Source organism: Anabrus simplex, chromosome 6 (assembly GCF_040414725.1).
Source record: "Anabrus simplex isolate iqAnaSimp1 chromosome 6, ASM4041472v1, whole genome shotgun sequence".
Lineage (NCBI taxonomy): Eukaryota > Metazoa > Arthropoda > Insecta > Orthoptera > Tettigoniidae > Anabrus > Anabrus simplex.
In genome coordinates, this window is record NC_090270.1 from 247,931,483 (window position 1) to 248,165,007 (window position 233,525).

At 40.5% G+C, this 233,525-nt stretch overlaps 2 protein-coding genes across 6 annotated transcripts; one reads left to right on the plus strand and one right to left on the minus strand.

Moving 5' to 3' along the window:
* Positions 1-8,732: 8,732 nt before the first annotated feature.
* On the plus strand, positions 8,733-96,736 carry LOC136876400 (monocyte to macrophage differentiation factor). Of its 3 annotated transcripts, XM_068228416.1 has the most exons (8): positions 8,733-8,868; positions 15,905-16,048; positions 16,123-16,210; positions 27,831-27,988; positions 65,125-65,377; positions 68,280-68,358; positions 82,904-82,985; positions 96,552-96,736. In XM_068228416.1, exons 2-7 carry the CDS (start codon positions 15,921-15,923, stop codon positions 82,960-82,962), a joined length of 765 nt encoding a protein of 254 aa, XP_068084517.1. In that variant the 5' UTR covers positions 8,733-8,868; positions 15,905-15,920; the 3' UTR covers positions 82,963-82,985; positions 96,552-96,736. The 3 variants fall into 3 exon arrangements, with proteins under 3 accessions (XP_068084517.1, XP_067006446.1, XP_067006445.1); XM_067150345.2 differs by lacking the exons at positions 82,904-82,985; positions 96,552-96,736 and adding an exon at positions 69,334-72,142; XM_067150344.2 differs by lacking the exons at positions 82,904-82,985; positions 96,552-96,736 and having other exon boundaries at positions 68,280-72,142.
* Positions 96,737-98,167: 1,431 nt separating this feature from the next.
* ect (ectodermal) lies at positions 98,168-174,825 on the minus strand. 3 transcript variants are annotated; one of them, XM_067150348.2, is made up of 7 exons: positions 174,772-174,825; positions 155,457-155,748; positions 153,100-153,504; positions 115,386-115,644; positions 108,927-109,215; positions 108,255-108,404; positions 98,168-100,390 (listed from the first exon to the last, which is right to left on the minus strand). In XM_067150348.2, exons 2-7 carry the CDS (start codon positions 155,743-155,745, stop codon positions 100,118-100,120), a joined length of 1,665 nt encoding a protein of 554 aa, XP_067006449.2. In that variant the 5' UTR covers positions 155,746-155,748; positions 174,772-174,825; the 3' UTR covers positions 98,168-100,117. The 3 variants fall into 3 exon arrangements, with proteins under 3 accessions (XP_067006449.2, XP_067006450.2, XP_067006448.2); XM_067150349.2 differs by having other exon boundaries at positions 98,169-100,390; positions 153,385-153,504; positions 155,457-155,751; positions 174,772-174,819; XM_067150347.2 differs by having other exon boundaries at positions 98,170-100,390; positions 155,457-155,751; positions 174,772-174,819.
* Between the last annotated feature and the right edge of the window lie 58,700 nt (positions 174,826-233,525).

Here is a 233,525-nt window from a genome sequence, read left to right on the forward strand (position 1 = left end):
TTGGTGATGCCATCACTAATCTCTACCCAGTTATCTGTAAGGAGATTCTTGATGATTGGAAGTAGATAACAGCTAGGCCCGATGATGTTTCGCAACTTCTCTAATACGATAACTCTGTTGATCGTATCAAAAGCCTTAGAATAATCAATAAAGACTGCATGAAGTTTTCCCTTTGGAATTGCGAGAGCTTCATTAATATACTGTTGTAGACAATCGATTGCTTGAATGGTTGATCTTCTTCTTCTGAAGCCAAACTTGGAATCTGGGAGCTTGTCGTCTATTGATATTGCGAGGCGCTTACATACTAACTGAGTCAGTGTCTTTAAGAGAGTGCATTCCAGAGCAATTCCTCTGTACGAATTGGGGTCTGCTGTATCACCTTTGCCCTTATACATCATTTTTATTGTGGACTTAGCCCAGCTGTCTGGTATCCTACCCTATTGTAAACATTCGCTCAATAACTGGCAGGTGGATTCTTTCAACACTGGGAATATCCCTTTCAAATGTTCATTATAAATATTATCTGGACCACATGCTTCCCCATTTTTTTAGGCTTTTAACAGTTTCTTCTATTTCTTTAAGCGTAAATCTCTCTGAGTCATTCGGGATAACTGTTGGATCGACATGAAAATTGATTGGCCGCGTGTCCCTCTCCTGAAGAATTGCACGAAGGTGCGCTTCCCAGACATCCATTGGTATATTACGAAAAAACTTTGGCTGTTTAGGACGCAAAGCTTTGTAAGGGTCCTGAGTAGCCTCTTCAATTAAACGTTTAAAAAGTTACAGCCTTTAAAGTTGAGAAGAACATTGGACTTAACAGTACTAGAGGATTCAGACAACAAAGCAATATTCCCACATTATGATTAACAGACTATATGAAAAGATATAAAAGCCCATAGTTTAAAAGCTGGAATGTGAATCGTTTAGGCACTTCGTCAAATAAGATGGCTTATTTTCCAATGCATTCCTTGGAATTAAACACTCTTTGGAATTGTTGCATTTGCGTTTGACGGTCTTCCCTCATTATGTGTGTGACAGTTAGTGATGTGCTTGAGCCCGGCTCGAGCTGCTCGAACAGATGACGTCAGAGCTCGAGCCTGTTCGAGCTTTGCTCGAGCTTTTGCGCGCGCCGCAACCTAGCGCCTTGCTGTTACTAACACCCAGCAAACTTGAGAAGGATATGTAAGAGTATTAATGCTGGACAGTACCGGTTCGTCCTCTCTACTGTTACTTCCGTGTATTTTGTACATAATTTAATTTCGACCCATACCTATATATTGGAGACAGTCAAAATTTGTGTTTGTGCGATGATTCGTTACACATGCCTCCATCCGTATAAACCAATTCTCTACTAAAATGTGTTGTTTGGGCTGTATGAAGACAGAAAAAGGAAACCATTCACGTGTTGTAATAGTTACATATTTAAATGGTTACAAGACTAAAAATGTATATTTTACCTGCAGTTGTTGTTGACATGTTTCTCGCTTGGGTGCATGGCTCAATGGTAAGCGTGTTGGCCTTTGGTTACAGGGGTCCCGGGTTCGATACCCGGTAGGAACAGGATTTTTAAAACCATAAGATGATGTCTTGTTTTATTTGTTCCAGATGGGCTCGAAAACTACTGAACCGATTGACCAGAATTATTGTAAATGATACAGCTTGAAATCGCGAGTCACGTTTGAGTTTCATATAGCCTATATTTCACGCAATCAAACAGTAACATTGCTGCATCATAATATTTATACATGTATTTGTGTATACGATTGATGAGATGTCAATCCTTTCTTACTCAAAGTCTTCTATACGAGCAACAAGGGTAATACTCTCCCAAGGAGTGGATTCAAACCCCCCAACATTGAGGACAGAAGGAGAACCTCGCCTGAGGCGCTGCCAGCTGTCTTAGCCGCCCAAAGCATCGCATTGTAAGAATAATATTACCGTATTCATAATTTTGCACGGTCTAGAAAGCCAAGATTAACACACGAGAGGATCTGTCGTGCTGACCACACGACACTTCGTAATCTGCAGACCTTCGGGCTGACCAGCGGTCGCTTGGTAGGCCATGGCCCGTCGGGGCTGTTGCGCCATGGGGTCTGGTTTGGTTTTTTATTCATAGTGTTGCGTCCAACGTGGAGTTGTTACACGGCACACAAGTACTGCCTTGGGAGGAAATACTTCTGTTAATACGCAGGGAATATTACGGGTACATCCTTCGTCATTTACACTGCATATTATCATAATCTAAGCCTTCTAATTTTATGGCCAACCTTTATTCCTCATAAGATATACGTCAATGACTGAATGTAGTAATATGTGAAAGCACGCACCTTCGTTATAAATATTATACACACACACATGTGTGAAAGGTGCTTCACTTCATATGCTGTTTGCTAATCTGCACGTTCTATCTGTAGCCCGAGACAGACTCCGCCTTCGATCACGTGATTGCTCGAGCTTGCTTCGAACCTCGGCGCGTATCGGGTCGGCTCGATCCCGCTCTCTACGCGTGTGATGGGCAAACGATACCCGTGTTCAAGCGGGATCGAGCCGACCCGTTACGGGTCGAGGTTCGAAGCAAGTTCGAGCAGTCACGTGATCGAAGGAGGGTTCTGACTCGGGCTACAGCTAGTGATAAGCAAACGATACCTGTGTTCTAGCGGGATAAAGCCGACCCGATACGCGCCGAGGTTCGAGCCTGTTCGAAGCAAGCTCGAGCAGTCACATGACCGAAGGGTGAGTCTGACTCGGGCTACAGCTAGTGATAGGCAAACGATACCTGTGTTCTAGGGGGATCGAGCCGACCGATACGGGCCGAGGTTCGAGTCTGTTGTAAGTAAGCTCGAGCAGTCATCACGTGACCGAAGGCGCAGTTGACTCGGGCTACAGCTAGTGATGGGCGAACGATACCCGTGTTCGAGCAGGATCGAGCCGACCCGATACGCGCCGAGGTTCGAGCCTGTTCGAAGCAAGCTCGAGCTGTCACATGACCGAAGGCGGATTCTGACTCGGGGTACAGCTAGTGATGGACAAACGACACCTGTGTTCTAGCGGGATCGAGCCGACCCGATACGCGCCGAGGTTCGAGCCTGTTCGAAGCAAGCTCGAGCAGTCACATGACCGAAGGGTAAGTCTGACTCGGGCTACAGCTAGTGATAGGCAAACGATACCCGTGTTGTAGCGGGATCGAGCCGAGGTTCGAGCCTGTTCGAAGCAAGCTCGAGCTGTCACATGACCGAAGGCGGATTCTGACTCAGGGTACAGCTAGTGATGGACAAACGATACCTGTGTTCTAGCGGGATCGAGCCGACCCGATACGAGCCGAGGTTCGAGCCTGTTCGAAGCAAGCTCGAGCTGTCACATGACCGAAGGGTGAGTCCGACTCCGGCTACAGCTAGTGATAGGCAAACGATACCTGTGTTCTAGGAGGATCGAGCCAACCCGATACGGGCCGAGGTTCGAGTCTGTTCGAAGTAAGCTCGAGCAGTCATCACGTGACCGAAGGCGCAGTTGACTCGGGCTACAGCTAGTGATAAGCAAACGATACCTGTGTTCTAGCGGGATCGAGCCGACCCGATACGCGCCGAGGTTCGAGCCTGTTCGAAGCAAGCTCGAGCTCTCACAAGACCGAAGGCAGATTCTGACTCGGGGTACAGCTAGTGATAGGCAAACGATACCCGTGTTGTAGCGGGATCGAGCCGACCCGATACGAGCCGAGGTTCGAGCCTGTTCGAAGCAAGCTCGAGCTGTCACATGACCGAAGGGTGAGTCTGACTCGGGCTACAGCTAGTGATAGGCAAACGATACCCGTGTTGTAGCGGGATCGAGCCGACCCGATACGAGCCGAGGTACGAGCCTGTTCGAAGCAACCTCAAGCTGTCACATGACCGAAGGCGGATTCTGACTCAGGGTACAGCTAGTGATGGACAAACGATACCTGTGTTCTAGCGGGATCGAGCCGACCCGATACGCGCCGAGGTTCGAGCCTGTTCGAAGCAAGCTCGAGCTGTCACATGACCAAAGGGTGAGTCCGACTCGGGCTACAGCTAGTGATAGGCAAACGATACCTGTGTTCTAGGGGGATCGAGCCGACCCGATACGGGCCGAGGTTCGAGCCTGTTCCAAGCAAGCTCCAGTAGTCACATGACCGAAGGGTGAGTCTGACTCGGGCTACAGCTAGTGATAGGCAAACGATACCCGTGTTGTAGCGGGATCGAGCCGACCCGATACGCGCCGAGGTTCGAGCCTGTTCGAAGCAAGCTCGAGCTGTCACATGACCGAAGGGTGAGTCTGACTCGGGCTACAGCTAGTGATAGGCAAACGATACCTGTGTTCTAGGGGGATCGAGCCGACCCGATACGGGCCGAGGTTCGAGTCTGTTCGAAGTAAGCTCGAGCAGTCATCGGTGACCGAAGGCGCAGTTGACTCGGGCTACAGCTAGTGATGGGCGAACGATACCCGTGTTCGAGCAGGATCGAGCCGACCCGATACGCGCCGAGGTTCGAGCCTGTTCGAAGCAAGCTCGAGCTGTCACATGACCGAAGGCGGATTCTGACTCAGGGTACAGCTAGTGATGGACAAACGATACCTGTGTTCTAGCGGGATCGAGCCGACCCGATACGAGCCGAGGTTCGAGCCTGTTCGAAGCAAGCTCGAGCTGTCACATGACCGAAGGGTGAGTCCGACTCCGGCTACAGCTAGTGATAGGCAAACGATACCTGTGTTCTAGGAGGATCGAGCCAACCCGATACGGGCCGAGGTTCGAGTCTGTTCGAAGTAAGCTCGAGCAGTCATCACGTGACCGAAGGCGCAGTTGACTCGGGCTACAGCTAGTGATAAGCAAACGATACCTGTGTTCTAGCGGGATCGAGCCGACCCGATACGCGCCGAGGTTCGAGCCTGTTCGAAGCAAGCTCGAGCTCTCACAAGACCGAAGGCAGATTCTGACTCGGGGTACAGCTAGTGATAGGCAAACGATACCCGTGTTGTAGCGGGATCGAGCCGACCCGATACGAGCCGAGGTTCGAGCCTGTTCGAAGCAAGCTCGAGCTGTCACATGACCGAAGGGTGAGTCTGACTCGGGCTACAGCTAGTGATAGGCAAACGATACCCGTGTTGTAGCGGGATCGAGCCGACCCGATACGAGCCGAGGTACGAGCCTGTTCGAAGCAACCTCAAGCTGTCACATGACCGAAGGCGGATTCTGACTCAGGGTACAGCTAGTGATGGACAAACGATACCTGTGTTCTAGCGGGATCGAGCCGACCCGATACGCGCCGAGGTTCGAGCCTGTTCGAAGCAAGCTCGAGCTGTCACATGACCAAAGGGTGAGTCCGACTCGGGCTACAGCTAGTGATAGGCAAACGATACCTGTGTTCTAGGGGGATCGAGCCGACCCGATACGGGCCGAGGTTCGAGCCTGTTCCAAGCAAGCTCCAGTAGTCACATGACCGAAGGGTGAGTCTGACTCGGGCTACAGCTAGTGATAGGCAAACGATACCCGTGTTGTAGCGGGATCGAGCCGACCCGATACGCGCCGAGGTTCGAGCCTGTTCGAAGCAAGCTCGAGCTGTCACATGACCGAAGGGTGAGTCTGACTCGGGCTACAGCTAGTGATAGGCAAACGATACCTGTGTTCTAGGGGGATCGAGCCGACCCGATACGGGCCGAGGTTCGAGTCTGTTCGAAGTAAGCTCGAGCAGTCATCGGTGACCGAAGGCGCAGTTGACTCGGGCTACAGCTAGTGATGGGCGAACGATACCCGTGTTCGAGCAGGATCGAGCCGACCCGATACGCGCCGAGGTTCGAGCCTGTTCGAAGCAAGCTCGAGCTGTCACATGACCGAAGGCGGATTCTGACTCGGGGTACAGCTAGTGATGGACAAACGATACCTGTGTTCTCGCGGGATCGTGCCGACCCGATACGAGCCGAGGTTCGAGCCTGTTCGAAGCAAGCTCGAGCTGTCACATGACCACATGACCGAAGGGTGAGTCTGACTCGGGCTACAGCTAGTGATAGGCAAACGATACCTGTGTTCTAGGGGGATCGAGCCGATCCGATACGGGCCAAGGTTCGAGTCTGTTCGAAGTAAGCTCGAGCAGTCATCACGTGACCGAAGGCGCAGTTGACTCGGGCTACAGCTAGTGATGGGCGAACGATACCCGTGTTCGAGCAGGATCGAGCCGACCCGATACGCGGCGAGGTTCAAGCCTGTTCGAAGCTAGTTCGAGCAGTCACGTGACCGAAGGCGGAGTCTAACTCGGGCTACAGCTATTGATGGGCAAACGATACCCGTGTTCGAGCGGGATCGAGCCGACCCGATACGCGCCGAGGTTCGAGCTCTCAAATACGTCAACCTCTTGTCGGTAGATTTAATGGCACGCAAGGAACTCCTGCGGAACTAACTTCCGGCACGTTGGCGTGTCCGAAAACGGTAAAAGTTGTTAGTGGGACGTAAAGCCAATAAAATTATTATTCTTTCTTGGCCCTTATATTTTTCTAGACCGATTTCCCCAGCGCTTTAAAACGAGGATGTAAGGGGTTTTTATTTCCTGTTTGGGGCCATAACCATAGAAGTAAAGAACCCCATTGTTCGTTAATGGCTTTACGAGCCACTAGCTACTTTTTCGGTTTTCGGCATCGTTTTCTTTAATTGCCCATCTTCTTCTTCGTCTTAATCTGCTTACCCTCCAGGGTCGGTTTTTCGCTCGGACTCAGCGAGGGATCCTACCTCCACTGCCTCAAGGGCAGTATCCGGGAGCTTCAGGCTTTGGGTCGGGGATACAACTGGGGAGGATGACCAGTACCTTGCCCACGCGGCCTTTCCTGTTATGCTGAACAGGGGCCCTGCGGGAGGATGGAAAGATTGGAAGGGATAGACAAGGAAGAGGGAAGGAAGCGGCCGAGACCGTAAGTTAGATACCATCACGGCAATAGCCTGGAGGAGAATTGGGCAACCACGGAAAACCACTTCGAGGATGACTGAGGTGGGAATCCAACCCACCTCTACTCAGTTGACATCCAGAGGCTGCGTGGACCCCGTTCCAGCCCTCGCACCACTTTTCAAATTTCATGGCAGAGCCGGGAATCGAACCCGGACCTCCGGGGGTGGCAGCTAATCACACTAACCACTCCACAACAGAGGCGGACTAATTGCCAATCAATTAATAAATTGATGGTTTCATAACGTAATGCTTACGCACGTAAAATCGGTATAAACTGTATACCTCAACAGTAAACTATGTAGACCCTGTCTAGGCGGACATTCTGAGCCTTTCGCCAGTCAAATGCGAGCGGCCGTCCACTGTGCTATTCATGAAAAACAAAACGGAACCTATTAAGAATATTTTACCTGCATATGTCGACGTCGTTTACGTGGAGGTGTCTCCCCCTCATTTGGAATGGTGTCATGCGACGAAGGACGAATATTATGAATTTTTAAGTATCTTATCATCGTCGATGTATTTTTACTATCGTTTTAATATTTTATCACATCGAGTGCATTTTACTCGTTTGTCTGGAAGCTCTTCAAAGTAGTCCCAAGTCCATGACCTTGTTCTACCGGCCATTGTCTGCTCTGTCTGAAGTAATAACAAATTCGTCTATTATAATAATGTATTTTCTTTCTTTCTTAAACTGCATACCCTCCAGGGTCGGTTTTTCCCTCGAACTCAGCTAGGGATCCCACCTCTACCGCCTCAAGGGCAGTGTCCGGGAGCTTCAGACTCTGGGTCGGGGGATACAACTGGGGAGGATGAGCAGTACCTCGCCCGGGCGGCCTCACCTGCGTAACCTTAAGTTAGGTACCATCGCGGCATTTGCCTGGAGAAGAAGTGGGAAACCACGGAAAACCACTTCCAGGGTGGCTGAGGTGGGAATGGAACCCACCTCTACTCAGTTGACCTCCCGAGACTGAGTGGACCCTGTTCCAGCCCTCGTGCCACTTTTCAGATTTCGTGGCAGAGCCGCGAATCGAACGCGGGCCTCCGGAGGTGGGAGCTAATCACACTAACCACTACACCACAGAGGCGGACATAATAATGTATTATTGGGAGATAGTGGGTTCGAGCCCCACCGTCGGCAGCCCTGAAGATGGTTTTCCGTGGTTTACCATTTTCACACCAGGCAAATGCTGGGGCTGTACCTTAATTAATGCTACGGCCGCTTCCTTCCCATTCCTAGCCCTTTCCTGTCCCATCGTCGCCATAAGACCTATCTGTGTCGGTGCGACGTAAAGCCAATAGCAAATAAAATAATAATGTATTACTAATTATTAATGAGAAAATAATAGCTCGTAGCATACGAAAAATATGTTAACTATCGGTACTTGAAAGTAATGATTAACAACATTAAGCCTGCAAAACACGACAAAGTTATACAGAAACGTATTTCTGAAGAGCGGACAAAATGTAAAATGCAAAGGTACATATTAACGAAATAAATATTACCAATCTGTTGTTCGTACTGCCAGAAAGACTTAAACAAATGCTCTTTCCGTTCACTGAGAACGTTGTGTTCAACACCCCACACACATAAATATACTGAGTGTACCTAGTAGTAATCTAATAGGACGAATTTTCCGTCCGCGCTCCGCTTAGTCGATGTGTGGTGTCGCCTGACAGTTCGAACAAGTTCGATACGGCATCGAGCCTACGTAGCGTATCGGGCCGACTCGAGCCTGCTCGAACTTCCGTATCATTCGCCCATCACTAGTGACAGTACGAGTTGGTCTTTTTATTGTTATCAGCTGACCTTTAGAACACGCCTCCAGACATCACAGCTGACTGCTCGATAAGTCGCTGAGCTCGGGCTGTCGTCTGCTGGCTGGAGCTACAGCGGCAGTCCGAAGCATCTGATAACAATTGTAGACATGTAAGTATTTTGGTGTTTAATTGTAATTATTTTTTCTACAAAGTGCTATTTTTCTTTTGTTTTCAGTTGGTGTGTGGAAGTTGTATTCAGTGTACTAATTCGGCATGGAAATTTTTAAGATATGACATTTTTATTAAAACCAAGTATCGAATTACTCTGGTTGTATTTGCACCATTTTCCACCCTATTTTTAAATGTAATTCCCGGAGCATATATTAGAAAACAGTTCCATGCAATTTAGAATGAATTTTGTATATAAACTTTCTTACGACTTACCTCTAGTCGTAGTTTATTTAATTAATTGCGGTGGGAAATTGCTTTCCGTATTATATTACTGCAGTTACGTAATATTATTTAACTACTACGACCTCTTAACAATCGACTGATTACCGTTCTTTGTAGGATAGACTTTTCAACAGCTTTGTGTTTACTACCAAAAGTTGTTCAGAGTCATTACACTTAAGTGGACCTGATTTTTTGAGGACATTCGTTGGCCTTGAATGAACTAATGCAGGCTATTGTATCGTATCATTCGTATCTTCAGGGACTAGACCGGCCTGAGTGTTCGAATAACCGTAATATCTGGCCTCATGAATGGCACAGTCCTGCATAAACTTGACACCGAATTGTGTAAGAACAGTCTTTAAGTAATACAATTTTGAATTTGTAATTGTGTTTTTGGGTCAAGACATTTTCAATTCTGGAAAACAGATTTTCCCGCTATAAATACAGTAGAAAGCCTACTATTATTTACCTCATTCTTTTGTGTCTGCAGATCTTGGGGACAAACATTTAAATTAATAAATTTACGTAATGAACTTACATTTGACAGACTTTTCATGATAAATTAATTTTACACATTTGTGTGTAAACTGAAAACGTTGTACAGTACACAGCGTTTGACTTAATACTATATCCTGCCTTACTTGACAATTTTGTGACACATTAACATTTTGTCAATTCTATTTACTGTAATCTCTGAATTTTAAGACAACAAATTATTAATTCCATTTCAGCCTTCATTTAAAAAATTACTATCTTGCATCATTAGCCAGGCTAGTGTTTAACAATATTGGTCTGGAGGGAAAATGAGCTACAGTTTTCTTGCTTTCATCAAATCTTTTGGATAAACTTCAATACCGGTACTACTGTTTGGAATTCATCTCCATTTAGTCTGAACTTCGTGAAAATAGTTGCTTGTGATGTGAATCTTGTCTTAAAATATGACAATTCACTCTCAAAATTGGGACATCAGGTCAGAAAACCCATACAGCGACAAGGGTTTGTTTTGTGGAGGTGCTTTCCAACTAAAGGTAAAGGTGTAGCCATATATTCTAGTTGCTTTACGTTGCACCGACAGAGATAGGTCTTATGGCGACGATGGGACAAGAAAGGCCTAGGAATGGGAAGGAAGCGGCCGTGGCCTTAATTAAGGTACAGTCCCAGCATTTGCCTGGTGTGAAATTGGGAATCCACGGAAAACCATTTTCAGGGCTGCCGACTGTGGGGTTCGAACCCACTATCTCCCGAATGCGAGCTCACAGCTGCACGCTCCTAACCGCACGGCCAACTTGCCCGGTAGGCCATATATGAAAATGATCCCAAGAGCAATGACTGGATTAGCAATAGATCTGGAATATTGCCTTCAGCATGGAGCCCAGATGTGCTGACATCATGATTAATAGGCCACCAAATAAAGCGGCGAATATTTTGGACCCAACGATTCATTTTGAAAAGAATGTTCAATGTTCATAGGAAGTGAATGACTAAAAGTGGACTCTGGATCTTCTACGTATTCCTCACTTTTATGTAGGAGGTACATGGCCTTCTCTTTGGTGCTCATGGGACTTCAGTCAGGTGGATAAAGTCTTAAGTTGCATCATCTGGGAATGACAGATGAAAAACAAATATCCCATACCTGCTGGTGTTTTTAATTTAAACTATAGTTATTATCTACATTTCACCCTTTGCGTATATCACACTATATTTAGTATCTGGGTGCGTATGAAAGACGTGGGTTGTTGAGTTAATCTGGTATATTTCATTTATAAACTAATAGATCTGGGATCGGATATAATTTAGCATAGTTGAACGTTTAGGTGGGGATACATGCGCCTCTTTAAAACTAGCAGTTTGTGTTGATTGAGAAGGTGAAGTACTCTGTGGGTTTCTTCTCCATATGGAAGACATTGCTTTCTCAATTCTGTGAAACTACTGAAGGAATTTCCCATGGTAGATTGTGTTTGGGCAGAATATTTTGGTGTGGTGCCAGCAATAGACATTTGGAAAGAATAGTTTTGTGAATGGGACCTTGTAGAGGATATGTACAATTTATTCCAGAAATATTTGTAGAATTCTTAGTTTCTGCCTACAAAGTAATAATGGGAGCTCATCATATGTTATCGTCTCTCTTGTGGAATTGACTTTAGGTAGAAAATCAGCTCATTCAATTTTTGGTGCGTTCCTGATCCAGTGGAGTGTGATTTTGTAACCAGCAAATACAGCATGGATGTCCTTTCTAATATTAAGGATTGCAGAGTTTGTGGATTCACAGAATGAGATAGCTTTTTAGCGCAGCTTGTGCATCTGCATTAATCGCATATTTGGTGTTTCTATGTCGTGGGTTATCCATTTGACAGCAATCTGAATTCCTTGTACCACTTTAAACACTATACATTCATGCTTTCTCCTACATTTCTGTCTGTGAATATTGTGTAGTTGCCTTCCCCTCTTGGTCCTGAAATGATGTATGGCTTTTAGTGCCGGAAGTGTCCGAGAACATGTTTAGCTCGCCAGGTACAGGTCTTTTGATTTGACTCCTGTAGGCGACCTGCATGTCGTGATATGGATGAAATGATTATGAAGGCAACACATACACTGAGCCCCCGTGCCAGAGAAGCTAACCAATGATAGCTCAACACAGATGTCCTAGAGTCCTGCTGTTCTGACTGGTATTTCTGCCTTTAATACTCTAGAGTAACAGTTGGAGCCTTGTTTAAGTGCCCAGATGTTGTTTCTTAGCCTGATTTTTAACTCCACGGGAAGAATATCGGCAGTCATTCAGGAGATAACTTAATGGGTTCAAACTTCTGTCGGCAGCCCTGAAGATGATTTTCCTTGTGTTTCCCATTTTCACACCAGGCAAATGCTGGGCTGTACCGTATTTAAGGCCATGGTTGCTTCCTTCCTACTCCTAGCCCTTTCTATCCCACCATCGCCATAAGACCTATCTGTGTTGGTGTGATGTAAACCAGCTTATAAAAAAAATATTTTGGCAATCACTGTTAGTACTGTACTTCAGTAGAGACAGATCAGTAGGACTTCATCATAAGAATTGAGATTTGTCTTTGCAGTTTTATAAGGTTTTCCATTCGCATTTTGTATCTAGTTTGAGGAGGCGTAGGTTGTCACAGGAAGACAATACTGGTTCGTAGTGGCCAGGTGGTTGAAAGAAAGTCTGCTGATAACAGAGTACATCAAATAAGATTGTGGAGTGCAATGTGTGTTTTTCTATATGGCTGCATGATGTGCGAATTCCATATGAGCTTACTAATATAACAGTAGTGGTGGTGGTGATTGTTTTAAGAGGAAGAATTAGGCAATCTTCCTCTATATAAAACTAATCAGAGAAAAATTGGAAGGGATCTGACACTTCAAAAAAATGAAGATATCGGCGAAAGAAAGACAAGGGCTACGAAGGGCGTCAAAATGAGACTTCCTTGGCCTCGCATTAGACCATCCGAATTCGGATAGGATAGATGAAAGTGAGGAGCATGGCACAATTGGAAGAAATGCCAATACTGAGCTAAGGGCCCCATGGACACCAACACACGCTCCCAAGCTGAGAGCCCCTGGGTTCCCGTTTAGTCGTCTCTTAAGACAGGCAGGAGATACTGTGGGTGTTATTTTTACCATCCCCACCCAAGTAAGGTAGATAGTTAACCTCTTGTTTACCTGATACTCGCAGTAGGATGTGAACGATACACTTGAAACTGCCAGCAGAGAATTGGCATTATGGCTGACCTCTGTTTTGCTCATTCTAATTTGTTATCCTTGCCCCAATCTTTAGTTTTGAGAAGGCTTAATAGCATGTAGAGTACATTCTTTAGAGAGAGTTGGCCGTGCAGTAAGGGGCGCGCAGCTGTGAGCTTGCATTTGGGAGGTAGTGGGTTCGAACCCCACTGTTGGCAGCCCTGAAGATGGTTTTCCATGGTTTCCCATTTTCACACCAGGCAAATGCTGGGGTGGTACCTTAATTCAGGCCACGGCCCCTACCTTCGCGTTTCTAGGCCTTCTCTATCCCATCATCGCCAGAAGACCTATCTGTGTCAGTAGGACTTACAGCATATTGGAAAAAAAAAAAAAAAAGAAATATATCTTTTATGAGAATCCTTTAATCTACATATAAAAGAAATTCTAGATTGTCTTCAAGCTCTAGTAGTTAGTCAGTGAGATTGTCTGTTATTAAATTCCATAAGGTGGAACCTTGTAGACGTCCAGTAATGCTTCCTTAGCTCGATAACGAAACATACTGTAGTTTAGAGAACCAACATGATGTGGCTCGGATGACATCACCATGTACTCAACAGGCCTGACATTTGGACAGTATCCACCATGGCTGTAGAAAAGACCCTCTTGAAGAGTGTGGCCCCACATGGGCCACTGTTTCTGTGACAGATATTGGCCTGTGTACTCTTAAGTGACAAATGTGGTTTTATTTTTATCAAATGTGGCAGGTCTGTGACCAGATATGGGCAAGTTCTATCAGACAATAGGGAACTTGTCTTCATCAGTCTTCCAATAGCAACATTTTGCAGATTTACATGGTCTGTTTTAATTCTTCTCTATTAACTATGAATGTCTTGGGGCAGGTTGGTGGGTCCCTGGCAAGCATAAAGGATCTCTCCTCTTTGCTACCACAGGTATAGTTTCCCATCATGTTCCTTTGATTTTTCTCATAAACATATGATGGTCACCATCTTCTCCAAAATACTTCTAGGAGATCAGCTGACAACACTAACAATATTTTTGCTCATTTTGAGATTTCATTCTTTTGTATGTATGTGCAGCTTGACAAGTTAATTTTGTGAATTGAAAATTCAGATTTTAGTGCTGAAATGTTCTTGAGCTATTCCTTGTTGATTTAGCTAAATAACAATGTAAGTAGTAATTATTCAAATTGAACAGTTGACATCCTAAGAGTACTCTCTTACTTGGTATAAGATTACAATATGAAAGAGAAAGTGAAAACTTGTTACTTAAATAAAAGAAGTAGGTACCTATTCAATACAATGTTAATTGCAAAATGAAAGTCTAACATAAAGCCAATAACATTAATTGCAAAATTCACATACTTATGTTTTTGCTTGATGGCCATTCCCAGCATGAGTACATTGCCGCTGTAGCACGGAATTTATTGTATACAGGATTTTGAAGAAGAATGCAACCTATCGTAATAAATACAGACTCCATCACCATTGTCAAAATCCTAAACTTCACAGTCGCCTCTTAGGCTCTAATTTTTTTTTTTCTCTCTTCATATAGCTCTCTAAGTGATGGTAGTGCCATATGCATGCAGGTATACTTAGAGGGTTGTATTGCTGAATATTTACAGTAGAGGTCTAAAAAAAAAAAGGGAAACATGTTCTCCATTTACTGCAAATAGCTGCATAGTGTAGGTTCGTTAAACTCTCGCCTTCTGTGTTCAGGAGTCCAGGATCGAATTTTAGTACAGTTGGTTGACATTGAAAGATGCATAAATGCAAGATACCTGTGTTGGTAAATTTAATGACACAAGAATCCTCCACCAGGCTGAACTTCTGGGACTCAATTCTTTTCTTTTTCAATTTATGCATATTGAAGGTATGTTAAAAGATAATTCCTGACTCCTTAGCTGAATGGTCAGTGTATTGGCCTTCAACTCAGAGGGCCCCTAGTTAGATTTCTTGCTGGGTTGAGGATATTAACTGCAAATGGTTAATTCCTCTGGTTTGGGAACTGAATATTAGTGTTTGTCTTGATACCCTTCTTTCCATCTGCATACAACACACTGCGCTACCAACCACTACAGAAACTTGTAATAGTGAATGCATCTCTCTACATAGGGTTGACAACAGCCATCCGGCTGTAAAACTGGACGAAATCCACATCATTTGCTGACTCACTAAATTGAGAAGGCGAGGAGGAGGAGAAGATTAGTATATCTCGCATCTGGCTGGTTTGCTTCTGATGGCATAGAGCCCAAATGTGTGAACACACTGGTTTTTTTGCAAGTTGCTTTACGTTGCACCGACACAGATAGGTCTTATGGCGACGATGGGACAGGAAAGGGCTAGGAGTGCGAAGGAAGCGTCTGTGGCCTTAAGGTACAGCCCCAGCATTTGCATGGTGTGAAAATGCTTGTTTTAGTTGTACAGAAGTGTGATTGTGGCCTACCTCACTGGGTGTTTTCTCCTTCCAAATCTGCCTTCCATATGTACTGCAGTAAGGCTGTATACCAGTGTTCTTTCAATCTGGTAGAGTAGTCTTTGATACAGGTGCCTTAGGAATTGCTCTTCCTTCATCAACTCAGTTGAGTACTTTAAAACATGCAGAGCATCTTAAGCAGGCACGTCCAATTCCTCATCTCTCATACCTGAATAAGACTTTAATTTGGAGTTCAGCATCGGTATTTCACCACCATACAACCCAACTCACCAAACAAATGCTGTAACAAATAGTTTTCTGAGCTCTAATATCTAGGTTGTATTAGTTCATACATTTTAAAAATTTTCTTTAAGTTGGATGATACCTCTGGAACATGTTTCACTAGGTTACCAAGTCTATTTTACTTGCTTACTTCTAGTATTGGTAGAACCATAAGGTCATTCCTCACTTATACCACAATGTGAAAATGACCAAATGTGACTGGTGTACATAGGAGAACTTGACAACTGACATAGTGATTTGACTAATTATGTTTAGCTTTTAATATGTGTTAATTTATATATAATAATCTTCTGGTGCTGTTTGAAATTTGAATGAATGCATATTTTCAGTGCGAAATGTGCTACCATGTTGGGGCCGTGGGCTCGCATTGTAACATTCCTCGTGGTCATCTGGGGTAAAAGCATGTCGAGCTCGAAGGTACAGTACCTCTGGATGCTGGCATTGGAAAGCTTCCGCCTCAAATGGTTCCACAGGTGAGCATTTTATGGCCTCTCAGTATCAGACACTGGTGTGATCCAAATTTGACGGCTGTGTTGTGTTGTTGCAGAATACAGTGGATGAACGAAAAGGCCAGCCCCAACTGTGCTTACATTCCAACATCCATTGAACACATTGCTAATGTGGTCACACATGGAGTGAGTATACACATTCTAACCTCACTTATAATTAATTACCTATGGGATGATACTCCACCATGCTGTAAAAGGTAAAAGTTTGTCATATTACCCACCAGCATAATAATTAAATATTTCAAAAGGTGAATCATATAAATCTTACATCATATTACTTGTGATGTGTTCTTTGCTAAATCTAGGGACCAATTGACCAAAGCCTAGACATATATTCATGTTTATAGTCAAATATCATAAATCATGCTTTTTCCATAACATTTGCTTCAGAAGTATAAATCACATTATTTCGAAAGATAAGTCATATAAATCTTGCCTTATATTCTGGGAGGAGAGTGATGTGTTTCATTGCGAAGGCTAGGGATCCACTAACCTGCCCCTAGAATCGTGCAGCATTTTCCATTCTGTCAGCAGTCGCTTCCATTTTTTATATTGATCGAATGTGTCATAACTCCCATAATTTAACACAGGTATAGTATTATCACCTGCAGCACAATAAAGAAACTTAACCTTAATATACAGACACCTAAACAAAGTCTAACCCCTTATGCCTTGCTTTGTTCAACTTTTATGACATAAACAAAGCAATAGTGATAAAGTTCACCTGTAAGTGGGGATGGTAGAATACATCCCTATTATCCTCTGCCTGTTCTGAAAGGGGACCACAAGGGCTCTTAACTTGGGAGGGTAGGTTGGCAACCATGGGGCTCTTAGCTGAGTCCTGGCATTGCTTCCACTTGTGCATGGCTCCTCTCTTTAATTCATCCATCCGACCTCCCTTGGTCAACACTTATTCTTTTCCGACCCTGACGGTATTAGCTTCCAAAGGCCTCTTCCAATTTTTCCCTCCGATTGGTGTTAATGGAGAATGGTTGCCTAGTTGTACTTCCTCTTAATACAATAATCGCCACCACCACAACTCTTACGATGTAAATAAACTTATAGTGATAAATTAACGTGCACACACCCCTGAACAAAGTGTAACTCCTTATGCTGTGCAGAAGTTTGTATCAGAAGAAAGCAACAGAGTAATCCACTAGCTATAATAAAATTAAAATAAAGTATTGAACTATGAAAACCTGCAGCTGTCTTGGCTGGTGGATGTGACCTCTACCCTTTAACGTACACATATGTACTGTTACGTGCCCGCTTTTTCTTTGCGACATTGGGGCAAATATTAGTTTATGGGAAGAGGGATTGGAATAAATAATTTACCAAGGGAGATGATGATAAATTTCAAATTTCTTTGAAATTATTGAAGAGAAGAGTAGGTGAACAACTGATAAGAAATCTGCCACTTGGGCAAGTCCTAAATGCAGATCAGTGGCAACTGATTGTTGGTTACAATATATTTTATTTTTAGAGTGGTAATTTTAAGGCCAAAATTATTTTTTACTTCACTATTGTTCAAAAGGAATTTAATGTTCTAAATTGGCAGTTATTATTATTGCTTCAAAACATATTGGATACCCTGCGGGTGGGAGACGCACATGTAGAATACACCCGCGGTATCCCCTGCCTGACATAAGAGGCGACTAAGAGGGGCCCCAGGTGCTCTCAACTTGGGAGCATGGGTTGGCGACCACAGGGCCCTTAGCTGAGTCCTGGCATTGCTTCCACTTACTTGTGCCAGGCTCCTTGCTTTCATCTATCCTGTCTGACCTCCCTTGGTCGACTCTTGTTCTTTTCTGACCCCGACGGCATTAGAGCATTCGAGGCCTAGGGAGTCTTCCATTTTCACGCCCTTCATGGCCCTTGCCTTTCTTTGTCCGTTACTTCATTTTTCGAAGTGAGGGATCCCTACTTTTTTCTTTTTTCTCTTTGTCTACCCCCTGTGGGTGTGGGATGCAGACGAAGAATACACCCACGGTATCCCCTGCCTGTCATAAGAGGAAACTATAAGGGGCGACCAAGGGATGATTGCATGAGAACCATGAAACTACTTGTGATTTGTACCATCATGCGGGGAACACCATGGGTCGCCTTTACTTGCGAGTAGTACCACTCTGTTAGGTACTCGATAGTTTTTTGATTTGTAGCAGTAGAGTGGGGTTCACTGTGGGTTTCCAGTACCTGTGATTAGTACCACTAAATGCGGAACACCACTGTCTTACGTTGCCCATGATTAGTACCATTAAGTTAGTAACACATTATGAGAGACATTGTGGGTCTTCGTTGCCTGCGATTAGTACCCACTATATGCGGAACACCACGGGAATACCAGTGCCCGTGATTAGTACACCTAGGTGAGGAACACTGTGGGTTTGCGTTGCCTGTGAGATTTGCCATATGTGAGAAACACCAGAGGTGTACTACGTACAACACTTGTGAGTAGTACCATAATGGTTGGAACACCGTGAGTTTACACTACCTTTGATTAGTACTGCAACCTGAGAAATACCATGGTTCTCCTTTACTAGTGATAAGTGCCATTATGAGGGACTGTTGACATGAATATTGATCTCCTTTAGACAACAAGCATCATCATCAGGATTGTGCTTTGGAGACTCCCTTGGTCCGTAATATTGTTTCTGGTCAGGTGAGGCATTGCGGGTTGGACCCACTGATCGTTTTAAATTCATATTCATTCATTCATTCATTCTTCATCACGTTTTTGAATTCTGATCAGTGGATGAATTTTGTACTTTTAAAATGTTATTGCATTTCGTCTCATTTCGTACCATTAGGGGCCTATGACCTAGATGTTAGGCCCCTCTAAACAAGCATAATCATCATCAAAACATATTGGCCCTTGAACAAGCCTTGTAATAAGCTGAAGAGCAAACACAGCTTCTACCATAGATATAAGCAAAGATATGGGCAGAACCTCGCATCCCTGGAATAGCGCTCGGGCTAATGGCCCTTAAGTAATCGACAACACTGACACACAATTTCTCGGCCATCAGTAACCATCACAAATACCATAATCATAATTATACCACAATAGATCAAGATCTAAAAATTCTACGTGAACAAAAAGGTCCACTACTCAACATCTTGGAGAATTTTTGCGTTAGTATGGATCAGAACTTAAATGAGATAAATGAAAAGAAAAAAAAATATGGGAAACTTTTATTCCAATTATTTTTAGTAAAAGACAAGACCAGAAGAATTCACAATTATTACTCAGTTTTTTTACCACCCCCATAATCCTGCATTCTCCCACACTCCCACAAATCCCGCCCAATTTCCCCACTCCACTACCTCCTAACAGTAGGTCGCATGTTTTGACTGCGGGAGCACGTCAGTAGAGAGCTGAACTCCGTAGTTGGAGAACACGGGTAATAAAAGCGGGCCACGTAACAAAAGTTAATTTTGTTCATCAAAACTTACCTTAAATGTTTCCTATCAAGTCCCCATTTTTTAATTCTTAATTTGACTTTTTTTTTATCCCTTTTGCAGACTAGAAAACAGATGGTTCAACTTCAGTAACAACTTACATATGTCAGCTTATGAATAAACACTATAATTAAGTCAACAGTACACAGATATCACTTGAACTGTATCAGGTGACAATAAGAATATTACAAAGAGGCCTCCAGCTCAAAACTGTTAACGACCACTATCTCATACTTTTAATTATGTTTAAGGAAAAAAATTTAACAAGCACTTCATATTGTGTAATGTTTTTAGTTTATTGTATATATTTTACTGAGGATGACCCTATGCCGGGTCGAAACATGTCTATCTAAAATTTCATCTTAATTTGATGTAATATTGATTATTAACTAAGAGGATAATCAGCACAATTTTGTGCAATTTGTAAGAACAAGCCTATAGATCTTAGGCGTTAATCGCCCTAAGACCACCATATGATACGGTTCAGTACATACCTTTCCTTTTTTCACTAAAACTCATGATTATTTATTTAGTTAGTTAGTTAGTTATTTAGTTATTTAGTTATTTAGTTAGTTATTTATTTATTTATTTATTTATTTATTTATTTATTTATTTATTTATTTATTTATTTATTTATTTATTTATGTATGTATGTATGTATTTATAAGGTGGTTTAATTAATGTAACTTCTATTAGGAGTAGGCTATGTGCCGGCACCAGGTTTCGCCCTCTCCCTACTATCATACATCACCTCATTCATTTCATCTCATTAACTCCTCTGATGAGGTTGACGTCAGGAAGGTCATCCGGTCATACAAACCCGCCACAACAGATTCACCTCACCTCATACCTGACCCCGTAGAGAAACTGGACAAGGGTTGGACAAACATAGTGGATCTTTTCCATTCCTGAAAAATGTTTAGTTCTTATTTAGACTTGTTTCTGAATTGCATAATGTATTGTACTATAGGAATATTTACTTCAATATGAACATCATGGTCATAATAAATTTACGACTTTGTAGACCGAGCCAGAAAAGATTTAGTAATGGTAAGAGAGGTATTTACATCCTATTGTCACCATACTAGCACAGTTTGACATTCCATTTATCAAGAAGTCACCCTACGAAATGTTTCCCTTCTTCATATTAACAAGAAGTACATACCTGTTTTCACGTTTCTCAACAATTGATTTAAACTCATCCCATAAGCTGTTTACATTTTTATTTATCATTTTCCACTGATTATAACTTTAACTCCTCATATCTGTCTTACCAACCATATGGTACTGCCATTAATTCTACTTTTACAACATTCCTTTCTATCACTTTTTTTTAATTTTTAAACAGCAAGAAACCATTTCATAATCACTTATATCACCTATCACTTACTATCAGTTACTTTATAGAGCTCATCTGGCCTTACCAGCACCATGTATAAAATATTCTTCCCTCTAGTTAGTTCCATCACTTTCTGGTTTAGCTGTCCTTAGATTAATTTATTTACTGTTCGGTTATTATGCTTCCTGTCTGTTGTATTGTATACAAGGAACTTGATATACAAGGCACAACATAAAAGTTTATTGCTTTGAAATTTTTATACAATATGTACACTAAAAGAACGAAACTTGTCTTGAAGTTTAATGAGCTGCACACGTTAAATGCTAACATAAAGTAGTAGACTGAGGGTCTGAGGAGTATTTACATTTATACAAGTTAATATTCCTATGTACATTCAGTTCTTATCTTGATAAGATAGTCTGCTCAAATGAAGGAATGTCCTTGATAGTTGGAAACTATCTGTAGTTAGTATAATAAGTGGAACTTGTAGAAAGTCCGTATTAGCAGAATGCTAGTAGGAGGCATAGAACTTGCAAGGAACTTGTGTTAAGGTTCATAAATAGCAGAATGCTTGGATTGAAGTCAGAGCACTTGTAGGGGACTTGTGTGTGTAGCAGAATGCTTGGATAGAATGCTCGACGGTGCTACGGGAGGCAGGATGCACAAGGCAATGTCCTGAGGTGAAACCTCCCAGCCAGAATCAGTCCACCTGTTCAGAACACTTATTTAAGAGGGAACCTCCGTGTCTGACTTGCGATGTAGTCTGGTCATTGGACACTGTAGGAGTGCCTCGAGAGACGGAAACGTTGCTCCATTTATAGTGCTGGCTGATGTCGCAGACGATTACGTCAGAGCAGTGCATTCCACCTCGTGGTCTCTCGAAACGTCGATGCCAGGTGGGCTGCGGAGCTTGCAGGCGCGGAGGACGCACACAACACCCTCCCCTCCTACTTACGCCGGTACGGCGTGATACAGTGAAGGCGCTGGCAGCAGCAGTGATGCTGGGCTGGAGAGTTGGCCGTGTCTATGTTGTCCGGAGCCTGGTTTGGGCGAAAGAGCGTAGAATCATCCTGAAAAGAATCCATGTTGATGAAATGGTCCAGAGCTCGTTCTGCAATGGATTTCTTAGGTGTGACAAAGGAATCAACAGAAGGAGATGGACGATAGCGGAGGCGGATCTGGTCCTGGTGGCAGCAGATGCGTTTGTCGGCGGTCTGGATGTCGTAGAGACGATGGCCCAAGGTATGGCAGATGATACCAGGTATCCAGGGAGGATTGGACTTGAAAGTCCGGACATATACTTTGTCGGCAGCGTTGAACTTTGGTTGCGAGCGCTGCGGCTGGGCAGGAAGAGGCTGCAACAAAGAAAGCAAAGTTTGATGAGGACGTCCATGGAGCTTGTGAGCTGGAGTGAGGTTGTCGGTACCAAGCATAGTCCTATATCTTCCTGGGAGTTGTAACAATGCCTGATCCTTAATTAAACCTGAAGATACAGCTTTCTTCATGCTTTTCTTGAATGTCTGGACAAAACATTCAGCTTCACCATTAGATTGTGGGTGAAAAGGCGGTGCCAGAATATGCCGAATGCCATTATGAGTACAGAAGTTCTGGAAGTTAGTGGCAGTAAATTGGGGTCCATTGTCTGAAATGAACACTTAAGGTAAACCTTCAGTAGTGAAAATCTTCTGAAGTGTGCGAATGGTAGCTTCTGTAGTAGTAGAATGCATTTCTACGACGTAAGGAAAGTTGGATAGAGAATCTATTACCATGAGCCACATAGAGTTGAGAAAAGGTCCAGCGAAGTCTGTGTACTCATTCCCAAGGAGAAGTAGCAGGAGGCCATGGAGCGAGGTCAGATGACGGTGCGTTCTGATGTACCTGACACGGGTCACAGTGGCGGATGAGTTTCTCGATGTCGGCGTCAATACCGGGCCAATAACAGTGTTGATGGGCAAGTTGCTTGGTGCGTGATATTCCCCAATGACCTTCATGTAACAAGTTGAGAACTTGTGTACGCAGACTAAGTGGGATAACCACTCGGAATAGGGTGCCTGTTTCTAATAGGATGACTCCGGCACGAGTCATGAGACGATGCTGAAGACGATAAGGTGCAAGGCTGGTAGGAAGCTTGTGGTGAAGAGGCCAACCGTTGCGGATATAAGTACGAACTGTAGCTAGTGTACTATCCTTACCAATCGCTTTGGCGATACAAGTAGCGTCAGTGGGAAAACTTCTTGAGAATCAAAAGTAGTATCAGGACCTACAGGTAAGCGAGAGAGAGCATCAGCATTACAATGCTGGGATGTGCTACGATAGGCAATCTGATAGTAGTCGGAAAGAAATATGGACCATCTCTGAAGTTTCCTTAGAGAATGTTCAGGGATCTTAGTACCAGGATGGAATAAGTGAACAAGAGGTTTGTGATCAGTGATTATAAGGAAATGGTTGCCATAGATACTCGTTGAAACGGCGAATACCAAATATAATAGCTAAGGCTTCTTTCTCTATCTGAGAGTAGTGACGTTGATCTTCATTGAGTGTCTTGGAAGCGAAGGCTATAGGACGTTCTTGTTCGTGGCGATCCTTCTGGGAGAGAACGGCGCAGAGTCCATAACCAGATGCGTCCGTGGCGAGAGTGAGGAGCTTACCGGGCTGAAAATGAGTAAGCTTGACAGCATGGACAAGAGCCTTGTTGATGGTTGATGACATTGCTGAGACCAATGAAATTTAGCACCTTTCTTGCGTAAGGTGTTCAAAGGAGCTGCTACTGAAGCGAAGCGTGGAATGAACTTGTTGTAATAGTTCGCTTTTCCGATGAAGGATTGGAGCTGTTTGATCTGCGGTGCAGGCATGTTGACAATGGCAGAGACGTTCTGTTCGCTAGGTTGAATGCCATTCTTATCAATGATATGACCTAGGTAGTGAACTTGAGGTTGAAAGAATGTGCACTTAGCGAGATTAGCACATATGCCATTTTCTTTCAATTTGATGAGGAGCAGGCGCAGATTATGCAGGTGCTCTTGATGATCTTAACGGGTCACAAGAATGTCATCAAGGTAATTAGCACAACCGGGAATGGAGGCGGTAAGCTGTGCTAAATATCGCTGGAAAATCGCAGCAGAGGAAGACACTGAAACGTAGGCGCTGGAGCTGTAGAAGTCCAAGAGGGATGTTCAGCATGAGGCACTGCTTGGATTTGTCGTGCAAAAGTAGCTGTAGATAAGCTTTTTTGAGATCTACTTTAGAGAAGAACTGTCCACCGGCTAAACGGCGAAATAAGTCCTCAGGACGGGGAATCGGAAAAGTCTGTTTCAATCTGAGAGTTGATTGTAGAGCGAAAATCACCACAAATGCGGATATTGCCATTAGCTTATTTAACTACGATGAGTGGAGTAGCCCATTGACTGGAATTGACGAACTACGATACCGGCTGCTATCCATATCTGTAATTCTTGAGTAACTTGATCCTGAAGTGCAAGTGGAACTGGACGCGCTTTGAAAAAACGAGGCTTGGCTCCTGATTTCAGCTGGATATGAGCTGTGTAGTCTTTGGCTGTGCCTAAGGTAGTCGAAAACTTCTGGAAATTGCTCTAGGAGATCGGTGACCAGAGGTAAGTTGTAAGGCGGAGACTACATTGACGTCATGTATTTGAAAGCCGAATAAATTGAAGATATCCATGCCTAGAATATTGGATGCAGTGTAGTTATTGACCACTAGTAAGGTAACGACCTTATGAATATCTTTATATCTGGCTGGAATAGTGATTTGTCCCTTAATATCAATTTTCTTCCTCTTAAAAGTAACAAGTTGGACATCAGCAGGAGAGCAAGACGGTGATCCTAAGTTGTGATATGTAGCAAGATTGATAATAGATACCGGCGATCCAGTATCTAATTGAAAATCAGTAGTGATCGGGGAAAGCGATCGGAATGATCTTACTAGAATTTCTTGTAGGAAGAATGAGGTTGATTTGATCAACTTCCATGTCCTGTCGTGTCTTCGGAATAGTTTTCGCTGGATAAGTACTGGCAGGGTGGGACGTACTTTGACAGACAGTCTTGATGTGTCCTACTTTATGACAGCGATCACAGGTTGACTTCAAGAAGCAGCAGTCACGGCGTTCGTGATACTTAAAACATCCTCTGCAGGAAGGCAGGAGCTGAGGAGTTTTCTTAGGAATGCTTGTCTTCGTAGAAGAGAGAGAATAAACCCATCGGGAACGCTTGGAAAGGAGTGAGCTGACCTGGCGGTTCGAAGGAGCAGAATGCTGGCGGGCCGTATGAGATACGTGAGCGACTTCATATTTGAGAGCTATTTCAGCTGCAGTCTTGGTAGTCATTTCATAGACTGGCAATACGCTGTACGTTTTCCAAAGAAGGGTTACTACTCTTGACAGCGTTGAAACAAACTTTGTCTTGGAGAGTATGGAGAATAACCATGTCCCGAATGAGTGAATCAGTGTAGGGCGTGCTACAACCATCCTTAGAACAGATAAACTTGCAACTCTTGGCGAAGCCACGTAATTCCGCAATCCATTCTGTGCGAGTCTGTTGCGGCTTAATTCTACATTGAAAAAACTTATAGCGAGCTGCTACAATGTGGGGATCCTTAGCATAATGTTCATTTATGCGAGCTAGGAGCTGTACGAAAGGAACTTCCGAGATCTGTTCTTCGGGGCTTAATTTCTGCAGTAATTCGCAGGTAGTATTTGCTACAGAACTGAGAAAAAGAGCTTGTCACTTCTCACCCTTAATGGAGTGGCAGATGAAGTGCTGTTGAAGGCGAGCGAAATACACTGACCATTCTTCTTTCTCTGGGTCGAAGGCAGAAAAGGCAGGGACGGTGGTGTTCTGTGCGGATGAAGAGAGCCTGTATGGCTGTAAGCAATGCTGACTGCTGCTGTTGCTGCTGCAAAGCCTGCAATATAGCTGCTAATTGCTCCGTACTAGCCATGTTGACGGATGAGAGAGTGAGCACAACTTTCGAAACAGTGTGTAGGGGAACCAGCTGGAAGCGTGACCTTCAGCTATCGCCTGGGAGTGAGAAAGAGCGAGCGCAGAGAGAATGCGCTGGAGAACAGGTGCGGTGTCCGTGCCGTGAAATGTTGGCCTGATGTCCTCAGTTCAAATGGGGCGTACGCTGGGAATGTCACTGCACAAATACGAAATGTTGGCAGAATGTTGGCATGCCTAACTTGTGTCTCGGCGCTATATTGTGGATATGGCGTAACTACTTGTAATGTGTTCTTTTTTTGTCGCCAATATTGTTGGCGTGTGTACGCGTAACTTTTCCTGGTCGCCAATATTGTTGTATTGGCGGGTACCTGCTTGTGACTGTTCCTCGTCGCCAATATTGTTGTATTGGCGGTACCTGCTTGTGACTTTTCCTCGTCGCCAATATTGTTGTATTGGCGGTACCTGCTTGTGACTTTTCCTCGTCGCCAATATTGTTGTATTGGCGGTACCTGCTTGTGACTTTTCCTCGTCGCCAATATTGTTGTATTGGCGGTACCTGCTTGTGACTTTTCCTCGTCGCCAATATTGTTGTATTGGCGGTACCTGCTTGTGACTTTTCCTCGTCGCCAATATTGTTGTATTGGCGGTACCTGCTTGTGACTTTTCCTCATCACCAATATTGTTATGTTGTATACAAGGAACTCGATGTACAAGGCACAACATAAAAGTTTATTGCTTTGAAATTTTTTATACAATATGTACGCTAAAAGAACGAAACTTGTCTTGAAGTTTAATGAACTGCACATGTTCAATGGCAACATAAAGTAGTAGACTGAGGGTCTGAAGAGTATTTGCATGTATACAAGTTAATATTCCTATGTGCATTCAGTTCTTATCTTGATAAGATAGTCTGCTCAAATGAAGGAATGTCCTTGATAGTTCGAAATTATCTGTAGTTAGTATAATAAGTGGAACTTGTAGAAAGTCCGTATTAGCAGAATGCTAGTAGGAGGCGTAGAACTTGCAAGGAACTTGCGTTAAGGTTCATAAATAGCAGAATGCTTGGATTGAAGTCGGAGCACTTGTAGGGGACTTGTGTGTGTAGCAGAATGCTTGGATAGGATGCTCGATGGTGCTACGGGAGGCAGGATGCATGACGCAATGTCCTGAGGTGAAACCTCCCGGCCAGAATCAGTCCACCTGTTCAGAACACTTATTTAAGAGGGAACCTCCGTGTCTTGACTTGCAGTGTAGTCTGGTCGTTGGACACTGTAGGAGTGCCTCGAGAGACGGAAACGTTGCTCCATTTATAGTGCTGGCTGACGTCACAGACGATTACATCAGAGCAGTGCATTCCACCCCGTGGTCTCTCGAAACGTCGATGCCAGGCGGGCTGTGGAGCTTGCAGGCGCGGAGGAGAGACACACAACACTCGCTAGCATTACCTTCTCAAGTGACATTGGGTAAATTTAGATCATCTGCTACAGTAATGTTTCTTTCTGTGTCATTTCCTCTTTAACTGATTATCTTATGAAATTAGCATCAGTGCCACCCTCTCCAGGTCTGTAGGGCTACACCCCAAAAGCATCAAGTTGCCCATTATCTTTAAAACACAAGCCTTATACCAATAAGTTAATGTTACTTATCAACGTTTTGTACCTCACAAATTTTCACAAATAGAAAATCACCTCTGCTGTTATCACCCTGGTTGGAAACTCCAAAGAATGGGTGTTGCAGTGGCCACAAGTCAAGAAATATTTTCTTGGAAATAGAATAAAATTTAAAGCAGTTCTAATATTAAATCATCTGCATACTGGATAGTCTTGAAATAAGGATCTCATTTTATAGTACTTAAGTAGTATTTCATTAAAAAATTTATATCTAATGCCACTGCAGGTAGAACTATTTAAATTTTCCTGTGTTCTGAATAAATTTAAAAATACTACATTTTGGATATTATAAAGTTAGAGCAATATTTTGAATTCTCTTTAGGTTTGGGTGGGCCCAAGTGTCATGGCAGGAATTATGCTGGTCCAGCGAGCTCATAGCTGGCCTCAATATTGGTCAGCAGTTGTCTACGGGGCAGCCCTCATCCTACTCTTCACCATCTCCACCTTCTTCCATTCTGTCTTCTACTGCAGCAGAAACAGGTAAGACAATCTAATCATTTTAATAAGGAATTTTAGAAATTTGAAAATGAAAATCCCAGCCTGTTCCCAGTCATTTGACCATGTCAGGAATGGAATGAAGGCCCCATCTAGCAGCAAGGATAGGAATTCTGCCGACTGCCGAAGCCTGTCGTTTAGAATAGATTATAAATTGAAATTAAATTGTTCTTCTCCTGTCTGTGGTTAGTTACTTGCAAAATCCTTTGAGCAGCATACTGGGCTCCACAGTTGCATCTGGTATTTTATCATAAGTGCAATTTGTTGAATGCATTTACATATTATTCTAGCAAGTTATTGTTGATGTACTTTAGTGTCTTAGTTTGAGGAAATTATTCATTATTCTTGCAATAATATATAAGTTAAATGATGTATGTCTGCCTTCCGATATGACATCACTTCTAAACCACTAGGCGAAATTTCATGAGATTTGGGACAAACATTATCAGAGGAATCGTATGACTTAGTCTTACTACAGTTGTTTAACACCTATATATCTATACATTGAATAAACCCTGAATAACTAATGCAGCTTTTTCTTTGTAATAAATGTGGGATAGGCATAATATTAATATACCACTCGTGTACACTTATTGCAAGCATTAGGAATCTCTTCCTGCAGTTCACTGACTTATTTCATCACGTACACCACCTTTATGATTATTGCTGGTTATATAGAAATATAACTTCCAAGATGCTGTGAGGTAGCACGAATAAACTGTGTACATTGAAAAGGCAGTGGTAACACGAGGTGAAAGTCAGCAGGTAATTCACTTATATTTGACAAAATTTCTACAGTTTGCTCGTGTAATGAATGTTACAAAAGAAATGGAAAAGCCTTTGAAAAGATCAAGAGCTCCTAACTGGGATAGCACGGTAAAGGTAAGAAAGTTTAATTGTGACATGTCTTAAACTAGTTATACCAATTACAGCTAAAGTCGTAGCAAAAGTATTTCATATCTCTGATGTGTGAAGAAAATTTGTTTTTCTTCTCGGAATTTGTTGTAAGACGTTCTAAAGAATTATGTAGAAATAATGGAATTCAAAAGGGCTGATACAAACACAGATGAATCAAAGATCACTGCTTGGAATACATTTTATAGGAGGTGAGCATTAAAACTTTTTTTTAATGTGTACAGAATGCCCTAGGTGGAATGGTCAGTATGAATTGGTATCTCTTAAGCATGTACTGTATTACTTTGGTTTTCTCAATCTTGGTCAGTATTTTTTTTTGCACTTTCATATCTGCTCTGTTTTATTTGAAGACTGGCAGAGTTCAACAAACATGAAAGATGTCTGGCCGAATTGAAACAGTAATGGTGATGCATAAAACTGTAGGCAAAGAGCCATGTCAGAGTATTGCCAGGCTATCCCAAACAGGGGGTTAGATCAGAACCTCCTAGTCCCATTAAAGGAGTTCTTGAAGTTATGGAAATGATACTGCTAGAGTTCCTAGAGGATGCTAAGGAGTATGAAAGCAGCAGCTTACCTCTTTTCTTCTCTCTCCCTCTTAGAGATTTCACTACTTTTAGTTAATAGGATTTTAATGACTTTACAGTTCCAGGTAGTAGTGGACTGTGAGGAAGATTCTTCCCATGCTCCTGATCTGCCCAGAGACGAGGCGACACTGGAGGGAACTTGTGAGATCGGAAGAAATGAGATGAAAGACGGGGTTGAAGAAAACTACCCCATCAACCTCTTCCATTGAAAAAGAAAATCCGCCACCTGTGGAACGTGAGGGAAGATGCAAGATAAAGGGGCAGCTACTGAAAGAAAGTGTGCAGTAAAAACAAAGCAAAAGCTTAAGTGTTATGCTTCTTAGCCCTTCGAGGCTGGATTGTGAAACGAGTATTGTAGTAAGCAAATGTCTTGGAATAGTTTTTTTCCACCTTGTATATTGACCCCTTTGCTTTTCCTCTTTTGATAAATTTTTAATGTTCATGCTTTACCTCATATTAAGTGCCATATTCCTTATAAAGTAATCAATTGCCTGGTTTAAATATGTGATTTAAACCTTTTTCCCCTCAATGATCTGACAGTGTTATTTCATGTCTTCCCACCCCTCCCCCAATGTTTTACCTCATTTGAACCAAGAACTTACATTAACATATTTTTTGGTTCCAGGAAAGTAAAAATTATGAGCTGTCTTTTAAAAAGGTTGCAGAGGAGAGATCAGCTGTTCTCGTAAAGGAGCAAGATGAACATTTATTAAAAATGAGGAATATTCAGCACAAGATTGAAATCAGAATGAGAGCATCAAGCATATGTGAAATTTGAGGAAAGAAAGCAAAAGGCAAAAAGTACATACTATTAAAAATGGAGATTCTCCCTTTAAAGCAAATGTGCCCGTAAATCAGCTGTAAATACAGGGTGAACAAAAGTATTCCACTTGGAGGTCGGCATGGGATTCTTCATCCCATTGCAAGACAAAAGTTTCTATAGCCTAATTGGATCTGGTGCTGTTGGAAAAAAAAGTCTAAAACGAGAAGTTGGCAACACTGTCACATCCTGCAGCGCATCGGAATGTAATAGAGAAACGTGCATCATCACGCCATTGCAGCTTACTGAGTTGACGGCTGGGTTATCAAACCCATGTGGACCATGGAGCTATGGCTCAAATTTGTGAGGGTTTTTTTTTTTCTTTTTAATTTTGTGTGTGTGACGTCGGGTCCCGTCGTGTAATTGCATTTGTAAGCATGACATGCTCTTGTCACATGACAGTAGTCGAACACATGAGTGTGATCCATTCAACTGAATGCATGAGTCAACTAACCACGCATTGCACAACCATAACTGGTCCTATCAAGTGCATGTAGGGTGGTTTCCTGATGGAGTACACAAACGACTAATAGGTCAGTATGCTTTTAGTGTTGGGTGCATCCGATAACCAAGCTTCTGCTGCTTGTGAGTATGCAGCACGGTACCCTCGAAGGCGCCATTCCGATAAGAATGTTTTTCGTCACCTTGAGCAACGCCTGCGGGAAACCGTAATCTTTGTCCAGAAGTAGTGGATAGAGGTCGTCCAAGGACTAGACATACTCTACAAAACAGAGGATGATATTCTTGAAAATCATTACACGTTAACTCAACACCAGCGGCCAGAAGACCGCATTCGAGTACAGTTCTGTGAATGGCTTTTGCAACAAGTTGAAGATAATGAACATTTTATAAAGAATGTGATGTGGAGTGACGAATGCAGCTTCACTTGGGAAGGTATTTTTGACCATCACAACAGCCATTATTGGTCTGACCACAACCCAAGTCACCCGTGGACGTGGCTTTTAGGCACGGTTTGGCATAAACCTGTGGGCTGGAATCGTGGGTGGAGTGCTTTTAGGCCCTTACCTATTGCCGGACAAGTTGAATACGCCCCGCTATTGTACGTTTCTGGGCAATACTTTGACTGACACTTTAGAAAATGTTCCACTTTGTGTTCGGCGACAGCTATGGTTTCAGCATGATGGTGCACTGCCACACTTTAGAATGACTGTGCATAACTGGTTAAATGAAGCGTTTCTGGGGAAATGGATTGGTCGTAGAGGTTCAATGTTCTGGCTTCCACGTTCCCCAGATCTTAATCCACTAGATTATTTGTGGGGACACTTAAAGGAACATGTTTATAGTACTCCACCCATGGATGTACAAGACCTAATAGCTCGCATGCATGCTGGTTCGGCAATGGTGGATGCAGGTGTGTTGCATAGGGTCCGGCAAAGTATGCTCCAGTGAGTGGTGAAGTGTTTGCAAATGCATGGTGGTCACTTTGAACATCTGCTGTGAAGTGAATGTTGCTCGTAAGTGTACGTACCGGCTCTGTGAAGATAAGACTGGACGTCACACGTACACTATGGAATTATTGTGCGTAGCATAATGGGCAATCCAGTGTAGCCTACTTCTTGTAGTGTAATTGTTTCCTTGTACCGCATTGGATAGAGACGATGTTACTGTATCCACTATTATGTTCTACACATTGGCTTTATTTGTGCCATGGACGAAACAAAGTGGTCGTTTACGTCTGTAAGAAGTTAATGTTATGTTTGAATGTTTAAATAAAGGTAACGGTAACAGTAAGACAGAACAAAGTGTATTGCATAGTGGAGGTGTACATTGGATACAATTTGATACATTAACTGAAAAAATTGGCACGAACGCGACTCGAACATCGGCGCTTCTGCACAACATGCATTAATGGTATTACCTCGTCTCACTGAGCTAATGAGACAGTTCTGGCAGAGCGCAGAGTTCATGCGACCTGTGCTTGGCCGCGCTGCACGCTGTTAGTGTTGCCAGAGCCTCGTTTCTTAACTCGCATTTCTATGAAGTTTTGCAAGATAAACTTTTGTCGTGAATTTCGGTGAGGAACCGCATGCCGACCTCCACGTGCGGCATTTTTTGTTCACCCTGTATATTAAATCTTTAATTTATTGTCATTTAAAAGAAAGACTGAATAAATGAAACATTTGTAATTTCAATCTTTTTTTAAAATTTTTTTTTATTTTGCACAATTTTCTTCAAAACCAGTCGTTAATAAGTTACTTTGACAGCATTACCTCGCAAACTTCAGAATCAGAAGAAATGAGATGAAAGACAGGGTTGAAGAAAAATACCCCATCAACCTCTTCCATTCAAAAAGAAAATCTGCCACCTGTGGAATGTGAGGAAAGATGCAAAAGGCAGGTACTGAAAGAAAGTGTGGAGTGAAAACAAAGCAAAAGCTTAACACTGCTACACTTCTTTCGAGGCTGGAGTGTGAAAGGTTCTTCAGGAATAATTGCAGGTTTGCTATGGTCTTCCTTCAAGCTTGTCAACAGCAATGTTATTTAGCACTGCAGCTACAATGCAGGTTTGGGTTTTAGAGACTGATACTAACCCTAAAGTAAAAACTTGAATGTATGTTTTCATACTCTGGAACATCTTTCTAGTGATGGTGGGCAATGCTCTCTCTCGAGACTGACTTCACAGATCTCGAGATCGATTCTCCTGTACTGCGAGCTGTGCAACATCTCAGTAACTAAGAGTGTAAACTTGATGGTATGTCATCAGCAGTTACTGCATGAAATAATGTTCTTATATAGAAATGTGCGAACCAATAAATTTTGTCAAGTCTGGAAAAGTACTGCATGTTCAACTACGAACCCCTTAATACCATTAACAAAAGTGAAAACAGAATGTCAGTATCTTAAACTGTTCACAACTTATTTGGGGTGAACATCTTAGCTGAATAACCTTGCATAATTTGTGAATAACTGTAGATAGGACGTACACCTGCCAGGATACTAGAGGTGTGCATTATTTGAACTTGAGATGGAGAAAGATGTACAGTACTTTGCTACATATGCAACCACCATTACACGAGTGGACCGTGTAATCTAAAATGCCTGGAATTTGCTCCAATTCTTTCGACAGGGGTGACGGGCAACGCTCTCGAGACTGATTCTCATGTGCCATAAGCTGTGCGACGTCCCAGTAACTGCAAGTGTAAGCTTCGTAGTATACCATCAGCAGTTCTCATATGGAAACGTGTGTGTGCCAATAAATTTTATTAAAAGTGTAGGAAATTACTGCATGTTGAACTGTGAGCTCCTTAATACCATTAACGAAAGTGAATACAGAATGTTAATATCTTAAATTGTTCCAGAGTTACCGTATTTCACGGCATAATCGTCGCATCCTTTATTTTCAATACAAAAATCGGACTTTAAACCTTTAATTACATAATCGTCGCACGTCCAAATTTTGTTCATTAATCTGGTTAAAAGGTAAATGGAACTGCAACGTAAGTTGCACATGAATGCGCAATTTAAATACGTGTATGGTTTATGGGCAATTTGGCAACACAGTCACGTTTGCGACATGTTGCACAACGTATAAATAAATAATACCGGTATATGTACGACGCATGGCTTACCGGTAGACTATCGGCAGTTTGACAACGTGGTCGCGAGACAGTGTACTATTTATTCACCACCTACATATTATGAGTTCCCATTTGAAATATGTAAGGCTGTAAGTTATCGCTTATCGGCAACGTCGCCAGGAAATACCGGCTAGGTAGGTTGAATGGACCTCGAACCAGCCCTCAGATACAGGTAAAATTCCCTGACCCGGCCGTGAATTGAACCCGAGGCCTCCGTGTAAGAGGCAAGCACGCTACCCCTACACCATGGGGCCGGCTCCTGTGTTATTGCGCACGAAGTGAAATCCAAGACGATAACGCAGATTTCCACGGAATTATTCAGCCGAATTATTTACGATGTCTCAGTTGTCATCGCTAGACTCTTATCTTACTACTACGTCATAAGTGTCCGGGCATGGGATGAAAACTTTTATCCAAGCAGTCAAGATAATTATTATCCAATGCTATTAAAGTTTTATTTTATAAACTCGTCAGTAATGTAATGTAAAATCATCAATAACTGGGAAGAAATATTAACCTAATTACCGTATGTTTAAAAGAAATTGAAAAAAATGAATGTTTGTTGCTGACGTCTCGGAATACAGTCAACTATACAGTAGATTTACACCGCGCTAGCTAGAGCTCCGGTTTGCAAGCTTTGCGAAAGCGCAGTAGTGTGTCGCAACCAACGAGCTAAACTGATAAATTGTTGCATGCTTCCTTGCTGCCTAACAGTATTGGCTGCTCTGGAATGGACAGATCACAGATGCATTTATTTGTTTCAGATTTACGTGATTACTGTAGACATGTGTGCGTGAGAATTTAAGTTTTTAATTTGTGTTTTGGGTGTTTGCAGAAATAATTTGTTTTAATAGTGAACAATTACGGAAAGTCATTTATATCGCAAAACATTAACGTGTGAAGCATTTATAAGCGATTATGGGTAAATATAGAAACTATTCTGCGGGCTTCAAGCTAAGCGTAATTGCCTTCGCTGAACAGCACGGGAACAGAGCTGCAGAAAGAAAATTTTTGTGAGTGAAAAGTTGGTGCGTGACTGGCGGAAAGTAAAAAAACAAGCTAAAAAGCACAAACCCTTCTAGACGCGCGCTTAGAGGTCCTAAAACAGGGAAGTTTCCTATAATTGACGAAGAAGTGTTTAGGTACATCAGTGAAATACGTAACAATGGCTGCAGTGTATCATATGAAATGTTACAAATTAAGGGACAGGGGGTAGCACGCAAACACAACATACCGGTAACTCAGTTTAAGGCGACTCGTGGGTGGATTAAGGGGTTCATGCGACGACACAATCTGTCAGTCCGAAGGAGAACAACACTAAGCCAAAAGTTGCCTGCTGATTACATGGACAAGATTGTTAATTTTCACCGATTTGTCATACGTTTGCGCAAGGAAACTTCGTACTTGCTTTCTCAAATCGGTAATGCCGATCGGACTCCAATCTTTTTTGATATGCCTCGCAACAGCACTATTGCGCTAAAAGGATCACGGAGTGTATTAATGAAAACCAGCGGTAGTGAGAAGTTGCGATGCACGGCAATGCTAGCCATTACAGCTGACGGGAGAAAGTTGCTGCCTTACATCATTTTCAAGAGGAAAATGATGCCTAAGAATATACAGTTTCCCCGTGGAATTCATGTACGAGTGCAACCAAAGGGTTGGATGGACGTAGAACTCATGCTGGACTGGGTTAAAACTGTGTGGAATAGAAGACCTGGTGCACTACTAAAACAACCAGCTCTGCTTGTTTTAGATAGTTTCAGAGATCACCTCGTGAACGAAGTGAAGCAAATTCTCACTACAAATAAGACACGACAGATAGTCATTCCTGGTGGCCTAACATCTGCTTTGCAGCCACTAGACGTATGTGTTAATAAACCCTTTAAAGACCACTTACGTCGATTTTACAACGAGTGGATGATGAGCGGCGATCAGCAATTGACGCCCGCCGGAAATATCAGGCGTCCACCCTTGGACTTGTTATGCTCGTGGGTGAAGAAGAGTTGGGATCTTATACCACCTGAACTAGTCTCCAAGAGCTTCAAAAGGACTGGGATTTCGAATGCACTAGACGGTTCCGAAGATGACGCAGTGTGGCAGGGAGACGAAGAATCTGATACTGGTATTAACAGAGGCGAGGACGGCGCATCAGATAGCGAAACCTGCGATAGCGACACCGAAGATTTGGAATAAATTGCGTACCGGTAAGTCCGCATTTCACAACAAAGCGATAATTTTTTGCAAGTGTAATATTTTAACTTTAATACTCAAATTAATGACAAATTAACTTAATACGTTCATTTTTATTTTCAGGTTGGAAAAACGTTCGCCGAATTGTTGCGAAAAATTATGAAATTTGTTTTAGACTATTTTAATTATTTTAATGTATAAACGCGAGTATTACGTGCATCTTAAATTTGTATCAAATACAATTTAGTTATAAATACATTTTTTGAGTAATACAAATACTGGTATTAAATATTCATCATATAATGGTCGCACCCTAGAATTTTTTTCGAAAATTTTGGTATAAAAAGTGCGACGATTATGCCGTGAAATACGGTATTTCAGGTGGACTTCTTAGCTGAATAACCTGTATAATTTGTTAATAACTGTAGATAGAATGTACACCTACCTGAGTACCTCACAACTGTGGACAGGGTAGCTTTGGTGATGCAGACCGTACCAGAGGTGCTCTGTGATGATTCGTCTGCATTGATGTGTTTTTAAGTGCTGGATCATCCCAGAAGTATTTCTGCCAACGTATTTTACTTCTTTTGAACAAACTATGTGGCATCTTTTCAAAATAAGACATCCACGACTTAAGTTGCATTTCAGACATAGTCTTAAAGTTGTCACAACTAGATAAAATTACACATTGCACTGTCATATACTGAAGTACCTAATTATGATCAACTTGTGAAGATCTTAAAAACAAATGTTCCACCTTTACTATAACCTAATTGTCTTTATTAATAAAACTACGTTAAACTATATTGATACATGTTTCGTCCTCTTATGGAACATCTTCAGTAACACAAAATCATTGGAAATATGGTAAGGACACATTAAAATTAGTGAATAAAGTCTATGAATCTTGTGACATGGCGTATTAGCATCTTGTCATCCTTGAATCTTAAAATAATACAAACATGAACATTATGTGAACCATAAAGTCCAGTTATTGCACAGGTTAAAATGTCTTTCCATGCGTGGAATGGCACAAATATAATACAACACGAGTGCCTATGCGAATTAATCTTATAGTTATCCTGACATTGTGAACATATTGTACATGTTCTTGAATGTGTACATAAATAGTGTGAATGCCACATTAAAATAGCTTGTTGTGATGAGTTGAAGAAAGGTGGACTTATGTTGAATGATGCAAGTTGAACTCGGGGCTGTGTTGTTGACAATATGTGCCTAAAAGGAAAGAAATATGAACTAATGAAAAAATTTCATTGTGTGCCCATTTGGTCACTCACCTCCTTGCTCATCCTCTGCCGTCGACTTCACATAAAGTGTTGAAGCTAACAGAGTGCAGTCCTCGAAGGTTGTTCAGGAGGAGGGGAGATTGTGTGGAGTTTGATTTGAGGGGAGAGGTGTGGGGTAATGCATCACTTACGTGCCTTCATGTAAAGAATTTAATGATTATCTCCGCAAAGTATATTGATTTCTTCCGATATTTCATTATTATAAGTCGGGTTGCATTTTTTATCAATTTTTATAAAAATGTTTTCAAAAATAATTCAATAGATTCCCTTTTTAACTGGAGAATTTGAAGGTCTTGCTTTATGTCTGTAAATGTACGATTGGTATCAACCATATGAGAACCCATTGCCAAGAATCTGCTTCATTTACACACATTAACATGTTCCTTATACCTTATGATAAAATTGCGGCCTGTCTGTCCAGTGTAACTTGCAGGACATTGCTGGCACTTTAATTTGTAAACTGATTTCTGGAATTTATTATTGACTTTATTAATAGTGTGCTAATTATGAAAAGGATGGGCGTTGTTATTGGTTGTCTTGAAAGAAATGTTCATATTACGTTCCTTGAAAACATTCGTAATGTTATAGGTTTTACTATGACTGTAGGTGAAAAGAGCGTAACTGTCTTCTTTCTTTTTATTATATTTAGTTAATGTCGAAGACTGTTTCTTCCCGACTTTGCTAATAATTTTGTCCACAACCTGCTTGTTGACCTGTTACTTTTAGGTATTGAATAAATAGTATCCAATTCATTTTTACGATCTACTTCTAACATGGGTATACTATAAGTCCTATTAATCATACTATAAAAGGAGGCCTTATGTGCTGCCGGGTGCATGGAATCTTGTTCACTGTTTGAGTGGGTTTACTAAATATTTTATATTTGTCTAACCCATGTCCCGTTTCCTTACGGGGTCGGGTATGAGGTGAGATGAATCTGTCGTGGCGGGCTTTTATGACCGGATGCCCTTCCTGACGTCAACCTCATCGGAGGAGTTAATGAGATGAAATGAATGACGCGATATATGATAGTAGGGAAAGGGTGAAACCCAGTGCCGGCACATAGCCTACTCCTGTCGAATAGCACCAAGGGGTCTGCTCAAGTCTTAACGTCCCCATCCGACAGACGAATCACCAACAGCGTCATATGCCCTCACTCCATATGAGCACTGTGGAGAGGTTTGGAATTTAATCCAGGCTTTTGGCACACAATCTAGTGATTAGAAATTGTATACCACCACCTCCCCTATCCTGCCGGCCAACATTCTGATGGTGAATATTTTTTCGACCAACAGGACTCGAACCGGCTAACCTCGGTGTCAGACCGTTTAGACTTCAGCGCCTTAACGATCATGGCCACCAGGCAGGCTGGTTTACTAAATATTTTATATCTAAATTTATTGGAGTCATTAATGAATGTAATATTAAGAAAACTTCATGCTTTATTATTCTCACTTTCAAAAGAAAATTTAATCTGTGAATCCATATTACCTTGTTCCAATACCTTCTCTCCATTAGTAATGCTGTGATCAATTATTGTAAACTTGTCATCCATGTATCTCAACCTAAAATATTATTCCTTTAATGTTGTTGATTTTATTATTTTTGAGAAAATCCATGTAAATTTCAGTCATAATCCCCAAAGCACATGGGAAGACCTCCCTGTTTATAAATCTGACCATTGAATTTGAAATAATTATTAGCAGTGATGAACTCCAAGATATTAATAAAATCCGCTACCTCTTGCCTACTTAAATTACTATATTTAAGTACATTGTTCTGTACAAGATTTATTGTTTTTGATACCGGAATATTCGAGAACCTCTTTTTGACATCAAATGAATAAATCTTCTGGTCCGATTGTATTTTTAAGTCTTTGTACGATCGCAAAATTCTTTGGAATTCATAAGACTTATTACCCTCAAATCTGTTATTTTTTAAAATTGTGTATAAATCTAGACGTCTTGTATATGGGACTATTTTTGAAACTGATGATGGGTCTTATAGGTATATTCTCTTTATGCACAGTCGATAGTGCCCTAGCCGTGGGGATAACCAGGTTCATATTAATGAGTTTTTGAGACTCCCTTTCATTGAGAATGAAAGAACATCGTTTAAGAAGTTGCTTTTAAGTCTTATGAACGAATTCTCTGTAAAAGAAGTTTTGGTTTTCTGTATGGCTGATTCTTTACTCATAATGACCGTAGCATTCCCCTTGTCTGCCATGGTCAAAATCACATCATTCTCCTTAATTTACTGTTTCAATGATCCTATTATTTGATTGTGATGTAAAGGAACACCAACTTTGTTGTTACTTGTTTTGTCTTAATATTGAATCTAGTCTGTTTGGTTCTCGATCGGTAACTTCTATAGTGCATTTTCAGCTTCCGCCGTGATTGTGATTACATCCTTGAGTTTGAATTCAATGGGCGAATTGAATTTGGAACCTTTCTCCATAACTCTTATTTCCGACTTATTGAAATGGATCTTGGAAAGATTGATAACAGGCTCCTGAAATTCGGGGATGGTTGAATGGGCCCGATTATAATCCATAGACAAGGGAGAATTACCATCGGTTCTATTACTATTTGCGCCTAAGTGCATTAGTTTTGTTAACTAACTTGTTCTGTTTATCTACAAGTAGGTATGCAATTTTATCATTGAAATTTTGAAAAGAATTCCATTCTAGTGGGACAAAGGAGGAAGAAGCAACAAAATGGGCCTCATATAACTGAATGTTAAGTAATACTTTTTCCCTATAGAGAAATTTCTCAAAAGATGTCCCTTATATTCACCCCTCTCAAAACCTTGTTTAATCAAACTTTTGAAAAATATTCTGGTGTCGTGTGTATTTCCCGTACTGTTGATAAACTTAACCATATTAGGTGTTTGTATTTGTTCCTGTAACAACTTGTCTGAAGCTATTAAAAACTATTTAAAATAGTATGTATGCTTAGTCCATCTTGTCAATACACTTTCACAATTGAAAATAATGTATTCATACACGTTTCAAGAAAATAGTACATTCCCTTCATCAGCGAATTCCAAGTGGACCAAGCACATACTATTTTAAATAGTTTTTAATAACTTTGTGTTTCCCTTATGCGCAAAGATATGTTGTCACACTTTCCTTGAACATTGAGGGGAAAAATACGTCCATTCCCATTGATGCAGTACTGTGATACTTCTCCTGACACCTTTTTCAGTCCAATACAAGTGCAGTCAGTTGCATGTATGACATTCCTAAACTCTCTAAACTTCAAGGTTCCTTCTTCCTGTTCAGCATTTATAGATGGCATCTTAAAAATTCTGTTGATCTGCGACAAATATGTGCTGCAGTCTGTTGACTCTTGCCATGAAGATCAGTGGAATCATCTTGTGTCTGTTGATAAAAAAAGAGAGAAAAGTTACAGTAAAATGTTTGAATAAACAAGAATTGAACAATAATAAACGTATTTCTGTAGTATATTATTCTCACTAGTACTAATTGACGCTGGTAATGAACTACTAAACTTGTTATGTGCCCACGTGCATAGTGCTGTGAGAACTTGAAAATTCATAAGATATAGAGCTACTTCTTGGATCTTCCATAATTTGACTGTTAATTACAACTCAAGCATACACTTTCATAAATAGATATTCAATTTTACGTGAGAGATGGGCCACTCTCTTAGTATTTATGATGCGAAAATTTCTATCCTTTAAAACCTCTTAATGATTTATGTCTACTATATTAAAAATATCCGGGACAAATCATTTTCCATTTTTCAAAATGTACTTCTCCAATAGATATGTTGAATATTTTACCACAATTGTTATTGCAGGCAATAAATACCACTAAAATATACACTGATCGTAGTTTCATTTTTAGTTGCTCACCCCTGTGCATCAGTTTTTTTTAAATATAGTTTTCTTTGTCACACCGGCAAAGACAGCTCTTATGGCAATGATGTGATAGGAAAGGGCTAGGAGTGGGAAGGAAGTAACCATGGCCTTAAGGTACAGCACTAGCATTTGCCTGATGTGAAAATGGGAAACAGAAAACCATCTTTAGGTCTATCGCCAGTGGGGTTCGAACCCACTATATCCCGAATGCAGGTTGATAGATACGTGATCCAAACTATGCAGCCACTTGATCAGTACAATGCTTATACAAGGGTCCTGGTTTGCATAAGCAATTCATTGCATAATTATAACAAATGTATACACTGGAGGTGCATGGTTTATTGGTAACAGATTGCACAGTAACTCTGTATAAAAATTATACAGAGTTTATTAATAATATATTAATAATAATAATAATAATAATAATAATAATGTTTGCTTTATGCCCCACTAACTATATGGTTTTCGGAGACACCGAGGTGCCCAAATTTTGTCCGTTATTTCTTTTTAGATGCCAGTAAATCTACTGACATGAAGCTGATGTATTTGAGCACCTTCAAATTCCACTGGACTGAGCCAGAATTGAACCTGCCACGTTGGGGTCAGAAGGCAGCACCTCAGCCATCTGAGCCACTCAACCCGGCTCACAGTTTATTATTAAGACCATAACTGTTAGAGAGGATGGAAGAAGGAAGGATACCCAAGTGGATTATAGAGACCCTGATAGGAGGTAGGGCAAGAGGGAGATCCAGACTAAGGTGGGTGGAAATGATAAAGAATAGTATAATTAGAAGAAACCTGAATTGGAACACAGTTAAGGCAGGACAATGGTGGTTCGACAGAGGAAGATGGAAAGGCGGCATATATATCCCAACCTAGTGGGTGCTGAATCAGAGAAAAGTCAAGATATAGACATGAAAATATCGTTTGCAAAATTGTTTCCAAAAATACATGTAATAGTTTACTCCCAGACGAGGCACAGGAGAGTAGCAATGACACTTGTGCTTGAAAATCTGGGTGAAATGAAATTAGATTTTACGTTCTGTTCTTATTACTCTTCTATTTCCCTCATCCAGCTCCTGCAAAGTTGGGATGTTTATGGCACCTTTCTATCTTCCTCTGTCAAACCACCATTGTTCCTCCTTTGTGTTCCAATCCAGGTTTCTTCTAATTATATATTCTTGATCATTTGCAACCGCCTTCGTCTGGATCTCCCTCTTACCCTACCTCCTATCTGGGTGTCAATCATCCGCTTCGGCATCCATCCCTCTTCCATCCTCTTAACGTGTCCAAACCATCTAAGTTAATCTGTCTCTATCTTGTCGTAAAATTTTTCCACTCCCATTTCCTTACTAATGTCCTCATTTCTTCCTCTGTCCTTCCTTTCCTATCATACTTCTTAAAATTTTAATTTCACTGGTTGGATTGTATTCTAGTCTTTTTGTCAGTGTCCAGGTCTCTTCTGCATATTTCAGTACATGGGCAGTAGTACATCTGGTACATCACCTCTTTACATTTCACTGGTACTTCCTTCCTCCACACCATGTTTTTCACACTGGTAGAATGCATTTCCCTGCTGAATCATTTTACTGATCTCCATGTCCAGCCTGCATACTGAATCAATTTGCTTCCTACAATTTCAAGACTTGGTCCCTTTAGTATTTATAATTCTTTCTCATCTAGTCTTACTCTATTCCACACTGATTTTCGTTCCATAATTTTCAATAATCTCGCTCAACATGTCGAGTTGCTTTGTACTTCATTCCCCACACCACAATATTGTCTGCAAACAGCATTACCTTCATCTCCCTGTCACCATATTTTACCTCTGTCATTCTCACTTTTGACCATAACCTTATGAATAACAGTAATGACAGCACACTTCCTTGTCGCAGTCCAGTTTTATTCCAAAAACACTGTCCTCCCCACATGTCTGAACACTGCAGCAACAAATTGTGTACATTGGTTGCATATATTCTATCATTTGTTTTCCAAATGCTCTGCTCTGGTTACAGTATATATGACCACAGTCTTCATGAACCACCAAGATTATAACCGTGAGGCCCTACGTCAACACTCTAACTCTACCGCACATGTCCCCCTCAACCAAGACTCCACACAAGATCACATTTTGAACTTAGCCACTTACTTCAAACTTGTGGACCACATGAGAATTTGTCTGAATCCTCTTATCAGTCTCTTCATCCCAAACCAGCCCTGTTCTCCTGAGTTCCATTCCAAAATACACAAGGCCAACAATCCAGGGTGCCCCATTATGTCCAGCCAAGGTTCTTTAATGGAACGCATTTTTTGCATTGGTTGATCAGCACCTTCGTTTCTTACATTCTCTTGACTCTTATATTTGTGATACCGGGTCATTTTCTTGATTGTCTTGTCACTTTTCTTTACACCAACACCTCTCATGCATACACTCTTAGGGCCATTGAGTCCTTCTTGAACACAATGGTAACCCAGTGCTCTGCCTTACACTAGCTTCCTCACCTACCTCGCACAATACATCTTAACACATTCACGCCCGTATCCGAGTTATTGCCTATAGCGCGTCACCATGCTGTGGACCGCATCCGAGTTAGCCCGGATAAGCGCAACCTTGAACTCGAGCCATTCCTACGCAGCTGGGATCTATTTTGGTCACAAATATGTGCGAGAGAGATGAAAGTAATACCCTTATGAATGTTTCTACTCACCGAAAACCACATGGCCACAGCGATTTTCCCTCCCAATGCATTTTCTTTGTTTTGTTTCTGAAGGTAGCCCAGCGCTCGCACAACTAGCTGCGTAGTTGGTTTGTGATAGCACAAGCGTGTGTATAGTCGCGTTCTGAAGTATAACCATGGCGTGTTGGGACAATATAAATTATGCAAGTGATGCGAATTTACAAAGCACAGTTTTTCAGCTGCTTGAAAATTATCTTGGCCAGGGGTATACAGTCTATATGGACAATTATTACAAATAGCGTTTGACCCGTGAAACAATTACGGGAACAGAACACTGCCGTATGTGAAACAATACGGTCGAATAGGGGTGTACCAAAAGTCCTAAAGGAACACCAGGCAATTCTCAAACGGGGTAAAAAGTGAACCCGACATACAAGTACAGTCACCTCTCTCCGAAATCTCAGCTCCATCTACGTCATTAGCTCCAAGTCAACGTCCTGCAATTTTGCCGCCAAAAAGGGCACCGGCCAAGGATCAATCATTTAGGTTAGATGCGAAGATAAAAGAGTATATTCTCTTAAAGTTTCCACCATCAAATATAGACAAGTTCCCCTGAAGAAGGTGCAAAGTGTGCTTCAAAAATAAAATTATTAGTGAAACACGCTATTTTTTGGAATGTTTAGTGTTCCCATTCACCCAGGAAAGTGTGACATTACCTACCACACCCTACAGAGGTACTAGAGGACTTCATTGAGGTATGTGGAAAATTTTGTTTCCATAGCTTGTTCCGTTTAGAACTTATTGTGAAAAGAATTCGTTGTTGTTTGCTCTGCCACTAACAGCTGGAATAGCTGGGCCAGCCCTTTAAATAGCCACTCAGATGATGGGCGTGAATGTGTTAACCCACAATTTTTTTTTCCCCGTTTCAAGGGTCAGTTATTTTACCAGATTCATTACACCACTATGGGCACAAGGATGGCTCCATCTTACGCCAGCCTCTTCATGGGAAAACTCGAAGGATTTTCTTCCTACTGAACTGACCTCTCCAGCCGCTAGTCCAAGGGAGGTTCACTCACTCGCGCTCTCTCTCTCTCTCTCTCTCTCTCTCTCTCTCTCTCTCCAAACATTATAGATCTGTCACTCAAAGTAACAGAGATAAATTCTATTTCATGTACGTACACCCTTCACAGGTAGAAAAAGCAGTCAGATCAATTCGAACTAAAGCTAAAGGTCCAGATAATATCTCAATATCCATGATTTCTAATTGCATTGACATATTTCTTCCTGCCCTTGTGCATTTATTTAACTTCTCTCTACATAATGGAGTGTATCCTTCAGAATGGAAGCGTGCCAATGTACGTCCTGTGCCCAAAAAGAAAATCCCAACAGTCTGTAGTGATTTTAGGCCTATCAATATCCTCTGTGCACTTAGTAAGGCATTAGAAAGAATTGTTCATGAGCAGATATGTGAATATATGTCTAAATATCACATCCTAAATCCCTACCAATCTGGCTTCAAGAAAGGCCATAGTACTACTACGGCTCTGCTGAGAGTTACGGACGATATACGCGCGGCCATCGATGAGAGACAGCTTACTATCTTATGTCTCTTTGATTTCTCTAAGGCATTTGACTCTGTTAATCATGAGTTGTTTCTTGCAAAGTTGAAGTCAGTTGGTTTCTCGCAGAGTGCTCTATCTTGGTTTGAATCATATCTGTCAAGTAGATCACAAAGAGTTACATTTGTTGACGGATGATCCTCTATCTGGGAATCAGTAAACTGTGGCGTACCACAAGGATCAGTCCTCGGTCCTTTATGCTTTTCTATTTATATTAATGACATTTCTGAAGTCTTTAAAAGTAGTACTTTTCATATGTATGCTGATGACTTACAAGCTTACTTCCACTTCAGTCCCACTAACGCACCTTCTTGTATAATGTATTTCAACCATGATATCTCGATTGATCGAATGGAGCGCAAATCATAACCTCCAGTTAAATGTGGCTAAGACCCAGCTTATTTGCATAGGTTACTCAAAACTCCTGAAAACTGACCTCAAATCCCTCCCACCAATAAAAATTCTAGATTCAGATATCCATTATAGTGACACCGTTAACAATCTAGGACTCATTTTCGACAGAACCCTATCCTGGTCTGATCATACGTCAAATGTGATCAGAAAAGTTGTCATCCATGCATATTTTGAAACGTAACGTTTCATGTACACCACCTTTTATGCGGAAACTACTTGTTCAAAGTCTTATATTCCCCATAATTGACTATGGATCAGTCGTATACAACGACTTATCCGAAACTTTGAACATACAACTACAGAGGGTGCAAAACGCATGTGTTCGTTACGTGACAAATGCCAGGCGTGATGAACACATAACACCCTATTACATTCAGCTGCAATGGTTGAAACTCCATGAACGACAGGAAATCTCAGTAGCCGTTGCTACACACAAAATTCTCAAACTGAAGACCCCACCCTACCTATATAATGCATTTAAATCTATGGAGTCAGTACATAACAGAGATAATAGGTTTACAAAAACTACCCTTCAAATTCCCCTTCATCGTACCACTAAATTTAACAGATCTTTTGTTTGCACTGCATCCCGTATCTTCAATGTCTTTAACCTTCACCGTTTCGCAAATGACAGGAACTGCACCCAACTAAAGCAGTCCTTAACATCTATCTTCCTGGGTATTCTTGTGTCCAATAATAAGAAATATGTATATTTCTAAGAAAATTGTTTCTGTTTTTTATATTCCTGAGATTCTTGTAGCCTAAAATATTAAAAAATCAAATGATATGCTTTCTCTCTCTCTCTCTCTCTCTCTCTCTTGACACCATGAAGCAAGCCTACTTGACTCATTCCTGCACTGCCTCAACTCTGATTAGTGTGTCCATTTCACTTGGCAGGTCTTCCCTACAACTATCACTTTCTTTGACATTGACCTCCACCTGCAGGATGGCAGAATCGACACCTCTGTACACATCAACACCCCCCATGAACATCATCTCAATTTTAAAAGTTTTCACCCATATTACATAAGATTGGACTAAATTAGCTGAAATTTAGTATGGATATACCTTAGATGGGGCTGATAACCTAGATGCTAGGTTCCTTTAAACAAGCATAATAATCATACTTTAGATATTCAGCTCAAAAAAAAAGTATATTCTAGTTTTTCAATAATTATCCTTTTCTAAATAGTTGCAATTCATATGAAGGTATTTACTGACCTTGTGCATGTTGTATGCACAGAAAACCAAAATAATTGTCAAATGTTAATTCTATCACCAAAAATGACCTCTGTGTGTGTGTGTGTGTGTGTGTGTGTGTGTGTGTGTGTGTGTGTGTGTGTGTGTGTGTGTGTGTGTGTGTGTGTGTGTGTGTGTGTGTGTGTGTACTTATTCGGTTTTCTTCAAGAAGGGCCATATGCATTTTCTTTGTAACTGTAATGGTTCTCCAGGAAATTTGATTTCTGCGTGTTAAAGCACGCCTTCCAGAGCACCTGGCAACGGTGCTGGTTAGCTGGCTAAAAATCTTGGTAGCTCCCTGTGGGTGGGGGACGCCGACAAAGAATACACCCACGGTATCGCCTGCTTTTCGTAAGAGGAGACTAAAAGGGGCGACCAAGGGATGATTGTCTTGGAACCATGAAACTACTTGTGATTAGTACCACCACGCGGAGAGCATCATGGGTCACTTTTACTTGCGCGTAGTACCGCTATATTAGGTACCAAATAGGTTTGTGATCAGTAGCACACAGGAGCACCGTGCGGTCGGCTTTTGCAGTACCTGTGATTAGTACCACCATATGAGCAGGACCATGGGATGATAGCTACCATGGTTCTGCCTTGCCTGTGATTAGTACCAACTATATGAGGAACACCACGGGATACGGGAAGGTCCCTGTGGTTAGTACTCTTATGTGATGAACACCATAGGTTTGCGTCGCGTGTAAATGGCGCCGCAAAGTGAGAAAAACATAGGTCTGTATTATATGTCGAATTTCATAACCTGTGATTTGTACCATAATGTGTGGAATACCGCGAGTCTCTGCTATTTTTGATTAGTACCGCAACAGGACAAATACCATGGTTCTACTTTTCTAGCGATCAGTACCGTTATGAGGGTCCGATAACTTGGATTTTGGACCCCCTTTAGACTCCAAGCATCATTGTTTCAGTGTAATGCTATAGCAGCAGTCCCTTGGTCGGTAATCCTATTCTTTTACGTCAGTTTGTGTGGATGTAAAGCATTGCGGGTCGCATCCACTGATTGTTTTAAATTCATGTCCATCCATTCATTCTTCGTTCTCACGCTTTGAATTCTGGTCAGTGGAGAATTTTAGACTTTAATTTGTCATTCCATTTCATCTTATTTCGTACCATTAGGGGCCGATGACCTCGATGTTAGGCCCCTTTAAACAACAATCATCATCATCATCAGTTCTTGGTAGGTCCTGCTGATTCAGGTTAAACTCCGGAGTAAATGAAGGTTGCCACTTAAAAATTACACTTCAGCAATGTGTACAAACTTAAGTGGCATTGCAAACTATCAGTATGTCAGTGATGGGCACATTCTGCTAGTGTTAAAATAATTTTGACACTAGCCGTGAAGAAGTAGGTAAGCCACGAAATCTATTTTTTTATAGAACCAATTCAACATTTGAAGCGTTCTCCAAAACCAGCAGACAATGTTATAAAATATGGTTATCATTCCTAATATTCCAAGTTTTGAAAACATTGAGACGATATAGTAAAATTCTCAATATTTTGACTTAAGATAACTTTCCAAGTGTCACACTATTGACTTTTCTGCCTCTTTCCTTATGTACCGAGGTGTTTGAATAGAAAGGTAGAGCACAACAAAACATACAAACGTTTATGTTATTTGCGTAGAACTTTATTCATATATAGATTGTAAACACAACTTGCAAAGTCTGCAGCAGATCAAATGTGAAAGCTTTTATTGTTCAATTTTGCCTTGAGACTTTTGTCCATTCTTTTAGCCTCATAAACTTTTTCTGCTACAATATGCTGGATGTCTCTTTTGGCTTTCGGACTAGATTTCTTGCTTAATTTCGGATGGCTTTCATCTTATAGTCAAATACTTCACACTTATAACAAGTCTCCTTTTTTAACATGTGATTTATCTTGTGAAAACATTGAGAATACAAAGGAAAGCAAAACTGGATTAATTCAAGATTCTTTGTACATTTGATACATTTTTTTTAAATAGACAAATCAGATATTAGATATTTTTTCAAAGACTCTGCTCAGCAGTAATGGCTTTTATAGGCCAAAAATGAGTCGGTATGATCTTTAACATAATTTAACTTTCATTACGCATATATTTTGGAGGCCTCAGATGCCAATCGTCGGGAGGAATTATGCTGGATTACGACAACTTCCATTTATTGCATACTAATTCAGCAGAATTCTTAGTTTCTTAAAGTACCTTAGTCGGCCCTGTGGTGTAGGGGTAGCATGTCTGCCTCTTACCCGGAGGCCCCGGGTTCGATTCCCGGCCAGACCAGGGATTTTTACCTAGATCTGAGGGCTGGTTCAAGATCCACTCAGCCCACGATTAGAATTTGAGGAGCTATCTGATGGTGAGATGGCAGCCCCAGTCTAGAAAGCCAAGAATAATGGCAGAGAGGATTCGTGCTGACCACATGACACCTCGTAATCTGCAGGCCCTCAGGCTGAGCAGCGGCTGCTTGGTAGGCCAAGGCCCTTCAGTGCTGTAGTGCCATGGACTTAGTTTAAAGTATCTTAAGAGAACAACTTTTCCATACTAATAAATCTTGGTTGTTAATTATTAGGTAATTTATAAGAAACTAGCTGATGTACCCGTACTTAGCTACGGGATTCTCAGAAAGACTGACTTTGTGGTTTTCCTAACTGAAGTCAACATAGGTCATTACATAAACATCAGTAGGAATGTAGCGATTAAAGTGTTATCATATAAAATACTAGATCAAATGTTAAACTGCATATTTTCTCAATTTTAACTAACAGTGCCAACGGTGCCAATCTAACAGTCCAAAGTTCCAGAGCTGGAATGACCAGGCCGCAGATAGCTATGAACACTCCTCTGCCATTATTCCGTTAAATATGCACACTTCTCATTCCAATCAGTGCCTCAGAGTAGGGATTGAATAGCTCGAATGCTACGATGAACCAGTGTGTTACGTACCAGTAGTATCGGAAAATTTATGAAACGGAGGAATGGCATGCTAAAGAAGTTACCCAACTCCACAGCTACTTCCCGCCAATATTGAGGCAGACTGTTTCACTCGGTACGACTGGACGAGTTGGCCGTGTAGTTAGGGGCGCGCAGCTGTGAGGTTGCATCCAGGAGATAGTGGATTTGAACCCCACTGTCGGCAGCCCTGAAGATGTTATTCCGTGGTTTCCCATTTTCACACCAGGCAAATGCTGGGGCTATACCTTAATTAAAGCCAAGCCGCTTCCTTCACACTCATACCCCTTTCCTATCCCATCGTCGCCATAAGACCTAACTGTGTCGGTGCGGCATTAGGCCAATTTTAAAAAAATACTCGGTACGCAGCAGTAATCCTATCTATCAGAGATGAGTGGCAACAGAAGACAAAGCACATCACAACAAACAATGGTGAATGTAATATTGTTGATCAATTTTATGAGCTTTCTATATTGTAGGCCTTCACATTGTTTTCTTTCGGCTCTGTGATATTAGGGCGTCCTACAAAATTATTTATAGCGTAGACTGTAGTTCCTTATTCTCCGACTTTACATACCGATTTTTATTAAATCCTGTTTGCCCATTTTCGCGTGACTCGGCGCTGATAAGGTCTTATTAACAAAAATCCAAATTCATGAATCTCTCTTATAGCCGGTATGTTAACAATATATAAGAGATAAATGATCAGAAATATAATACTATATAACTTTAGTTATGTAGTAATTATCGATACGACCACTAATAACATAATTATTTTGGAATTAAATTTTTATTTTTAAGGACCACTATTAACATAAATATTTGAGAATTCCATTGTAGGTTTTCCCCTAAACTATCATTTTTCTCAGTGTGAATGCAATTATTTATGGCCTAGATTGTATCGACTTATTCCCCAACTTCCCCTACCGATTTTCGTTAAGATACAACCATTAATAACAAATATTTGAGAATTAAAGTTTAAGCCTTCCCCTAAACGACCATTTTACTGAGCGTGAGTAAAATTATTTATGGCCTAGATTATAGCGACGTATTCCCCGACTTTGTATACTGATTTTCATTAAGATACGACCACTAATAACATAAATATTTGAGAATTAAATTTTAGGCCTTCCCCTAAACTACCATTTCAGTCGATATTATGAATAAAATTATTTATGGCCTAAATTGTAGCGACTTATTCCCTGACTTTACATACAGACTTTCATTAAATTCTCTTTAGCCGTTTTCTTGTGATGCGTGTACATACAGACAGAAATTGCGGAAAAGTAAAAAGTGCATTTCCTTATTACTGTGGGCACGACTGATACAGAAATACCATCCTTTTTAAATTCTGAGCAATGTACAGACAAAACTCTTATTTTTATATATATATAGATAGATAGATAGATAGTAAAGGTTCTTTCTTACGAATCCAACTTGTTGGAATACTTTTTTTAGGCTTGACAGAAATCATCCCAGAATAATTTACCTTATTACTTATGTTCCTTAGGCTCAGAAATTACTAAAACTTTCTAATCTTTGTCAATAATCCTTTTACTACATTCCATGCTACATTGTGTCAAATGTCCCATTTTTCTCTCCATGGATTTCCATGTTGCTGTAACATAAGCTTAACCTGTATTTTGCAGAATTGTGCTAGTTTCTCTTTCTTTCGTACCTTTCTTTGGTTTTATGGGGTTTCCACTAGTTTTATCCTCTATGTGATGTGATGTGATGTGATTGTAGAGTGACATATGATGCTGCCGTTTTGTACTTCTGTGGCTGAAATGTGTAAAACAACCTTTAAAATAGTTGTGTTAAAATATTGAACTGGCTGCAGTGGTTAAAAAAAGGAATTTAAATAAGACACTGAAAACTGAAGATTCGCAGTCCCTTGGGATTTGGAAATGAGGGTATGCATCACTACAGTCGCTCCACGTCCACAACGTCTCCTGTCATAAAATACTACTACTGTACGCTGTAAAGGCTTTGAGCTGATGTTAGAGGATTAATACATACCTCTGTACAATCAATCATTATAGTTGATTGCTCATCTATAAACAATCAGAGGGTTATCTAAGGAAGGAAGGAAGAAAAGAGCGGGGGGGAGGAATGGTGAAAGTAGACTTTTTTTTTCAAGTTCCATTTGAGCCTGCTATGGACCACGTGGTTCTTGTCTCTAGCAGCTTTCTTCTTAGACCAGTACGCCTTCATTCTTGCCCTGTGAACGTCGTTCCACTCCCCGAGTCCATTTCACACCTCCTCCCGGACACACTGTTTTTTCTGTTAGGGACTGGAGAGAGTTTAATGTTCTGTTCAACATTCTGTACCTATTCCTGTCATAGATTTCACTGGGAGCAATGTCATATTGTTTAAGGTCTCCTCTGACAAGTCTTGCCCGCTTGGTATTAGTCACTTTCCCTCAAGAGATGGTGTGGAAGATTCTGGAGGTGAGCCTCTGATTGTCCATTCTCATGTCATGACCATAGAAGTTCAGTTTTCTCTTCCTCATAGATGTTATAACGCTCTCTAATTGTTAGTACAGTTCATTCTTGTGCCTGATTCTGTACTTGCCTTCTTTGATAGGGCCCATGATTTTTCTCAATCTTCCTTCAGCTCCAGTCATCCGAGTTGCCCTTTTCTTACCATGTTTAGGCATTCTGAGGCGTATAGTACTGACGGCCTCACTACAGTACTCTAATGCCTGATCTTACATAGATGGTAGGTGTTTTCCAATTTGATGCATCTGCTGCTCATAGCCTGATCTACATGTTAGTCCTTTGTACTGCTTTGTCCCCCTGTGGGATTGATTTGGGTGCATCTCTGATGTTGGTGATAAACTGTGTTTTGTTGACGGCGATCTTCAACCCTACTTCAGCTGCTATGTGGCCAAGAGAGGATAGTTATGGATTGCTTCCTCCGCACTGGATGCCAGAAGTGTAAAGGCTCGCTCCCACCTAGTAAAATCGAACCGAACAGCCGAAATTTCCACTCGTCCACTCGCATCTAGCACAGAATCGAACGGAATTCTACAGGGAACTTGAGCCTTGCAATGGATAGTCTGATAGGTGTGAGGAGGCAAGAATTATGAGAGATCGGAGAAGTGTCTGGGTGCATGAAATTATCAAGAGAGCCAAACAGAGTATTCAAACTTATGCGGCGCGATTAAGCTAAGTCTCGACGGTAGGCCTACTTCAGAGTTACTGTATTGCAATTTCAACAACTACTTCACGTAGTAGAATTTAACAGAAAAGTTCGATTTTACGGGAGGAAATGCTACATCAGATGCAATGGAGTCCGTGATCATTTTAAAAACTATTTTAATGCAGTAGATTGCGTCCCTGGCAGGATGAAATCATTAATCAAGGTACCATGATTTGTCATTTATGAAACTTGGGCTGGCATCTGTAAAATAAATTTGGTAAGTTACAGTACAGTGAAATGTAATTGGATGTTGAGTACCAAAACAATGTAATATGAAGTAGGTAGGTACATAAATAGCAATTTAAGTGAAAAAATGTATTATAAATGACAGACACATGTTTTGCCTGTGCTTGACACATCTGTTATTTTCTGGGGTATTAAGAGTCTTTCTTATCAAAGCACTTATATTGTCTTGATTAAACACTTTTTGTCTTTCAAGGACTTTACAAACTTAATGCCAATTGGCTATAATCACAATTCGTACGGTATGCAGCATACAGTCATAGGCCAGTTTGGAAGGAATGTTGTCCACTAACCAAATCCCCTTGCTCTCCCATCAGGATTGTTTGTCAAACGGATCAAGAAGACAAAAGTATGATGAATCACTTGAGTCGGTTTCAGACTATAGCTTGACAATCTTCTTTCAATCACTCCTTGAAACACATTTGCATCCATATTGTTTTGTGGAAAGAATCTCTATTAAGGCTTGTTCAAGAAAGAACAAATGGGGCAGAGGTAGAGAATGGGTACACTGCAAGGATATGGACTTGCACACTCCAATGTCCCTTTCTCCAGCTGCTTTGTTATTAAACTGTGTCAACATGCTGATAATATCTACAATGAACTAATGGTCTGCACAATGTGCACAGCTGTGTGAAACACTGGATAAACGGTTACTTATTGGCTCACCGTTCCCAAATATTATGGACTGCTGTTTATATTAACATGCCTACTGAGCGGAGTGGCCACGCATTACCATGCTACAGCTATGTAGCCAAAATGTGCATTCGGGAGATGAGTAGGTTCAAACCCCCACTATTGACTGTCCTGAGAATAGTTTCCCATTTTCACTTCTAGGCAAGTCAGAAGAGTTCCTATAATAATAATAATAATAATAATATAATAATAATAATAATAATAATGGCGTATGGCTTTTAGTGCTGGGAGTGTCCGAGGACAAGCTCGGCTCGCCAGATGCAGGTCTTTTGATTCGACGCCCGTAGGCGACCTGCGCGTCGTGATGAGGATGAAATGATGATGAAGACGACACATACACCCAGCCCCCGTGTCAGCGAAATTAACCAATTAAGGTTAAAATTCCCGACCCTGCCAGGAATCGAACCCGGGACCCCTGTAGCGAAATGCCAGCACGCTAACAATTTAGCCATGGAGCCGGACAGAAGAGTTCCTATTCATAGGCCACAGCCAATTCCTTCCATCTCCTTACCTAATTTCACTCGCTGCCATTCATTTCATCTTCATTAGCTCCTCAATGCAATTGGCATCGGGAGCATCCGGCTGTAAAAACATGCCATATAATTTCATTTTGTACCAGGAAATGTTACTAAGGGGTAGATAAAAAATAATTAAGTTTTACTTTCAAGTGGGGAACTGTTGTTGATTTACTTGCATGTCTTGCACAGCACTCAGAAGCAATGGAAGATAGGCTTAGTTAAACGTGTACAAGTTTCATCTGCCCTTACGTTGTTGGTGTACCAGGCTTGCCCACTTTTTCCCTCATTGGATGATTTCTGTCCGAACCTTCCTGACCAGTTACTACTTTCCATAAAAAAAAAACCACTCCATTATTTTGAACACTTTGTACTAAACAAATATTGCATTCTGCAGTTAGCTAGTGATTCAAGACAAATAAAACAGTGGCATAGAACTGGTCAAAGAACTACCTCATGGCAGCAGAATCCAAGGCAAGCTAGTCTAAGTCAAATGCTACAGTAGCAGACATACAGTAGTTACCATGTCTAAAGCCAAGTGCACTGTGGCATTGAGATAGAGACTGGGCTGGCGTGCTGTAGTGGCGCCAGCAGATAAGCTGGCTGGACGCTGGTTGATGCTTGTTGTTGATTGGGACAATGTTTCATTCAAAAACGATTATTAATAACTTTGGATAAGAGTAACAACCAATCTACAGACTGTTTTAAACTTTAGAAAGGGAAACTTGAGGTACAGTCATTCTGCACAAAATTTTGTTTATATTCTGCCTTAAGGTTCATTGACTCACCTTTTGGCAGTGTTTGAATGAAAGTACCGTATTTACACGAATAATTCCCACCACCGAATAATCCCTGCACCCTAACTTTAGGAAGGCTCATTGTGAAAAAAAATAAATGCCATCATTGACGGAAATAAAACACGCCTCAAATTTTTTTAAACTATGTAGGTATTATTCGCGTAAATACGGTAATTGCCGTACATCAGGGGTGATAGTGTTTGATGAATAAGTTGTTAAAACGGCTACAAGTGACAAGTCTAACGAACAGGATCCAGTCTTAAATTTGCTGAAATTCATTAAATAAATTGTTTGCAAACATTGCAATTGATCGCAGGACAAGTGAATGAAGACGAGGAAATTCCTGTTGGTTCAGGATCTTAGAAAATGTAATGTTGTCATCACTGTAATGGTAATACTTGAATGATGGTGCCAAACTGAAGGTTAACCATTTTGAGTTGTAATATACTTGGTGCCTTGTCAGCAGATATTGAGAACCTCCAAATCTGGTGCAGTATCCACCATTTCTTTAAATCAATCATTAAATTGATCGTGCTGCTTTACAAAAGCAGGCCGGGCTGAGTGGCTCATGCGCTGGTCTTCTGACCCCAACTTGGCAGATTCGATCCTGGCTCAGTCTGGTGGTATTTGAAGATGCTCAAATAAGTCTGCTTTGCATCGGTAGATTTACTGGCGTGTAAAAGAACTTCTGCATAACTAAATTCCGGCACCTCGGCATGTCTGAAAACCATCAAGTGGAATTTAAAGCAAATAACATTAATTACAAAAGCAGTACAATAATCTGAATAATCGTCCATATTGCAATTTGACAAGTCAAGATAAATAGGAGGAAGGAAATTATCAAGATTGTTTTCCTGAAGCTGATTTTTGAACATTTAAATTTGCATTTTAAAAGCTTTAATCCTTTTCCACATGGTTCCAATCACTACATTCTTACCCTGTAAACTTAGATTTAAGTCATTCATTTCTGTAGGTCATAGTCGCCAGGTTAGTTTTCCACTTTTCGTAGGGATGGAAGTGGCTCCAGAGAACCTTTCATTTCCATAGAGTGCTGTTACCATGGTGATAGCAAAAAAATTAACCAAAACTACTGCTCGTTTTATCCACTTTAATTGTGTAAAAAAAATATATCTCCAAACGTGTGAATTTAACATTTTTGCACATAATTGTTGCTGGGTTCAAGAAACAATTCAAAAATATAACTGAGGGTAGCCCATCCTTGTTTAGCTTCCTCCCGAATCATCTGACAAAAGCCTGGCTGCCTGACAACATTGCAGTAGGGATGTTACACATTTTATCCAAGGTAAGTTCAATGTCTTGGTTTGACACTTCCTTGGCATTAAATATATTATCTCCTCTGGTAGTTGCGTCTTTGACAGCAATAATATCCAGTAATTTTTCTGTAATGGTACAGTCTTTCCCTACACCAAGGCCAAGAAATGATGCTCAAAATTTGCATACTTTTGGCATATTTGTTCCTTTTTGTTCGCACGAACTTCAGAACTACGTGGATTCTCTAGGGTGCAGGGCTACCTTTGGTATTGTGACCGGCACATCAAATCATAACTTGCTGTGTAGCAGTTTTCCTATAAAGACAGTGGGTCATTCAAACCCTAAAAAACAAGTTGGTTGTTGGTTGATGAAGCCATCAAGGCAAAATGTGTTGCAGAAGATATCTGTATCCTCGTATGTAATCAGCTGCAATACTGTAATCGGACTTGTTCATCTCTTTTTGTTAGACTGAGCAACTTGAATGTGGTATGGAAATAGCTCTTTAGATATCCAATGAACAAACCTATTGCTCCAGAGTTTCAGCAATGTTCGTTGTGGACTACACTTTGGGGTTCTGTAATGCCTGTTGGAGAAACCATCCATGATTCTTTTTCTGTGTTTCTGGGCACCCTGTTGTCCCCTTATTTTGACATAAGGCTGATCCCATATGATGGAACTTATCAGTGACGGCTAATGTTTTGTTATTTGATGCCTGCTTATTAAATTGCTCCTCGGACTGTTGTTTAACATGAAGCAAACTCGCTGTTGTGGGGTCAGTGGAACACCTTCTGCAGGGACACGGGCTCATAAGCCAGCTGCATGCAGGCGATTACCAACTGTTTGATTGTGTAACGTGGGGTGCCACAGCTGCTCGAATTTGCGCTGCTGTTCCATGGGGTTCCATCCGGGCCATCCGAATGATGCGGCAATCCTCTCTCACAGTTGTCTGTCGCGCTGGGCCTGTGCCAGATCTACGAGTGTGGGTACCTTCATTTGACCACTGCTGCCATACACGTTGTACCGTAGATGCCTGTCGGCCAACATGTGCAGCGACAGTCCTTAGCGATAATCCAGCCTCACACAGCCCAATTATCCGAGCCCTCTCATACGGCGACGGTTGTTGATAGCGTGCTCTTCACTGTTGTCGAGGTATGTATGATGGGGAACACTTCACTGCACAGACTGCGAGTCAACTATGCTACACTAGAGCCCGTATACTGGAGTTGATTCCTCCGCGACCAATCACGTGGGGAGACCTGTAGCAACAATTCAATGGGTCTGAAACTTTAATCGTTTACATACCTACATATCTACATACCCTCACTAAGGAGGACTTGTCAAGGTTGCCGGCATCTGAGGTGAAGTTCTTTAGGTTCACAATTCAAAAAACGATACAGGACAAGTTAAGGAATGACATGGTTAGAAAGGAAGCTGGGATTGAGACATCGTAGTTAGATCTTGATAATCAACACAAACGACCAATGCCTTCATGGTGTTGCAATTTCCATTTCGTTAAGTGTATATGAGCCACTACTAGCTGTGTGCGATTCGGTGACGGACATTCATCCTGGTTCCAGACCAAAAGTGGAGTCCAGCAAGGCAGTGCACTAATCCCATTATTGTTTATCACCATCATAGATGACATAATGAAGAATATCAACAAAACCTCTGGTGAACCTCTGAGGAGATACTGAGGAATAAGTACAGTTGAGACTCAATGAATGGAAGGTTAAGTTCCAGGAATTCAATCTCAAGATAAGTGAGCCCAAAACAGTAGCGATGACAGAGGGAGACGACCCGCGAACATCGTGCTAGGAAACCATCCACTAGAAAGCGAAAAACTTAACATACCTTGGCAGTGTAATATATCGAGATACACTAGCCACAAAGGATGTGGCAAATAGTATAGCTCTCACTTTTAACAGCAAGTATGAACACTCCTCTGGGATACCAGTGTACCAACAAAATCAAAGCTTGTGATGTTCAGTCAGTGCTTCATACCAGTTTTAACCTATGGTATCAAAACCTGCACCCTCACTAAGGAGGACTCGAAGTTGCAGGCATCTGAGGTGAAGTTCTTTAGGTGCACAATTCAAAAAACAATACTGGACAAGTTAAGGAATGACATGGTTAGAAAGGAAGCTGGGATTGAGACATTGTAGTTAGATTGGGTCAGCATGTCCAGACTGAGGTGGTTTGGGCATGTAATGAGGATGTAGCCAACAAGGACAGTTTATGTTAAGTTGGAGATACTTGTGGCAGGAAAACAGGTTGTGGGAAGACAAAGAACCACAGGATGGACATTGCAGACCAGAGGACGACACTAGAGGACATAATTCTCAACAGAACATATCTCAATAAAACAAAATGGAAGAGGCCTACAAACAGTACCTGGGAAACTGGAACTGTAAAATGATGATGGAATATGACACTTTAAGTTTCCACCTGTTCTATACTTTGTCATTTATGTTAAATAGCTGCCTAGATATTTTTGCAGGGCATGTTTTGGCTCAGTTAGGCAATTAAAATCTTTGTAAACAGTTGGACACTAATTAATAACTAATAATTATGTGGTATTAAAACCAGGCCGTTGATATATATATATTAAGAATGAAAAACAAGATGGACACAAATTATATGAGCAGCTAATCAAAATGCAATTACTTAGACAGTGAAAGTTGTATGTATGAGAGTCTTTAAACTATTATCAGTAGACAAGATTTGTGGAGACAGCATACACTTATCGTTGAATGATGTTAAGTTGAAGGTCTGATTGGTGGTTCTTCAAGAACCAGTATACAACAAGCAAAGAACATTCACAAAATTAGTTTTATCCAGCACCTATCACCATTGACATATCCTCTGCTTTGCAGCTATCTTTGTTTGAGGTTCCTTGTCCAGCATAACCCCAAGATATTTTGGAATTGCATTATCCATATGTATAATCTTCTCATATTCTCAGAAAAGAGCACTCTTCCTTCTTGCATCATGGAGTAGTATATGGCTTAGAATATTAAATTTTATGGGTGGGGGTGGGGGCATGTGAAAGAACCAGAGAACCACCAGTGAGTGGAGAAGAAACCTGAAAGCAACAGGCTAGACCGAAGAAGAAATGGATTACAAAATAAAACAATACCTTGAATCATGAGTGTTTGAGTATCAGCAGATCTAAAAGGAAGAAGTCTACCAGGATAGAAAAAAAGGTAGGGAGTGCTCATTTACTGCACTAGGCAAATGAAATCTGTTCATAATGATCTTCTGAATGTTGTTTTGTACCCTAAATTTGTGATTTTTTAGGTTGCTTTTTATGTGTATATGCACGCATCTGTGTGTTATATGGAGTATAAGTAGCAAGTAGTGTGTTGAGTCTATATGATATGAATTGGAATGCTGTAGTTTGACATGTTGTGAATCAAGAAGTGAGACATAGGAATATGAATTCGAGCATTACAGCAATACTGTGTTTCTATACAATACATCAATACTGATCTGCATTTAGGGCAGTCGCCCAGGTGGCAGATTCCCTGTCTGTTGTTTTCCTAGCCTTTTCCTAAATGATTTCAAAGAAATTGGAAATTTATTGAACGTCTCCCTTGGTAAGTTATTCCAATCCCTAACTCCCCTTCCTATAAATGAATATTTGCCCCAATTTGTCCTTGAATTCCAAGTTTATCTTCATATTGTGATCTTTCCTACTTTTATAAACGCCACTCAAACTTATCCGTCTACTAATGTCATTCCACGCTATCCCTCCACTGACAGCTCGGAACATACCACTTATCAGATCAAAAATTAGGTGTAGGGCTTTTCAAGCATTTGCTCTATTAACCAGCATTTCGTCTTAGGTCTGACACTAGACTATTCAGAGTGGGATGTGTCAGACCCTACCCACTGATGCTGGGGTGTATGCAGGTGAACTTATCCAGTAATCGGGAGATCGTGGGTTCGAGCCCCACTGTCGGCAGCCCTGAAGATGGTTTTCCGTGGTTTCCCATTTTCACACCAGGCAAATGCCGGGGCTGTACCTTAATTAAGGCCATGGCCGCTTCCTACCAATTCCTAGGCCTTTCCTGTCCCATCGTCTCCGTAAGACATATCTGTGTCGGTGCGACGTAAAGCAAATAGCAAAAGAAAAGAAAAAAAGAGCAGGTGAACTTATCAGAAGCCCATTTAAGAGGCACAGTCTGATAACTGCATATGGGAGATAAAACTCCACAATGGAATTAATGCCTGCCTAGCAATTCTGAATGGAAATTCTAAGTTCCCATGGAGGGAATTAGATATTTTTCCACCAATAGAGCATATCAAAAATCAGATCAAAAATTAGATGTATGGCTTTTTTATTCCCTCCATGGGAACTTAGAATTTCCATTCCACATACCACTTAGTCGAGCAGCTCTTCTTCTTTCTCTCAATTCCTCCCAACCCAAACTTTGCAACATTTTTGTAACGCTACTCTCTTGTCGGAAATCACCCAGAACAAATCGAGCTGCTTTTCTTTGGATTTTTTCCAGTTCTTGAATCAGGTAATCCTGTAAATGGAACAGGTTGTTTGAGAGGAGTAAGTATTTCAGGAGGCTATAGGTATGAAAGGTCATATGAACATGTGTGCAGTATGTGGAATTACAGCTGTTTGTAAGGTACCTAAGCAACCTAACAAACATTATTAACCCACAGATTACTCGTGGACCGAGCTCAATAGCTGCAGTCGCTTAAGTGCGGCCAGTATCCAGTATTCGGGAGATAGTAGGTTCGAACCCCACTGTCGGCAGCCTTGAAAATGGTCTTCCGTGGTTTCCCATTTTCACACCAGGCAAATGCTGGGGCTGTACCTTAATTAAGGCCACGGCCGCTTCCTTCCTATTCCTAGCCCTTTCCTATCCCATCGTCGCCATAAGACCTATCTGTGTCGGTGCGACCTAAAGCAACTAGCAAAAAAAACAAAAAATATTACTCATGGATGTATTCATTAATGCAAAACCCCTACATATTAGATGTAGGGCTTTTCAGGCATTACTAATGCAAAAAGTTCTGTTTTGGGATAAGACACTAACCTGGTTGCACTGTACAATAAACCTTCTCCTAGGAAATCTCAGCTTAAGAGTTTTTGCAATGGAAATGGCTGGATGTCTATGTTTAAGTCAGTTTTGCTCTGCAAACGGTATGTCATTTGTCAGTAGCTAATGATTATATCCATAATCTCCTGATATTCTCCTCAGAAAAGAGCAATCTTGCATCATGGGGTAGTATGACTCAGAATGTTTATTAATTTCTTGTATGGGAGATAGTTAATCCACACTGGCACACAGTACTCTGCTGCGGAATAAACCAAGTCAGGTGTGGACTGTTGCGTTGTTGTAACCACTGACTATCGCCAGCCCTTGACACACAATTGTGCAGGAGGTTATTCCTCCTCCACTGCTTGGCAGCTATCTTTGTTTGATATTCCTGGTAGGGAAGAGTCCTGTCCACCATAACCCCTACGTATTTTGGAGTTGCATTCAGATGGAGTCTCTTTCACTCAAAGTGAACGTTGAGAGCTCTGCAAATCTGTTGGAAATGCAGAAAGGTGAAACTTCTGTTTAGGTTGCCCATTAGTTTTTGACCTATTATAAATCTTGACACACACAAGAGAGGTAGTTTGCGATTACTGGACACCAAATTTTATTGTAAAGCATCACTTTATCAATGTCTACCTCTACAATGTGACGGTTAACGCGATTAGCTATCGTCCTCGAAGGCCCGGGTTCAATTCTTGGTACTGCTAAAATTTAAGATTGACAGGAAGGCTGGTATGTGGTTAAAAAGGTACATGCAGCTCACCTACATTGAGGGTATGCCTGAAAGAGCTACACTACCTCGGGATGAGGACACGATTTACATTACATTACTGAATCAATTTTGGTGAGAAGATTGTGTTGAACCAAATAGTTTAATATGTTAATAGTGGAAACTCCTGCTAGAAACTGGCGACACCGCTTCTGCATGCCATCTAGCGGTTCGAGAGGCTAACTACTCTTGCTACTGCTGTCAGCTGTGTGTGCAGAAGTGTCTTATTTGTACTTCAGATAGTTTTGTGCTTGTTATGTATAGGCCTACCTGTTAATGTTTACGTGCCGATATTTTTTTCTATTTATGAGAACATACTTTCTGTAAAATATTGTTATGATTAAACCTATGCATTTAATCGATTTTTAGGTGTACTCAGTGGGTGAAGAGCAGAAGGGGAGATTTAGATGAAAGGTATGAGGGTATGTTCAGCCACCAGGGTCCTCAGCCATTCTGTAGCTTCTGGAATGCTAGTTCATGTGTCATTCAATTCTTTGCAATCAAGTGCTGCAAACACTGCAGAGTTTATGGAAATGTGTGATAATTGTCTGATATTTTTAATTCTTCAAGTCTCAGTAGCCCCAAAGAGTACAGGAGACCCTTAAGCAATGATTCAGGGCATATGAAAAATCTGGATGAAATTTGTGATTTTCTAAAACAACTCAAAGTTTTGAATAACCGCAAAGGCAACCCTCTCTGTATTCAGGGTTGGATAGACAATATTTCTGCACTGAAACTATTGTGGTCTGAATTATATAGTGATTATGGTTTTCATTATTTGCTAACAAGGAGGCTCACACAGGACTGCATTGCTCTGTGCTTCTGATGACAGCAATTGTGAATCTGATGTTGCAGACTTTCTACTGACTCATAATGATGTGATGAAGTGCAATTTTGATGCTAATATCTCTCGACAGTGTGAGTTAAGTGATCAGGTAACTGATTATGACCATGATATAATACAGGAAAATGCAGACAATTATGTCATGGGCTGGGCATGTAGCAAATTTCCCCATGCTGACTGTAGGGATGTATTGTCATCTTATGATAATGATTATAGCATAGGAAACTTGCACATAGAAATGAAAAAGTATGACAATTCTAAAATTATGTTTCCAAATATTTGTGGGGAAAAGTTAGATGCTAAAATATCAAGAACATTTGAAGATAGTGTTTTTTTAAAAAGTTTTTGTTAGAAAGCAAAGATGGGATTAGAAGAAAATTAAATGACAGGTTTTTGTCATTGAATGAATGTAGTGTAGGCTTATAAAACAGCTGTGTAAAATTACTGACTGACGAGTATTTCAAAGTTCTTATAAAGGCATATGTGAATAGAACCAATGACTCAACAGTGAAAAATATTGCCTGTAAAAATACCAAGTTTAAAAAGATATTGCATGTGTGATTTGCTCTTGAAGACTGTAGGCCCTAATCATAACATGATCTAATGTTTTAATTTGATAATAACATTTGTTTATTCTTATCACTGGTTCATTCAGATCAACATCCACATTTTACCTTCCCTATATTATGTTACAAGAACGACGCAAACGTCTTAACATCTGTATTTCGTTGGGTTGGAAGTCGAAATGTGTAGTGTTTGAATAGCGCGTTATGTTAGTGTTCCCTGCGAGCCGCTAGATGGCAGCACTACGTGCTGTCGCCACTGCTCTGCGTGCTAAGTTAGGAGAGTTTCCACTATTATCATATTAAGCTATTTGGTTGAACTCATATTAAGAGTTAATGTTTTAGGAGTGAATCTTTTGTTTCTTCTGCTCTTAGGTTTGAATTTAATAGAGCATATAGTTCACTTGGTATATAATACTTAATGGTAATAACACTTTAATAGCATAATAATAATAATGTTATTCGCTTTATGTCCCACTAACTACTTTTACAGTCTTCGGAGACGCCGAGGTGCCAGAATTTAGTCCTACAGGAGTTCTTTTACGTGCCAGTAAATCTACCGACACGAGGCTGTTGTATTTGAGCACCTTCAAATACCACCGGACTGAGCCAGGATCGAACCTGCTAAGTTGGGGTTAGAAGGCCAGCGCCTTAACCGTCTGAGCCACTCAGCCCGGCACTTTAATAGTAAAGAGGATAAAAAGTAATATCAAATAATTGAGAGTGTAGACAAGGAAAAGTATATTTGTTTCATGCTAGACATTTCAAATTAAAAGAGTTGGTGGCAGTCTAAGTCAGTACAAGAACTACCATGTTATCACTTGTGTATTTGCAAAGGACAGTTGACTATATTAGCAGAAAGAATACAGTCCAAAGAAAATGCTTTACCATTCCTCATAGTCTTTCATATCTTTCAACTGTAGTGAGTTGTGTGTTTGACCTTGCCATTTTGTTTGTAGCCAGCTGAAGGACATGTTACATCGCAGTGATCGAGCCATGATCTACGTTTTCATTGCTGCTTCCTACTTCCCTTGGCTGATGTTGAGGCCACTTCCACCCAATGGCTGGGCTGCAGAACTCCGCTGGATCGTGTGGGTCCTGGCTTCTCTGGGAATTATTTATCAGCAGCTCTTCCATGAGCAGTACAAGTGTCTGGAGACATGTTTCTACTTGGTAATGGGGATCATGCCATCCCTGGCCATTGTGAGCATGGTGAGTGGAACAAACTCAAATAATGGAGAATAACAGAGTAATACATAATAATGCCCTAGTATTGTAATAGCTACCATCTTGGACTAAATGTTTAATATCCTCAAGCCATACTAGACATAGTCCCAAGTTTTATCACACTGAAAAATGCCACCACCTTCATGGATATGTTTGTTGAGAGAGAGTTGCATAAAATGTTCACCTAGTACAGTTCTCTCGCTTTCCAAGGAAACTTAAGATCATTCTGCCGATGGCCATCTTCCAGCTCTCAACTGCAGCGTGGGAAGACAGGTGACAAAACATCTCAGCAGTTAGTTGTTTCAGAGAATTGTATCAGAACGTGTGTGACCGTTGTCTGTGTATTAAGTAATGGATTTGGTAGAACACCGAATTTATTTGGTGGAATAGTACGTAAACGAAGATAACTATAGAAGATGCATTCGGAGATTTGCTCGTAAATATCTTGACTCTAGCATTCCTACAAAATCTTGCATTTCAAAGTTTACATCACAACTAACTTTATCATCACATAACTTATGATCAGGTCGATACATCTTCAAGATTCTTTCACCATTTTGTTCATCTTGTAGAGCTCACTTCCTAGTGTATAATTTGATTGGGAGTGTTGAATGGTTACCGAAAAAGTAACCACGAATGAAAATTTTGTTGCACATTTCCACGTATTTACAACCTTTACACGGCCGCTTTGATCATGCTAAATTTATCATTGTTGAACGTAACTGTGGCCTCAAGTTACTTAGCAATATCGGAGTCTTGAATGTCTCGCTTGTAATTCACCAGAAACAGCGTTGGATAAACAGGCTGATTTTCATAAGGCTAACTTTCCACACATGCAGGTCTGCGGAGTAAGATAAAAGTAGCTAAGGTGAAGATATCTTTACATCTCTTCCTTTTTTTCCTTGTTTATCAAGCTTTTTTCTTATTCTACACTTCTTGCATCAAGACTGAAGATGTGTTAACATAGCCTGTCAATGCGTGTGTATGCTTGCCATTCTGATGAACCTGGGAAGCAAGAGAAAAAGAACATCTGCTTGAAGATGTGAAGGTTGCTCTTGTCCTTTTTCTATTGCTCGTTCTTCACACTCTGACGTGTCATGGTGTTTATCCTATTGTGTGTTCCTTTTCATGTTTGTATCTCTACATATGAGCATTGAAGTATACAATAAGATTGCAGGGAAATGGCTCACCACACTTTTTAAACAAAATTTAAACATGCATGTGTGTGAAACAGGCTGGGTGAACTTGACACATAAAAGTAAGGAGAAAACATGTGGTTGAATAAGATAATTATCGATTGGGCTCGGACATATAAACCAACAGTCTGCCAAATGCTGATGCCCATATTTATCATATTCACTAGATCTTGACTATGACTTATGTCCCAAATTGAAACTAATGTTACAAGGCAAATACTTTTACACAAAAGAAGGCTTCCAAGATTTTATGTTGAACTATAGCAAAATTATTAAGGAATGTGAATTTTCTTGAACAGAAATGGTTTGCTTATTAAAAGGCTTGGAGAGAGACATTCAGTGTTAAAAACTCCTCTCCTTCAATTATGGATTTCAGAACCACTGCTTAATAAACTCCTCAGCTTGCAGATGCTGGTGCTTATGTCCACGTGATCTGCTATCTAGCTTCTTGGGACCAAGTGATTCAATTGTGGCCAAGGTTGGTCAGTTTTAAAGACAAGGTAATCCATAGTGCTCCATGTTGTTTGTATGTGGAAGAATTTAGTTTTATATTGTAGGTTTCCACCCTGAAAAATGCATTCCACATTGAAAGCCCACTTTTTGTACTGAGCGTCAATGACACCAACTACATTAGTGTAAAGTGGTAGGGAGAACAGAACATCAAATTAATATCCTAGTCACACCCAAGTGGCAATTAAACGACAAGTACAATCAACAACTGAGGCCAGTTTATTGGTTTTTGTTAGCATTTTTCTTTGAATTAAAATTAAATTGCAATATTCTCCATAAAATAGCATAGATGGTAAAGAATCAATGAAGTATAAGCAGACTTTTGTATATCAGATTTCAGCACCATTTGCCCTAAAAATCATGGAAACTTCATTATAAAACCAAATAATTGACACAACCTGCTGTCTACGGTAGCACATTATGGATTTGATTCACTTGAAGGTCTAGGTAATATTATGCTTCTAGATGTTCAACAGTACTTAACATTGTGCTCTGGCTTCCAGTACCAAGTACTTCCTTTTCATTTTCATTTTTAAGACCTGTCTGTAAAACTTGCAATGGGCAGTGTTTGGACAAAGGTTCATTATTGATATTCATAGTTTATCAGGATCACATTTTGTATCTCACTGACTGGAGAGGAACATGAAAGATCACCCAACAGAATGAACACACAACAGTTCAATGTGGGAGAAAGAGGAGACATTACAAACCTGAAAATATAATAGGACAAAGACAATCTCCAAGTCTTCATACATCACTCTCTTCAAATTGGCCAGTTGGGATCCTTTTCTCCTTAACTTTTCTATCACCTTCATTAAATACTTTTGCTCTCTTCCCTTTTTGTGTATTTATCTGGCTTATTTTTTAGCCTATACTTCCTGCTTCAAGACTGAATATCTGTCAAGATGGACCTTGAGTATAAAATGGATGTATAAGAATTGGGATTGATGAGCAGTGCACCCATCTGTTTGAAGACAGCCATATATAAGGATGTGGAGATTTTCCCTGTGTTTTCCTTATCTCCTCCTCCTAATGCTTCTGCTTCCCACACTGAGCTATCTTTGTGTTTATCATATTGTGTATTCTTTTCTCTCTATAAAGGACTTGATTTGATGTATGTTTGTTTCCATTACTTACATTGACTGGGTATTTAATATTTGGTATATTTGTCTCTTTTCCAGAATGAGTTCTCTGGTTTAACAGAATTGAAAATAGGAGGTGTCATCTATGTTCTCGGGGTGGTTTTCTTCAAGGCAGATGGTAAGATTCCATGTGCCCATGCCATCTGGCACCTGTTTGTTGTTATGGCAGCAGGTATACATTACTATGCCATCTTAAACTATTTATACCCCTCAGAAGAGAATTAAGTATGCCCTCTCACCCTTCTCTCTTGTCTTTGTGTTCAGCTGTTGTCTGATGTGTCGTCACAGGATGTTCCTAACTTTTGCCCAAAAATTTTCTTTTTATTGTAATATGGAGGGCTAGGATTTGTATGCAATGAAAATGTCTAAATATATACATATGGGTTGAAAATGTTCAAAATATGGACTAAAACCTTTCATAAAAAAAAAAAGGTGCAAAATAGTGTAAAGAATATCTGTATTGTACAGTTGATAATGTATTGCTTAAACATGAAAGGCACAGCGTAAGAATTGAAATTGAAATGAAAGCCGCAGAACAATAGTTTTTATTTAATATATATATGAGTCACAGCAGGCTGAATGACAAGGCCAAAACCTAAAAGAAAGGAAAAAATGTGCATAGAGTAGAACTTCATAGAAATACCAGAATCCAGCTTTGAAATATCCACCCTTGACAGTATTAGCATCTTATGCTGCCATCTAATGTCTGCTTTACAAAGGTAAAATTAAGTGTATCCTCCTAATTCAGTACAACATATAATTCCATCATGTAAATGATAACTACGTTATGTAGAAATATGTTCTAAAGCTGGAAATATGGAGAATAAAAAAAGTATGTTTTTAATCACTCCAAACATCCTAATTTGTAAATATGGGACAGAAGTTCAGCAATAGCTAATGAAATTTTAAAAGTGTACTTACATGGAAATCCTAGCCCTGGTAATAGGAAAAAACTTAATTATTGTATAACCTCTGACTAACATGGGAGCGACTGGTGACAAAATAAATCTTGCCTTTCTGTTTGTTTTCTTTTTATATATATACATATCAGTGATATGTAATATTTCATCTGTTTGTTTGTGTCTTCTTTTAGAAATATTGTTCATCCTAAAGGAACATCTTGCAGCTAATGACCCACAACAGACCACAGCCCTAGAATAGTATTTATACCAAAATACCATTATTTTTAGAATTGTTCTATACCAAAGTTCTGTAATCCCATCTCTCTTATGTCATAGAATAGAGATTCTATTTTAAGATGTCATTTGTAGGCAATTCAACAACTTTTGAATGTTTTACAATGTGTCAGTGTTGTATGGTCCAAATTTCTGCAGCTGGTTTTAAGGCAGTATTCTGGTGTAATTTTATTACATTTTAAATGTTAGTGTGCATTTATTTCATTTGAAGAAGGTAATGTTGATTACTGTATTGGCCCGAATATAAGACAGCCTAGCATGACTCTGAATTTCTGGAACGTATTTACAAGCAAATTAAAGATGAGTGTAAGTAAAACTCGTTTATGCTCTCCTATAACTAGGTAATCTGCTGGTAGACATTGCAGAATAGTAGAGCAATGACATAAACACAGTTCTGAAGACCACCTCATCCGTTTACACCACTCCGGGCTTAGCTTAAATTCAGTTACCAGAACTTTTAACTTGCATGCCACCTCCAATGTCTTCTTACTTACAGGATGAGCCTGGTTTCATTTCTCCTGGGGCTGATGACCTTCGATGTTAGGCCCCTTAAAACAACAAGCATCATCATCAGCAACAACAATCATTTCTCCTGCATGATTTCAGTAACAAGCCTGCCAATTTCATTTTCGTGCATTTGGTCTTCTTGATGTGCATTCTTAAACTTTCATCATCTTCTCGCCAAAGTCATACATTACACGCAGTATGTTTTGCCTCTCATAAAACCTGCAATTTGAAGTTTGCCTCTCTTCTTTATTTAATTGATGTGACGAAGATACAGTCCTTTCTACAGGATCCACAATGAATGGAATAGTGACCAAAAGTGAATACAGTGATGCCAAGTCATAAATTGGAAAGAATTGCCCAAGATCTATAAATTTTAATTTGTTTGTCACCTTGAGTTCAGCTGTGATGCACCATGGGGACTCCCACAGCACAAGTGAACACAGATGGGGAATGATACAAATAGACCTTCACGAAAATGAGCCTCTAAATACTAGGCTGAGCATGTAAAATGACTATGGTTTTTATAAGTATATTTTAACATAGAAAACAGTCACATTCGGACTGATGTAGTAATTTAGTGGTCAAGAGACAGGATGGTAAAAACCAGTTCACTCTGCATATGATGTTATAGTCTTCCTCTGCTGTTGGTTTGTACCCATACAATAATCTTACAGTCTGTAATCAAGTACTGATCAAATGTAACATTTTATTATATGAATTTCTACCTTTTACTGAGAATTCAAAGCTCATGTGGAAAAGCAGTTATTCCAATTACTTATTTCCCATTCTCTGTGTAATCAAGACTCTTCCATTGTTGTTGAATAGACAAGACTGTGTGGTCATATCCATTATGTACCTTACCACAATGCTGCCGTAAACTCAGTTGTTTCATATAGTACAAGGCCAAGTTATCTGTGATTTCTTTTTCTGCTCTTCTGTAAGTCTTATTTGGGATTGTGGTAAAGTTATGACAGATTTTGGTTTGGCCAGCCATGCAAGCAATGTTGGTAAATTATTTGTAATATCTCAATGTTTAAACTTTCATACCCTGTAGAATGTTGTTGTTGTTGTGTCGCTGCAGCTATTCAGTTCACAGATGGCTGTGATGAATGAATTTGTACACATTTATAATGGTTATAATATCAATCTCTATTTGATGTATGTAATGTGGTTTTTAATCATACCAAGTGCAGACTCCACATACAGCAATAGTGACAAGTATGCTAGAAATAGGTTCCCCTTCAGCGTGATGATTGTCTTCCAGTGGCACAGACATGACCCACGTGACATCCTTTGTAGAAATTAAATTGTATGCAAATAACTTTCTATGATTAGTAAATATTGTACATAATTTTCTGCAGTTGTTTGTAGATACTTGTACTGCAGATTGTCTCTCTTCCTTATCTCTTAACAAATTATCTTGTGTTTAGGTCTTGACAACAGATGTTATCCTTTTTTTACACCATTTGATGGCTGTTTTCTTTTCGTGGCTCATGTTAATGTGCTTCTCAAAACATTTTGTTTTCTTCCATAGTTCTTAACTGATAGTCATTTTCTATCATTTTCTATACCTCTTGGCAATAGATTTTTACGTTTATCCATAACTTGAAACAAAATCAGTCATTTTTCCATAATTCTCACCAATAGACATTTTTCCATTACTCTTCATGATAATCTTTATATATATACGTTTTGACAAAGAGTTTGGCCATTTTCTAGAGCTTGTTGACAATAGATTGACATTTTCTGCAACTAATGACTGGAAATGTTGCCATTTACATATCTTACATTAAGATTCTTGTTGTCATTACTGGTACTTTTGGCAATATTGTAATTTTGTATAGCTCTTGATTAGATTGTAGTTTTCTGTAGCTCTTGCTTAGAGATTATCATGTTCCAAAACTCTTGACACTGGACTTTTCAGAAGCTAACTGGAGATAATTTCACAGTTTAGAGTTAGTGTCCAGAGTTCTTGGTTTAGAAGGTGCTAGCTATGCTGTATGTGCAGTCAAGGGGTTGCTGGTCCAACCTCAAACAGGGTAGCTTTACAAGCAGCGATTCCCATGAAGTATGTTATCGTAGTGATTCCTTATTTTTGCTCAACCTTGCTGTACATGTTGTCAGCCTTTATGTGTATTATACTGTATGACTTGTTATCTGTTTATAATAATGAAAGTAAAAGTATGTAAATTCTCCAAATGGATTCCTTTGTATGCTTCCCCTACAACACTGTCCCAAATTACCTGTTAGAACTGAATCCATGATACTCGGCTTTTTTTAAATTACTATATTTAAGCAGTTACTAGCTCTGTACAAGATAATGGGTATCTTGTTGAAACAGCCAACAAAAAGGAAGGTTTAACATTTAGCTTTCTTGCCCACATTATAGTAAAAATAAACTTTCAGTTTATTTGAATCAGTTTCTCACTTCAAGTACCTTGGAAGCACAATCTCGAAAGATGACATTGTCGAGCAGGACACAGAAATCATCAGACGTTTACAATCATGTCGGAAACCTACTCCGGGACTGCAAAATACCACAGAAAGCAAAAACAACCTTGTGCCACACCTACATTATACCAGTTTCTGCATATGTACAGAGTCTCTCATATAAACTAAGACCGTCAAAGTGGTGTTTTTACTCTCAGAAACCTAAGTTGGAGTATGGGAGGCACGTGCATAGTTTATGACCTGGCAAGCATCAGTCGGCACTCTGAATCTCAGCTGTTAACATGGTGATACAGTTACCATTGCAACATCGTATTTTCGTATGTAAAAGTTCTGGTTTCATATTAATGGTTGTGTGAACACTCATAACTCTCGTTATTGGTGTGCAGGAAATTCTAATGGTGTTTACGAAGTCCCTCATTATGAGACGAATAATTGAGCCTATTTTTTCTGAGACGACAGTAAATTCAGAGAGGTAACAAGATGTCATTTTGATGTCGTTCTTCCATCAGTTAACAGAAGAAGAAAAACCACGTGGTTGGTTTCAACAAGATTCAGCCCCTGCTCATACAGCAGAAGATTGCTTCTTACAATCTCGGAAATGTTTGCATTTTCCCCTCGTTCTCCAGATCTAACAGTGTGTGATTTTTATTTGTGGGGTAAACTGAAAGAAAAAGTGTATCGAACAAATCCTCACACATTGGAGGAACTGAAAGAAAACAGTACGAATAAAATCGGAAACATTACACGGGCAGAACTTGCTCGCATCAGCCAGAATGTAATTACCAGATACAATGCCTGTATAACCCAGGAAGGACGACACTTCCAGCATCTTTTATAAGGTAAGATATCATATAAGATTGTATACACGCTTAAAGCAGTGCGGCCACGCACAACATAAGTTCTGCTGAGGCAGCTGCCGTAGTGCAGAGTACAAACACCGTGTGTTTGGTCTTAGTTTATACGAGAAACCCTGTACTCTACTAAACAATGACTATAGCAGTATTCAGGGAGCAGAAATGAGATTCATTAAACTGTGAATCAAGCTACTCAAAAGGATAAAATCTGGAATGAAGTAAATAGGAAGGTAGCTGGCAGAAAATATTTTGATCTTACTGTCCCAAGAAAAAAGACCCAGGGAAAGGCTGAGGAAATGCTGGATAGAGACAAGAAAGAGGTTCAGATGGGAAGATGTCCTGGAAAAGATGATGTATGAAAACAGGAGGAGGTGGCAAGTACTTGTACACCACACCCAGAAATGTGAAGTACAGAACAAAAATAGCCAGCCGAGCCTGGTAGGAATCGGACAACGTTTCGATTTCACATCTGATCCTCTTCTATCTCAGATACTGTGGCTGAGGTCGTCGTTATTTTGTTGGCAGAGATCTGAGCTACAGTTCTGGCATTGTGTCGAGGTAAAGAGCATGCAAGTCGCCTGTTGTGGGAGCTTTCACAGCTGCATTGTACTTAAAATAAACTTTCAGTTAGACTTAACGCCACTTTAGCTTAGATAGGATAGCACTGGACACAGAATCCACAGGTGGTGGATATGGTTCCTACTGATGTGCAATTGACAGCTTTTATTGTCTATTTAACAACTCTTTTGCGCTACTACAGATATATTTAACGTGACCTAACAAGCTGAAAGTCTGTTTTGAAAACAGGAAAGTTGCTCTAGAATCTCCAAACAACTTCTGCCTGCCTAAGTTGTGCAGTTTAATTGCTTTCATATTACCTATGAAAGCCTCGTATAATTGTTCCCCTTTTTTTCCTGAAAATTCTGAGGTTAATGACTGAATGGGAAATTATTCAAGGATTACGAACTGTAGTAAACTGGTGTAATTGATATCTATGAATATTCATGTACTGACAGTGGTCTTTTAAAACCACTAGGAGCTGAGGAGGCATAAATAATAGGGTTGAGAATTATTCTCCTTTGATTGTTTTTAGGCTGTTGGCCAAAATCTTGAGAATCTCATAACCCTTCTTGATTCAAATTGTGCTTTATTTTCTGGGACTTCTATGAAATATTACCACAGCTTTCTCATGGCCATTAAGGTACATCAAAAGTATTACATAATATAACCTTGTTATGGAATAACGTGTTTAAGCCCCTTCCCAAAAACATTTTCGGACTGGCAATCTCGCAGTTGAAATTCATATCATTTAAACTTCTAAGCTATAAGGTTTCTTCTGTACTTCACATGTGATTTTGAATCACATATCCTGTGTTAATGTACGAGGTGTCCGGATTAAAGGTATAATAATATAAAATTTAATAACTTGAGAAATAATGGAGATATTTATTGGCGGTTTGTTTCTACAACTAGGGTAACTCAAAATGTTTTTTGTGTTCGCTTGCGGTAGTGGTGGTACCACATGCGCATGCGCGTAACTGCATTGTTCACAAGAAGCGTGCCAGTAACCATGTGGACTCCACAGCAGAAGGTGTTCTGTGTGCTTTTGTTCGTGGAGTTAAAATCCGGTACACTAGTACAACGTAGATTTCGGCCTGAGTATGGACTGTTACCAACTGATGATGTTCCCACTTACATAACAATAATGAAATGGGACAGGCACTTTCGAGAATTTGGGACCTTGCTGCTGATGTCAGGCTGCCATGCCAAGCACACAGTTTCAGAGGCTACTGTTGATTTAATCCGCGAGTCCTTCAAGCAGAGCCCTCCTAAGTCAATTCGACAAGCAAGTAGGCAGTTAGTTACCTCATTCGACAGTACACGATGTCGTCCACGAAAGGTTGCACTTCCGGGCGTACAAACTGCAGCTTCGTCCGAAAATCAAACCTCAGGACAGGCTACTACGGAAGGCATTCGTGGAGACGATTCTGGCAAAAATTGATGGAAACAAGGCATTCCTCGATTCGGTCTGTTTCTCGGATGAGGCTACATTCCGTATTTCTGGCACGGTAAATAAGCACAATTGCCGCATATGGGGATTTGATTCCCCCCCACGTAGTGGAACGGGACTCTCCGAAAGTGAATGTGCGATGTGGATTGTTGAAGGACAGCGTTATTGGCCCATTCTTCTTCGAGGAGCCTACAGTTAACCCACATGAACCCACCTGCCCTGCGCACTGACATTGCTAGGAATCTGCCAGCTTTTTAGTATGCAACCTTGGTGTTGCAAGCTATCGGTTAAAACAGTATAGTAGGTGATCGACTGCACATATTATCACAGGACCTGTTTTATGTTATTGAGAAATTCCACGCTATTGCTCACGACACAAAAAACAGAACAATACAGAAATATAACACATAAAAGTCCCTTTGAAAACTTTCATTAACTTATCTTACCTCAGAAGTTCTTTAATGTGTGGTATGTAAAGTTACTGATCACACTGCCAGGTGGTCTCCTTCCTCTGCTTGTGTTTCAGGCATGTAAAGGCCGGTCTCCACTGATTAACATTTAATAACATGTTAAATGTTAAAAGTGTTAAATGTTAACTGGTGACACCATCAGCATGTTAAATGTTAAATGTCAAAAACTGTTTCATTTAACATTGTGTCCACATTTAATAAACATTTTAAATTTGACATCCTTTGTTTATATACAGGTAGTTCATCATATCAGTTTATGGTAATACATTTAGATGGTGTCTAGTATTTTTAAATAAGGACAATGGACTCGGATGAAGAGGAATTGATCTTTGTTATTGCCACTGTTGCTTCTTGTTATGATTTAGAAATGCAGTTTTATTAGGCACATTTTCTCCCCTCACTCTGCTCATTGCTTCAGAAGCAAACCACTTTGAAGTATAAACTTCGTCCGCTCCAGACTACCGAATTTTCTGAACTTTCTGCAATTCTCGACTGGACTGGGAGCGGAGGGACGCTAGTTTGTTTTTTTTTCTTCGATTTACTAGCGGGAACAATTATAGATATTTTCGAGTTCCAGGAAACTGTCGGCTTTCTTCGCTTTATATCTGTATTCCTCTGGTGAGACATCCCACAAATAAGGCCTTTCTATTATATCATTAATTAAATCCAGAGTAATCTCCTTGCTCTACTCCATTTCTGACTATACATTTTAGTATAGTGTAGAGAGAACGACACACATGCGTGTACTGTATTTGTAGCTTATAACAAAGAGGAGTGTTGCGGAGTGTTGTAATTATAATCCTACTAGATGAGGAGCACGTCGTTTGCGTCGTTTAGGTTATGTGTTGGCATGGAAACATCGTGGAAGTTGCCGAAGCTGTGCCGACATCGCACGAACAACGAATTGACTTGACATGTTTTCCACTTGGAGCGGAAAACACGCCAACATGTTAAAAGTGTTAACTCAACATTCTGAGTTAACATGCAAAGTCAATTGGAAGATACAATCACAATATACATGTCAACTGTAACATGTTAAATTTAACATGTTGGTGTTAAATGTTAAACAGTGGAGACCGGCCTTAACACACCATTTTGTTGTTCTGGAACACTTTGCAGCAGAGGGCTCCGCTTTGATTGGGAAGTGGCAGCCATTCAATCTTAATAGTAACTCTCCAGGGGTGACAGAATGTCTAGCTACAACCCCTTCTTGAAATGAACAACCAATAATTTCTTCTGCTAATTTCTGTTCTGTCCTGTTCCCCATTGACAATTCGGTGCAGAATGTGGGAATTCAGAAGGACCATATCCAAAATATTTTTAAAAATCTTTTTCTATGTCTTGTGTGTTTTACGCATAACATGAAATTGACTAAGAAGTTGGTCTCCTAAATCTACACCTCCCGTGTTAGCATTATAGGATATAATAGTTGTGGGTTTGAAAAGGATAACTCCAGTTTTCCGGTCAATCTTGCCAGTGCAAGCAAAGTCCAGTCCATGCATTGTTGAGAGCACCAAAACGTCCTTCTTGTCTTTCCATTTGATCGCACACATATTGTTGCAAGAATATATAGTTGCCTCCCCCTCCTGGAGCTGTACCTTACCTATTTCTTTGGGCATATTTTCCCTATTAGCCCTGACTGTTCCGCATGCATTTGTCCCTTTTGAGTGTAAATAAAGGTACAGATCCGGTGATGAATACCAATTATCTACATATAAACAATAGCCCTTATCTAGTAAATTACAATGTGACATCATATCTGTCACTATCTTGCTGCTAGCTGGCATATCATCAACTTTATCTTGACCTACATAAATTTTGAAGGAATTTATGTACCCATTCTTTGAGTCAGACAGTTTATAAAACTTTACACCAAACCGTGCTCGCTTAGATTTGTTGTACTGAATGAAATGAAGGCGACCTTCTACACTTCATCAGTGATTCATCTAATGAAATGTTCCTGCCGGGTGTGTACAATGTTATAAATTTGGTATCAATCATTTCCATAACTGGGCGCAACTTTCGAAGAGGATCGGAAATATCAGCTACCTCATTGTTAGCCAGATGTAAATATTTACTCAGTTCGAGAAATCTGTCGCAAGACATGACAGTTCTAAAATAGGGTGTATCAACACTTACATCTTTGCACCAGTAACTATGAATTGTTGGTTTTTGTACCAGTCCCATTGGAATACAAAGAGTAATATATACACATATTTCATTCGTGTTCATCTAAGAAAAGTTGGGATCAGCACTGGCATACCTATTAGTTTCGTCTGCTATGAACTGTACAATGTTGTCATCTAAGTACTTTCCGAAAATGAAATCTCTACTTACATTTCTACATATACCACTACCAGGATTCACTCCACTTGCTCCAGAAAAGTTGTGAATAATTGGAGAATTCTGTTCAGGCACCCAATTCCATTGAACAGGTTGCTCATCATTTTCACTAAAATCACTTTCACTGTTGCTTGAATCATTCGGTATAACATGCACAGGATCACTAATAACTTCTTCCTCACTATCACTGCTGAAATCAGAGCCTAAAATATCAGGTAAGCTTTGAATTTCGCTATTACTGAGCATATCGCGCGAGCAAGCAACTTCCCTCTCAGCCATCTTCTCAACAACAGAATACCAATTTTTGGATCGATATTTTAATGAATTCTCTTTGCCAAAAAAGCATGCCAGAGCACTCTGGGGACACTATGAGACACCAAGAACAGATTTCCGGTAGAAATGTTTCCAGAAAAATCCGACAGATGTTAAACGTCTCCAATATGCGACCTTGCACCCAGGCCGCTTGTGGAGTCCTGGCCCAGGTGCTCGAGCGCGTATCAGTCCACGGGTGCATTGGGGTTAATGGAACACATTACCTAGACATGTTGGAGCAGTATGTTGTGCCACAACTTCCTCGTGACGTGATCTTTCAGCAAGATGGTGCACCAAGCCATTATGTAGAAGTTGTGAGGGATTTTTTGAATCGTGAGTTCCCAGATCGCTGGATTGGGAGAGGTAGTCCATCAATTACTTGGCCCCCCAGAAGCCCCGACATTACGCCACTTGATTTTTTATAAGTGTACCCTCCCAGATCTGCGTCATCGCATTCGTGCAGCTATCGCAACTGTTATGCCTACAATGCTGCAGAACACTTGGAGAGAAGTGGAATACTGATTAGATGTCTGTCTCGCCACTAATGGTGTGCATATCGAGGTTTATTAGGTATGTAAACAAGCCTTTTGAGTTACCCTATTTGTAAAAAACAAACTGCAAGTAAATATCTCCACTACTTCTCAAGTTATTAAATTTTATATTATACCTTTAACCCAGACACCTTGCATTTATGTCCGTGAACTAAACTCGGACTCCTTTGAATGCTATGTTTATCGATTAAACTGGCCTTTTCCTGTTGCCCTGCTAAGTGGTGCGATCTTATGTTAGCTGTCTAAATTGATCGCCCCTTCTACCTCTCATTGGTCAATCAGCGCACAGCAACTACTTAAAGCGTGTGTAGCCACGTGGGCGAGCGGTAATCAGCCATGATTGTGAAGCGACTTGGAGAGCTGACGGCATGAAGTACAGACATGTGCTGTAGGCTCCCGGGGTCCTAGCGTTGGCTTGGGATATGGACCCGGGGTAGCTATTCTAATTTAAGGGTTCTCATACCCTGAAAACACTTCTGATTTATTTTCTAAAAATACTCATCGTCCTTCTGTTTTTATTTTGTGAGATGAATTGAAACCTTGGATATCTTTGAACATCTCTGCGAGTATCATATTACTCGACTTATTGTTGACTGGAGATTGGATCTGCACACGTAAGTTCTTCAAGCCTTATTTAATATTTACTTCAGTGACCTCGAACTATGATTCTTCAGAATATTTACTTCATGGGAAACCGGCGTGTGTTTGATTGGTTCGAAACTGACTTTCTCTATGCCAGAGGCTATTAAATGATTCTTATCAAGATTTAAATCAAGTGAAGGTATTATTTTAAAATCTTTCTGCAGGATATACGTTAAACTGATGGTAACATGGTTGGGGCTGGAAAAAAGTTGGTTTCAAAATTATCGTAATTCATTTGAGAATAAGTTTTGCACAATGATGTGAATTATAAAAAGTTTTCACCTATGGGTGGCTTACGGCTTATGTGAGGTGATGTAGATGTTGATTCCCATAGGGAATCAGAAATAATTGTTCCGAATGAGTAAACTTATAATACAAATATAAATGGTCCGTTATTGGACATTATAAATTTTCCAGCTAGCTCATTCCTGGTTGCCAGCATTTCGCCCCTGTGTGCTAGGCTGGGCTCATCAGTTGGTACCTAGCACACCTACCAAGACGCTGGATAGTGCATACCGTGGAGGCCACTGCGTAGGCTAATTGTAGCCACCGGCAGTGCCAATGCACTATGAGAGACATTGTCTCATTATCAAAAATTGATGCCTGCTTGGCCATCAGATGATGTAGACGTTGATTCCCATAGGGAATCAGAAATAATTGTTCCAAATGAGTAAATTTATAATACCACACACAGGGGCGAAACGCTGGCAACCAGGAATGAGTTAGCTGGAAAATTTATAATGTCCAATAACGGACCATTTACAGTATATTGGTATTATAAATTTACTCATTCGGAACAATTATTTCTGATTCCCTATGGGAATCAACATCTACATCATCTGATGGCCAAGCAGGCATCAATTTTTGATAATGAGACAATGTCTCTCATAGTGCATTGGCACTGCCGGTGGCTACAATTAGCCTACACAGTGGCCTCCACGGTATGCACTATCCAGAGTCTTGGTAGGTGTGCTAGGTACCAACTGATGAGCCCAGCCTAGCACACAGGGGCGAAACGCTGGCAACCAGGAATGAGTTAGCTGAAAAATTTATAATGTCCAATAATGGACCATTTATATTGGTATTATAAATTTACTCATTCGGAACAATTATTTCTGATTCCCTATGGGAATCAACATCTACATCATCTGATGGCCAAGCAGGCATCAATTTTTGATAACGAGACAATGTCTCTCATAGTGCATTGGCACTGCCGGTGGCTACAATTAGCCTACGCAGTGGCCTCCACGGTATGCACTATCCAGCGTCTTGGTAGGTGTGCTAGGTACCAACTGATGAGCCCAGCCTAGCACACAGGGGCGAAATGCTGGCAACCAGGAATGAGTTAGCTGGAAAATTTATAATGTCCAATAACGGACCATTTATATTGGTATTATGTGAGGTTCCGCAAGTGCATGAAAATTTTAGTTTGTCCCTCAATTTATTTTATCTTTTGAACTTACCTTATATATTATTTTATCTTGTAATTTGGTGTTTTGGGTGGGCTTTGATTTTCTTTTGTTCTGCTCATGTTAACAACCTTTGTTGTGTTCTAATTCTGTGATTGGTCGTTTATCTTGTGTTTTAAGCGTGTCTTTGTTACCATGGCGATCGTGATTGTTTTTTGCGTGGGTGTTGCCCTGTTGATAGTTTTGTTTGGATGTGTAATTATTTTCCTATTATAAATATTTTGCTCTGGTGAAGCATTTGCCAATTCCTTTTTCCCCTTGTATGTTTTAAATATTTAGTTGCCTTCACTGGGTTTATTTCTTGCCTCTGAAGTTATCCAAATATCTGATGTTAATTAATTTGTGGGCTAGAATTTGATGCCCTTGCAAAAGCTCACTAAACAAAACCTTATCCTAAAAGAAGGAATATTTTCTTGAAAAGAAATCAAATGGGAATGTTATTGTCCTGACCTCACAGAAATGTTATTCGTTTATTATAATTACTACAATTACCATATTGTTTCCTTTTCAGTTCTTTAAGAAAGACCAGCTGTGTCGTGAAATCATTGAATTCTGTTAATCTATTAATTCACTATTTTCCAAGGTAATTCAATTGTTTCGTTTCTTGAAAAGGACGATAACCATTTTTGTTATTTATGTTATTTTAATTATTTTCCAGAATTAAACTATTAATTTACTGTAACGTTGAGTTTTCTTTCAATATCTTAATCAATTCAACACTGAGACAGGTAATACTTCATTCATGGTCCTCTGAGTTGAACGGTGACTATTTGTTGGTAAGTATTGGGTTCATCGCTTGTTTTTAGTAGTATTTATTAGTCTATGTTGTTTGTGTTTCTGTCTCTGATTTTACTTGACGTTGTCTCACCGGTTTAAAGGTAGTACCAGCCGGTGCAATTGTGGCTGACTGTTAGTGTAGTTGATGGTTTTACTACGCTTACTGTACAACCTTCAGGTTTTCCAGTCTTTCAAGCACAAGATACAAATTTATGAAATGGTAGATGATTTCCTGAAAAGAAATAACAGTTTATTGCCAAGCGAGTTGGCTTCATGCTTCAGATCGCATAGCTATGAGCTTGCATACTTGTGATAATGCACTGTCAGCAGCCCTGAAGATGGTTTTCCCTGTTTTCTTATTTTTAAACCAGGTATATGCTGAGGTACCTTAAGTGAGGCTATGGTCAGTTCCTTCCCAGTTCTATCCTTTCATTGCTGTAAGACCAATACAAGTCTATGCGATGTGAAACAAATAATAAAAAGCAAAACAGTTGGTTAATAATAGAATTACATGATTCGTTCTATAAGAACATCCTCAGTTCTTTGAAATCATTTATTTGCGTGTGTATGTATAATATTGTTTACGTTGTATAAACTTGTCACTGATTATGAATGGTTGTTATTATGAACAAGTGGAAGGGTCATTTAAATGTTGCAATCCTTAATATAATTGAATGTGAAAATGTTTTATGAACTTTTCTTAGACCAGTCTGGTCACTGTACGTCCACTTGCACTGACCCCTGTCCTTGGTCTCTCCCGCAGCCAACATTTGAGTAGAATATAGATATATTCTGGCCATTTGTTAATGTACTTCTGTGGAGAATTTTTTTCTTCTCACTTGCATATACACTGAGTGACTAAAAGTCACGGTGAGGGGTGTCCCATTTGAAAATGTGCCGTGTATGACCCCTGAGCATTGCGGCTAGGTGCGGCGTAGCTGAGTAGTCTGTCACAGACACCAGTGTCGTGAATATGGTAACACGTCGCAAGTTAATCGACTTTCAGTGTGGGATAATCATCTGTGCATGGCGCATGGGTCATAGCATTGCGGAGATTACATGCAAATTTATGTTTCCCAGGTCAACAGTGTCGAGGATGGGTCTTCAATATCACAGAGAGAATGTTACTACCTGTATAAACCGCCGCATGGGAAGACCACAGGTAACTAAATTATTTCAAGAATAAAATTTACTGTATTCACCTATTCAGTACAATTCACAGTTTATAGTGATTAAATTCTACATAAATTACATACACTTTTTAGGTACATGTTTCGTCCATTTTTGGGCATCTTCAGCCTATTGACAATCTTAAGGTCAAGTCCAAGGCCTTGTTTGAGTTTAACATTTGAACTTAATACTATACAAAATGATCTTATTCTAAAAAAATTATTAAAAAGTTTTTCTTTAGATGTTGTATACATGGGTTTAAAATGTGTGCATTGAATAAAACCAAAATTTGTGACATGTATACAATAAAAATTTATCTACATTTAACTAAAATTGTCCCAAGCAAAAATTGGATCTTCATCAATTATTGGATGAATCATTAGGTTAATAAAGTTTGTAAAAAGTATGTTCATCCAAAGGTGCTTTTTAATCACCTATGTCATACGTTTGGCAGCAACCAAACTGGAACTGTGGTATGTTGTCAGTCATGCAAAGCTTAAAGAAGCGAGGTTGGATGATACTACTTTCTGGCATCCTAGCTGATATTTACATGGATTCGATAGAATATACAAAAATTATTTCACAAATATGGCTTGAGATTTGTTGACGATATTTTTGTGGTTGTGAACAAAGATATTACTAATAGTGACGAGATATTGGATTCATTAAACAAAATAGACCCTAATATTAAATTTACCAAAGAAGATGAAGTCAAAAATTCTTTAAATTTTTTAGATCTAACAATTACTTGTATGCATAACACCTTTGAATTTCAAATTTATAGTAATAATAATAATGTTATTTGTTTTACGTCCCACTAACTACTTTTTTAAGGTCTTCGGAGACGCCGAGGTGCCGGAATTTAGTTCCGCAGGAGTTCTTTTACGTGCTAGTAAATCTATCGACACGGGGCTGTCGTATTTGAGCACCTTCAAATACCACCGGACTGAGCCAGGATCAAACCTGCCAAGTTGGGGTTAGAAGGCCAGCGTCTTAACCGTCTGAGCCATTCAGCCCAGCCAAATTTATAGAAATCCTACTCATTCACCCTTAACAATTAAAGATTCATCCCTGCACCCCAAAACTCAATCACAAGCCGCATTTTGTAGTTTAATATATAGGGCTCTAAAAGTTCCTCCTTCTCCAGATAATTTAGAAACAATTAAAATACACTGACTGACAGAGCAAATGCAACACCAAGAAGGAGTGGTTCGAAAGGGATGAAAGTTGGGGAAAAAACAGAGACGGCACGGACGAATAATTGATGTTTATTTCAAACCGATATGCAGGTTACACAATGCGCACGGCATCGACTCAGTAGGATGTAGGACCACCACGAGCGGCGATGCACGCAGAAACACGTCGAGGTACAGAGTCAATAAGAGTGCGGATGGTGTCCTGAGGGATGGTTCTCCATTCTCTGTCAACCATTTGCCACAGTTGGTCGTCCGTACGAGGCTGGGGCAGAGTTTGCAAACGGCGTCCAATGAGATCCCACACGTGTTTGATTGGTGAGAGATCCGGAGAGTACGCTGGCCACGGAAGCATCTGTACACCTCGTAGAGCCTGTTGGGAGATGCGAGCAGTGTGTGGGCGGGCATTATCCTGCTGAAACAGAGCATTGGGCAGCCCCTGAAGGTACGGGAGTGCCACCGGCCGCAGCACATGCTGCACGTAGCGGTGGGCATTTAACGTGCCTTGAATACGCACTAGAGGTGACGTGGAATCATACGCAATAGCGCCCCAAACCATGATGCCGCGTTGTCTAGCGGTAGGGCGCTCCACAGTTACTGCCGGATTTGACCTTTCTCCACGCCGACGCCACACTCGTCTGCGGTGACTATCACTGACAGAACAGAAGCGTGACTCATCGGAGAACACGACGTTCCGCCATTCCCTCATCCAAGTCGCTCTAGCCCGGCACCATGCCAGGCGTGCACGTCTATGCTGTGGAGTCAATGGTAGTCTTCTGAGCGGACGCCGGAAGTGCAGGCCTCCTTCAACCAATCGACGGGAAATTGTTCTGGCCGATATTGGAACAGCCAGGGTGTCTTGCACATGCTGAAGAATGGTGGTTGATGTGGCGTGCGGGGCTGCCACCGCTTGGCGGCGGATGCGCCGATCCTCGCGTGCTGACGTCACTCGGGCTGCGCCTGGACCCCTCGCACGTGCCACATGTCCCTGCGCCAACCATCTTCGCCACAGGCGCTGCACCGTGGACACTTCCCTATGGGTATCGGCTGCGATTTGACGAAGCGACCAACCTGCCCTTCTCAGCCCGATCACCATACCCCTCGTAAAGTCGTCTGTCTGCTGGAAATGCCTCCGTTGACGGCAGCCTGACATTCTTAGCTATACACGTGTCCTGTGGCACACGACAACACGTTCTACAATGACTGTCGGCTGAGAAATCACGGTACGAAGTGGGCCATTCGCCAACGCCGTGTCCCATTTATCGTTCACTACGTGCGCAGCACAGCGGCGCATTTCACATCATGAGTATACCTCAGTGACGTCAGTCTACCCTGCAATTGGCATAAAGTTCTGACCACTCCTTCTTGGTGTTGCATTTGCTCTGTCAGTCAGTGTATATAAGACAATTAGCTCAGTTCAGTGGTCAGTAAATATGGTCAATTAGTTAGTTAATAAAATCAAATTAGACTGGCCTCTAATTTAGTACCAGATAAATCCAAGAAAAATAGCTAAGCCACATTTACATATAACAACCCGGCTATTCATCAGATAACAAATGTTCTAAAAAACAAAATGTCAATATAGCCTTCAGGACAGTAAATAATAACCAAAACATATCTTTCAACCACAATAAGGTCAATAATAATATCAACGGTTACTCAAGATCTGGGGTTTATAGACTGAAGTGTACACAATGTGGGTCCTCGTATCTAGGTCAAACTGGGACGAGCTTTTATACAAGGTATTTGGAATACTACAATGCTTCCAAACACAACAAGTATTCAGCCATGAGCCAGCATATGAGTGAAACGGGACATAAATTCACTTCAATAGAGAAAGATCTAACCATTGTTAGAAGCTTAGGTAAGGGGAAATTGTTGAGTGAAATGGAAAATTTATACACTTTTTTGGACCAAACTTATAATAAAGACAATAATCTTAATGGCGTCATTGACAACAAAAATCCGTTGTACGAGATAACTCCAAGATTGATCCATACTGTAAATCAGAATAAAGTCCCTACTATTTTTCAATCACAGCACATAAATGTTCAATTTACCACACCTAATGTTAGGCCCGCCCACACCAATTCGGGTAACACCTCTCTAGCAATAACACAGGCATCCAAAGCACAACCCACTTCCCTTCCCCTTCTATGCTCCACCCCTCCGTTACCGCATCAGTACTTCACTAGAAGTAGAAAGGTTACTTTACAAAGGTAAAATTAAGTGTATCCTCCTAATTCAATACATCATATAATTCCATCATTAGATGGAGTAATCAAATTCAAACATGTTTCGACTCGTTTGAGCCATCTTCAGTGAAAAAAAGGGGGGGAGTGTTTGAAGTATTTTACATAATACAGGCTAAAAATGTGCCAAAAAACATAATGAAGGAAAAAATGGAAAAGCAAAAGAGAGACATGACGGAAATAAAAACAGCACAATACACAATATTTACATCATCATACGGAGCAATAAACAACTTGCTGCGATAAAATTCAGTGAAAACGGGAGTTAATACAAAACATAATTGAATCTAAAACTGTGTTAACCGAAGAAGAAAGGAAATGAAAACAAATTATACAGATTGAAACGAACAATAAGTGCACATAGCAAGGTTGTTGACCTCTTAGTCTACAAAATTTTGGTTTTATAACAATTCAAAATAAGATGAAATCACTGTGTCGAAAATTCAGACCGAGAGTCTGCCTTTGTAGAAACACCATCACATCGAATGGCTAGGAGGGGAGCGGGAGCGAAAAAGTTTGAGAAACCAAGCCTGAAGTAACAAGCAGGCGAAATTCATATGACAAGTGATGGAAAAACGCCGATGAAATTTAAAACTTTAGAACAGCAGCATTCTCAATTTCTTCTCAATCTAGAGGTCCCGTTCTCTTGTAATAGTAGAATGGTTACAAGTGATAAATATCATTGTTAATCCGTATTGAAGATATTATATGTAGGATGCTCAAGGGTTTATTGTGTCACCTATTCAATACATTATAAATTTTTAAACATTTAGGAATTTATTACCATTTCCATTTGAGACATGTTTCGCCCTTCTTTGAGAGCATCATCAGTCATAGTACCACCTCAAGGCATAAATCAGGTGCCTGATTAGTAATTGAATTGTAAATACAAGATACAAACTTAACACATTACAAAAAAAAAAAAAAAAAAATTATGACGCTCCGACTCTGTAGTAGTGTATTTTTACATTTAGTCCCTCCACCGCGGATTATACCATAAGCAGCTCCATTCTATTTCACTAGGCCAGCATCACAAAACAAAAACTTCGTCCCGATGTCCTTCATGCTTTCATTTACGGCATAATATCAGTTTAAAGTCTCACTAGCATTCTCACACTGATATTTTTACATAGTATTCAAAGTTATCATGAAATTAACAGAATTCAAGAGTAAAAGCTTACAACCCCGCAACATATTCCCTGAAAATACAATTATCAACAAATAACCGCCGTCATTGTTGCCATTCGCAATGCACCGCATACTCAGTGACCTTTCGTTTTGACTACACTAAATTTATACCTAAGCGTCATGACACCCAAAGAGTTTCCTTCCATACCAACCAAATTCACCGTGCTTATGGAGCCATATTCATGATCCCGGGACTTCAACCAGACAACTTCCAATATGACTACGCCTATAGAACCTCATTTGACATTCTTGAAAAAACGGTGGAATATTATTCCCAGCCCCCAACAGTTATGAACTGAGGTTAGACCACTCTGCATATTACTGTATAGTGTTAATGCTGCAATCGTCAACCAATGGCTGAAACAACGAGACGCACTTGGTGCCAGATATTTTGTATCCTTTCTCCCCAAACTGCTCTCTTGTAAATATGTATTATAAGCCTGTAATTTCCCAACTGTTCAATGGAATATTGTAAAATTACTGTATAACTACCCTGTGATCGTTCAACCAACGGCAGTAATTAGTGTTATGAACATTGACACCAGACAGTTTGTACCCTTCTCCCCTGCTATATATAAATATATGTATAAACTTTATAATTTCCTATAATTTTCTAATAGAGTAGCATCAATTATTCTTCGGACCACCACTGCTGGACACTGCTAAAATAACCTATGATTTTATGCATTAGTGCTGACTACTGCGTCTAAAAACATATATTGTTTATCTGTATCATCATTGAACATTGATTTTTTTTTTTTTTTTTTTTTTTTTTTTTTTTTTTTTTTTTTTTTGTAATATGTTAAGTTTGTATCTTTGTATTTACAATTCAATTACTAGTCAGGCACCTGATTTATGCCTTGAGGTGGTACTATGACTGATGCCCTCAAAGAAGGGCAAAACATGTCTCAAATGGAAATGGTAATAAATTCCTAAATGTTTAAAAATGTATAATGTATTGAATAGGTGACACAATAAACCTTTTAGCATCCTACAAGTAAAAAGGTTATTACATGTGATAAACATCATTTTTCACACAATTAACACCACGTTTCTGGTTTCTTTTTACATATTCAACTGTCACACTTCCATTTCGACTAGAATGTCAATCAACCCACATTTTTAGCATTGCATCAAATTGAGATGGTCCATAAAGGTCCAATTTAAACATCGTTCTTCAACCTTCAACTACAACTTCGTATTTTTTGATCAAAGTGAACCACATCACCATATGCCATTGATTTTCGACACTTATCTCTTGTAAACAAATAATTGCTGGTCACTTGACCATCTTTCATCATTATTTTATTCAACATTATTTTTTATTAAATACGATTTTTATCATCATTTTTGTTGTAACCGCTGGTCGGCCAACATATTTTTATAGCAGTCTTATCACTTGTTCATAACAGACTGTTGCTTTGTTCATTTTAATTATAATAGAAGCCTTCTAATGCTTTTGAAATGTATCTATATCGCTGCCTACTCCGAATACCATGGGTGCTGAAAATTTTAAATGACGAAGTCCTTCATTGCATGAAGAAACAAAAAGAACTATTACTTACTGTTAAAAAAAGAAAAACCCCATATCTAGGGCACATTATGAGAGGCGAGAAGTACCAGCTATTACAACTCATCATTGAAGGTAAAATACAGGGGAAAAGGTCTGTTGGCAGGAGGAAGAATTCATGGCTGAAGGACATCCGAAGATGGCACAACTGCACTTAAGAAGATGCTTTCCATGCTGCAACATCACGTCCAGAGCTGGCTATGTGGACCGCCAACCTCCGCTAGGAGAAGGTGCCTCAAGAAGAAGAAGAATGTCAATATCACTAATACTTTCACCAATTGTATATTTCCTCACTCATTGTAATATCTTTAAAACCTACTTCATTACAAGTCTTTACCATATGTTAATTTTAGTTCAAGTCTCTCCAAGGTTTTTTAAAATTTTTAATTTCATGTATATATAAATCAGGTGCCTGATTCTATTTTAAGGTTTAGATAATGGCTGATGATGCCTAAATACAAGGCGAAACATGTACCATTGTAATTAACATGCCATTGTAAATCAACTAAGACAAGACTTACTGTTTTGATTAGGTGGTCAAATTAATAAATTAACTTATTATTATTATTCCAAGTAGAAAGGTTAGTCGATCAAACGCAATTGGGACAGGTGGATCCAACTAACATCATACTGGATGAGTAAGTTTTGACTACAATTATGAGGTATTATACTATTATCTTTATAATATCAATATAATTCGTCATTCTAAATTTCTTTATATTCAATTACAGACAATATTCATAAACCATTCCAAGGTAGAACAACAAATCAACGAGAACAGTAGTCTAATAAGAACAGCATAAAAAATCGGGAAGCATTTTGTTAGAGGAGCAGCTGCCTATGAAGGATACACACGACGTTTAACCCATAATTATACTAAACTACTTTTAAAAAATTGTATCATCCAACTTCGCTTCTTTCCACATGGGATATTCAAGCTTTGCATGATTGACAACATACCACAGTTCCGGTTTGGTTGCTGCCAAACGTACGACATAGTGATTAAAAAGCACCTTCGGATGAACATACTTTTTACAAACTGTATTAACCTAATGATTCATCCAATAATTGATGAAGATCCAATTTTCGCTTTAGACAATTTTAGTTAAATGTAGATAAATTTTTATTGTATTCATGTCACAAATTTTGGTTTTATTCAACGTACTTTTTTAAACCCATGTACACAGCATCTAAAGAAAAACTTTTTTATAAAAATTTTTTAGAATAAGATCAATTTGTACAGTATTAAATTCAAATGTTTAACTCAAACAAGGCCTTGGTTTTGACTTTAAGATTGTCAATAGGCTGAAGATGCCCAAAAAGGACGAAACATGTACCTCTAAAGTATATGTAATTCATGTAGAATTTAATCACTATAAGCTGTGAATTGTATTGAATAGGTGGATACAGTAAATTTTATTCTTGAAAGAATTTTACTTATTGTTATCTTCAATATGGAACAGACATCAGATTTGTTACTTGTAATAAAACCACAGGTGTTTAACAAGTGCACATCATGCCGCCTCCGCAGAATCATTCTGGGCACTCGACAGGCTACTGTGAGTCAGAGCATCGCTCATTTGAATGTTGGGAGTCAGGAACCCATTTCTACCAGGGTTGTAAGAAGGCAACTGCACCGCATGGACTTCGCCAGCCAACGACAAACTCATGTCCCTTTACTGACACCTCGACACAGAGCTCAATGAAACACATGGGCCCGCGAACATCGGCAGTGGACCATAGAACAGTGGCAGCATGTGGTATCTGATGAATCCCGGTTCCAGTTGTATTGAGCTGATGGGCACGTGAGAGTGTGGCATATGCCCCATGAAGCTTTGGATCCTGCTTGTCAACAAGATTGTGTCCAGATGGAAGGTGGCTCAGTTCTGGTACGAGCGGCGTTCTCATGGTTGCAATTAGACCCCATTGTCCAGCTGCAGGGTGTGCTGACAGGTGCACATTATGTGGACATTCTTTCAGACCATCTGGCCCTAGAGTACCCTGATGGAGATGCCAAGTTTCAACAAGACAATGCGCCATGTCACTGCTCTGTGGTGGAACGCAGGTGGTTGGAGGAGCACTCCACTGAAGTTATGACCATGGATTGGCCCTCCAGATCCCCCCATCATAATCCAATTGAGCATTTATGGGATGCTGTCGACACTGGTGTACGCTCCATGAACCCTGCACCAACTACAGAAGACCAATTGTGGGTAGCAGTGCAAGATGCTTGGATCCAGATCCCTTCAGAACGATTCCAAGACCTTGTAGAGTCGATTCCTCACCGTATTGCTGCCGTTTTGTGGGCTCGCGGAGGAGCAACTTGTTATTAACATCATATTCAGTGTCTTCCCATGACTTTTGGCCACTCACTGTACATCTGTACTATTCGCTGTGATGGTAGGCGAAACCACCTCACTCATGTGGTCGACCGACACATTATAACATGTTATCTCGGTGTACAGCGGAACATAAGCATGCCTAGGGTGGATTGCAAAAAATTTATTCCTTTGTTAGAAGCTAATTGTAATATAAGTTCTAAAGACACATTGTATGAAACAACTTTAACATTAATGGTCTGATAAAGGCTCCAGTAAGTTAGAAATCTGATTTCCTACCTATATATATTTATTCCTCTGCTAGATTTCAATTTTTTAAAATACAATTCACATAATACTGTGTGTGTGCAGTTCTCACTATGAAAATCCACAGCCTGTTTCCAGTCATTCGACCAGGTCAGGAATGGAATGAATGAAGCCCCCATCTAGCAGTGAGGATAGGAATTGTGCCAGCTGCTGAAGCCTGTCTGTCGTACTCCTCCAGTTCTCATTATACTCTGAGTAAAGTCAAGTCCTAAGCGGTGATGAGCAATGCTCTCACTCCAGACTCTCGTGAAAATCTCGAGACCAATTCTCTGTGCTGTGATCTGTGCAATGTCCCAGTAACTATGAGTGTAAGCTTGATAGTATTTAAAATTAAAAACTTCATCTTTGGTCCGTATTGAAAGTAGATTAACATACGATAGAGGAAAGCGTAATTTATGTACCTTTTTTTCAATATAAAGTATGTTGTTAATACAATCACAACCTTTTTATTTAGAACCGGTTTTGATGTCTTTGGACACCATCATCAGCCAAAATAGGTCATATGAACAAAGATGTACAAGTATTATAATACATATTATAGGCCCTTAATAATAAATAACATTAATTGGATGAAATAAAAAGTGATGGTGCTTAAAAATCATTCTTACAATATTTACAAGTTATGAGCTTATTGGTCAAATAATATAATTTCGTATGGCTATTACTAGCTGATTGCAGCCCTTGTAAGGCAGACCCTCTGATGAGGGTGGGCGGCATCTGCCATGTTTAGGTAACTGCATGTTATTGTGGTTGAGGACAGTGTTATGTGTGGGGTGTGAGTTGCAGGGATGTTGGGGACATCACAAACACCCAGCCCCCGGGTCATTGGAATTAACCAATTAAGGTTAAAATCCCCGACCCGGCCGAGAATCGAACCCGGAACCCTCTGCACCGAAAGCCAGTACGCTGACCATTCATCTAACGAGTCGGACATTGGTCAAATTATAAAATAAAAGTGAAAATATCAACAAATATTTTAAAAATCTTGATCACTTTGTATGGTTAAAAAGTCTTGAGCATGGCGTTGCTAAACACTGGGCGAAAATTGAACATTGACATCTAAAAACTGATGTAGAATGTAGTTCCTCCGCAGAACATTGATGATAAGATAAAATCTGTAAGTTTGATAGTGGCTTGTAATATCAGATCATAAGAAGAAACAGTAAGTTACGAGGTACTTAAACAAGTGGATCTTGCTGCAGGCACTGACAGAAGAGTAGTTATATGGCCAGAAAGTTCTCGATCCAATGCGGAGCCTAAAGTATTAAAAGGAAAGTTAAAAGTTAAAACAAAATAATGGAAAAAGGGAAAGAAGTTGAAAACTGAAGTAAGAGACTCACCTCGAGCCGCCTGTTGTATGTGCAGAGAGTGGCAAGGAACAGGTGCTAGAGCTTACTGGAAGCGTAGAACATTACTAAAGGAGGGAGAGGGGTGGGTCAGGAGGGAGGAGAAGGGAGGTAATGGAAGGGGCGGAGTCAGGCGGGCGTGGTGAAGAAGGATAACGCGATAACATGTTAAGTATAACCTGAAAGAACAAACTATTTTTGGGAAGTTTAGCACTGTTGAGAATTGAAATAAGAACACCAAATAAAATTCTGGACTTTTCGGAAATGTTGTTCAGGTTTAGATTCGGGTTGAAATATTGATCTAGATGTATGTAGGTTTCTGTGATATCTAGTAAGGGGCCTTTGCTCAATGTATCCAGTATTGTCAAGTGCTGATCTATTCCGTTGAATTTGTGTTTATAATCCTGACTGTGCTGACCAACTGCAGAAAACCTATTGTATTTGATTGCATTAAGATGTTCTGCATATTTAATCTTAAAGTTCCTGCCAGTTTGTCCTATATATGAACTGTTACAGTCATTGCACTGGAACGTGTAAACACCTGCCTTAGTGAAAGCAGACCTAAATAAAGAACTCAATACCATACGTGCAGTAGCTAGGTTTAATGGTTATAATAAAGTCTTCATCAAACAATATTATCAACAAATTCAGACATCATTCAAAATCAACTTTAATAAAAGATAATTTGAGACCTAAATTATTTTCAACCTTTACATTTAATCAAAACATCTACAGTGTCACCAACTTATTCAAGAAACATAACGTTAATATTGCTTTCCATACTAGCAATAGAAATATGGATATTCTCCACAATTCCAACCTAGTCAACAAATCCAACCCTTTCACTAAGTCAGGTGTTTACAGGTTCCAGTGCAACGACTGTAACAGTTCATATATATAAGACAAACTGGCAGGAACTTTAAGATTGTATATCTTCGTTCATATGACCTATTTTGGCTGATGATGGTGTCCAAAGACATCAAAACCGGTTCTAAATAAAAATGTTGTGATTCTATTAACAATATACTTTGTATTGAAAAAAGGTTGATCAATTTCGCTTTCCTCTATTGTATGTTAAGCTTGATAGTATATCTTCACCAGTTCTCATATGGAAACGTGTGTGCCAATAAATTGTGTCAAAAGTCTACAAAAGTACTGCATATTGAGCTATGAGCCCCTTAATACCATTAACAAAAGTGAAAATGGAATTTCAGTATCTTAAACTGTTCTCCACTTATGGAGGTGGACATCTTAGCTGATTAACTCTGTGTAATTTGTTAATAACTGTACATAGGATGTACATCTACCTGGATACTAGAGGCATGCATTTTTATTTATTTTTTATTTCTTTTGCTAGTTGCTTTACGTTGCACCAACACAGATAGGTCTTATGGCGACAATGGGACAGGGAAGGGCTAGGAGTGGGAAGGAAGCGGCCGTGACCTGGTGTAAAAATGGGAAACCACGGAAAACCATCTTCAGGGCTGCCGACAGTGGGGTTCGAACCTACTATCTCCCGAATACTGGATACTGGCCGCACTTAAGCGACTGCAGCTATCGAGCTCGGTATGCATTATTTGAATGTGAGATGGGACAAGATGTACTTTGCTGTATATGCAACCACCATTACACATGAGTGGAACATGTGATCTAAAATGCCCGAGTTTGCTCCAATTCTTTTGACAGGAGTGATGGGCAACATTCTCGAGATCAGTTCTCCTGTGCTGCGGGCTGAGGGTAATCCCAGTAACTATGAACATAGCTTGATAGTAATCATCAGCAGTTGTCATATGGAAACATGTGTGCTGATAAATTTTGTCAATAGCCTAGGAAAGTACTGCATGTTGAGCTATGAACCCCTTAAGGGGGTTATTCTGCCCGAAGGCAGGTCCGAACCTCCGCAGAGGTGTTCCTGAGCCGGAGTTTACGTGCGGTAGGGTGGCCAGTTCCTTTCCGCTCCTCCATTCCCTTACCCCCCACCAACAGCGCGCGGCAACCCATCCAACTCCTGACCACGCCCAACGTCGCTTAACTTCGGAGATCTCACGGGATCCGGTGTTTCAACACGGCTACGGCCGTTGGCATGAACCCCTTAATACCATTAATGAAAGTGAAAACACAATGTCAGTTCACGAGTTATTTCAGGTGGACATCTTGGCTGAATAACCCTTATAATTTGTTAATAACTGTAGATAGGATGTACACCTACCTGGATAACTCGCAATTGTTGTCGACAGGGTAGCTTCTTGTGATGTAGACCGGGCCGGAGGTGTTCTGTGACAATTCCCCTTCATTAATATTATGTGTTTTTAAATGCCGGATCATCCCAGAAGTATTTTTTGCTGACATTCTTTTGAACAAACAATACAGTGGGCTGTGCAATGTGGCATCTCTTCAAAATAACCGACTTCCGCGACTTACATTGCATTTCAGACATCGTCTTAAAGTTGTCGCATACAATTAGACACAATTACACATTGCACCATCATATACTGAAGTACATAATTATGATTCAAATACTGTATAACATTGTAAGGAATTATTTCCTTCATAACCAAAATATCGTAAACACAAGCAGTGGTCGAAAGAATTGGAGCAAACTCAGGAGTTTAAAATTACACATTCCACTCATGCGTAATGGTGGTTGTATATGCAGCAAGGTGCATCTTGGCCCGTCTCGAGTTCAAATAATGCACGCCTCTAGTATCCAGTTAGGTGTACCTTCAGTAGCCATCAGTTTTGCTACTTAGCCTACTTATTCCTGTACTTACCGCTGCATAGAATGCCAGATTGCGTATCCTTTATAATTATGTTATACTGCATCAAAATAGACCTTGGTAGAAATGAAAGAAATGAGCGCCCTAGTCGCTTGTTGACACACATTTATGGAATGGAGAAGGCCTGTGGTTGGTTATTCGCATACTCGGCACAAACAACATTCAGCTCCATCTACCTGTAGACCTACGACACGCTGCTCGCCACACAATGCTCTCAAGATCTCTTGAAATTTCTCACGAGAAATAGTGCCTGCACTAGTCTCGGGAAATCTCTAGACCTCGTCTCAGACTACCCATCATTACTAAGCAATCCCTTTGATGTTACGTATGTTATATAAAAGCCGCTTACATTACCCACCAGGTTCAGGAGGAGAAGGGGACAGAAAGGAAGTGCTCACACGTGGAGGGATATTTTCCTCGGTTCTTGAATTTACTTTCAGTATGCCATCAAAGGGACCACTTAGGACTTGAGTTGACGCCGACTATAGTGACAATATCTTCTGTATCAGATTCAGGTATGTATTGTATGATTTAATATGATTATTTATTTATTCTCTTTGAAACTTTTATATTTTCCTATATTACAGATTCTACTTCATTGTCTGATGATGTGGTTATGGTAAACGTACAAATTCTTCCAAGACCGGACTGATTAGAGATCATGATGATGTGATCTTCAAGTGTTGTTTTAGAGTGTCTAAGAAAACTGTAAAGAATCTGTTACATTTAATTAACCTTTAAATTTAGAAACAGACAGCACCCAGTATAATGGTATCGGCAATGAATAGACTACTAATTTTGACTTCTGTTTCCTTTTCTTGATCCATAACAAAATTAATACTAAATCAAGTCAAATACCACAAGTCCTGTAGCATCAAGTTTGCTCATGTCCAAATTTTTTGTGTATTATTTCTTCACATGCACTGCCATCTGGATGATACCGAAAAAGAGCTTTGTTGCAATTAGCAGGCGGTGGTCCATGTGAAATACGAAGATCCTTGGATAAAGGCCAAATTAACTATTGTGACAACCATCTGATCTGGAATCTGAAAATCCACTAAATTGAAATGTCCTCTAACAAACAGAGGAATAAATTATTTATAGGTTTATTTTGTTTTAACCTAGCCTTATTCTTCTTGAGAGGCTCATGAGATATTTCCCCAGCAAGACAGAGAAATTTTAAGCTTTTGGAGACATGCACTCTTGTTTCCCATCCCTACATAAAACGTATGCATGAGGGTTTTGAATTCTGCTGTTCTAAATTATATATACAAATGAAATGCCAGTTTTCTCTGTACACTTCAAATTTCTGCCTCATACTTCCTTTCTACCTTGGATTAGGTGTATAAAATTTGAAACTGGGTTCTGTTCCATTTCTGTCTGTTTGTGTGATTATCATGGGAAAACAGTTTCACAGAATTTCTGATGCCAGGCCTATGTGGAGGAAGGGTGTTTTCACTATTGAGTTTTTTTTGTGGTGTAGTGAGATGTGTTGTAGGTGAATGAAGATGTACATTAAGACGAACACAAACACCCTGCTCCCAAGCTAGAGGAATTAACTAGACAAGGTTAAAATTCCTGACCCAGCCAGGAATTGAACCTGGAGCTCTCTAAACTGAAGGCCATTATGCAGACCATTCAGACAAGCAGCAACCAAATCATCTTCTTTTGGAAAAAATCAAATCTTCTCTTATTTGTAATCAATCATCTTGACGTCACTGATGTAATTCTCTTGTTCTTGGGTTACTTGATTTTGAACGTCGACGTCAACAAAAATCTTGATCCATCGTAAAGGGGCATATGACAGTAACTCATGCATGTCCTTTAATTTTGCAGGAGATATGGTGTGATTGGACAGTCATACAATTCTTCCAGATTAATTTTATTTGCAAAGCATTGTTCAGAATCCTTTTCCTTGTCAAAGTTTTTGAAGACACACACAAGTGCTTACACAAATGAGCAGGAGAGCTGTTGAGTTTGCCCTTTGTACTCATAGCCTCATTGCTCAAAATATTTATTCAATTTTCCTCAATGCTTATCAGGAGGAAAGAAGTGTGAATGAATTAAAGTTGATTAACATTTACTTCTTCTTCTTCTTCCTCTTCTTCTTCTTCTTCTTCTTCTTCGTCGTCGTCTTCTTCTTCTTCTTCTTCTTCTTCTTCCATGTCCAGGAACTTCCCAGGGTTGGGCAGAGGTCTGATTTTGTAACTCCTTGCTTTACATTTCTGAGGAACTTCATTTCTGCTGCCTAGATTCTCCTCCCTAGAGGTTATTGTCCAAGTCTCTGCCAAATAGGTCAGTGTTGGTACAAAATAAGCCTTATGAAGGGTTTTCTTACAATTACTCTTCACTGTGGCTCATAATTCAAAATAATGAATTAAGAACATTTTTATCCCTTACTAAAATCACCCTTTATCTTCACAGTCTCATATGGTGAAGAAATATCTTTGAGGGAGAGGAGTTGAATAAAAATAAATGTACAAATATAATTGTGTATGTATATATATTTATTTATAAAAAACTTTGACTTAAATAAATTATATAAATAGGTAATAAATAAAATAAATAATAAAAGGATTATATAAAACTCTAGAGAATTCTGCCTACACTGTAGACTTGTATGAGCAGAACTCTCCTTCCACTGTTACTCTGAGTATTGTCTCTTCCTGAACACAGGACACACTTCATCAAGTGAGTTACTTGCAGAGTCACTGGTGTAAATACATCTCATGTAGTTCACCTGAAACTAGACTCACTGTTGATATACAAAAGCACAGTTAACTTCTCATTTTATAAATATTAAAATGTAATTTTCTATCAAGAGTAACAGTACCATGGCCCAACTTGACTTTCACATCAAGAGTCAGTAGGGAAGTATCACATTCTCAATTTGTTACATGTGTATAGGTTACTCCAAATCAAGCCAAACATTTATATACCATTTAGAAACAAAATTATTTCTTTAAGTTGCTGTGGTAGTCATGGGCTGAAAAAAAATTGTGCTAGTTGACAGAATGTCAGTACATTAAATCAGGGACTGCTTTACTGACGCAGTAAAGATGTCTTCAGTTCACCCATTAGGATGTGAGTTCAATTCTTTGTCAACAAATCGAATAATTTAGAAACAAATTTTCCACTTCTGAAGAGGCACATGGCCTTGAGATTCAACCAGCCTATACCAAAAATGAATATAGAATAATTCCTGGGAGGAAAGGATGGCTGGACTTAGTGCTGAGGTTATAGATAGTGGTAACCTTTACCTTTCACTCCTCCAATGACCTTCATGGAGATGGCTCTGTTTTTGGTACATAAAATTAAATATAAATCAAACCTCCACTTATATAAGCAAGCTAAACTCCATGTAGAAAAGAGTGAGGTTACGTTTTCTGCTGAATTGCTTAATAGTCACTGCTGAAAAGTTTGGAACAGAAATTTGTTTCCAGACTATGTATCAACTCCTGCCCAGCTACAAGAGTTGACAAAATATTAATAAATGTATGTTTGTAATTTCCAACCAAAAGTGATAGAAAGGAGAAAAGAGTTTACAACCCATGGGCATATGTGCATTAAACTATCCAGTGAATTTAGTTAAGTTATGGAATAGCTGTGCTCCAGGCCAGTAATTGGGGTAAGTGATAACAATCGGTGACAGCTCTGTCATATCAGCCATTCCTACAGCTCTTTGGCAACTAGCATACTCCTGAAGGTTCTTTCTCTAGATTCTAGATTGTAGAAGGGATCCATACACTAATGTGTTCATTTGGGGGTTTTCCTGTAAATGATGTTAGTTAATAGCTTTTTTTTCAACTGTGCCTTGTAGAACACAGAATGATCTACTCTTTAACTTCAAAATGGATGAATAATATTGATAGTGAGTTAAAAGGTATTACTGAAATACTGTGCTTGCACAGAATGCAAAATATCCTAGATTTGAATCCCAGTTTCAATAACCAAATTTGGTTCTCTGCTAACAATGGTACCTTTAAATGATTTCTCATTTCTCAGTCCTAAAATCATGGCTCAGAAACAAACGAGCAACCTTTACACATGTAATGCAGTGGCTGTCAGATGACCATCTAGTACCTGTCTCGTTGCTAATGGTGTTGACAGTCTTCACGTTTCACATTGTACGAACAGCTCTAATCAGATAGCACTACGCTGATGGTGCAGGTTTTAACATGTTCCTGGTGGCAAATACAAGTTTCTGTGACACCACATGAGCAATGTGCCCAGAGCGGCGCCACATGAATTCGCGGGTCTTGTCATGGTCGTCCGAACTCTCGATCCGCACTTGTTTAGGCTGCAGCACACGAATGGAATGCAGAGTTGCAGCTCCTCCGTGCATCACCCGCAGATTGATTTTCCCCGACATGCCAGTGGTGGTAGCTACGGCACTGCGAATGTCCTTCTTTGCCCCACGACCAAACTGTGAATATAATAACAGAATAGATTTAAACTCCTCTTCATATTTCAGCATATCTTTCTTATTATAATTATTTGAACTTTTAAAAAACACTTTGCAGAAGAGAAATGTTTCTTGTTAATATATAAATGCCTTTCCATCCGGTTATACAGACAATACTGATGTATAATTACTACATTCAAAGAAAATTCAGCAAACAAATGTACAAGTATAAATCAGAGCGATGCTAAAAATCAGAATTAGAACATAAAAAAACAATCTGTGATAGATCACTATGGAAAAAGAGAGGAGTAGAAAGCACAAGATATACAAGAAGTGAACATAATGACAGGTACTTATGGACAGAAGGAACAACTGAGAACAAAAATAAAAAATACACTATTGGTCATTAGTGATATACATTTAGGAATGTCTTTTCTTACATGATTTCAAAGAAGTTGGAAATTTATCAAACATCCCTCTTGATCAATATTTCAATCCCTAATTCCTCTTCCTATAAAATGAATATTTGCCACTATTTGTCCTCTTAAATTCCAACTTTATCTTCATATTATGATCTTTCCTACCTTTAAAATCTCCACTCAAGCTATTAATGTCATTCTACACCATCTCTTCACTGACATCTGTGAACATTACAAGTTGTCCATTTCATGACCATATCGATGAGTATAATCAAGAAGTTAGTATAAATAACCACCTAATCGATACTTTATTATTGCCTCAGGCAAAATTGAATATAAATTAACACTTACAGGACATGTTTCGACCACTTAGTGGTCCTCTTCAGCTGTATAATGAAAGAATTGAGAAGAAAAACATTAGGACAATAAGCACAAATAATAAAAGTTCTTTGGAGACTCATTTGTTAAAAAAAATGGAGGTCATCAGATCAGGACATCTTGCCTCTCGTTCTTGTTTGGAAAAGATGTTTATTCTGCGCTGTCTAGAGGGTCTGTCTTTGAGTGCAACCTGGTGAAGTAACGATGTGACACAGTCTGACAGTTCATGCAAAGCTCTGGAGAGTTTTGTCGTCATCTAAAATATCATGTGAGGGAGGAGGGAGATTGGGCTGTGCTTCTGCGATGTCGTGTTTGATTATATCTCTTGTTCGTCTTGTCTGTTTCATGTCTACCCATTCCAGGTATTTACTAATATTCTCGTATAAGATGTTTTTTTGCTCACTGTTTTCGTTAAGATTCTCTTCACCGTTTTCTAATTTATCAAGAACGATGTGGATGTTTTCCAGGTTGTTCATTAGATTTCCTTTATTTATCATACAGATAATTTGAAGGTCCTGTCTGATATTGGTGAATTTGTGGTTGGACTCTTTCATATGGGATCCCATGGCAGAGAATCTTTTGTATTTTTCAGCATTGACGTGTTCTTGATATCTAATTAAGAAGTTCCTTGCAGATTGTCTGATGACCTCCATTTTTTTTAAACAAATGAGTCTCCAAAGAACTTTTATTATTTGTGCTTATTGTCCTAATGTTTTTTCTTCTCAATTCTAATGTTTTTTTCTTCTCAATTCTTTCTTTATACAGCTGAAGAGGACCACTAAGTGGTCGAAACATGTCCTGTAAGTGTTAATTTATATTCAATTTTGCCTGAGGCAATAATAAAGTATTGATTAGGTGGTTATTTATACTAACTTCTTGATCTGTGAGCATACCACTTAGTCAAGCAGCTCATCTCCTTACTCCCAGGTTTTCCCAGCCCAAAGTTTTCAACATTTTCTTCACACTACACTTTTATCAGAAATCACCCAGAAAAAATGTGCGCTTTCCTTTGGATCTTTCCAATTCTTGAATCAAGTAATTTTGGTGACGGTCCCATACACTGGAACCATACTCTAATCAGTCTTAACAGTGACTTATAGACACTTTCCTTTAGATCCTTAATACAACTTGCTACAAATGTTGCAATGTACAAGGGAAAGGGTGATAAACATAAAGTTGATAATTACGTGCCAGTCAGCATGACATGTGTTGCATCTAAGGCCTGGGAAAGCATTCTTTCTGATCATATTAGACATGTTTTCAAAATTACAAACTGGTTTGATAGAAGGCAGTTCAGGTTTTGGAAGGGTTATTCCAGTGAGGCTCAACTTACTCAGCTTATAGGATACCAGCAAGATATAGCAGCTATTTTAGATTCAGACTATCGCTATTGACCTATCCAAGGCTTTTGATAGGGTAGATCCTGGGAGACTGCTGACAATAATGAGGGCTATTGGACTATACAGAAGTAGAGATGGGAGTTACATATCATAACATGATAATGTATCCTATTTCATAAGAGTAAGCTGTTCCAGAAATATTATGATCCACTGGAGACCCTAAAACAAAAGCACCGGGTGAGTTGGCCGTGCAGTTAGAGGCGCACAGCTGTGAGCTTGAATCCAGGAGATAGTGGGTTTGAATCCCACTGTCGGCAGCCATGAAGATGGTTTTCTGTGGTTTCTCATTTTCTCACCAGGAAAATGCTGGGGCTGTACCTTAATTAAGGCCAAGCCTGCTTGCTTCCAACTCCTAGGTCTTTCCTATCCCCTTGTTGCCATAAGTCCTATCTGTGTCGGTGCGACATAAAGCCACTAGCAAAATTTAAATATAAAAGTAACTGTCTCAGTGAAATCAAGGGAAGGTGGTGAGTTTCCGATTGGCTAGCGGATATTAGGAAGCGTAGCAGCTCGCTTAAGCATGCACTCTTGCGCAGGCACCAGCGATAATTCCGTAACAGTTTAGAGGCAGTGCTTGCATTCCTACTCTCTTACTTGCTGGTTGGTTGCAGATATTCTTTAGTTATTTGAAGTGCTTTGTATTAGGCTTGCAGGTGGTAATAGTTCTTCGAAACTGTTATGCATGGTCTTTCCATTTTGTATCTCATGTTTCACATTGTGTTGTGGACAATGAGCAAAAGACAAGATAAGATTTGTGTGGACTCCTAGGTCTTTCCTATCCCCTTATTGCCATAAGTCCTATCTGTGTCGGTGCAACATAAAGCCACTAGCAAAATTTAAATATAAAAGTAACTGTCTCAGTGAAATCAAGGGAAGGTGGTGAGTTTCCGATTGCCTAGCGGATATTAGGAAGCATAGCAGCTCGCTTAAGCATGCACTCTTGCGCAGGCGCCAGCGATAATTCCGTAACAGTTTAGAGGCAGTGCTTGCATTCCTACTCTCTTACTTGCTGGTTGGTTGCAGATATTCTTTAGTTATTTGAAGTGCTTTGTATTAGGCTTGCAGGTGGTAATACATACAGTACCATAGTTCTTCGAAACTGTTATGCATGGTCTTTCCATTTTGTATCTCATGTTTCACATTGTGTTGTGGACAATGAGCAAAAGACAAGATAAGATTTGTGTGGACAAAAACTCACAGGGAAACTGATTCTACTTTGAAGAAATGTGTTGAAAGAAGGTACCCAATAATATTAATAATATAAGAGAGAATTTTTAAAAATCTAAAATTTATATTGGTTCATGTAGTTCAGATAATGTGCATGGTACTTAAATACCAGGTAGTGAAAAGCAATCACAAGTGCCATCACGTGTATCTGCCCCTCCTGCAACTGCAGTCTGAGGGCCAGTGCAGCAACAGTTGCTATTATAATTTTTACCAGTACAAAAGAAAAGGGGTGATACACAAAAAAAGACGCTGGTCAAGCCACTTGCACAGTTGTTTATCGCATATTTCCAACATTTTTCCATGGCGGAAGACTAAGATTTTTGAGCCTTTTATACTGGATTTACCAAGCAACTAGGCTGCATGGTATGAATTACATAGCTGTTAGCTTGTATTTGGGAAATGGTGGGTTTGAACCCCACTGTTGGCAACCCTGAAGATGGTTTTCGGTGGTTTCCCTTTTTTCTCACCAAACAAATGCTGGGGCTGCTTCTTAGTTAAGGCCAAGGTCACATCATTCTTAATCCTGACCTGTCCTATCCCCTCATCACCATAATACCAGTCTGCGTCGGTGCGACATAAAAAAACAAAGAGCAAAAATAGTACTGGATTAAACTCTGCTTACTTCCTGATTTGATTTAATTTAATTTAATGGCACGTGCCCTCCGGAGAAGCCTGGTGCAGGTTTTTCGATTTGACGCCGTATAGGCGACCTGCGCGTCTGTGAGATGGGGCCCTACATAACGATGATTTCTAATGCTTAAGACAACATACACACCCAGACCCCGAGCCATCGAAATTAACCAATTAAGGTTAAAATCCCCAACCCTGTCGGGAATCAAACCCGGGACCCCTTGGACCAAAGGCCAGCATGCTAACCATTTAGCCATGGAGCCGGACTTTCTTCCTGATAGAAGGACTATTTCCTCTTCCCTCATTTAGGCAATATATGAAGAGTGTACATCACTCATTCGTCAACATATTTTATAATGTCAGGTTGCACTATATGTTTAATTAACTTAGATCCTTGGACATCTAGGAATATACAGAGCTACCCAGCAGTCACTACTCATTTTAGAAATGAAAGTTTCGAAGTATTAGTTCTTGGAATGTAAATGGGTCATTACAAACATTTTATAGGAATAGTTAAGAATGTGAGTGACAAGCTAGTGAAAGGGACAGTGGGAGAGAAGAAAAAGGGCTGGAGAGGGAAATTACTGCTATTTTCATACTTTCTAAGGCGTGGCTAGGGGCTGTAAGAGGTGGCAGGGGGTAAACGATTGTTTCTTCCAAAAGCTGACCTGCAACTTGTATTATCTTTCATTTATATCCTAATACTCCAACTTAATGGTACAGCATAACGGATACACAGGAACATGATACTGGAAAGTAATCATTTGTCCCATCCCTAGACAGAAAAGTGGTTGAATGGGTGGCTAAATTTCTAGAACATGGAATTCAGAGAACTAGAGTAGGTGAAGCATTATCTGATCCTGTAATGCTTAAGAGAGGGAGGAGGTTCCCCACAAGGCAGTGTTATAGTCCTTTATGCTTTAAATAATAACGTTATTGGTTTTTATGGTCCACTAACTATTCCTGAGCATGTTTTCTTGAGCTCTCACACTGCAGGCTATGGGGAGCACTGGGTTGCACTTCCACCTCTCTTTCTGCTGTGCAACTATCAAACCGGCAATGGAACCAACGGTAACAGCATTCGTCATATTGGCATACAAGATTAAGGATTCAAAATATAGTTTCATAAACATCCATTTGCACCATAAGTACTCATTATAGCAGTTTGTATGGAACGTTTTAGTCACAACTCATTCACTGCTACCCTATTGCAAGCCTACGGAGGAATACTTGTCACTCGTATTTTCTGACCTATTGATAATTATTTCATCCATGGCCCTCATAATCTGTGCAAGTGTTGGAAGAAAATGCACAAAGAGTGTGCTTTCGTATGTTTGCAGTTGTCATATCTCCCACGATGTTGTGTTCTCTAGTAATTCTCTTTATTTTCACCCAAGCTAGTTCCATGGCATTTAAATCACTATTATATGGAGGAAGACGGATGACTGTGTGGTATTGCGCAGTTGCCATTACATCAACAACATAAACTTTCTGTAGAGGTTTGTTCATAATTATTAACTGATACAGGGCTTCTCCTGTGATGGACCTAGCATAGCCTCAACTATTTTAAGGTTTTCCATGGATTGTCAGAGGCGTGAAAGTTGTAAAAAGAACGGTGTATCCTGTGAAAAACAGGAACATTCGATAACCTAAAAATATCATTGAATATTAATTTAATGTGGCCATTCTGTAGGTGAAAAGTCGAGAATTAATCAATAAAAACATAGTAGGCCTATTTCTCTGCTTGCAGTAATCTACCTACAAACTCGGACAAAATTCTGGACTGTTCAACTGCTGTAGTGGCTGTCGCAGTTGAAGTTGTCATCCCTGATTACGAAGTTTACCAAGCTTGCCAATATGGCACTAGGAAACAAAGGACTCAAGAAAAAGTTCACAAACTGTACTTTTTCAGTTTTCAGAGACGCTGAGGTATCGGAATTTTGTACCGCATGAGTGTTTTAACATGTTGGTAAATCTACAGACACGAGGTTGACATATATTGAGCTCCTTCAAATACCACCAGACTGAACCAAGATCAAACCTGCTGCGACCTTGAGCTCAGAAGGCCATTGCTCTACCGCCTGAACTACTCAACCCGGCACTTTGTATTCTTATGTATATAAATGTTAAAGAGTAAAGAACTGGAATCACAGATAAGGTTCCTTGCAGATGATGTTATACTGTATAGAGTAATGAATAAGTTACAGGATTGTGAGCAACTGCATAAAGTCTTCAACAACATAGTGAGATGGACAGCAGATAATGGCATGATGGTAAACAGGATGAAAAGTCAGATTGTATATTCCACCAAGAGGAAAATCTTCTCATTTTTTATTACCATGTTGATGAGGTGAAAATACCTTAGAGGGATCACTATAAGTAACCAAACAAAACCCCTTGGCGCAACAGTCCCGAGGGGCCATGGCCTACCAAGCTTATGTTGCTCAGTCCAAAGGCCTGCAGATTACAATGCATCGTGGTCGATGCAGCTAATCCTCTCGACCAATGCACTTGGCTTCTAGACCGGGGATTACTGTAAGGACCTACATGTTAATACGAGGGTTGGGGCATAAGTCATTGCAACTACTTTTTTGTGCACTAATGCAGGATCTACCAGACAGATAGGAGTGGGGAGCGTAAGGTGCCATGGAATGTATGAATAATGCTGAGTAGGTTTACCAGGTGTAGGATATATAGCGAGGAAATTGTCAGCCATGAAATCCTTGTGCAACATAATGTAAAGTAACCTTCAAACAGTAAATCTTCACAAAGCAGTCCGTTGGATTGTCTGCAGCGTGTTGATAGCGATATGGAGACGTCGGATACCAGTCACCTCACCGTGTGTTAATTTTGCAATTTCATGTTTCACAGCATTGACAATGTCCTCTCGTGTCCCAAACCACATCCCACACAATGGTTCTTTCTCTTTGGCGATGAGGTCAAAATCGCACGGAGACATGTCCGGTAAGCATGGGGGTATTCCAGTACTTTCCACCCCCATCGCTGAAGTTACCTCGTCACATTCATTCTTGACTCACTACTGCAGTCTCATCCCCTGTGCATTGTACCGGTCCAATACAGCGTCATCTGATGCTGTGTCCATGTACTATGAGTGTCCTGCTTTCCAGGACATATAGTCATTGTATGGTAGCACTGTGAAAATGTGAGGAAACAAATAGTTGCAATGACTTATGCCCCAACCCTCGTATAAGGAAAGATTGTCATTGGGGTAATCACATTAATGAGGTTGTAAATATGGGTTACAGATCTCTTGATATGGTTGAGAGAGTATTTAGGAGTTATAGTAATGATGTAGAGGAGAGAACATATAAGTCTCTGATAAGGCCAAAATTAGGGTATGGTTCCGGTGTATAGGACCCACACCAGGATTACTTGATATGAGACCTGCAAAAGACCCAAAGGAATGTAGCACAATTTGTTTGGCTGATTTCTGAGAAAGAGTAGTATTACAAAAATGTAGCAAACTTTGGGCATAAGGAGACAAGCTCAAGCAGAATGTTCTGAACTATCAGCTGGAAAATGGAGTGGAATGGCATTGGCAAATGAATACGCTTGAGTGGAGATTCGAAAGGTAGGAAAGGTCATAATATGAAGATAAAGTTGGAAATCAAGAGGAGAAATTGGGACAAATATTAATTTATAGGAAGAGGAATTAGGGAATGGAATGATTTACCAAGGGAAATGTTAGATAAATTTCCAAATTCTTTGAAATCATTTAAGAAACAATTAATTGATAGGGATTCTGTCACCTAGCTGACAGTCAGAAATGCAGATCATTGATTGATTGATTGATTGATTGATTGAACTCACTTCTTTTTCCACCTTGAGCACTAGTGGGCCAAGCAGGAAGCGCGCACGGACTGTTGTATGGCTGGTCATCATGTTGACAGACACATCACCATCTCGCTTGAGAGAGGACAAGCCGTACAGTGTTGCCCTTGCTTGTGGAGTGTTCTTGGGCTGTAAGCATGACAGATAATTTAACTTATCATAAAAGAAACAAGTGTTGTCTGATGACTCATGATCTCTCTTGAGTTCTAATCATAAATACTTGGAAAATTATAATTGTTAAATATGGCCCAAAATGATACACATTGTTTGATCATTATCATTGGTAATATTTTGCACACTTGCCTACTATCTTAACAGTTTATGCACAGTTGTATCATTCTTCTAACATATCAAAGTAATTTCAGGAAGGTAAAATAAATAAAAGGAAACAGCATGTGATATGTTACGTATATGATGCATGCATGTATATTACATTCCAATGAGTTACTATGACGAATGAATGTGAAAATACATTTCAGCTTTGGCGACAAAGAGTTTTCATATTCTATTCATAGAAGGAGTAGTGATCACTCATCTATAGAAACAGTTATTGATATTTAGATGATCAGAAAATAAAATTAATCCGATGGATTAGTAAAAGACTAGGTTATTTCACGGAACAGAATTTGTAGTAATAATACCCTAGCTTACCTTAACTTTGCGTCTGTTATTATTATTTTTATTATTGTTATTGTTATTGTTGTTTTTTCGCTTCTTGTTCTTGTTGCTGGCCTGTGGTCTTGCCCGACTGTCCAGTCCATCTTTGGTGGTAGTTGAGGCAGTGGCTGTGGCAGTGACAGAGGTTGTTGGCGTCGAAATCGTGGGTGATGATGGCAGAAGAGTGGTGGGAGGAGCATGCTGTAGCTGATGAGACAATTCTACTACTGATGCAGCTACTGGCTCATCCACCAGGGTCATGTTCCTTGCGTTGTCACCCATACTGTTGGAGTTACATTCAGTAATTAGTTCATGTTCATTATCCTGACTATACTGTTATTTAGAAAAGATAAGAACATGAATGATAATAGGATAAACACAATGACATGTCAGTATTAAAAGAGCGAACAATAGAAAAAGATAAGTACTAATATAAAAACACAGAAGGACAAGGACAACCTCCACATCTTTGTACACTGCCATCTTCAAATGGCGTTCAATATATGCTCTCTCTACATCAGTCCCGATGTCCAGTTCCGTGGCTAAATGGTTACCGTGCTGGCCTTTGATCCAGAGGCCCCAGTTTTGATTCCCGGCTGGGTTAGGGATTTTAACCTTCACTGGTTAATTCCAATGGCTTGGGGACTGGGTGTGTGTGCCATTTCCAGCATTAGAATTCATTCTCACAGATGTGCATTCATCCCTTTTTTCTCAGCCTCTGTTCCCCCTATGGGTGTGGGTGGTAGAATAACATTCATGGTATCCCCTACCTATCGTAAAAGGTGACTAAAATGGGGACCAGGGGCTCACAGCTTGAGAGTTCCCCAAACTGAGCCTGGCATTCATCCTATCCGACCTCTGGTTGGTCATCTCTTGTTCTCTTCCAACCCCGACGGTATTAGGTTGATAAGGCCTACAGAGAGTCTTTCATTTTCATGCCCTTCATGGCTTTTCCCTTTCTTTTATTAATACCTTCATTTTTCGAAGAACTGCGTTCTGATTAGTGTTAATAGAAAATGTTGCCCATATACACTTCCTCTTAAAAAAGTAATCACTACCACCAGTCTGAGCCTCTAGTAAATTTGTTTTGGCTTCCCATTGTTAATGCCTGTCCTCCTGATGTACCTCGGAATCAGAAATGAGCTTGTCAGGTGCTGGTATGTAAAGTTGGGGTATGAGGCACTACAATCTAGGCTATAAATCATTTTATTCACACTGAGTGAAATGCTAGTTTAGGGGAAGGCCTAACATTTAATTCCCAAATATCTATGTTATTAGTGGTCCTATCGATAAATAACATAACTAAAGTTACATAAAATTGAATTTCCGATCATCTTATACATTTTTACCATAACAGAGATATTCATGAATTTTTATTTTTGTTGCTAAGTCCATATTAACGCCGAACTATAAGAAAATGGATGAACAGAATGTAATGAAAATCTGTATGTAATGTCAGGGAATACAGCACTACAGTTTAGGCTATAAATAATTCTATTCATGCTGGTTGAAATGGTAGTTTAGGGAAAGGCACCTAAAAATTAATTTTTTAACACCTATGTTATTGATCCTATCGAAAAGTACTACATAACAAAAGTTATAGAGAATACAATTTCTGATCATTTATGTCTTATACAGTTTTACTGTATTGACTATGCTAATAGAATTAATGAATTTAGACTTTTGTTGCATAGTCCATATTAACACCAAGCACTGCTAACATAGAAATATTGTTCAATCATGTTACGTGGCGATGATTTTTGTTATGAATGTCGTAAGGTGTAAAACTGCGTGGTCATCGGTCCGTATCAACAAAGAAAATTGTGAAGATGATCATAAGAAGTGAGAAGAAACCGTAAAGGAACGAAGAATAAGACAAGAGCTAGTCATGAAAGAAGGAAGGACTCCCTTTATATTAGATGCTGTAATATCACAGAGTCAGAAAAAACTAAATGTGAAAGCTTATATTATCGAAATCTCATAAAACTGATCAACATTAACATTACATTGACCAGTGTTGCGATGTGATTTCTCTCTTATGCTGCTACTCATCTCCAATAGATGGGATTACTGCTGCGTCCCGAGTAGAATAGTCTGCCTGAATATTGGAGAAAAGTAGCTGGGGAGTTAGATAACATGATTGTCCCATCAACAACGGGTACTACAGCTAGTTACTTCATTATGGGTTCTGTACTGACTTAACATAAATCAGATTTTATTTCTTGACAGTAATATAATATTTGGTCCCACCTGTTCAGTGTTTATTTACACTAAACAAAACCAAACCCCATGGCACTACAGCCCTTGAAGGGCCTTGGCCTACCAAGCGACCGCTGCTCAGCCCGAAGGCCTGCAGATTACGAGGTGACGTGTGGTCAGCACGACGAATCCTTTCGGCCGTTATTCTTGGCTTTCTAGACCGGGGTTTATTTACACTATTCTAATTAAATAGTCTATATTCAGGACATGTTTCAGCCCAGTTAGGCCATCCTCAGCTAAACATTATGCAATTAAAGCACTATCTAAAAATACAAGTTTTGCCAGTGATTGTGGCATGTTATAAAATGTTGAGAGATGATACTGTACATTAAAACAAAATGTAAGTCCCTTATAAAACCATTAAAACAAACTTCATCGGCTTTGTTATCAATCAGTCACTACTGATCTGCATTTTGGGCAGTTGCCCAGGTGGCAGATTCCCTATCTGTTATTTTCCTAGCCTTTTCTTAAATGACTGCAAAGAAATTGGAAATTTATTTAACATCTCCCTTGGTAAGTTACTTCAATTCCTAACTCCCATCCTATAAACGAATATTTGCCCCAATTTGTTCTATTGAATTCCAGTTTTATCTTGATATTGTGATCTTTCCTACTTTTAAAGACACCACTCAAACTTATTCATCTACTATTGTCATCCCACACCATCTCTCCGCTGACAGCTTGGAACATACCACTTATTTGAGCAGCTCGTCTCCTTTCTCCCAAATCTTCCCAGCAAAAACTTTGCAACATTTTTGTAATGCTACTCTTTTGTCGGAAATCACCCAGAAAAAATACAGCTGCTTTTCTTTGGATTTTTCCAGTTCTTGAATCAAGTAATCCTGATGAGGGTCCCATACACTGGAACCATACTCTAGTTGAGCTGACCAGAGACTTATATGCCCTCTCGTTTACATCCTTCCTACAACCCCTAAATACCCTCATAACCATCTGCAGAGTCCTGTACCCTTTATTTACAATCCCATTTATGTGATTACCCCAATGAAGATCTTCCTTTATATTAACCTCTAGGTACTTACAATGATCCCCAAAAGGAACTTTCACCCCATCAATGATAGTAATTAAAACTAGAGGACTTTTCCTATTTGTGAAACTCACAACCTGACTTAACCCCGATTATCACCATACCATTGCTTACTGTCCATCTCACAACATTATCAAAGTCATTTTGCAGTTTCTCACAATCTTGTAACTTATTTATTACTCTATACAAAATCCGCAGAAAGCCTTATCGCTGATTCCACTTCTTTACTCATATCATTTATATGAATAAGAAAACAGAGGTGTATTAATGCTGCTGTGAGGAATTCCCCTCTTAATTATGGGGTTATAGTGAAACCACAGAAAACAATGGTGATCTACTCTAATTCTCTGAGATCTATTTTCTAGAAATATAGCCACCCATTCAGTCACTCTTTTGTCTAGTCCAATTGCACTCATTTTTGCCAGTAGTCTCCCATGATCTACCCTATCAATTGCCTTAGATAGGTCAATCACAATACAGTCTATTTGACCTCCTGAATCCAGGATATCTCTTATATCTTGCTAGAATCCTACAAGTTGAGCTTCAGTGGAATAACCTTTCCTAAACCCAAACTGCCTTGAAGAGTACACACTCTTGTAAAATTTTAATATTTTTGGAAGTCTAATGGTGTATGGAGTGTTAAGAACATTCAGTGTTTGTGTATACTGGCAGTCATTATGGAAGCCTGTGAAGTTGTCAAGCTCTTTTGTATTATTTATATCAACCCATTGGGGCTTTTTTCTTTTTCTCCCCCTTTAAAAGCAGTGTTCTTGCATTCCACTCTTTGTATTTACAAGTATAACTATATTTATGTTGTTAGCCTGTTTCTGTTCCTTGATATATACAATATATTTTGCACTTGTCTTCTGGCCCAGGACAGAGCAAAATGGAGCTTCTACCATAGTCTACAATTTACTTATGGCTGTGACAGTATGGAAGTTGCTGAGGTATGAGTAGGTATGGGTGGTGCTGAGTTTGGAGCATGATCAGTGGATCTGAATGCTGCAATAGCACTTTCTAGCCCACTAAGGAAAGCAATATAAAACTACCTCACTCCTCATCCTGCCTTGTATGCTGCATTATGGGATCACCATTGTTTTCTGTGGTTTCACTATAACCCCGTAAATGGACTGTATTGTTATTGACCTAGGGTAGATCATGGGAGGCTACTGATAAAAGTGAGGGCTATTAGACTAGATAAAATAGTGGTTGGATGGGTGCCTAAATTCTAAGAACAGAGCTCAGATAATTGAAGTAGGAGAAGCATTGTCTGATCCTGTAATGATTAAGAGGAGGGTCCTACAAGGCACTATAATTGGACCTTTATATTTTCTTATGTATAGAAATGATCTGAGTAAAGAACTGGAATCACAGATAAGGTTTCTGCGGATGATAATATACTGTATAGAGTAGTAAATCAGTTACAGGATTATGAGCGACTGCAAAAAAGACCTAGACAATGTTGTGAGATTGACAGCAGACAATGGTATGATGCTAAACAGGTTGCAAAGTCAGGCTGTTTCACCAAGAGGAAATGTCCTCTCACGGTGTTGATAGGGTGAAAGTACCTCATGGAGATCACTATAAGTACCTAGGTGTTACTGTAAGGAATGATCTTTATTGGGGTAATCACATTAATGAGGTTGTAAAGCAAGGAAACAGATATCCTCACATGGTTATGAGGGTATTTAAGGTCATAGTAAAGATGTAAAGGAGAGAGCATATAAGTCTCTGGTAAGACCCCAATTAGAGTATGGTTCCAGTATATGGGACCCACACCATGATTACTTGATACAAGAACTGGAAAAAATCCAAAAGAAAGCAGCATGATTTGTACGTGATGATTTCTGACAAAAAAGAGGTGTTATGAAAATGTTGCTATTTTTTTGCTATATGCTTTACGTCGCACTGACATAGATAGGTCTTATGGCGATGATGGGACAGGAAAGGAATAGGAATGAAGTGGCCGTGACCTTAATTTATTAAGGTACAACCCCAGCATTTGCCTGGTGTAAAAATGGGAAACCATGGAAAACCATGGAAAACCATCTTCAGGGCTGCCGACCGTAGGATTCTAACCCGATGTCTCTCAGAAGTGAGCTCACAGCTGCGCACCCCTAACTGCATGGCCAGCTCGCCCGGTGAAAATGTTGCTAACTTTGGACTGGGAAGACTTGGGAATGAGGAGACAAGCTGCTCGGCTAAGCAGTATGTCTAATAACAGACCATTTATGTTGGTATTATAATCAGTATGTTCCGTGCTGTCAGTGGAGAGATGGAATGGAATGACATTAGTAGACGAATAAGCTTCAGTGGAGCTTTTAAAAAATATGAAAAATCAAAATATGAAGATGAAGTTGGAATTTAAGAAGAGAAATTGGGGCAAGTATTTATAAGATAAGGAATAAGGGATGGAACACTTTGTCAAGGGAAATATTCGATAAATTTCAAAGTTCTTTGAAAACATTTTTTAGAAAGTTAGGTAAACATTTGATAGGGTATCTGCCATCTGGACGACAGCCCTAAATGCAGATCATTGATTGATTGATTGATTGATTGATTGATTGATTGATTGATTGATTGATTGATTGATTGACTGACTGATTGTGCTATATGATAATCCAACCAGCTTCCAGGCTGATGTCTTAACAGGCAGGCATTTATGATATATTTGTCACCAGGGATAATGCCCGGGTCCATGGCTAAATGGTTAGCGTGCTGGCCTTTGGTCTAGAGGGTCCCAGGTTCGATTCCCGGCTGGGTCGGAGATTTTAACCTTAAACGGTTAATTCCATTGGCTCAGGGACTGGGTGTTTGTGCTGCCCCCAACATCCTGCAATTCACACATAACACTATCCTCCACCACAATAACATGCAGTTACCGACACATAGCTGATGCCGCCCACCCTCACTGGAGGGTCTGCCTTACAAGGGCGAGAAATAGCCACACAAAATTATTATATTATACCAGGGATAATGTCCGATTCCAAGTGAATTCATTCGATTTGACTTGATCTGAAGAATATTTTGCAGTAAGTTTAGAACAGAAGAAGTAGGAGACACTGAAAGATGAAGAATTGTTTTGAGAAGAAAAACATATTATTGTGGAGTATTAAGGAATAGTAAGTGTGTTCTTTTGCTATGTTTACCTGATCAGAATGGCTCGTGGTCGTGGTCGTCTCTTGTTCCCCACCTTCGCACCCTTACGACGCACTGGACCATTCTTCTTCTTGTTTTTCTTATTTTTATTATTATTGTTGTTGTTATTATTGTTGTTCTGTAGTCGTACGTTGACGGGGTCATAGTTCTTACGTAAAACACGGTTCACTCTCTCCAGAATGTTGTCCACAAAGCGATTATACTTGGTGATGTAGATCGGCGGTACTGCACTGTTGGTTTCTAGTGTACCTATAAGGACAGTCAGACATATTTTCTTCACAAAAACATACAGAAAAACATCTAGAAAAGTGTGTTTCATCAATCTAGTACTTCGATAAAGTGGTGCCAACGTAACTAGAAATATGCAAAAGGTGAAATGATTTTACACTGGAATAATATTATATACATTCATTCATTGTAGACTGTTACGCCTTTCAGCATTCACTCTGTAAGTTCTTGTTGCTTTCCTGTGTAGTGTTTAAACCGTACATAAGGATTGGTGAAAAGCATATATGACAGAGTGTTGAACAAGCATTAGGGGAAGAATGAGCTGCTTTTAGAACTCGGCGACAAACCCAAGACCATATCAGTTGCATCTGAATGTTGACCAAGAATATGAATAGCCAGGGGAAGGAGGTAGATTTGGCATTCTTAGATATAGCTGCAACATTTAATTCTGTGCCTAAGGAAGAAGTATGCACCTTGATTGGAACCTTCAAGCACAAGATAAGATTGTTAAGAGTAATTCGGAGCATTTATGAAGATGTTCTGGGAATGTTCAGGATTAATGGAAAGAAAATCCTTCAGGGTGGAAAAGGGCATGAAACAAAGAGATAGACTGAGTCCCCTTGTTATTCATAATTTTCATGGACTAAGTGGTACAGCAATGTAAAAGAAGTGGGCAATTGACAGGAGACAGTGACAGAGTGGGCAAGTGCACATGGAGAATAAGGTATGAAGGTTGGAGGCTAGGCAGAATATATCAACATCCGCTGGAAGGGAGAACAATGGGAGCAAGTCAGTTCTAACAGTAATTGCTGAGTATGCTAAGATTGAACATGAAATCAATAACAGAGTTCAGAAAGCCGATGACATCTCTTACCAGCTGATTCAGGGCTTAGTCAGTAAAAAAGAAGTGTCACAGAAGGCAAAGCTTTAGTTCTATAAGCCAACTTCAGTGCATGGCTCAGAGACTTGGACTGGAGGAAAAAAGCATGACTGCAGAGTACCCGAAATGAAATACCTATGCCAAGTTGTCAACGAGACTAGGAAAGATAGAACATGGAACAAAGCTGGAAAAGAAGAGCTTGGGGTGATTTCTGTAGAGGATGGCATTGACAAGAAGTCACTCAGATGGTTTGGTCACCTGGTTTGTATGGATGCTGAAATCTGAGCAAGTGTTTGGAGCTACACGTGAGGGAACCAGAAGAAAGGGACACCCATGGATGGACTAGGATCGGATGGTCAGTGAAATTGCAAAGTACCAGGGATAAGACCCAAATAAAGTAAGGAAGTTGGTGTGGGACAGAACAGAGTACAAAATATGGTTGGAAGGCCTGACACCGAGAGGCAGAAGGAAGTGGTCAAGAAGAAGAATTTGGTTTTTATTGCCTTAAAACATGGGTGGAAAACCTTACAAACACATCTAACTGTTTCTAGAAATGTTTCAGCAAAGGAGAGAAGTGATGTGTACTACAGTTTAAATAAAGACTGGGATCAACTCCATACAGGCCATGAAGGCCTTGGAGGGGTGAAAGGTAAAGGCTTCCAGTATCCATAACCTCAGCACTTGGTGGTAGTGATGGGACATTCGATTCATTTTACTGAATCGATTCATTTGATTCCGTTCACGTTACTGAATCGATACAGTGATCCGATTCACGGCTCATTGGTCACCGCTCCTACTGCATCTGTGTAGTATGTGCTGGTAAGGTAGCAGCAACAGCATTCAGTGCTTGCAGCTGCCATCTGGTCTTCATACTATGAACTCCTTTCTTAGAAAAAATGCTAGTTACTCTAATACATCGAAGGTTTCCGGCGACGCAGGGTGGGAAAGGTTAGGATTAGGAAGGTAGCAGCCATGACCTGAATTAAGGTACAGTCCCAGCATTTCCTGGTGTGAAAATGGGGAAACTACGGAAAACCATCTTAACGGCTGCTGACGGTGGGATTCGAACCCACCATCCCCCGAATGCAAGCGCATAGCCACGCGATATTAACCGCACGACAACTCGCTCAGTCATTTTTTTAAGAAAAATATTTTTCTATCAGCTGAGGATTTTTTTTAATAGTCATATTTTGTATAGGCTACCCGAGATTTACAGTAGCCCACTGGTTTTCTGATTCAACATACTGTTATTGCCTCTGTCCACATATGATTGAAGTCTTGTGCAACGATGTGACATATGAACTGAGAGAATACTGAGCCGTTCTTCCCAATATAAAACAGGTACTTTGAGTGGTCATGAGCATGACTCATAGTCATAGGGCAGGCTAGAGTCGAGTTTAATTGTCAAATGTCAACTAAGTTATAATACTAAGGTTCATTAAACTAATAAATAGTATAACCTAATAGCCTACCTACTTACTAGCTACTTCAGAATTATGTTGTGACTAACTTTTTAACACTGCAAATAAATCCATCCATTATTTAAACCTCCCTGTAAGAAGAGGCCAGTGAATGCAAATGGGTATTATTTTCAAATGAGCTGAGCTCGAGAGTCCATTATAGCATACGATTCTTTCAGTGTAGCATGGCTCACTGTATGTCTCGCTGCAGTGAGCCGATAAGGAGCCGTATGTATCTTGTGTCTCATTGAGCCGCGCTCGTTCACGATTCTTTCGATGTGCCATGGTTCACTGTATGTCTCGCTGCAGCGGAAGCTCAGCTCTCCGCGTGTCCAGTGAGCCGATAAGGAGCCGTGTGTATCATGTGTCTCACTGAGCCGCGCTCGTTCACGGTTCTTTCGATGTGCCACGATTCACTGTCTTGCTGCAGCGGAAGCTCGGCTCTCCGCGTGTCCAGTGAGCCGATAAGGAGCCGTGTGTATCATGTGTCTCACTGAGCCGCGCTCATTCACGATTCTTTCGATGTGCCATGATTCAATGTCTCGCTGCAGCGGAAGCTCGGCTCCCCGTCAACGTCCAGTGAGTGCGCCACTCAGCACTGTCCGCTGGGAGTAAGCTGAATCATGTGCCGTGAGCTTGCCGTTCCTGTGAATTGATTCACTCGGACACTTGAATGAATCGATACACTGCTTCGAATCATACATTCAGTACCCAACACTATTTGGTGGGCTAGAGTGTCTTTGCCTTTGCACCCAGGAGTTAATCTGGTATTCATTTTTCATGTAGGCTGAATGAACCTCACAGCCATATGCACCTCCAGAATTGGAAATCTTGTTCCTTACAATTTTTTGTTTTCCTGCCAGAGATTTGAACCCACATCCTTCCAGGTGAGCTGCTTCAGCCAAGCAGCCCCTATCACCTATTAGAGACACTAAGTAATATTGGAAATAACACTACTGAGAAACCAGTGAGTGACAAGGAGTGAAGCCACAGGCTTGTTAGACAGACTGGAAAAATTGGAAGGAGCTATTTTGGCAACTGTTAGGGGGAAAAGTTTTAGAAAGATGTAAAGCTGAAAACAAAATGTTACAGTTAATATTGATATAGGTTCAATGGTGAACTCTGTGTTTAGCTCTATAACACATCTATGTAATTTATTAATTTTTATTTCATATTTCCTTATAACTTGATTCAAAACTGAAACAATAATAATTTTCATAAAAATATTTGCTGTGGGTTTTACATGATTGTGGAACAAGAATATGGAAAGACAGATAAGAATTGACAATTTGTGCTACCATCTACCTGAATATGTTCGAAGCACGCAAAAAAAATATCTAATGGACAGGCAGATGTTTCTGGTCTTCTTCATTGCACTCAGTACTCAGAGCTTTATCTTCGCAGAGGTTTGCCAGAAATTAGGTAGAATTCTGCCAAATTTTTGTAGTAAAGATCTGACTTTTTTAATGAAAGTTAGAACTGTTTAGCTTTTAGCTTTCTTTCAAAAAAGTGTGGGTTCAGACCCCGCCATCGGCAGACCTGAAGATGGTTTTCAAATGCTGGGGCTGTACTTTAATTAGGGCCAAAGCTGTTACCATTCCAGTCTTAGTCCTTTCTTATCGTCACCATAAACCTATCTGAGTTGCTGGGACGTTAAAACCCAAGCAAAAAAAAAAGAGTTTCTTGAGTCCAGGCTAAGGAACTATAACTGAGATAGTACCTATAATTTGGAGAGGCCCATGGGAAGGAGGAAGTATAGAACAGCAGAAAGTTCAGTAGGTATCCTGTCCAATTCTTTTCAGAATCAATCAGTCATCATTAATCTGCACTTAGGACTGTAGTCCAGGTGGCAGATTTTCTACTAGATTTTACATACCGGTAATTTGGAAATTTATCGAACATTTCCCTTGATAAATTCTTAAAAATAATGAATAATTATCATCCCTCCTTACATAAATTAATATTTGCCCCAATATGTCCTGTGGCAAGGAACCAGTAAGAAGCAAGATCTGCTTAAATAACAACATTTTGGAAAGAGTAAATGATTTTAAATACCTCGGCTACAAACTGTCTTACTTTGAAGAACTGGACATACCTGAGAGAATCTCCAAATTTAACAGATGTTTGGGAATCATCAATAAAGTTTTAAGACCATCATTAGTTCAAAAACACACCTGTACAAGAATCTACAAAACCCACAAAACCCTGTACTTGGCTATGGAAATGAAGCGCGGACCCTGAGGAAATGCGATGAGAGAAGCGTAACTACAGCTGAAATGAAATACATGCTGCGAACAGCAGGAGTCACTGAGTGGGAACACAAAAAAAAATACAGATGTGCTGAATGACCTTAAAAAACAGACCTATATTGGAACACATCTATGAATACCAAGAAATTGGCTAGAACACCTAAACAGGATGGACTGAAGCAGGATCCCCAAAGCAGTCATAAACTACTGCCCCGGTGGGAAGAGATTTCTTGGACACTCCAGGAAGAGATGGCGTGAAAATGCAAATCATTTGTATTGACCGTAACAGTTCTTCCATAGGACTAATACATGAAAGGAGGATGATGATGATGATGATGTCCTGTTGAATTCCAGTTACACAGTTACACTCAAGAAATGCAAGTGAATGCAAGTGAATTACAATTTGAGGGAGATGTTGTATTGTATGGGACATTCCACATCAAGTCGAACAAAAAATTTTGCAAAAATTGAACTTTGGTCTTTTCAAATTTTCAAAATTTTTAAATGGATGTAGCAAAGCATCAAAATTGATATTATCCACAAAAATGGAAATATAATACAGATAGGAGTGGGAGTGTAAGGTGCTGTGGAATGTATGAATAATGCCAAGTAGTAGGTTTACCAAGTGTAGGAAATAAAGCGAGGAAACTGTCAACATGAAATCCTTGTGCTACATAATGTTTAAAGTAACACTGATGGTAAATCCTCAAAGTAGTCCCCAAGATTGCTCATAACACATTGTCAGTAATGCAGAAGATGTCGGATACTAGTCACTTCACCACGTCTGATTAACAACTCGTGTCCCAAACCATCTCCCATACAGTGCTTATTTCACTTTGGGGATAAGATCAAAATCACACGGATATAGGTCCGGTGAGTATGGCAGGTGTTCCAGTACTTGCCTTGTCACCTCCATTCTGCACGGAGCCTGACTCACTACTGCAATCCCATCGCCCTCTGCGTGATACCTGTCCAATACACCACCATCTTGTGCTGTGTCCATGTACTATGTGTGTCATGCTTTCCAGCCTATATGACCATTGCACATTAGCAACGTGTCCACCTCCGTAGCATAACAGTGAGCACTACTAGCTGCCGTCCTTGGGGGTCTGGGTTTCATTCCCGGTACTGCCAGAGATTTACGAATGGCAGAAGGTCTGGTATGTGCTTAAAATGGTACATGCAGCTCACCTCCAATAGGGGTGTGCCTGAAAAAGAGCTGAACCACCTCAGAACAAGGACACGAGTTTGCCCGGCTCCATGGCTCCTTTGGTCCAGAAGGTCCCGGGTCTGATTCCTGGTTTGGTTGGGGATTTTAACCTTCATTGGTTAATTCTGATGGCTTGGGGACTGGGTGTGTGTGGCGTATTTAGCATTACAATTCATCAGAGGAAGGGCCCCATCCTCACAGACACACAGGTCGCCTATACAGCGTCAACTCAAAAGACTTGCATCAGACCTCTTCGGAGGCCGCACGCCATTATTATTCGTAGAACAATGCAAATTTTGTGGGGGGAAAAATAGTTGCCTTGACTTATGCCCCAACCCTTGTATTATTTCTAGTAACTTACAAGGCCCATATTTCACTTATCCTCGGAGTCAGAAAAGTGAATGAGTTTTAATTTTCAAGCATATAATACAGTGGGAACCAAGTTAAATGCAGCCCGATTCACTGTGGATTCAGATTGAACATGGTACAAAGCATGTCTCCGAAAAAGAATCATCAATAAAGATCTTATTTTTTAAATGTAACAATGAACTCCATAGAGGGATTGTGCGATACCATCTATAACTGTTACCGACTCTGTGCTAAACAGAATTTCAAGGGATCACCAGATGGCATTTTAGAAACTGCATGCCTGTCTATTAAACAACTTAAACTTGTTTGCCTTAACAAGTGACCATGTTGGTTTTTAGCTTTTGTCAGACAATCTCCTAGTTAAGTCTAGAGTTCGGTGCAGGTGATGCGATGTCACAAAATGAGAAAAGCATACGTTAAAATTGAACATAATTGTTTGCACGATGAATAAAAATGTCGAATGTGAGTATTTTAGATACAGTGTCTTTCATAAAATTGTGTTTTCTGGGAGCCTACTATTTTTCCCCAATCTTCTGTTACCCTATAGGTCACTTTCCATTTACTGTAATTAAGCTATAACATCGGGTAAAACATGCACCCTAACAACCGCATTAAATTGAGCTTCTACAGTATAGGCTTTTTAATGATATGTAAATCATGTAGGTTGTTTACAAAATTATTATCCACCTTCGCAGTGAAATGGTGCCCTCCTCAGGGGCATGGATTTGATTCAAAGTACTTGAATGGAAGGAGGACTGGTATGTGGTTAAAATGGTACATACAGCTCACCTTTATTAAGAGTGTGCCTGCAAAGAGCTGCACCACCTCGGAACGAGGACACGACTTTACTTATCTGATTCTGTAGTCTGGACTCTGGTCCAAGGGGTCCCATCGTCAACTTAAAAGCACCTGCAGTAGGCCTTTTCTACCACCATTATTATTATTATTATTATTATTATTATTATTATTATTATTATTATTATTATTATTATTATTATTATTATTATCATTATTATCATCCCACAATTGAAAAAATATCCAAATGCATCAATGCTTTCAGTGTCAGCAGGTGAATTTATGGGACTGTGATTAGGCTATTAATTTTATATAAAACCGGGGTGAGTAGCTCGGATGGTTAGAACGCTGACCTTTTCACACCAAGTTGGCAAGTTTGAGCATAACTTACCATAGTGATATTTGAAGGTGCTCAAATATGCTAGCCTCATATCAGTAGGTATATTAGTATGTAAAAGAACTCTTGCAGGACAAAATTCTGGCACCTAAGCCTCTCCATAAACTGTAAAAGTAGTTAGTGGGGCATAAAACCAATAACATTATTAGTGAATTATATACGAATAAAAATTGAATAAAGAATTGTGTTTGAGGGAAATCGCCCTAGCTGTAGGTCTAATTGTGTTTTCTCCTTGAAAAGTTTTGGATTCACTTGAAAGCAACAGTGTTTATCATATTACAGTGGTTACCATAGCGAGATTGAGCTCCTTCAATACTCTACAAGCAGGCAGCAATGCAGCACGTGTTCAACTGAAGTGTGCAGAGTGTACAATCTTCTGTTGGTTGCAGTTCATGTATAGTTGTGTACACACCAGTGTACAAGGCGTCGAACTGAGCAGTATGGCAAGCAGTATGACGTGCATTTCAGCAATCCTGCAACGTCACCCAGCAATAAAACTCCAGTCTGCTGAGTGTCGATATTTCAGTGAGCTATCAAAGGAAGTTGCATGCGCATGTTGCAACAAGTATGGATAGGGTTTGCACAGTCCTACTTAACCACAATCTGTATCTTTATCTGCAAGTGGTATTTTTATCTATTTCCAATTCTTCAGTTTATAATGCAATGTAGTGGTCAAACAAATTAACTGTTAAACTGTACAGGTACACAGAAATTTTCTGGAATCCCAAACATAAGGACCATTTTAATACAATTAAAAAGAATGGAATGAAATAGTGACAAAAATGTTGATCAACACATCAAGTGAAATACCAGGCTTTATGTACCATTAACTACTTTTATATTTTTCGGAGATGCCGAGTGCCGGAATTTTGTCACGCAGGAGTTCTTTAATGTGCCAATAAATCTACCAACACGAGGCTGACATATCTGAGTACCTTCAAATACCACCGGACTGAGCCGGGATTGAACCCGCCAACTTGAACTCAGAAGGCCAGCGCCTTACCACCTGAGCTATCCAACCTGGTGAGGGGAGATACGAATCAATGAGTGCAAAAAGAAAATGGTAAATCTTCTATCTTCATTTACAGGCAAAAGGAACAGGAACATGAATAGAAGGTTATACTATTTCTTTATTTTGTAGTTGCCTTGATTGACTTAGTTGGTTAATTAATAAACTAAAATATAATAAAAGATATAAGATATTGAAGACTGGTGTGTATAAATCACCCGTAGCAACAAAATGGAAAGTCACAACTAGCCTTTCCTGTATGGATATAGATTCTCTCATGACTGAACTTGCCCAGGTAATTTTTGGCCCAATTAACAGGATATCAAAATCAGAGGACTCAGTTATGAAACTATCCACTCATTTCTTGATCTGTTAAGTGATTTAACAATGATCTACTTGCATATAATTGAGTTTGCCACCATCATCTTTGTTTTTTAACCCGGGAGTGGTCATGCAGTGTCTGAAAGACACCACACTAGATTATTTCTGTCATTCCAAGAAAACTACCAAGGTCACTGACTGTAAACGCTACCTATATTTCAAGTTACTATTCAAAACCAACATAATAAAGCATCAGAACACCAAGCAAAACGTTGGCAACCAGGACTGAGTTAGCTGGAAAATTTATAATGTCCAATAACGGACCATTTATAAAGGTATGTAAGTTATTGAACAAATGTAGGTAAACTCATTCTGACCCAGTATCCGTAAAATGTGTACAGCCTTTAGTACTCTTTCCTATACTCCGCACCGCTTTACTTCTAACTTGACGTATTGCAAAACACATGAGCATCGCCTTTCCTCTGTTGCCAGCGCATTACTGCCGCGAGAATGGTTGATACAATACGACCACGGTAAACAGCCCTTGTAAAATGTAATAAATACTGTACTTATAAAAACTAATGAATTTGGATTGAAAACAAATTCATAAAAACTACACTTACTAAGAACAAAAATACAATTTTAAGTGAGTGGGAGGAAAATAGGAATTGGGGAGTGAAAAGAATATGGAAGTCAATGGTTCAAACGTGATTGAGCACAGAAACTGTGAGTGAATTGGCCAATGTTACAAGAAAAAGCACGAGAAATCACAAATAATCTGAAAGGTGAGATTAATGCAGTAAAGAATTTGTCACTCTGGGTCGTTATTTCCTTTCCGAGAATATAGCAGTAAAGAAAAAAATGCGCTAAATTTACACACCCTATTTGAATGATTACTTCCTGAACCTGTAATGATTGTAAAGGCTGTGTTATCACTTTGAATATTTCCCAGGCAAATATTTAGTTAGAAATTGTTTAAAATAATCTAAATAACGATCGACCTTATACTTATATTTAAGGTGGATGTTCTTGGGTATTAATATGTTCGATTAACTTTTACATCCTTGTTTTAGTGGACACCTCTCATAAAGGGCGTTTTTTCACGGAACCGACGATGTCCACAGAAGAGAGGTTCTACTGTATGAAGTATTGAAAGAATTCTTTCATATTCAATCAAGTTATTTATTTCTGCAAGTATTTTTCAGATGGTGCCCATTTCGTCATGAATGTTGTCAATTATATTTTATTCAAGTTACAACTTTTCACGTAGTAATTTGGGCTGCCGAAGACTGGCTTACATACTAGTCTATAAATATGGGTTTAAAATCAATTCCTATATCAAGATTTTAATGTTTCACTTTTCATACACTATTATAAGCAGTCATTTAAGCCAACTCTTCAGGAAGCATTTCCCCTAGTACATTGGTTAAGTAGGAACGACACTAAGTTGTTAGTGCTATAGAAGGATTGTAACAGAAGGAATAGAATTAAGTAAGTTATATGCCGTATACTATGAGTATAAGAAAGGAACAAACAAGTGTAAAATGAAGTCAGAAAAAGAGAGAGAGAGAGAGAAAGGGGGGGAGAGCGTAAGAAAGGAACACACTGGCAGGTCAGTGTGGGAAGACAGGGCAAGAGAAATAGGAGATAAGGACAAGCATCGAAACACAAAAGGACACGTACAATCTCCACATCTTCGTACACTGCCATCTTTAAATATGGGGGGGCGTTCATTATATAATGCAACACATTTTATTTCTTGGCCAATTTTGGTTTTAAAAAACTGGAGTTTTGCTTCACCTCATAGAGTTTCATTAATATCCAGTAGATGGCAGCAGTATAACTAGTCTTCAAAATGGCACCTGTAATGAAGGTACATACCAAACAGAGACCAATTATTGAGTTTCTTTTGGCGGAAAACCAGGGCATTACAGATATTCATAGGCACTTGCAGAATGTCTATGGAGACCTGGCAGTGGACAAAAGTATGGTGAGTCCTTGGGCGAGGCATGTTTCATCATCAAAACAGGATTGAGCAAACCTATCTGATCTCTCAGGTGCCGGTCGGCCGCACACAGCTATGACACCTGCAAAGTCGGAACGTGCAGACACCCTTATTCGAGGTGATCGACAGATCACAGTCAAACACATTCTCAACGACAGTGCAAGACCTCACACAAGTCTGTGCACTTGACAGGAGCTCACAAAACTTCAGTGGACTGCTCTTCCTCATCCACCCTACAGCCCGGATGTCGCGCCATCTGACTTCCATCTGTTTGGCCCAATGAATGATGTGCTCCGCAGGAAGCACTACAAGGATGATGGGGAAGTTACCAATGAGCACAACGTTGACTCCGACACTGACCAGTCGACTGATACCGTGCAGGCATGCAGACCCTCACATTACGATGGCGTAAGGCCGTAGCAGTGACTAGAGATTATGTTGAAAAGTAGGATACTGTAGCAAAAGGAATAACATGGTGTATTTGAATCCCCAATAAAAGCAACCTGCTTTTAGAAAAAATATGTGTTGCATTATATACTGAACTCCCTTCGTAGATAGGCTCTCTCCTCATCAATCCCAGTTCTTCTACATCCATCTCTTCTCAGCCCATGAAGAGCTTGTTTCATTTCTGCTTCCCATCTTCATCAGAAGGGCAGACCTCCTTGTCCTTTTGTGTTTCCATGTTTGTCCTCATCTCCTGTTTCCGTTGCTTCTTCTCACACTAAACTGCCATTGTGTTCGTCCTACCATATGTGTTCCTTTCTTATTCCTTTCTCTCTCTCTCTCTCTGACCTAATAGATATATTGTATATAGAGGGTGGTCAGAAATGACATGAACCATGTATATGAGCACTAGAGGGTTGGTCATACTGATAAATATTTTGAAAAAAATAATTCAGTATCTCGCACCGTTGTCATTTTATCAGCTGCTGAAATGAACCAATCAAATGGGCTTTGCGAGGCAGTGTTGCTACATCTGCACGTCGCCTAGGATGGGCTTTAAAGCACCAATCGAAGAAAATTGGGTGGGATTTGAGTATGGACCTCCGAGCTGACAAGATCGCTACGGTGACACCGGCTGGAACCCACGGTGTGTTTGTGTTTCATGCTGATTTCTCTGCATGGCTCTCAAGCCCGCCTGAGCCACCTGCAGATTTAACAACATCACTATGAAAAACCCATTTGAATTCATCCGTGAAGGGACCCGGTTGGCTAACTTCAGCAGCTGATAAAATGACAACGGCGCGAGATATCAAATTATTTTTTCAATCAGTAAGACCAACCCTCTAATGCTCATCTACCTGGTTCACGTTGTTTCCGACTATCCTGTATATACTAGACATTGTAATAGGAGTTAAGTCATGGTGTAAATGTTGCAAATTTTGGCTGGGAAGACTTGGAAGTAAGGAGACAAGCTGATCGACTAAGCGGTGGAGTATATTCTGAGCTGTCAGTGCAGAGATGGTGCAGAATGGCGTTAGTAGATGAATAAGATTGAGTGGTGTTTTTAAAAGTAGGGAAGACCATTATATGAAGATAAAGTTGGCATTCAAGAGGACGAATTGTGGCAAATATTCTTTTATAGAGAGAGGAGTTAGGGATTGGAATGATTCACTAAATTTATTGATCAGTATCCAGCTACTTTGAAATTATTTTAGAAAAGTGGTAAACAACTAATAGGGAATCTGCTACCTAGGTGACTGTCCTAAATGCAGATCAGTGGTGAATGATTGATTGTAGTGGATGGTGTGCAAGTTTGAGTCTCCACTAAGTCTCTTTTTATTTAATGAAATTCAAAGTTATTTTTGTTCCTTGCCACTGACCTTCACACACACACACACACACACACACACACACACACACGCACACACACACATAGCCTACAGCAAAACCCAGAAAAACCCTCTTCACTTACGTATTAACCAGGACCACTTATTAATTGGAAGGACTACCAACTGTACGTAGGCTACAGTATATTAACTAATATACAACGTATTGTTGAGTTCTGGGAATGATGAAGCCATTCAACTAAAATCTTCCCCAAATCCTTTACTTTCCTCCTCTTGCATCCTCCCAACGAAGCAGTTGTAGTGATTGAATCATGATTCTTTATTGTTGTTCTTGAAGTTGACGATGGTATCAGCAAGTTGTTTCTGATTAAGAATGATGTTTTATTGCTTGTTATTTAAAGGGGCCTAATATTGAGGTCATTAGCTCGATGGCGTTTTCATCACGCTTCTTTCATCACCATCATCATTTTCCAACTCCAATATCCCGAGTGTGGTGTACAAGCACTCACCATCTCTTCCTGTCAGCATACGTCTTCTGTTCCAGGATATCTTCCCATCTGAGACCTCTCTCCTCCACATTTGATTTTACTGTCTCTATCCAGCATTGGCCTGACCTTCCTCTTGCTCTTTTTCCTTGGGCAGTAAGGTCAAAGTATAGTACTTTGTAGCAGGTCTCTCGCTCTTAATTCTCATAATGTGCCCTTATGCTTCTTTATTACACTAGTAATAGGTACACCGGGCGAGTTGGCTGTGCAGTTAGGGGTGCGCAGCTGTGAGCTTGCATCTAGGAGATAGTGGGTTCAAACCCCACTGTCGGCAGCCCTGAAGATGGTTTTCCGTGGTTTCCCATTTTTACACCAGGCAAATGGCAACTGTACTTTAATTAAGGACACGACCGCTTTCTTCTCACTCCTAGCCCTTCCCTAACCCATCATCGCCATAAGACCTATCTGTGTCGGTGCTACATAAAGCAACTAGCAAAAAAAAGTAATAGGGACTTCAATACCAGCTACCCTCCTATGTTTTCTTTCCTGATTTTGTCCTTCTGATTAGTTTGATTCATAGTTCTAATGAATCTCATTTCTGTCGCCTGAATTCTGCTGTAAGTCATTGTTTAGGACAGTACATGCTTCTAAACCACATGGAGAATTGGTACAAAATAGGTGTGGTACAGCGTTGCTTTTGATTTTTTTTTTTTTTTTTTTTTTTTTTCGCTACGGGCTTTACGTCGCACCGACACAGATAGGTCTTATGGCGACGATTCTTTTGATTTTTGTGCATTTTGCAGTCCCAGAGTAGGTTTCTGACTTGACTGTAAAAGTTTGATGCTTTCTGTGTCCTGCTTGACAGTGTTGTATTTCAAGATTGTACTTCTAAGGTACTTGAAGTGAAAAACTGATTCTAATTCGGTTCCAATAAGAGGTTTCCTTCCTTTTTAAGTGTTTTATTTACCTGACAAAGAAAGTGCTGTTTGTTTACTACTGATACTGATAGACACTTCACTACACCAAAGAAAACATGAAACTGACAAGCAAAATTTTCCAGAACTAGCAAAGAACTGCAAGAGAGAAGGGGTAATGAAATAGTGGTCATGGTATAGTACTGTCCTGTTCAGGGATATAGAGCACAAGTAATGAGCCCCAATACTTTGCAAAGCCAGAAAGCAAAGGGTGGAATACTTTACAGATCAGTTAGGGACTCTAGTGAGAACAAGTAACAAAAATTTAATTTTCCTTCCCTATATTGCTGAAAATGAATTTAAAAAATTCCACGAATGAAGCACAATAGGCAGGATTTGAATGCAATGCACAGGGTAAATGTTAAAGGCTTTATCTAAGGGATGTGCAGTGATCTGGGAGAAAACATGTCTTACGCGGATGGATATTGTCAGGGTTTCACTGTACATGCATACATCTGCACTATGGACTTATGCTTTAATTATTCTGTCTGTAAGCCAGCCTTGTGTCGGTAGATTTACCAGCATGTAAAAGAACTCCTATGGGAAAATATTCTAGCACCTTGGCATCTCCAAGACCATTAAAGAAGTTGGTAGGATGCAAAAAACATTAACATTATTTGCTATTAAATGATATCCTACAGGGCATTGTTTCCCGGGTTCGTGGCATTTTGAAGATAAATATATAGTGAACAATGACAGAAGACTCTTACTGTCCAATGCCATACCAACAATGTTTTGTATTTCCTAGCCACCTCATCATCTCTGCCAACGATACAGAGTAATACGAGTACTTGCTGTAGCGAGTTTGCTACGTGATTCGAGGCGTGTAGTTGTTAGCTTGCATTTGGGAGGTACTGCAGAAGAACTGTGATTGATAAGGAGAGAACCTATCTACTCATATTTAAAGATCACACTAGGCCTACTGAGCAAGTGGCTGCACAGTTTGGGTGACATAGCTATCAGCTTGCATTAGGGAGTTAATGGGTTCGAACCCCACTGTTGGCAGCACTGACAGATGGTTTTCTGTGCTTTCCCATGTTAACATCAGGCAAATGCTGGGACTGATGTACCTTAATTAAGGCCACACCCACTTCCTTCCCAGTCCTAACCCTGTCCTATCCCATCGCAGCTATAAGATGTGTCTGAGTCTTGTGACATAAGGCAAATAATAAGAAACGGCATTATCGGAATCTTCATCTAAAAATATTGAATTGAATTATTCAGGTAAATATGAGATTTAACATCATTAACACAAAGTTACAAGGATAATGTCCAGATAGAGGAGGAGACTAATACTAAAGAAGTAATAAAATTTACATATGATAACAATGACATTTACAATAAGATACAAAAGTTGAAAACTAGAAAAGCAGCTGGAATTGATAAGATTTCTGGGGATATATTAAAGACAATGGGTTGGGATATAGTACCATATCTGAAGTACTTATTTGATTATTGTTTAGTCAAAGGAGCTATACCAGATGAACGGAGAGTTGCTATAGTAGCCCCTGTGTATAAAGGAAAGGGTGATAGACATAAAGCTAAAAATTACAGCCCAGTAAGTTTGACATGCATTGACATGCTTTGGGAATGCATTCTTTCTGATTATATTAGACATGTTTGTGAAATTAATAACTGGTTCGATAGAAGGCAATTCGGTTTTAGGAAAGGTTATTCCACTGAAGCTCAACTTGTAGGATTCCAGCAAGATATAACAGATATCTTGGATTCTGGAGGTCAAATGGACTGTATCGCGATTGACCTGTCTAAAGCATTTGATAGGGTGGATCATGGGAGACTACTGGCAAAAATGAGTGCAACTGGACTAGACAAAAGAGTGACTGAATGGGTTGCTATATTTCTAGAAAATAGATCTCAGAGAATTAGAGTAGGTGAAGCTTTATCTGACCCTGTAATAATTAAGAGGGGAATTCCTCAAGGCAGTATTATCGGACCTTTATGTTTTCTTAAATATATATAAATGATATGAGTAAAGGAGTGGAATCGGAGGTAAGGCCTTTTGCGGATGATGTTATTCTCTATAGAGTGATAAATAAGTTACAAGATTGTGAGCAACTGCAACGTGACCTTGAAAATGTTGTGAGATGGACAGCAGGCAATGGTATGTTAATAAACGGGGTTAAAAGTCAGGTTGTGAGTTTCACAAATAGGAAAAGTCCTCTCAGTTTTAATTACTGCGTTGATGGGGTGAAAGTTCCTTTTGGGGATCATTGTAAGTATCTAGGTGTTAATATAAGGAAAGATCTTCATTGGGGTAATCACATAAATGGGATTGTAAATAAAGGGTACAGATCTCTGCACATGGTTATGAGGGTGTTTAGGGATTGTAGTAAGGATGTAAAGGAGAGTGCATATAAGTCATATAAGTCTCTGGTAAGACCCCAACTAGAGTATGGTTCCAGTGTATGGGACCCTCACCAGGATTACCTTATTCAAGAACTGGAAAAAATCCAAAGAAAAGCAGCTCGATTTGTTCTGGGTGATATCCGACAAAAGAATAGTGTTACAAAAATGTTGCAAAATTTGGGCTGGGAAGAATTGAGAGAAAGAAGAAGAGCTGATTGATTGATTGATTGATTGATTGATTGATCCATTCATTGATTGATTGATTGATTGATTGATTGATTGATTGATTGATTGATTGAAGTGGACTGTCCTGTCTTGTTAATGTAAACATTTCATCCTGCAACTTCTTGTATTATTATTATTATTATTATTATTATTATTATTATTATTATTATTATTATTATTATTATTGGATATTTTATACAGCATTGTTCACTTGAAAACTTTTTATTTTTTGCAAAATGCATAGTAGTATGCCAGTCTCCATGGCTAAACGGTTAGCATACTGGCCCTTTTGCCCAGGTTCGATTCTCGGTCAGGTCGGAGATTTTAGACTCAATTTTTTAATTCCTCTGACTCAGGGGAATAGGTGTTTGTGCCACCTTCAACAACAGATAGGACCCTATCCTCACACATGTGCAGGTTGCCTAAGGACGTCAACTCGTAAGACCTGGAACAGGCCTCCTCGGAGGCCTTACATTATTATTATTATTATTATTATTATTATTATTATTATTATTATTATTATTATTATTATTAGAGCAATATGAACAATTTCCACCATGTTACTGTAGCTTACTGTTCTGTTTTTACTATATCGGTAACTGTAATAATTATAGTAGGCCTATTGCTTATTTAATTACCGTATGGACTATTTCAGCATATTGTTTTATTATATCAGTTCCAAGTGATACAAATAATTTCTCAATGTTGTCATTATATCATATTATTTTGTTCAAGGTTTTCTGTTCTATTATGTTTATCCTCCTATAAGTACCTACTGTAGCCTGATGCTAAATGCATCTAATGCCAATGGATTCTGATATCTTTAGTAACTACCGGTACGGTACTGGAAATGTGTTGATTTTCTTTTTTGTATGTAATATGTAGGCCTACTTATGTATATCTTGTATTTGTGCCATTTAAAAAAGACATTATTCACCTTTGAGTGCTTTCCTAAATTAAGAAAATTGTATAACGATATTTTTCCTGCAGCCTGTGCACTTGCTTCAATACCACGCCCACTCGTTTTGGTCCTTTAGAACATGACAGACACGGCGTTTTAGTGAATTCAAATATGGCGATCAACAGCCACTCTAGAGACTTCTTTCTAGCTTGTTCAAATCAAATCAAATCAAAATCTCTTTATTTGCAAATGAGGTGTCTACCTCGGTGGCAAATGGTACACTAAAATACATTATTGTCAAGCACTAAATATTAAATTAACAAGAGAAGAAGACAATTTTTCTAGAATACAATAATATACAATTTAAGCTAACAATTTTTTCTATTAAACAAACAGATCATCCTTAATAAATTTATATTGTTTACAAAATTCTACTTATAATATCTCCTATACTTACAAACATAGTCAACTCATATACAGTATGTGGAATTTCTTCAAATAATACTATGCAACTGGTATAAGATTAAAATTTACATTGCATTTATTTACTTATTTATTTTTTACCCATTTTGGAACCTAAGTAGCATAACGACCTGCTGCGTCTTAACCAGAGCCCCTTTTGCCACCACTTTTCAGAGTTCCTGAAGGGCCTTCACAGCTACCGTAGCGGTCCCAGGGCTCTCGAAGTCCCCACTGTACTTCACCCCTACAGGCAGTCCCCTACTTTGGCTGTCCAAACTCCGTGGACCAGGGGATGGAATTAATTTTTTCGCACACGTTTTTTATTTACAATAGCCTGCACTGGTCGAATGCCCTCTAACATTTCATTTATTTTCCCTGTTGCTGTTTATTCTCTTCTTGAATATCTGTACAGATTTTGGAAAAGGATCAAACACTACCCCTGGTAAACTGTTCCACTCCTTCACGCCCTTCCTAATGAATGAAAATTTACCCCAATCGCTTCTGCTAAATTTCCTTCAAATTTTATACTTGTGGTCAGTTCTGCCGATATAATTATTTTCCAACTGAAGCCTCTCATGGATTTCTCCCCATGCTTCTTCTCCTGTATAGGCTCTATATAATCCTATAAGTCTAGTTTTCTCCCTTCTCTTACTTAAAGTTTCCCACCCAAGTTCCTCTAATATTTCTGATACACTACTCTTTCTCCTGAAATCCCCTGTTACAAATTTTGCTGCTTTCCTCTGCACATTATCTATTTCTTTCATTAGGTATTCTTGGTGAGGATTCCAAACACTGTTTGCATATTCCAACAATGGACGAACCATACTTAAGTAACTTTTTTCTTTTAATTCTTTGTTGCATCCTTTAAGTAGCCTCATTATGACATGTAACGATATGTATGCTTTCCCAACAATGTCATCAACATGACCCTTCCGTGCAAATTACTTTCAAATCTCACACCTAAGTATTGCACTTGCCATCTTTTGGGATAACTACCTCATCCAATGTATATTCAAATTCAGTTTTAAAGCTCCTGTTTGTAAATGATGTAACAGTTGTTTTGCTTCCATTAACCTTCATATTATTTTCTTTAACCCATTGTTGGATACTCTCAGAGTCCCTTTGTAATTCTGAACAATCCTCAATGTTACTTATTTCCCTATAAACAATTATATCATCTGCATACAATCTTATTTTTGATGTTATATTGTTCCCTAAATCATTTGTGTATATTAAGAAAAGTAACGGACCGATTATACTACCCTGTGCAATTCCCTTCCAAACTTTCTCTTCCTGTGATATATTATTTCCTACTTTGACTTTCTGAACCCTTTAATTTAGAAATGTTCTTATCAAATGTATAACCCTTACGTCCAATCCTATTCCCTCCAATTTCTTTAATAATATTCCATGTTCCACTCTATCAAAGGCTTTGGAAAGATGTATGGCTATGCAATCTAATTGGCCTCCTGAATCCAACTGATCTGTTATGACCTGCTGAAATCCCACCAGTTGTGCCTCACAAGAAAATTTCATTCTAAATCCATACTGGCTCCTCATGAACTAATTTTTATCATCACATATCCCTCTGATGTACTTAGCTATTATTGGTAGTAACCATAGTAGAACTAAGTGTACACTTTAGCTCTCACGCACCACACGGTACTTTTATTTGGAACGAGTTCTGCAAGAACTTTTTTTTTTTTTTTTTTTTTTTTTTACAGTTTTGCTTTTACGTCGCACTGCCACAGATAGGTTTTATGGTGGCGATGGGATAGAAGAGGGCTAGGGGTGGGAAGGAAGCGCCATGGCCTTAATTAAGGTACACCCCCAACATTTTCCTGGTATGGAAATGGGAAACCACGGAAAACCACCTACAGGGCTGCCGAGAGTGGGGTTCGAAACCACTATCTCCCGAATGCAAGTTCACAACTGCGCATCCCTAACCGCATGGCCAACTCGCTCGGTGGAACGAGTTCTAACATTTTACACGAAGGATAAGTTTCCCGTTACTTTACCAGCATGTGGTAAAACCTCCCTTAAACGGAGTATTTGTGGGACTCAGGCAATGGGTGTTTGTACTGTCTCCAACATGCCTGCAACTCATACACCACGCATAACACTACCCTCCAACATACAAGCAGCATTTTCCCATACACGGCAGATACTGCCCATCCCTGCCAGAGGGTGTGCCTTACAAGGACTCCACCTGGCTAGCAATAGCCACACGAACTTAAAAATGATTAGTAGGCCAAAGCTGTGTGCGACAAGTCCTCTGGATGAGGATAGGCCTACCTACTCTGGTGCTCAAATATGCTAGCCTCGTGTCGGTAGTTTTACCGACACATAAAAGAACTCGCGTGGGACAAAATTCTGGTACCTCGTCGTGTTCGATTGCCCTATGGGTGGAGGGTGGTAGAATACATCAACTGTATCGCCTGCCTGTCGTAAGAGGTGTTCTCAGCTATGTTCCCACTCATTTGTGCCTTCTTGGTCAATTCTTGTTTTCTTCCGACCCAGTGGTATTAGGTTTGCGAGGCCTAGGGAGTCTTTCATTTTCCGCTTCATAGCCTTTTCTTACTTTTGCCGATAAGCTCATTCTTCAAAGTGTCCGATCTCTTCCATTTTCCTCTGATTAGTGTTAGGACGAGGTGGTTGCCCACTGTACTTCTCTTAAACTAGTAATCTCCGTTGGATGCCAGGTCGGGGCTGTAGGGAGGATGGTCCAGTACCTTCCACCCGGAAGCGCCGTAACAACTCGCGTGTGCTGTTGGCTACGAGTGGTCTGGCGTTGTCATGCAGCAACACGACCCCTGGTGAGTAGGGTGACTAACTGTTGAATGTAGGAATGAGGGACAAGGCAGTCAAAAAAAAGGGGGGGGGGCATTCTACAATGTTGGAGGCAGCTACATTTTTAGCATTTTCAAAAGCATTGTGTTGCCAGTTTCCTTTTTTTTTTTGACCAACAGTACTCTTACTGAAGTAATAACATATCGCATCTTTAACTCATCTTTATTGTACAATTTCTTTTCATGTTTTTCTTGTGTGTGGTTCATGAGAAACACTGAACGTCTTCTTACAACGTTTACAAAACGCCTTGTAGACGTTACTTCTATAAGAAGATAAGTATGGCGTGTTTGTTTCCCACTTTGCATTATATGCACATACGCGTTTTATTTTCCCTTTTGCGTTCTCGGGTTTAGACGATGGCCTTTTTTTAACGAAGTAGAGTACAGTCTTCACTATCCGACACCGAATCCATTACTAACATCGTAAAATCTTAAAGAAGAACCCCAGTTAATACAACACGTCTATGTTGATGCGCTTCGTGTTACAGAATGGCCACACACCAGTGATGCCAACAAGAAATAACAAAATGTCTTCAACAAGTTAAAAAAGTGTCTTTAGATTTCTTTGATTTAATAAACACAATTGGCCGATTTCTTGGATTGGTGTTGTTATAATAATAAGAATAGTAATAATAATAACACTTCTTTTAATGATCCTACCTCAATTTAACTGCATGCAGCAACTTTTCAAAATTAGTCTGTGTACTACAGTACAGCAGAGAGAAAATAGAAACAACCTTCCAGTTTCATTTTGAAGGCACCTAATGAATTACATAAAAGAAAAATCTGTATTCTAAAACAAAAACCACGTCAGCCTCCTTGCTGAATGTTTTCTCACTACGGGCACTCATCACCGTATCCTGTATTTATTGGTATTTTAAAAACATGGATCAGTTTAAAATGTACGGTGAAATGAAATGGTGTATGGCTTTTAGTGCCGGGAGTGTCCGAGGACAAGTTCGGCTCGCCAGATGCAGGTCTTTTGATTTGATTTGACGTCCTTAGGAGACCTGCGCGTCGTGATGAGGGTGAAATGATGATGAAGACAATGTACGGTAATTACTATTATTATTATCTTAGTATTTGCCTTTATTCGTCGTGGTCCTCTCTTACAGTTAACCGCATAAGTATAATTTATAGTACATGGATATACACAGCCTAAAAAAACGTTTCACAGAGATTTGTCTTCTCGGAGCTTATTCACTATCAGTGTTATCTGCTTTCTCATCAGCAGCAGCAATTACAAAGACTCGGATGAAGAATTTTATGAGGCTTCAATCATGCATATGATTGACATCTTTTCAGTTCTGAAAATCGTTTTGTACTGTTCTTGACGTAGATGTATACATCACGAGCTAGATCTTCCAAACCTCTAGACAATTGCAGGCAGGCATAGGATGCGCATAAGTGAAAGGAGTGACAAATACATTTCATGAGGAGCAGTTCTGGTATTTCACTTTTTAACAGTGTTGACAAAGAGTTGTGAACACCGAGTATGAGATTAGCTCCATCTGCAGCAAATCCTGTCAAATTGTTCTTATAATGGATATGTTCTTGTTTGAAAGCCATTTTAACACAACGAAGTAAAGAAATATCTGTAGCATCATGTAATGGCACTACAGCAAAAGAATCCCTTATTTCGAAGTCTGGCGTTGTAACACGTGTCACAAGTGACAAATGTTTAACAGTACTAACGTCTGTTGATGCATCAGTAATTAATGAAAATTTGCTATCTCTCAACATACAGTATTACACAAATCTTCATGGCTTTGTTCACCGATAACATGATTTATTAGTTTCCCACATATAGGCCTAGTTCTACCACAAGGCATTTTTGGGGGCTTTTTCTGAGTCAGAGCACACTGATTTAATCTGTTCGTTAAATGCACTGGAACACTAATTGGTATATTGTAGTGATGGGCAGTCTGAGACGAGGTCTCAAGATTTCTCGGGATTTCTCGAGACTAGCGCAGGCACTATTTCTCGCGAGAAATTTCGAGAGATCTCGAGAGCGTTGTCCCCGCATTGTGCGGCGAGCAGCGTGTCGTAGGCCTACAGGTAGTCGGAGCTGAATGTTATTTGTGCCGAGTATGCGAATAGCCAACCACCTTCTCCATTTCGTAAATACGTGGCAAAAAGCGACTAGGGCGTTCATTTCTACCGAGGTCTATTTTGACGCAGTATTTTGGCGTTGTATGCACTGGTAGGTACACGTACCTGGATACTAGAGCCGTGCATTATTCGAACTCGAGACGAGGCAAGATGCGCCCTGTTGCATATGCAACCACCATTACTCATGAGTGGAATGTGTAATCTAAAACGCTTGAGTTTGCTCCAATTCTTTCGACAGGTAGGTGTACATCGTTATCAGGCCCCACATTCAAAAACATATGACCACTGCTTGTGTTTACCGATATTTTGGTGACGAAGGAAATAATTCCTTACAATGTTATAGAGTATTCGCGTCATAATTAGGTACTTCGATATATGACGGTGCATTGTGAAATTGTGTGTAGTTGTACGCGACAACTTGAAGACGATGTCCGAAACGCAACGTAAGTCGTGGATGTCGGTTATTTTGAAGAGATGTCACGTAGCACAACCCGCTGTGTTGCTTATTCAAAAGAAGTAAAATACGTCGGCAGAAATACTTCTGGGATGATCCGACACTTAAAAACGCATACCGGTACTTAATATAAATGAAGAGGAATAGTCACAGAACACCTCCGGCCCGATCTGAATCACAAGAAGCTATCCTGCCGACAACGATTATGAGGCATCCAGGTAGGTTTACATCCTAGTAACAGTTGTTAACAAATTATACGGGTTATTCAGCTAAGAAGCCCGCCTGAAATAACTCGTGAACAGTTTAAGATACTGGTATTCTGTCTTCACTTTCGTTAATGGTATTAAGGAGCTCATAGTTCAACATGCAGTGCTTTCCTAGGCTTTTGACAAAATTTATCGTCACACACGTTTCCATATGAGAACTGCTGATGATAATTATCAAACTTACACTCGTAGTTACTGGAACGTCGCACAGCTCTCAGCACACGAGAATCGGTCTCCAGAGCGATGCTCATCACCTCTGCTGAAAGAATTGGAGCAAAGTCGGGCATTTTAGATTACACGTTCCACTCATGTGTAATGGGGGTTGCATATGCAGCAAAGCACATCTTCCCCGTCTCAAGTTCGAATAATGCACGCCTCGAGTATTCCGAGTAGGTGTACATCCTATCTGCAGTTATTCACAAATTATGCAGGATTATGCAGTTAAGATACCACCCCAAATAAGTCGTGAACAGTTTAAGATACTGACATTCTGTTTTCACTTTCGTTAATGGTATTAAGGGTTTCATAGTTGAACATGCAGTACTTTTCCAGGTTTTTGACGAAATGTATTGGCTCACACGTTTCATATGAGAATGTTATTACGAGAATGTTATTTCGCGCAATAACTGCCAATGATATACTATCAAGTTTACAGTCGTAGCAACTGGTACGTCGCACAGCTTGCACTACAGGAGGATCGGTCTCGAGATCTGCGACGTCAGTCTTGAGAGTCTCGAACGAGAGCGTTGCCCATCACTATATAATTATATATACTATATTGTATTCGACTATAAACAAAGCAGTTCCAAGCTATCCTTCTTCAGCTCTGGTTCCTAGGTCTGCCTGCCTGTGCTTGGTAACGTGAATAAGTGAGTTGTTGAATTGTACTTTCCACATGTGAAATTGTTTCTCTCCTAACCTATGTCTTTCTAATTCGTATATCCAACATTTATTATCGCAATTACAAGCTGTACAATATACTGACCTGGTGCAGGTCTTTCGAGTTGACTCCCTAGAGGCAACCTGCGCATCTGTGAGAATTGGGCCCTACCTAGGTTAAATTCTAATGACGAAAATAGCCACAAGAATTAACGAATTAAAGTTAAAATCCCCGACCTGACCGGGAATCAAAACCGAGATCATCTAGACCAAAAGCCAGTACTCTTAACTATTTAGCCATGGAGATGGACAGCTGTACTTCTTTCTTCTCATTAACCATCCCTTAAAAAGTTCGTCCCATTTCCATGACTTTATTTTCGTCTAAGTAAATTTCTTTTTCATTTTTAGGACTTCCATACACTGAACTATCTAACTGAGGATCACTCGGCATATTTTGATAATGTGAATAAAACTTATTCATAAACGAATTAAACACTACCAACTAAGCTACACCTCTGTAACACACGGCTCTTGTACAGACCGTTTTAACAATATACAACTATTACATCGTAAGTACCGGTAATATCTCGCGTCTGCCACGAACGGACTATCGTAAGTCACTGGCAGTAACCCAGCAGCTGTGTTGTGTGATGGTCAAGACAAACTTAGGGATTCTTCTGTCACGTGACCGTTCCCAAAAGCCTACGCACATAAGCATTCAGAAAGGAGAATTTATTACTCTTCGTCGTGGTGATTCACTAACACAGGGATATCCCAGAATTATTATTAGATATCGGCCTTATCAACAACAAAAACTAAGCATCCAAGAATCGTTAGGCTATTTTGTTAGATATGCGCATTATCAACAGTTTTATTTTATATACAGAAGAATTAATTTGTTTGCGTTGGAAATAGTGCATGTTCTTATCTGTAGATTTTTGATGTAATCTTTGATTCTTTGAAGAATGGAGAATGTCTTTAAATCTACAGAAATTTATTTGACTGCCACACACGCCACGCCATGGACTAACGGCAACTCGGAAGCCGGAAAGTACATCCGGAACGCTTCTCCAAAAATGCTACAACGTGCTTCTTTTTATATATCTACTGTTGGCAACGGTTACGTTATATTAGTTGAAGCTGGATCGCAGGAAAGGTTGCGTATTGTCAATATTCGTACCGATAACAATAACATGAAAATTCGTTCAGATAGTAAACGAAACAATTGCGGGACAAGTAACAATAATACATTATGTGACAAGCCTATAATGGCAATAATTAAAACACGAGTATGTTTATAAAACGAGCGAAGCGAGTTTTATAATTTCCATACGGGTGTCTTAATTACCATTATAGGCGAGTTGCATACGACTGTTTAGGCTCGACGATAATTATAACTCTGTTTTTTAAAATATTCATAAATTTCTGTTGAAATGTCGCGTGACAACTGAGTTTACTGAACAGACCGTAGAGCGCATGCGCTGGGTTATTGATTTTCCGTGAATGGATCAGAGACCTTGACGATGCCATATGTTTTCAAAGCTTTGATAGGTGTTTAACATAACCCAGCTTTATTTCAAATACAAATTGTTTCTTGTCCAGTTGGTGAAGTGAATGTGCGGGAATGTGCCGTGTGGTTGTGGAATATTGGAACTAGAAGGTGCATTTATGTTAATATGTTTGATTTTGGAAACAAGTGCGAAGCTAGTGCGTTGAGCGCAGGTGCGGTGCTATTCTTACCTAATTGGTCAAACAGTTGTACATAATGAAAATCTGAACTCTGATTGGTGGAGAACCTGTATCATAATGAAAATCTGAACTCTGATTGGTGGAGAACCTGTATCATAATGAAACTTGAACTATAATGAGCCTAATTAAGATTCAGTTTTCTGGCATATAATATTTATATTTCGGCATCGTCGAGCATAAAATACCTTAAAAATGTGGGACGTCCCGCAAAATGCGGGATGGTTGGTCACCCTACCGTACCGGTGAGAGAAGTGCGTGTCGTTTTCTGTGGATTGTTACCCACATTCGCTCCAGTGTGTCACTGTGACTCGCAGCTTTCGCTGTCGCTTTTCTAGTAAAGAAATCAATCATGTGGACCACCCTCCTTACAGCCCTGAACTGACACACAGTGATTTCCGTCTCTTCGGACCATTGAAGAAGCGCTTGGGTGGTAAGCGATTCAAACGACATTACGGCCGCTCAGCGTGGCGTCGTAAACGATCAATCAATCAATCAATCAATCATCTGCATTTAGGGCTGTCACCCAGGTGGCAGTTTCCTTAGCATTTGTTTACCTAATCTTTCCTTAAATGAATTCCAAGAACTTGGGAATATTTCCTTTGATAAATTATTATAATCCCTAATTGTTCTTATTATAAATGAATATTTTTCCCAATTTGTCTCCTTGAATTGGAACTTTGTCTACATATCTTTCCTTGCTTCAAAAGCTCCGTTCAAGCTTATTCGTCTACTAATTTTATTCCACGCCATCTCTCTACTGACAGCTAGGAATATACCGCTTAGTCGAGTAGTTCGTCTCCTTACTCCCACGTCTTCTCAGCCGGAAGTTTGCAACATTTTCGTGACACTACGCTTCTTGTCGGAAATTGTATTGAAGGTGACTTCAGGGACTGGATGCAGACTTCTTCCCTGCCGGCATCGATGTCTTCGTGTACCGTTGGAACAAGTACTTGGAGGAGAATGGTGACTATGTTGAATACTAACGTGTATCAGTTCTCTACTACTATGTTTCCTTTTATTTGCCTGTAAAATAAAGTTCCTCCGTGCGAACTCTTTTTACCTGTTTTGAAGCAGTTAATAGCAGAAAAAGGAACGATAATAATACTATCGTGTGGTTATTATAGCAGGATGCAGCCTTTTGTAAGTCAGACCCTCCGATGAGGGTGGGTGGAGTGTGTGTTATTATGGTGGGGACAGTGTTCTGTGTGCGTGGTGAATGAGTTGCAGGAACGTTGTTAACAGCGCAGACAACGAGTTTTTAAGTCCAAGAGAATTAACTGCTTACTATTAAAATGCTACGGACCAGCGGAAATCCGAAGCCCAAAATCCAAGACTCTCGCCACTCAGCCATGGAGTCGCACAAGGAGCGACGACAGATCAAGGAAACAATAAGTGAACTTTTCAAGTTCTGAACTTCATTATCATTCACAGCCCAAACTTGCAGTATAAGGTAACCTGCACATTTCCGTAAAATTTTCCCGCTAGTTTTGAACCATTCCAATGAAATTCACAGAAGAGTAATTTGGCCTCCTAATTATTTCGATGCGACCACTGAGCGACGCAGACATCCTGCGAGTGTGTGACGCACTCAGGATCCGAGCCATCTGTGATCTGCCCCCGACTGGATCTTCCATGAAAAACGAAGGACAGTCTTCAAGATACCAACAGGTTCATTGTATTTTTGAAAGTTTCTGGTTTGACTGGACACAGAAAGAAAGGAACTAATATAGGCTACAGGTCTCGTTCACTTCCTTTCCAATCTTATAATTAAATTGCCGTTCGTCATTAGTACAGACAACACGAACAATCAAATTGGCAGACAGAACACAGGGATATTATACCAAGTTGTACCATACAGTAGCAAACTCAGAAAATTAGAGTAGGTGAAATGTTATCTGATCTTGTAATGATTACGAGGGGGGGGGGGGTCTCACAGGGCAGTATTATTAGACCTTTATGTTTTCTTATGTATAGAAATGATATAAGTAAAGATCTGGAATCACAGATAGGGCTATTTGCGAATGATATTATACTGTATAGAGTAGTAAATGAGTTACAGGATTGTGAGCAACTACAAAAGTCCTAGATAAATTTGTGTGATGGACAGCAAACAATGGTATGATGGTAAACGTGATGAAAAGTCAGGTTGCTTGACCAAGAGGAAAAGTCTGCTCTCTTTTATTTACTGTGTTGATGGTGCGATAGTACCTTATGGCAATCACTGTTAAGTACCTGGGTGATGATATTAGGAATTATCTTCACTGGGGTAATCACATCAACGATGTTGTAAAGAAATTATAGATCTCTTCGCGTGGTTATGAGGGTACTTAGGGGTTGTATTTTATACTAAGAGTGTAAAGGAGAGGGCGAATAAGTCTCTGGGACGCACACCAGGACTACTTAATATGAGAAATGGAAAAGATCCAAAGGAAAGCAGCACGATTTGTTCTGGGTGATTTCCGACAAAGGAGTAGCGTTACGAAAATGTTGCAAACTTTGGTCTGGGAAGACTTGGGAGTAAGACACGAGGTGCTCGACAAGTGGTATGATGTTCCGAGCTGTCAGTGGAGAGATGGCGTGGAATGACATTAGCAGACGAATAAGCTTGAGCGAAGCTTTTGAAAGTAGGAAAGATATTAAGATAAAGTTGGAATTCAAGAAGACAAATTGGAGAATAATTTATCACGGGAAATATTCGATGAATTTCAAAGTTCTTTGGAAATATTAAAGAAAAGGCTAGGTAAACAATTGGTAGGGAATCTGCCACCTGGACGACAGTCCTAAATGCAGATCAGTGATTTGATTGATTGATTGATTGATTGATTGATTGATTGCTTGCTTGATTGATTGATTGATTGATTGATTGATTGATTGATTGATTGATTGATTGAACATAACAGGAAAAGTCGTTCTAATGTCAATTTTTAATTGTACCATTGTATGAAAATTCGGTATTATTCAATATTTTTGCGCTAAATTTCTTCTATAGGACTCTACTTGTATGGTAATATTAGTAGCTTTTAAGAAAATTGAAAAATTCATTATCACGTATACAAAATAACGAGACTTGAGAAAAACTACTTATATATTCATAATCAAGCTATAAAGCAAAAAACACACAAAAAGAGATAAAAACCGGGCGAGTTGGCCGTGCGGTTAGGGGCGCGCAGCTGTGAGCTTGCATCCGGGAGATAGTGGGTTCGAACCCCACTGTCGGCAGCAGTGAAGATGGTTTTCCGTGGTTTCCCATTTTCACACCAGGCAAATGCCGGGGTTGTACCTTAATTAAGGACACGGCCGCTTCCTTACCACTCCTAGGCCTTTCCTATCCCATCGTCGCCATAAGACCTATCTGTGTCGGTGTGACGTAAAGCAAATAGCAAAAAAAAAAAAAAAAAAAAAAAAAAAAAAGAGGGAGAGAGAGAGAGATAAAACACTTTTAAACTTTATTACGTAATGTAATCACCACCACCACGAGTCCCTCACTAATTGCCGGTGTACATTCGTCTGCCAGCGAAACGGATGCATTTTCTTGTATTTCTTCTTGGCATTTGGTTAAAGGCCCCGAGTTTTATCCCTGTTCCTTAGGTACCTTTGACATGTCTGTAGTTCATCTTATCTTGCTGTCAAAAATCATAATTTCTTTCCGAGATTAACCTGCAATTACTACACACGTGCCGGTGACTTCGCTACCATACGTCGCCCTCTAGGTGAAAACTTTTGATGACGACGATGATGATGAAGTGGGTTATTTCTTTAGTGGTGTAGTCGGGAGGTGGGGGGGGGGGAGGGTACTGCGGGTTAGACCCTCTCCCCCTCATGGGAATTTTACACGAAGAAAATAAATAGAAACTGACAATAAACTAAATAAACATTCAGAGACATTAGAACCAACAGATCTGTTGAATCTATTTCCTAAGAAGCCTCGAAAGTTGGATTTTAGATTGTAAACTGAACGTACAAGTTCGCTGTAAAACTGTTGACCTTGATCGTATTGTTCTTGTTCTGTATTTTAATGTAACGTTTTGTAATGTACTGTAATATGAACATCAACATAATATTTACTTGTGTCAGTGTTGATCCTTTTCCAAAATCTGTACAGATATTCAAGAAGAGAATAAACAGCAACAGAGAAAATAAATGAAATGTTAGAGGGCATTCGACCAGTGCAGGTTATTGTAAATAAAAAATGTGTGTGAATAAATTAATTCCATCCCCTGGTCTATGGAGTTTAGACAGCCGAAGTAGGGGACTGCCTGTAGGGGTGAAGTACAGTGGGGACTTCGAGGGCCCTGGGATCGCTACGGTAGCTGTGAAGGCCCCTCAGGAACTCTGAAAAGTGGTGGCAAAATGGGCTCTGGTTAAGACGCAGCAGGTTGTTATGCTACTTAGGTTCCAAAATGGGTAAAAAAGAAAAAGTAAATAAATGCAATGTAAATTTTAATCTTATACCAGTTGTGTAGTATTATTTGAAGTAATTCCACATACTGTATATGAGTTGACTATGTTTGTAAGTACAGGAGATATTATACGTAGAATTTTGTAAACAATATAAATTTATTAGGTATGAGCTCTGTGTTTGATAGAAAAAATTGTTAGCGTAGATTGTATAATATTGTATTCTAGCAAAATTTTCGTCTTCTCTTGTTAATTTAAAATTTAGTGCTTGACAATAATGTATTTTAGTGTACCATTTGCCACCGAGGTAGACACCTCATTTGCAAATAAAGAGATTTTGATTTGATGGCAAGTCTTGCATGCGCGCACCACACACGCAGAAGCACGTTTATTGTGTTGTATTCATCATTTTGTAACTATAATTCCCCCCACCCCCGCCCCACCATAGGCCTATCATGGCTACGCTACTGATTTCTTTCCCAGTACAGTACTCTTTTGTGTTACCAAGTAGTTTTCAAATTTCCTGCACCGGTAATATCATCAAAGAAGAAGATATGACCATGTCAAAAACTATTGCCTAAGTAGCGAAAGTGAAACACGGAAAGAAAAATGTAAGTATTTGTATTTTTAAGTTGGACGTAGTCCGCTTCTGTGGTGTAGTGGTTAGCGTGATTAGTTGCCACCCCCGGAAGCCCGGGTTCGCCACAAGATTTGAAAAGTGGTATGAGGGCTGGAACGGGGTCCACTCAGCCTCGGGAGGTCAACTGAGTAGAGGTGGGTTCGATTCCCGCCTCACCACCTCATCCATCCTCGAAGTGGTTTTTCGTGGTTCCCCACTTCACCTCCAGGAAAATGCCGGGATGGTACCTAACTTAAGGCCTCGGCCGCTTCCTTCCAATCCTCCCATCCTCCTACAAGGCTCCTGTTCAGCATAGCAGGTGAGGCCGCCCCGACCCAAAGTCTCACGCTACAGGACACTGACCTTCAGGCGGTAGAGGTGGGATCCCTCGCTGAGTCCGAGAAACCCTGGAGGGTAAAAAGATTAAGAAAGAAAGAAAGTTGGACGTAATGAGAGACCAAGTGCGAAATATCTGATTGTCTGTAGCAGTCAGATGTAAAGATACTGGTGATCTTTGAAAATATATCAATAGCGGGGCAAAAAAAGTAGGCAGGTCCAGTGCTGTATCGCATAACACTGATTCGTGGGTTTTTTTTTACCCCTAAGACAAGCAGGTTCAGACACAGAGACAACATTAGTAGCCTATTTCATACACTTTGTCATCATCAATTCTGTGGACTGAAGTTAAATTTTAAACATTAGCCTAAATAATTTGTCCTGTTTTTAAAAAAATCGAAAGTCCGGCACTTTTTGAAAAAACTGCCCTGCATTTGCAAATTTTGACACGGCAACTCTGAAGGGCAGTAACTTTGTTCTGACGCCTGTATCACTTCCCGTTCATCCGCTACCGCATGCGAGAAAGTAGACAACAATTTCGGAAGGCGGGAACCATCGAGGAATAATCACTAATCCAGGAAGAAGCCATAACTGTTATTTGGAGAAACCTTGTGAGCCGAACACGGCCAAGTGACCTGGTCTGAGAAGTAGGTCTTGAGGGCGCCGTGTGGCCTCAATCCTGCCCGCCGGATGTGATGTGAGTTCCGTTACCACCTGTGCCCGTTACTAGCCGCGCCCTCTACTTTCCACTCAAATATCCGGCGAACTTTTAACCGCCTTATTCCCAGGGAACTCGCCTTGTCTTCCACAGCCCTCCGACAACAAATTGGTGTACTTGTTCCGCCGGTACTGTTATGTGATATGCACGTAAATGTCACAGCCCTAGCGGCACACGTTACGGTACTGGAGTCGTCAACTGTTCACATATGATGAATGTCACCAACTGTTCATGTACAATGAATGTCACCGGCGCACTTCAAAAAACATATTTTCAATCAGCTCGCCAGGAGCTGAGAGGAGGAAATACCAATGTCGTAAGGTAGAGTGCAGCCGGCACAGATTGCCTGAAGACTGCGACAAGAACTCAGCGACGGTCACATACTCATGTTTTCAAGAACATTATCTACATTTGCTTAAAGGCCCCGAGTTTTATCCATGTTCCTTACGGTATCTTTGAAATGTCTGTAGTTCATCTTATCTTGCTGTCAAAAATTATATTTTATTTCCGGGATTAACCTGCAATTACTACACACGTGCCGGTGACTTCGCTATCATACGTCAGATGGGCAACGAACGTACTAGTACGTTTCGAAGATTTTTGCCTCAGTTACTATTCACATACATGTATGATCGCTTGTACAGCGCGACAACTGGTGACATAGGTCATTCTGTTTTTGAATTATGCCCCGCGTAGATGTTATTCATCAATACAATCTTTACCACCACTTTATCGAAATAAACTTTCACGGACTAGGTCATGTTCAGTACATATTGAAGAGATTTTAAGTACAGAACAAAAATGGCCAACCGGATACAAGTGGGATTTGAACCCACAACCTTCCGATTTCAAGTTAGATGCTCTAACTAACTGAGCTATAGTCGCGTAGGTCTTTGTTCTGTTGGAAATGATCTAGGCTACAGGTCTGGCACTACTGCTATCACACTGTAAAAAGTGCATGCAAGTCGCCCGCTGTCGGCCAATTCAATAAATATTTAATTTTCACGACCACATTGTAATCAAAATAAACTTTCGACGTTAGAGAATGAATCTTCGTCAGCAAACGATAGTGAAATTTCGGACAGTGCGCAAAGTGAATGTGGAGTTGACGTGAGCGATAGTTCTCGTGCGTGACATTCGACCGAAATGCAGGCGGATTATACATTAATCCAGGACAGATTTTAACTAGAAATCGTATTGTGTGTGTTTTGCAGAATACAGATATTGTGACTAAATGTAATGCAAGATTTTTAGCTATACAGAAATGAGTTTCACAAAAAGTGAAAATATTTCAGGATAAGTACCTTGAGGTACTATATGAGCAAACATATGAGTAGTGTAATTGATTCATTCATATCATATAAAGGGCAATCATAGAGGTAGCGTTAGGGTAAGTGTTAATGACAGATGACTGGAGCATGTGAAGATTTAGGGGAATATGCCAAATATAGGGTTGAAAAGAATTGATCAGAATAATGAACTGATTTGGCGGTTCAATTATGATTTTAAGTTCAGCATGAAGAGTGTGAATAATTATCAAGCAATGGAAATTCGTGTTGGAATCAATCAATTAATATGTTTGAAAACTAGTCCTTAAAGTGTGAAAGACAGGCTATGGTGACATCTGTAAAAATCAAAGGAAGTTACTAACGTACAGTATATTTGAATTACAACATGTCTCTCATATCATATCATATCATATCATATCATATCATATCATATCATATCATATCATATCATATCATATCATATCATATCATATCATATCATATCATATCATACTCAACCATCCTACCGAGCCAGTTGGCCGTGCGGTTAGGGGCACGCAGCTGTGAGCTTGCATTTGGGTGATACTGGGTTCGAAGGGTTCGAATCCTACTGTTGGCAGCCCTGAAGATGGGAATTCCAAAAAAGGGGCAGTTTTTGGAAAAAGAAAAATATCTTCCATTATTGTAAAATAATTGTACTGGAGCCAGACACAACTAAGACGAAGTAAAGCCAGGCTCAGCTTGCATCTGCTTGCTCAACACACATTCTGCAGAAGTTTTATAACGCACCTAATTTCATCAGCCAGCCAAGGAGCTGTATTTAAGTTCCTTTCACAAGGTGAACGCATCGAGGGCGCTTCTTTGTTTCACTCTTCCCGATTCCTTACGCAAGAGTGTTCACTTGTCTTCAATTTGGTCACTGGGCATAAATAAATAAAGTCATTTGTTCATCAACAGGTATTATGCTAGTAAATAATTAATAATATATGTTAAAATTATTTTAAAAATACAGTTGGCACAATCTTTGTCTCAGTACTGCAGTGATGAACACACTATTCCAATCTCTTGTCACTGAATGGTAAATTTCAAATCTCTTATCACTTAATTGTACGTGACATGCAGCTCAAAACAATGACAACAGGGTAAAATGGTACAGCATTGCACCAATGTGGCATCTTCCTCACCAGGAGCACGCGTTAGGGTATGCTCTTTTCTACCAGTAAGGGGAGGTACCATTGCAACCATTAACATGTTAATAATAATAATAATAATAATAATAATAATAATAATAATAATAATAATAATAATAATAATAATAATAATGAAAAATCAGCATTCCTGAAACTTCATTTCTACAAGGCCTCATCCCCGTTCAATAAATTTAGTACATATTCTGATAACACTCGTGTTTGGTTCTGAGAAGAACATACCCCTTGCGTTGTGGCATGCATTGAATGGCGTACTTACCCCACGTCAGCAGTGAAGCGTCAGTCGTAAAGCCATGCTTAGTCAGCTGGGAGATCACTAGCTCTGTTATTTTTAAATTTGTCATTAGTGTTTAAGGAAGATTGATTTCGATGTCTCTTTACATGCATAGACAGACAACTAATTAAATAACAATTAAACAATTAAGGGTTAATTTAATGTAGTGTTTATAAGAACGAGATTTACAGTAAAAAGTGTGTTTAAAAAGTCTGGGCAGTTTAACACTGTGAGAATAATTTAACAGTAACCCAATAGCAGTACGAAATTAAAAGAATATATAAATCTAATTTATCACAGAAATCTTCAGACTAAGTTATGTGAGGTTGAAGTTTAAGTCTTTAAATAATAGTCATTTTTATGACACCAATCAATAAACCCGTGACAAAAACTGGTGCAGTTTACCGACGAATGGAAAATCAAAATGTCCTCAGCCTGACTCACTGGTCCACTCAGCCTACCCAAGAAATTAGTACGGTACGTGGTTAATTCCACATATAAGTGGCTGGGCTTAGAGCTAAATACTCTACCATTACTGTGAGGTCACTGTCTTTACTTTCTAATCCTTCATGGGTAGTAATGTGCTGTATGAGATGTATTTACTTGCGTTTGCCTTCCCCATCTAGGAAATTACTTTTGCTTCAAATGCGGACAATAAACAAAAGTGGCTGTCATTTCTTTGTATGTATCCGGCTCACTTGTCATTGTAGTTTCTGATTCCTGATAAAGTAACCGTAAATGTTTCTGCAGTCCACAACTTTTCAACGCGAATTGAGTAAGTCTGTCCAGATACATGTATGGTCCTAGAACTAAACTTTGAAGAGGAGGAGTGACTGACTTCTTGGAACTGCAGAGAAGCAAAGCGAAACCGTGGACCGCACCCCAAAGCTAAAATCATGCAGTGAGTAGATGTCACGTTTATTACTGTATGTGGTGGAGAAATAAAACAGACACGTTTTGTTTTTTAAAAAAGTAATATATTAATTCAAGTTTAATAGTTTACAGTAGCTTAATCTCCAGATATACACAAAGAACTTTCTCCCTGAGTCGACACTGTCACAAGTTCCAACGTGACATTTACTGTTGATATTATTATTAGAAGAGCTGGTTTATTAAGCACAGAATGAGAAGAATTATATTATTGCTTTGGTCAAGTTTTTAACATATATTTAACACAGTTTTCACACCAACATTTTGATTTGTACTCACTTTATTTTAAATTAAGTTTATATAAATATTTTTCTTTTATCTTCATATCATTTTAGAGTGATTATTTGAGCATCGTTTAAAGCGATTGTGCTGGTGGTGGATGAACTCTGAACTTTTCATGCTCATAAGGCATTGTGAGTGTTTTATAGGTTACTCCAACCATTTGACGACGATGGTGGAAAAGATATATTGGTGAATTTTTCTGTGGTCGGGGATCTCTACTTTGAATAAAATTGAACCGCTCAATCCCCCTGCACATTATGCACTTTGCTGCAGTGATTGCTGTTCTCAGATGAACTCATCTTCTCCAGTCTTTACATTAGTTTCCGAATGTAAACCCTGTCAACACCGAGCGCTCATCTCAATGTGTTTCCTTCTGTCTGACAGGTATTTTAGAAAGGTTGCGGGTTAGCGGAGCATTTACAATTTTTTACTGCAAAGTGCATATCACGGAGTTTTCTCAACTTCAAAAATAATTTATTCAAAGGCAAGTGAGAAAGTAAGTTCCTCTACTTTGTTATTCCAAAGGCAGGCAGCGAGCTGCTTCTCGTGCATCTTCTAACTATGTAGTCTCTCTGGCATGTAGTAACCAGCTACTGTGGCCAGTGTATCAGAAATTATCAGCAGTGACAGGAAGTAAATGGCGCAAGTACTGAATGAGAGGTCAAGGGTGTACTCCAATGTTTGATTTCTGATGACAGAGTGGGTGTGGTGTTCGTCCAACAAATGTTAAATGGTACTGTGAATTTGCAGAAGGTCAACAAATTGCGGAGTGGCGTTCTAGAAACATTAGGCTTAGCACCTTCTGAGAGCCATCCGTTAGGGAAGCCAGAAAAAGAACCATCAAACGTGTGGACTATCTCAGTCGAAGAAACACCAATTAAATAGCATTAAGACCATTTATATCACATGATAATAGAAAAGGTTGAAGTGTCAAGATAAAACTCTAAACAACTTCGAGGATTATGGAAATGTGGATGGTGCTGAAAATAACACGTGTATTTTATATTGCCTTTTTATCTAGAAAAAGTAATAGGGAACTTACTCTCTGACTTGCTACTTAATTACGAAGACCACCTCTTCTCTTGCAGCACTGCGACTGGTGCAAGCTTCAGAGCTCTACCACCTCAACACATAGCAGTCTTTTTTCTTCACAACACTCGATCGCTGTTGTTGTTGAAATAAATAATAAATAATTTAAGATGTGCTCATTCAAACAATTTTACTGGAAGACTCACGTGATCTCCGAGCCTCGATGTCTTCCGTTACATCTAACTCGCCGATATCAACGTCGTCCTCCTCGTCATCGTCGTCATCGTCATCATCGTCATCGTCATCAATATCTGAAACGTCTACATCGTCCTCGTCATCGTCATCGTCATCGTCAGAACTGGTGTTCCCACTTTGGGGCTTGTCTTTTTGATTGTCTACGGTCGTGTCTACTGTGTCGGCGAGGTTGGCTGCCTGTTCTTCAGGGACAACCTCCTCATCGTAGAGTGGGGCGGCTTCTACAGGCTGCTCACCGGGGGCGGTGTAGTCTACGGCAGCTGGGGCGGCTGGAGCAACAGCAACAGGTGCTACCACAGGCTGTGTTGCTACGGGAGCAGGGCTGTCCTCATCTTCATCATCGTCATCGTCATCATCTGGAAGTAAAGTACATATCTCACTGTATTCAGTAGCTCCGATTGACACTTAGTAGAATGACAACAGCACCTTTTGTAGGCTATAAAATTAGTTTTAATGTTAGCTAAATTCTTTGGCATTTACAGTTTTTGATTTTATAAATAAATAAATATAAACAAAGAAATCCTAGCAAAAGATGTTCAAAATTACGTTGATACTTTTCTGTGAAATTAACAGAAAGAATTGAAATATTTCCAAAGAAAGGAAATCGAGAAAGAGTCCAGGAAAGAAAATAAAGGAAAACAGCAGAGGGCTTCTATCGAATAGTGATCATTTGAGAGTCCATGACAGATATCCATCAACAATAATATCTTTAACATTTTTCATTGTGAACCGGGTGAGTAGGCCGTGCGATTAGGGGCGCGTGGCTGTGAGCTTCCATCCGGGAGATAGTGGGTTCCAATCCCACTGTCGGAAGCCCTGAATATGGTTTTCCGTGGTTTCCCATTTTCACACCAGACAAATGCTGGGGCTGTACCTTGATTAAGGCCATGGCCGCTTCCTTCCAACTCCTAGGCCTTTCCTATCCCATCGTCGCCATAAGACGTATCTGTGTCGGTGCGACGTAAAAGACACTGACAAAAATGTTTTCATTGTGTCTTTTCATTATCTTGATTTGAAGGTACAGTACTTTAGAAGAATGTTACCAAGCTAGTTGGCCGTGCGGTTAGGGTCACGCAGCTGTGAGCTTGCATTCGGGAGATAGTGGGTTCGAACCCCACCGTCGGCAGCCCTGAAGATGTTTTCTGTAGTTTCCCATTTTCACAGCAGCCAAATGCTGGGGCTGTACCTTAATTAAAGCCATGGCTGCTTCCTTCCCACTCCTAGCCCCTTCCTATCCCATCGTCACCGTAAGACCTATCTGTGTCGGTGCGATGTAAAGCAAATTGAAAAATAAATTGAAGAATATTATTCCAGAACATTGCTGTTGGAGAACTAAAACCATTTCCGCGCTCTGATATGTTCCTTTATTTCTTCTGTTAGAATATACAAAAACACGCTAAAAGTATTGAGGGCTCTTCCGCCAAGGATACGAGTGGATACAGCTAAAAGAAAAAGAGTACTAAAAGGGGACACTCTAACGTATACAACCGAAAATAGAAGGCAGTGTTCAAGAAACAGTTTAAGAAACTACTTTAGTCGTTATAAAACGCTTTGATGCAAAAAATTGGTTACTCAAAGAGTTCGAATCCCTCGAAGTTATCGACTAAGGAAAGAAAGGGCCACGATATGCAGAAAAACTAAAGACACTCAAGGATTCGAAAATCTGTACATGCCAAAGTAGTCGAGAACTCTTCAATTCTGCACAAGTCCAGCGATCTATGACATTATGTGTCATAATAGTTTTCTTTTCATTCTCTTAATTAGTCATGGATGACACCAACTGGCTCCTACAAGAATTTATTTAAATAGCTTTTTTCCTTCTGGGTTTGGGCGGAATAATACATCCACGGTTATCCCCGGCCTGTCGTTAGAAACGACTATAGGAAGTTCTGAACTCTGGAGCGTGGTTTGGCAATCACCGGACCCCTAGCCGATTTGAACATTGCCTCCACTCATGCCAGGCTCCTCACTTTCAACTTTCCTGTTGTCTGATGCCTGTTCTTGTTCTTCTTCGACCCCGACGGTATTCGGTTTGTGAGGTCTAGGGAATATTTCATTTTCATGTTGATACCTTCATTTATCAAAGGGTCGGACTTCTTCCTTTTCTCCATATGACTAGAGTTACGAGAGGAAGGTTGCCCAGCTGTACTTCCTCTTAAAACAGTAACTGACACCACTGATGATCAATTCTTCGGCCGACCCTACGAGGTACCTTGCACTAGGGTGGCTCGCTCACGTACAATTAGACTTGATGCCTGACAGTCTACAGTCACTAAAACATTAATGAGCTAGATTTTGATGCACTCACCTCCTAATATATCTTCAAAGAATCTTTCAAAGTCATCGTCGTCGTCGTCGTCATCATCATCGTCGTCGTCATCGTCGTCATCATCGTCGTCATCGTCTACAATGCCGCCCACATCTAGATCGTCGTCATCGTCGTCATCGTCGTCGTCGTCTGAGCTACCCCCTCCGGCCACCACAGGAGCTGTTCCCTCAGCGGCTTGTCGGGGTGACGCCACTGCCGTTTGATCGTTAGGGGATGTGGGGGCGGCGAACGCAGCCGCCACACACAAGAGCACCAGCACCCACTTCATTGGCTACTAGAAAAGAAGACGAACATGAGTACAAACTTCCACCTCATTGGTCACAAGAACAGAACATACACATGAGTACCTGCTAGCAACATAGGCAATTAAAACGATCATCTCAATAATATCGTGAACAGCCCATATTATTTGCACATCATATTATTATTATTATTATTATTATTATTATTATTATTATTATTATTATTATATTTGTTTTACGTCACACACACAGACAGGTGTTATGGTGACGATGAGATAGGTGAAGAGTAGATTAGGAAAGAAGCGATCCTGGCCTTAATTAAGGTAAAGTCTCAGCATTTGCTTCGTATAAAAATGGAAAACCATGGAAAATCATCTTGACGGCTGCCGTCAGTGGGGTTCGAATACACTATTCTGAATGCAAGCTCACATCTACGTGATCCGAACCGCGCAGCCAACTCACTCGGTACTTCAAGAATTATGTCTGGATCAATCAATCAATCAATCAATCAATCAATCATTAATTATCTGCATTTATGGCAGTTGCCCAGGTGGCAGATTCCCTATCAATTGTTTACCTAATAATTGGAACTTGGAAATTTATCGAACATATTTCCCTTGATAAATTATTCCAGTCCCTTACTCCTCGTACTATAAATGAATATTTGCCCCAGTCTGTCCTCTTGAATTCCAAACACCACTTCGGAATATCTACCCTCCATCTGACATCCGAAGAAAAGCGCCCACAACACGCTCTGTTTTGCCATCAACCTTCCAGAGGGAGACTGAAGTCTCGCAACATGTTTTTGAGGGAAGTACAGTAGCAGCCCTCAAGGGTTCAGAGTAGCTCAGGTGGTAGATCGCTGTTCTTCTGAGTCCAAGTTGGCTCATTTCGGTGGTATTTGAAAGTGTTCAAATACGCCAGCCTCGTATCAGTAGATTTACTGACACGTAGAAGAACTCCTGTCGGACAAAATTCCAGCATCTCGGAGTCTCCGAAAATCATAAAAGTATACAAAAGCTACCGTAATTATTAAACTTCGCTTCATTTTGGTGCTAAGGTATGAGTTACTTTTATTGAATTAACATGAATGTGCTATGTCTACAGTTACGTATTTCTGTTTGTATGTCTCGAACCTTAGAAAGTATACTGGTACTTAAATTTCCATTTCAAGTATTGCAAACTGTATGTATGTTTAGTCCTCAGCCCGAAGGCTGGTTGGATCCTCAACAGCTCCGCCATCAGCTGTCATAGATGGCCTAGGCATCACTGAAGAGGCGTACGAGGGAAATGAGGAGTGAGGTAGTTTCCCGTTGCTTTCCTCACCGAGCCAGTTGCTATTACATATCAGTCTGCCAAGCCCACTGAAATGCATGCACCAACCAACCCTATGAGCAATATTTTCACACCATTCATAGCAGGGACTGGCTGCAGAAGGAATGGCATTACTAGCATCACTCATACCTCAGTCACTTTCATTTTGTCAAAGCCATGGATAAAGCTGAGACAGATCAATGAAAGTAACAAGATTGTTCTAGCCCATACCAGAAGACATAGTGCACTGTAAACACTAGGTCCCGCCAGCAAAGGCATTATTGCAAACTATTATACAAAAATGAATGGGCACTTTTTCGAATCTCGAACAGCTTTCAGTAGGTGGAATGTTGCAACAATGATGAATCTCTTCATGCGGCCTGTGCGTGATTGTTGATTTCCAACCGTAATATGAAATCTCGATGACCTAGTACCGTGCATAGATTCTGCCTCAAAAATATAGCAAAGTCGTTTTATAATGTTAGTTTTCCAATGGAGAAGCGTGTAGATGGGAAAGTATGAAAATTAATTGTTTTGTTACTTTTGTTTTGAATGTCTGTCTGTCTGTTAGGTCATCAGCCCAGAGGCTGGTTGGATTCTCAAATAGCACCACCAAAGATCATGCGGTTATAAGGAAACCCCAAAAACCAATGGCAGCGCCAAAATGAGGCGTACTAGGCAAGATGAGGAGTGATGTAGTTTGCCATTGCTTTCCTCACTGGGTCAGAAAGTACTATTGCAGCACGACTGACCCTATAAGCAGCACCTTTCATAACACTCAGATGCACTAGTCATGCTCTGAACGTCATTACTCAGCACTACCCATACCCCAGCAACTTCCATATTGTCACAGCCATGGATGTTGACTGGGACTTAGGTGGAAGCTACACTTTACTCTGGCCTGTGCCAAGAGATGGATGCAAAAGTACTATATCCATCAAGAAATGACAGCAGGCAGCTTGTTTTGAATATCACCTTCATATCCACCTATGTAAATCATTGAACCACAGTTATTGAGGAGGAGCAATATGGATTCAGAAGTAACAGATCAATTCCCGCATGCTGATGGAAAAGTATTGGGGGAAAGGCAAGAACCTGGTTATTGTATTCTTGGATATAGAAAAGGTCTATGATAGAGAAGATCTGTGAGTGCCTGAAGAAAAGAAATGGCCCTGAAGGAATGGCAAGGAAAATTCAGATGTTGTACAGAGACTGTACTAGTTGTGTACAAATTGGGGAAGGTCGATCATCATGGTTTGAGACCAAGAGTGGAGTTCAGCAAGGGAGTGCAGTCCCCACTACTGTTCATTACTGTTATGGACAATATAATGAAGAACGTCAAGGAAAAGTTAGGTGAACTGAATGCCTTTGCTGATGATATCATGTTATGGGGTAAAACAGAAGAGGAAGTACAGACCAGACTCAACGTATAGAAATCCTAGTTCCAGGAATATAACCTCAACATCAGAGAGACCATTAGCGATCTGGAGTCTTTTTGAAGTCATTTAGCGACATAATTTCAAAGACTGTGACGTCGCCATTTTATGTTAGAGAAAATTCTGACGAATTTTAATTTATGACTCGATCAAGTTGGTGAGCCAATTTGTCAATACTATAGGCATTGCGTTTCGCGTAACCGCGTGGGCGTATGTTGCAATATACCTGGGTATATTGATCTATGCATCTGAGTGTATGACTTATTCAGACGTGTGGAGTACGAGTTCGTATTATTTGCGGAAGGCTTGTCAGAGACCGTTCATCCTACCCGCACACTTCCTGTAAGTCCGACTCGTTGGCCGAATGGTCAGCGTACTGGCCTTCGGTTCAGAGGGTCCCGGGTTCGATTCCCGGTCGGATCGGGATTTTAACCTTAATTGGTTAATTCCAATGACTCGGGGGCTGGGTGTGTGTGGCGTATTCAACATTAGAAATCATCCTCAGTAGGGCCCACATCTTCACAGACATGCAGGTCGCCTAATAGGCCATCTACTAGAAAAAGACCTGCACCAGGCCTCTCCGGAGGCCATATGCCATTATTATTATTATTATTATTATTATTATTATTATTATTATTATTATTATAACTTCCTGCAAGGGAATGGAGATAGTAAGGTAAGGGTGTATTCTGCCCGGAGGCAGGTCCGAACCTCCGCAGAGGTGTGCGCCTGAGCCGGAGTTTACGTATTCCCTTATCCCCCACCAACAGCGCGTGGCAACCCATCCAAATCTTGACCACGCCCAATGTTGCTTAACTTCGGAGATCTCACAGGATCCGGTGTTTCAACTCCCTGTGAGATTGATGAGTTGATGACAACATTAGGATTAATTTCCATTTGATTCTTTCGAAAGCATTCACTGTTCAGTTGCCCCCAGTCATCCCAACGGAATTTCAAATGAAAGATCGAAAAAATAATCGAATGAAAAAATAGTCGAATGACCGAGAAAAATAATTGAATAAAATGAAATAATCGAATAAGCGATTTTTTTTTTTTTTTACGTCGCACCGACATTATTTTACATTTGATTTTCCCATCAAATGAATCTCCAAATGTTGAAACTAAATAAGTGAATTACCTGTCTTAATCTTTATACCGAAATGTCCAACTCATTGGCTGAATGGTCAGCGTTGAGGCCTTCAGTTCAGAGGGTCCCGGGTTCAATTCCCGGCCGAGTCGGGGACTTCAATCACCTCTGATTAATTCTTCTGACCCGGGTGCTTGTGTTTGTCCCAACAGTTTCCACCACCGAAAGACGCAATAGTGATTACATGCCTCCATGTAGGGTTAACGTTAGGAGGGGCATCCGGACGTAAAACAAGACCAAGTCCACATGTGCGACACAGTTCGCACCCGCGACCCACAGATGTGGAAAAAAGCGGTAGAAAAAGAAGAAAGAAGAAGAATTTATGCCGTAATCTTTAAAATAAAGTTCCTTATTTTTTAAGTAAATGCCGTCTTCTGGCCGCATAATGGAGCTAAACCCCCAGTACTACCAACTGACCATTTTTTCGAGGCAAATAAAACTAATTTTAACAGCTTTTGTGTTCTTAAATCCATTTTTAAACCCGAAACTCGCCTATATGCAACATGGAAATTCGTGTCCTGACCTATGTATCTTGTTTAAGTGGCTCACCGTACCTTTTCAGCAGAAGCTGAAGTGAATCTTTAACGTATGAAAATCTCGCAAATCGTTCCAGTGTAGATGTACTCCGCATAGGTGGTAGATATATTCCTTATATACACTGTAACTCTTTTCTGCTTAATGCAAAAAATCGTGTGCCCATCTACGTAAGGATTGAATTTCTTAAATGTCGTTTTGCTAACTTTGAATGCTACGCAAAGAAACAGGTTATCTGAAATAATGTGTATGTATACTGGTCTGCAAAGTTCAAGGATGAAGTGTAACGGGAGTGGAACAAAGTAACTGATACTATGATTTTCAGCTATCACGCCTAACGATTCCATCTTCTTCTTTTCCTAAATTACTTGCAGTTGTACTGCGTAGTATTGTCTATTTTTCCGGATGGATGCCCCTCCTAATGGATGTGCTCACTACCGCATGTTTCTGTGGTGGTTGCTTGTGTGGTGGGTTAAGACGAACAAAAATAGTCAGCCCCCGAGCTAGAGGAATTAACCAGACATCATCAATGATCTGCATTTAGGGCTGTCACTCAGGTGGTAGATTCCTTATCAATTAATCATCATCATCTTCATCATCTGTTCGGTTTTTCCCTCGGACTCAGAGAGGAATCCTACCTCTATCGCCTCAAGGGCAGTGTCCTGGAGCTTCAGACTCTGGGTCATGGGATACAACTGGGGAGGATGACCAGTACCTCGCCCAGGCGGCCTCACCTGCTATGCTGAACAGGGACCTTGCGGGGGAATGCGAAGATTGAAAGGGATAAACAAGGAAGAGGGAAGGAAGCGGCGTGGCCTTAAGTTAGGTACCATCCCGGCATTTGCCTAGAGGAGAAGTGGGAAACCACGGAAAACCACTTCCAGGATCTCCGGGGGTGGCAGCTAATCACACTAACCACTACATCACAGAGGCAGACCTTATCAATTATTTACTTTTTTAATGATTTCAAAGAACTTGGACATTTATCGAACATTTCCCTTGATAAATTATTCCATTCCCTAATTTCTCTTTCCATAAATGAATATTTGCCCCAAATTGTCCTAATGAATTCCAACTTAGTTTTCATATTATGATATATTCTATCTTTAAAAGCTCCACTCAAGCATATTCGTCATTCACCGCCATCTCTCCACTGACAGTTTGGAATATACCGCTTAGTCGAGCAGATTTCCTAGCCCAAAATGTGCAACATTTTCGTACAACTACTCTTTTGTCGGAAATCGCCCAGAACAAATCGCGCTGCTTTCCTATAGATCTTTTCCAGTTCTCGTATCAAGAAAACCATCCATTGGAACCATACTCTAATATGGAGCCTTACTAGAGACTGATATGCCCTACGCTGTACCTCCTTACTACAAGCCATAAATATCCTCATAACTATAAGAAGATACCTCTATATCTCTAATCGTTATTTACGATCTCGTTAATGTAATTACCCTAGTGAAGATCTCTTCTTATATTAACACCTAATTACTTACAGTGATCCCATGAGGCACTTTCACTCCATCAACACAGTAATTAAAACTGAGATTCCTCTTTGTAAAACTTACAACCAGACTTTTCATTCCATTTACCACCATACAATTGTCAGCTGTCCATCTCATAACATTGTCGAGTGGCTGCGTGATTTGGATCAGGTAGCCGTGAACTTGCATTCGGGAGATAGTGGGTTCGAACTCCACTATCCGCAGCCCTAAAGATAGTTTTCCGTGGTTTCCCATTTTCACACTAGGCAAATGCTTGGGCTGTTCCCTAATTAAGACCACGGTTCCTTCTTTCCCACTCCAGTCCTTTCCTATCCCATCGTCCCCATAAAATGCGACATAAAGAAAATTTAAAAAAAGGACATTGTCGATGTCTTTTTGTAGAGTACGAGATAAGGCATATGTGAGAAAAGTAAATAATAATAATAATAATAATAATAATAATAATAATAATAATAATAATAATAATAATAATATAATTTCATTTCATGTCCCACCATTTTGTTGGTTTAATATCCCCGGCCTGGTCGAGAATAGAACTCGGGATTCGCTGAGCTGACAGCCATTACTAACTGCCGATTACTACCCTATGGATGTAGTTTTATCGTCCACCAGCAGGTAAAGATTTGCTTGTCATCAAGCCTAACCTCCTCAAAGTAAACCGTACCGGTTCATAAACACAGTTAAATCATTGCTGAATGGTGACTGACCAAATAAAAGTGAAAAATCTTTCAGGTACAGTTCAGCAGTTTGCGTATACCTTGAAAAATGGTCAAGGTGGATCGACTTCTACTGACATTTTTACTCCTAGATTATCTGCACATGAAAGAAACAGAGCTACATAATACCAAATAAGAAGTTCTACGTATCAACTACGTCAGGTAGTAATAAATATTGCTAGGAACAGAAGAACAGCTTAAAATTCCGACCATGTCAACGTCCTGACGTATTTGAAATCTCTTTTTTTTTTTTTTTTTGCCATTGGCTTTACGTCGCACCGGCACAGATAGGTCTTATGGCGACGATGGGACAGGAAAGGGCTAGGACTGGGAAGGAAGCGGCCGTGGCCTTAATTAAGGTACAGCCCCGGCATTTGCCTGGTGTGAAAATGGGAAACCACGGAAAACTATCTATAGGGCTGCCGACAGTGGGGTTCGAACCCGCTATCTCCCGAATACTGGATACTGGCCGCACTTAAGCGACTGCAGCTATCGAGCTCGGTGTATTTGAAATCATGGCTTAAGAAGATGTGATACGGTAACGGGAAGTCGACGACAATAATAATAATAATAATAATAATAATAATAATAATAATAATAATAATTTTAGACAGGAAATGAGACATCGAAAACACTGAGGAAAAGGAGCGTAAAATCATAAGAAACATTCTAGGTCAAAAACTCGCAGACGGACAATACCCATACAAACGGCAAATAGGAAATCAAATAATACACAAATATTTCCAGTGACATTAGAAAACACAGGTTAATACTCTATGGACATTACGACATATTAAAAGAAATGACTAAGACAGACTTAACAAAAAAAGTAGAGTTCTATGAAAACAGGAGTTAAGTCAAAACAGACAAAATGAACTGGACTGGGGAAATCAAAACCAAGCTGAAACAGGGAGAAATTATATCAGCAGATGTCTAAAACCGGTTAATCTTCAGATCCAAAATGGCAAGCTGACCTAGAGGAAAGACCAAAAAGAAGACAGGAATAACCTGGTCTGAAGATAGAAAGGAAGTCCACAGTAAAAGAATTAAAGAAATACGGGCACAAAAGAAGACAAAATCAGGCCTCTAAGTACTTTGCGTAGTCCTAATGGGCTTAATAATAAGAAGAATGCCTAGGTTTCATGTCCCCCGAACTAATTTTTTTTTTTTGGTTTTCGGAGATACCAACTTGGAAAATTTTGTCCTGCAGGAGTTCTTTTACGTGCAAGTACATCTACCGATACGAGGTCGGCTTATTTGAGCATCTTCACATACCACCGGACTGAGCCGGGATCCCGCCAACTTTACTCCAGGAAGGATTATTTAGTCCAACAACAACAACAACAACAAACGATCTGTTGTTCTCTGAAAGTCATAAAATCAAATATATATATTCATTTGTGCTGATAATTCTGACAACAGCTCAACATCGTTTAAAGTTCGATTAATCGGTCGATAAAATAATTCGGGTGGCTATTGCTGGCCTGGTGCAGTCCTTTTAAGGCAGACCTGCCAACATGGCCATGCATGGGCGGCATCTGGTGGGTGTCGGTAACTGCGTGTAATTGTGGTGGAGGGTAGCGTTATGTGTGGTGTATAAGTTTAAGGCATGTTGGGGACAGCACAAATACCCAGTCCCTGAGCCAAGGGAATTGATAATTTAACATTAAAATACCCGATCCGGCCGCAAATCGAATCCGGGCCCTCTGAAGCGGAGGCCAAGGAGCCGGAAAATCGGTCCATGAATTGCTTCAATAAATCCAGTCAAGCGATTAACATTTTTAATCAAACGACAGCCGTACAAAATAGTAAACCCCGGGAGGAAATGGTAAAACTCCAGAAAGTGACACGATTTGTTATACCAGCATAGAAAATAAAGCTTGCATTTTCATGAGTCCCTTTCCTGAATCTTTCCCAAGATTTCAAATGTATAATTTCAAAATTAGTGACAAAAGATATACTATTTGCTATACCTATTCTCTTTTCGAACTACATATTTATCATTAGTTTGTTGTTTAATATTTTCTACAATTTCGTTTGCGTGTCCTATCTCACCACAGTTTCCAAACCCCTTAAACAGATTACATTTTTAAAATTTAAAAAAAAAAATACAATTACAACATTCGAGCTGTCAATGGTGAGTTGGCGTGCAATGGCATAAGTAGACGAATAAGGTTTTAAAAGAAGGAAAGAACACAGGCTACTATGAAGATAAAGTTGGAATTCAAGAAGACAAATTGGGGCACATATTCAATTTTAGGACGAGGAGTAAGGGATTGGAATATATTATCAAGGAAGATGTTCGAAAAATTTCCAAGTTCTTTGAGAATGTTTAAGAAAAAGCTGGGTAAGCCATTGATACGAAATCTCCCACCTGGACGACAGCCCTAAATGCAGATCATTATTGATTTACTGAATATGAGTTATAGTGATTATTATTATTATTATTATTATTATTATTATTATTATTATTATTATTATTATTATTATTGTCCGCCTCTGTGGTGTAGTGGTTAGTGTGATTAGCTGTCACCCCCGAAGGTCCGGGTTTGATTCCCAGCTCTTCCACGAAAAGTGGTACGAAAACTGGAATGGGGTCCACTCATCCTCGGGAAGTCAAATGACTAGAGAGGGTTCGATTCCCGCCTCACCCATCCTCGAAGTGGTTTTCCGTGGCTTCCCACCTATTCTCCAGGCAAATGCCGGGATGGTACCTAACTTAATGCCACGGTCGCTTCCTTCCCTCTTCCTTGCCTATCACTTCTAATCTTCTCATCCCCCCAGAAGGTCCCTGTTCAGCTTAGCAGGTGAGTCCGCCTGGGCGAGGTACTGGCCCTCCTTCCCACTTGTATCCCCGACCAAATGTCTCACGCTCCAGGACACTGCTCTTGAGGCGGTAGAGGTGGGAGACGTGTACAGTCTGGGGGAAAAAAACCAATCCTGGAGGGTAAACGGATTAAATTATATTATATATTTATTAGCCTCCGTGGCTCAGGCGGCAGCGCGCCGGCCTCTCACCGCTGGGTTCCGTGGTTCAAATCCCGGTCACTCCATGTGGGATTTGTCCTGGACAAAGCGGAGGCGGGACAGGATTTTCTCCGGGTACTCAGGTTTTCCCTGTCATCTTTCATTCCAGCAACATTCTCCATTATCATTTCATTTCATTAGTCATTCATTAATCATTGCCCCAGAGGAGTGCGACAGGCTTCGGCAGCCGGCACATTTCCTATCCTCGCCACTAGATGGGGCTTCATTCATTCCATTCCTGACCCGATCGAATGACTGGAAATAGGCTGTGGATTTTCATTTTCATATATAATTATTATCTTAGTTAACAACCCTTGAAGTGCGTTACACGCATGCTTCTGATTTCGGTAACTTAGTATCTCATACATCAGGACTTGAGGAAGGTAGAAAAATAGGCTACTGTAAATGCAAAACAAGCATGGCTGAAAATAAAATATCCAGGTAACTCAATCTCAATATATTCGATTTCAAGAGTAAAGCTAAGTTATTATACTATACATAATTTTTCATGATGTTTCACCTAACTTTGCAACTTGAAATAATTTCGAGACGGAACCAAATATTGAAGAGCTGATTTCACAAGATAGTTTCCACACTGGGTGTTCACAAATTGGGAGGATAAGCGTATATCAGTAAACTAAACAAATAACCCTTTTGAACACAACGTTATAGGTTTTTTTCTTATTTTTACAACTTGCTTTACGTCGTACCGACACAGATAGATCTTATGGTGAGTATTCGGGAGATAGTGGGTTCGAACCCCACTGTCGGAAGCCCTGAAGATGGTTTTCCGTGGTTTCCCATTTTCACACCAGGCAAATGCTGGGGCTGTACCTTAATTAAGGCCACGGACGATTCCTTCCCATTCCTAGGCCTTTCCTGTCCCATCGTCGCCGTAAGACCTATCTGTGTCGGTGCGACGTAAAGCAGATCGCAAAAAAAAAAAAAAAAAGATCTTATGGTGACGATGGCATAGTAAAGACCTAGAAAGTGGCCGTGGCCTTAGTTAAGGCACAGTCCCAGCATTTATCTGGTGTGAAAATGGGAAACCGCGGTAAACCATCTTCAGGGCTACCGACAGTGGGGTTCGAACTCACTATCTCCTGGATGCAAGCTCACAGCTGCGCGCCCCTAAATTATTAAAAACTGGAATGTTGGCACAATACTTTCTTGCCGAATAACAAACTGGGCGCAATATTATGGATAATTTTTTCACGTCACTGTCTTCAGTATTTTCGGATATATTAATATTAGCAGTGAGGACACAATCTATGACGTGTACATAAACAGTGTAGAGACGTGTACAGTTGTTACACAGTACATTGCACTGCTCAAGTTTGTTCGTGTTGAATGCGGATGTGTGTGTTGTCTGTGTTTATACAACACGGCTAACAGTTCGTGCAGATGCATTACGATAATAAGCAATTATTGTTCGATAGAATATACGAGTACTTATTTTTGTAGCACGTAAGTCTTTTTACAATTTATTTTACGTCGCACCGACGATGGGATAGGAAAGGCCTAGAAATGGGAAAGAAGCGGCCGTGGCCTTAATTAAGGTACAGCACCAGCATTCGCTTGGCATGAAAATGGGTAACCATGGAAAATCATCTTCAGGGCTGCCGACAGTGGGAATCGAACCCATTATCTCTTGGATGCAAAACACGTAAGTGTTTCGCACGATAAAGTCTTGTGTTTACATCTAATTGTCGAAAATAAAAGCTCTAGTATGATATTCAATTTCAACTAATTTATCGAAACTGGCTTCAGTTTCTTTGGTGTGCATCACACTAATAACGCAGACTACCGATACTTATATCGGCAATATCTCCAGAAGCATTTGGTATAGGAATCTGGGACTATTTCCGTAATCCATAATTTCGCGGCTAGTTTGTAAATTCGGCAAGTAAAGTGTGTACGTTCCATTTAAAAATATATATAACTGTGGTGAATGAGTACTGGAGTATGTTTATCCTCTCAGTTTGTAATCATCCTTTTGTATGTGGGCACAATCCTATAAAACCAGTTCTTCAATATCTTCAATATCTAGTTCCGTTTCGGAATTATTTCAAGTCGCAATGCCTATACATATTTATTCACGTGTATCTTGCCATCATGTGCTATTGTGGAATTAATGGAGAAAAGTAAGTCCATATTTACAGTATATTAGGGCCGCGTTCAAGGTTTATGATGCCCTGGGCATATTTTGAAAGGGCGCCCCCACCTCACTGATTAATGAATGACAATGTGTCAATTTCAGTTTTGGTTCAAGGTTTATGATGCCCTGGGCATATTTTGAAAGGGCGCCCCCACCTCACTGATTAATGAATGACAATGTGTCAATTTCAGTTTTGGTTCTGGAGGGATTTTCCCCCTAACCGTCCAACAGAGAGCTGTCCGATTAGCCACTACCTGCCGTTGACCTCCATACAGAGGAGATTAGGAGGCACACGAAGGGAACCTACCATTCCTCCAAAACATGTAACCACTAACTCGGGTCTAGTTGAAGAAATAATTTTTGAGTATGAATTTGATAAGGGATTGGGCGTAACCGCCTAGCATTTGCCTGGAGGTGAAGTGGAAAACCAAGGGAAAACGTCTCAAGAATGGCCGACGGTGAGATTCGAACATACGGCATCTCTGAAGTCTGAATTAATAGCCAAGACTCTACCGCTGAGCTAATACGGTTGGTTGCTAATAATAATAATAATAATAATAATAATAATAATAATAATAATAATAATAATAATAATAATAATAATAATAATAATAATAATAATAATCTCCACCCGTAAATGTCATCTTGGTATGTCTATTAATTCTGTCAATTCAACAGTATTTAATCTATATATATAAAATAAGAGTTTTGTCAGTACATTGCTCAGAATTTCCCAGGTATTTCTGTTTCGGTCATGTCCACAGTAACAAGAAAATGCACTTTTTTATTTTCCGTAATTTATATCTATCTGTCTGTATGTATGTATTTATGTATGTATGTATGGATGGATGGATGGATGTATATGTATGTATACGCATCATGAGAAAACGGCTGCAGAGAATTGAATGAAAATCGGTATGTAAAGGCGGGGAATAAGTCGCTACAATCTAGGCCATAAATAATTTTTCTAACTCTGAGTGAAATGGTAGTTGTTCGCCTCTGTGGCGTAGTGGTTAGTGTAATTAGCTGCCACCCCCGGAGGCCCGGGTTCGATTCCCGGCTCTGCCACGAAATTTGAAAAGTGGTACGAGGGCTTGAACGGGGTCCACTCAGCCTTGGGAGGTCAACTGAGCAGAGGGGGTTCGATTCCCTACTCAGCCATCCTCGAAGTGCTTTTCCGTGATTTTCTACATCTCCTCCAGGCAAATGCCGGGATGGTACCTAACTTAAGGCCACGGCCGCTTCCTTCCCTCTTCTTTGTCTATCCTTCCAATGTTTCCATCCCCCGACAAGGCCCTTGTTAAGCGTAGCAGGTGAGGCCGCCTGAGCGAGGTACTGGTCATCCTCCCCAGTTATATCCGCGACCCAAAGTCTCACAATCCAGGACACTGGCCTTGAGGCGTTAGAGGTGGGATCCCTTGCTGAGTCCGAGGGAAAACCAACCCTGGAATGTAAACAGATTAAGAAAGAAAGAAATGGTAGTTAAGGGGAAGGCCTAAAATGTAATTCTCAAATATTTATGTTATTAGTGGTCCTATCGATAACTAATACATAACTAAAGTTATATAAAATTAAATTTCCGATCATAAGTCCATATCAACGCCGAGCCACGAGGTAATCGGTAAACAGAATGGAATGGTAATCGGTATGTAGTCAAGGAATAAGACACTACGGCCTAGGCTATGAATAATTTTATTCGCCCTGGATAGAATGGTTGGTAGTTTAGGGGAAGGTGCCTAAAATTTAAATTCCTCTGTTATTGGTCCTGTCGAAAAGTACTTCATAACAAAAGTTACAGAGAATACAATTTCCGATCATTTATGTTTTATTCAGTTTTACCGCACAGACTATGGTAAGAGTGGTATTTCAGAGTACGAAGGAAACTAAATCTGAAGGCCTACAATATCGAACTAAATCTGAAGGCCTACAATATCGATTGCTCATAAAATTGATCAACAATAACATTACATGGACCATTGTTTTTTGTGCTGTTCTTTGTCGCTTCTGCTGCTACTCATCTTCGATAGATGGGGTTACTGCTGCGTACCGAGTACCAAGTATAACAGCCTGCTTGAATATTGGCGGGAAGTAGCTGAGGAGTTAGATACTGTAACTTTCTTCTTTAGCGTGCCATTCCTCTGATTCATACATTTTCTGATACTTTTGGTAAGGTACGTAACACACTGGTTCATTATAGTATTGCAGCTATTCGATCCCTTCTCTGAGGCGCTGATTGGAATGAGCAGTGTGCACACTTAACGCAATAATAGCATAGATTGGCAGCGTATTTTTATTCGTTAAAAGCGAGAAATTGTGTGTTTTTTCATTTAATCGCAACATTCCTACTGACGTCATTGTAATGGCATGTGTTGATAACCAGACTTTACGAGGTTGTAAAAAGGCAGGTGGAGAGTGTCTGCCATTATAATGAAAATTCTCCAAATTGATTGTGCCTGATGGGAGGCAAGACGGCCCACCATTACACTGAAAATTCCCTAACCCAATCTTCATATGAGAAAAGACGTAAGGTGACTTCCTCTTCGCGTTTCTGAGGTAACGTTAAGAGCTATGCAATTTAATAGAATCTTACTCACAACGTGTACACTACCTAACCCAGAATTCCGTAGCGAAGTACGGGTACATCAGCTAGTACGATTATAAATGCATCCATTCTGTTTCAACTGCCATGGAAAGTTAAATTAGGCTCATGTAAATTTTTTTTTTAAAATAACGAATTCACTAAACTCACTGTTGGCTTTAATTTACAATTTCTCCGTTCTTCGCGCCCACAAACCTTGTGAGCATCTGCGCATTCTGTCCAGTTATAAAAGCGACACTGTATTGGTTGCAGTACCGTATTTTTTTTTCTTCTTCTACCGCTTTTCCCACATATGTAAGGTCGCGGGTGCGAGCTGTATCGCACATGTGGATTTGGCCCCGACGCCAATCCTTTTTTTTTATTTTTTATTATTATTTGTTTTACGTCGCACCGACACAGGTAGGTCTTATGGCGACGAACCAACCCTATGTGGAGGGATGTAATCACTATTGCGTGTTTCTGTGGTGGTTGGTAGTGTGTTGTCTGAATATGAAGAGGAAGAGGAAAGTGTTGGGACCAACACAAACATCCAGTCCCCGAGCCAGAAGAATTAATCAGACGCGATTAAAATTCCCGACCCGACCGGGAATCGACCCCGGGACCCTCTGAAATGAAGGCCTCAACGCTGACCATTCAGCCAACCAGTCGGTCTAGCAGTATATTCATTCAGTTTATTTTCGTTATAATTTGCGTTTCAGCGCGACTTAGCTCGTCGGTGAGTCATCAAGATGCGTTCAAATTTTACGGCAATTTTTAAACTTCCAGTGATTGAAGTCGCAGAGAAACACATTAATCACACCGTGGGTTGAGCATTTTATGTGACAGTGTTAAATGTTTGCTACTGATGACAACGGAAAGTTGCACTTGAAAATACTTAGATATCAAGGAAAGTGTCCGGGGGTACCGAAAAGTGGAAAGTTCGCTGAGCTCGATAATGAACTGTTTTAGTACGTGGAATGTTTTCGTGATGATGAATATGATGTTTATTACTTTTAAAATGTATGCTCGTTTTAATCAAATTCGATTCTCCGCGTATATTTCGCACCACGATTTTTTAATTAGAATTTTCGAAAAGAAGCGCGAGATATACGCGATTTAATACACTACTGGTAATTGACTTCTTTTGTACAATATATAACCATGAATTGTTTAAGGGTAGGCAATGAAACCTTCCTACATAACTTGTACATGACCATAAAAGTCAATACAAAAAAGAACATAAATTCTGTGTCTTTCTTGGTCAAATTCCACTTTAAAAATATTCTTAGTGCCCGTGAGAAAGAATTCTCCGGCCTGAAACGGGATATTCTGTCACCCGAACTGCTTGAAACATAACCGTGTACCTTGATCGCTATTACCTCATAGCGGATTGGCACTTCCTTCTCTTGACACTGGTGTTTGCTAAAGAGCGCGTCAGCAGACCTGTAACCCGAATGCCGTGGCCTTGAAAGGTATTCCTCGCCGTCATACATGTCCAATACGGATACCATGACCCGGATAAGATGCACTCCAGTCCCCAGGCTATGGAGGGTCAGTCACCCAACGAGACCAACATCTCTTGTGGTTTCGGAATGCTACAAGAAAACCTACCAGATACTACAGTTTGCCCCACAAATGCTTCTTTTCTAATACCGCAGTGACTGCTATGTTAAACAGTACACAACTACATCCGATCTAACAGTGTTCTGACCTAGCGAACTGGTTGTGCGCGGGTAGCTTTCATCTTGCCTCCAGGAAATGACGGGTTCGAAACCTATTACCGGCAGCCCTGAAGATGGTTTTCCATGTTCAAATGAGGTAAATGCTGGGACTGTTCCATAATTAAGCCCACGGTCACTACCTTCCTAGTCCTAACCCTTTCTCATTCTTAAGTCACCGAAACCCTTCGATGTATTAGTGCGACGTTAAACCACAAGCCAAAGTAAATAAATAAATAAATAAATAAATAAATAAATACAGTTCCGCAACAACCGACTGAGAAACTGAAGAAAAAGCCAGCTTAAAGCTTTACGTTACTGTTTATATTGTGAACATAGGCACAGGATCTCCAGTTTTACGTGGAATCCGAATTAAGGGGACATCACTTCTGATTTTAAAAAGTCTCACATGCATTGGCAGGGATTCGAACCAAGACCGCATTGGTGAGAGCCAGAGGCAATGCCGGCCGACTATCAGTGAAAAAAAAAACCTTCCACATAATTTAGTATTCGTTTAGATTTTAGAAAACATCCAAACGGCATTAACGAGCGATTTAACACGCTGACTTCAGCGAATGGCTATACAGAACATTGTAATGTTATTAGCGTTACGTCCCACTAACTACTTTTACGGTTTTCGGAGACGCCGAAGTGCCGAAATTTAATCCCGCAGGAGTCTTTTACCTGCCAGTAAATCTACCGACACGAGGCTAACGTATTTGAGCACCTTCAAATACGACCGGACTGAGCCAGGATCGAACCTGCCAAGTTAGGAATTGGAAGGCCAGAGCCTCAACCGTCTGAGCCACTCACCCTGACTTACCTTACGTTATCACTTGTCATTCAGATTCGTGGGTTTCTGTTTGTTTCTGGCAAGAGAACTGCGTCCTCCGTGTTATGCAAAGATGTAGTGATTTTTAGCGAGTTGAAATCAGAAACGTAGCTTTTTGAAGCGTTGATACATTTGTAATTAGCTTTGTATAGTGCATTGAAGAAAAAAATGCTGGTGGTTTAAGATTTGAAGATTTTCGGCGAGGCAAGGATGGCAAAGGGCTAGGAGTGGGAGGGAAACGGCCGTGGCCTTAATTAAGTTACAGCCCCAGCATGTACCTGGTGTGAAAATGGGAAACCACGGAAAACCATCTTCAGGGCTGTCGAGGGGTTCGAAACCACCATCTCCAGATTGCAAACTCATAACGAGGTGACCCTTACCGCGCGGACAAGTCGGTCGGTAACATAGAATTTGAGTTAACTCTGATAAATAGATAGTATCTTTAGACAATAAAAAATCCACAGCCTGTTTCCAGTCATTCGACCGGGTCAGGAATGGAATGAATGAAGCTCCCATCTAGCGGCGAGGATAGGAATTGTGCCGGTGTGCCGTAGCCTGTCGCACTCCTCTGGGGCAATGATTAATGAATGACAGATGAAATGAAATGATGTTGGAGAGTGTTTCTGGAATGAAAAATATGACAGGGAAAACCGGAGTACCCGGAGAAAAACCTGTCCCGCCTCCGCTTTGCCCAGCACAAATCTCACATGGAGTGACCGGGATTTGAACCACGGAACCCAGCGGCGAGAGGCCGACGCGCTGACGCCTGAGCTACGGAGGCTCTTCTTTTAGGTAATATTAATGTTAAATTAAATCGTATTTGCATAGAGCTAATAGTAATATCAAAATACATAACGTATAATAACAGTGCACATTTATTTTAAATTGATATAGACATAAAAAGAACAATCGTTTATTGATGCAATATCAGAATATTAAAAAGAAATAATACAGAATTAACTGAAGTAATGTTCATGAATCAGTGACACTGTTGAAGGAAATCATAGAACATACCTGAACATTTTGTTCTGTCATTTGGGTTTTGCTATCACAATTAAATTGTATTAACTGAAATATCTTTCAGATTCACAATACGAGCGCAGTGGCCGCGCTACAGTTACTGAGCCAAGCTTTTCATTCGGGAGACGCGTGGGTTCGAACCCCCCTACCGTCGGCTGTCCTTAGAATGGTTTTCTATGGTTTCCCATTTTCACTTCCAGGCAAATGCCGTGACAGAACCTATTCATAGACCACCGACGATTCCTTCCACCCTCATTCATTTCATCTCCATTAGCTCCTCAACTGAGGTTGACGCCAGGAAGGGCATCCGGTCGTAAAATTATGCCATATAAATTCATCTCACCTCATCCCCGACCTCGTATCAAGAAACGGCATTAGACAAACACCACCCGGCCGGGCTGAGTGGCTTAGACGGCCTTCTGACCCCAACTTGACGAGTTCGATCCTGGCTCAGTCCGGTAGTATTTGAAGGCGCTCAAATACGTCAGCCTCGTGTCGATAGATTTATTGGCACATAAAAGAAACCCTGCGGGACAACATTTCGGCTCTCCGAAAACCGTCAAAAGTAGTTAGTGGGGAGTAAAAACAATAACATTATTAAAACAACACCCTTCAAATGTACAATCTTGGTTGAAACCCAAATATTGTACTTTGCAGAGGTGCGTGGATCTACTCAGCATAACTGAGCTTAACAGCAATTGCAGGCAATCCAATTGTGCACAAACTCCTCAGTTTAAGTCCCCAGAAGGGAAACATCAAATTGTATTTGAAAATATCATCGGTTTGCATCGCAAATGAGTATAAATTTTACATTTTATCTCGTTTTTAAAACACATTTAAAAGTGGTTTACAGGCTGTGAAAAATGAAAATAGGAAAGTACAGGCATTTCGCTTAATATCGCTGCAGCGAAAATTCACCATCCCTAATAATGCGCCTTTTTCTGTTAAGAGTACATCTTCCTCCGAAGAAGTCTTGCTCGAAAAAGAAGAACTAACCTGTCACCATAAAGATAGAAATAAAGAGTTTCATACTCCACACGACACTGCTGAGCTCACTGACATACCTGTTCACTGCAGTATTCAACACTCCCGCCTCTTGATCCTCACTACGGACATTCAAGACAGCCAGCGAGTCGCGCATCTTTATATAGGCTACGTCATATGACGTCACTTGACCTGCTCAAGGTAGTGGCGCGCCCAGGGTCAATGCCACGACTCACTCAGCTGCTGGAGGTGTACTCCACTCCGACACTCCATCACGTGCGCCTCCATGTAGGCAGTGTTTGCAAATTATTTGAAACATAGCTGGTTTTCTCACTGTAGGTTTCATACGGACCGACGTGTCCTTCTGCAGACCAGTCATGGTGGGTTTAAATTTCTACTTGCAACACTGCACTTAAAATAAGTGTAAACTGCACAAAAGATTCCTGAACTCTGTTACCTTATTCTTGTTCCTGATCTTTTGCCCAGTGTTATTGTGGTTGGGACTTGAACGGCTCCTTGTGTGAATTGGTCAGCGTAATGGTCTTCGGTTCATAGGGCTCTGGGTTCGATTCCCGACCGTCTGAAAATTCCTCCAGCTCGAGGGCTGGGTGTTCGTGTACGTCTTAATAAAAGTCTTAATTGCTGTGAGCTTGCATCCGGGAGATAGTAGGTTCGAATCCCACTATCGGCAGCCCTGAAAATGGTTTTCCGTGGTTTCCCATTTGCACACCAGGCAAATGCTGGGGCTGTACCTTAATTTAGGCCACGGCCGCTTCCTTCCAACTCCTAGGCCTTTCCTATCCTATCGTCGCCATAAGACCTATCTGTGTCGGTGCGACGTAAAGCCCCTAGCAATAATAAAATAAAAAGTCTTAATTTACAAAGTTCCACTTCAGATAATTGAGGAAAAAGGCAGGAAGAATACAAATATAAGACTAGGGTTGGCCACTTGATATGGATTTCACCCTGATTTACGGCAGGATGCCCTTCCTGACGCCAAACCTAAGTGCAGGGATGTATTCACTACTGCGTGCTCCTGTGGTGGTTGGCAGTGTAGTGTGTTGTATGTAGAAGAAGAGAAGTGTATTAATACGAACGGACACAAATACCCAATCCGGGAATCGAGCCCAAGGTCCTCTCAACTAGAGTTGTTATTATACGAAGCTTCGAAAGTTTCATAACTTCAAAATAATAATAATAATAATAATAATAATAATAATAATAATAATAATAATGATCGAATATCGAAGCTTCTGTACTACAACGAACATGCTTCGAAGCTTTGGATCGGTGTTCGACACATTATTGTAGCAGATTTTGACCTTTCGTACGTCCTTTCTGTCGGCTAAACTGTACGTTTACAGTGAAGCAGAACTTCTTCGCACAAAATGATTGCCTTGGCAAGGTGCAATGAAAATGGGAAACTTATTTTAAGGGAAATCGTAGCTCTAGCAATAAAACAACACTTTAAATAACTATCGGACCAAACACTTAAAAGAAGATATGACAGATGTGGTCTTAATTAAGCATCACAAAGCACTGTATACTGTTATTGGTTTTTAGGTCCTACTATCTACTTTCACGGTTTTTGGAGACGCCGAGGTGCCGGTGGTGGTGATTAATTGTTTTAAGAGGAATTACAAATAGGCAGCCATCCTCCACCGACACGAGGCTGACGTATTTGTGCACCTTCAAATACCACCCGACGGAGCCAGGATCGAACCTGCCAAGTTGGGGTCAGAAGGCCATCAGAAAGTATAACTAACGAAAGTATGCTGAACAAATGTGCAGAACCAAAGAGAAATGTTCAGTGTTAAAAGCGAGATTTTTACAATTACTCTTAGTAGAAAGCATACCTTGCTCAATATGATGTTTATAAGTGTGTTAAGAACAGCTATTCCTAAACGCAGTGGTTCACAAAGACAACGTTTTACAACTGGGAGTAGAAAAATCTTGGAACAAATTATACATATATGAAAGGGGTTTAATTATTTATGTTTCTTTACCATATTAGTCATATTGCTTATCTGCGTCATTTGGACTTCGTAAATATTAAAGTAACACAAAACGCAATAATAACAAATATGTTCAATTTTACAGAAAGTTAAGGCACTTCCATGACAAACGTTTGCGTCAAGTAGGACGTTGCAACATTTTGTTTAAAAGCAAAGGAACGAAATAAATATATGGTGGAGTGGTTGCTGTGATTCCTGTAGATTAGACTTAAGCGGGTATATAAACGAAAATCACTTTCAATAAAAAACTTTTTCGACGATAACTCATACAACATTGCCTGCAACGGAAAACACACGCTTCGATGCAACACAACTTGCAGGGACGTTCAGATACATCAAATTTGCAAGTATAGGGATTTCTACCACTTGAATGGGTCCAACGTTTGTTTTTTTCTTGCAATTTCCAGCTTTTTAAAAATGTAGTAACAGGAAATTCATTCATTTATTTAGTGGGTAATTTACTGTGTTAGTCTAAAGAACATAGCCGTTTTTTTAATGTTAAACAGGTTTTCGGATATTTTACTTTACTTAGAACACAATGTAATAACAAACTTCGACGCTTCGCATCATCGAAGCGGGAATGTGTCCGAAGCAACATCGGAGCTTCGAAGCTTCAGCAAAACTTTATATCAACAGGCCTACTCTCAAGCGAGAACCAGTCAACGGGCCGGACTTCTGAACGATACTATACAAGAACTCAAAATTACCATAACCCACACTCCTGTATACTCCTGCATGCGAGATGTTGGTGTGGCGATCACGGGGAGAGTTTGACACTGAATCCGCTTTCTAGAGGAAGGCGTTCTCTTTCATCTTACGCGGGGTATTTGAAGATGCTCAAATACGTCAGCCTCGTGTCGGTAGATTTACTGGCACATAAAAGAACTCCTGCGGGACCAAATTCCAGCACCTTGTTGTCTCTGAAAACCGTCAAAAGTAGTTAGTGGAACGTTAAACCAATAACATTTTTATTATTATTATTAGTCTATTATTTGTCTATTATTATTGTCATCTTTCCTATCCGACCTCTCTTGGCCATCTCTTGTTCTCTTTAAACCACGACGGTTTTTTGCTAGTATTTTAACGTCGCAGTAGTACATCGAAGGTTTTCGGCGACGCAAGAACCAAGCATAAGTGGGAATAATCAATTTCCGAATCCCCCCCCCCCCCGATTAAGCATTATCTACTATGAAGAAAATAACAGTTTTGAGATTACCTGAAATTTCTAAATTTTTGGTTGAAAGCTACATTTAAGATACCTTGGCAATCATAGCCCTTTTCTCTTCTGTCCAGACAGCCAGCCAGCCAGGCAGTAGAAGAATCTGCCACCTGGGTGATAGCCCTAAATGGTGATCATTGATTGATTGATTGATTGATTGAAAGGGAATCCCTCTGCGCTAGCTGTAACAACGCTTCTTTTAATATTAGGGCTATAGCTCTGTGGCCTCCTTTAGTTCTACACCTTTAAGTCATTAACAACTGAGTCTAATCATCGTCGTCTTCGTCTTCCTCTACTTCTCTTACCCTCAATGACCGAGCATAATACTGTATTCCCCTACATCTGTTTACACGACCCCACTTTCGAAGCCGGTTTGTACGTTGAGCTTCAATTTAATCTTTATCTCAGGTATGTCCATGGCCACGAGCTGACAGACAGTTCTGCGTGCAAGAAAATCAGCTGTTCCGAGTGCTAACCCAGGATGTTACCAGATAGCGCAAGCCTGGAGGGGTGTACATTACACTTTTATAACTACGATACTACGACACGATACGATTCTTTGAAATCATTTAGGAAAAGGCTAGGAAAACAACAGATAGGGAATCTGCCACCTGGGCGACTGCCCTAAATGCAGATCAGTATTGATTGATTGACTCAGTACAATAGTCCGGTTCCATGGCTAAATGGTTAGCCCCGGGTTCGATTCCCGGCAGGGTCGGGAATTTTAACCATCATTGGTTAATTTCTCTGGCACGGGGGAAGGTCGCCTACGGGCGTCAAATCGAAAGACCTGCACTAAAAGCCATACGCCATTTCATTTCATCTCCGTGCAATACATGTATACATCATTTCGTTTAAGATGTTCTTCTTCTTAATCTGTTTACCCTCCAGGGTTGGCTTTTCCCTCGGACTCAGCGAGGGATCCCACCTCTACCGCCTCAAGCGCAGTGTCCTGGAGCTTCAGACTCTGGGTCGGGGGATACAACTGGGGAGGATGGCCAGTGCCTCACCCAGGCGGCCTCACCTGCTATGCTGAACAGGGGCCTTGGTGGGGAATGGGAAGATTGGAAGGGATAGACAAGGAAGAGGGAAGGATGCGGCCGTGGCCTTAAGTTAGGTACCATCCCGGCATTTGCCTGGAGGAGAAGTGGGAAACCACAGAAAACCACTTCGAGGACGGCTGAGAAGGGAATCGAACCCCCCTTCCACTCATTTGACCTCCCGAGGCTGAGTGGACCCCATTCCAGCCCTCGTACCACTTTTCCAATTTCGTGGCAGAGCCGGGAATCGAACCCGGATCACTGGGGGTGGCAGCTAATCACACTAACCACTACACCAGAGAGGCGGACGTTTAAGATGTTACATAATGAAATGTGTTCAAGACGGTGTTTTCATAAAATGCGGGAAACAACATGCTTTGTAAACACCGTGTACCAGGAAATAAATAATTACTTTAAAGGTTGCCGTAAGCAACGAGGTACAAAATAAAGAGCATTTATTTTTTTAGAGGCTTAACATGCTCAACTCTACTCTGAAGAATTATGAAGCAGAATAATACCGAATACAGTGCCACTATTATGTCGTCAGAACGTCATGTTATTATATATTTAAACAAAAGAAAATAGGCTACGATAAAAGTAGCATCTGTTCAAGCAGCTGTGTTGATACAAAAGTACACAAACAAGCACTAACAAATAATTAGTGTCAATACTTACCCCACAGCCTATGTAGCTGCATGTTTCAACCATAAAAGACACGTGCGCTTACGGCGGGCATGGTTTTACATCCGTGATTTATCTTCTCATTTCAAGCACCCTCTTGCTCCTAGCTGTTTTTACCAGCAATTATGCGCCTTATCTTCCTGTCTATTACATCCCACTTAAGATCTTGGAAGTCCACTCAGCTTACACTCCCGTACAGCAACGTCGGTCTGAAAACAGGCCGATGTAAAGATAATTTTGCAAGAGAGCTGAATTCTTACAGAATACCGTTGAATGCAACTGCAAGCTTACGTTAAAGAACAGGAGAACTGGCCATCACGTGAAAAGCTGGAAGCCTCGATTTCGATGCACCAATCGGTTGCTTGTCATGTCTGCGCGTGCGCATCTCCCGAGTACGTCGCTGTGCCATTACGCGTGAGTGAGAGGAGCAGACGAGTTTAATGACCAATTGAATGCAACACAAAATGGTGCTCACAATAAAACAGCGCGTGTTCATTGTCGAGTGTTATGCGGAGCACGATTGGTGTAAAACCTGAGCGGAACTCTTTGCGTAAGAGTGGAAGTGTTTTGGCAAAACCTCCAGCAAAGTCTGTAATGCAAAACTTAGCGGCAAATGGCGTGAAACGGGCTCTGTAGCGAATAAAAAAGCAAATAACCGAAAAGAGTATGAAAACAGAAAACTTTGCTCAAGTAAAGGAAACTTGGAATGAAGTTCGACGAAATCTCAACGCCGTTTATCTGTGCAAGTGGAAATTAAGAGATCATCGTGTCGAAACATTACCAACAAGGACCTGCATCTGTATCCTTACAAATTTACTGTTGTGTCCAGACGAACCTTCGCGTGTTGAGTTCTGACGGTGGTTTCTGAGTGAATTGGAGTCAGGACAGTTTTTCATTTCTTCAGACTGGGTCAATTCCACGTCAGTCCTATTGTAAATATTTTTCGGGGCAGTGTTTTTTTTTTCCACCCGGTAATACACATTCTAAGTACCGAAAATCACCCGTCTTTTCCAAATTTGTATTTCCTGCCTAACATTCTATCAGAACAGAATGATCTGAAAATTACTTTGGGCTTAGATAGTTTTCTGCTTAGATCGTGGAACAGGTGATGACAGATTTCCTGGTAGACTAATAAACTGTACTACAGGCGGTAAGAGTAACGATAAAGTCAAAAACTACACCATGATGGTTATACTCTGGATGAAACGGTTTCGAGGCAACCCACACAGTATTTAGAATCAGAAAGAGGCCGCAGTGGTAGCTAAACTAAAACTACGGGACTCTGGCACAGAGATTTGAGCCATGCATGAAGGCACGGTTTTAGACACTTAACTTGTTCAAGTTGGTGTAGAAATCAATATCACGTGTAAAATCCACGAGGTAAGGCCTTAAAATAACTTATGCTATAACAGAAAGACAAGAAAATTGCAACTGCTACCTGAATAATACAAAAGAAAGACTGAATGATGCTATGAATCTATGCTTAGTGAAAGCCTGTTCCTCACCCGGACATAGCAGTACATCGTGAAGAAAACGAATTTAGAACCTCTCTTGACCCAAAGTATGAGTGAAATCAATGTCATTGTCCAAAGTTCGACTCTCAAATGATTTGTTACGTAATACTGTCTAAGTCGCTACTGTTTGCTGCTTGCTGGATCGCAGGTTCGATCCGGGTAATTATAAAAGTAAGTTGTTACTAAAACGTGGTTATTGACTACGGTGCCTGTGTTCTTACTACTCTCAAGACAACGGCTGCATCTGTCAAAACACTATAGCCAAGGTCTTCAAAAAATGGAGTTGGCCTCATACTGTGCTCAGGGGTTTTCAATTGTAATGATTAATATCCCCGGCCTGGGGACTGGGTGTTTGTGACGTCCTTAATCTTCCTTTCCTCACACACAACATTCCACACTACCGCCATTCCAATTACACGCAGGTTCATACAATATGGTGCCAGTAGGGGCAAAAGATCCACATGGGTCGACGCCCCGAACAAATAGCATTTTAAAAAAAGGTAACCAAACCAAACACCGCGACCGCTGCTCAGCTCGAAGATCCTCTCGGCCGTTATACTTGGCTTTCTAGACCGGATAGCTCCTTAATTATAATCACGTAGGCTGAGTTGACCTCGAACAAGCCCTCAGGTCCAGGTAAAAATCCCTGACCGGGCGAATTGGCCGTGCGGTTAGGGTCGCGCAGCTGTGAGCTTGCATCCGGGAGATAGTGCGTTCGAACCCCACTGTCGGCAGCCCTGAATATGGTTGTTCGTGGTTTCCCATTTTCACACCATGCAAATACTGGAGCTGTACCTTAATTAAGGCCACGACCGCTTTCTTCCCACTCCTAGGCCTTTCCTGTCCCGCCGTCGCCATAAGACCTATCTGTGTCGGTGCGACGTAAAACAAATAGCAAAAAAATCCCTGATCTGCCTGGGAATCGAACGCGGAGCCTCCGGGTAAGAAGCAGCCACGCTACCCCTACACTGCGAGGCCGACTTACGTTTAAGGCAAAGCCTGGATGAAGAAATTGTACACTTATTCAGAATTCTCTCGACTGCCTTCATTTCCCTCTGACCGATTTCTCTTAGTGCTGTCTTGTTTCCTTCCGAGTTTCGGACGTCTAGGGTCTATATTTTTAGGGCCGATGACTTAGATGTTAGGCCCCTTAAAACAGCCATCATCATCTATATTTTTCTTCTTGACTAGGCTGAGCCACTTGAGGTTTAGTTCTTGGGTCTTCACGAGTCACCTTGGCGACAGAGGGATGTTCATGGCGAACGCTACTCCGCATACCGGAATGACGAATAAGATTGCACGTCATCTCGACACAGATTCTTTAAACGTGTGTCTCACCAATACCAACCAACACATTCGTTCCACATTCTCTTCAGGCGTAAGTACTAGTCTACTTACTATCTTGAGAATGGAAAGCCCTTCAGCTTTCCATAATCTACATGTAAATTACAGATATGCTTCGCGGTGACATTAACATTTGTAATGATTAATTCCTGCTCCTGTGTATCATAAGAAAGAATGTTCTTTTATGTGTATGTCCCACTGATCTTTCACCTACGGATGTGAACAACTGTTTTCAAGAAAATAATAACCGCCCACGGCACTTAACGCCCTTGAAAGGGCTTTGGCCTGCCCAGCGACCGCTGCTCAGCCCGAAGGCCTGCCGTGTGGCCAGCACGACGCATCCTCTCGGTCGTTATTCTGGGCTTTAGAGACCGAGACCGCCACCTCACCGTCAGATAGCTCCTCAATTCTAATCACGTAGGCTGAGTGGACCTCGAACCAGCCCTCAGGTCGAGATAAAATCCCTGACCTGGCCGGGAATCGAACCCGGGGCCTCCGGGCGAGAGGCAGACACGCTACCCCTACACCACGGGGCCGGCTTCAGGAAAATAATATTTCGTCTAAAACAACGAAGTATTGTTGTTCCATTTAGTCAACGTGGTCAACAGTCCCCTGTTCATGACACGTGTAAGTCTGTTTGAAAACCTGTGTTTACGGTAGTGCTTGTCTGGTGGCTATGATCGGTAAGACATCAAGTCTTTATGGTGTGATGTCGTGCATATCCGGTTCGAGTTTTGGCTCTACCCGCGCTCATGCCGTTAGCTCAAGGGGCGAGGCTCTCTCATTGCTCATTGCTCTCATTGCTATATTGTTCTATAACGCGTCCGGCTCCATGGTTAAATGGTTAGCGTGCTGGCCTTTGGTCACAGGGGTCCCGGGTTCGATTCCCGGTCGGGTCGGAAATTTCAACCTTAATTGGTTAATTTCGCTGGCACGGGGGCTGGGTGTATGTGTCGGCATCCTCATCACGACGCACAGGTTGCCTACGGGCGTCACATCAAAAGACCTGCATCTGGCGAGCCGAACTTGTCCTCGGACACTCCCGGCACTAAAAGCCATACGTCATTCCATTCCATTCTATAACGTGAGGATGGTCGCCCAGTTGTACTTTCTCTTAAAACAATAAGCATCACCACCACAATCCATGCATGTCTCAGTGCAAGCGAAATTAAGGTGTAACTGCGAATGGCCCATTAAATCAGTTATGTTTCTTTAGACCTGGCACTGTCAAGTTGTATTGAAAACAGTGGATGTGTGAAGAGTGTGTGTGTTGGGACTAAAAGCGGGGACAGTCTGTGGCTTTTTAAGGACAACTTGTCAGCTCTAAGTAAAATATCAAAATTAGGGCGAGGAAACTACTGGATAATAAAAGGAACGGTGTACTATTGCGAAAAAAATCCTGCATATATATACATCAAGGGATGGCAGGAGATTATGCAAGATGGTCCAAAGAGTGAAGAAAAGCAAGAGAACCCTAGTAGAATTCCGTAAACTAAGTAAAAACGTGACAATAAAGTCCGATTTAACTAAAATGGAAATGAGAAGGATAATTCTGTGGTTGACGGGGGGTTTATAAGAATTAAATTATAAGACAAAAATATGGAAAAATGCATTTTATCCAATAAAATTACCGGTGCACACCTACTGAAAGACTTCACAGAAACAAAACAAATCAGAGAACGTTATATAGATGGAAAAGAGGTAGGTAAAACTGAAAATACAGAGCAAGTGACCGCGTGGTTTGGGTCACGTAGCTATCAGCTTGCATTCGGGAGATAGTGGGTTCGAACCCCACTGTCGACAGCCCTGAAGATGGTTTTCCCTGATTTCCCATTTTCACACCAGGCAAATGCTGGGGCTGTACCTTAATTAAGGCCACGGCCGCTTCCTTTCCACTCCTAGCCCTTACCTATTTCATAGGTGCAACGTAAAGTAAATAAATTTTAAAAAAAACTGAACATGAACTTTCACTCTTGAACAGTTATTAAATAAAGAATGGAAGGAACTAGGGAGAACAGTAAAACTGTGTAATATTACCAGAAGAATGTGGGAAAAGAGCTATAAAGAAGGCGAAAATAGAGAAAATGCACGTGGCTAGTAGGAAGAATCAAATGAACAAGGCCTGGCGTAAATAAAAGAAGAACGGAACCGGTGGAAAAACATTGTCCGACAAAGATGCAGCCAAGTAGGACATATATACTGAGGCATGGAGGGATCTTATTGTCCGAAATAGAGGGACTATACGAACGAAAAATTAGTAGATATCCAACAAATTCAAACATCGCTGCACGAAATATCAAGAAAGGAAACGATTTGCTTAAGATAGAAATGCATGGAGGATGGCTACCTTTGCTTCTTCTGCTGATGCAAAGCAATCTTCGGGTTGATAACTGGATGATGGTGACGCTGAGTGGTAAGGATACACAGTACATACGGATCTAAGAAGGACTTATGATGTGTAGATAAGTAAATTACATTTTAATTTAAAAACGAAATACCCAGAAGAAAACCATAATTTCATTTATTCGATTGCAAAGATTGAAGTTCTTTATGCTTTTTCCGTTGTGAAATTTATACGTTTAAACAAGTGGAGGCACAAATCTCCCGCCACTGCCTTGTCGTACACAAGTGGTGACCCAATGTCTCAATGGCACACTAGCCGTCAACTGACGAGCCCAGTGCCACACGGGGGAGGGAGGACGTTGGTCATTTTACGATAGAAAAAGCTTAAACTGCTTGAATACCGAATATTCGCAATCGATGTTATTAATTTTTCTTCTGGGAACGTAGTTTTCCATATAAAAGCCAAAGGCAGGCATTTGTACAAGTTGAGGTACATATCTCCCCATGTGCTCCGTCACTGCGTTGTCCTACAAAGAAGGCTTGCAGTGAATAAAATAAAGACCTAGTAGAGCAGGCTTTGGCTCAACAGCGGTTAGTTTTGGTTAACCCTGGAGCTCAATATTCAGGAGGCGGAAGGACTGGTCCCCACTCTCAGCTGTCCTGAGAATGGTTTTCCGTTGTTTTCCATTCTATTGCAATAAGACGAACGCCGGAACAGATCCTTTTATGTACCGAACGAGTTGACCGTCAGGTTAGAGTCGCGTAGCTGTGAGCTTGCTTTCGGGAGATGGTGGGTTCGAATCCCAGCGTCGGCAGCCCTGAAGATAGTTTTCCGTCGTTTCCCATTTCCTTACCAGGCATATGTTGGGCCTTTACCTTAATTAAGGCCACAGCCGATTCCTTCCCATTCTTGCGCCTATGAAAACCTTAGATGTGTTAGTGCAACGTTAAACCACCAGAAAAAATAAATCCTTTTATGTATAGGCTACGGCCGCTAACCCCCTCATCTTCTACACGTCTCAAATCACCTCTACAAATCTTCTTCGCCTAAGAGAGGGCGTTACTCTCTAGGAGGCCCATCGTGCCTCTTCAAGGTACGGGATGGAAACTTGGTAAAAAGAAAATGAATTTTCACGACCGCATTGTAATCGAAACCGACTTTCTACCTATTAGGTCGTGTTAGATACATTTAGTACGTGTTGAAGAGATGCTAAGTACAGAACAAAAATGGCCAACCGGACACCAGTGGGATCCGAACTCACAACCTCCCGATTTCGCTCTATATTCGGGAGGCAGAGGAGCTGGTCCCTACCGTCGGCTGTCCTGAGAATGTTTTCCGTGGTTTTCCTTTCTCCTGCACTAAGGCAAATGCCAAGACAGATCACGGCCGCCAACCCCTCAGCTTCTACGCAACTCAAATCCCCTTTGCCTGGGAGAGGGCGTAACCCTTTAAGAGGCCCACAGTATCCCTTCAGAATACGGAATGAAACTGTTTTAATAGTAGTAATAAAATAAATTATGTTTTTTTCCTTACTTCGCCTAATCAATCCCGCAGTTGGCTACTACAGTCCAAGAAGGCTTTTTCATATATATCACATAACATCTTCTTTCTAATATTAAAATTTCCCCATAGTTTATCACTTACCTCAATATACTTTTTTATATGTATTTATTTTTACAAGTTGCTTTACGTTGCACCAACACAGATAGATCTTATGGTGACGATGGGATAGTAAAGGGTTAAGAGTGGGAAGGAAGCGGCTGTGGCCTTAATTAAGGTACAGCCCTAGCATTTGCCCGGTGTGAAAATGGGAAAACCATTTTGAGGGCCGCCGACAGTGGGGTTCGAACGCAAGCTCACAGCTGCGCGCTCCTAGCCGCACGGCCAACTCACGCGGTTTCAATATAGACCATACTACCACAACATAACTATTATATTAATAAAATCATTATTCTTTATTGTATGTAGGCGCCATGTATGTATGCATGTACATGTCTACCCCTTAATCTCCTTCCCTGTTAGGGGGTCGGGGATGTGGTGAGATGAAATTATATAGCATGCTTTTTACGGCCGGATGCCCTTCCTGTCGCCAACCTAGTGGAGATGAAATGAATTAAAGTGAATGAAACAGGGTAAGGAGGTAGGAGGAATCGGTTGTGGCTTTACAGTAGCGGTGATTGGGAATTAAAAGTGCGGGGGCAAAAAAATATACAGACAAGAAACAGTACCCAGGTTTGTGCGATATAGCGGTAGATGGGGGATACAGTATATACATCAAAACTTTAAAAAAAAAGGCCACAAAATGGTAAGTTTTTTATGCTCTCTCGGCAAATTTCGACAGAGAGGTAAAGACTGACAGTTTACCAACTTAAGTGCGGTAATAATTTTTTTTTTTTTTTTTGAGATTTTGATTCAATAGGCCTACTATACATTAAAACTTTCACCAAAGGAACAATATCACACATTTACTAAATTAAAAAGAAAAACGGCGTGATTATACAATTAAAATAATTTAGTATTTGACTATACACTGAAAAATTAACCGACACTAAATAGACTGCTAGACTGACTGACGAATGTATGAGGCAAGGGGGTGAATCATACCTGTGTCCATGACCTTAGCAAAAAAAATATAGCCCTGGTACCCTTCCTCAAGTCTCCACTACTTGCTATGGCGCTATACAAATCGGTTATCCGGGACGAATGACATTTTGTGCGTATTTCCGCTAATAATTTTGTTAATGATAAAAGAAAATACAGGAAAGAATTAGCTAATAAGACAACAGGGCTTGTACAAATGGCTTTTTAAAATAATCCCTATAATTCCCAGTTTCAGCCGGCAAAAATTGAATAAAAATATAATATATTATCCCCTCCCCCCAATCGCCGCTACTGGTGGCTTATGAATAAGAATAGTCGCGGCATTTGCCTGGAAGTGAAAATGAGAAACCTCAGAAACTATTCTCAGGACAGCTGACGATGCGATTCGAACTACTCATTAGTCTTAATTATTTTTTATAAAATAACATTACCTCAAATATTATTTATAACTATAACTGGCAGATGGTCTCAATTCAAGACGCGGTACTACCAGATCATCACCGATCAATCAATCAATCAATCAATCAATCAATCAATCAATCAATCAATCAATCAATCAATCAATACTGATCTGCATTTAGGGCAGTCGCCCAGGTGGCAGATTCCCTATGTGTTGATTTCCTAGCCTTTTCCTAAATGATTTCAAAGAAATTGGAAATTTATTGAACATCTCCCGTGGTAAGTTATTCCAATCCCTAACTCCCCTTCCTATAAATGAATATTTGCCCCAGTTTGTCCTCTTGAATTCCAACTTTATCTTCATATTGTGATCTTTCCTACTTTTATAAACGCCACTCAAACTTATTCGTCTACTAATGTCATTCCACGCCATCTCTCCGCTGACAGCTCGGAACATACCACTTAGTCGAGCAGCTCCCCTTCTTTCTCTCAATTCTTCCCAGAATATGGTAACCAGAATTATTAACGACGCAATAGCCGCAAGCATCGTGGAGAGGTGTGTCAATCCAACTGCTGAACCCAATACTCTTTCCCCCGTTAGTGGTCATCAGTGAATGGGATGGAAGAGTGGTTTACTCATTCAGTCTACTCTGATGTACGCTTTGAAAAGACATAGCTGCGACGTTACATGAGGAAGTAATACAACATTTTCCTGAATTTGAAACGAGACCCAATTAAAAAATTTTATTTTTGACTAAAATGTTGATGTTTTTACATCCCACTAACGACTTTTTAAATGTTTTTTGGAGATGCCGAGCTGCCGGAATTTTGATCCATGGGAGTTCTTTTACGTGCTGGTAAATCTTTATTTATTTATTTATTTATTAATCTGCTTACCCTCAGGGTTGGTTTTCCCTCGGACTCAGCGAGGGATCCACCTCTACCGCCGCAAGGGCAGTGTCCTGGAGCGTGAGACATTGGGTCGGAGGATACAACTGGGGAGGATGACCAGTTCCTCGCCCAGGCGGCCTCACCTGCTATGCTGAACACTACCATCATCACCGAGTAAGTGGCTGTGCGGTTTGAGTCACGTAGCTATCAGCTTGCAATCGGGAGATAGTGTGGTCGAACCCCACTGTCGGTATCCCTGAAGATGGTTTTACATGGTTTCCTATTTTCACACCAGGCTGTACCAATTAAGTCCTCGGCCGCTTCCTTCCCACTCCTAGCCCTTTCCTATCCCATCGTCACCGTAAGACCTATCTGTGTCGGTGCGACGTAAAAAAAAAGCCCATCATCTTCGATGATATCAGACATGTGATAAATTACAGACGTGTGCTGTTTAAAACTGGCGTATCAATGTGGTCCTTCCATAAAGAGGTAGAATCAAATTGATTCAACAAATTCTTTTTCTTCTTCGTTTTGCCTCATGACTGAGGCGTCGTGACTATCATAAAATTCAGCTTCCCTATCTAAAACTTTCAATGTGGTTACTCTGAGAGAACTCTGTAGGGGGCCGTTCACCACGGTCAATCCATCGTGTCGGTACTCGTCCTCGTCTGGTTCTCTGGACTTTGCCCTCAACAATCAATAAATATCATACATTTAAAGCACTGCCGTTCAGGGAATTTCTCTTTTGGACAAGTGTCAGACAGTGGATGATGCCCATCAAACTAGTACTGGACTTGTAAATTTTTCTATAACTCAGGTGTGGCTCAAGTGACAAAAGGTTGTAGACCTCGGCGTAACCCTCGCAAATGCTTAGCACCCAGGAAGTAGCCGGACCTGAAAAGTGCCATTCATCTCGCTTACGAAGCACCATGCCTAGCACATTCCGCTGATGATTTCGTATTTTTTAATACTGTCGTCACCTCCAAATCTCCCTAGAAACGACAATATTAATGGTAAGCGTACGAAAGGAGAGAATTCACCGCATGTAACCACTGCACTTTTTAAAAACTCTGTCGATTACTTCAGTAGCTAGAGCAGTGTCGCTTAATGACGACTTGGAATTTCTGTTGGTAGGTCTACTTGTGTTAACGTTTTTTATCAGATCAACTGAACAATCTCTTTTTCTAATTTTGAGGTGGGAACAAATACATTTCGATTGTAATATCTTATGACGTATTTTATTATTATTATTATATTTTCATTATAAACTGTTATGCCTTACACTGCTGAGTCTGCAAGCTTCTGTGAATTAAATATAAGCTCCTCCACAATCGAGGCTCAATGGCCTCATTTAGTTCCGTACCTCTTATCATTAGATAATTCAAAACCGTGTCTACCATCTGCGCCTTCCTCTTATATAAGAAAGTCGTGTCCTCGTTCCGAGGCGATGCAGATCTTTTTAGGCACATCACGAATGGAGGAGAGCTTCATGTTCCATTGTAACCACATACCAGACCTCCTGCCATTCTTAAATCTCTGGCAGTACTGCGAATCGAACCCAGGTCCCTCTCGGCCAAAGGCCAGCACGCTAACCATTTAGGCATGGTGCCGGACATCTCAGAATTAATCTCGTTGGGAAAAGGCAAACCTTCTCTGACCACCGTATCATAAATTCTGTCCTTCTACTAACCATACTGGATCCATCTGGGTCACCGGTCAGGGAAGGAGAGTCGTTCATTGAGCGCTTCTGCCTGTATCCTCCTCTTTTGTCTTCTAAGCAGATTTTAATTAAAACAATGAACGGTAAGCAGCTGCAAATAGCATACTTCTTCAGGGCTCAATAACCGTGAGTACAATGCATTCTTTTAAAATTGAACAATGTACAGTATGTTATCGACAGAACTGTTTTTAAAGCATGTTTTCAAGATAATCAGTTTTTGTATCAATTGTTTACTTAATTCTGGGATAAACATCTTTTTTGCATCACTTTGTTTACTTATTTCCACCTGGAAGAATAATTGCGGTTAGGGCCTATCGTGAACTTGGGCTATAGTGTACTAAATATTTGACTCATAGAGATTCATTATAGCCGGAGTTGACTGTCGAATTTCAGTGTATGCATCTTGCCATCTTGATGAGTCTTTAGTTAGCGTAGATCTAGTTGGCTGTGATGTATGCACCGCACAGATGTATGTAAAGCAGTTACTTAGATACTTACCAGATGTCTACACTGCGACATGCGGGCGAGTCAATCCATCGTCCAACGATGCTATCGACTAATTCTTGAATGATATAGATTTTATGGATGACGTCGATTGTTTGAATGGTGGGCCCTTAACTATGCATGATATATTCATCTTAATATTATTTATATAAAGACAAAGAAATTCAACAGAGTATGGAATAAAATATTGTACGACATACAGTTTTACGTATTATTTTCGAAATTCAGAAACAATGACTGATAAAATGCCTATTTAATTGTTTTTTCTTCTGTTACTGTCGTTAGGTTTCAGGTCCTTTAACCAATAGCTATACATCGCTCTATCCTGAACCATCTTCTTCATTTCCTCCTACTGTAGCTTCCATTACACTTTTTGGTTTCCTTCTCTCATCCGTCAAACAGTCCAGTCCAGTCCAGCACGGTCAGTCAAGACCGACTCCAATTCTCGGTCTTGAGTTAGTGTACTCAAATCGATTTCAATCCCCATAAATAAACGACAGAGATCGCGGTACTCCAATATCGATATCGCGTACCGGTATACACTTAGCTCGATATAACCTATAGCGACATTATCGTTTGTATTGTTTCTATTTTCATGGGTGCTTTAAGTTAATTATGGATCTATTAAACGCATCGATGGATGACTATTTGTCATTTTCTCGTGATTCTGTTGCCTGTAAATATTCAATCCGTTACCGATTATGAATGATGATTAATGGTACAAAATCAATTATGGAAATTATTTTTCGACAAAACAAACATGGAATGTCGCGCATGATCTCAGTACGATCCGCGTTTACATGGAACTCAATTCGAACTGTCCGGCTCCATGGCTAAATGGTTAGCGTGCTGGCTTTTGGTCACAGGGATCCCGGGTTCGATTCCCGACAGGGTCGGGAATTTTAACCATCATTGGTTAATTTCGCTGCCACGGGCGCTGGGTGTATGTGTCGTCTTCATCATCATTTCATCCTCATCACGACGCGCACGTCGCCTACGGATGTCAAGTCAAAATACCTGCACATGGCGAGCCGAACTTGTCCCCGGACACTCCCGGCACTAAAAGCCATACGCCATTCATTCTTTTTTCGATTCGAACTGAGTACGATACGATCCCGCATTTTACCGTATCAACCTTGCAAATCAATCCGGACCGAGTCCCCGTTTACATAGCGTTTTCAGTTCGGAAAGTGTACTCAAATAGATTTGAATCCTGCATGTAAACACACTGTGCTGGTGGTGATTGGTGTTTATGAAGAAGTACAACTAATCATCCTCGTGTAAACGCACTAAATGTAAACGTAGTAGGTCTACATGCCTCCGAAGAACTTTTCTCTTCACAGATGCGAACAAGGGTTCCATTTGAAATATTTTCCTCTAATCCAGAGGTTCCCAATGAATTTTTATGATTGGACCCCTCACTCATGACTAAAAGTTAAATGTATCCCCACGATAAAATCTCCATAAATGATACATTTCAAAAATATGAATATCTAGTTTTAATGGATTAAAACCCGGTTCCTTTAAATATTCAGTGCAAGTAATAAGACAAGATCGTGAAAGAAAATAAAAACATGTTTGTAATAAATTACAAAAAGTTTTAAGAGTTTGTGTCGGTACCCAGTATTATGCAACACAGTTTCCTGTTTGTATGAAGTTTAAAAAACACTAGATATTACGTTCAGTTGAAAATAATAAATGAAGCTGAATAGTTTTAATCCTAATTCTGGAGTTCAGAAATGATGAATTATCAATATTTTCTATGAGATCTTTGTACCTGCATGGCTTGACACAGTTTTCTGTCTGTTGCCTAGATGAACTTCCAAGTAGAGGCGCAGCGCCAAATTTAGCTCATTGCAGTACTTACTGTTTAGGTATACCATAGATAAAGATCTACCTTCACACAGACATTTTGTTGAAAACGATATCATAAACTTGAATGGCAAGGTCAGCGATATGAGGAAATTTGTCCAATCTCTGCAAACAAGCTTAAAAGACAGATTTTTCCAATTATGGAATGCGACGGCTAACCTTAAAACACTTGCTACACATTGACGGATGTTGTCTAAAATTACGCGTGAGACTATCCTGTAGGCTGTGATCGAATCGAGATAGGCAAAGTGAAAACTTCATCAACAGCCTTATGACGTATTGAGTTAAAAAGAAGTAAATATTTTTACATTATTTCTAATTTAAGTTTCCTTCTTCAAATGTTCTCTTGAAATCTGCTTGCCACTCTCACTTGTACCCCCAAGAGGTACTGGTACCACAGTTTAACAACCACTACTCTATTGTGTTTCATGCGTCATTCACGATAATAACGTTTCAACATTTTAAAGCCTAGTTTTGCTATTCTGTAGAAGAGTGTTACATACAATTACGTTGTTCAGTTGGTGGTACCGGTATATCTGACAGACTTTGTGGACTCCATTGTTGATCTCACCGCCTTTTTTCGTCCGATGTTGTAATCGACCAAAGTTATTCATATCGTTCTAGTTGCTAGCCGTTCCTTCTCACATTATTAGTGATTCTTACTGACTACCATAACTTTCATCGTAACTGCCATTCCTTTGTCTTGGATGGCGCGCCCATTCACTGATCACGTCCTGTTGATGCCGTGAGCTCTATGTTATAGCCTAAGAGCTATCTCATCTGCATACATAGACATGTCTCATTTCCCTATTTCCAATTTTAGCTCTTTGAGTTGTCCTCCTATATTGCTTAATATCCTGATAGAATAGAAGCTACAGTAGTATTCTGCAGATGAAAATGCATTGTGAATTCCTCAAATTCATTGCCACCTTCTTAAAGCAGGAAATGGTCATAAGGCACTTCCGATTTATTCCAAACCTATTTGGAGAACTTCCCTCTTCCTCAACAGAACACATCCTTTCAAATTAAAAGGGAGCTTCAGAAAAATAAAATGAACTTGACATCGCAACCAGTGAGGGTTTTTTTTTTTTTTTTTTTACAATTTGCTTTACGTCGCACCGACACAGATAGGTCTTATGGCGACGATGCGATAGGAAAGGGCTAGGAGTGGGAAGGAAGCGACTGCGGCCTTAATTGAGGTACGTCTCCAGCGTTTGCCTGGTGTGAAAATGGGAAATCACAGAAAACCATCTTCAGGGCTGCCGACAGTGGGGTTCGAACCCACTATCTCCCGGATGCAAGGTCACAGTTGTGCGCCCCTAACCGCACGGCCAACTCGCCCGGTAAGGTTGTTTTGAAGTGGCTTGAAAGTGACTGTGATTCCATATCAGGGAAAACTAATATTCTGACGAACGTGATTACAGTGATTACAGTGATTACAATAGTGCACATGAGAAAAACTGTCCGGATCCAGGCCTAAATGATTAGCGTGCTGGCTTTTATTCCAAGGGGTCCCGCGTTCGATTCCAGCCTGGGTCGGCGATTGGGTGAATGTGCAGTCTTCAACATCAGAATTCATCATTGACGCGCAGGTCGCCTATAGGTATCAATTCGAAAGACCTGCACTAGGTCATTGGCGTAAATGATAACTTTGCTGGAGATAATGGCAATCAAGTGGGAACTAGCGAAATATTTCCAATAAACCCTGAAGTTCACTATTTCATAGAATTTCTGGCCACAATAACTTTATTATAAATGTATTTACTTACTTCATTTTCCTGGAAATTAATACGAGATTTCTGTTTGCATTACTTCTAAAAATACTTAACATTATGTAACTGTACAGCCAGGTATATCGAAACTGGCTGCGTGGTATATTGAGTAAGTACTCGCTTTCTATGCCCTAGTCCCCTTGTGGGTAGGGGCGGTAGAATAACTTCCACGATATCCCCTGCCTATCTTAAGGGGCAACTAAAAGGGCCCTCAGGGACTCTTAACTTGGGAGCGTAGTTTGCCGACCACGTGCCCTTAGCTGAGTCTTCAACAACAAAAAGTAATTGGGTTGAATTACAGTTACTTGAGAAATATTTTACTCAATTACAAATTACTTTACCGAGCTCGATAGCTGCAGTCGCTTAAGTGCGGCCATTATCCAGAATTCGGGAGATAGTGAGTTCGAACCCCACTGTCGACAGCCCGAAAGATGGTTTTATACTTATGGGGTTATACTTTAATTAAGGCCACGGACGCTTCCTTCCCATTCCTAGCTCTTTCCTGTCCCATCGTCGCCATAAAACCTGTCTGTGTCGGTGCGACTTAAAGTTTTTTTTTTTCTATTTGCTTTACCATAAGGACGCGAGAGTTAACAACAAGGGAAATGAAAGGAATAATTTGGAGCTTATGGGAGTTTACAAAAATAAAGCTTTAAGAGAAAAAAATTACGAAAATAAATGTATTTTATGTAATTCTCATATGGAAGTGGCACATCTGATTAAGGACTGTAAGGAAACTTCAACTATTAGAGAGAAATATATAGATGGGAAAGTGTTGAATAAAATTCTAAATGAACAGGAACTTTACACGCTTGCTGAGCTATTAAACAGAGAATGGAAGAAACCTGGAAAAACAGCAAAATGATTTAATATTATTAGAGGTATTTGGGAAAAGAAATTTAAAGAAATCAGAGAAAATTAGATGTGGTTAAGGAAGTGGTATCCTGGACTGTATAACTTAGTTGAAATTTAGGAAATATGTCATAAGGATAAGGTTGTATACTTTCAAAGATATACGTAACTATTAAAGAATGTTTGTTTGTTTGTTTGTCTGTCTGTCTTGTTTGCTTGTTTTTTGTTGTTGTAATACGTTCAAATCTAACTACATGTAAGGTTTAGATTACAATAAACGAATACGCTCTCCACAGTTGGTGGTCATCCGTGACTGGGAGAGAAATGTATTAAATTAATTAATTAATTAATAATTCATTCATTAAATGGCTATTATACCTTGGAACTTTCGAAGTGACCTCCCCCCCACACTTTTAAATTTAGTTAATGACCTTCAGCTTTTCAAATAATTTGCCATTTACTTTGCAAATAAATTACTTGTTTTCAAGCTTTGGTGCCTTTGGTGCAAGGGGTCGCGAGTTCGATTTCCGGTCAGGTCGGGGATTTTAACTTTCATTGGTTAATGCCTATGGCTCGGGGGCTGTGTGTTTGTGGCGTTTTCAGCATTAGATTTCAAAAGACCTGCACCAGGCCTCTCCGGAGGCCACACGCCATTATTATTATTAACGAGCAAATAAAGTACTGTACTGAGTGAAATTGTTAAAGCGTGAGCAATTTTAATCGTACACGAACTCGGACTTTGTTTTTATTGTACAGAACAGCATTCAGATATTCTCAGTCTGTACTGCGGATAAAACACGCGGTAAATTCAGTCGTACCACCAAGTTAATATGAATGTCTAATATATTTCAAGTTGAGAAAATATGTCAAGTCCTCTTTGTCATAATGGAAACTTGAAAATCGTTCTTCTTTCTGGGCCAGAACTTGGCAGTTCCGAACCTGGCTCAGTCCGGTGGTATTCGAAAGTGTTCAAATACGTCAGCCTCGTGTCGGTAGATTTACTGGCATGCAGAGACACTCTTGCGGGAGTAAATTCCGGCATCACGGCGTCTTCGAAACCCGTAAAATTAGTTAGTGCGACGTAAAGCCCTAATCGTCGTAATCTTCGACGTAGAAATTGCCTTACTCCTACCAGTTATCATAATTATAAACTGATCAAACATTATATCATGAACAATTATTAGTATGTTGTTCCTGCTTCTGCTTCTAGGAATATATCACAAATGAAACCAAGGAGCTCTCGAATTAGCATACTACATTTGATTTGCACTCAAAAGTCCTGATCTTCAATCTACCTTAAATAAGAAGCGATATACTGTAATCAGTTCCTACCTGATTATTTCATCCTTATTTATTAATTGAAACCAAAATAGACGTGTATCACTGTTGTTAATATTACTGAAAGTCATTTCCAATTAAAGATATGTGCTGATCAAGTTAACGCTGCTAACTTTTTATTGTTATGGTTTTTATAGAAACATAACATAGTTCATTAGCTAAGTTCACAATATGATAACAAGTATTATTATTATTATTATTATTATTATTATTATTATTTAAAAATCAATAATGTTAGAAAATGTTCTAAATTAAATTTACACTAATTTTTTGTTAAATGTTTCTAAATGAAGTCGATCGCTATGAAGATACGAGCAAAAACCATTTCAGTTCCTTTCCTCATTTAATATCGTAATGTCAGTTATCCCAGAATCAAAGTTCATTTGTAAAATAAATTCCGAGCTTCATAAGAGTGTGCCCAGTTGTTTTCGTGTGATACTTCAGTAAACAAACAAATGCATGTATATAAAAACACAGGCAGACAGACAGACAGACAGACAGACATTGTCCAGGTGATCTCATTTTTTTTTTTTGCTAGGGGCTTTACGTCGCACCGACACAGATAGGTCTTATGGCGACGATGGGATAGGAAAGGCCTAGGAGTTGGAAGGAAGCGGCCGTGGCCTTAATTAAGGTACAGCCCCAGCATTTGCCTGGTGTGAAAATGGGAAACCACGGAAAACCATTTTCAGGGCTGCCGATAGTGGGATTCGAACCTACTATCTCCCGGATGCAAGCCCACAGCCGCGCGCCTCTACACGCACGGCCAACTCGCCCGGTCAGGTGATCTCAAACGTCCTTTGTCTTTATTCTCCTTTTGGGCACTGTAAATGATCGCACTGAGGATACACGTACAAAACTTAACTTTAGACATGTTATAGACTTTTGGGGTTATGCCGTGTCAAGAAAACAAGGGCAAACTCTTTACGTTTCCTCGTGAATTGCTGAGATTTTCTTCTGAAGACGCGTAGCAAAGTTCTCTGTGAAACGTAACGAGTTTCACCTTTTTTTCCTTGGCACGGCACAAGCTCAAAAGCCTATGTCATGTCTACAAGTACGAGCCGTGAAAGCATCAATGTTAACTTTATTTATATAGTTTATTGAAAACGCATACGAATTGTCGCAGCGCGGTGCGACAGGTGCAGGTAGTGTCAAGTGCTTGCATACTCCACATACATACTAACACACACACACCACTTTCTAAGTTTCACTGAGCTACGACCTCGTTCCTTCCTTGTGGGTCAGTGGAACTGGCGGCTTCAGACAGGATTCTGGTGACCCCAGTTTCAAGAACCAATCGGCCCTAACGTTCGTTCATCAAGTAGGCCTCATGACGGATATTTCATAGAAAAGTGAAAGTGTAATAAAGTGATATTTTTTTACGTTTTGATGAGCTCATATAAAAAAAGTCTAACGGTAACACTTTTGAATGGACCACTCCTTTAAGGGTTCGTTAAATGCGCTGACTTGCAGCACTATTCACTTCAAGACCAGTCAATACTAATATGTAATAATGTTTTTGTTTCTCTCTGAAGGGTCCACAACATGCGTTTACACGTACTGTATCAGGGTTCTTACACAACCCAGTCGAATACAAACATTTTAAAATATACCTCTCCTTTAAGGGTTCTTGACATATGCTTCCTTACATCACATTAAAACCCGCCTAATGCTAACATTTTATTAGCAATCTTTCCTTTAACGGTCAGTTACACACGCTGACCCGCACCGGGGTTCGCACACAAACCAGTCAGTGCTAATATTTTAGATGGATCTCTGCCTTTAAAGTTCGGTTGAACATGGTCATTAATTTCCTGTCTAGCACAAAGCGTTCGTTCGGAGGTCAGTGACATGTTTGACCTCGATTGTAAAGGTGATTTGACATCAATTTAGCCTCCTGTAATACTAAATGCTACAAACAAAAGAGAATAAAATGCACAACACGTGCACACTCAGAGATTCATAACGAGAAGAGAAGAGAAGAGAAGAGAAGAGAAGAGAAGAGAAGAGAAGAGAAGAGAAGAGAAGAGAATACTCCCATCCCTTACTGCAGTTCGGATCGCCAGAAACTGAGAAGAGAGCAATCATTTATTGAAATTCATTTTACCTTTTTCTATACATTTAGATAATTCTTACTGCATTTTTAGTTTTTCTATTACTACATTAAATGCAGTGTTTGTACCCATTTTGCATATTATCAGTTTTTTTTGTCCTAGATGTTAAAACAGTGAGATCAGCGTTGCCAACCTCCGAAACCTGAAAAACCGTACAGAAATTATAAATAAACCGTCTTCTTTACCGTAAAACCGTACAGTGCTGATTTTCACCCAGATACACCAAAATTCATACAATGCGTAATAATAGCAAACAGCAATTATATCAAATAGGAATAGCAAATGCCTGTTTTAGTACGCTGTAAAAGGTCCATGGATCTAAACGGTATACTGTATTCCGAGAAAAAACCCCGACAGTTTTGTTTCTGCACTGTTTGCTAATTTCTGAACACTCACTACGTTAGTCTCTTTTGTTGAAAACAGCCTTGAAATTGCTTTGACGTCATGCTTTTAATGTGCTTTTCGCTTTTGTTTTGTATTCTAATATTAATTCCGATACAAATGTCACGTTACAAACCTTGCAATTTGCCCTATCTTCACATATTGGATCAGGACGCAATTATTTGTTATACTCTTCTACACTCTCCCACAACGGCCTGTAAGTTACTTTTGTTTCCTTCTGCGTGTTTTAACGGAAAGTTTTATTTTTTGGGGTGTCGAAGGACCTGAAGTGAACACCATCTTTATTTATTTAACGTAATTTATTAACCTAATGAATTAATAATTAATGTTATTGGCTTTACGTCTCACTAACTACTTTTACAGTTTTCGGAGATGCCGAGGTGCCGGAATTTAGTCCCGCAGGAGTTCTTTTACGTTCCAGTAAATTGAGCGAGGATTGAACCGGCCAAGTTGGGGTCAGAAGGCCAGCTCCTCAACCGTCTGAGCCACTCAGCCCGGCTAACCTAATTAAAACATGGTACGCTCACCCACAGAGCCTCCGTGGCTCAGACGGCAGCGCGTCGGCCTCTCACCGCTGGATACCGTGGTTCAAATCCCGGTCACTCCATGTGAGATTCGTGCTGGACAAAGCGGAGGCGGGATAGGTTTTTCTCCGGTTACTCCGGTTTTCCCTGTCATCTTTTATTCCAGCAACACTCTCCATTATCATTTCATTGCATCTATCAGTCATTAATAATCACCTTGGGAGTGGCGACCCCATTGTAATACTAGCCTCTATATGTTTCATTCATTACATCCCTGACCCGGTCTAAGACTGGAAAACAGGTTGTAGGTTTTCATTTTCAAGCTCACCCACACGAAAGTGAAGCACTGCACTGTCACGCAGAAGAATTTGTAAGTGCATCACAATATTACTCATAGGAACGACAAAATCGCATTATCCATAAAATTTACAACTAGATGCTCCACTGTTACCCGTTTGATGTTACACCACCCTTCACATTTTCAATAGCTGAGTAAGAACGCTTGACGGAGTTCGGTGTGAGCTGATTCAAGAGTGACTGTGAACATAGTGAGCAGCAGAGTGACTCCCACATGTCAGCTTATACAGACGCGTCATTGGATAATCTGAAACCAGCTCAGAAGTGAACCACAACATTCAAAGCTTGGGAGTCCCCTAGAGAAATGGAGGCCATCTCATACATGTGCAGAAAATGAGGACTGTTCAAACAGGAGGGAAAAAATAAAAATCTTAAAATTTTCCAATAGGGCCTAATAACAATGTTCATTAAAAACTTTCGCAGAACCGTATATAACGCGTACCGTACACCGGACATAGAGGACTGAAAACCGTACGGGTGGCAACGCTATGTGAGATACATGTATATTCTAGGATACATATGTTGTCCTAATCTTCATTATGTACATTAGCTCTTATCTTAGATTGTTTTGTTAAATATTTTTTATAATAGAGAATAATTTAATCGTCCTTCCTGGTGCCATCAATTATTTGTTTAATAATTAATTTGATCATTATACGGAATTATTTCTCTCTTTATATTTTTGCTTTAGATTCACTATCCGGATTTTTGACTCTTAAGTGATTCTGTCCCCCGACACACACTCAACAGATGTTCCTTTCCTATTGTTTCTCCACATAACATTGACCTTTATTCTTGTAGATACCTACTAACCGACTCACAACTAATTATGGCTTCAAAAAGACCCTTGGGTTGAATCTCGTATTACTACTCCCTATTTTGTCTCATGATCCTTAAAACTGATCCTCAACGTTATAGAACCAAGAAGCTTAAAACTAACGCGATCGCAGGAAATGTAAAAATATACTGAGAAATGATCACATTTCTGAAAAAAAAAAGTGACTTTAAAATATAATTCGACCCGAATTATTCATTCCCGGTCATTTCACAATTATCTGGGGACAGCACTACAGTGATTAAGCCCAGATTTACGGCCGGATACCCTTACTTCCATCAACTTTATGTTCAGGAATGTATTGTTTGCAGCTGTATCGTAGCCCCCTTCAGATTTTCCAGGAAGGGATGACTAAGCCAGGCCGGAGACCTTCCAGCCAGCACGAGGATATGCCGCGGTCTCTCCTCTATTGGTATCCTCGTCTGGTTTCCCTGTGCGACTTCTGGAAGGTACAACGAGACTGTTCCGTCTCTAGCCGAGGCCCGACGATTCTAGTACTCCATCATCAGGATATAAAAAGGAGACTAGCCGCGAACAGTCGAGTGAGGAATGGGAGAGGGAGCGGAGTACTGTCTGTGTACTGCACTGAAGTACTGTGCGTGTGAATACACCTTCGACTGTACTCTGTGTGTGTGGAACAGTTTGCGTGAGTTAGAGTTGGAGCAGAGTTAACTGTCGTTGTTATGAGAAATATTGTAATGTTGCTTAACACTGCTGAGTTGTTGCTGTTATGTGACCGCTGTTTATAGTTGTCAGTGTTGACTAGTTCACTGTGCAGAGCGGTCAAGTGAGTCGACTGTGTTTGACAGTCTGAGTGACGGACTTTCTCTGGAGTCGGGTCAAGGAATAGCCGTTGTGTGTCGTGGTGGTCAGCAGTCCAACGTTCAAACCTGTCTGCATGCAGCTGTTGAGTGAGGCGACTTGTGCGTGCGAGCGAAAATAAAAGGTGATGCGTGTCAATAAGGATTATAGCCTGTACCAGGAAAAACTGTCCAGCTGGAGGCCTGATGTGAGAGACTGCAATTAGTGGAGTGTGGCCATTCATGGTTAAATACAATTGTGTGTGTACTAATTGGGTCATCCTGAATTAAATTAGATGTCCGTGCGAGTGGCTGTGCGGTTTGAGTCACGTAGCTGTCAGCTTGCATTCGGGAGATAGTGGGTTCGAACCCCACTCTCGGCAGCCCTGAAGATGGTTTTGCGTGGTTTCCCAGTTTCACGCCAGGCAAGTGCTGGGGCTGTACCTTAATATTAAGGCCACGGTCAGTTTATTTCCTCTCCTAGCCCTTTGCTATGCCATCGTCGCCGACACAGATAGGCAATGTAAAGCAAATCGTAAAAATATATATATATATATATATATATATATACAAAAATTAAATTAGATCGATAAAACAGATAGTGTTCTATTCGAAACAGTATTCGCTATTGCGCGTTCTTTTGGCGGTTGGTCGTGTGATGTATTTTATGCAAACGAAGATGTGTCGGAGCTAGAGGGATTAACCAGACCACCCCTCGACTCGGCTGGGAATAGAATCCGGGGGCTCTATGAAGTAAAGGCTTCTACGCTTCCCATTCAGAAAAGGAGCTGGGCATAATTCGACCCGAATGAAATCACAAAAGTTTGTGCAGTGCAGTGGAGATGAATGCTTTTTAACATCTTTATTCGGGATATCATTTGTGTTTGTGGTTTCCAGAGAATTTCTGTATTTTTAATATGGTGATAGTGTTCAAGTATTATTTTCATAATCTACGATCTATTTTTGTTGCATTTTAAGGTTATATTGGCTTAACTTTATTGCCCTAAGTTCTCCCATGTTAGATTATATATAATGGGTCCATGGATTAAACTGCTACGAGTGTTATTTTTTGTTTTTGAAATCGTACCCTGTCACCGTATTGCATTTTCTCGATTGATACCATGGAAACCACTATGTAGATTTGCACTCCACTAGTTCTTTGCGGTGCCCTATTACGGGAGCTATTTGTTGAACGGGCCTGGCCAGAGAGAAGGCGTTACCTTCTAGGTGGCCCGCCCCTCCCCTTCGGGGAGGGGAATGAAAACATTCCCCTTGGTCCCTTGAACGGGCAATCTCTATCTCCTGCCCTATGGGAGTTGTCGTTGTTGCACGTCCGTAGGTATAACTTTGAATTGCCCTGCATGTGACCCCTGCGTGGTGCCAAGATAGCAACTACTGTACAATGGCTGCTGGCCGTAAAGTTTTGCGTTATGGATATCCCAGCAATCAAAGGATACTGCAATACCAGGAAAAAAAACTACTACTAATTTGTACACGTAACAGTGTATCCTCTTGCCATAATAAATAAATAAATAAATAAATAAATAAATAAATAAATAAATAAATAAATAAATAAATAAATAAATAAATAAATAAAGTGGGTGCTATAATCCCAGTCTCGAGAGCCAAGAATAACGGCCGAGAGGATTCGTCGTGCTGACCACACGACACCTCGTAATCTACAGGCGTTCGGGCTGAGCAGCGGTCGCTTGGTAGCCCAAGGCCCTTCATGGGGTGTTGTGCCATTGGATTTGGTTTGGGGTGCTATTGATTGTTGTTTTCGTTGTTTGAGCGTGTATTTTTTTCTTCCGTAGGTTTTCAGCAATAAACACGGAAAGTGAAGGTATAAACTGTTTAGCCTTCGCGAACGATATTGCATTTCTCTCTGAAAATATAGAGACAGTACTGGAACACATTAACCTTCTGAAGGAAGTTACCGTACAGGAAAAGTTGATCTTTAGTTATCTTTTGAAAATAAATACATTCTTGATCAACATCGGAAATCCATCCACATCATTAGGTAATAACAGAGGTCGGAAGATCAATAAGGTTGACAAATTTAATGTTTCAGCGAAATAATTTCAATCAGTTGGCTAGACAAGAAAAAAAAAATCAAATGCAATAAGAGAGGAAGAACTGGCACGAGCATACCAAACGACTAAGGATGCCTACAATAAAGAGCATCTCTCTAACCAATAACGTAGCTAGACCTCACTTTTGTAGGTTAACTAAAAAACTAACATGGAAGATTTTGAATTCGGAAGTTTTTATTCCCAAGTGCAGAATTGATCCAAATTGATCGGACCTCGTCATCATACATTCATTATATTTGCAATTTTATTGCGAACCTCACTAATAATAATTTTACCACACTTCCTTTCACTAGACTGTGACCGTCGTAGTTGACTCACGCACTCACAAAGAGTGACTGACTTCCTGGTGAACACTACCGGTAGGTACTCTTCCCGTCTAAGAGAGGCCATAGAACAAGGTCTGGGCACGGGAAGTTTCACATTCCTTTCAGACCTAAACAATAAAATGTCGCACAGTAAACATAAAATCACGGCAACATAAAGTCGTTGGTTGGGAAAAACCCAAGTACCGTACAGTATTTATTACGGCTGTACTGGAGTTGGTTCCCAAATCTGTTAGTTGGTTTCCAACCATTTTCGAAAATGGTTCTCGAACTGTTGAAGCATCAGTACAGGAGTTGATTTGCCAGTAACCAACATTACTTCTGTCTGCATTTCAACAGACTGTATCAACATTACCTAACTCCTAAAATTCGAAATAAATAATTGTATATTAAAATAAACAAAACTCTGACATTCTGTTGCAGTCGTGAATAATAATAATAATAATAATAATAATAATAATTGTACCGGGTGTACACCTTCTCCCTCTTGTTAAACTGCGCGCCTTCTATAAGGCCACCTGTGTTATGGAACTTGAACTAATGTGATGCAAGTTACTTGGGGTTGTAATTGTTAGACGTCTCTACCATCGGCCGAAGTACCCCCTCTGGTAGGATAAAGGACAATTCATTGAGCTCGATAGCTTCAGTCGCTTAAGTGCGGCCAGTATCCAGTAGTCTGGAGATAGTAGGTTCGAACCCCACTGTCCGTAGCCCTGAAAATGGTTTTCCGTGGTTTCCCATTTTCACACCAGGCAAATGCTGGGGCTGTACCTTAATTAAGGCCACGGTCGCTTCCTTCCCACTCCTAGCCCTTCCCTGTCCCATCGTTGCCATAAGAGCTATCTGTGTCGGTGCGACGTAAAGCCGCTTGGAGAAAAAAAAAAAAAAGGACAATTCATAGGAAATTTCAATTCTCAATTTTGGCAAACCTTAAGTTTGTGAAGATTGTTTTATTCTTATGTCAAAGTTGTCAACACTTCTACTGCTTCCTTAGTTACTAACCAATCAGGAATTTTTGGAATATTTTCTCCAGCCAATTAGAATTGGGGTGTGTACAGGCATACAGCTTATCTGTAAAAAGTTCTGGAAACTTCCCTTCGAAATGCTATAAAACTGGGCGTATTGTCATCTTCATCGCTCCAGTTGATCGTGTGCGGTGTGTATTAAGGAGGCGGGGGCCGTAGATCGGCGTTTGGAAGGCCAAGCAAGGCAATGGCAAAATTTTCTTAATATGTGGTAGCTCCGGCAGATAGCTTGAGGGGAAAGTTTCAAACTTATTTTATGTAAAGTCCTAATTTATGGCCTACATATAGATTTTCAGCAAGTCTGAGAACTCTGTTGTAATCCCTGCTGGGAAACATGTAAAGGATGTAAATTAGTGGACCAAACATGCTCTTATGAAAGTGTACCGGTGTAGAGCTATATTGCTCATCCCTTGTAGATTATTTTGTGGATAATTTTCTCTTGTTTTTGTACCTGATTTTTGGACTTGTTATCAGAGTTGACGAGCTCACTTGTTGTTTATTCAGATTTTCTATCTATCAAATTTTAGACTAAAAAAAAAAAAAAAAAAAAGAAAGAAATAAAATTCTAAACTTTAGTGCTTTAACTTATGCTCTGGTCATTTCCTTCACCCCGGCACCTTCTTAGACCTCTGTGATCCACGATATTCCCGGAACAATAAAAATCATCGTATGGCGTCAGCTATCGTGTGCAGGCATTTTAATTTGACGCCATTTGGCTGCCTGCTCCTCAACTTCGACGTTCCGTTTTACTCTAGGCCTATTATTAGATAGCAGAGAACACCGAATCCCTCTTGGGAGTCTATGGCTGAGTTTTAATTAATTTGTTTGAGTAAACACCAAATATCTCACCTGAGATCTTTTACATGCCGACATCGTACGCCATGGAGTGTCGAATGAACTACTTCCACCGTTTAAAAATCCGACTGCCTCTACCGGGTTTGAACCCGCTAGTTTTATACAGGCGTGTTGCAGGAATGAATACTAAACCAAACCCCAAGAGCCCTGATGGGCCTTGGTCTACCAAGCGACCGCTGCTCGGTCAGGCCTGCAGATTACGAGGTGCCGCGTGGTCAGTGGAACGCATCCTCTTCGCTTTCTACATTGGGGTTGCTATCTCACTGTTAGATAGCTCCTCAATTCTAATCTCATAGGCTAGTGGACTTCGAACCACTCCTCATATGCAGGTAAACATTTCTGGCGTTGCCGGAAATCGGATCCGGAGCCTTCAGGTTAAGTCAGGCACGCTACCACTAGACCTCCTTCTATCCTCGACGACGACGACGACGACGAACCCGTCTTTCGTCGGTACTGGGACAGAGCCCCAGTGACCGCGAAATTTATGGCTTGTCGACCTCTAAAAGGTCTTGAATGCCCTGTCAATATGGTGGTTCCCTGCAGATAACTGTGTTATTCAGCGGGTTGGGTTACTATTCCTCTGTCATGATTGGCCAGAGTGTGGCCTAGCGCATAAGCGCCTGGTGTTGTGTTGCGTCCGTAGCCGTGGTCGTACTAAGTGCCTCGAGGTTAGGCAGCATGGAGTGTGGTGGTCAGCCAGCCATTGGGTGACCACTCCCGATGTTGCTTAACTGTCGGTGGTAGGTACGCTTAGATTCCAGTACTTTAAGGAGAGCCGAGAGAGATGTTAGTTGTCAGGAGGTTCCTTCTATCCTCTTCATCTACTTCTGTAAATATTCTTCCTTTGTCATTGCGGACACCTAGCGAATCCAACGCACGAAAATAATAATCCACACCTACCACGTCACATCATAGCACTTATTCATTTCCTCACGACGTATTCATACGAAGAGTACATTCAATTGTTGCTAATTCATGGAGAAAGTATAGTCGAGTCCGCCTCTGTGGTGTAGTGGTTAATGTGATTAGCTGCCACCCCCGGAGGCTCGGGTTCGATTCTCGGTTCTGCCACGAAATTTGAAAAGTGGTATGAGGGCTGGAACGAGGTCCACTCGGCCTCAGGAGGTCAACTGAATAGAGGTGGGTTCGATCCCCACCTCAGCCATCCTGGAAATGATTTTCCGTGGTTTCCCACTTCTCCTCTAGGTAAATGCCGTGATGGTACCTAATTTAAGGCCACGGCCGCTTCCTTCCCTCTTCTTTATCTATCCTTTCCAGTGTTCCCATCTCCTTACAAAGCCCCTGTTCAGAATAACAGGTGAGGCCGCCTGGGCGAGATACTGGTCCTCCTTCCCAATTGTATCCCCAACCCAAAGTCTCACGCTCCAGAACACTGCCCTTTAGGCAGTAAAGGTGGGATCCCTCGTTGAGTCCGAGGGGAAACAACCCTGGAGGGTAAGCGGATTAAGAAAGCAATAATAATAATAATAATAATAATAATAATAATAATAATAATAATAATAATAATAATAATAATAATGGAGTCTTTGTACTTGCCACTAAGACCCCAGCGATGTAACCATTCTTTGGTCATTTAGTGAAGTTGATTTTAATAATAATGCTATAGGTATTACGTTCTACTAACGTAATTTTTTTCATGATTTTTGGAAATGTCTTAAGTTTTTTTTTTCTATTCTGTAGATCTGTTACTGAAGGTGACAATAGTTCGATGAACTTGGATGCTACATCGGGTCATATTATTGTGCCGGGTCACTATCGATCCAGAACTTTGAATTAACCAAGAAATACACATAATGCTAGGAAAAAAGCCATCCAATAATCATAGGCAATGATAAAAGGGATGAGGACAATCAAATTTAGGATACGAACAACCCTCTAACTCGTAATTTTCATTCGGAGTCAACGGGTGAAAGTAACGTAATTCCCCCCCCCCCCAACCCCATGGCACTACAGCCCTTGAAGGGCCTTGGCCTACCAGCTGCTCAGCCCGAAGGCCTGCAGATTACGAGGTGTCGTGTGGTCAGCACGACGAATCCTCTCGGCCGTTATTCTTGGCTTTCTAGACCGGGGCCGCTATCTCACCGTCAGATAGCTCCTCAATTCTAATCACGTAGGCTGAGTTGACGTCGAACCAGCCCTCAGGTCCAGGTAAAAATATCTGACCTGGCCGGGAATCGAACCCGGGGCCTCCGGGTAAGAGGCAGGCACGCTACCCCTACACCACGGGGCCGGCACAGAGTAACGTAATGCAGTTTTGTAATCATAATTTTCGGGTGGTCGATCTGCTTCGTCTCAGTGCCTCGCCTTACTTTCGAACCTCAAAAAGGTGAAGAAATAATCGTGCAAATATTTGATATCCGATTTTTGATGGATCGTGATGTTCCGTAACCCCTCATCATCATCATTGGTTTGCTGTCCTAAGACTGATCACTCTCTCCAGGGACACCATGAACTCGACTTCGGTGTGGGGAGGCGGGCTTATGTGCTCGTTGATCCCGAGGGTTGTGCCAGCTCAAGTTTACCCATGCTGGATTGGCCTCGGAGTAGAGCCAGACTAACAAGGTGTCCCCCGAATTTCCTAAGAGGTAGTGACGGGCAGTCTGAGACGGGATCTCGAGATTTCTCGAGACTAGTACAAGCACTGTTTCTCGCGAGAAATGTCGAGGAGTTTCGAGAACGTTGTCCCCGCATTGTGCAGCGAGCAGCGTGTTGTAGGACTACAGGTAAACGGTGGTGAATGTTGTTTGTGCCGAGTATGCCAATAGCCAACTACGGCCCTTCTCCATTCCGTAAATACGAGTCAAAAAGTGACTAGGCTGTTCATTTCTACTGAGGTCTATTACTGACGCAGTATAACATAATTATAAAAGATACGCATTCTGGAATTGTATTCAGCAGTAAGTACACAAATGAGCAGGCTAAACATAGAAACTGACAGCTACTACTGTATTGTATTGCACGCGCACTTTTTAGTGATAGATTTTTGTACTGGGTTGAGGAGTAAGGAGGGAGCACTGCCGGTTCTGGTAATACTGCCAACTGAATGGAAATGAAATCTGAATTGAATCGATAATATGATCGATCGATATGAATTTTGTAAACCTTTATTATCTTACGCCAACAAATGTATCTCACACACAATATATAATACTAAATAACATTTCTCGATGCGAAAGGTGTTCCTAGCATGAATTCTACAGTTTGGCTTTGCTGTGTAAACAACAACAGTACGAGTACGTAAAGTGTACGCCAGATGTCGCACAGCGATCATAAGCGATTCTTAGTTTGTGTTTCAAAGGTTGCCAATACACATTTCGAAGATAACCGAAGTCGACCGATTCAGCACTAGGGTGTAAATCTATCGCTAAAAAGTGCGCAGATAATACGTCGTTATCAGTCATAATTTATCAGACCCCACATTCAATGGTCAAATGACCAGTGCTTGTGTTTACCGACATTATGCTAACGAAGGAAATAATTCCCTACAATGTTATAGGGTATTCGCGTCATTATTAGCTATTTCGGTATATGACTGTGCAATGTGCGATTGTGTCTAATTGTACGCGACAGCTTTAAGACGATGTCCAAAACGCAGCGCGAAGTGGGATTATTTTTAAGAGATGCCACATAGCACAGTCTGCTGCGTTGTTTGTTCAAAAGAAGCCGGCACTTCAAAACACACATCACTGAAGGGGAATCGTCACAGAGAACACCTACGGCCCGGTCTGTATCACAGAAGCTACCAAGCTACCCTGTCGACAACAATTGTGAGGTATCCATGTAGGTGTACATCCTATCTGCAGTTATTAACAAATAATACAAGGTTATTCAGCTAAGATATCCACCTCAAATAACTCGAAAAACGTTTAGGATGCTGATATTCTATTTTCGCTTTCGTTATTCATATTAAGAGGCACATAGTTGAACGTGCAGTACTTTTCCAGGCTTTTGACACAATTTATTGGTATACACGTTTCCATATGAGAAAGTTATTTCACGCAATAACTGTTGATGATATACCATCAAGCTTACGCCCGTAGTTACTGGGATATCGCACAGGAGAATCGGTCTCAAGATCTGTGACGTCAGAGCATTGCTATCACCAGTGAGAGGTTTTTGAGCTCTTTCTTCATTTCCATTTCTTCCTTTTCTATCCTAACCTCCTTACACTTCATTTCTCTTACTGTGTAGCCAGCCTCTCTGCCTTCGGTAATGTGTGTGTGTGCGTGTGTGTATTTTCTGAAAGATCCCTCTGTTGGTGGGGGAAGGTAGAGTACATCCATGGTATTCCCTTCCTGTCATAAGAGGCGACTGAAAGGGGAATTTGGAGCGTGGGTTGGTGATCTGGCGTTGTTTCCACTTACTTGTGCCAGTCTCCCTTTGATCTCCCTTGTGCAACGTTTTGTTGTGTTTATCCTTGCGGTATTAGGTTTGCAAGGCATAACGAGTCTTACTTTCTCACGCCCTTCCGTTTCTTTTGGCAATTTCTCCATTCTTCGAATTGTCGGACCTCTTCCATTTTCCTTCCGGTTGGTGTTAATAGAGGATGGTTGTCCAGTTGTGCTTCCACTTAAAACAACAATCACCACCACCACCACCACCCCCACCTAAAACTGATCAGTTGCCATAAAACGTTTCCAGATAATCCTGTTATTTACGGTTTTCTTCATTGATGCATGCCTGGAAGTCTTTTAGAATTTGTTTGACATCTTATCTCTCCACGTAACATTTATCATCTTACGATAACATCTTTCACTCTTGCAAGTGTCCACGTTTCAGAGGCGCACATTTCGGCTTCTTGGCTGAATAAGCAGTGCACTGATCTTCAGTTGAGAGGGCCCTAGGTTCGATTATCGACCAGGACGGGGAATGCAGGTGCGTATAGTTAATTCCCCTGGGTATTTGTCTTAGTCCATATCTTCATCTCTACAAAACACATCACACTACAAGCCACTGCAGACACACGCAATAGTGAATACGTCCCTCCACAGAGGGTTGGCGTCCGGAAAGGCACCGGTCCGTAAAACTGGGATGAATCCATACGACCCCAGGAAGAATAAGAGTTTCAGAGGTATACAATGGAACTGTCTGTACAAAGATATGAAGCATTCTTATCCGAAGGGAAAGACAGTTGACTGCACACAACAATCTCCTTTGCATAAAAATGGTTTTGGCCCGACCAATATGAAACTTCAGTGGTGCACCTTCCGTTTTTAGACACTGAAAATAGTGGGTTCTGCGACATAACTGTGTAACTGTTCGACCCCTCATCAAAACACTTGGGGAGATGAAAGTTATTATCTTGGGACACATGAATATCAAGTAAACTATTTGTGGCTTGCCCGCAAATTGCCACGCAAATAGAAACAATTAACATTCCATGGTTTCCCACTTCTCTATGTGATGTTTGGGCGCCAGGATTACAGTTTTAAACAAAACTGTAAACCAAAATTTATATTTACTAGCATAGAGACTTACACTTAAATCACAGGGGTAGGATTTAAATAATTAACCATTAAGTATCGCTTAAGAAAGAAAATTAACGCAATATAAAATACAAATGAATTTATTAAACAAAACAAAATGAGATGAATCGGAAAAGTTCCTTAAAGCGTGGAGGAATTTATAATTTACTTTACTGAATTTAATATTGCTTGCTTTATCTAATTGAAGCTCACCAATTGCAGCTTCCGTTGAAGTCATCTGGTTTCCGTGGTTACTCGTTCTCTTCTTCTCGATGTAGAATTTGCTCCATGGACATCCTTCCTTCTCTGATATGGTACGGGCTATCTGGACTATCCCTATTTGCCTAGTCTTTAAATTAGACATTGGCCCTATACTTGTACAAACTGATCAGCGTTGATCGTATGAGGAGAAAATTCAGAGATATGAATTTTTCCATATTAGTAGAAATCTCAATCCAACTGAGCTATACAATTTATACGGTACAGACTTGTACCAAATTCCGTAGACTTAAACTAAACATAGTTCTTCGTCCAGAAGATTTACTGAACATAACACAAGCCGTAAGCTTGTTTCGTTTCACGTAGATCCGATAACATTACCGCAGCTGAGTACTGTATCGAAGCGACAACACATTGTACAAAATAACTATGTCGCGGAGCGACCACACACTGTTTCAAAAATCAAATCACGCCGTTCAAAGTAGATGTTCACAGTAGAAGTAGTAGTGATGGAGTGTCCGTAAGTATCTCGCTCCGCACTTGATAATATCACCAGGGTCCTCCACTCTTGGTAGCAGCTCAATCTCAGATCTCTATATAACGAAACATCTGATTCGTAGATCGCATTATCATCTCCCCTTCTCTTCTTTCTTGTCGAGTGCAGTAGGCGTGGCGATGATGTACTCTGCTGGTATGCAAGCCTCGCGCACGGGTCGCTGTTTACTGCCTTCCCCAAACCCATGAGTCACGCAAAATCCCCAGCTTCAAGAATAACCCTCCGTATACACAAATATGAGATGAAATGAAAACAACTATGTCTCAACATATTGACCGTATTTACAACATAATGAATTCCTATCCTACAAAATATAATAATTTAAATAATAAATGATGTTATAATATATACAATATGTTTGCAAAAACCTTATTTACAAATGCTTGACGTAGAATAAATATGTTATTACGAATAATTGCCGATGGCGGATAAACTTGATATCAAATGATATCGCGTAAAATATTATTTTAAATTAGTAGGGCTGGAGAAGCCTGGACGGTTACAACTGTGCTTCAAGACGTCGTGGAGGCTCCTTTCTAGGCATTTGACCTTGTCTAAAACACATTACGTTATTGCTCCAGCTGACTCCGGATAAAACTTGCGTGTTAGAGGGTCGGTTTCTACTATCGTTTTAACGGTATCAATCCGCTCTATCGCGTCCTGCGAATATTGTAGAGCCTTAGGCATTTCCCTCACACTGTGTTTATTATTATTATTATTATTATTATTATTATCCGGCTCCATTGCTAACTGGTTAACGCGGCGGTCTTTGGACAAGAGGTCCCGGGTTCGTTTCATGACCGGGACGGGAAACTGAATCTTCATTGGTTAATTCATCTCACCCGCGGACTGGATGCGTGTACCGCCTTTAACTAGTGATGGGCAGTCTGAGACGAGGTCTCGAGATTTCTCGAGACTAGCGCAGGCATTATTTCTCGCGAGAAATCTCGAGAGCGTTGTCCCCACAATGTGCGGCGAGCAGCGTGTCGTAGGCCTGCAGGTAGTGGAGCTGAATGTTGTTTGTTCCGAATATGCGAATAGCCAACCACGGGCCTTCTCATTTTCGTAAATACGTGTCAACAAGCGACTAGGGCGTTCACTTCTATCGAGGTCTATTTTAACGAAGTATTACATAATTATAAAGGATACGCATTCGGGCATTGTATGCACTGGTAGGTAGTGATGGGCAACGTTCTCGCTCGAGAATCTCGAGACTGACGCCGCAGATCTCGAGACTCTCGCGAGAATCCCGAGACCGATCCTCCTGTAGCGCAAGCTGTGCGACGTACCAGTAACTACGACTGTAAACTTGATAGTATATCATTGGCAGTTATTGCGTGAAATAACGTTCTCTTATGAAAACGTGTGAGCCAATACATTTTGTCAAAAGCCTGGAAAAGTACTGCATGTTCCACTATGAACACCTTAATACCATTAACTGAAGTGGAAACAGAATGTCAGTAATCTAAAACTGTTCACGACATGTTTGAAGTGGACATCTTAACTGAATAATCCTGCATAATTTGTGGATAACTGTAGATAGGATGTACACCTACTTGGATACTAGAGGCGTGCATTATTCGAACCTGAGACGAGGAAATTGTGCTTTGCTACATACGCAACCCCCATTACACATGAGTGGAACGTGTAACAGGGGTGATGGGCAACGCTCTCGAGACCAATTCTCGTGTGCTGTGAGCTGCGCAACGTCCCAGTAACTACGAGTGTAAGCTTGATAGTTATCATCAGCAGTTCTCACATGGAAACGTGTGTGAGGATAAATTTTGTCAAAATCTTATGAAAGCACTGCATGTTGACCTATCTTAAACTATTCAAGAGTTATGTCAGGTGGACTTCTTAGCTGAATAACCCGTATAATTTGTTAATAATTGTTTTAGGATGTAATCCTACCTGGATGCCTCACAATCGTTGTCGACAGGGTAGTTTCTTGTTATTCAGACCGGGCCGGAGGTGTTCTGTGACGATTCCTCTTCATTGATATTATGCGTTTGTAAGTGTCGGATCATCTCAGAAGTATTTCTGCCGATGTATTTTACGTCTTTTGAATAAGCAACACAGTGGGCTGTGCTATGTGACATCTCTTAAAAAATAACCGACATCCACGACTTACGTTGCATTTCGGACATCGTCTTTAAGTTCTCGCGTACAATTCGACACAGTTCACATTGCACCGTCATATATCGAAGTACATACCTAATTATGACGCGAATACTCTATAGCAATTTAGATGGCAAATTCCACTAATGCGTAATGGTGGTTGCATATGCAGCAAGGCGCATCTTGCCTAGTCTCGAGTTCGAATAATGCACGCTTCTCGTATCCAGTTACGTGTACCTACAGTAGCCGTCAGGTTCTGTACTTAAACCACTCATTCGTGTACCTACCAGGAGTGATGGGCAGTCTGAGACGAGGTCTTGAGATTTCTCGAGACTAGCGCAGGCACTATTTCTCGCGAACAAATTTCGAGAAATCTCGAGAGCGCTGTCCCAGCATTGTGCGGCGAACAGCGTGTCGTAGGCATACAGGTAGTCGGAGCTGAATGTTGTTTGTGCCGAGTATGCGAATAGCCAACCACGGGCCTTCTCAACTTCGTAAATACGTGTCGACAAGCGACTAGGGCGTTCACTTCTACCGAGGTCTATTTTGAAGCAGTATAACATAATTATAAAGAATACGCATTCTGGCATTGTATTCACTGGTAGGTACACGAATGAGTGGTTTAAGTACAGAACCTGACGGCTACTGTAGGTACACGTACCTGGATACTAAAGGCGTGCATTACTCGAACTCGAGACGAGGCAAGATGCGCCTTGCTGCATATGTAACCACCATTGCGCATGAGTGAAATGTGTAATCTAAAATGCTTCAGTGTGCTCCAGTTCTTTCGCCAGGTAGGTGTACACACCCCGCATTCAATAACATATGACCACTGCTTGTGTTTACCGATATTTTGGTGACGAAGGAAATAATTCCTTACAATGTTATAGAATGTTCGCGTCATAATTAGGTACTTCGAAATATGACGGTGCAATGTAAAATTGTGTCTAGTTGTACGCGACAACTTGAAGACTATGTCCGAAACGCAACGTAAGTCGTGGATGTCGGTTATTTTGAAGAGATATCACATAGCACAGCCCACTGTGTTGGTTATTCAAAAGAAGTAAATTACATCGGCGGAAATACTTCTGGGATGATCCGTCACTTGGTAGGTAAGGGTTATTCTGCCCGAAGGCAGGTCCGAACCTCCGCAGAGACGTTCCTGAGCCGGAATTTACGTGCGGTAGGGTGGCCAGTTCGTTTCCGCTCCTCCATTCCCTTACCCCCCACCAACAGCGCGTGGCAACCCATCCAACTCCTGACCACGCCCAATGTTGCTTAACTGCGGAGATCTCACGGGATCCGGTGTTTCAACACGGCTACGGACGTTATCCGTTACTTACAAACGCATATCAATGAAGAGGAATCGTCACGGAACACCTCCGGCCCGATCTGAATCACAATAAGCTACCCTGCCGACAACGATTGTAAGGCATCCAGGTAGGTTTACATCCTAATAACAATTAAAAAATTATGCAGGTTATTCAACTAAGAAGTCCACATGACATAACTCGTGAACAGTTTAAGATACTGGCATTCTGTATTCACTTTCGTTAATGGTATTAAGGAGCTCACGTCGCACAGCTCGCAGCACACGAGAATCGGTCTCGAGAGCGTTGCCCATCACCCCTGCTGAAAAAATTGGAGCAAAGTCGGGCATTTTAGATTACACGTTCCACTCATGTGTAATGGGGGTTGCATATTTAGCAAAGCACATCTTTCCCGTCTCAGGTTCGAATAATGCACGCCTCTAGTATCCAAGTAGGTGCACATCCTATCTACAGTTATTCAGCTAAGATGTCCACCCCCAATAAGTCGTGAACAGTTTAAGATACTGACATTCTGTTTTAACTTTCGTTAATGGTATTAAGGGGTTCATAGTTGAACATGCAGTACTTTTCCTGGCTTTTGACAAAATGTATTGGCTCACACGTTTTCATATGAGAACGTTATTTCACGCAATAACTGCCAATGATATACTATCTTTACAGTCATAGTCACTGGTGCGTCGCACAACTTGCACCACAGGAGGATCGGTCTCGAGATTCTCGCGAGAGTCTCGAGCGAGAACGTTGCCCATCACTACCTTTAACATTAGAATTCATCCTACGTAGGGCCCCATCCTCTCAAACGCGCAGGTCGCCTATAAGCTTTAATCCGAAAGACCTGCGCCAGGCCTCTCCTGAGTTCTTACGTCATTATTATTATTATTATTATTGATTTAAGCCCACTAAGGAGCTCTGTTGACTAGTTCTTCCTCGATGCTCTTCTTCGTTCCCAATATCTCTTGAGCCCTGCTGATAATTTCTCCTCTCTATCCTGTGAAAGGGGCTCCCGACTTCTAGGGACTCTAGGTGGTGGGGTCCAAGACTGTACCATAGCACAAAATTTGGAACGATATTTTATATGAATGTCTGAAATCCCAGCCGAATACAAGTCCTTCTGTACTTCATGAAGCCACAAGCTTCCAGTCTTGTAGCTTTTAACCAAAGAGAAGATCCTCTTGGTAAGCCTGTTGCTGTCCATTCGTTGTAGGTGTCTGTACAACTTAAGCCTCCTACGTCGCATGCTCGTATAGGCTGATTCTAACTGTCGATACCGATGAGAGTTCGTTTCAAGTCTATACGTATTTTATTCATGGACTTGGGGTCGGCACTAGATGCGGAACCCGCTGTGGCTGGGGGCGGCATAACACATTCCTATCCGACCTCCCTTTGTCAACACTTGTTCTCGTCCGACCCCGCCAGCATTAGGTTTGCAAAGCCTACGGGTCTTTCTTTTTCAGTCCCTTTCTTTTGCCGATACCTTCATTCTTCGAAGAGTCAGACCTCTTCCACTTTCGCTCCGATTAGTCATAGTAGAGGGTGGTTGCCTAGGTGAACTTCCTCTGAAATAGTAATCACCCCACCACTAGATGTGGATTAAGGTGAGTTTTATGGCCGCATGCCCTTCCTGACGCCAACCCCATTTGAAGGGATGCATTTTCTATTGCGTATGTCTATGGTGGTGGGTAGAATTGTGTGTTGTGTATGAATGAAGAGGTGTGTATTCAGAGGAACACAAATACCCAGTTCACGAGACAAAGGTATTTACCAGATGTGCCTAATATTCCCGGGCAGGCAGCGAAACGATCTAGGGGTTCTCTGAACTCAATGCGCTACGATGACCATTACCCAAGCAGTTGAACTATCCTACATCCTGTATATTGTTCCCTATTAGCTCACTTCCCAGGCATCTTGTTAAATTGCAGCCGAGGGATTTAGGTTGAAGATGTGTGTTAATGACCACAGACCTACATGTAAATGAGACAATAGAATAAAGAGTCGTGAGAAGCTTGTGTGATACACTATGTGAACAAGCCGAAATCTGAGGCCTCGTTTCTGGGCTCAACATACAATCTTCCTCAATTTATCCGCCCGAAATTTCCGAGGAACTGTTCTCCCAATCTTGCTCTAAAAATAGTTTTTGATGGAACTTATAGATACTGTACAGTATAATGACCAACCAAACGTTACTCTGCTCCATGGAATAACAAAGGAGAAAAGTACCCACGGTACCACGACTTTACGAGAATCCCGCGAGATAGGGTAAGTGTTTCATACAATTGAAAATTTATATTTCATTATTGAAATTAACGATCTAAGAAGATCTCAGCTGATGTTTGTAGAAAGGAGACTTCAATTACTTGGTTTAGTACCACACAATACAATAGAAATTACAAGAAATATGGTGACAAACTTTCTGATTGTTTCAACACCAATGATGACCATTTCCTTCTATTCGTTGACCACGCTCACACCTATAAATGATTAACAATAAATCGAAGTTATATGGACTCCACTTTCTTATCTCTATATTTTTAAGATGTTTTATACCGGGCGAGTTGGCCGTGCGGTTAGGAGCGCGAAGCTGTGAGCACACATCCGGGAGATAGTGGGTTCGAACACCATTGTCAGCAGCCCTGAAGATGGTTTTCCGTGGTTTCCCATTTTCACGCCAGGCAAATGCTGGGGCTATACCTTAATTAAGGCCAAGGCCGCTTCCTTCCCATGCCTAGGCCTTTCCTGTCCCATCGTCGCCATAAGACCCATCTGTGCCGGTGCGACGTAAAGCAAAAAAAAAAAAAAAAGTTTGAAAGAATAAGAGGGTCAGTACTAGCAAACATACAGCTGTAAATAAGTTTTTACTGACATGGAAATATCATTAAGACGTATTTCTTATACCAATAATTCATTTACACCATTTCTTTTTTAACTAGTGTCAAACGAAAGATGAACTACACGTACACATGCTCTGTGACTGGATAGAACCTTGATGGCACTTATTACAAGTGTTTAAAGTTATACTTGGCCGTTCACTCGTACATTCACCCTATCCCTTCAATTTTCATGGGCCCTTTTATTATTTTCTAATACTTTCACTACAATGGCTTTCTTTATGCTTAGGATTGACTATAGACAAATTTAGTGTATATGTTAGGAAAAAGTCTGATATTTTGCACTAAAAAGCGTCTTAAATAACGGTTCATGGAGTTGTGTGTTCTCTTTTCAGGTTTCTTGCACCCGTAAAATCGGGATTATGCCGAGAAAATTTCCTCGTCAGAAATCTATACTACAGTACAAAAATCCCGATTTTAGAGTTTTCTGTGAATAGTGAAGAAAAGCGGGATATAAACATTTGACAGTTTATTGCTTATCATTACAAAAATGCATGGTATCGAATAAAATGCCTTTACTGGCAAGACCTAGTGTTTACAGTCTTCTGGTGTGGGCTATAACAAATTTGTTACTATCATTGTCCAGTCTCAGTCTCATCCTTTGCTTTGAAAACATGAAAGTAACCGAGGTATGAGTGATGCTAGTAATGCCATTCCGTATGCAGCCAGTCCCTGCTATGAATGGTGTGAAAATGTCACTCATACGGTCGGTTGGTGTGGGCATTTCAGTGGGTTTGGCATATTGAGATGTAATAGCAACTTCTGGCTCAGAAAGGAAAGCAACGGGAAACTACTTCACTCCTCATTTCCCTAGTACGCCTCTTCAGTGACGCCTAGGCCACCTATGACGGCTGATGGCGGAGTTGTTGAGGTCCAAACCAGCCTCCGGGCTGAGCACTCGACATACACATACATCGAATAAAAATACGATTTCGCTCGTTTCTGAATATGAAAATATCATGTGTGTTTAAAAAAGGTCAAATTTGCAGTAGTCTTCCTTGTTTCTGTACATCTGGCAACTCTCCCTGAACACACAACAGAGGTGTACAGCATGTGTGTTTTATATGCATATAAATTCAGGGTTGCAGTGGTAACAGGAATAGATTTCAGACTCACTCGTGAAATGACAAATTAAAGATGAACGAGTGTGTAAATCGTTACTTAGAATGGCTTTCCACGAATTAAAACAGGCCGTGCGGTTAGGAGCGCTTGGTTGTGAGCTTGCATCCGGGAGATAGTGGGTTCGAATCCCACTGTCAGCAGCCCTGAAGATGGTTTTCCGTGGTTTCCCATTTTCACATCAGGCAAATGCCGGGACCGTACCTTAATTAAGGCCACGGCCGCTTCCTGCCAACTCCTAGGCCTTCCCTATCCCATCGTCGCCATAAGACCTATCTGTGTCGGTGCGACGTAAAACAACTAGCAAAAAAAAAAGTATTTAAATGTCCCAATATAGGTACCAATTAATATTTTAAGAAAATGCAACATCAGAAGGGCTAGAAAGCTGTACACCACAGATATAGCAAAACACCAGAAACCGGGCGAGTGAGCTGCATCCGGGAGATCCCCACTGTCGGCAGCCCTGAAGATGGTTTTCTGTGGTTTCCCATTTTCACACCAGGCAAATGCTGGGGCTGTACCTTAATTAAGGCCACGGCCGCTTCCTTCCCACTCATAGGCCTTTCCAATCCCATCGTCGCCATAAGACCTATCTGTGTCGGTGCGACGTAAAACAAAATGAAAAAAAAAAATCAGAATTCTCTTGCTGTGTTGGCGTAACTGAAGGGTTGATCAGTTATTTAAAACAGGTTTGTCAGATGCACTTGGTTTGCATATTGAGATATATTTGCCACTAGCAATATCAATTAGTTATTAAACATCTTACTAATTTTCTAGATTATTTGGCAAATGCAAATACTACCACCACCACCAATAATAATAATAATAATAATAATAATAATAATAATAATAATAATAATAATAATAATAATAATAATAATAATAATAATAATAATAATAATAACGGTATTTTTCAAATTCACATAAAAGTCCAATACTAACTTAACAAGTAGCGTAGTCAAGATCGACCGATTTTTTGGGGGGGGGGGCTGTTCAGTTACATAATGATGATAGAGAACGCCAGGCTCAGACGGTTGAGGCGCTGGCCTTCCGACCCCAACTTTTCAGGTTCGATCCTGGCTCAGTCGGGTGGTATTTGAAGGTGTTCAAATTTGTCAGCCTCTGTCGGTAGATTTACTAGCACGTAAAATAACTCCTGCGGGATTAAATCCCGGCACCTCGGCGTCTCCGGAAACTGTGGAAAAAGTTAGTGAGACGAAAAGCAAATATTATTATTATTACGGTGATATCCGTGGAGAAGAAAGAGGTGAAAGAAGGTGCTGGGGTGAATGGGTCTATCTACAATACTCAAATTAATTTAAAATTTGAACTGAAGGTTGTATTTCTTCAAAACAACAAACTTAACAATTTTTTCACTTAGTGAAAATAACAATGTTATCTCAGGTACAATGCCAAACAAGGGTGGAACACCCCAGAATAGGAAATTTAACAATTTTGGGCTACAAGCCCTCGATTTACAAAATCCGAGCCACAAGATCAAGTTTACAAAATTTACAATTCCAAATGAGGAATAATTTAGTCAAGGGCAGAAATCCCCCAATTCAAGAGCACTTGCTCCAAAATTTACAATTTTTAGCCTTCCAGAGGCACCTCACACTACAACAAAACTTTGAAAAGAGCTTACATGCTCTCAATTTCTTACAACCTACTCAAGGCAACATTACATCCAAGTCTTACACTCTCTGGCCTCATAAGGCACGAATTACGAATGGAAATAGTTTTACACAGGGGTATCTAGTACCCAACCTACCGGGCCTTTGCAGAAAAGAACAGGTTAAATAAATGGCCCGAACACAAACTGAATGGAAGCGTACACTGCGCTCCCAGATAATTAAATATTAAAAACCTACAGGACTCTCGGCCGATGAAACTGGGGCTAGTCCAAAGCTACTGAGGTGGCTTGCATGGAAATAACTAATATATTACAGGAAAGAAAACAGTTACGAAATCGTAGTCACCTCAAACCAAGATGAAGGGGAGCTCGAGAGGGTAACTCACTATCTATCCCCGATTTACAGTTAAAGACTTTATGAAATTTTACATGAAAAAGAAGACGTTTACATTAAAACAGTTACATAGTTAAAAATTCGGACCTTCCCCTCGGATAAGTATGCGGGAACAGCAAGAAAGATTGAATTTATGTGGCCATTACCTGGCTGATGTACTGCCTGCCGACAAATGAGGCGTCCCGCCTCCCACACACACACACTCAGAAAGACGACGATCAATAGACAAGGAAACTCGAAAAGCCGCAACTTATATACCCTCAGGGGAGGTTCGAAAGACTTCAGGACTAATCTGGACACACCCTCTCATTTTTATTGGCTGAACCCAAAATTTACACTCAACACCGAACAAGAAGCCTGTGATAGGCTGAAAAATAATTACAGAAAATTTTCATTAGCCACATTCAAAACTGGCGGAATGAGACAGAAGTGTTGCAAACCTAGAATTACATAAAAAACAAATGAAAGTTGAGAAAACCTATAAACACAAAATTTATTTCAATAACAACTTCCTTTACCTTGCACCAGAGTGCATGAGCATAGTTTTTTGATAGTGACATCTGTGGAAAAATGTCCAAACTTCTTGATGTACAGCAAAAACAAAAACCAAGAGAAATCCAACCAGTTTAGGAAACTTCACCAAAACACAATTACTTAATATTTCAGTAGTGACATCATCTGATTAAAGTCTCAACTTTATGTAGTAGCAATTTCACATTTTGGTCGGTAGAGGTGTTCATTAAGGCACTTATTTTGAACTAGCTGATGTAACTTACCCGCGCTTCGCTACGGAGTTTTACATTGTATACAGAATTCTAGGTTAGGTAGTGTACACATTGTGAGCAAATTTGTCTTAAACTGTATAGCTCTTAACGTTACCCTAGAAACGCGACCGGAGGTCACCAAACATCTTTTCTCATATGAAGACTGAGGGAATTTTCACTGTAATGGTAGACAATTTCATATCATCAGTCACAATCAGGTTGGGATATTTTGATTATAATGGCTTTTTACATCCTAAGAAAGACTGTCTTAGTAGTTTTCCCAACCGAAATGAACATACAATGACGTCAATAGGAATGGCGCAATTAAAAGCAATGCTTTCATATTACAAAATACTCGTTCAAATGAAACACCACACATTTTCTCACTTTTAACGAACAGGACTACGCTGCCTATCTAACAGTCCAAAGTTTCAGACCTGGAATGACCAAACCGCAGACAGCCGTGTTCCGCGAACACTCTTCGGTTTTCTTCGGCGGGGAGAGGGTCGAATAGTGGAGACTCCCAGGGCAAAAACTATGCCCAATTAATAATCTGTTTCCTAGGAGTACCCGATGAGTCGGAAAATATCAATTCACTACACTGGCGGCGGAAAAATCTATCTGACTTTAAGGCAAATTTTTCCTCCAAGCCAGAAGAGAAACCTCCTCTTCACTGCCAGTTTGGAATAAATTGAATGTAGACTTTAATAAAAGTGAAAAGAAAGAACCTTTTTGTTTCGTTAAAGGATTAATTCACTGAACTAGTATTAACCACAAAGATAGAACATACTATTTATTGCACACGACGCAAAACATGATACATACACATGGCTACCGCCTTTATACATCCCGCTTTTGTCTTCAATGTCCCATCAGGCCTCACACACCACCGAGTCCAAGTAAACATTGATATCCTGCCAGTGTCCACCATTTTTGAGGCCAAGAACAAATAAACATAACCAAATCCTCCCACCTTTTAATCACATGATTAAAACCACTAAATTCACAACCAAAACAAAACAAAGCAAAGAAAAATCTACAAACTGAGACGAGATGGGATTCGTATCTTCCTCCCACATCTTGACGTAACCACTCGTGGAACAGTTCTGCTAGAGACAGGCACAGCAGGGCTCTTCTCCTGGACCTCTTCTTCATTCTGCCACTCAGTAATGGGAGTTGCTTCCAGTGGATAGATGTTCTGCACAGGCCGGTCCAACTCACCACCAGCAGTCTTCACCTTGACCACCCTGATGACATTGTCCTTCCCAGGATATACAGCAACCACTCTTCCTAAAGGCCAGTCCATTCTACGTGCTCCATCACTTCCAAGGATCACTACTTCCCCAACCTTTAACTCTCGACGGGGGTTCGTCTGACCTTTCCCCGGTTTAAGTTGTCCTAAGTACTCTATCCTGAATCTTTTACGTAATTCTGTCCTCAGATGCTGCATATATCTGAATCTCTTTCCGTGGCTTATCTGATCAATGTGATCAATATCGGGCACTCCCACCCTAGGAATATCCTGAAGAAACATTGCTGGAGTCAATGCTAGTAAATCATCACTGTCTTCAGATAAGTAAGTCAACGGTCGGGAATTAATAACTGCTTCAGTGTCCATTAATACTGTCAACAGTCCCTCATAATCCAAAGAGGAACGACCTAAGATTCGTCGCAACAACTTCTTTAGCATCTGAACAATACGTTCCTAAAACCCTCCCCACCATGCAGCTGTGGGAGGATTGAATTTCCAAGCGATTCTCAGACAACTAGCTTCTACACTCACTTTCGTCCAGTCAAGATCACGGAGCGCATTTTCAGCTCCCACAAAATTCCTTCCATTATCACTGTAAATAACATTTGGTCTCCCTCTCCGAGCAATAAATCTTCGTAACGCTTGAAGGAACCCTGGAGTAGACAAAGCCCTGATGAGCTCAAAGTGTACAGCTCTGTAAACAGCACATGTGAATATCACTATCCATGCCTTTTCACCCCCGCGGAGATGTAATGGGCCAGCCAAATCCACCCCTACAATCTCAAAAACAGAAGCATCTCGAATTCGATCCTCAGGCAAAGGTGCGACCTCTGTGGTAATTCCTTTCACTTGGTATCTTCTACACTTGACACAGCCAGAAATCACCTTTCTTATGGTTCTCCTACCATTGACGATCCAAAACCGCTCTCGCAAAGTAGAGAGCAGAACTTGTACTCCAGCATGAGACGATTCCAAATCATCATGTGAACTAGCTTATGGTTTGCAGGTATCAGAATGGGAGTAAGGAATAATTATTCATCCTTTCTTCTTGTTAACCTCGTCTTGACCCGAAGTAACCCACTTTCATCTTCAAACACATTGAGAGATTTGAGGGACGACCGCTCCTTTTCTCCAAGCATCTCTTGCGTCACAATCTTCCATAGCCTCCTTTCAGCCATTTGCAACTCTTCCACTTCCAGTTCCTTTGAAGTGTGTCGTCCTCTCCTTCCGGCTGTGTTGTGGATGAATCGCAAAATCCAAGCTGTCATCCTGACAACTTTCGTGTACTTTGAAAAATAATGAAGATACCATTTTTCTTCTGGTTTCGTAGAAACTAAAACAGTAGAAAGTCCATTCCTTTTCTCTTCGTTGACCTTTTCTTCATCAGGCATGACATCGTCATTAGGCCACTCAGAACTGGGGCATCTCAGCCACTGAGGACCCTCCCACCATTTCGACATCAGGAGTTTGGTAGCGGAGCATCCCCTGAAGGGTAGGTCAGCCGGATTATTCACTCCACGCGCATGATTCCAACTATCAGGGCTCGACAATTGTTTAATTTCCTTCACCCGGTTGGCCACGAAAGTTCCCCAGACTTCTTTCCTCTTGATCCAGCAGAGCGCTGTTGTCGAATCCGTCCAATAATAAGTTGAAAGGTCTCCAATTCCTAAACTTGCCTTTATGGAGGAAGCAAGACGAGCTGCAATTGAACAAGCTAAGAGTTCCAACCGAGAAATAGTAGTTTTCTTCAGAGGTGCTACACGAGATTTCGCCTGTAAGAGTGTTACATTTGAATTTTGACCATCTTGTGATCGAAGGAATACAACTGCGGCATATGCTACGCCGCTCGCATCGCAAAATGTGTGAAGGCTCCAAGATTCCTGTGTTTCACAAGGTGCTATTTGTCTAGGAATTTTAATATCAGGCAATACGTTCAGTTCTTGAAGCCAATTTTCAAACTTTTTCCTCATTTCGTCCTCCATTTCTTCATCCCAGCTCATTTTCTTCAGCCAACTTTCCTGTAACAGCAACTTGGGTACTATAGAGACAGGGCACGTAAAACCGATGGGGTCAAAGATGCTCTGGGCAGCAGCCAATACATTCCTTCTAGTGATCTTCTCACCAATCCTCGATACGTCAATTTGTTCACAAGAAAGAACATCTCTTGCTTTATTCCATCGAAGACCTAACACTGAAGTTACCTCAGAAGCGGATGAATCTCTTTCAGAAGAATTTAGCCATGTGTGCTCCCAGTTACGAAGATCGAACCGTGCTCTGCTCAGCAATGCAGTAGATTCTTCCATAAACATACATAATTCCTCCTCATTGTCCACAGAAGTGATGCAATTATCGACATAAAAGGAGTTTCTCAACTTTTCAGCTGTCCCTCGGTAGTCTGTACTATGTTTCAAGTGTAGATCTAACAGTGCTTCCAGCAGAAATGGGCTGCAATTCAGTCCAAATACTACTCGGCAGTGACGAAATGCCTTTAATTCTCTTCTCTCTATATCCTTCCACCATAAGAAGTGTAACCAATCACGGTCCGTTTCTTGGACAGATATCTGAAGAAAAGCCTTTCTAATATCCGAAATCACCCCTATCCTATTCTTCCGAAACATCAAAAGAAGTGTGGGGATTTGTAGTAGCAAATTAGGTCCTTTCTCGAGGCACTCATTCAATGAAGGCGTATCCTTTGACTTGCAGGAAAGATCAAAAACTGGTCTCACCTTAGCGGTAGAGTTGTCTTTAAATATTCCTCGATGTGGTAAGTAGTAACATCGATCTTTGTTTTCTTCCTCTGGAACCTCTTCAATGATGTCCTCATTTACCCACTCCTGAAACACCTTTCCGTATTCCTCAAACTTTCCTTCCTTGATCAGCCTGTTCGAAACAGAGATCAATCTCTTTTCCGCTATCTCCTTGTTGTTCCGTAGATACTGACGGCTCTCCAGCCAAGGTAACGCAACTTCATATCGGCCATCGCCATTAATTCTTACTGTATTTTGAAAGTAGTTACGTGCGGCTTCTTCCATTTCTTCTCTCGATTTGTTTTCCACTGGATCAGATATGCCTATGGTATCCAAGTTCCATAAGTCAGCTATCGAGGCAGATTGAATGAACAGTGAAGTTGTATATGGAGCTAGAGTGTCCTTCTCCCCTTCCTTCAGTCTGCCTGTCACTGTCCAGCCAAGCGCAGTCCTAACGGCTACCAATCCTGATTCAAGCTTATGCATTTCATCCATCAAAATATTTCTAGCAACATCAGCTCCTAGAAGAACCTCCACGTCAGTTGGATCACTTCCCACATCTGAGAGCCATATCTTTTTCTCTCTCATCTCCTTCATCCAGGGCCCAAACTTCAACTTTGGAATTTTACCACAAATTACCTTCTGATCGATTAACTGCAACGTTGTACTATATGAACCATCGCAGCTGCTCACCTCTACGTTGTACACATGGTGGTCTTCTTCACAGGTCTCAGCGCCTCCAAACAACTTATGAATCATCGTCTCTGTTTTCAAAGGTTTGTATCCCATTTCCTCAGCCGTCTTCTTCAAGATGTAGGATCTCTGGGATCCACTGTCTATCAATGCCCGGACCTTCTTCTGTTTCCCTTTATGTGTCAGCTTGATACACAATGTTTGAAGAAACACCTCCTTTGTGGCACTCTGAATGTTCATGGAGATATTGCTCTGGTTTTCCCCACCTTCCCGAGTTCTAGGTTCAAGTTTCTCTTCAGCCCCTTTCACATCTAGTTTATGGCACATAATAACAACATGAGGGTTAGTGCACAAGGGGCATCGAATGTGTGCCTTGCAATTCTTGGCTCTGTGCCCTAACTTCAGACATGCAAAACAACAGTTTTCTTTGGCTAGCTTGTTACGTTTTTCTTCCAAGCTCATTTGTTGAGCAAGATGACATTCCTTACTCTCATGTGGTTTACTGCAAAACACACACTTTCGCTTCTTGTCATCGAATTTCGCAGAGAACAATGAACTCGCAGTTGGTAGCGATGTATCTTCAGAAATTTTCCCTCTTCCCTTCTCTTGTTTTTTCCTATCGGCTAAACCGAAACCTGCCTGCGCAAAGGTAATCCTTTCTTCTCCCTCCACTTCACGTTTAAGGAAATTAAGAAGAGTCTCCAGTTTATCTTTATGTGGACTGATAAAATCTTCATTCCCTGACGATTGATTTCTGAGCCATACCCTTAAAACATCTTCAGGTAAGCACGATTCTACCAGGGGGAACAACATTGACCCATATTTATCTCTGGTTACACCTATGGATTCTAATGCTCTTAACTTGCTCTCTAGTGTATCATACAAAGCGGCTATCCCTGATTTATCTTTCTTATGGGACACATTCTGGATAACTAACCCAATAAGCTCCCTAACGTAATACTCAGTCAAAAGATCTTCACGTCCAAAGCGTTCCTTCATACACTCTATAACCTTTGGATAGTTTTCGGCAGTGGCAGGGAAGCTATTTACCAGTTCTCTGGCTCGACTGTCAGGTTTGGTGCACTGAATCAGATACTGAAATTTATCTTCAGATTCTATATCACAATCATCATGGATTCTTTTAAACATGCTCCAGAATCCGAGCCAATCCTTTATTTCCCCCCCCCCCCAACTTGGCTAGTTCCAACTTAGGTAGTTTTAAATTCTTTTTAGCTGTAGATGAAATATCCGATCTGTGATCTTTAACTATGCCTACATTTTCAGTACATAAATTCGTCATCTTTAACTTAACTTCGTCCACATTGTCTCTATATGTTTCAATTGCCTCGTACTCACGGTTATAAACATCGTCCTCTTGTTCCAATGTTAGTTCTAATATTTTTTCATCCAGTGGGGAAAGGTCAGCACTTAACCTCTCCAGTTTCATCAGCATCTTCTGTGCCGATTCCAGCTCAACTACTTCACTAGTTAAACTTCGCATTAGTTCGTTATACACCTTTGTAAACGACGCCCGAATTGGTTTACGTTGTTTCACTAATCTTTCCATGGTCGTGTGCCGGTATTTTTCACTGACAAAAGAAATCTTACGTACCGTATTCTATCGCAACTTTTCTTACTGTACGCGTTATGATCACGTCGGGGTCACCATATTGTTTCGTTAAGGGACTAATTCACTGAACTAGTATTAACCACAAAGATAGAACATACTATTTATTGCACACGACGCAAAACATGATACATACACATGGCTACCGCCTTTATACATCCCGCTTTTGTCTTCAATGTCCCATCAGGCCTCACACACCACCGAGTCCAAGTAAACATTGATATCCTGCCAGTGTCCACCATTTTTGAGGCCAAGAACAAATAAACATAACCAAATTTTCGTAACACTTTTCTTAAGAAACGGTTCTTTTCAGAGTTGAATTTTGAGTTATTTAGTGAATATGGTGGTGCTATAATTTGGAAAAGGCCTAAGTTATTTTTCTAGACCAGGCCATACTACTACTACTGAGGCTCTGCCTTAAGTATGCACACTGCTAATTCAAAACAGCGCGTCAGAGTAGGGATCGAATAGCTGAAATACTATGATGAACCAGTGTGTTACGTACCAGCTGTATCAGAAAATGTATGAACCAGACGAATGGCATGCTAAAGAAGAAAGTTTTCTAACTCCCCGGATATTTCCCGCCAATATTCAGTCAGGCTGTTATACTCGGTACGCAGCAGTAATCCCATCTATCGGAGTTGAGAGGCAGGATAAGAGACAAAGAACATCTCAATAAACAATGGTCAATGTAATGTTATTGTTGATTTCGTTTTCTTCCCACTCTGAAATACCACTCTTATCATAGTCGGTGCGGTAAAACTGAATAAAAGATAAATGATCGGAAGTTGTATTCTCTGTAACTTTTTTATATAGTACTTTTCGATAGGACCAATAATATTGGTATTTAAAAATTACATTTTAAGCACCTTCCCCTAAACTACAATTTCATTCAGGATGAATAAAACTGTTTATAGCTTAGACTGTAGTTTCTTATTCCCCGACTCTATATACCGATTTTCATTAAATTCTGTTAACCCATTTTTTCGTGGTTCGGCGTAGATATGGACTTAGTAACAAAAATACAAATTCATGAATATCTGTGTTATCATAGCCGGTACGGTAAAAAAGTATAAGACATAAATGGTCGGAAATTTAATTCTGTATAACTTTGGATATGTAGTATTTATCGATACGACCACTAATAATATAAATATTTGAGAATTAAATGTTAGTCCTTCCCCTAACCTACCATTTCACTCAGCGTAAATAAAATTACTTATAGATTAAATTGTAGTGGCTCAATCTTCGACTTTGCATACCAATTTTCAATGAAACAGGATCACTTATAACGTAAATATTTAAAATTAAATTTTAGGCCTTCCCCTAAACTACCATTTCACTCAGCGTGAATAAAATTATTCATAGGCTAGATTGTAGCGACGTATTCCTCGTCTTTTCATACCAATTTTTATTACGATAGGGCTACTAAAAACATAAATATTTGAAAATTAAATTTTAGGCCTTCCCCTAAACTACCATTTCTATCGGCGTGAATAAAATTATTTATGGCCTAGATTGTAGCGACTTATTCCTCGACATTGTATACCGATTTTCATTAAATTATCTTTGTCCGTTTTCTAGTGATGCGTGTACATACATACATACATACATACATACATACATACATACATACATACATACATACATAAATTACGGAAAAGTAAAAAGTGCATTTCCTGGTTGCTGTGAATATGAACGATACAGAAATACTATTCTTTTCAAATTCTGAGCAATGTACAGACAAAACTCTTATTTTAGAGTTGAGGTGTACCTCCCGGTACTATTATTATTATTATTATTATTATTATTATTATTTGATGATAGAACATGATGAAGGTGCTTGTGCATTTGTTCAGTTAAGTCCGGATAGACAAAAAAGAATGAACACAATTTTTGTGGTATACGTCATCTTCAACATGGAACAAAATGAGAATAATTACTTGTAACTTAGTAGCCAACCAGGCAAAGTTCAAATTAAACAGGTTTCTCAATCTTAACTCTGGAAACGCACACGGCCTAACCACCCAAAAGCCGGTTCTATTCCTATGATCGTAAGATCTACGGCCATGAAAGCCATTTTTAGTAGCCTTTTTCTTATTTTAGTTGAGCATGAAGACGTGGATGCAACAGCCTGTCCAGGTTTCAGAGCAGATGAAGACGCCTTGAAATGAAGAACTTATGGTGCAGGTTTTAGATCAGACAAACGTGTTCAAGAGAGTGGCCTTTCAGGCTGAGGAGGTGAGGGTGGATTTTTCAAGCCTTTCTCATGTTGACTTTTGCTTCTTGTCTAATGCCTCCAGAACCATATCATTTTGTGTGGTGTAGCTGTTATCAGTGCTGCTGCACCATGCCTGTTTGAACAAGTTGGTGGAACTTCCCAGATTACTTTGGGACTTACAACAGGGTGAGGATGGCTCCAGTCTCCTTTTGACCACTGTTCTGCTTCTTCTGGCAGATGATATCTTCATCCAGAAATATGTCAGGATTAAAATGAAAGATTCCTGTCTTCCTAAAGCCTTTCACAGCTGTCTCTATGGGTTTTAGCTTTCATGTTAACCTTTGCATAGTGTGACTACTGTGTAGAGATGAGAAAAATGCAAGAATGAGGAATGTGGCTGCAAGCTCGAACTTCCTGTTCTGCCCAGACAGATCGGCTAGTATCTGCTTCACGAAAACATTGACTCACACTTGCCTGATCTAATCAGATATGTGAAAACTCAGATGAATATGGAAGAATCTGTCTGATTTTTCACTTAGTTGATACGTATATTGCTTTGCCACAACTGGTATTGCTCGCGTATACCAAATCGCAGCATTAATAAGAGCAAAAGTCTGCAATATAACTGGCTAATCCTTTTGCAGTGTTATTTCAGCATGCTTTGAAAACCCACATTATTGCCTCAAAAACTTCAAGTGACGGAGTCGGAGAGAAAGGTTCAAAGTATATAAAATTGATATAATACATTATATCAAATCTCAAGTTGACAGTGCTATTAGTTCATGCATAACAGAATGTATTTTGAGGCCGGCGCCACTGCTTCAATATGTCTGGATTTCTAGCGAAAGAATTACTCTTAGTAATAATAAAGCATACCAAACTTTTTAATTTTTTTAAATTACTTTTTTACTATTTGCTTTACGTCCCACCAACACAGATAGATCTTATGGCGACAATGGGATAGAAAAGGCCTAGGAGTAGGAAGGAAGCGGCCATGGCCTTAATTAAGGTACCGCCCCAGTATTTGTATGGTGTGAAAATGAGAAACCATGGAAAACCATCTTCATGACTGGAGACAGTGGGGTTCGAACCCACTATCTCCCAGATGCAAGCTCACAGCTGCGCGCCCCTAACCACACGGCCAACTCGCCTGGTTACCAAACTTCGAGTTCCAGTATTTTGATTTACGCTGTTTTTTAATTTTACTAATGTCTCATTATCATCAGCGTAACTCTCATCCGTTAAGAAATAAATTGTTTTTAATCTCTTTAACGTCATATTTATCTACCATACTAACAAATCCATATGAATTTAAATAAAAAGTTACTATTGTATATTAGATAGGCCTTTATGATATTATACTTTATGGATATTATACTTTGTGGGTGAGATTAACTTCTAATAAGTAACCACGGGAACCTGACCCCTACAGAGTGTGTCCCGAGGTGGCGGACGGGAGCTCCCTACAGTACGCAGGGCTGGTTGAAATACCCAATACAACCTGCAGACGAACAGGTAGCCCAATTCCTGGGGGCTTTAAAATACTGGGCACCCTCTCTCCAGGGTTCATAAATATGGAGGGCCCTTGCTCTGGGTTATGGATGAAGACTGCAATGGCATCTACGGTGGAGAAGATGGACTTTGGTACGGTGCAGATGGCGGAAGAGGCAGCTACAAAAGGCGTCTGACTCCATGTTAGGGGCGGCCTAATTTGAACCTGCCAGAAGGTAATAAAACACCTTTGGGAGTGGTGAACCCATCGTACAAAGAGTCTAAAAAAATGAAGTGACGCGCAGCTCCCGGTGCTCTGGGAGAACTGTGAGAAGTGGGCTACCTCACATCACAAACAAAAATTGGTATCATCAATGTCATGACTTTGAATGGCAAGGTAGAAGAACTGATAGAGTATATGGAGAAGAAAGACATAGCAATGATGGGAATGAGTGAGACAAAATGGAAGGGGAAAGGTCAAAAAGAATTGAAGAAAGGGTATAGATTATATTGGAGTGGAGGAAAGATGGCAACACATGGTGTTGGTGTTATACTGAGAGAAGATCTAGCACAATATGAGGACAAAATTGACCAGATCAGTGATGAAGAAGGAGATTTGGTAATAGATTTTTGTAGAAGGAATGGATTAATTGTTGGCAATATGCGGTTTAGAAAAAAGAACTCTCAAAAAATAACTAGATGTGGTTGGGGAGATAGAAAGACAAAGAAAATTATTGATCTTATTCTGGTGGAGAAGAAGATGCGACAGCAATGCCAAGAGCAGATTTCGAAGGAGACCATAAAGTGGTGATAGCCAAATTAAGTAACGAAGTTAACAGAAAAAAGGGAAAGAAAAGTAAAGGG

What these genes read in the sequence shown, in the direction of transcription:
- LOC136876400 (XM_067150344.2), top strand. Translation starts at nt 15,921, where the DNA reads ATGTTGGGGCCGTGGGCTCGCATTGTAACATTCCTCGTGGTCATCTGG. An exon ending in CGCCTCAAATGGTTCCACAG is followed by an intron (nt 16,049 to 16,122) that starts GTGAGCATTTTA and finishes GTGTTGTTGCAG; the next exon opens with AATACAGTGGATGAACGAAA. An exon ending in TTCTACTGCAGCAGAAACAG is followed by an intron (nt 27,989 to 65,124) that starts GTAAGACAATCT and finishes TTTTGTTTGTAG; the next exon opens with CCAGCTGAAGGACATGTTAC.
- ect (XM_067150348.2), bottom strand. Translation starts at nt 155,745, where the DNA reads ATGAAGTGGGTGCTGGTGCTCTTGTGTGTGGCGGCTGCGTTCGCCGCC. An exon ending in CTTTGAAGATATATTAGGAG is followed by an intron (nt 153,505 to 155,456) that starts GTGAGTGCATCA and finishes CTTTACTTCCAG; the next exon opens with ATGATGACGATGACGATGAT. An exon ending in CATCGAGGCTCGGAGATCAC is followed by an intron (nt 115,645 to 153,099) that starts GTGAGTCTTCCA and finishes CTGTCCTTATAG; the next exon opens with GTACACTAGAAACCAACAGT.